The sequence below is a fragment of the Podarcis tiliguerta genome (assembly GCF_965153285.1).
Source record: "Podarcis tiliguerta genome assembly, chromosome: Z".
Lineage (NCBI taxonomy): Eukaryota > Metazoa > Chordata > Lepidosauria > Squamata > Lacertidae > Podarcis > Podarcis tiliguerta.
The window spans coordinates 31,664,041-31,948,436 of record NC_139553.1 but is presented as its reverse complement, the minus strand read 5'-3'; the positions used below and the strand labels follow the sequence as shown (position 1 = coordinate 31,948,436).

Genomic DNA, 284,396 nt, shown 5'->3' with positions numbered 1-284,396 from the left:
ACAGTTTGGGAGGAGGTAAAACCCCGGAAAGAACCTTCCTCATCGTCTGTGGTTTCGAACACCTTTCTCCACTTGTTGTGGTTCCTAGTCTCTCGGTACTCCTCGTCGTCTGAGTCCGTTCCTTCTTCCAACTCCGACCCCGCGAATCCTTCCAGTTCCTCTTCCTCGTCTGTGGTGCCGAAATACTCCCTCCTAAACCTTGCTGCCGGCTGTGGTTTCCTCGGGAATCTTTGGTGGAACGTTTCTGTCAAAACCTCGTCATTGACCTCCTCTGCTGTCACCCAAGTGTTTTCTGACTCCGGTTCCCCTTCCCACGCCACTAAATACTCCACCTGATTGCCCTTCCACCTGGAATCGAGGATTTCCGCTACATGGTTACTGCTCTCCCTCTCTTCCAAGACTGGTCCCCTGGTGTGCTCCCCTTCACCTCCCCCCTTGTACGGTGACAGTAACGACCTGTGGAACACTGGGTGCAATTTCATGTGGTTGGGTAACCGGAGTTTGAAAGCCACTGGGTTGACCTGCTGAATGACCTCAAAGGGTCCCAATCTCTTGGGTCTTAATTTCTTACAACCCCCTTTGAACGGCAACCCTTGGGTGGACAACCACACCTGATCCCCCACCCTTATGGTTTCACCTTCCCTTCTGTTCTTGTCGGCCTGCTTCTTATATTGTGCCTTGGCCCTTTCTAAGTTGAGCTGAAGCTGACGATGGATCGCTTCCATCTCTTCTACAAAATGTTCGGCCGCTGGGACGCTCCATCTCTCGCCTCCCTCCCCCGGGAATGCCCTGGGGTGACACCCGTGATTGGCCAAAAAGGGGCTCATCCCTGTGGACACATGCTCCGCATTGTTGTAGGCAAATTCTGCCAGCGCCAGCTTTTCGACCCAATCATTCCCTCTGTCATTGACATAACACCTCAGATATTGTTGGAGGATGCCATTTGCTCTTTCCGCCTGCCCGTTGGTTTCAGGGTGTCGGGCCGTCGAGAAATTGACTTCCACGTGCAGCAAGCTCATGAGCTTCCTCCAGAACCTGGAAGTAAATTGTTTCCCGCGGTCCGAGATAACCCTCAAGGGGGCGCCATGCAGCCGGAAGATGTGTTCTACAAACAACTTCGCTGTTTCTTCCGCTGTGACTGCATGTGAACATGCTACAAAGTGGCACATCTTAGTTAACAGGTCCACTACTACCATGATGGCCGTTTTCCCTTTGGATTTGGGCAGATCCGTCATAAAATCTATTGATACCGCCTCCCAAGGCCGTTCCGGCGTGGGTAGTGGTTCCAATAACCCTGCCGGCGCCCTTCTTTCCCCCTTGGCCCTCTGGCATTGGTCACACCCTCTTACATACTCCTTTACATCTTCCCTCACCTTGGGCCACCAAAATTCCCTGGTGACCATCCACATGGTCTTGTGTTGTCCAAAATGTCCCGCCGTGGGACTATCATGCAACTGCTTGAGTACCCTCCCTCTCAATTCACCTTCTGGTATATACAGTGCCCCTTTGTAATACAATGCCCCATTTCTTTCTTCAAAACCCTCCGGGCTCTCACCCTCTCCCCTGAGCCCTCTGAGCTTATTTTGGGCATATTCGTCAGTTTCCGTTTCTTCTACCAGCTCTCGTCTCCCCACCAGCGCCGCCCCACACACCCAGCGGTCCTCAGGAATGACATGTCTTTCTTCGCTTGCCCCCTCCCCTTCCAAGTACTCTGGTTTGCGTGAGAGAGCGTCCGCCCTGACGTTCTCTGGGCCTGGTACATAACAAATCTCGAAGTGGAATTTGGAAAATTCCTGTGCCCATCTCACTTGTCGTTGGTTGAGTACTCGAGCTGTTCTCCAATACTCCAAATTCTTGTGGTCGGTGCACACTTGCACCTTGTGTTGTGCCCCAATCAATAAATGTCTCCACCTCCGGAACGCTTCGTGAATGGCGAGTAGTTCCCTGTCATACACCGTGTAGTTCCGCTCGGACTTATTCAGCTTCCTCGAGAAGAAGGCACACGGTCTCCACTCCGACGTATTTCTTCCCGGCTGAAGAAGCACAGCCCCCACCGCTCTGTCTGACGCGTCTGTCTCCACTCTCATGGGCTTCTGTAGGTCCACATGCAGGAGTTGTTCTTCCGAAGCGAAAGCCCTTTTCAGTTCTTCAAAAGCTCTCTCCGCCTCCGCCGTCCAAACAAATTTCTTCTTGCTACTGAGGCAGTCGGTGATGGGCACCGTCAAGTGTGCAAAATTCTTGATGAACTTCCGATAAAAGTTCCCAAATCCCAGGAATCTTTGCACATCCTTCTTGGTTTTCGGTGTCTTCCATTCCAGCACCGCCTGGACCTTGCCTGGATCCATGGCCAATCCTTGGTCTGACAGGCGGTACCCCAGGAATTCCACCTCCTTGGCATGAAACTGGCACTTCTCCAGTTTCACCCACAGCTGATTGGCTTGCAGCCGGCCCAACACTTCTCTCACGTCCCTCACATGCTGCTCCTCATTTTCCGAATACACCAACACGTCATCCAAAAAGGCCACACAATTCTTGTAGAGCAAAGGCCCCAGGACGTGGTTGATAAAACTTTGAAAACATGCGGAGCCGGCTTGGAGACCGAAGGGCATTACGAGGTATTCAAATGCTCCCAAAGGGGTGAACATGGTGGTCTTCCATTCATCCCCCTTCCTTATTCGTATCAGATTGTACGCCCCCCGCAGGTCTAGTTTTGTAAAAATCTTCCCCTTCCTCACCCTGGTCAGAATGTCATCAATTCGGGGCATAGGAAAGGCCAGGGGTTCCGACACGGCGTTTAGGGCCCTGAAATCCACTACAAGTCTCGGCTTATCTGTGTTTTTTTTGTCCACAAAAAACACTGGGCTGCCCCCCACCGCTCGGGACTCTCTGATGAAACCCCTCTTCAGGTTTTTGTCAATGAACTCCCTCAGCTCCTGCATCTCCCTGTCTGACATGGCGTACAGCTTGCCCACTGGGAGTTGAGCCCCAGGGAGTAGGTTGATTTGACAGTCAAAGGGTCTATGCGGCGGCAATTTGTCCGCTTCCCTTTCGCTAAATACGTTGCTCAGATCTGCATATTGCGGAGGCACCTCCCCTTGCTTCATTACCTCCATCCCAGCTAGGGTGAGCTTGGCTCCCCCTGGATCCTTCCCCTGCTTGCAGTGTTCCAGGCAATGCGCTGACCCAAAGGAGACCACCCTCTGGTGCCAGCCCACTAAAGGATCGTGTAGTGCCAGCCAGCTCATCCCCAAAATTATGGGAGCTCCTCCCAAGGTGGCCACATTAAACGCTATCCTCTCGGTGTGCCTTGCTACCCTCATTATCATGGGGACTGTCTGTTGGTTCACTTCTCCTCCCAACAACTGTCTGCCGTCAATCGTGGTTACCTGCAGGGGTTTACTTAAGGGGAGGGTTTGTATCTGGTGCTCAGCTGCGAACTCCTTACTCATGAAATTACAGGAGCTGCCTGAGTCCAGAAGGGCCTTGACCTGTAGGGGGTGTCCGTTTGGCAGCTCTAGCAACACCTCTATCACTAGAGCAGGTCTGGGAGGTTCTGGTGAGGGCACTTTCACTGCTTTTGAGCCTGGCTGCTGTGCCCCGACGGCAGCCAGGCGTTGGCTTTTACTTGCTCCGTGCTTTCCTCCTCCTCTCCCCCAACAGCTCCTGCCATGCCTTGCCATTCCTTTCTCCGTGGACAGACTCTGGCAAAGTGTCCTGGCTGTTGGCAGAGATAGCATTTCTTCCCGCCCTTTCCCTCCTTCTTCCGCCCTTCACCGATGTTTGAAACTGTGCGCGCACGCGCTGTTCCCACTTCCATCGGCTCTGCCGGCGGGAAAGGCTGCTCTGGAATGTCTGGAATGCGGAGCTCCCTCCAACGTTCTCCTTTCCCCTCCCTCTTCTCCAAAGCCCGCGCTTCCTGGCGCGCTCCTATGGCTAGCACGGCTTTAGTCAGCTGGTCCATAGACTCCGCTCTGGGGTTCCGGGACAGTTCATCTTTCACGGACGAAGACAGACCTTCTTCGAAAAGCATCTGAATGGGCTCAGTCGATAAGTCCCACCCCAATCTATGAATCAACATAGTGAACTCAGTCCAGTACTCACGGACAGTCCTGTTTCCCTGTTTGCAAGCCATTAACTGCCTTCGCACCCCTCCCTGCTCAATGTCACTGGAAAACATCAGGTCCATGGCACGAAAAAACTTCATCGCGTCCTTTAGGATCTCATTATTTGCTGCCATCAAGGGTCTAACCCAGTCCTTCGCCCCTGATTCGAGGTGGCTAATTACAAAAGCCACTCGCGATTCCTCATCAGGGAAGTCATCAAATTGCAGATTGAGAGCATATTGCATCTCTGTCCTAAAGGCATGGTAGTTCCTGGGGTCCCCCCCAAATTTCTGCACCAATCCTGGCATCTTTCTGTTGAGTGGGGTGGCTTTCTCCTTCCCCCTTTCTGCATCCTGAGCCCTCCTCTCTTCCAGCCTCGCCGTCTGCAAGGCAAGCTGGATTTCCAACGCCCTGTACCTTTCCTCCAGGCTTGGACCTCCTCCAGCTGCCCCTCCGGTTCCTGCTGGTTCGCTCATGATGCCTCTCCCTGGCACAAGCTAGCTGTCGGTGACTTTCGGATTGCTGTGATGGGATGAAGAGCTGCTTGTGTGTAAATTGCAATCCCTCAGAGTTTGATCAGTTTCTCAAACCTCTGCCTGTGACGGAGCCCCTCCAGCATGGCTGCGTCAGTCGCTAGCAGAATCCGAAAGTGGTTGCTTTCGGAAACGTTTCCAACATAAAAGCTCCTTAACGGAAACACGTCTTCTGGACTCTCTGCGTGACAGTTTCCGGCGAGGAACGGGTGTCCCTATAGGAGGCTCTGAGACATCCCCACTGTTTTCACTGGAAACATCTCTGAGCCATTCCTCCAACTCTCCCTCCCTTGACATTCCTGTTCGCCCCCTACTGGTTCCCTCTTCAGGTGTTACGTCTCCTTCTACCTCAGAGAGCCTTTGCACCTCTGGTGCTGCCGATGGCAGTTCCCTGACACCGGCCAACCACATGCTCTGAGGGATGGTGGACCTGCCCACAGCTGGAAAAGGTTGCTGAACCCTGCTCTGGTGGTTTTTTTTGGGGGGGGGGGCTTTTCTCTATCCACTTTCTCCTTGCCATGCAAATGTTTACACATTTCTAACCTTTCGCATCTTCCTCACTTTCCCCCTAAACTAAATAGACTGAGAAGCTGCAACCTTTCTTCACAGGGAAGTCACTCCCATCATTTGGGTTGCCCTTTCCTGAACTTTCTGTTGGATGATCCATATAGCACTGAGCATATGGCAGCTTTTTTTATATAAAGCACAGCTCTGCAAGTGGAAGAACCCAGCCTCTTCTCTGCGTTGCACCCATAACGGTTGTTAATTTGTCAAAGCAAGTCTAATTCCAAATCTGCCCACTGAACTTGGAGCAGACCTAAGCTTGGAGGAGGAAGTGAAGAAGACTGGGTGGATGATACAGTGAGACTGATGTCAGTTAAAGGCATCGCTCCTCTTCAATCCCTCCGCTGTCTTCCCTGTGGCTTCTTCACGTCCCTGGTTTTTAAATCTTTTCACACACTCTGAATGGCTTTCTGACAGATGCCCCCACTGGGCTTTTGCAATGGAACAGAAGGACTGGGCTGATGTTTGTTAGCAGCAGTTTTTGTCTAGAAAAGAAAAACTTGCTGTGGCTTATTGCCCTGACAGGAGAAAGCTCTTTCTCCCAAACACACCCACCCACCCACCCTCACACACACACACACACACACACACCATCAATCTTTGATGGCAGCAGCTTGAGGCTCAAGTGATAAACCCCATCGCTTGCTTCTGCAAATGTTCCAGCTGCAGCAAAACAGGTTTGGAATTTGACCACCAAAGGGGTGGAGTGAAAATAGATGATGGCAGGAAACAGCTTTGCCCAGTTCTGCTGGTAAGTATTAGAATAATTGGATTGAAGAATTTGAAAGGGGCATTGGAGGTCATCAAGTCCATGCAAGAATCTGCAAATACAGCTCCCCTGTCATATGGCTGCCCAGCCTCTGCTTATACACCTGCATTGAACCTGCACCTACCCCACCTCCCAAAACAGAATCATAGAATTGTCGAGTTGGAAGGGACCCTGAGGTTCATCTAGTCCATGGGTAGGCAAACTAAGGCCCGGGGGCCGGATCCGGCCCAATCGCCTTCTCAATCCGGCCCATGGATGGTCTGGGAATCAGCGTGTTTTTACATGAATGAATGTGCCCTTTTATTTAAAATGGATCTCTGGGTTTTTGGGGGGCATAGGAATTTGTTCAATTTTTTTTTCTTCCAAAATATAGTCCGGCCCCCCACAAGGTCTGAGGGACAGTAGACCGGCCCCCTGCTGAAAAAGTTTGCTGACCCCTGATCTCGTCCAACCCCCTGCAGTGAAGGAATCTCAGCTAAAGCATCCATGGCAGATGGCCATCCAATCTCTGATTAAGAACAAAGGAAGGAGTTTCCACAACCTCCCAAGGGAGTCTGTTCCACTCCTGAACAACCCGGTCCATTACAGTTAGAAAGATATTCCCAATGTTTAGTCAGAATCTCCTTTCTTGTATCTTGAAGGCATTGAAGGTTTGGGTTGGGTGTTCATCAGTATGCGGATGTTACCCAGCTCTACCTCTCTTTCAAATCAGAACCAGTGAAGGCAGTGAAGGTCCTGTGTGAGTGCCTGGAGGCGGCTGGAGGATGGATGGCAGCTAACAGATTGAGGTTGAATCCTGACAAGGCAGAAGTACTATTTTGGGGGGACAGGAGGCGGGCAGGTGTGGAGGACTCCCTGGTCCTGAATGGGGTAACTGTGCCCCTGAAAGACCAGGTGTGCAGCCTGGGAGTCATTTTGGACTCACAGCTGTCCATGGAGGCGCAGGTCAATTCTGTGTCTAGGGCAGCTGTTTACAGCTCCATCTGGTACACAGGCTGAGACCCTACCTGCCCACAAACTATCTCACCAGAGTGGTGCAGGCTATAGTTATCTTCCGCTTGGACTACTGCAATTCGCTCTACGTGGAGCTACCTTTGAAGGTGACCCGGAAACTACAATTAATCCAGAATGCGGCAGCTAGACTGGTGACTGGGAGCAGCCGCCGAGACCACATAACACCTACATTGAAAGACCTACATTGGCTCCCAGTATGTTTCCGAGCACAATTCAAAGTGTTGGTGCTGACCTTTAAAGCCCTAACGGCCTCGGTCCAGTATACCTGAAGGAGCATCTCCACCCCCATCGTTCAGCCCGGACACTGAGATCCAGCGCCAAGGGCCTTCTGGCAGTTCCCTCACTGCGAGAAGCCAAGTTACAGGGAACCAGGCAGAGGGCCTTCTTGGTAGTGGCACCCGTCCTGTGGAACACCCTCCCATTAGATGTCAAAGAAATAAACAACAACCGGACTTTTAGAAGACATCTGAAGGCAGCCCTCTTTATGGAAGTTTTTAATGTTTAACAGACTACTGTATTTTAATACTTTGTTGGAAGCCGCCCTGGGTGGCTATGGAAATCCAGCCAGATGGCATTGATCATAATGTGTTCCAAAAGCTAATGCTGCTTCCTAAAAACATAGGTGTCCATTAGTAACCTTACCTGGCCTTAACTGGTCATTACATTACACCGCCTTCCAACTGGGTTGCTTTCAAGGACATTTCAGGATCCCTCCCCTTGCTCTTTAATTCACCCTTCTGGAGAAGGCTGCATTTCGACAGCCCTCCTTGATGTCTGAGCGCAGGCATCTTGATAGATCTAATCACCATCCCCAACCTAAGCTGCTGACCTAGCTTTCTGCAAGGAGGGGGTCCAGTGCTTCTCATTCACAGCTATTAGCCCTGCTGTCAGATAGGATTGTGCTCATGCAAGCCCACCCAAGCCATAGAGCAGGGCAGTCGAAAACAAAGGTAGTGATGGAATAGTAATTAAATTGCCATTAGATGGATAGCAGATTGTCTGGCAGCTGACAGTGAGTGAAAATGTTCCGTTCTGTCATGTTTTATCAGCATGGAAACCATTTGCAAGTTGCTCTAATTACAACCCTAATTGCCAATGTGATTAGGGGCCCTGCAGCTGTTCATTAAATGCATGTCACCCTCAGCCAGCGGGCTGTGAAGGGAGTATTTACTTAATGGAATTGAGCGCAAGGTGAGGGCAAGGAAGCCATGCCAAAGGAGCGAGTTGTTTAAGCTTCAGGATTCCAGTGTCAGGTTTGCCAGGCAGTGGCGTAGCGTGGGTTGTCAGCACCCGGGGCAAGGCAAGTAATTTGCACCCCCTAACCTGTGGATTTTAGTACTCAGAGAGCTGCGAGTGCGAGCGCCCCCCCCCCCGATGTTGCGGCCGCTGCGGCCGGCCCCCCCTGCACCCCCCACGCTATGCCACTGTTGCCAGGAAAGCCTGCTGGCGGTACTCAGAGTGCCTGGAAATGTTGTTGCTGTGCAATTCACACAACCTGGGGCCAGCACTATGGTAGGACTTGTGCAAGACGCACTCAGGGTCTATCCACCTCTTTCTCCTCCCAGTTGCACCCAGAAGCCCCTGTTCAGGATTCCACCCAGTCTGCTCAACCCCATTCCCCCTGCATCTTAGTTTTCCTCCCCACTCCCACTGAGCACACTCAGTCCTTTATGAGCTGTTTTTGGTGTATCATTTGCCTAAAGTGTTAAAGCTTCCTTAAAGCTTTCTAGTACTTCTACAGACCTTGGTGTTCCCCAAAGCCTATTGATCCATGTGCTTTTTGGCTCTTAAAAAACCCAACCAATGGCAGTTGTATCCTGGAAATTGGAAATAGAGGGAACAAGCCAGATCTGCAACAAAATGCTGCAGCTGTGGGATGCCTCTGCTAAGGATTCTCCATTACATTTCCTCCTCCCTCCCTGTTCTTCACCATTTTACCATCACCAAAAGTCAGCATTAAGTTTCCGCTGAGCAAGACCAGTTCCCACTGGTCTGTTGCCTCACCCCCACATCCCCACAGTCTGTTTCCTACAGATTTCCTTGGTACTCTTTGGGTTCTCCCCCAAACCTGCTTCTCTGTGGATAGTGCTGCTTCAGCTACCTAAGGACTAGAACTCATAGAATTTGGTTTCCTGTTGGTATACAGAGGGTGGTATTTCATGAGGATTCCATGACCAGCATATCCTGTGCATTCTTCCCCAAGCTGAGAGCAGAATCCAGCAGCACTTATTCCCAGCCAGCAAGAACTTAAATAAAAAGATATACATGAGGGAGAGGAGCGATTCTGAAGAAAGGTAATTAAAGCTCAACGTTTGCCCGCAGCAAATGAAGCAGGCCTGTGCAATCAAGTGGCAGTTGGAAACATCTGATGTCCCACAGTTATTTTGCCCCATTTAGAACCATCCGTTCAAAAGACTCAATGCCATGCTGTCAGGGGGTTCCCTGGAAAGCACTCACACAGTAATGGAGAGGTACAATCACTCTACTCCTGTAGATGGAGTAGGAAGCAATGTACATAAAATATACTCGGAGTCCTGTAATGATTTCATGCTCTTTATTGCAGCTTGTAAACAGTGATTTTAATTCCCCCCCAAACCTCAGGCTTTAATATACATTATTTACACAATGAGTTCCGTCTGATTGGCTGATTCTGCTTCCCTCCTGGAGGCTGATTGGTCTTTTCCTGCAGTCCAATCAGTTGTTGCATTCTATGATCCTACCAGCCTAATAGGCTGATTAACTTCCTCCTGGAGCCTGTTTGGTTTATTCCTGCAAGCCAATCAGTTGTTGCATTCTAGGATCCTACTTGCCTATTGTTCTTAGATCCAAGCTTAGTACAGTGGTACCTCTGAATGCAAACGGGATCCGTTCCAGAGCCCCGTTCGCATCCAAAAGCTGCGTCCGCTTGTCTGCGCATGTTGCGATTCAGCGCTTCCGTGCATTCGCGTGATGTCATTTTGAGCGTCTGCGCATGCACGAGCAGTGAAACCCGGAAGTAATGTGCTCCGTTACTTCCGGGTCGCCGCAGAGCGCAACCCGAAAATATTCATCCCGAAGCTACTTCAACCCGAGGTATGACTGTACCTAACAGTACACTTGCCCCAGGACTCAGAGGGCCAGCCCATGACTAAAGCAGTTGGTTCATCACGGCCCACATCCCTGGCTTGAACTCACTGCCTCAGCTGCCAACCCAGACACTGGCACCATCTTGAAACCAAAGACACTGGGCTAATTGCTCCCCCACCTTGCTCAGGCCACTTCAGCCCCCCCCCCTTGTGACCATATGACCTCAGGGAGTTTCTTTGCTGGGTGAGTGGACTACTTGGACAAAGCAGGGTAAAAAAGAGCGCCAGAACTGTGATCCAGGGCATTCCAACGGGGTGGGGAGGGAGCCCTGGCCCTACAAATCCTGATGCTGCTGGCAGAGGTAGGCTGGACAGGCAGCAGGGAATAAAAGAGCTGCTGGCAGTATCATCATGGCCAAGCAGATGGAGGCACAATGAAAGGGAAGCAGTTGCAACAATAAAATTGTTGTTGCACGCTACACAAGCAGTGAGAAACTCCAAGGGGTGCCAGCTGGCTGTTGGGTGCTTGGGAATCTTCAGCACCCAAAACAAGGCAGGATTGATCTCCCCACATATCTGATAATGCATGGGGAGGTCAATTCAGCTTTCTGCAGGGCTTCAGTGTTCAAAGAAAAGCTCCCAATGGGAGATCTTTCTTGCAATTTGAACCAGGCACGGTTGCCTCCTGTGTGTGAAAATATGAGGAATGTTTATTCTGAGGAAAATCCTGCCCTTTGCAATTTTTATCATAGGTAGGTAGGTAGATGCTTAATTAACTAGGGGCACGTTTATCATTTATCAGGTTTTAACACTGATTTATCTGACTGGACTGATTGACTAGACATTGCAGGGCAGAGTCACAATACTCAAAATCCCAAAGGCTGTCACATAAATTACGTAGCAAAATGGATTTCCTTTGGGTTTCCTGAGCCTAGGACCCGAATCGCAGGTTCAAATGACGAAAGGGGATTTTGGCTGAACGCTAGGAAGACTTTCCTGATAGTTGGAGCTGGGGGACTGTGGAAGAGACTGCCTCAAAAAGTTATGGATTCTTATTGGGGGTTTTTTTTAAGGGTTTTAATAAGAAGGTGGACAGCTGCCTATCAGGGATGTTGCAGGAGCAGGTTTTCTGCACCGGGAGGGGCTTGGCTGGATGACCTTTTAGGTCACTTCCAACTTCACTTATTCTCCATGGCCCCGCTTTCAGGGGAACACTTTAAAATGTAGCTACATGTAGAAAAAACTTTAAAATAGGGCTGACTGCTTTAGAAACAAAAGGTTCACGTGCTGGCTGTTTAATCTGGATTTATTAATTTGCTGTGCAGTTTTCATGCTCGTGTTTGCATCCCTGGTTTTGTACATCAAACAGTTGTTTACAATACATGAGCCATGAGGTGATTAAAGACTCTTGTAAATAAATCAAGAGACAGAGCTATTGTCTCAAGCCTTAAGCTGCTTCCACAGAGACACTTACAATCTGTTTTTAAATTTAGCATGTCTCTATTATGACATCACACGGATCCAGATTATGCACATCCCAATATTTCATATTTATGTGCCCTTAGGAATGTCACATCTACCATTTTATAGGGTGAAAAGAAAAATGAAGATTAAAGTACATAAAAAGGAACAAGGACTATTGCGAGGAAGGCAACTATTGAACGGACCGTTCTGAAGAGCAGTAAGAGAGGTAATTAAATGCTGCAGGGAGCCCCAATACTGCCTGTCTCTGAAGCAAAAAAATACTCAACATGGAAGCAAGCATGAGAAGTTAATTAAGCCAAGTCAGGGAAAGGTGCTAATTACCCCCAATAACAAGCTGCAAACACACAGCTCTCTTAATTGGGAAAAGAATTACTCATAACACAAAATGCATGACTCAATTATTGCAGGACACTGCACTGTGTGCTAATGATGCTGGGCCCAGTATGGAAAAGAGAAGGTTAGATTTGTTCTGTTTTTCTAAATGAGTGTTTGGGGAAGTGGGGTGGGGTGGGGGTGATGCCATACACAGTGCTTAGGTTCCTGAAGCATTGGTAGCCATTTTACTAGATCCAAGATGGCTGCTGTCTGGGGCAAGGAAGGGGAAACTGTCCTGAGGAGTTGACCTGGTACAAATGGTGTTGCCATCACTACATTTTACTGCAGTGGGGGAGTCCAGTGACCGCTCAGCATACAATGAAATAAAATGTGGGTGGTTTTGTGGAGGGTGGATCACCTTTGTCACCAATGTTTGCAGTGGCAACACCAACCACCATCTACTGCAGAGCTTTCACGACACATTAGTGTGTCAGCTGCAGTGTGTAGCTGCATCGTGCAAACACTCCCCACGCTCCTCCCGGGGCGGGAAAGGGGTTCATTTAACCTCCGTTTTGCTAGTAAAACTGAATTACTGCGTCACAATATGTGTAAAAAGTGTGTCACCAACATGAAGAGTGTTGAAAGCTCTGATCTACACAGTCGTCTGGTGTGTGAAGGGGCTCCTTGTGTTTACTGATGCATATGTGTACAACTTCACATCAGAGAACGCTTACAGGTGTTGCATACCCTCCTAACATGTTGAATTCCAAAACTGTGACTCATGTCTTTCTGTCCATGCTCCTGCACAAGTCACATGACCCATGTGAGATAATAGAGCCCCAAAGGCACACTTTTTTGGGGGGCATGCTCTCACATTGCCCAAAACATTTGTTTTGAAGTGCTGCATGAGATTGCGGCTCTGAAAAGTGCTTTTTTGGGGTGGGTGGGAAAGATCTCGGTGCAAAATCGCGGCGTCCCAAATGGCTGCTGTGTTCTCAGAGGAAAAAACTTGGATATCCTGCTTTTTCCAGGACACTTGCAGGCTATTGGGGCTGGTATGCACATAGCTTTGCATGCGAACTGAATGCTTAGTGCACAGCTGTAGCCACTGCTATGTATTGGGTTTAACACATTTTATGTTACAAGGCGCGTCCTAACCAGTCGTAGAAATGTTGGTAGACGAACGTTCTAATGGCAAGTAAGCGCATGCTCTTCCAACTGTCAACTGTCAACTGTCAACTGACGGTCAGTTCATGCTTGGCATTATTATCGTGTTGTCCAGTCAGTTTGGTCCTATGTTTCAGTGAGGTGTGTAACATTTCAAATCAGCCATCGCACATGCTCAGCTTCAGTGAATTGCAGTTCAGCATGGGGAAACAATGAAAGTAATGGGCATCAATTGAAAACACACATGCTCCCCTCCACCCCCAGGCAACAAAAAAATGGAACTCAAAACAAAAGCAACCTCACTGTGTTTCAGGCCATATAATGTGCAGATAATCTAAAGACTGGGGAAACCTGAGCTCAAATCGCCACTAAGCTTTCTGAGTGACCAGTTACTCTCAACCTACGGTACTCTCCCTCAGAGGATTGTTGTGAAGAAAAAATAGGAGGAAAAAGGACCCTATATGTCATCCTAATCTAACTGGAAGGGACGCGGGTGGCGCTGTGGGTAAAACCTCAGTGCCTAGGAATTGCCGATTGTATGGTCGGCGGTTCGAATCCCCGCGACGGGGTGAGCTCCCATCTTTCGGTCCCAGCTCCTGCCTAGCAGTTCGAAAGCACCCCTAAGTGCAAGTAGATAAATAGGTACCGCTTTATAGCAGGAAGGTAAACGGCATTTCCGTGTACGGCACTGGTGCTGGCTCGCCAGCTGCAGCTTCGTCACAATGGCCACGTGACCCAGAAGTGTCTTGAGACAGTGCCGGCTCCCAGCCTCTTGAGCGAGATGAGCGCGCAACCCTAGAGTCGGACACGACTGGCCCATACGGGCAGGGGTACCTTTAATCTAACTGGAGGCAAGATGAGGTAAACTCCAGAGCTGTTTAATGCTGTCGGATCATTTTACACGCAGGCACGCAAACCCATAAGGCAGACACTGCTGTTTTTCACCATTATTTTACTAGTGTTATATCCGTTTACTGTTTTAACAATGAGGTAGAGTAAGTCACTCTGGAAGTTTTCTTTTCGGGGTGTCAAGTATTCGAAACAAACAAGCAAACAAATAAAACCCTCCTGCGCAGTCAACATGCCCTTGAGGCGCCTCATCCGGGTTCCCAACTTGTTCTTGTGGGTTGCTCCCTGTGAGGCCTCTTGCCTTCCCCACCCCCCCACCCCAAAACAGCACACACACCAGAAAAGGTAGTCAGCTGTCCCTTGACTTTTTGGGTGCTTGAACAGTCTCCCTCTCCCTCTGTCGCACACCCTGCAAGCCACTTGGCCTTCAAAAATCTGCTGGGAAAAAGGAGGGAATCTTTAGTTAAAGGAGGAGGAATGTGCTCCTGATTCCCCTTCGCTGCCTTCGCTTGGTTGAGGTTAATGAGATAATTACTCACACGTTGCCAGCTTGTCAGGCCCCAACAACGCCAAGTTCGCCAATTATGAAAGCTGAGCTTATGTCACACTATTTTAATTCTACCCCTCTTGCTTGGATGCCCTTACACACAAACACAAAACACACAAACTCCTTTTGTCATGCAGATGAGGCCATTTCTTTCCCACAGTTGGGGCAGGGAAGCGGGGACGGCATCTGAGGGAATAAATTAATGATCACTGGGTTGGGGTTAGTTATCGTTAATGTCTTGAGGTTTTCTCTGTGCCTTCCTTTCATGCTGGCCAGCTAACTGTGTGATTCAATTATGATCTTCCCCCCATGAAAGGCAGCCTTCCCAGCTCACTTGCCACCCAGGATCAGAAAGGTTTGCTTCTGCGCTTGGCCATTTTGTCATTTTCCTCGCCTGTGTATTCACACAGGTGAATACAAAAGTCTTTGGTCCACATGAGGGAACTAGGGTTGCCAAGCCTCCAGGTCTGAAATGTATACCCTCCAACATTTCTCCAATGAAAATAGGGATGTCCCATTCCATAAGGATAATTTTACTATTTATACCCCACACATCTTACTGGGTTGCACCAACATATATAAAAACATAATAAAACGTTAAACTTTTCTGTAATAAAACTTCCCTTATTAAAGTGAAAGAGTTCAAGAGAAGCAGAGAAGGGGGTGCTGGATACTGACCCCCCATGCCACTTCCATTGGAAAAATGGCATGGTTTAAGCAGGCTGATCGCCCCATCCCTTCCCATTGTGTCCTGCCCCTTTCCCTGCAAGGGTTCAAGTGAGTGCAAAACGCCTTGGGGTGCAGCAGTCTTTTTGGGGGGGGCTAAGCGGTGGAGGGTGCAATGCTAGTGGGATGATGGAGGGGGAGATAGCAGGCAGGGAAGCTGCTGGGCAAGTGGAGGAGGGAGACCCCCCCCAAAAAAAATGAAGGGAGGTGGGTGTGCAGCTGAGGTCCCCACCCCCATTTAGAGTATTCCGAATAGCAATATGGATGCTATAAACACATGCAGAAATACAAGCGTTTCATAAATTTCAGCTGAGTTTCCTGCATTTCAGGGGGTTAGACAACGTATTTCTTAATAGGTTTAATTGGGTTTGGTGCTTTCTCTCTGCATGTCATTCCTTGAACACCTTCCTGTGCAAAGATAAGGCTTCCTTTCATTCCTCTGTTCATTTGTACATTTGACTAGTGTTGTGTGGAGGGAAATGCAACCACTGGGCTGAAAAATGTCCCCCTCCTGCCCTCCTGTGTTTGAAATTCTAGAATAAGAAACTGCTTCTTTCCCCTCAGTTGCTATGTCTGTTTCTGACATCACAGGAGACCATACATAGACAGGGCTGGAGAAACTAGGCCTCAAAGGGGGAGGTGGCACTTGTTAATAAAGAAATGATGACTGAGGAGCCCCCCCCCCCTTGTGACACGTGTGGCATGTGGACTCCATGGAAAACTCCACCCTCAGAAACCCTCCTTAGCGCCCACCAAGGTCCCCTGACCCATTTTTTAAAAGTTTTCCCAAAATCTGTTAGTTTTTACAGTGCTGCAAGACTGTTGTTTTGGCAGTTGAGGGATTGGTATTTTTTATTTATTTTGCCCTTTGTGAGAGATAAATAAACTGGTTCCTTTGACTTAAGGTCTCTGGATCCTTTTAAATAAAGTGATCTGGACAAAATGGGTAAATTAGGAAACCTTTTTATTATACACACTTGCAAGTGGGGTGAACCAAGATCAGGCACAGCTTCATCAGGAAAAACACATCTTATAAAGTCGCTTCTCCAGCCGCAAGTCCCTCCTTCCACGCCCACAAGAAGGGGCGTGCCAGTTTACAGAAGTATCGCGTCCGCCTCATTAACATTTTACCATTCCACTTCCCATGTTGATCATAATACAATACAATACAAATACCTTTATTGGCATTTCAAGTTAAGACATTTCAAAATGGCATGAGATACAAAGTCTTTCTTCTTCCTGTTTCCACCTCCGTTCAACTTTTGGGGGGAGGGTCTCTCTCCCTGCCCAACAGCTTTCCTGCCTGCTATCTCCCCCTCCATCATCCTACTGGCATTTTATCCTCCCCCCAGCCCCCCCAAAGATTGCTGCACCCCAAGGCGATTTGCATTCACCTGAACCCTTGCAGGGAAAGGGGCAGGGCACAATGGGAATGGGTGAGGCGACCGGGCTACTTAAACCATACCCCTTTTCCAACAGAAGTGGCATGGGGGGGTCAGTATCCAGCACCCCCTTCTCTGCTTCTCTTGAACTCTTTGACTTTAAGCAAATTGTGCAATCAATTTTAAGATTTCCTGGATGATTTAAGCATATGAGTTGTGCAGATGGCTTCTGGAAGACCTAAACCACTTCATCCTGTAGAGGGAGAACATTTGCTCTTCAGAAATCTGGGCGCTCCTTTTTCAGCTTGTCATAGTCCACGTTCACCGCATAGAACTGGGAGAGAGAAGCGCAGCTCTTAGGATGACAAGCGTTAGCTCTCGCTTGGACTACTGCCATGCGATCCACGTGGAGCTACCTTTGAAGGTGATTTGGAAACTACAACTAATCCAGAATGCAGCACTGGACTGGTGACTGGGAGTGGCCACTGGGACCATATAGCACCAATCCTAAAGGCTCCCAGTATATTGCCAAGCACAATTCAAAGTGTTGGTGCTGACCTTTAAAGCCCTAAGGATACCTGAAGGAGCATCTCCACCCCCATCATTCTACCCGGACACTGAGGTCCAGCACCGAGGGCCTTCTGGCAGTTCCCTCACTGCGAGAAGTGAGTTTACAGAGAACCAGGGAGAGGGCCTCCTCAGTGGCAGCACCCTCCCTGTGGAACGCCCCCCCCCCCCCGTCAGATGTCAAGGAGATAAAGAACAACAGAACTTTTAGAAGATACCTGAAGGCAGCCTGTATCAGGTAGTTTTTTATGTTTGACATTATTTTTTATATTTTGCTGGAAGCCGCCCATAGTAGCTGGGGATAAGTAATAAAATATCATTATTATTTATTTAACTAAGAGAAAAGTTATGAACTAAGCACATGAACAAGATATAGAGTGTGCACCATTTCATGTCACTGTTAACTGGTAGGCAGGGTCTTGGAGGAAAATTCCCCCTTGATCTAACTTATGACTTCATCATTGCCACTACAGAGTGACAGTGTCATCACAATTTCACCATGGCAACCAGCTGCTTCATTTCTGCTTATTTGAAAGGCAGGTCATTGAGTATTTATTTTATTTATTTATTTTTGTATATAATATTTATTAAGTTTTCCATTTTAATAATCCAAAAAGAACCACATTAAAACATTCCAAATTACAACACAATAAAAAAGCCAAATATAAATGCCAAATTCTATATATTTGGGTGGCTTCCCAAGCTCTGAATTTCGCAGAGTGCTAATAATCTAATATCACATTGCATTTCTTAATTAGTCAATAAACTATTCCGATGTTAATTCTTCACTTAATTTTCATGTTTTGCTTCTTCTTACAAAGATGTACTCCTTGCTGTCTGCCTGTTGTCACGTTTCTCTGCCTGGCTGGGACAAAAAGAGCAACCTAGAGCAGGCATGTCCAAAGTCCGTTTCGGGGGCCTAATCTGGCCCGCTGGTTGGCTTAATCCAACCCCTGTGGCAGTTTATTTCCTGGGGTAAAATCCTAAACCTCAACTACTTCAATCCTAAAAAAAGGTTGAAAGGTTAACAACTTTAGTTGGCCATTTGGTCAGCCTTCCCGGCCCTTCACTTAATCAAATCTGGCCCTTTTTGAAAAAGTTTGGACACCACTACTATACAGGATTGCCTTCAGATGGCTCAGGGGTCGGATAACTCCATACCCTCCAACATTTCTCCCATGAAAATAGGGACATCCTAAGGAAAAGCGAGACATTCTGGGATCAAATCAGAAACAGGGACAGCTTCTCTAAATCAGGGACGTCTCTGCAAAATAGGGACACTTGGAGGCTCTGTAATTTAAGTCTTGAGGTCTGCTTGGCTACCTTCAGGTGGCAGGTGGAGGGCTTAAATCTCCAGCTGGGCAAGGGTGCCTTTAATAATGAAGATATAGGTAATTAAGAAAGCTGTGTGGGTGCTGCTATGTCATCCAGGATATGGCTGCTTATCATAATATCTTATGGTGGGCCACTATCGAATTCTGTAGGGTCCCAGCGTAGCAAATGTTGTCACACAAAGCTAGCACTGGACCGATTGGTACTCAAAGTGAGGGGCACCTCCTGCCATCCGCCCCCTCCATTTGTTCCACTTCTGAATGCCCTATCCCCCCCCCCTAAATCTGAGTCAGGACCTAACTCAGAGCCAATCAAAATGTCACAAAATGCTAAGCAAGAAATTGAGTCCTCCACAACACTTCATCAGAGCAAAGAAGAGGAGAGGGGGGAGGCGGGGGAGGGAGAAAAAGCTGGCTTGATAGAGAAGCTATGGTGTCTGCCTTTAGCTGGTGTTAGAAAAGTCTGCATACACACTAAAGTGGTACCTCGGGTTACAGACGCTCCAGGTTACAGACTCCACTAACCCAGAAATAGTACCTCGGGTTAAGAACTTTGCTTCAGCATGAGAACAGAAATCATGCGGTGGTGGTGCGGTGGCAGCCGGAGGCACCATTAGCTAAAGTGGTGCTTCAGGTTAAAAACAGTTTCAGGTTAAGAACGGATCTCCAGAGCGAATTAAGTTCTTAACCCGAGGTACCACTGTAAACCTTTAAAGCACATTATTTCCCTCAAAAAAAATCTGAGCACTATTGCTTGTTAAGTGTTGCTAGAATTTAAAACTCTATGAAGGGCGAACTGCAGTGTCCAGAATTATTTGAGGGAAAGAATCCATATATTGCCCAGCTATGGATTTTTGCAGGGTCTTCTAAGGGTAAAGGGTAAAGGGACCCCTGACCGTTAGGTCCAGTTGCGGACGACTCTGGGGTTGCGGCGCTCATCTCGCTTTATTGGCCGAGGGAGCCGGCGTACAGCTTCCGAGTCATGTGGCCATCATGACTAAGCCGCTTCTGGCAAACCAGAGCAGCGCACAGAAACGCCGTTTACCTTCCCGCTCGAGCGGTACCTATTTATCTACTTGCACTGCGTGCTTTTGAACTGCTAGATTGGCAGAGTCTTTTACCAACTTCTTATGTTCCAACACATCTAACTTCTTCCCCCCCTCCCAGCTGCTCCCTGCTTCCCCTTCTTGTCCTTTATCTGAATTCTTCTCTTTTGCAGGAGGGGTTGTAAGTGGTTCACTTATATGTTATAGTTACTGTTTGCTGCTATATAGGTAGTTAAAGCTATTGTTGGGGATGGGAGGGGGGTCATTACTGAAAGAAATTGGTGTGTGGGTGTGGGTGTGTTAAGGACTGGTGTTAAGACGTAGGGTAAACCATAAACCCTCTCAGAAACCTTCTGTGGCTCACAAGGTTATATAATAACCTCAACCACCTGTCAGGGTGAAAACTCAAAACTCTTCCTCAACCCATCGGAACCTGAAGGAAACCTCTGTTAACAGTGACATGCAAACACATCTGTGAGATTTAACAAGACAGTAAAATACGCTAACAGATCAGGGGGAGATGATGGGTTGTCTGTCAGCATTAGCTTCATCAAGCGAATGCAAAAATAATATTGTTTGGCTGACTCTTCTCCAAATTGCGGTACGGAAAAGCTGTTGGAATTGTGTTTGCTGTTGTCCTCTGTTGTGCAGGCCCCTCCGGAAGTTAAGGCCTTTGGGGGGGATGACTGAGGTGGGCTGCACTGCCCACTTTTGCTTCTGGCACTGTCCACCACCAGCATGCCAGAAGGGTATGTGGACCCTGACTGGAAAAGCCCTTCCCGATGCCTGCCCTAAACTATTTGAAGTTTCAGTTAATATTATAGCAGGTCAGCTTACTTGCTAGGGAAGAATAATGGGAATTTTATGGTGATAGTCATATATCCTTTATATGAAAAGACTCAATATTTTCTCAACATTTCCTTATATAATAATTTCCACGTTTTATGTGTTCTTTCACACAAACACTTCTGGAGAACAAGCTGAATCTAGCAGGAGGTTAAATGCTTGTTTCTGTGTTATTTGCTCCCAGAAGACACAAAAATAGCATGCAAGGCCATTTACCCAGAAAACCGCATACAGTATATATATATTTTGCACTGTATTTTCACGTGCTGAAATTTGGTACAGTATTCCAGCACACTGTTTCTTCCCACGAATTAAAATTTAGTGTGATATGATGGCACAGTATATCAACTGAAAAGTCAAAGTTCCATCATTCAACAGGAACTACATTCTGGAAGGAAAGTTAGAATTTGGGATAGGAGCACTAGCAGTATATTCAGGAAAACTATCACAATAATAATAGAATCATGGAATCTCACATTCTCAAACCTTTATATGAATCACAAAATTGTAGAGTTGGAAGATACTACAAGGGCTATCTAGTCCAACCCCCTGTAATGCAGGAATCTTTTGCTGAATGTGGGGCTTGAACCCACAACTCTGAGTCTCATGCTCTACCAGCTGAGCTATCCTAGATTGCTACGTCTGAATGCACCCCTTATGTAATCAAAATGGCACCATCCGTGATACATCAATAGCAGCAGGCTATGAGGACTACCATGGTTTGGAGAATGATTTGAATTGAATGATGCACCTTGGGGGAAGGAAATGGAAATCTGGTAGTGGTGATGGTGGAATGGAATGTCCTGAAAAAGAGCATGGCTATTGGCCTGGAATTCTGAACATGAGCGCTCCTCCACACCACCACATTTTGCTGTAGTTCTCACTTACACGTTGCTTCTTCCAGAAATGTATGAGTTGGGCAAGTGGAAGGTGCCCCCCGCCACTCCAGAAATCATACTTGCTGCACAGCCAGTGCTCATATTACTGCTGGATATACAGGGTGGGCACTTAATGAAATTGTGCCCCTTGATGTCAGGGCAGGGCAGAATGGAGGCTCAGAGCCTCAAAGGAAAGCCAGTGTTTCATTCAAGAAAATAGTATACAAGCAGCGAGTGCACAGCCATGGCTGCACTCAGTTGTGGCATTGCCAAGACTTGCCCTTGGGGCCCCCTGCTTCCTCCTCCTCCAGATATATCCCAAGCTGGAATAAACTCTGGTGGGGAGAACCCCCCCCCCCCCACATAGGCTTCTTGAGCTTTCTGTTCAGCTACATGCAAAGTCCTGTGAGACCTTGGAGTCAAATGGAGAAGGCAGCTTACTACAGTGGGACTAGGCAGCTGCTGCCAGTGGTGTAGCGTGGGGGTGCAGGGGGGGCCGGCCGCACCGGGCGCAACATGGGGGGGGGGCGCTCGCACTCGCAGCTCTCAGCCCCTACCTGGCTCACTCACTCTCTCTCACTGCAGTGCTGGCTGTGCGAATCCGATCTGAGCCGCCGGGTCGCCGCCCACTGTGGAGGGGAGGGTGCCAGGCGTGCGGTGCAGTGCGGTGCGGAGAGAGAGCGAGGGACTATCTGGGGGAGGGACAGTGCAGCGGGCGGGGGGGCGCAAATTACTTGCCTTGCCCCGGGTGCTGACAACCCACGCTACGCCACTGGCTGCTGCAAAGCTGTTGCAGCTTCTGTCTCCATCTCCTCTCTTTCAGGTCTCCCTCTGCACTCTGTGCTGCCCTAGAAGGGCTTTCTGCCTCTGCCTCTGCCTCTGCCTCTGCCTCTGCCTCTGCCTCTGCCTCTGCCTCTGGCTCTTCTCTTTCCTTTGAGCCTGTCACCTCTTCCGCCTCCCAGCCTTCTTCCTCCTCTGACCTGTCTTCAGAATCCCACCACCCTGACAGTGACGGACCTTCATGCTCCGGCACCGGGGAGCGGAGAGCAGGCAGGTGTGCATCCTGGGGGCGTGGCGTGCTGCCCACAGGGATGTGACGTGTGTCCTGTGGGTGTAGCATGCCATCTGTGGGGCCTTGGTGCCCAGCGCGCAGGGGGGGAGCCGCAATGGCACCCCACCGGGATCGCGCTGCGGGGGGGCGGTGTGCTTCCTCCGCACCCCTCTTCCTCCTCCAGTGCACCCTGATCCTGGCTGTGAGCCTCTGCTGCCTCCCTAGGGTGTTCTTCGGCCTCCCACCACTCCTCTTCATCCAAGCGGTCCCTGACATCTGGCTACCGCTGGCAGCTGCTCTCCAAGGTCTCAGGCAGGAGGCCTTTCCAGTCCTGCCTGGACATTTTGCATGCAGAGAATGTGCTCTGCTACTCCACTACAACCCTTCCCTCATGCTTTGTCCTGAAAGGGGTGGGGATTCGAACCAGCAACTCTAGAAACATGCCAGTGTGTTTGTGCCTGATTTAGCGGACAGCACCACAGAATTCTCTGGAGGGGTGGGGGTTGAGTCTGCTTAATTGAACATGCTGTTTCTGGGCCCCAAGTTCTAAGTTCCATCACTTAGACTTGAGAAAAATTAACTCCTTAGTCACATCTATAACATCCAGCAGCCTCTGAGCTGGCTTTGAGCACCTAAAAGCATCAGCAGGGAGGTGCAGCAAATTTACCACAAATACAATTTTGTACCCAAGAGGAAGCTGCCAGGCACAGAATTGAAAACTAGGTCAACTGAGTGTCCTCTGGCCTGTTGCTGCAAGGTTGGAGACCTGTATTTGATATCCTCCATTAACTTGAGTCTTGGCCAATTTGCAACATGTTCATGTGAGGTTTCCTTCCTGAAATGTCTAGGAACAAAGGTGCCCTCTTTTCACTGAGCATCAACCTGCTGGAACCTATGGTTCAACGGCTGACTTTGGTGAAAGGAAAATTGGAAAGATTAACAAGCCACTTTTTGCTGCTGTAAAACCTAATAGTGAGCAATGAATTTGCTTAGTCCCTGCACCAATTTCTGACACAACTTTCAATGAATAATTTTAATACACATGCATTACAATTTTTTTTAAAAAAAAATTATTTGATGCAAGTATAAAAACATAGAAAAGGAAATCTTCCTTTGGAAGAGATAAACTGAAGTTTATCGTAGCTATGGTTAATGTAAAGCAGGAAAGCTTTGCAAATTGTGATTTGAAATTAGCTTGTTTCCGCCAACCATCATTAAGATCAACCACATTTTGTCCAGCTTGTTTAAATTACATGGCAAGGTGAGGCGAATAAAAAGTGGAAGCAAAAGCTTCCAAACTTTGCATAATGCTAAACTATGTTTTAGGATAGGAATGTCAGAGATATTCATTAAGTTTACATTAATGCATGAAGTTGGGGTTTTCCAGTGCCATGGAATGCTCTGATTTGCTCCACCATTTTCTAGGATAAATTATTATGCTTGGTTTCTGTTTTGTTTTGAACAAAGCAGCATGTGATCCTGCTAATGTCTCCATTGTTGCAACTTCCAACTGGAAGCGCATATTTCTTGACAATGATGTCAGTGCAGTTCTCTTATAGCCCGTTCAATAAAAACCTAAGCAATATGTTATACTTTGATACAGCTCTGGTCTCTAGTAAGGGTCCTTTATTTCATTTTCTTGCCTTCTTTCCCCCCACAGATTTGTTCTATGCACCTGACTATATGAGTCCCCCATGAAGTCTTCAGTCATAGTTCTTAGGGGCTGACTGGAAACGCAGCAGAATTATTGAGTGAGCAGTGACTGAACCTCTTTACCGTGCTGATAATAGGCCAATTTACAAAGCGGAAAACATCTGTTCCATTGATAATGGGATGTTTGCCCAGTTACATTACAGGTGCATGGCTGAAAATGTTGACTTTGCAGCTAATGGACATTTTGCAAAGCATTTTGCATTTACATGTTGAGTTCCAGAGCTAGTTGTAGTGACCCAGAAATCCCCAGTCTTGATTAAACCTGCTGCCTCTTGTGTTGTCAGCAAGGGGATGAATTTTAATTCCCCCAGGGATGCCATACCTTTTGAAGATGTTATGTGGACTTCTTATTAAATTGAGGATACTGAGGCATGGGAAAGAGTAGCTGACCATGCTTCATGGGGGTGGAAGGAATGAGCTTGTTGACAAGGAAATAGATAATTCTCTTGTGTGAGCATCTTGCAGTGAGAGTTGCTTTTGAACTATTGAAGGACATCTGCAATGAGTGTGTATGTCTATCTCCTTATTTCTCTTGGAAGGAATATTGGCAGTTCTGTAGTGGAGGGGAAATGTGGGGGAGAGAATAACTCCAGGCCTTTATTATCATCTTACATCTTCTGCGTAATCACAAGGATAACTGACAAAAGCCACTGTGCTCTGGTAAATGAATGGCTTTCAAGTTTTACTATTGTTTGTAAGAGATTAGCATAGAGCATGGGTTGCCACGCCTTTTATGCCAGAGGACATATTTAGAATGGGTGCCATGCAGCGCTGTTTTTCTAGAAAAAGCGGTGCCAGAACTCACCATGAACGTCTCCCTTGTTCTCTTATGCTGCCAGTCTCCAGCATGATTACAGCCAAAGAAGCCCTATGGCTGTGTGTGTGTGTGTTCCCCTTATTTTGGATATTTTATTTCCCTATTAGATATTTTTAGAAGAATTCTATATTACTACAGCCTTGTCCTGCATCTTAAGTGGAGAGGGTTAGCACTGATTAGCCAGCCTCATCCCCTCTTTGGTTTGCGAGGCTGAAGCAAGTACTTCCATGTCTTTTGAAGTCTTCTTCCGCTGTGTTTAAAAGAAGAAGCAAAAAAACTCATATTCTCTGACAGCTGAGTTTCAGTCTGAAGGACAATCTTATCCAGCTTCTATAGCCCTTTCTCATTGGATTTAGCTTTGTAGATCCCTTATCATCTTCTTAGCATCCTTTTCAGTTTGTCAGCATCCTTCTTGAATTTGATGCTCAGGTGAGATCAGAGGAATTCAAGTACAGTTTTGGCTTTGGTGGGCATTCTTGAGTTCTTTCAGTCCCCATTCAAAAGGCTGCTGGGAAGGGTTTATGATCCAAACATCAGACAGGACCCCATTCCTTCTTTCCATTTTGAAACGGCCAGCGTCGCTCCTCCCATCTGTCCTGGCTGTTATCTACTCCACCTTTGATCTCCTCTGTTTGGTTCTCCCTCTTTGTTCTCAAGGAGAAGGATGTAGGTGGAGTGTGTGTGTGTGTGTGCGTGCGTGCGCACGCACGCACACACGCACACACGCACACTTTCCTTGCTAGTAAAGCAGTCACAAAATTGCAGTGTTAACAGAGCAGTTTTACAAACACAGAATATTGTTTGCACAATACCACAAGCACCACAAGCAGTGAAAAATTCCAGGAGTTGTCACCTGATGAAGTTAGGTTTCCTGTGGAAGGAGATCACTGGAGACTTATTGTCTTTTTGTGATATTTGCCTGTGTGAACAAATATACAGCTTAAGCTTTGATGGAGAGAGACACAGCTTGAAATTCCAACAGATAGCCAAAGCCCACTTATCCCACAGCGGGGGCCCTTATAGACTTCTGTATTTCAATGGGTGTATTCTGCAAAGTGTCACTGATGCAATAATAGTGCATCAGTGGTGGGTTTATTCTGGACTGTCCACATGTCGTTCTGCTTTATTAATTATTCTCCTATGTTTTTCTGCATTATTGCAGTTTGGAGACGTACTCTTGCAAACCTCAGAACATTTGTGGCATAAAATGTTTCAGGATTTCAGCAGGAAGGTAAGGAATTTCTGCTGTATAACTTTCTTTCAGTGTCTCGTTTTTTCCCATTATTTTTTTTAAAGTGTGAATTTTGGTAAGTTTATCATTAAATGGGAACTGAATCAAACTTTCCCTAACTCCCCACCAAGGATCTAATTAGCCCTGTCTACGTCTAGCCTCATTCTGCTCTATGTGCCAAGTCTAGACCTGCTTTACCTGTTGGAAGTTCACCTGCCTGAATATGACTCTAATGCATCTGCTGCTAGGTAATTTAGTCAAGAGATGCTGCAAACGTAGCTCACCTCTCCTGCTAGCTAGGGCAGGAGAGGCCAACTAGGTTATACTACCTCGTCTTGTAGTCCTGTTGGAAGGTACCGCTTGAAGGCTGCTGGAAGGTCTTGAGCCAGCCATTGTTTCTCAACCTGACCTACTTCTGCAGGTTTGCAGTGTAGATTTATTACATTTAAATCCCACCTTTCTTCCATGGAACTCAAGGGTTTCCCAGGCAATCTCCCATCTGGACACCAACCAGATAAATTCAAGCCAGCCAGCTTAACACTCTCCAGATCTAGTAATAAAGGCTGAATGAAGATCTTGGGGATTTTCAAGCATATGCAGGAGATCTCAGAATTATGGAACAGCTGCAAGAGAATCCCAGGTGACCCCCAGGTCACACCCAGAAATGTCTGGCAGGAGCAAAATGCCCAGCACCCTCAACACTATTTAAAATTGTTTAATTCATTCACACCCTTCTTTCCTTCTACCAAGGAATTCATAATGGTGTTCATGAGTTTCCCACGTACTCTCAGGCACTGAGCAGACCAAATCTGCTTAGCTTTGGCAAAGCTACTTGTATCGTACGTCTCCAAAGTGTACAGACTGTACTATGGGATGAAGTGGGTCAATGGCATGTATCTCTTGCTGTGTCCCTTGGTCAAATGGCAGGATACTAATGTGATAAATAGAGCAAATGCATTGTAAAATTGCTTATCTGAGGGCGGCTTAGAATTGGTCAAAGCCCAGCAGCAAAGTATGCCAAGCTTGAAAGGGCAATGCTCATAATTGGGGAAACAGTGCTCTTAGCTGCTGCAAGAAAGCTCAAAAATTGCATTTGTCAAGGGCTGGAAAAGCACTGAATAAACACACATTGGAGTTTATTAAAAAGCCAAGACTGTTCACTGCCGCTATCCACATGGTAACAAAAGCCAGGGTGGGTAGCTGGGGGCACATTCTCCCTATGCCCAGTGGAGATCAAGAGAGCTCAGGGCAGACAAAATGAAAGGAAGAATGGTCAAAAGGTTGAAGCGGCACATAGAGGAACCTGGCTGCAGAAATGTAATTACTTGTATGTGAAACTTATTTCTTTCGGTTTCTTTCTTTCTTTATATAAAATTGTATTGCTTTTTTATGTATAGATATAACAACAATACATCAACAAAAGGAACAAGAAATAGAGCTCCCATTCCTGCCCATCTTCTTCAGCAACTGTTTGGATATTTCATGCTGTTTCTTCAGTCCACAGAGCAGCTCCATTAGTCCCACAAAATATCCAGTCATGTCAAGTCAATCCTGTCTTGAAAGACTCATGGGTAGCTGGCAGCCTTCTGACACCAGCCTGTATATTTATATAAACTAATAAAGCAAAACTGCATTTCGCCAAAACCAGCATAAATGTCCTGATTTCGCAATGCTCGCTTCTCACTTTCCTTTACTCTTTCATAATTCTAGGGAAGGTGGTGCCATCGCACAGTAATGTTTTGCCATCACCATTCTTGCCACTACTAATTAAAAAAAAGGTTATTAAATCTGTCTTCACACATACCCTCCAACATTTCTCCGATGAAAATAGGAAGGTCCCATTCCATAAGGATAATTTTTACTATTTATACCCCACACATCTTACTGGGTTGCCTCAGCCACTCTGGGCAGCTTCCAACATACATAAAAACATAATAAAACATTAAACATTTAAAAAATCCTTCCCTGTGGAGCATTGCCTTCAGACGACTCAGGGGTCAGATAATTCCATACCCTCCAACATTTCTCCAATGAAAATAGGGATACTGTCCCTGGAAAATATGGACGCTTGGAGGGTCTTTCTCACTAACCATAATGTGAGGGAGGGGGCCATTCCAGCACAGAACAGCTTCCTTTGTTATACTAACAACCCATACATAGGCCATTAACTCATGAAGAAGCTTGCCTAGCTAGTTCAACAATGGAGACCTTCTTTAGGTTTTAACCCCTGTTGGATCCCCCAGACCCCAAGAATTACAAAGGACTCAGGCATCATGCAGGCACCCCTCCCCCCCTCTAAAAAACCCTCCTCACAGTATAAATGCCCCAGCATTTCTAGATAAAAAGCACCCTCTGGAGACTGCAAATTTTATTTTATTTGTTTATATGCAGCTTGATCAAAAGAATATCTCTAAGCAGTTCACTTAAATCATTTTAAAATGTTCATTTAAAAATAGCAATAAAAATAGATATTAAAATCAGTAGACATATTATCAAAATATAGCTATAATTCAAGTCGTGGCTGTTTTAAGGGCAAACTGGAGTAGAAATGGAGTGCATAACATTTCTTATACACTTGTGGTCACTTATAAGAAAAGAAACATAATTTTCTACTTTTACCAGTCTCTTAATTGCTGCTCAGAATCTGCAGTCGATAACCTTGGATCATACAGATAATTTGAATTCCTGTCATCTTCTGTTTAAATTCTTCATTGATTTCCTTAAAGACACATTTCTAGTCTCTATATTATTGTGCATTTTCTTGTTTCTTAAATAATATATTCAACTGATTTATCTAACAAAATTGAATATCTGGGTAGGCTCACCTAATCAAGAATTTTTTAAGCTGGTGGCATAGAGGAGTCGTGGAGGGAGGATTAAGAGGTGCTTAATCATTTTTCTCCCTGTCACTTTTCTGATCAAAATATAACACAAGCTGCTCTCCTGTGATACAGGGCTAGGTAAGGTATCTAGTGCAATACTCAGGGGTGGGGGAAGGGAGCTGGAAGCAGAAAACGGGTATTGGGGAAAGAGTTAATACTGAAACTGAGCCGAATAGAATCATAGAATCGTAGAGCTAGAAGGGACCCCAAGAGTCATCTAGTCCAACCCCCTTCAATGTGGGGGTGGAGATCTCAGATGGCCAGGCAATCTGCTTTAGACAAATGCAGCCATGCTTGCTCCTTCGTTCTCCCAGGGTGGATCCAAAGTGACCTCTTAACTTGAGGTCTGAGAGAGAAGTGTGAGGAGGAGTGGTGGTGGTGGGGGGAGTTGTAAGGAGGCTACAACCTAAGAGGCACCAGTCTAACTTTAAAGATGCCTTTAAAGTCAGCAAAGAGGCCAAAGGTACAGGGATAGCCTGGGAATCTGGAGGTCCCTTGCTCTATCTCTTATAAACCCTCATGCAATTTGTTTTAAATTGTTTTTAATATTGTTTTAAATGGTGGAACCCACCCCTGGACTTTAAGGTGAAGGGTATGTAATGAAGAAGAAGAAGAAGAAGAAGAAGAAGAAGAAGAAGAAGAAGAAGACCCAAACTTCCAACAGCTAAGCAACTGGTTAAGCAGGACAATTATTTTATGCTACCACTTCTTGTAGTCCTGCTGAAAGGTAACAATCATTTAGTTTTTTAAGTGCAACATAGATGTAGTTTTGGCGATGGACATAGGAAACCTGGGCTCAGATCCCTGCTCTGACTTGATGGTTGCAGGATGGTCTTGGGCCAGCCAACCTGCTTTCTTCATCCCACAAAAAAGAATGATTGCAGCCCTAGGGGGCTGATTTACTATGTTTTAAACAAAATCTCTGGGCTTCTGCAATGCATTTTGCCGTGTGTGTGTGTGTGTGTGTGTGTGTGTGTTTAAGCATGAACAGAAACCCAGAGTTCTTATAAACAGGCAAGCAGCGAAAACCTGTATTGGAAAAACAGGGCCATTTTTCACATCTTGGCACTTCTCTTGTTCATAACTCCAATAACCTTCTGAAAACAGTTTAATAAAATTATCTGCTCCTGGAATCCCCTGAGAGTAGGAGGGCACTGTACTGTTTCGCTACGATGCTCCACCATCTCCATATATTGATTTGATTAATTGCAGAGAGGAGGGTAGAAGAACTAAAAAGCAAGAGTGCGAGGGAAAGTAAAAACAACAAACAACAACAAGCATAAACTGTCAGCTCACTTTTGCAAACAGGCACTGAGCTCCATATAAATGAACTATTGGCAGGCAAGAGTTAGTCTTCCAAGACCAGCAGTGGGGAAACCTTCTTATCCTGTTGAGAGATGCATTCCCAGGTGTGCATACATATGTGCAATTTGTGTTGGGGGGGTGCGGGACGGATGCCCATATGCCAGTGGTGCGGAGGGCTAAAGTCAGAGACCAAGGTGGAGAGAGCCATCCCTCCCCACCCCTCTTTCCCTCCATCCAGCAGGCTGCCAGGTGAAAGACATGTGGCTTTTGCTAGACTGATTGCTTGAAAAGAGCCATAGGACTGTAGGTTGCCCACCCATTCCCTAGACCAGGGATGGGGAACTTCAGGTCTTGGGTCATGGGGTAATTAATCTCTCTGTGCCTCTCAGTCTGACCCTCAGGACTTTCCTCAGGTGATACACTCTCTCCCCAGGACATACCTCTCAGTGGTCCCGCTCCACAGCCTCCGCCAGCTCTCTTGTCTGGGCTGGAATAAGTCTACCTGTTTGACCAAACAAGGAACAGTTCCTTGAAGTCCTGGTATGGCTTTAATTTCATCACTGCAATGTGAACAGACCCTCCAAGTGTCCCTATTTTCCAGGGACGTCCCTGATTTAGAGAAGTCGTCCCAGTTTCTGGTATGTCCCTCTTTTCCTTAGGGCATCCCTATTTTCACTGGGGAAACATTGGAGCTTGAGTGTATGTGAGGTGGCCTAGAAGAGAGAGAGACAAAGCCATACATGGTTTCTGTTTGAATCCAAGGCTGTGACTGTGGGAGAAGCAAGACCTTCTCTGGGGTGTTAATACTGTGAGCCGCTCCATTGTAGGCTCAGGCTGTATATATGTGTAAATAAACCATGTATCATAAAGACACCACAGTCTCTGCTGTCTCTCATTCTGAGGAAATTGGAACCCCTGGGATCTCACACCACTCTTAAGATTGGAGTGCCATGCAACAGAATGCGTTTCACACTTATCAGCTTTTGCACTTCCAGAAAAATTGTGACTTCAACCATCGTCCTTGAAAACATCAACTTATTTAAATAAATAAAATAAAAAGTGTAGCCCTTGGAGACTACTTTTCATCTGGAAATGTTTAGGCATTGGAATGCGTGGTTTCCCCTTTTATCAATCTTTGCACTTCTGCAAAAACATTGCATGACTTCAATAATTGCCCTTGCAAGCACCAACTTGCTACTCTGGAAAGGCCAGGGTGGTACAAGCCAGCAGCAGCACCACACAGTGTCCTAAGTATGTTTGTAAGTACAGTGGTGCCCCGCAAGACGAATGCCTCGCAAGACGGAAAACCCGCAAGACGAAAAGGTTTTCCGTCTGCAGAGGCGCTTCGCAAGACGAATTTCCCTATGGGCTTGCTTCGCAAGACGAAAATTGACAAAAAATTATGAGTTTTTTTCTTCTCCAAAACCCCTTATTCTGAATCGCTAAGCTGCTAAAAGCATTTTAGCAGCAAAACCGCTAATCCCCCAAGCCTTAAAAAGCCGTTTTTAGCCCTTAAAGTGCCAATAGCGCTAATAGCGCTAATCCGTCAATGGGCTTGCTTCGCAAGATGAAAAGACCGCAAGACGAAAAGACTCCCGGAACGGATTCTTTTCGTCTTGCGAGGCACCACTGTATATTTGTTTACTTCTAAGGGTGTGCTCTTAGAAGTAAACGCGGGTGGCGCTGTGGGTTAAAGCCTCAGTGCCTAGGGCTTGCCGATCGAAAGGTTGGCGATTCGAATCCCCGCGGCGGGGTGCGCTCCCGCTGTTCGGTCCCAGCGCCTGCCAACCTAGCAGTTCGAAAGCACCCCTGGGTGCAAGTAGATAAATAGGGACCGCTTACTAGCGGGAAGGTAAACGGCGTTCCGTGTGCGGCTCTGGCTCGCCAGAGCAGCGATGTCACGCTGGCCACGTGACCCGGAAGTGTCTTCGGACAGTGCTGGCCCTTGGCCTCTTTGAGTGAGATGGGCGCACAACCCTAGAGTCTGTCAAGACTGGCCCGTACGGGCAGGGGTACCTTTACCTTTACTTAAGGGCATGCTCTGCCCTAAGGACGTGCTCTACGGGGAGTTGGCTTCAGGCACTAGGACCATTGCCAGACCATCTCTGCATTACAAAGATGTCTGCAAATGATAGACAGATAGGTTGTGCATCCCTGGCAGTGACTAGAGAAGGAATAACAGCTGGGAAGAGCACAGAGAGAAGAAACACTGTGCAGCAGCACAACCAGACACCTTCATCTGCCACAAGACATGTCTCTCCTGTATCCCTCTTTACAGCCACAACAGGTGTTGTAACCTTCCAACAGTTTGACTTCAGCCCCAAAGGCGAATTCTTCCATTGTCTCCTGAAACAGACAGATGCCAAAAACTCATAAAGGAGGAGAAAATCTTTTAGCCCATCTTGCTGGGATGTCTACCAGTATGCTACAGTTAGCTGAGAACCTACATTTCCCATGCACAAACATTGCAGATTTATTGCAAATTTCTTTTTCTTGTTTTAAAAAGTTTAATGTGTATACTGCCTAAAGTTCCTTTGTAATTAATGGGAGGGGGAGAGAGAGAGAGACATAAGCTCTAAGCTTGACAGTGCAGCCCTATATATGTCTGCTCCATCAAAAGGAAGTCTTGTTAGTTCAATGGGGCTTGCTCCTAGGTAAGCAAATATGGGATTGCCATTTAAGAAGTGTTGGTTTCAGGGGGATTTTATTTGATTATTATTTTTTCAATGGCAAAGAGCAATACATTAACCAACATTTCATTACACAAGTCAACATATACCAGAAAGGTGAACTATTTCCCCCCAAGAAATCAGCCTTGAAATGTGGATGCAAAGCAGCCCTAATTTGCATAAATGTTGTGTCCATTTAAGCATTTCCCACACTTTCTCTTAAGAACACAGGCTAAACTTGGCAGGCTGTCATTATGAATAAACAGGCCTATGTTTAACCTGGATCCAACCCACAAACGCATGATAGAGTTTGTATAATGTCTGATTTAACAGATGCTTCTCCCATTTGCAGTCTTGCCAAAGTGCTTTCGCTGCTTAATCTGGCCAAAATAATCCATCTGAATCCAGTTAAAGCATCTAAATCCTCTTCCCTGTGATCATCTTTGAGGGCTGGGAGACGTTCCCCCTCTTTGCAGACACTTATTGGACAAATCACTTACTTCCCTTAAATCTGTCATTGATCAGACTGAGCCAATTTGGGTGCTTCAGAACGACAAGACCAATTTCTCCTCCTGTGCCTCATCTCCAGAAACTGCTAGCAGAAGATCCCTTCCGCTTGGTGTTGGAAAGTCACCACCACTCCATGCCAGAGAGAATACTCAATGTTGGCTGCATAGGTCAGGCATAGGCAACCTAAGGCCCAGGGGCCGGATGCGGCCCAATCGCCTTCTCAATCCAGCCTGCAGATGGACTGGAAATCAGCGTGTTTTTACATGAATAGAATGTGTACTTTTATTTAAAATGCATCTCTGGGTTATTTGTGGGGCCTGCCTGGCGTTTTTACATAAGTGGAATGTGTGCTTTTATTTAAAATGCATCTCTGAGTTATTTGTGGGGCATAGGAATTCGTTCATTTATTCCCCCCCCCCCAAAAAAATATAGTCCAGCCCACCACATGGTCTGATGGACGGTGGACCGGCCCACAGCTGGAAAAGGTTGCTGATCCCTGGAGTGGGTGCCAAGGTGGGGCAGAAAGTAGACTGCCCAACCGTAGGTAGAGGCAGAACCAATGACAAACGGATCCATCTAACACTGGTCTTCCCTATCAAGTCCTACAATGGCAGCACTGAGACTGAAAAGGAGGAAGCTGGCAGCCACCCCCACCCTGGACAAGATAAAAATAAGAAGGCCAGTGGTTGGGAGCTGGCTGAGGTTGATGGGTCCTAATGACCCAGCCACCATTGGCAATGCCTAATAATTAAAGGGCAGTTTAATCTTGCTCATATGGTGCAGCAAGAAAATTGCTGGCACATTTTCAAAGCTAAGCAGGGTCCAGTATGGTTTCAAATTGGATGAGAGACCAGGGTTGAGATTCCAGCATTGCAGGGGGTTAGACCCTTGGCATCCCTCCCAACTCTATGATTCTATGAACTAATATTCACATGAGTAAGGTCCAATGGAGTTTGGCAAGAACACTGTATGTATGTAGTTTTAGTTAGTTATAATAAGTACGAAATGCATTTTGCGCAGCCAAACTACCAAAGTTCTTACTTTAAAAGTGTGTGCCTGGCAAGCTAATTGATGGCAACTTCATCCATGCCCTATCATAACTGTGCTGCTCTGCTGTGCAAAGCAAAGCAAAGCAATGGCCATCTTGCTAGGCTTTGGTAGAGCTTGATAGCTGGAGATGCTTACCTGATGGGCAGTGCTAGCCAATTTATCTTCCTAGAACCTGGAATGCAGATCATAGCCTAGCTTTCAAGCTGCTGGCACTGAACTGAGTGTTCTTATTGTTTATGTATACCCCAGACTAGGTAAAGGTAAAGGATCCCCAAAAGTTAAGTCCAGTCGCGAATAACTCTGGGGTTGTGGCACTCATCTCACTTTACTGGCCGAGGGAGCCGGCGTTTGTCCGCAGACAGTTTTCCCGGGTCATGTGGCCAGCATGACTAAGCAGCTTCTGGTGCAACAGAACACCGAAACCAGAGCAGCACATGGAAATGTCATTTACCTTCCCGCCGAAGTGGTACCTATTTGTTGTTGTTGTTTAGTCGTTCAGTCGTGTCCGACTCTTCGTGACCCCATGGACCAGAGCACGCCAGGCACTTCTGTCTTCGGTACCTATTTATCTACTTGCAATTTGACATGCTTTTGAACTGCTAGGTTGGCAGGAGCAGAGACCGAGCAACGGGAGCTCACCCCGTCACAGGGATTCGAACCGCCGACCTTCCGATTGGCAAGCCCTAGGCTCAGTAGTTTAGACCACAACCACAGTGCCATCCGCGTCCCTACCCAGACTAGAGGCAGCATTAAATGCATATTTGCATTTAACATATACTTTTCTAAATTAACTGGGATTGCAGCAGACAAGGAGGGGAAGTTTAAACATTGCTTCTGTTGGTTTGGTCCTGTTGCAAATTCCTCTCCAGAAACTTTTATTTGCATTAGGATGAAATCTCCCATCAGCATGAAATAGCAGCTGTGGAGGTTCATCTGAACCACAGCAAAGGAGGGCAGGGCTAGTTTTTCCCCTCCACATCTGCTGTTATTCAAAGAACTATCACACTCAATCAGCTTCTCTTTCTCTCTCTATAATCTAGTTATGGGTTTGTAGGTACTTTCTTGGGTCCAGTAATTGTTAGAATTTAATTAGGGCTTGTGTGTTAAAATTGTGTTTCAAACTACCAAGTGTCAGAACGCTAACTAGACCCATGTGTATTACTGTGTATTAAGCACTGTGTTTGGACCCACTCCTAAGCCTCTGGAATTATCGTGCGTGGAGGGCTTATGAAGCTGGACAAACTTCCTGAACTGTTTATTAGACACCTCTTTAATCCTAGGGAATCAACATGAGTTAAGTGTTAATTGAGTCAGACTAATTTCCCTTGAGGTAATAGGCTAGGATAAGGATCCATTAGAACCATAGAGGATTAAAGGAGTGGGGCCTCTCCCTATGTTAGAAAAGACTAGAGCTTAGGCTCAGCAAAGTTAGAGTAAACTGCACATAATGTGACCTAGGAAGGCAAGCTGCAGAGCAGGGATTCTTCTGCGTCTATGGGAGAAGCTAGAACCTCTTGGAATGTGAGTGCTGTGAGCCCCTGTCTCGTAGGCTCAGGTTGTATATATGTTTGAATAAACAATATATCATTAAGTCTCTGGTGTCACTCATTGTCCAACAGGAAACGCAAACCCCAGATAAGCCTCTGGAACTTCCCAGAATCTTGTACTGGTGTGGATATTGGGGTGGCATGTAACAATATAATACACACATTAAATGCAAGGAGACACTCAATGCCTCATCTAGTTTGGAATCAAATAAATACATAAAATATTTACTGTGCTCATGTGGGAGAGGTATGTGGGTGTGGATCTGCAGGACAAAACCAGAAGTAGGAGCTCAAAAATCCATTTGGTGAAGGATCCACTGCACAATATCTTATATCACAATATAAGAGCTGAGGCTATGTGTGCATTTTAAAAAAGCCCCACCGATCAGCTTCCTTTTCATTTTGCTGTCCCCTTTCCCTCACTCACTCCCTGCACTGCTGACACCAGCCTGGCTCTACTCCTCATCCATCTTTCCATGTTATATTTTGAGAAAAAGGATCAAACCATGACAAGAGCATGGTTTAGACACTGCGGTAAAGGACTGATCTCCTTCCTGACAGCTAATGCCATCAGGGACTGTCAAACAGAGTCTTCTATGAAAAGTGCTTCTCTCTCTTTTTTTTAAGTCGTAAGGAAAGGAATGTACTTAAAAACGAATGTCTCCTGACATCCAGTTATTTTAATGCTTTGTCTGATATCTCCTCCAGTTAAATATTCATTTAGCTATGTTTCTTACACAGTTGTCATTGTTACTTATATTCTGCATTAGGTTGAATATTATATTATGCATTTGTATTCTGCCACGTTGCTGTGCCATGCCTGTACTTGCTCTCCCAAAAGGTTAAAAGCAGTTTTTGCAGGTGTGGTGATTTAGTCTTGATGGGGTAAAAGGGTTAAACATCCCTTCCCCTTTTGTCACAGCTTGACCTCCCTCTGGATGCTTTAAATAAATAAAAGGAGATTAAAAGGTCAGAGCATCTCACATGTTATGCTTGATTTGACCCGAAGCCTGGAGATCAACGCCCTTTCAGATGGAGAAATAAACTAATGTAGAGTTGGGTATTGTGGCAGCAGTCTCTGTCACCAAACCTTGCACAGATTCCATTGGTAAAGGCAAAGGGACCCCTGGCCATTAGGTCCAGTCATGGCCGACTCTGGGGTTGCGGCGCTCATCTCGCTTTATTGGCCGAGGGAGCCGGCGTACAGCTTCTGGGTCATGTGGCCAGCATGACTAAACCACTTCTGGCGAACCAGAGCAGCGCACGGAAACGCCGTTTACCTTCCCGCCGGAGCGGTACCTATTTATCTACTTGCACTTTGGTGTGCTTTCGAACTGCTAGGTTGGCAGGAGCAGGGACCGAGCAACGGGAGCTCACCCCGTTGCGGGGATTCGAACCACCAACCTTCTGATCGGCAAGTCCTAGGCTCTGTGGTTTAACCCACAGCACCACCCACGTCCCTTCCATTGGTGGCCAGTGCCTAATGGTAGGCTGAAAGGAGAGGCTGGCCAGTAGTAGGCAGAGGCAGAGCCAACAGCAAATGGAGTCGACTTATTCTCCTTTTGCCCACATCCCTGTCCCTGCTGAGTTCTACAAAAAGATTGCAGATCAGGAAGCTGGTTGGCAAGGCTACCCGCGGGCTGGCTTGTAAATAGGAAGGCAGGTGGGCTTCAAGGAGCTGGGACTGAAGTTAGTGGGGCACTGGCCCCATTTTTGTCCTATTGGCACCTGCTTTCACTTTGGCTTCAAAATTTCTGAAATTAGCCCATGCACCCAAGCCAAATCCCAGTATCCACTGCTCCCCAGTGCAATTGCCAGAAAAGGAAAGAAACTGTTTCCTTTGCTGCAACCTCCTGCCCTGAGTTCTACAAAGACAACACTGAGACAAAGGAGGAGGAAGCTAGCAGCTGGGGACACCTCCTGGACAGGTTGTAAGCAGGAAGGCAGGCAGGTGGGGTCTGGCTAAGGGCAGACTGAGGTTGGCGGGGCAAGGATGTGATTTGCCCTAAAAGACCACCCTCCACTGCCTCTGAGCATTTCGTGTTGGACAGTCCAGACTGGTGTGCACCACACTAATTGCTCATTGCAGACAACCAGGGTTTTGCCTCACTGCATAGCTCACAAAGTGAAGCAGTGCAAAGGTGCCAGCTATGAATTATCAGCTGAGCACACTAGCCAATCCCAGCTTATGTATGCATATAGCATCCTGACTTCTGAGCTGAAGATGAGTTGTTGGTTGCTAAGAGCAGCACCAGCATCCTTGTTCTATACTTTGGTTATCTTTAGAGCCATGGCTATGCCAGTCTGGCCCACACCTCTGGCTCCTATTCGGCTTGTATTGGCCTCACTCTTGCCTCTTGGGAACACACTTTTATCTAGGCACCCAGAAAGGAAGGTAGTTCACAGGCAGTGGCAATGGCAAGGTGTCATGGACTGGCTGGATGCAGAGGAATGATGGGAGGAACTAACTTGGGAACTCTCAAGGAAAGAAGGCTACCATTAGAACCTGGGGATTGGTGGTGAGGCAATAACGAGTGGTCACAGGGGAAAGGATTGGGAAGAGGAGGTGTTGGAAGCTGAAGAGGTAACAGGCTTAGTGAGCCAGGAGAGTCTGTGGCAGAGAGAAGTCCAGAATCAGAAGCTGGAGCAGGAGGATGGGAAGAGGGAAATCAAGAAGCAGAGATTAGTCAGGCTGGTGAAGAGTCATGGGTCTCTCTCCTTTCCCTGCTGTGACAAGCTCCCTTCCCACCTGGTCACCCACAACCAGGAGAGGCATGAAGGGCGGAGGATAGGTTGATTGCACACAGGCGCAGTTTCTGATTGCTTGGAAAAAGCCCTGGAAAGGAGAACACTTAGATGGCTGTGAGGAGGCAGAGGCTTCCAGTCTTGGCAACGGATTTCATGGAGTAATAATGAGCTGCTGTGCTCATTAGACCTGACACTCAGAGAAGTCTGTGGAGATCATGTTTTTGCTAATGAAGAGTTAAGTCCAACTTTTAACTGTGTGATTACTGAAGAGCAGGCTCCTGTGACACAAGGGCATTCAGGAGTGTTTGTGTCCATGGCTCTAGATTGAGGGCCTGCTGAACTATTGCTGAACTGATTGCCATGGATGCCATGAAGCCCCAAGCCAGCCCATCTGAGGCAACTTTGGCATGGATATTGGAGTGCCCCAGCACCACCGTGTGAGGAAAAGAATCCTTCAGTAGGGAGTTCTGGAGAGGCTAATTGGCAACTTAAATGCCTTCAATTGCATCCCATTCCACTCGTAAAGGACACTAATAGTCCAGTCATTGGCTCTCCATAACATTTGTGCGTTCTAAATCAAGCTGCCAACACACATAAATGGGCAGTTAATTAATTTTGATCTTAACATTAAACTATTACCTCTGCTCAGTCTTCAGGGAGAGACATTAATAACAGTGGTTCAGCAGCCTCCTCTGTGCCCAATGGTGGAAGGAGAGTAGCCAGGCACATCTAGAGAAGGTGGAAAGTACCCAGTGTACCATATGAACCAGCTGTGAGATCAAAACCTCCGTTCTCAGAGCCACATCTGATGTTGGAGAAGGTGTGCAGTGTGTTCGCATTTCTGGCTTTCTGGTGCCTTTAAGCATAGAGATAGTGAGCCGGTGGCCCTCTGGATTTTGCTGGACTACAAGTCCCATCATCCCTGAGAACTGGCCAAGCTGGAAAGAACTGGTGGGAGTTGGAGTCCCAGCAACACGTGCAGAGAGCAAAACGTTCCCCATCCACATTCTGGCAGCTTTTTGAGAAGGAGGCACCTGTAACATCTCCAGGATGAGGTTACCTCTGAAAAGGAACGGTCAAATATATCAATTTCAGTTTATTGAAATTTCTTATTTTTCCAAGCTTAAGTTCAGTCCTCCACATTTCTGCATCAGTTTTTCTTTTTCCAGTTCTCATGAAGATGCCCCAGCATTTTTGTGAAAAGTTCTCCTGCTATGCACAATTTTATATGCAATCTGACTGAAATACACGTTTTTGCAAAGCAATTTTCGCTAATATAATGCATTTTTGTAAGTTATATCCACTAATATGTGCATTGCCATAGTGTATGCATTCTTGTACATTGCACTGCAAGATTTAGATTAGAATAGATTTCGAAGGATAGCTATGTTTCAGTTCATAAAGTCTTTCAGAAAATGAGAATTGGGTAAGTTATCCTTCAAATGCAAACTGAATTGCATTCCCTACCTTCCCCTACAGGAAGGCACACACACACACACACACATACACACGAGCCTCTGAAACTCACAGATAGTACCTAACATCACAGAAACTGGCATTGATACGCCCAGGAACCTCACCAAAACACTAGAGAGGCTGCACCTCCACAGGCACATACCTCCACATGTGGTGGGTATATCCCAAAATCCAAATCTTCTGGACAGCAATCATACAAGAAATAAGCAAAATAACTAAACAAGTACTAGAAGTCACCCCAGTACTGGCCTTACTGGACATCTTCCAAGATAACAATGCCCACTATAAAGATCTCATAAGCCACCTACTATCAACAGCAAGAAACATCATAGCCAGATACTGGAAGGACCTGTCAGGCATAAACATGGAACACTGATATCAAATAATATGGGAAACAGCTTTACTAGAAAAGCTAACCAGTTGACTGAAACTGACATGGAGAGAAATAGAAGAGGACGCCTTCACTTCAGCATGGCTCCCCTTTATCACATACACAGCCCAACAAGACAACAACGCAAACCCACTGATAGCATATGATTTGTTATGGCAGACTCTTCAGAGTCCCATGGACTGCAAGAAGATCAAAACTGTACATTCTGAAGGAAATCAGCCCTGAGTGCTCACTGGAGGGGCAGACCGTGAAGCTGAGGCTCCAATACTTTGGCTACCTCATGAGAAGAGAAGACTCCCCGGAAAAGACCCTGATGTTGGGAAAGATGGAGGGCACAAGGAGAAGGGGACGACAGAGGACGAGATGGTTGGATAGTGTTCTCGAAGCTATCAGCATGAGTTTGAGCAAACTACGGGAGGCAGTGGAAGACAGGAGTGCCTGGTGTGCTCCGGTCCATGAAGTCACGAAGAGTCGAACATGACTAAACGACTAAACAACAACTTAACCTAACAATCCACCCCACGCACAAACAAATCCCACTGCAGCCAGCCAAAGACAATCAACCACACCCCAGGCTACCCCAACCTCTCTCATCACCAAGGAAACATAACAAGCGAATAGAAAGAACACCTACCCAAGTAACGCTGACACAAAAACCCAATGCATACACTAAGTAAAAGAACATAAGCTTTACCACCCCACCCACTCTCTCCTGTACCCTCCCTCTTTTATCCCCAACCCTATACTGCATATAACACCAATGTCTCACAACAAATGTAACTGATCTGTAGAAAACACAACCTGAAGAAAGTGACAATGCACGTGAGGACAATGAGGCGACAATGAGGAAAATCTTTAATATTTTTTTTTAATAATAATAATAATAATACACATTTGAACCTGATCCAGTCACAATGTCCCCCACCGCATCCTCAGAGTCAAGTTTATATTTCATATCAAGCATTTTGCTTTGGCATTTTAAAGTTGTAAAGCACTTTGGGTCCCTTGGAAGAAAGGCGGTATATGAATATAATATAATAAATAAATAAAAGTTTATCCCAGCTCCGGAATATATGGCATCCCTGATGCTATGCTTGGCTAATCTGTGTGCAGGATCCTGGGTGCAAGTGGTTTGAAAATGTAACTTTCAGGGGGGTCTCTTATGTTTGTTTGGGGCCTGGCATACTTTTGACGAAACCCATTTGCTTTGCATTCAGTGCTGTGCAGAGCTCATTAAACCTGGTAAACGATCAGCGCTGGGAAGATAATTAGCACCCAATAATGGAATAAGAATAGATTACAGAAACAATAACATTTTGCAGTTCATCTACCGGAAAAGAGAAAAAAGGGGGAGGAAATGAAAATTGCAGTTTTTCTGTTAGGTAAGTCGAGAGCTTGTATAATCTCTCATTACTGAACATTAATGAGGATTGACGGAGTCCTATTCAATTCCAGAGATAACCATCAAATGCTTCTATATTGGGAGGACGGCTCCGCTCCCGCCCCTTCCCCCACCTCCAAGGAAGATCAGGCAGCATTAATACTGACTGAAAAGAGAGAAGGGAGCGAGATAATGCATTTCATTTCTCCAGTTGTCATCGTCGTCAGAGTTGCCTTATGCTTCACCATCCTCCCTCCACCAGTGAAACAGAAAACGTTCTAGCAAAGGCATAGAACATACATTTCTTCAGGGTGAGCCAGACAAGAGACATTACCAAGATGTATTTCCCCCTTCTTCTCATCTCAAGATAATCTGTCTACAACGAGCTTTCATGAAGAACACTCAGATCCAGGGATACAGACATTTCAGCTCAGGGACCAAATGCACACCTCTCGGAGGGATTGGCAAATGTGTCAGTTTGGGTTTCTCTCCCTTCCTTGCACCAGAAACCCACCCATAAAAATTTGCGCTTTTTACAATAAGGAAAATGGTAAGAGAAATGCACACTGGGAAATATGGGGTAGCAGCTGCCAGATGCGATGTTGTGTAACCTCTCTGCAAACAAATCGAAATGAATGCTCAATGGACAGGTGATCTGGAAGCAGAGTTTGGTCATTTTACTGACTCCAGGACCCTCTAGAGGATGTCAGGAATTGAACCCAAGACCTTCTGCATGTAAAATACGTGCCATACCACTAAACTACTAAGATGAGTTTAAGCAAACGTATGAAAGTATGCTATACTGAGTCAGATCACTTATGTCAATAGTGTCTACTCTGGATGGCAGGAATCTTTTACAGTCCTACCTAAAGAAGTATAGCTAGGGTTGGAAGAATCTGTCAATTTCAGTTTCTCTTGGTTTCTTATTTTTCCAGTTCTGTTCTCCATATAAGTTTGCATATATGTTTTTTTAAAAGCACTCATGAAAATTCATCAGCATTTTAGTGACATTTCCCTACTATACAGTTTTATATGCAGTTTTGACTACACATTTTTTGCAAAGCAATCTTCTCTAATATAATACATTTTTATATATTGTTTTCACGAATATATGCATTTATATGCACACTTTACTCTAGCGCATGCATTATTATTTTTTACACTTTCCTTGGCTGGAGAACTGCATTGCAGAATTCGGGGGCGGGGAGCATTTTGAAAGCTAGTTATTGTTTCAGAAAATGCAGATGCACAAGCTCACCTTTAAATGCAAACTGAATCAAATTTCTTGCCCATCCCTACACTGCAGGCATCTCTAATCTAAGAGTGGGGAAGTGGCAATGCTCTATCTCATGGGTAGGCAAACTAAGGCCCGGGGGCCAGATCCGGCCCAACTGGCTTCTAAATCTGGCCCACGGATGGTCCAGGGAGCAGAGTGCTTTTACATGAGTAGAATGTGTGCTTTTATTTAAATTGCATCTCTGGGTTATTTGTGGGGCCTGCCTGGTGTTTTTACATGAGTAGAATGTGTGTTTTTATTTAAATTGCATCTCCGGGTTATTTGTGGGGCATAGGAATTCGTTCTTTCTTTCTTTTTTCAAAATATAGTCCAGCCCCTCACAAGGTTTGAGGGACAATGGACTGGCCCCCTGCTGAAAAAGTTTGCTGACCCCTGTCTGATAAAAGGAATGGATTCTAACCTGCTTAGGAGTCAATATGTTCTGGGACCAAGTCACACTTTACATGGTCCAGACTGTTTAATACATGTTGATATTTGTATGTCAGGAACTAGCCAGCAGTAAATCACATGGCGTAGGAGACGTTAACTCTTTATTAGAAAAAAAAACCAGGATGTGCTCAGCAAATCTTCCCAGTAGATCTTGCCTCCTATGAGGCAGTTGCAAAGTCCTCCCACAACTGCCTAAGTCTCTTCCTCTCCAGGGTTTTCTGTAAGCAATCAGAAACTGTGTCTGCACATTGCCAATCTTTCCTCCACCCTTTTCATGCCTCGCCTAGTTCTGGGAGATCAGGGGGGAAAGGAGCTTGTTGTAGCAGGAGGGGGAAACACCTGTGACTCTTCAGCAGCCTGACTCCTCTTGACCTCCCTCCTCTGACTCTCCTGCTTCTGGACTGCTCTCTGCCATAGACTCCCCCTGCTCACTTAGCCCTGTTACTTCTTCAGCTTCTGACATCTCCTCTTCCCAATATTCTCCCTCTGATCACACATGGTTGTCCCATTGCCAGTCCCCACACTCTGACCCTTCTTCCCTTGGGGTTCCGCAGCTGGATCATCCCATCGTTCCTCTGAGTTCAACCAGCCCATGACATTGTAGCAGTAAACCCCATAAATAAAGTGTGAAGCTCCAATGCATTCTATTGATGGAAGATAAGGCTATCAGCTATGCTCTGTCTCTGTTGTCAGAGCCAGTAGGCTTTTGAATACCAGTTGCTGGAACTGAAAGTGCAGAGAGTGCTGCTGTGTTCAGGTGCTGATTGAGGGCTCCCAACCAGAAGAGGCATCTGATTGGCAACTGTGAGAACACAGCATTGGGTTAGATCTAGAGCCTCTGGCCTGATTTAGCAGGGCTCTACTTATGTTGACAAGGGATGCGGGTGGCGCTGTGGGTTAAACCACAGAGCCTAGGACTTGCCGATCAGAAGATTGGTAGTTCGAATCCCCACGGTGGGGTGAGCTCCCGTTGCTCGGTCCCTGCTCCTGCCAACCTAGCAGTTTGAAAGCACGTCAAAGTGCAAGTAGATAAATAGGTACCACTCCAGCGGGAAGGTAAAACGGTGTTTCTGTGTGCTGCTCTGGTTCGCCAGAAGCGGCTTAGTCATGCTGGCCACATGACCCGGAAGCTGTATGCCATCTCCCTTGGCCAATAAAGTGAGATGAGCGCTGCAACCCCAGAGTCAGGCACAACTGGACCTAATGGTTAGGGGTCCCTTTACCTTACTTATCTTGACAAAGGAGAAGGGAATGTAGATATCAGTACGTGCTTAATTTGCCCACCAAAATAAAACGGAGCTTAATGAATATATGTGTTATTTTGATGGGATCATGTTCTTACGTTTCAACAGTTTTAAAACTGGGTTTTCTTTTTAACAAAACAAAACAAAAATTTCATGCATCAGATGTTGGTTCAAACCCTGAATGAAGTTCTGCCCAGTTTTGCACTGTTTGCAAAAATTTCATTCAAGTCTCAAGAGCAGGAATGGTTGCGTATGAAATACAGTATTTGAAAAACATACCCAACACAATCCAGAATACATATCTCAAGCTTCAAATTAATATAAAACACTTTGCATTTAAGTGCAATTCAAGATGCGTTGTGGCCAAAAAAAGTTTGAATGTTTGATTCCACCCACCTTAAAAAATAAAATAAAATGTTTGAGCATTGCTAGAGTGGTTTTATGCACTACAGGTCTGAATAAAACTCATAGAATATGCTTTTGTCACTGTTTTGAGATATAAAACATAGCCGGAGGACTTTTCCACACTTACCAGATGGGCAGGGTATGAAAATAATAATTATTATTATTACCATTAAGAGTGGTATAGCTGCTGTTTTTTCAGGTTTTCTTTCTGGTACGCTGTCACATAACACCATATTTATTAATATAATAATCTGGAATAATGTGCTTTAAAAAAAAAACAGTTTTTCTTCTAGCACCAAATAATCCAAATTTTGTGAAAGATCTGGAACAGATCCTCAGTACTTTCATTTGAGTGGCATGTACACAAACACTGTCCTGGTTGGTTTTTTGGTTTTGCTTTTTGCTTTTGGATTGGTGGGTGTGTTTTGGGAACATCTGCTTCATGCCACTTCCCTCTCACAGGTCTGGGCTGCCAGTTTCCGAGCTCAGTTCAGAGGAGAGATGTGGCAGACAGAGGCGACGCTAACTAGATCAAAGCACTACTCAAGATAACAGGCGTTATCTGCAGACAAAATTACATCACAATAACCAGGTTTGCCATAGCTCGGACAAACACTCTGTTCCTCTTAGAGCAGTGGGCATTAAATACAAACAGGGAAAGAAGATATGGAAAGGCTATCCTTGCGTGCATACTCACAATGCTGACGTTTACTGGCTGGAGGAATACCTGGGTACCTGAGCGGTGTGCCTGCAGCCGCAGAACTTTTCTCAGTTCAGACACAAGCAACCAGTCGTGTAGGAATCAAAACCCAACTCTCTAATAGCCGCTACGTGCGACCATAGGTACAGAGCTACAAATTCCCTCCATAAAATGTTGGCTCAAACGGCAACTACATCTGGTACGTCGGGGGAAGCCCTTAATCTCCCTCCAAAAAACCTGTTTGTGAAATACGCAAGGTGATTTCGTGAATAGATGACCAGCACCACCTACTGGCCTGTACAGGAATATCCATTCAAACACCCTCTGAGAACCAAACAGTAGTGCCAATCTTCCAAAAAAAGGTTACTCCTGGCTTTGTCTGTGTTTTGTAACAACAGCAGTCAGTGCTGTTCCCAAGAGGTTTTGCTGGACAGTGATTGTGGGGGAGGCAGCAGAAGCTGGCAGGGAGGAGGGTGGTCATGATCTCCCCAATCTCCCTGTTTGATTCTTCCTCCTAGCCTGATTCCTGTATTGGAGGACAAATGTCTGCAGTGGAGAGCCTGCTGTATTTACTGAGGTTCTCTGCATGAATTAGAACAGTGCACCAAAGAGTGCAGAACTAGTCAGCACATCCCTGTTCTTCCTCTTGCCATGGGAGAAGCAATACCTGAAGAGGACGTAATTTTAACTTCATTGGGTTGCCAGGCCAGTAAACCTTAGAAACTGAAATATAAGTTTCCCAAGGAGAAAAAAACCTGCAGCAAAATTATAATGTGAAAGTTTAGGGAAACTGATCAGTGGTGCAGTATGGGATGCGGGTGATGCTGTGGTCTAAACCACTGAGCCTCTTGAGCTTGCTGATTAGAAGGTCAGCGGTTTGAATCCCCACAACAGAGTAAGCTCCTGTTGCTCTGTCCCAGCTCCTGCCAATCTAGGCTTTCAAAAGCATGCCAGTGCAAGTAGATAAATAGGTACCACTCTGGCGGGAAGATAAACAGTGTTTCTGTGAGCTCTGGTTTCCATCACAGTGTTCCGTTGTGCCGGCAGCAGTTTAGTCATGCTGGCCACATGACCTGGAAAGCTGTCTGTGGACAAACGCCGGCTCCCTCGGCCTGAAAGCGAGATGAGCGCTGCAACCCTATAGTCGCCCTTGACTGGACTTAACTGTCCAGGGATCCTTTACCTTTTACCTTTTCCATGCAGAAGCTCCCATTCCTGCCATCTTGAGTCAGAATGAAATATCAAGTAGCAACTGCTGAGAAAGGCCTCCTCTTGAAACCCTGCTGAACCACCTGTCAGTCACAGCTGATGACATCAGGATGGAAAGAGGCTGAGCTGGTTAATGGACACAAAGGTTGATCAGGTAGAAGGTGCATTTCTCTGCGTGAAATGTGGGTACTCTGAAATATTACGGAACTTCGAAGATGCAGTCCCCCCCCCCTAATTGTGGCATAGGAAGTGCAATCTTCTGTGAGTCTCCACCTCCAGGCATTTCCTTACTGATGTGATTAGATTCCTTTCATAACTAATTATTTGCATGGATGAGCTGGCCACAGTTACTTCCGCATAGGCACTCAGTCTGATGCTACCCTTACAGATGGTGGTAAGAAGAACAAAGGATGCTGCCTTGTACTGAGTCAGAGAAGGTCAATATTGTGCACACTGGCTGGCAGCAGCTTCCCAAGGCTTCAGGTCCTCCTAGAGATGTCAGGGATTGAACCAAAGATCTTCTGCATGCAAAGCAGGTATTCTGCCAATAGTCAGGTGCCACTCATTTAGACTGGGGGTTGGTGACTGCAGGCCAACTTTGACAACCTGTCCTCTGTGCAGCATTTCCCAAGCACCCGACAACCAGTTAAATGTTGTTTGCTTGGGAACTATAGTGCAGCCTGTGGACCACAGGGATCAGCTGTGCAATGGGGTTCCTCACAGGAAATTTGGTTTTACAGCCAATCCAGCAGGCTTGAAGTCACTGCCCATCAACTGTTGATCAGCGGCTTGAACTCACCCCCCTCACCCTGACTTTCCGCTGCATCTCTGCCGTCACATATTATATCAGTTGTGGGGAAGGTGGGTCGTTGTTTGGAGGAAAGCACCTCACGAGCCGAATCAGGACCCATCTCAGGCCAGATTTGGCCAATGGGCCAAAGTCTCCCCACCCCTGATTTAAGCTTTTAGCAAATCAAAACCAGCTCTCTCACTGGTGCCTGTCTGGGAGCTGTTGAGAGGCTAATGCAAATATTGGCCCATCAGTGTAATGTGCTCCTGTGGTCTCGCTGCTGAAGCGTGTCAGCGTTCCTCAAGGGGAGCCCCACGTGGCACACCATGCAGTGCTCCAACCTCTAAATGCGCTCATCGTGCTTTAAAAAAAAGCCTGTGGGACCCAGGTGCTCACTTGACTTGCATTCAATCACCATAAGCAGAACTGACACTGATTGATCACCATTGAGTGACACTTCTCTCCCTTCCGCATGCTAATGAGAGAAAATCAAAGTAGTGCTCAAAGCAGGCTGCAGCAAAAGGTGCTGTTCCTGCCTGGGCCCCAGACGCAGGAACAGTGATCACATTTCACTGAGGCTTGGTCGTCTGTCTTGCACTGAGCTGTGGAAGAGGCTGCTGCTTTTATAAAATAAGGTTTCCCTTTCTTTTCTCTGCAAGTAGAAACCAGCATAATGCTCTTGCATGGATACAGCAGTTTTCAAATACTGAGAAGGCTTTGTTTCCTTTTCCACAGTTGTTGCATGCAGAGCCATTTCCGTTCTGCTGCAGTTTGTATTCCACCAAAAATTATATTATTTGTCTTGCTGTCCGATGGGGCAAAATTACACAACCTACACAATTTCCATAATTAATTACATAACTTAAGTTGTCATTACGTTATTCCATCCCATTAATTTCAAAGGGAAAGCAACACAAATGTGGGGTAAAAGTAATCTATTATGTGTCGTTTGGGGACTGAAAGCAACAACTACAGCAAATACTGATCGTATTTGCTGGATTGGTTCCCGTTCTGGAGGCGAGATGAATAGGTCAACATCAGCAATTTCCACTCCCATTTAGATTTCTGTCCTTCTCTGACATCCCAAGGAACCACTCATATTAATAGGCATTGTCTATGTGAATTCAAAACAGAAGCCTTTGCAAAAAATATTGCTAGCCAAAGAAAAATTGAAACGAAAAGGAATCAGATTAAAGATACCTGATGTAGAGTGACAGCTAGATTCAGATCCCGACTCAGCCATGAAGCTCACTGGAATACTGAGAAGCATAATTTACCCCTTACAGAACGACAATTTCCAGCACCCTTAACAAACTACAGTTCCCAGGATTCTTGTGGGGGTGTGCTTAAAATGAGCTTTGGAGGTGCAGTCCAACTACAACTGGAGGGCCCTGGAAGCTGCCCTGGCGTCTTTGAGGAAGGGTAGATGCAAAAAAATAAAGTATGTTGACCCAGCATTTAAACTCTGCCCATGTAATAGCTTATCTTTGGCCACAAAATCCAAACCCAAATTGCAGCTGTATGTAAATGATTCCCCTGGATTCCAAGTCTCTCTAAAAACTCATCCTGCGCTTCTAGAGGGAGAAAGATAATAATAAAAAGGAGCCTAAAAGAACTTTCCCCTTGGAGTTGTAGACTACCTCCTGCAAATGCTTGGTGTATGTTGATTCTTTCCATTTCAGCGCTTGCTTGCACCATCCAGGTACGTTGCAGTGACATTAGTCTCAGGAGTGTGGCTGTGCCTCAACACATAAGCTGCAGAGCTGCATACACCTTCCCTTTGGCACATTCCAGATCTTTTGTGCCCTGCAGTTGAACCTTCCTGTTTACTCCTTGAGTTATTTCCCAGAAGTGCACATGTCCAAGGATCCTGCATTTGTGTCTCCAGATTTTTATCAAGCACACACAGATAAGGCCTGTCCATATTTCTGGACTCTGGTTTTATTCTCTCTTATATTCTCTTTTCCCTTTTCTAAACTGCTTCTGTTCACCAGAATTTGGAGTTCCCTCTAACAGATTTTAAATGTTTTTTTCCCCCAACATCATTTTCTTATAGTGCTGTGATTATTTTTCATCCTGCTTTAAATTTTTTAAATGTCCCCCCTCCCCTTCTACTCCCCTCCCTCCCATCAACTCTTTTGTAGACATTTGTCGGAGGATTTATAAATCAGCAGCTTGTCTTGGGAAGAGTCTCCTTCTGATCCATGCACAAACCCATATTTTTACAACTTTCCATTTGTGTAGTGAACAGCTCCTTACATTCAGACGAAAAGGTTTTTAACAAGTTCCAGGTCCTTCGTTATCATAATGAATCACCCCTCAGTTGGTAAGTCACTCACTTTGTTTGTCTCCATTGATTAATTATCACTTCCTCCTTTATATTTGGCAAGTTGTAAGACAGCTCAGGGATCTACTTCTTGCATCTGGTCATCCAGCAATTTGTCCTTTTCCAAAGATTCCTCAAAATGACCCATAAATGCAGAGTGCCTCCAGACTGTCGGTATTTTGCAGGAGGGATTCAAGTGCAATTACGTTTACACACTTTAAATGGCATCTCAGGTTAACGCCTGAGAGTGAGTAGGATCAGATAAAAAAAAATCCCACCACGCTGGTGTGTTTTTGCAGGTGCATTCTGCAACAGATTAATGCAATAACAGTGCATAGCTCAGTTGGTAGAGCGTGAGACTCTTGATCTCAGGGTTGAGGGTTTAAGCCCTACATTTTTGCATTGCAGAGGGTTGGACTAGATGACCCTAGTGGTCCCTTCCAAGTCTACAATTCTATGATTAGTGGTGGGTAGTGATCAGCAGTGGTGATCAGCAGGAAGCTATGGGACGTTCACCAGTTAGGAACAAAGCAGTATGTCCATCTCCAAAATATTTGCAGGGCACAAACCGTATTGAAAGTGGGGTAGCGTAAAAACCACCCTGATATCACATATCATCATGGTTGATGTGGAAAGGCTCAAAGTCTTGGGAGGAGGAGCTTATATTAGTGATCATTCCCCCTGTTTCTGTCTAAGAGACATGATGTGAATTTATAAATAAGGGGATCAATTCGTTATTCTTCCACCCGTTGGAGGTCTGGGTTTTTGGAAGCACCTACTGTATTTTTTCACTCCCAACACACAGACTTAACTAGTTGTAGGAAAGAAACTGGAGTGCCAAACAGAGGGTTCTTCTCTTCTTGACAAGGGTTCTTGAATGAGTCAGGACCAGTCGTGGGCAGCATGGTAGGGAACCACCACTCAACTAGCCTAAGGTCACATTGCTGCTACTTAGTACGAGGAAGCAGGGGGTTGCAAAAGCAGAAGCAGGATTGGTTCTGCTACTGTGTTCGCACCTTGCCACCCCCTTGCCACTTGCTCTCTACTTCCTGGTAAGCAACAGAGACACAAATGACCAGAGGTCAGGGGAGTGGATCTCCATGCTGTCCACTCCTGGCAGGCCACGTTGTACCAACACTTAAGAACTGTCAAGATCCTAGAAATTACAGACAAATCAGCCTAACTGATAAATCATCTAAACACGATGTGAAGAATGTCCTTCAAGTATTAGCCACCCGGGCAGAAGAGAATCCTATATGTTGAACAGCAGGCTTGACTCCAGAATAGCAAGATGATTGTTTTACAGTATTCCACTTTATAACTAATATATGGCAAAAGGCAGCCCGGCTACATTTATTGATTTAAGTGCAGTTTTGATTCTATAAATAGAAGTTGTCTCTAGGAGGAATTATTTTTTAAAAGCAAATATTGATTTGAGACTTCCTTTCTAAAATAAGGCTGCTTTGTGTAGAAACATGTTTGACAGTTCAAACAGGCTGGAGATGTGTTCTTGCAGAGCTTCCTGCATGTAAATGAGTTCAACAAGGCTGGATTTTAAATCCATTGTCTTTTTATTTTTATATGGAAAAATATAGTTCTACATTCGTATAAAGGAGGAGAAGTAGAAGAGTTTGGATTTGATATCCCGCTTTATCACTACCCGAAGGAGTCTCAAAGCGGCTAACATTCTCCTTTCCCTTCCTCCCCCACAACAAACACTCTGTGAGGTGAGTGGGGCTGAGAGACTTCAGAGAAGTGTGACTGGCCCAAGGTCACCCAGCAGCTGCATGTGGAGGAGCGGAGACGCAAACCCGGTTCCCCAGATTACGAGTCCACCGCTCTTAACCACTCCACCACACTATATGCCCAAGATTCTGGACAGACTTGTAAATGTACTGCTTTGTGTACTATTTTATTTTTGACATTTCTTAAGACGGCATGAGAAAGTTATTGAGACATTTATTGCTTTCTGTACAAAAACGATTCTAGTTATTAATGGTGCTAAAGCCAAAGTAGTGATCTTTGGTAAGAGAAAAAACTTTGCACAAATGGTAAATGCTCTAAAGAAATAGAGCAGGGGAAATCGTACTGCTGTCTTGGTATACAGTTTTTCTGCAGAAACCAGTTGCTTGCATATTTAAGTTGCCTTAAATAAACTCCCAGAATTTAAGCTCATGGGATCAATTTGCCCAATTTTAAATGCCTTTAGAGCAATGCTAATTTTGGGTGCAGAAATTCAGGACTTTGTAAACATCACAACAGTGAAAAGCACCTTCTGTGTATGTTTTTAGATGTATTACAATCTACCCCTGCTTATTTAACTAGAGTAAAGTGTTGAAGAGATTTCTGGCCTATTGCATGTTAGCATGTTTAATTATTGGTGCAGAATAATTAAAATTATTCTTCATAAGATCTGCCTTGAGGAATAGATGGTGATAGTTTTGGGTAAAATTCAAATTTACTACTGCAATATAAATTCTCAGTGCAGACATCGAATTCAGGCAATGAATTCAGGCATTGACTATTTATTTAAAACACACACATGCACATATATACTGCTTGTATAAAAAAAAACCTGTTAGCTGTTTACAAAAATATAAAATAAAATGTTAAAACGTGTTTTTTGAAAAAGAAAAAGAAAAGTAGGTATTTTAAAATATTCAAAAGATGGGTAAAATCAACAGTAACTAAAAAAGAAATAAAATATATGTAACTTCTATAGGTCTGGATAGCCTTGCCTAAACAAAAACTGTTTTAAGCAGGCACTGAAAAGCGTACAGCGAAGGTGTGCGTCTAATTCAATGGGTAAAGGGTAAAGGTACCCCTGCCCGTACGGGCCAGTCTTGACAGACTCTAGGGTTGTGCGCCCATCTCACTCAAAGAGGCCAAGGGCCAGCGCTGTCCGAAGACACTTCCGGGTCACGTGGCCAGCGTGACATCGCTGCTCTGGCGAGCCAGAGCCGCACACGGAAACGCCGTTTACCTTCCCGCTAGTAAGTGGTCCCTATTTATCTACTTGCACCCAGGGGTGCTTTCGAACTGCTAGGTTGGCAGGCGCTGGGACCGAACAACAGGAGCGCACCCCACCGCGGGGATTCGAACCGCCGACCTTTCGATCGGCAAACCCTAGGCACTGAGGCTTTAACCCACAGCGCCACCCGCGTCCCCGTTCAATGGGTAGGGAGTTCCAAAGTGTAGGTGCTGCCACTCAAAAAGATGTTTTTATTACAAGCATGGAATTAGAATTATGTGACATCCATAACAGTGCCAGTTCCACAGACTGAAGTGGTTCAGTGGGCATACATTGGGCAAGTTGATCCCACAAGTAAACCAGTCCCAAGCTGTTGAGAGCTTTTTATCCTACTAGGAACACCTTGCAGGTGCTTGCAGGGTGTGGGGCAGCCAGGTACCCTTGCCCTGGGCCTTGAAGTACTGAAATCAAAGCTAGCATTATTAGTATTTGACTGTCACCTGTTTAGGAGATTTCATACTTGACAATGGTGGAGGATGTGTGTGTGTGTCCCCCATTGGTGAAGTATTGGTGGCATTTGCCCTTGTTCTGATAGGAAATGCTCAGAGGGGGAGGACACAAAATGAAGGGTGGTTGAGGAGGGTCTGTTGGGGGGGGGGGGTGGAGTGAAAAATGTCCCTATTTTCGTCTGAGGAATGTTGGAGGGTATGGGGCCTGTTCCTAGAAACACACCACAAAATGAAGTCTGGATGAGCCCCTAGATAGATTCGCCTTTCAATGTGAACATAACTGAATTTCTTCCTAATCCCTAATCATGTGAATAATGAAATAAAGGGGGGGGGGGTTCTGCTTCAGCTCTCAGCTAGCCAGCCAGGCTGTTTGGGATACAGTGGTACCTCGGGTTACAGACGCTTCAGGTTACAAACTCCGCTAACCCAGAAATAGTACCTTGGATTAAGAACTTTACCTCAGGATGAGAACAGAAATTGTGCTCCAGCAGCACGGCAGCAGCGGGAGGCCCCATTAGCTAAAGTGGTGCCTCAGGTTAAGAACAGTTTCAGGTTAAGAATGGACCTCCAGAACGAATTAAGTTCTTAACCCGAAGTACCACTTGCCTTAATATTAATGGCCAGCAGACGGCAATCTAAAACTGTTCAATAAATTATAACCATCGCCCTCTCATTTCATTTCACTTTGTGCACTGGAAGATTGCATTTTTGACTCCCGAGTGTGCATTGTTCTAAAAGTATCACGCTGGAAGTCAACTTGCAGGTGGCTGGATGTGGAGGAAAAGGAAGGATCCAGCAGAAATAGAAGTGGAAGGACCTATCGAAATGATATGCCATCACCGCCCCCCACACTGAGGTTAGGAAATGTGAAAAGAAACAAGGCAACTGTTGCTTTTCACTTAGTATTTGTGTATCACCATGAATGTGCTTGGTGCTTTACGGAGTATAAGACGACAGGCCCCCATCGACACCCCCTATCTGAATGACAGCAGAAAGAAGAACAAACAGGAACTTAGAATTCTGAGCACATACAAAGTGCTAACTGGTGGTAAAGGTAAAAGTAAAGGTACCCCTGACCGTTAGTTCCAGTTGCGGACGACTCAGGGTTTGCCCGCTCATCTCGCTCTATAGGCTGAAGGAGCCGGCGTTTGTCCGCAGACAGCTTCCAGGTCATGTGGCCAGCATGACTAAGCTGCTTCTGGCAAACCAGAGCAGCACACTGAAACTCCGTTTACCTTCCTGCCGGAGCGGTACCTATTTATCTACTTGATGTGTTTTCGAACTGCTAGGTTGACAGGAGCAGGGACCAAGCAACGGGAGCTCACCCCGTCGCGGGGATTCAAACTGCCAACTTTCTGATCAGCAAGCCCTAGGCCTAGGCTCAGTGGTTGAACCCACAGCACTACCCTTCACAGAATTACCTCATAACGTGGCACCCACATTTCCTCAGTAATGCTTTTAGCTGCACAGTCTCAATCTGAAGTCAACTTTAATTACTATGGGCGGAATTCAATGCTGAGCTCTTCCCATCATTTTGCCTGAGCAACTGCTTCCGTTTGCTAGATGGAACAATCCCCTGCTCTCCTTGCCCTACACTGGGCAAGGGGGCCAACTTGAATAAAATATTGGGGGGCCCACACAATCATTCACATGATATGGTGCATACATACCATTTGAATGGCAATGCCCATCAACTTTTTTTGGGGGGGGGAGGGAAAGCCCCATCAAATATTTTATGGGGAAGGCAAAGACCCTTTGGCCGCTAGGAGTTGGCTCCCATGCAAGTTCTGGGGTTTTTCTGAACACTCCTCCCCCACCCCGAGCCAATTTCAGAGGGCTCAAGGGGCACACAGAGGGAGTGGTGAAGAAGGTTAGAATGAGAAATAATGGCTAGCCCAAGGTCACCTAATGACCGCATGGCTGAGTGGGGATTTGAACCCAGGTCTCTCCAGTCCTCATCAACACTCTGACATTGCATTGGCTCTCAGGCCATGCAGCTTTTGACGGGCACCCTCAGTCACAAATGCAACTTGTGCCAAGGCACTAGAGTGCTAAAATCAGATGCACACTCACATTTCTGAATGTGCCCATTGCAGCAGTAGCCATATGGCTGCTTGAGCCAATGTGACAAAACTTTCTTAAAGTCATCACAAAATTATCAAAGAATTGTGGCCACCGCCATGAGGGTTAATTGTGAGCATTGGGGACTGTTCTGAGAGAGAGAGAAAGAGAGAGAAGTACTTTGCACATGCTCTGTTGTAGCCTTTTTGCTCATTTACCAAAGCATACTACAAGTACAAAGCATACAGCAAGTACACATAAATAATACAAAGTTACAAAGGTTGTGTACCACCCACAATCTCCATTGAGTCGTAGCAAGATCCAAGAAGTTCCAGGTGCTCACACAGGGTTGTGTTTCCGTTGGGAAAATCAAGGCAGAGCAGAGGCTAGTGTCTCAAAGAAATGTGGCTTATTGTACACATATTTACACCTGGAGTCTTCAGTGGGGTGGAGCAGAACATTATACCCCAACAGTATGTTTGTGTGTGTGTGTATGCATTATTGTGTCTTATTCAACCAACAGAATGAAGGTATGGTAATATGCAATTTGGAAACATACAATTAAATAATTTACTGAAGTTACATAAATTAGGCAGCACGCTATATTTAACTGTCATACTGAACAAGCAGGGGCGCCAACTTTAATAAAATATTTGGGGAGCAGAGACCTGCCCTGCATAATTGATCACATGACACACATATCATATCAAATATTTTATTGGGGGGGGGGGGGCTGAAGCGCCCAGAGCCCCTAGGAGATGGCGCCTATGTGCACAAGTTTGTGGGTTTTTTTAAAATAAAAAAACAAGCCTTCTGAAATTTCCAAAATGGGAGTTTTTAAAAATGAAGTGGGATGTTTCATTCTTCAGAAAGTAGCTTACCTAAAGAATGACAGTTAAAAGATTTTGAACAATCTGACAAATCCAACATTTGGAGCAGAAATACTGGGCTAAGTTCAAGATGCTGGTTTTGGTGTGAAAAGCCTTATATAGCTTAGGATAAGGATCTGAAAGACTCTCTCTCACCCCTTGCAGACCCAATAGATCACTGCACTTTACAGATGAGGGCCTCTTGTCGATACCATCTTATCAGAAGGACTCTATCACATAACATAGGAATCAGCCTTTTAGGTTGTGGCACCTACTTTTTGGAATTCAGTGCCCTTGAAGATTACAGGTACCGGTATTTTCAAATCCAGTGAAGAAATAAGTAACAGAATGGGGCAATGTTATTATTTCCTCCAATATTTTCAAGTCAGGCCTATTACCTGATAAGGAAATACAACAGTCTTTTTGAAATAACAGAATGATGAAAGAACAGAAACCCCCCCAAAAATAGTGATTAAAGTATATAGCATCATTATGAAGACTATGCCTATTAATATTGGTAGGATAAGGAATTGGGACAATATATCCCCACAGACATAAGGCCTGTCAATGTATCCAGCAACAAATTGTGAGTATGAATCTCAAGGAAAGCTTTTATAGATTGATAGCTTGCTGGTATTTGACACCTGCAAGCCTCCAGGTGGTCAATATTTCGTGGGAGGGATTCAAGTGCATACCAGACATTTAGGTTTGCACAACTGAAGCATATTAAAAGTACTCTACCAGCTTAGTGCAGCAAATCCATTTTTTTTAATGGACTTTTTGATGTCAGGAAAGCAATGGGAAAATGCACTGAAAAGTGTGTGATGAATAAATGGTTATTAGGAAGCTATAGAAATACTGTACCACAAAAGCAAATCAGGATGGGTGTTAATTGATGCATTAGCTCCCTGGCAACAAGTGGGGGGGGGATCCTCAATCAAGTCTGGGCATAATCTAACCCCTGCATAAGCTTTGTGCAAGCAGATCAGGATGGATGCTCAATAAGTAGTTCACCTGTAGGAAACCTGTATACTGTATAGAGAAGTGATAATATAGGATAGAGCCGCAAAGCACCAAATGCTGACACGGCTCTGCCCTAAAATAGTTATTTTTCTGAAGTGTAATAGTAAATGAAGTTCATCTTATGACCCATTAGCAGTCCCATTATGTATGCTTTTGAGATATATCAAGGATCTGGTGTTACCAGAATATGTGCAAATGATGATGTGTTTTGTGTTAACACCTGCTCACATAACAATGTGCTACAACTGAGAAAGAGCACAGCACACACAGCACACACAGTACACACTCAGTTAGGATAGGGCTGTGGGAGTAGGCTCACATGCAAAGTTAATTACTATAGTGGCTACTCGCAGATGGTCCCGTCTATTGAACATTCATCCTTGTTCGCACATTTGTGGGGAGCTCAGATGATGTTATCTACTGAACATTCAGTCAGTGCATCTCCTCCATCACCTTCTTGTTGCCAAAAGTCCCAGTTCAGGTAGGTGGGTTTGTTACATTAAGCGCTTTAAATAAACTTTAGTTGTGCCACTTTAATTTGCCAGTATGTGACTGAATCCCATTGAAAAATGGTGACTGCCTGGAAGTGCCTGCTGAATGAGGAAAGGTAGCATGTTCTGGGGAATTACAGTGTTCCTTCTACCATATAATTTTGTCTAAAAACAAAGGTGGTTTTCAATATTAGAGCATTTTCACTTCACGGGGCAGGTGAGCACCCAGCAGGTAGTGTGTATGAGAGAGACGTTTTAACTTTTTATTGCTGCTACACATTTGACCATACATTTAGCTGTTGAACCATTTTCCCCACCATTCAAATTAGACCGGAGTAGCTGACACTAATATGTATTTGAATTTGTGTACAAGAAGCAACTCCATTCTTTCCCGTTCATACCAGCAGGCATTCTCCTTTGTGTCTGCTGCCATCTTGGTTGTTGATTCTATGATGCCAATTAAGAACTGACAGGACATGTGTGCAAAAAAAAAGAGAGAGCTGTGCGTGCACCTTGTCTTTTTGTCTTTAAATATATAAAAACACACTCTCCACTCAAGAAGTGTGCTAAAGCACATACTGTTGTCAGGGAATTGTATACCAGTCACCGTATATTTACTTGTACTGTTTTCTGCAACTTTTGTGCAACTAAAAGGGACGTGGGTGGCGCTGTGGGTTAAACCACTGAGCCTAGGCCTAGGGCTTGCTGATCACAAAGTCGCGGTTTGAATCCCCGCGACGGGGTGAGCTCCCGTTGCTCAGTCCCTGCTCCTGCCAACCTAGCAGTTCGAAAGCACGTTAAGTGCAAGTAGATAAATAGGTACTGATCCAGCGGGAAGGTAAACAACATTTCCATGTGCTGCTCTGGTTTGCCAGAAGCGGCTTAGTCATGCTGGCCACATGACCCGGAAGCTGTACGCCGGCTCCCTCAGCCAGTAAAGCGAGATGAGTGCTGCAACCCCAGAGTCGTCCGCAACTGGACCTAATGGTCGGGGTACTTTTACCTTTAAGGGATCAAAAGTGTCTTTATCTGAGCTCCTGCCCTGCCCTTACTAGCATGCTGGAAAAGAAATGAGAGCATTTCTAAATTCTCAGCACGTACCATACTTTTCAGATTGCTGCTCAATACATCAGTTATAAGTGACATTTGATCCACTCACCGAAAGCCATGGAAACAAATGAGAGTAGTGCGTTCAAGATGCTTTTCTCCAATTTATTGGATTATCCCTGCATCAGGTAAAATCTGAATTGACAAAGCATCGAGATTGGTGTTGTCTGAGGGCAACGTCATGCGAATGACACAAATTAAATGGGAGTGCAAATAGCTACAAATACACATTAAATTCCAGGGTAGACAAACTCTGAAAATCCTACTAGCTCTTTTTTGTTTTAGAGGGGGAAGAGATATAAGAACTTTAGGAGTTTGGAAATGCCATGTTTCTGCAATCAGATATATACTTCCTTGGGAATAATAGTTCATTGATGACAGTGGGGCATTCTTCTTCAAATTAAAGATGCCTACAGTTTCTAGGAAGGAATCCTCAAGAGGGTTTCTAGCCTCTTTTCTGCAGTTGGGGGCGGGGACAGATCTTAAGGGGAAGTTAAGTTCACACATCTTTCCCACCACAGCTTCCCAGTCTGCCTTCAGCCAAAAGCTGAGGTGACAGAGTGCAACTCTATAGTTGCTTTCCGCACACACACACAGCTCAGTCCTGTGCATCTTTACTCAGCATTTAGTCCAACTTGGGTCAATGGTATTTAGGCTGTGTCCACACTCACATTTACTGCACAATCACAGTGCTTCCAGTGCTGGGTTAAGCTTTCACATGACGTTATTCAAAATCCATTATGTATCCTGTATTTTGCTATAAAATACTACTGTTTGATGTTTTCCTTTCAAAAACGAGCTTAACACTGGCAGGTGTCCTTAAGCTCTTCCTAATTCACCTGTAGCCAAGGTGTGAACACCTTTGCATAGGGTAAAAGTATCCCTGCCCCATCAACACTATGTATACAAACAGAAACGAATCTGACACTAATGAAATCATGATAATCTGAAGGGCTAGCAAGCACTGGGTGGTGGACAACTTATTTGCACCCTAAGGTTTTAATGTGAACACGGACTTATAGTCTCAGGTGAAGTGTAAACAGTTTGCAGTCAAACCTAAGTTAATGTGTCTTTGAATGTGAAGTGCACATTTTTTTGAAATGCAAGTGGTTAGCGAAGGGGTGGAGGACCAGGACCGGAATGAATGGGAGCCTAACACGTCCCTTCTGATGAAAATCACACCCCTCTCTCTCTCTCCCTCTCACGTTTGCCTTTGGCAAAAGCGCAGGTGTTTTAACTAACTCTCCCGGTGAAAATAATGGGAGAAGTATAACTATCAGTGGTGGAACTGTGCACGTTTTCTTGTGCACGTTGCTCTTCACGTGGGGCTGAAGCCAAACAGAGGAGAATTCCCCCACCCATCCATTAATGTACATTCGGTTTGGCATTCATGTGTGAGGAACACGCGCCCAGTAAGGCTTCGCCATCCTGACCGGAGTGGAGCCCCGTTCAAGGAGGACTTTTTTCTGAAGTGACATTGCACCGGATCCGGCTGGCTCTGAGCTCCTGCGAGGGGACGGTCGCGCTCTTAGTGTGGGCCTGAGAGAGCAACTCGCGAACTGAGGCTGCAAAACCAAACTGATGATGTCAGTGCAGCCTTTCGCTTCCTCTTGCGAAGTCTGCTACCACCGACAGTCGGCCGGTTCCAAAATAAATCTGCTCGGGAAAATAGGAGAGCCGCCCCTTCTAATCCCTTGGGGTTATACTAGCAGCTCCTCCTCGGGGTTCCCCGTCGAGGCGAGGCGTTCCCCAGGCTGGTCAGGCTCGAGAAGCAGCTCAGGAGAACTCGACTTCTGCTGCCTCAAAGTCCCGGGCAAGCGGCGGAGAACCGGAGAGCTCCTGGGAGGCCCCGTCGGACGAGCGGCCGTCAGCTTCCTACTTGTCTAGAAAAGCAGCAGCAGCCTGGCGCCGACCGACCTCCAGGCAGCAGATCCACTCCGAGGGACGCCCGGACAGCGGCGGCTCCTCTCCGGAGGGCAACCAGGGCAACAAGATGCCCTTCTGGAAGCGCACGGTGGAACCTCGCCGGCTGCTCCCCTCCGCTGCCGTCGCCCCTCGCTTGGCAGCTCTGCCGCTGGCCCAGCTCCACGACGTGTGCGGCCTGGCGACGCTGGCGCTGCTCCGGCAGCTGGCCGATCTCTGCGGACACTCGGCGGCGTTGCTCGCGGACCTAGAGGGTCGCTTGCTGGAGCTGTCCCGCCGCGCCCACCGGCTTCGAAGCCGCCTCTGCAGAGTCCACGGGCTCATGCGCCCCGGGGCGTCTCGAGAGGCAGGTAAGAAAGAAAAGTCACCGCCCGCCCCGTCGAGGCAGGGCCACCGCGCTCTTTGGGAATAGCACGTGGGCCGCTCCTAGAAGGGCGCGCGGATTGTTTCCAAGGCGGAGAAGGCGGGAGGGATTTGCTGTAAGGCAGCTACTTACCCCCCCCCCCCACTAAAAGAGGAAAAGCGTCACCCAAATGCAATGCAGCTTAAGCTAGCGGTGAAGACTGCGAGCAGGTGACCTGCTTGTGCCTGGCCGGTGTGTTCTCTGGGTAGCAGTCACTGTGACTGGCAACTTCAATGCTTCTTTCCCTCCCTAAGTTCTCTTATCATAAAACCAGACTTGAGTCGGACCGTGGGCTCATCCACACTTTCCTTGTGCCCTGCGTAGAAAGCAGGGGTCGGACAGGAGCTCAGTGTTTCAACCAGAGGACTCCTTGAAATAGAGGAATTGTCCTTTCACAGCCATTTGAAAGGAGGACTGTAGAGTAGAGCAGGTGGCCAGTCTGTGCAAGTATCTCTCTGCAGACCCAGAGGGTATGGGTGGGGGTGGCAAGGAAGGGGTTAACTCTCAAAAGAGCCAGATGTCAAGTCTCAATCCTTTCTGAAATCCTCCATTTATGTCCTGTGATGAGAAAAGAATAGGCCCTTTGCCCTTTGCTCAGAGGCATTTTTAAAGAAAAGAATTGTCTCTTTTCCCAGCTTTTTCTTCCTAGTTTGGAAATGCAAAGGCTTCCGATAGGATTTCTAACATGACAGTGGTGGTGGTTTTGCTGACCCTGCTTGCCTGCAACTTCGCAGCCACGCTCCACCTTCATTGTCAAAGGCAGTAGTGCTTCTGTTTACCTGCTTGCGGACAGACTTCTGGTTGTCCATTGTGATAATGGAAAGCTGGACTAGACAGGCATTTGGGCTGGTTCAGCAGAGCTCTTCTTATATTTTTAAAGATAGGTCACGTAGCCGGAAGAAGATGATACACACAAAATTTAAAATGGTTCGAAACAAGATGCACCTGCGGGGGGGGGGGGGGAGCTGGCGAAGCAGCGATTCTGACACATTTGGCACGTTGGAAACACATGGCTTTCCCCCAAAGAATAATGAGAACTATAAGTTTACCCTTTCATGCAGCTACAAGTTTGCAGAACCCCTGACAAAGTACAGCGCCCAGGATTCTTTGGGGGAAGTTATGTGCCTTCTTGGCTGATAGCAATAGCTGCTAATCCACAGGCATTTCTGTAGAGAGGCAGGATCCAAAGGCCCCCAGGGCAGCAGAATAATGATGTGTGAATAGAACAATAGTTTCTAAGTCACGGGGGAAGTAATAGCCCACTTTATCTGGTATTTAGGCCTCAATAGCCAACTTTATCTGGTATTTAGGCTTCACCCAGTTCTGGGTGCCAAACTTTAAGATGCTGAAAACAAATTGGAACAGGTTCGGAGTAGGCCAGTGAAGATGATCAGGTGTAGGGAATATAAGAACGAAAGAAGAGCCCAGCTGGATCAGGCCTAAGGCACATCTGGTCCATCATCCTGTTCTCACTGTGGTCCAGCACATGCCTTCAAGAAGCCCACAGGCAGGAAAATGTCTCCTGTGGGGAAGGGAGCTGAAGGAACTGGCTGCAACTGCAACTGTTTAGACTGGAGAAGGGGAAACTTGGAGTGTTTACATATTGGACTTTTACTCTGGCTCCAATGCACTCCCGCTGTTAGCATCTGAATCCACGTGCATGTTACACAAGGGATGCGGGTGGCGCTGTGGTCTAAACCACTGAGCCTAGGGCTTGCCGATCAGAAGGTTGGCGGTTCGAATCCCCACGATGGGGTGAGCTTCTGTTGCTCAGTCCCAGCTCCTGCCCACCTAGCAGTTCAAAAGCACGTCAAAGTGCAAGTAGATAAACAGGTACTGCTCCGGCAGGAAGGTAAACGGTGTTTCTGTGCGCTGCTCTGGTTTCTCCAGGAGCAGCTTAGTCATGCTGGCTACATGACCTGGAAGCTGTCTGCGGACAAACGCCGGCTCCCTTGGCCTATAGAGCGAGATGAGTGCCACAACCTCAGAGTCATTTGCGACTGGACCCAATGGTCAGGGGTACATTTACCTTTACATGTTACACAGGGCTGATGTGTCCCGTTTCATCACTTGCGGCAAAATGGGAAGATCTTGCACAATTTCAGGTGACATCTTGCCCAAAACGGACATACTCTTGCCCCGCAAATCAGCACTGCGGTGGCAACAGGCTTCTCCCATGGGTGTTCGGGGTGGGGGGGGCTTATGCAGTGGCGTAGCGTGGGGGGTGCAGGGGGGGCCGGCCGCACTGGGCGCAACATCTAGGGGTTAGGGGGCGCAAATCCACGGGTTAGGGGGCGCAAATTACTTGCCTTGCCCCGGGTGCTGACAACCCACGCTACGCCACTGGGCTTATGCTGCCTGAAGCAGTAGCTTCACCCTGCCTAATGGCTTTGCCAGCTCTGATGTTCTCATGATATTAATCATAAAATATTAAATTCATAACCCACCCTTCCTCTGAAAGGAGCCCAAAGTGGCCGGTAATATGTAAAACATCTTAAAACAATTCCAGCACAGATGCAGACAGGGAAAGATCTCAGCTTCAAAGGCTCAGATTAAAGCTACCCTGTAGTTTCTGGAGAAATATTGTTGCGTGATACTTTTTCTTCTCAAACCAGCATCTTACCTGAAAGGATAGCTTAAGCCATGTTCCCTTCACAGCCATTGCACTTGCGTGGGTGGCAGCATATGCTCAGGTGAAGGCTTCGTGATAGGAGTTCGGGGGAGGGAGGTTGCAAGGGGAGAGGTTATGGGCATCAGGTGACCACCTGCCTTTTCTCTGGTGTGTACAGCAGGGTGCCAAATGAGATCTAAAATGCAGTAGGGAGAAATGACCTTGCTGTGTTTTAAACAACTAATGTGTTCATAGCCTTGTATTCTTATTCCCCAGAGGACAAAACAACATCTAATGAGCTTAAGCTATGGAAAGGTAGATTTTGGTTGAACGTTAGGAAATACATCAAGAGGAATTTGACAGTGGAACCAATTGCCTAAGGGTGTCCCTTGCTGAAGGTCTCCAGCCAGAAGCTAGAGAGCCGTCTGCTGGGGAAACTCTAGCAGAGGTTGGCAAGATGCAGTGGCGTAGCATGGGGGGTGCAGGGGGGGCCGGCCGCACCGGGCGCAACATCTGGGGGTTAGGGTTAGGGGGCGCAAATCCAAGGGTTAGGGGGTGCAAATTCATGGGTTAGGGGGCGCAAATTACTTGCCTTGCCCCGGGTGCTGACAACCCATGCTACGCCACTGGCAAGATGATCTATAAAACCCCTCCAACCGATTGTGTAATTTACAGTTTGTTGTCTATTCCCTTCCCCCTTCCCCTCAATCTGTTGTTGGTTTCTGGTATGTTTTCCACTAGGTTTTCTGACCAGAGGGGTTTGAAAAAGTATCATGGAGCCTGTGTTTCAGATTTCTCAACAAAGGTGTGTTTTTTTAAAGGACCCTTTAAAAAGTATGCCTTCTTGGAGAACAGTTCCAGTGTAACTGCAGGGTGTTTTCAACTGTTCTGACAGTGCCCAGCAAGCTCTCCTGCTTCTCCATCTGCTCTGGGCTGCCATGTTGTCAAGAGTGAGCCAAAAGCATCTTTTAGGGATGAGCTTTTATTCTGTAGACCAAAAAGCATTTTCTTGTGACTTAGCATTATTCCAGTATTGAACAAACTACGCCAAGTGTACAGTGGTACCTTGGTTCTCAAACTTAATCCGTTCCGGAAGTCCGTTCCAAAACCAAAGTGTTCCAAAACCAAGCTGCACTTTCCCATAGAAAGTAATGCAAAATGAATTAATCCGTTCTGGGCTTTTAAAAACAACCCCTAAAACAGCAATTTAACATGAATTTTACTATCTAACGAGACCACTGATCCATAAAATGAAAGCAATAAACAATGTACTGCAGTCACACAATCAATATACAGTGGTACCTCGGGTTAAGTACTTAATTCGTTCTGGAGGTCCGTTCTTAACCTGAAACTGTTCTTAACCTGAAGCACCACTTTAGCTAATGGGGCCTCCTGCTGCTGCCACACCACCGGAGCACAATTTCTGTTCTCATCGTGAAGCAAAGTTCTTAACCCGAGGTACTATATCTGGGTTAGTGGAGTCTGTAACCTGAAGCGTATGTAACCTGAAGCGTATGTAACCCGAGGTACCACTGTATTCAGTAGCTGAACTGGGTTCCACCCAGTCACAAAAACAAAACGAAAAGAGCTGTTAAAACAAAAATGCAAAATAAATAGCAAAAACAGACAGACCTCAGCGTTACAGTGGCGTAGCGTGGGGGTGCAGGGGGGGCCGGCCGCACCGGGCGCAACATCTGGGGGGGGGGGTGCGCTCGCACTCGCAGCTCTCTGCCCCTACCTGGCTCACTCACTCTCTCTCACTGCAGTGCTGGCTGTGCGAATCCGATCTGAGCCGCCGGGTCGCCGCCCACTGTGGAGGGGAGGGTGCCAGGCGTGCGGTGTGGTGCGGAGAGAGAGTCAGGGACTATCTGGGGGAGGGACAGTGCAGTGGGGGGGGCGCAAATTACTTGCCTTGCCCCGGGTGCTGACAACCCACGCTACGCCACTGCAGCGTTACACTCAAAACGGAAGTGTGGCACTCAAATCGGAAGCCTAACACTCAGAATGCGGCTTCTGAAAAAAGTTTGCAAACCAGAACACTTACTTCTGGGTTTACAGTGTTTGGGTTCCAAGTTGTTTGAGTACCAAGGCATTTGAGAACCGAGGTACCACTGTATTTTAAAATGTACTAGAGTGTGCAGTTGGATTTCCCATCACTTACACCTTTAATGCTGCTGTTATTTTGGTCATGATCAATCTTCTTGCACCAATATGTTTTTAATAACAGTTCCATAAAAATATCAAACCAGTGTATTGAGGGATTAAGTCAATGGAGTGTCGTTGAAGTCGTAAGAATCACACATTGGATTGTTTAGCCATTTAACTGGGGTTGAAAGCAAACATTGAATAAAGAGTTGAATGGACCTACAAGGTCATGGACTTATGAGTCTATTCCCTGTGGAGTTTTCTTTCTCAGCATTTGTTCCACATCTGCAAATGGAGTAAAAGTGGTCTGCATACTTGTGAACTATGCCTTCTGCTCTGAAAAGCAGGTCCCCCAATTCCCTGTTTTCACCCTTACAGAAACTCTGTGAAGCAGGCTAGGCTGAGAGAGGCTGGCTTAAGATCGATCATCCAGTGAACTTCATGTCTGAGGGGAGATTTGAACTCAAGCCTCTCTGGGCCTGGTCTGGAACTCTACCACCTTACACTATTTTGGCTCACCAGGAATGAAACTATGCCCGAAGAGAGATCAAAATATTTTTTATCAAAAATTCCTAAAACTAAGCAAGTAATTCAAAACAATTTTGTGACATAACCCTGACCCCCACATTTATACCACTTTAAAAATCATGGCTTCCTCAAAAAATCCTAGTTTACCCCTCACAGAGTTACAATTAAACACTGCAGCTGTTGAATAATATGAGCTGCTAAATGAAGCACACAAACATTCTGTAAGTGTTTCTTGTAGATGTAGTTGCTGGAGGTCGTCAGTCCCTGGAAAACAGCCATTTTTTAAAATGGCGGCAGCCAATTTGAATTTCCAACATTCAAAAGCTTCTCAGGATCTTGAGTTAAGTTGACCAGTCTTTTTTTATCAATTTAGTATATATATTTTTAACTGTCAAATAATTCTGTGTACATTGTGGCAGCCTTTGGCTATGTGCAATAAAACTGACTGAGACTGAGACAATCCAGCACAGTGGCAGGTGGAGGAATAACCTCATATAAGATTAACCCATTCAGGTCCATCTTTCTCTCCTCCTTTTGGAGAAAATAATGAGTACAGAGGTACCTCGGGTTAAGTACTTAATTGGTTCCGGAGGTCCATTCTTAACCTGAAACTCTTCTTAACCTGAAGCACCACTTTAGCTAATGGGGCCTCCTGCTGCTGCTGTGCCACCGGAGCACAATTTCTGTTCTTATCCTGAAGCAACGTTCTTAACCCGAGGTAATATTTTTGGGTTAGCAGAGTCTGTAACCTGAAGCGTATGTAACCTGAGGTACCACTGTAATTTTACTCTGCCTCCTTTGGGGTTCTGGGGCCTGATTAATGGGTCTGGCATGATTCCCAGGTCTTTGCAGTTCTTTCTAATAAGTACCATAGTAAATATACGGTAGTTGGTTATCAACAGTTTTCTGAAGTCAATTATCTCCAAATATGTTGGCCTTGAATTTGCAGGGCCAGTCAGTGCCATTCAGCAGGAAAAAACACACACTTTGAGGGTTCACTGTAGCTGCCACTTGGGCTCACCAGCAACTCTGACAATTAGGGTGTTTATCTTCCTTAATTTATGGCTTGTATCTTATAAAGTTTGACATGACCTTTTGTTCAGCAGTGCCTGGCAAGTTGCTCAACCCAGACCGGCCCAGCTTCTTGCAGCCTTTCAATATGGGGGAGTTAGAGCAGTAAAATAGCGAGATAAAACAATGTTAAAACAACAGGACACAGCACTAGAGGAGACACTAAAAGAAGTTAAAAAGTAAAACAGAAGAGAGGGATAAAAACAAGTACTGAGGGTTGGTTATAAAGCAAAAACTTGCCTTGAATTGAGCCTTAGAGATGAAAACCCTCCTTCCTCCATGAAGTGTGAGCAGGGCTGGATTTAGGCAAAACCCCAGTCTATATCTGAGAAGGAAACCTCGAACCAGAGCTCTGAAACAAACGTAACAATGGAAGTAACTTGCCAGAGCCCTGGAAGGATACCAATGGCAACCCCAGTAGTAGAGAGGTGGTGACCCATAATGTCGATGGGAACATACTACAGGTCCGGCAAGTTTCGAGCCAGAAAAAAAGGCTGGAACTTAGTATTAATTCCCCAAAAACTTGTATTCACCAACTACCCAAAACCAAAGGGCTTCCTCCCACGGATAGATTGCATAAAGCATCTCTTGAACATCTTAAATGATATACTGCCAGGTGTAGTAAAGCCATCTGATACAGCTTCTATAGAGTATTTATACTATGATGGACACACAATACAAGCAATGATCACCTTCCATGATCAAAATCTGGCCAACCTTATCCACAGAGCAAGACATCTACTCATAAAGGAAAGGATAGTAATACTAAGATTTTTCGAAAATAGGGTACCAAAGATCTCCCTCTTTGATGCCAAGGGCGACAAGCCAATGGCAAATGAGGATCAGAAAAAATCTAAAAAGGAAAACTGACCTCAAAAGGTCCAGCTTGACCATCATAAACAAGAGTCACCAAAATCAAAAAGGAAAGGCACATCCCTATACGACTCTCAATAGCCTATGAGCGAGCAAAAGGACATTTTCTCTACAGAAGAAAACGCTCTAATAAGCCGATTTTGGTCATTGCCGTCCCCAGCCCAAGCTGAAATCTTGAAAGATTAGAAACACTAAGAAACAGATTGGCTGGGAAAGATGCTCACAATGGGGCCAAGGAGGGTCCACATTTGTGGTCCTTCTCTCCAAAATGTCTAGTTGGCAAGAGGATGTCTGGAGGTTCATTCAAATGCATAGATGCGGACCTTCAGTCCCAGCCTCCCATTGGTGTATGACATGGCAGGGGCCAACCAGGACGTGAAGCCCTCAAGCTCCTGGCTTGGCTACCTCAGGTTGTCTCCAAATGTGATAGCTACCCCCCCCCACACACACCGAGAACAGAGGAACACTACAGCTCTACCAAAGAGATCCCTACCAATAGAGCAAATGGGAGGTTTTCTTTTTTACAAAATAGGGCTCCTAGACAAGGTGGAAATGACGGAAACAGGCCTTGGAGGGAACAGGGTCTAAAGACCAGGTGTAGGGAATCTTTTGTCCTCCAGATTATTGCTGGACTGTTACAATGTCCATCATTGGCTATGCTTGCTGGAGCTGATGGGACTTGCTGTTCAGCAGCATTTGGAGGGCCAGAGGTTCCCCACACCTTGCCTAATGGTAGGGCCGGCTCTGTTTGATTGAAACCTGGATGTTATAAATTATTTCTGGAAACAAGCAGTGATGTGCCATGGCTCAGGCTGGGCTGTGCATGTATAAGGCCAAATGTCTGCTCTTGTAATTGGATCCTCCCTTTTGCTTTTCTAGAATATAGGGGTGTAAGAGGTTTGGGTTGATTCATCGGTTTTCAGATTCAGGAAGTTATGAGTGGGAGCAGAAGTGAAATCTAAAGCAAGAACACCATTTAAAATTGGATCCAACATACAGGAAGGAACTGTTTTCACACAGGGCAGAGTGTGGATGAGTTTCCAGCTTTGGACTGCGGCTTTGGGAACAAACTGGAGGAGATTTTTAAATTGTTGGAGTCTGGGAATGAACTACAGGAAATGGGAAAGTGAATCCCTTATTCCCCTGAGCCTGCATACACAGTCCGCTGCAAAACTGTGAAGTCAGCCATGTGGAGACAGGGAGCTGGATTGGAGAGGATCCATCTGTAGAATGGGAACAATGTCAAACAATTTCACAGGGCAGTTAGAGAATAAAACCATACAAAGACTGCAAAGCATGTAGGACATGATCCAGCTTAAGTTCCAGCACTTTTAAGTCCTTTTCACTTTGGTTGGAAAACAAGCTATGTGCTAAAAACTCACCTACATAAATCAATGGGACTAGGCTTTGTACACAACCATACATTTAAAGCACGTGGTATCACCCAAAGGATCAGGTAGTTTGTTATGGTTGTTGGGAACTAGAGTTCTGTTAGAGGGTAAACTACCATTCCAATAATTATTGGGGGGGAGTCATGTAGTTTAAATGTGCTTTAAATATACGTATTGTGTGTACGCAGCTTCCAAAAGTATTTCATTTTGGTTCAGTCAACCCCACTGTTGAAACAGGAGTTTCTGGGGCAGTGGGCAATCTGGAAGACCCAAACCATGCCTCCCCCCCAGTACATTCTGTATATGCTTAAAGGCACTCTTCTTCGTTTTTTGTTTTATATAATCTGAGCCTTGGAACTGCGAAACAGATTAGGGGATAACCTCTGCTGAGCACTGGCTCAAAATTCTTTCTTTATGTAATTTATATTTCTCTTTCAAGAAGATACTTCCAATCAGCCAACAGCTGAAACAATAAAACTTGGGACACATGAAACAACCTATTCCGTTTAAAATAAAACAACATCAAACAAAACATCCATAAGCCAACTTTATAAAAACACCAATCTTCCTTTTTGAAGAAGATGTATTTGTTTGCATGAGAAAAATGAACCAAAATGAGACTGCTGGATCTGTTTGGGAAGAGCATTCCAAATGTGAACAACTTTCGCTGTGGGCAAAGCTAGGCACGATGTCATAGACCTATAAGACCTATCTCCCATCTTTTAAATTATTTAATTACTCATTGTACAGCAGCTGGTCAGGAATGGATCACTTTGATCAGAGCCAAGGAAGCGGGTGTTTAAACTCCTGGCTGTTATCCTAATCTAATTCACCCCTCTGCAGCTCAGTGTTCAAACACCACACGCCTCTGAATAATGTTCACCAGAGAAGACAGCTGTTTGCGATGAAGTCCTGTTTCTGGGCTTCACATCAGCATCTGGTTGGCTAGCATGGGAAACAAGATGCTGGAGTAAACAGGCCTTTGGTCTGAAATTGCAGGACCCTTCTTGTGTTCGTGCTTCTTTTCTTTTAGCTTTGAAAAAGATGGATTTATTTATTTTTTTAGTACAGTGAAATAAAATTTTTGGTATTGGAATAAAATTAGCAATTCATAATGTATTGTGAGGCCATCCTGGGGGAGTAGCACTTTTAAAATAAATGTTTTTAATTGGTTTTTCAAAAGGAACATGAGAACATAACCCCTATTAACATACATTTACCCTCCCACAGGGGACGCGGGTGGCGCTGTGGGTTAAAGCCTCAGTGCCTAGGGCTTGCCAATCGAAAGGTCGGCGGTTCGAATCCCCGCGGCGGGGTGCGCTCCCGCTGTTTGGTCCCAGCGCCTGCCAACCTAGCAGTTCGAAAGCACCCCCGGGTGCAAGTAGATAAATAGGGACCGCTTACTAGCGGGAAGGTAAACAGCGTTTCCGTGTGCGGCTCTGGCTCGCCAGAGCAGCGATGTCACGCTGGCTACGTGACCCGGAAGTGTCTTCGGACAGCGCTGGCCCTTGGCCTCTTTGAGTGAGATGGGCGCACAACCCTAGAGTCTGTCAAGACTGGCCCGCACGGGCAGGGGTACCTTTACCTTACCCTCCCACCCTCCCTCAAAGCACAGAATCCTAAGGGAAAACGTTACTGCAAAATTTCAAATGTGAGTCCACTATATTTGATGTTCTGTTGAGTATGTGATGAAAGGATGCAATGCCTCTATAAAATTATCCTCTTCTCTCTTTCTTTCTAAGGCTTTAACTTCCTTGGTCAGTTGTTCTGAATGTGCTGCAGTCCAAACTTTCTGTTGCCATGGTGACATTTGCAAATGCTCAAAGGTTTTGGGCAACAAGTTGTTGAACTGCTACTAAAAGAAACATAGGAGCCAACTGACAGGGGCTGTGGGGCTTTGGCCCCTGCAATAAAATATCTGAGCCCCTCTCCACCCCCACCCCCCGTTGATGGGCATTGCCATTCAAATGGTGTGTGTGCACCATGTCATGTGATTGAGGAGGAAGGCACGCTTGGCAAATCCACACCGTGATCAACTCCTGCCTGGAAACCTATGTCTCCACTGTGGAAGGACATGTGGATCCAGAATTGGCCTCCACAGTCACTTAAGGACTCATTGTTAAAACCGTGTTTGTGGAAGACAATCTTACTCAGCTATAAGTGATCACCAAAGAAGAAGACCTAGGCCCCCCACAATATTTTATTCAAGTTGGCACCCCTGAAAAGGAATCAGTACTTTGTAACTCAAACTAATGTTTTCATTTTTAAATACAGTGGTGCCCCGCAAGACGAATGCCTCGCAAGACGGAAAACCCACTAGACGAAAGGGTTTTCCGTTTTGGAGGTGCTTCGCAGGACGAATTTCTCTATGGGCTTGCTTTGCAAGACAAAATGTCTTGCGATTCCTGGAGGGGTTTTTTCGCTCCCCACCCCCTTTTTCTAAGGCACTAAGCTGCTAATAGCCTTTTAGCAGCTAATCCGCTAATCCCTTAAGCCTTTAATAGCCGCTAATAGCCGCTAAACCGCTAATAGCGCTAATCCGCTAATGGGCTTGCTTTGCAAGACGAAAAAACCGCAAGACGAAGAGACTCACGGAACGGATTCTTTTCGTCTTGCGAGGCACCACTGTATTGTTAACAATAATGAATGGGACGCGGGTGGCGCTGTGGGTGAAAGCCTCAGCGCCTACGGCTTGCCGATCGAAAAGTCGGCGGTTCGAATCCCCGCGGCGGGGTGCGCTCCCGTTGCTCGGTCCCAGCGCCTGCCAACCTAGCAGTTCGAAAGCACCCCCGGGGGCAAGTAGATAAATAGGGACCGCTTACCAGCGGGAAGGTAAACGGTACACAAATCCAGAGTGGATTCCCTAGGACAGTTGAATAGCCCCTTGTACACCTCCTTTCCAGCAACTCCTGCAGCCAAGCTGGTGCCAAACATACCTAATTGCTCTGCTTTTTTTCTTCTCAACGAGGCTGAGAAGTGAGTCCGAAACTTCCACACACACTGCCCAGCCTTGTGCCCCCCGGAGCGGTCACTTGCGGTGCTGCTAACACAGAGAGGTTTGACTCCACCCCTAGAGGTGCACTCCCCTGTTTCTCAAGACAGATGGATGCCGACAAAATACTGCTTTAAATGAATAGTGCAGACAGGACTCAAGCGGGGCTCAGTTTGCACCAGTTGTAGAAAAGCTGTTTTGGCACAGAGGCTGATGGCCCACAGATTCTCACCCTCACCCTTGCCCTTGACATTCTATGGAAAGGAGGGTTTCTGTGCTTGAATTGGAAACTAGGTACTCCTGGTCCTAGTCAGGAGGATGCCTTGTCCCTCCTGAAGGCCAGAACAAATACAGTGTTACAGGGTGAAGCTCTCCCGCTGCTTAAAAGGCCTTGGTGAAGGCAGGATGCTGCGAGGCGAAAAAAGGTGCTGACTTTGCTTATTGTGCTGTCTCTTTTATTTTCCTTCCCCTTGTAACTGTTTGAGTCAGAGTGGAACTTTTGGCTCTGCATCCTGGGTGAGTTCTGCATGCCGTGACTGGATGCTTGTTCTGGAGAGATTCGCCTGCTTTCCAACCTGCATGGCAGTGGGGAAGGGGGAGGTTTGTGGGGGGGGGGTGGGAAAGCAGTTTTGAAAAGCAGCAGCCTGACACTCTTGCTTGCAGCAGGCTGTGCCAAAATGTGGGGGGAGCAAATTTAGGAATCTCCCTAGCTCTGCTGGTCCCAGGATCTGAAGGCACCCTGGCAGAGAGGTCATAAATGGACCACTGTATGCAAGGAACGGGACGCGGGTGGCACTGTGGGTTAAACCATAGAGCCTAGGACTTACTGATCAGAAGATCATGGTTAGAATCCCCTCGACGGGGTGAGCTCCCGTTGCTCGGTCCCTGCTCCTGCCAACCTAGCAGTTCGAAAGCACATCAAATTGCAAGTAGATAAATAGGTACCGCTCAGGCAGGAAGATAAACAGCGATTCCGTGCACTACTCTGGCTTGCCAGAAGTGGCTTTGTCATGCTGGTCACATGACCAGGAAGCTGTACGCCGGCTCCCTCGGCCAATAAAGCGAGATGAGCGCCGCAACCCCAGAGTCGGCCACGACTGGACCTAATGGTCAGGGGTCCCTTTACCTTTATCTATGCAAGGAACAGAGGTGTGCAGCATACACAGAAATGCCGTGGAGATCTTTGTGGGTGCCCTGTTTGCATAGGGATCAAGGCTGTGGCTCAGTAGCAGAGCTCATGCTTTGTGTGCAGAAGATGCAAGTTCAGTCCTTGGCATTGCTGGTTTAAAAACAACCAAGTGATAGAATTTTCTCTGCCCAAGACCCTGGAATACTACTGCAGTCGTCATAGGCCAGGGTTCTTGGATCTTGGGTGCCCAGATGTTGTTGGTCTATAGATCCCATGTTCCACTGCCAGCTTGCCCAATGGTTAGCGATGATGGGTGAGTCCAACAACATCTTGGGACCCAAGGCAGAAGACACTGGTGCAATCAGTACTGAGCTAGGTGGACTCAGAGTCTGCCACTTCCTCTGTTCCTCTCAGTTTTGCATTTCTGGATTACGGTATGTTATATGTGCTTCCATAAAATGAAAAACTATATTAAGCAAGCTGCATATACAACTATGTTTGGGGGGAAATGCACTAATATGTTGGTGACTTTTCTGGGCAAATAAAAACAAACCTATGCAGAAATGTGGAGGACTGAATTTAAAACTGGGGTGGAAGAGGAATGTAAAACTGGACAAAACCCCCACCTGAAATGAACATATTGTCCACCCCTTCTACCATTCCAAGAACAGCCTCTCTTTTCTCCTTCAAGGCATGACTATTGCTATAGGGGTTCAAAGCTGGCTGGACCCATGATCAGGAGCATTCTTGTTTGAAGATGGTGATGCACTGCAATATTTGGTTGCAGGTCTCTCGCCCACATATCCCTAATTTATTGCACATCCCACCTACAGAAGACAACTCCCACCATCCTCAAAATTGCATTTTGGCTGAAAAAGCACTCCTCCTCTTGCACCCCACTCCAAAAAGAACAGCTAATTCTGCATGAGTCAATCTCCTTTGCTCCTAGCACTGGATTCAGAAGTCTATTCCACGCCTTCTTTGAAATAAACTGTTTACTGGTGTTTAGTGGCAAAAAACCAGCCGTTCCGTGCCCTCTGACTTTGCAGGCTTGAGGTCTGGAACAAACAAGAGGGAATAAAGGAGTCAGCTGCATTTTCCAAACATGGTCTATACTATGGGCGTGCAGCTTGAATTAAGTTACTTCCAAGCAGGATGTAGCTCGAGTTCATGACAAATTTTCAGGTTCATGATAACAGCAAAAGGATCAAAGCAGTCAGAATAATGCTTCGGATGTGTGCATTGTGGGCTGAGGGCTTATCTACACTTAAATTTTGCTCTGCTTTTTCCAGACACAGGTGAAGCACAACAAACGGCAGTTCGTTTTTTTGTGGATTGCTGTTTACTCTGATTCAGATTTCAAGAGCAGGTTTTTGCAGGGAAAGCTCCAGAGCAAAAGAAAAAAGAGCTTTAAAGTGTGGGCTTGTGCCTGGAAATCATGGAGGAAAGGTAAGTGTGGATAAACCCTGAGTGTCTCCCACAATAAGGTTCAAGACAAAGCAGCTCAGTTCAGCAAAGCTTCCTCTTAATTTGAGCGCTAAGTCACACTCTGTAGTTCTTCATTCTAGGCAGCAAGCTGGGCTGAGAGATCACAGTACAGTGGTACCTCACAAGACGAATGCCTCGCAAGACGAAAAACTCGCAAGACGAAAGAGTTTTTTGTTTTTTGAGTTGCTTCGCAAGACGAATTTCCCTGTGGGCTTGCTTCGCAAAAAACGTCTTGCGCCTTTTTCTTAAAACCGTCAATGCATTCCTATGGGAAACCGTCAATGCATTTCCTATGGGAAACCGTACTTCGCAAGACGAAAAATTCACAAGACGAAAAAACTCGCAGAACGAATTAATTTCGTCTTGCGAGGCACCACTGTAGTGATTTGCAGGGGCTATGCAAAGCTCTTTGCCACACAGCTGAGGCCCTTCCAAAAACACTTTGATTTACAAAACGCCATTAACTGAAGCAAAAATGTTTTGCTCTGGATTTAGGCAATTCAGCTCTTGGGATCTTAGGCAAGCTTTGCAGATCTTGAGATGCTAGAGAAAAACAAGAACTATCTCCTCCTGCATGAATGCACCTGGTTGCCCAGATTATCATTGGTGGTCCTGATCCAGATGTGAGAAACAAAACCTCCATGAGCAGGGCCTATTCTGTGGTGGCACCCTGTTTCATGGTTTAATCTGCTTCCTGCATTTTAACAATTTGGTGGGGGGTTTTTTGTTTTGTTTTTTTTAGGTTTGGTATGTAAGCCTCCTTGAGGACCTGTGGCATAAGGGAGTGATGGCATTTGAAATAAATTATTGTAAAATATTCCATTTGTTGAATGTGGAATGTTCTCCCCAGGGAGGGTCAGTTGGTTCCTTCCTTTAGGCACTTTTCTTCTTCTTTGACGATCACTCGTGGCCGAGTAAGATTGTCTTCCATAAACACGGTTTTAACAATGAGTCTGTAAGTGACTGTGGAGGCCAATTCTGGATCCACATGTCCTTCCACAGTGGAGACATAGATTTCCAGGCAGGAGTTGATCACGGTGAGGGTTTGCCAAATGTCCCTTCCTCTTAGCACGTTTCTCCTTTTTGTCCTGAGTTTGAGCTTCTCCAAAGCCCATGACACCTTCGGTAAAGGCTGTTCTCCAATTGGAGCGCTTGCAGCCAGTGTTTCCCAGTTGTTGGTATTTATACTACGTTTTTACTTTTTTTGTGCCTTCCCTTGAAATGTTTCGAAAGGCACTGGAGGGCCTGAACTGGGGGAACATTTGAAGAAGGCTAAAGGCTGGAAATGCTTCCTTATTGGAGAACTTTGAGGAATTTGATCTTTGCAGATTTTGATACAAATTGGACTGATTCCCATTTCCCAGACCGATGCAAACCACAGGCTGTTTTATTCCCCAAATGCTCCAATGCAGTTCTTGAATAAATAAGGATGCAATACAAACTTGCCTTATGTGTTGGGCTTGGGAGAGGGGGCTTGTATTGGGTGAAGGTAACTTAAAAAGCAGAAGTGAGGAACCTCTGGCAGAGGGGCCAAATGCAGCTATCTAGGCCTCTTTGTCTGACTCTTGGAATTGGCAGGCCACACCCCCTCCCCAAGCCACACCCCTTGAAGGCCCTACTAACTACCTTATTAAATGTTTTCACTTGGCTGGAATGTAGCCTTGAACTCTGGTCACTTTGAAGTTGGTAAGAGAGAGAGGTCTGTAGAGAAGCAACAACTGCATCAATTGCTCGGCTCCCTTTTTCCTCTGGCCCTGCCTATTTTGTGCATGTGTACATAGGGACGCGGGTGGCGCTGTGGGTTAAACCACAGAGCCTAGGACTTGCCGATCTGAAGGTCGGCGGTTCGAATCCCCGTGACGGGGTGAGCTCCCGTTGCTCGGTCCCTGCTCCTGCCAACCTAGCAGTTCCAAAGCACATCAAAGTGCAAGTAGATAAATAGGTACCGCTCCGGCAGGAAGGTAAACGGCGTTTCCATGTGCTACTCTGGTTCGCCAGAAGCGGCTTGGTCATGCTGGCCACATGACCCGGAAGCTGTCTGCAGACAAACGCCGGCTCCCTCGGCCAATAGAGCGAGACTGGACCTAATGGTCCTAATGGTCAGGGGTCCCTTTACCTTTTTACATATGGATGCTTCTTTTAGAAATAACTACTGTAATTTTCAATATGTTTCAAGTCTTGTGTCTCCCAGTATCCCGTACTGAAGCATGTCATGCTTATTTTTCTATTCGTAAGGCAGGGGACAAAACAAATCTGCAATAAACGTACTACATGACTCGGTGCTGTTCTGTGCTTGCAGCTCTGCTCAGAAACATGTTTTGTTATCCGTGGCTGGCTGTGGATTCCAACTGGAGGGAAAGCAAGATCTTTCCATCCAAGTGGAATTTGTGGGGGCCAGAGGCTCGTTCCCAAGCAGGCCAGGCTGAGCCGAGCAAGAAAATCACTTCCAGATTGCAGGCTCTGGTCCAATGGGCAGCCCAAGGGGTGTGGGTTTTGGCAGTGAGAAAGCGTGCCTTGGCGCTGAGACAGGAAATGCAGGACTCTGGCTCACCACGTGTGGGCTTGCTTGGCCCCGGAGGAGGGGTCTCCAATGGGTCATTTCGCTTTGGGCCTGAAAGGTCACACACCTGCACTGCGCAGCCTCTGCCTCCTATCTCTGTGCTGTGAAGCCCTCTGCTGAGAACAGCGTGGTAATCTGAGAGGGCCAAAGGCTGTCACTGGAAATGTTGACGTTGTCTTGATTGTCAACCGGAATGTGACACAGTTCTCTCCACTGCTTTCATGCACATAGGCCCATTTGCATGCGGTGCAAATCAATGGAGTGTCAGTTTCGTTTCGTTTTGTAATTTCAAGCCCTTATGGGAAGAAAAGATAAAAAACGATTTGCAATTGGAAATACGTGGGAGAAGTTGGACTCTCTCTAGGCTCTGTTTCAGCCTTCCTCAGCTAGGTACCCTCCCAATTTTGGACTACACTCCAATGGACTTCAACCATTGGGTGGAGCTGATGGGAGTTGTAGTCAAGGAACATACCAGTGCCGCCATTTTCACTATAATCTTTGGCGGAATTCACAGCCTGACTTAACTAGGACACTGGAATAGCTCTGTCGGTAGAGCGTGAGACTCTTGATCTCAGGGTTGTGGGTTTGAGGCCTGTGTTGGGCAAAAGATTCCTGCATTGCAGGGGGTTGAACTAAATGGCCTTTGTGGTCCCTTCCAACTCCTACCATTCTATCATTTTATTAGAGTGAGTGACGTTCAAATACAATAAAATTAATTTAATTTGGGAAAACCAGACACATGTGTGACTGCAAAAACCAATAATATAATCATGTCTATCTCTTTGATGTGCTTGAAATGTGTCTGCTTCCTGTTCCATGTGGCAGTTTCCTATTTCCACACTGCACCACCAGGCAGAGATGGGTGGCTGGGCCTGACACCACCTGACTCCCCCGGCTTGCATCTTCCCTCCTGCTTTCTGCCTTCCCTTCCTGCGTGGGTGTCTGGGAAGGAGTGTTTGCTCCTCCGACAGCCGCCTCCCCCAGCCCTCCTGTCTTGCCACTCCCACAGCGTAGCTTTCCTCCCAGTGAGTGAGCAAGCGAGTGTCGGGCTGCCTCTCTTCCCTTCTTCAGGCTGTAGCTGAAAGGAGCAGAGATCTTGTGATGGTCCGGTCCTTTTTTGGCGTGTGATGAGGATGAGCACCATGGAACACAGGTAAATCTGCAGAGGAGGGCTGCTCACCTGACTCCTTCGGTAGCTTGGATGGATGCTCTGCTGAGGTACGCTGAATTATTTCTTCTACCTGTGCCTCAGCAGTCTGGGTTGACGGAATCATAGAATTGTAGAGTTGGAAGGAACCCTGAGGATCATCTAGTGCAGTGGTTCTCAACCTGTGGGTCCCCAGATGTTGCTGGACTACAAGTCCCATCATCCCTGAGCTCCGTCCTTGCTAGCTAGGGATGATGGGAGTTGAAGTCCAACAACATCTGGGGACCCACAGGTTGAGAACTGCTGATCTAGTGAGTCCAACCCCCTGCAGTGCAGGAATATGCAGTCGCCCCATACGAGAATTGAACCTGCAACCTTGGCATTATCAGCACCACGATCCAACCAACTGAGCTATGTTTGTTCCAATTCAGCAGTAAACTTTGGGGTTTCCAGGGAAAGCGGCCGAACTTACCTGGGATAGCTCAGTTGGCAGAGCATGAGACTCTTAATCTCAGTCATGTGGGTTCTAGCCCCACATTCAGCAAAAGACCCTTGCACTGCAGGGGGTTGGACTAGATGGCCCCATGGGGTCCCTTCCAACTCTAAAATTCTATGATTCCACAGAGGTGGAACACCTCTCAGACCTGTGACTTGACATTAAGGGACAAAACGGAAGTGTGGATGGGACCTCCAGGGATTCAGACCAAGGTTCTCTCCCTGCCTTACCTGGAGATGCCAGGGATTTGATCTAGGGCAGCAGACTCAGCAGGGGAGTGTGCTTATCACAGGCTGTCTCCTCAAATATTTACTCAGCAGCCGAAACTGGTAGCATGAACAGTTTCCTTTTAAAGCTGGCCGCACTGGCAGGGGCGGACCTACATTTTGGGGGGCCCTGAAGTTTGCACTGTTACGGGGGCCCCTTCACAACCAGTAGCAAGGTCTAGGCAACCACTGCTATCTCCTTCAATGGGGTTGTTCCAAGACAGACCACCATAATTTTTTAAAAAATAGTGACCAGGGCCGTTTTAAGCATCTCCGGCACCATGGTACAAAGCTCCTTCCGCCCTGCCCGCCCTGTTTCCCAGAGTTTTTTAGGGAGGACGGTGCTGCCGGAGGGGCTGGAGGAGGCGGGCATCGGCTGGAGGGCGGCTCCTCCGGTGGGGAAGAGGCGGAGGCTGGCCGCTTCGTGCCATGGTGGCCACGGCAGACGGAGGCTCCGGGTGTGGCGCAGCTTCGGCATGGCGGAGGCAGGCGAGGGCAGCAAGCTGGTGCCAGAAGACGCCACGTCCAGCCTCCACCTCTTCCCTGGCACCCTCCAGAACTTGGAACCCTGGCACCCTGCGCCACTAGCCTCTATGGGTAAGACACCCCTGATAGTAACTACTACAATTAAGATTTTGATTGAAGTTGTACTGGATTATCTTACATGTCCAAGTCACTGGTGTGAATAAAAAACTCCCTATGCCTTACAGTTTTTGAGTTATGGGGGGCGGGTGGGGAATTAGGGAAGTATTATATACATGCATTAGGCACTTTTTAAAGCAAATTTTTAAGGCAATGTGGGCTAAAGTCATTACTTGGGCCTCTCCAGGATTAGCGTCCCCAAAGCTTAAGCTTCATTAGTTTCATAGCAGATTTTCCTCTGAAAACTGGCATGCATTCGCTTTCTTTTCCTATTTCGTTTGTGAAAGAAGGTGTAGCATTGGTGCCCATCTGACAAACAATGTGTGGCATGGTTATCAGATCCATGCATGCACATGTATTATTTTATATGATGATAACTCAGGTGCATAAATTGTGCACTATAAAGTTGCAAATCAGACTAATACTACTACTAATGCTAGTAACAATAATGGTGTTGTTCGGCTTTTGACTATAAATGAAGGAGGTGCTATTTTATTGACAGCTGACTCCATCAGGCCTCCACTTCAAAAGATAAGAAAGGGGGGTCTTTGCATCAGGGTTGGGAAAGGGATCTCTGCCTGAGATGTTGGAGAGCTGCTGGCAGTCAGTGAAGACAATACAGTGGTACCTCGCAAGACGAATGCCTCGGAAGACGAAAAGCTCGCAAGACGAAAGAGTTTTTCGTTTTCTGAGTTGCTTCGCAAGACGGATTTCCCTATGGGCTTGCTTGCGCCTTTTTTTAAAAACCGCCAATGCATTCCTATGGGAAACCGTCAATACACAGTGATGCTTCGCAAGACGAAAAAATTCACAAGACGAAAAAACTCACAGAACGAATTAATTTTGTCTTGTGAGGCACCACTGTACTGAGTTAGATGGACCAGTGGCCGAATGTATGACCCCTGCATAGCAAGAATTTGGTTGTGTAGTTCGATTAGTTTGCACAGCAGAGGGAATTTCAGTGTCATGAAATGGCACTCTGCACTTGAGAAAATTCCCATTTGGACACAGACTGCTATCTCCTTTAGACACTAAGCCATTTGGATACAGCTGTGTTGCAGGAGAGTTGCCCATGTCATCATATTGTCCCTCTGTTGCAGATTGTTGCACTGGCATTCCTTCTTTCTTGCTTTAAGTTTTCTAAGGGTCCTGTTTACATGCTCATGTTTACACTCATTGCGTTCCCACCATCAGTTTGGAAAGTGGAGTGCACACATTAACCAAAATCCATACCTCTTGTTTCTTATGAAATACTGCATTTTTATGAGTTCCCCTAACAAACCAGCTTCAATCCAAATTGAGAAAAACGATGACATTGCTGTTTTTTAGGTTGGTAATATGCAGGCAGGCTAAGAGTTCTACAAAGGTTAAAACGACAACTATACAGTCCCTGCCTTCAGGGTTAAAATGTAATAGTTACAAGATAAGAGCAAAATGGGAGGGAGGAGGAAATAGGAACACAAGCAAATCTGGGAATGAGTTCTTCATAAAACACATTACTATCAGGAATCATGGGTGTCCACAGGGTGATATGGTGTATGTGGGGGGGGGGATCCCCCTTGGATGAACCATAATCTCCAGATTCCCTGGTTTCTTCCTTCCTTCCTTTTTTTAAGAGAGAGTGCATGTTTAGCATCTGTAGAACCTGAGCTATATTTAGGCATCAAGTTACAGTCACTATTCTTTTCATTTGTTTGTGAGAAACCAGCCAGTCCCCGTCCCCCCAACAAACACACTTGCAGTGTTTTATACTGGGACGCAGGTGGTGCTATGGTCTAAACTGATTGGAAGGTTGGCGGTTCGAATCCCCACGATGGAGTGAGCTCCTGTTGCTCTGTCCCAGTTCCTGCTAACCTAGCAGTTTGAAAGCACGCTGGTGCAAGTAGATAAATAGGTACCGCTGCGGCGGGAAGGTAAACGGTGTTTCCATGTGCTCTGGTTTCCATCACGGTGTTCCGTTGTGCCATAAGCGGTTTAGTCTTGCTGGCCCCATGACCTGGAAAGCTGTCTGTGGACAAACTCCAGCTCCCTGGAATCTTGTGCCCAACGCGGCGCTTGAACTCTCAACTCTGACCTCAAGAGTCTCATGCTTTACCAATTGAGCTATCCCAGCAGTCGATAAACGATGGTGCTCAATGTTTCCATTCTCTGTTTAAAATGAATCTGTATGTAAGCCAGGTGTGGGGAACTTTTGGCCCGCCAGATGCTGCTGAATTACAACCCCCATTAGCCCCAGCAAGCATGGCCAGTGGCCAGGGATGATGAGAATTGTGGCTCAGCAGCAATCTGGAAGGCCAGAGGTTCCCCACATCTGCTCTAAGGCTAAGCATGTGAAAAGGAAACAGCTGCACATTGCTCTCTCCCCCCCCCCAACCAATGCACTCTCTTACTTTACCCTGTCTCCAATGTCTCCTCTCTAGCTCTAATTTGCCGTGTTCAGATATTTAGATTGTGACCTCCTTGGGACAGGGACCTATTCTTTTCCACTCTACAAAGCATCACATAAACGGATGAAGAAAAGGCAAAATGGTTTGAGGCACACTTAGGGTACTTTCAAAAGAAATTCCTTTTGTTTGCTGGGCAGGGAGTGATCTAGAAAGGTCACAAAGCAACCGGTAGATACAGCAGAGAGAGGCCCCCTGATTCACTCCCCTGCACACAAAAACTCCTTCAGCGCTGCTAATTGGAAGACTAAGCAAATCCCACCTTTTCCAAGTCTTTAAACTGTCCTGATGATGCAAAAGAAATGTGGTTTGGGAAGAGGAATGGCCGAGACCTGTCAAGGGAGATGAAAGAAGAAAGAATTATGGGGCAAAACTGCTTGCGCTTGTCTGGGGCAGGAACAGTCCGTGCTGGGAGCCAAAGCTTGCGCCAGAAGCATCTTGTAAATCCCACTTAATGGGTGGTCTCTCTTTCGTGCGTGTTTGTGTGTGTGTGTGTTTTCCTATCTTGCCAGCAATGGGCTCACGCCATCCATGGTGTCTATAAAAGGGTTACACACAACAGCTTTCTGCTCAAGGATTGCTTAAAGATGCAGAATGTTTGGGGGCTAGGATGTGGGAGAGGAGGGCTGGCTCCAGATCTGAGAAGGCCCTCTGGTGCCATGTGGGTTTACATCCCAGTGGCGGGTATTTATTTATTTACTTATTACATTTGTATCCCAGCTTTGGTCCAAGGAGCAAACAACATCGCATACAAGGTCGTCATCGTCCCCCCCAGCTCTAGTCAGGGCATCCCCCTCACAACAACCCTGTGAAGTAGGTTAGGATGCGGGGCAGTGGCTGTGTACATACATTTGACACACATTTAAAGCGCATGGCCTCCCCCGAAAGAATCTGTTAAGGGTGCTGGGAACTGTAGGTTTGTGAGGGGTAAACCACAGTCCCCAGGATTTATTAATTTTTTTGCAGGGGTGGGGAAGGAGTCATGTGCTTCAAATGTATGGTGTGTATGCAAGTAGTGACTGGCCCAAGGCCGCTCTGTGAACTTCATAGCTGCTTGGAGATTTGAACCCTGGTTTTCTGCCATCTCGTGACATAGTGTTGCTGTGGGGCATTGTTGGAAATTAAAATGAGATCTCCCAGACTCCCGGGGGCCAGGCAGCATTTACATTTCCCACAAAGCCTCTGATGTTGCATTCTGGAGGTGTGGACATTGCCTAGCCAGGATCAGGAACTATGGCAGAAAAGAGACCACACAACCAATTTCGTGGTGGTGCTGTGGTTGTTAGGATAATTGGATTTTGTTGAATATGTATCTTTCAGAGACGGGTGGGGAACCTTAGGCCCAGGAACGAAATGTGGCTCTCCCAAACAGCTCTCTCAAGGTCACATTTCTCACTGGCCCTGGAGGATAAGAGAGGGATGTGTGAATATGGGTGTGAAAAATAACCTACTGTACAAAGGCAAAAATGGCATTCATTGCTCCACCTACTTTTGCCTCTGGCCCCGCCCATGACTGGAATGTGGCCCTCAGAAGGTTGTTTACAAGGGAATGTGGCCCTTGGGCTGAAAGTGATCCCCCCCCCCCGCTTTAAGGGCACCTCCCTTTCTGGTTTGAAGAAACCAAGCAGAAGTTTTAAGGAGGCTGGCCTTGTGGAGAATTAGGCGTTCAAAGAGGCCGCAACACTCATGAATAGCACTTAATAAACACCATCAGTTCTAAAAGCAAACTCAGTTGGTATGTGCTGACAGAATTGTAGCCAAAATGAGGCCGCTGGGAAATTAAAAAGAGAGGAACGAGCATGGTTGGGCCATGTTTTGCCAAAGAACAAAAATATGGATGAGCAGTGAGGGACAAAACTTTTCAATGAAGACTGAGCATTCTCAGTTAGGGAAGAGGCAGAAAAACAGGAGAGGGCAAAGAAATGGGGTATCCGTTCAGAAGGCAAGGCTGGCTGAAACTTTAGCAAAAGTAATCCAGCTGCTTATTTGTTTCCCCCTCTTCTTCCACCAGCACCACATTTATTATAATTCATTCACCTTTATTTATATAGCACCATTAATGGCTCTGTAGTAAAAAAAGAAGAAGAAATGATAATTACCTTAAAATCAGGTATAAACAAAAACTTACCATATATATACACATGAACAAGTCCTCTGCAGCATACTTAAAGGATGAGTGTAACAAAGGGCACTGATATATTTTCTAAGTGCCCTCCCAATTTAAAAATCAGACACCTGGGTAAATAAGAATGTTTTTTGCCTGGCGCCTAGAAACAGACAACAATGGCACCAGGTTTGCTTCCCTGAAAAGGACATTCCACAAATGGGGAGCCGCCACTGAAAAGTTGGCCTGTTCTTGTTATATTTAATACTTATTGATGCATCTTTCCTGGAGTGGCAGTGTTGTGCGATGAACCTGTGGAAAGGCATTAAACGAGTTTTGAAAAACAGGTAAATTGTGTGGTATAAAATAAACAAGAGGCTTCCGGTAAAATCTGGCCCTGTTGTCTCAGGCCTTTGATTTTTGTGGAACTATTGAAAATCCAATCTTTTCTTTTCAGTGAGGCAAGTAGGAAGAGATAATACAAAGGCAAGAAAAGTTCTGTTACATTTACAGCAGGGACTGGGAGACCCTGGCCCTTCAGATGCTACTGATTTGCAATACCCACCATCCCTGCTGGGCTTGTTGTTGTTGTTTAGTCGTTTAGTCGTGTCCGACTCTTCGTGGCCCCATGGACCAGAGCACACCAGACACTCCTGTCTTCCACTGCCTCCCGCAGTTTGGTCAAACTCATGCTGGTAGCTTCGAGAACACTGTCCAACCATCTCGTCCTCTGCCGTCCCCTTTTCCTTGTGCCCTCCATCTTTCCCAACATCAGGGTCTTTTCCAGGGAGTCTTCTCTCCTCATGAGGTGGCCAAAGTATTGGAGCCTCAGCTTCAGGATTTGTCCTTCCAGTGAGCACTCAGGGCTGATTTCCTTAAGAATGGATAGATTTGATCTTCTTGCAGTCCATGGGACTCTCAAGAGTCTCCTCCAGCACCATAATTCAAAAGCATCAATTCTTCGGCGATCAGCCTTCTTTATAGTCCAGCTCTCACTTCCATACATCACTACTGGGAAAACCATAGCTTTAACTATACGGACCACTATGACCTGTCCATCTTGAGTGCCCCGCTCGGCATAGTTCATAGCCTCTCTGAGTTATTGAAGCCCCTTCGCCACGGCAAGGCAGTGATCCATGAAGGGGCCCTGCTGGGCTAGGGTTGATGAATGTGGGAGTCCAACAACATTTGGAGGGCAGCTGGTTCCCCACATCTTATCTATAGAGCTCCAAAGGCAGCCCTTGCAATCTGACTTTCCTAGGAGTTGCCCACCTGTTGCCTGGTATTCAGGTAACACACGCACAGTGATGGAATCCTCATAACCATTAATAAATGTGTTTAGATGTCAGAGGTTTTCCTCTGTGCTCTTAAGCATTCACAGGCTCTGTTAGAACCATGCCTCTGCTTGGTACCTGGAGAGAAAAGGCAGCCCACCGCAGGCCCTCTCTGGCAGGCTAGGGCTGGGAGCAGAACTGACAACAGATCCATTGAGCTCCATCACATCCGAGATCCAGGAAGACTTATTCTCAGAGGCCTTTTCCCACCACCACCTCACTCCCCTCCCCTTCCTGGCAACACTTCTCTAAAGTACCAAGCACACTGTGCCCGTTGGCAGCTCACCAGGCAGCCAGCGAAGGCTGTGCGCACACAAGTATACACAGGGCATTGGCTGCTGGCACAAAGTGTGGCTTCAGTGGAGGGTGCTGAGGCTGGCTGGGAGGCTCCCTTGCACTCTGCCCTGCTGAATGAGCCAAGTGTGCTTGCCCAGAGAATTGGCATTTTGTGTGTGCGCCGCTTGCCTGTTCAAGTGAAAGAGAGCAGCGCACTAGACGCCTCTTATTCAGAGGCCCCTCTCTCCGGGGTCCATCGCACAGCCAGGAGCAGACATTTCTCCTGAAGATGCACCCAGCTGGGAAGTCGGTGCAGGGCAAGAAAGGACTCCAAGGGAGAACGGAGTGGGCAGCACCAAGCGGTAGATCGGCGGCTGCTTCATAGGCCGGTTCTGAAAGCAGTTATCCTTCGGGGATGCAAGCAGGTGAGAAGCACCTTGGCACACTCTGTGCTAACGGTTTGGCTCTTGTGAGGGGAGAAGCACGTTTTCTTCTGGGCGACCCCTGTGCCTCTTTGTTTGCTTGCTTCACAGAATTATAGAATAGTAGAGTTGGACGGGAAGGTTTATCTAGTGCAACCCCCTGCGATGCAGGGATATTTTGCTCAACATGGGGCTCCGACCCGCGACCCTCAGTTTAAGAGTATCATGCTCTACTGACTGAACTGTCTCACTTCCCATTTTGCAACAGGCAGAAACTCAGCAGGTGAAGCCTCGACAGCATTGCTCCTCCCACCTTTTTTCTAAAAAAAACCTTTTAGACTTCTGCCTTTCCACTATTATTTTCTGTGAAGGGGAGAAAATGTACTTTCTAAATGTTGGTGTGCATGTTAAAGGCAGAGAAAAGGGAGTGGAGAAGTTGGCAACCCATGTCTATGGAAGAGTTTCTGTGGGGCAATGTCACCCCTTACTGAGGGGTTATCCACATTTACCTTTTCTCCATGCTTTTCAGGCATGGTCTGCGCTTTAAAATTCCATGTCCAAGCGCTCCTCTCTCTCTCTCTCTCTCTCTCTCTCTCTCTCTCTCTCTTTCTGCTCTGGAGCTTTCCGTGAGAAAACTCACTCCTCAAAGCTCAGTCGGAGCAAACAGCAATCTACTGAAAACTCGAATTACTCCAGTTCAGCGCAGACCTGTGGCAGGAAAGAGCAGGCAAAAGTTAAATATGGATAAGCCATCGCCGGTGCTACCCTGTGTGGTTTTTACTTATTTCAATAAATTGCATTGAATGCCCACTTCATTCTGGTGATGCATGAATTGATCCGCGTTGGCAAATGTTGGAATAAAGCGCAAGACAATACAGAAAAAGATTGATCGCAAATGCAAGGAGTGTGTGGAAGGAGTCTTAACCTCCCAGGAATCGGCCTTAAGCCGCTGCTGCCACCTATAGGATGTTGTGAGTATAGATAGCAAAGCCTGGGAGTGTAGAACGAGAACATGATTAGGTTAGTATGCGGTCTCGTCCACACCTTGTATTTAAAGCATATTCAACACACATTTAAAGCTCATGCTTTCCCCACAAAGAACCCTCCGAACTACAGATTCCCTCTCACAAAATCACAGTTCTTGGTACCCTTTGCAAAGCACATTTCCCACGATTTTTTGGTGTGGGGAAGAACCATGTGTGTTGAATGCTCTTTAAATGTATGGCTTATGTGCAGGTTTGGATGTGCAGGTTTGTTGCTGTTTCGTTGGATCAATTTGTACCCAGTTCATTAGACCTCCCTGGAAAAGTCTGGCTGGTTCTGTCAATAAACTGAAGGCCAGGCCACCAGATGAAGGATCGATTTAGAAATATTCCATGGAGATTTATTAATAGGGTTAAATCTAGGATTGTGTTTAATCCCACTTGAGACCTTCTCTCTATATCCCCACCCTGACTGGCCAGAAAGGGGACGATAGGGTGCTTTTGCACTGAGGCTCCTTTCAGCTGACTTCAGCCGCAGGCATGTGGCACTGTTTCCCCCCGCCCCCCGCTCAGGAAGATTTGTAAAACAACCATTGCTGGCTCTGAATTATGCCTTATGTTGAAGAAGAAAACTGAGTTTAAAGATAACTGAAACTACAAAGAGTTGTTATGGATCTTGCTGTTCTGTTCCTATTTTAAACCACTTGGAATTTAGTGGGTTTGTGTGTGTGTGTTTACAATCAAGTGTGTGTGTTTACAATCAAGTGTTTACAATCAAATGTATAGACATTTTATTAAATAAATAAATGATGGGACCAGTTTGCAGGATAGCAGGAGAAAGTTCCAGAGCAGCCAGAGCAGCGATGTCACGCTGGCCACGTGATCCGGAAGTGTCTTCGGACAGCGCTGGCCCTTGGCCTCTTTGAGTGAGATGGGCGCACAACCCTAGAGTCTGTCAAGACTGGCCCGTACGGGCAGGGGTACCTTTACCCTTTACCTTTGGGACGTGGGTGGCGCTGTGGGTTAAAGCCTCAGTGCCTAGGGCTTGCCGATCGAAAGGTCGGCGGTTCGAATCCCCGCGGCGGGGTGCGCTCCCGCTGTTTGGTCCCAGCGCCTGCCAACCTAGCAGTTCAAAAGCACTCCCGGGTGCAAGTAGATAAATAGGGACCACTTACTAGCGGGAAGGTAAACGGCGTTCCGTGTGCTGCGCTGGCTCGCCAGAGCAGCGATGTCACGCTGGCCACGTGACCCGGAAGTGTCTTCGGACAGCGCTGGCCCTTGGCCTCTTTGAGTGAGATGGGCGCACAACCCTAGAGTCTGTCAAGACTGGCCCGTACGGGCAGGGATACCTTTACCCTTTACCTTTTAGGAGAAAGTTTCAGAAAGGAGGAGTTGTTGGCACCTTATGGGAAAGGCTGTAGCTCAACGGTAGAGCAGTGCTTTGCATGCAGAAGGTCCGAGGCTCAGTCCCAGGATGGGATGTCCCCAGTCACCTGCTGAGAGTGCAGTTGGCACTGAGCTAGATGGACCCACTGCTTTGACTCTGTATAATGCGGCTTCTTCTGTTATTTCTGTATCACTGTCAGCGCATGGGACACTTTACAGAGCACAAGGGGACAAGTCCCTGCCCCGAGTAGCTTACGACACGAAATTTGAAACTGGGTTGGGGGGAGAAGAGGGGGTGAATGCCCCCATATTTCATGGGGTCACCCACCACTTAAAGCAGGAGAGATTTTCAGTAACTTTTACAGGGGGTGGGGAGGCTTGCTGAATGTTAATACTTTTCAGGGTGGGGAGTTTTATACCATAGATCAGGCATGTCCAACCGGTCAATCGCGATCTACCGGTCGATTGCGTGTCATCCCTGGTTGATCCTTGTTGATCGTGTGATCCAGATTGATCGCCCCCCCCAAAAAACCTCAACAACTGTGGTGAATTATCCCCAAAAGAAGCTCAACAACTTTGGTGAAGCCTCCCCCCAAAAAACTCAACAACTTTGGTCAATCCAATGGGTAGATCACTGCCTGTTTTTTTATAGTGGGAGTAGATTGCAGTCTCTTGAGAGCTGGGCATGCCTGCCATAGATGAGCCATGCTAAAACCACTTAGGGGCTGCTTCAAGCAGCGGCAGAGCTGCAGCCCAGCCGTTTTATTTGTGAAGCATAGAACTGTGGAGTTGGAAGAGACCCTGAGGGTCATCTAATCTCACTTCCACATAATCTTTGTACAAGCAAATCAGAACAGAAGCCACAATTTCGACTGACTGCTCACAGGCCTGCGGATTATGTTCAGCTGCCATTTGAAACTGCAGTTTGCCGTCAACTCCTGCAGGTGGCACTGTAGGAGAGCAGCTTTGTCCAACTTCTTAAGGCCTTCTAGGCCTGCAACATCTGCACCTCACATATCCCAAGCCATGGACTCCAATGTGGAATTTGAGACACTTAGGAAAGAAATGTTCCAAATCACTTTCCAAATGCACCCACTTTTTCAAGGGTGCAAGCAATCCTCTCTATTTTTTTCTGGTGCCATTCCCATAATGTGCAAATCAGGAGCTGGCCAACAGCTAGATTGGCCCTTAGTGTATATGTGATTTTTTGAGGAGGCAGTGGGGAAGAGATGGGTTAAGATCTTGCAAGCAGCCTTCTTAAAAGGAACTAGGGCAGCCAAATGCAAAAGAAGACAGGCAAGGAATTTCAGAAGTTGTATGTGATGGAATTCTACAACAGCTGCTACAGGCACAGGAGCCCTGCCTTATTTTATATCTTGCTTCCCTAGGATAACCCCACCACTACCACATTTTTCTTCACTGGCCCAGGTGCTTCAGGAGCTCCACCGATCTTTTCTTACCTCTCTCTAGCTGTCCCTCTTTCTTAACAAAAGAGCTTAAGGCAAGTCTGCTAGATCAGACCAATGGCCCCTTCTCACAGTGGCCAACCGTGGGAAGCCTGCAAGCAGGACATAACATCACAATGCCTACCTGTGATTCCCATCAACTGGTATTCAGAGGCATAACACCTCTGACACTGGAGGTAGACTATAGCCATCATGTCTAGTAGCTGTGGATATAGTATGTCTTATTATGTGGAATAGTAGCCTTATTCTAGTTGATAGTCTTATTTTGAATTTGTCTAATTCTCTTCTAACATCATCCAAGTTGATGGCCAAGACTGCCCTCTGTGGGAGAGAGTTCCATAGCTTAACTATGTACAGTGGTACCTCGGGTTAAGAACTTAATTCCTTCTGGAGGTCCGTTCTGAAACTGTTTTTAACCTGAGGTACCACTTTAGCTAATGGGGCCTCCCACTGCCGCCATGCCGCCATGGTGCTATTTCTGTTCTCATCCTCAAGCAAAGTTCTTAACCTGAGGTACTATTTCTGGGTTAGCAGAGTCTGTATCCTGAAGCGTCTGTAACCCGAGGTACCACTGTACTTGAACTGGTTCTCTGAAAAAGGATCAGTGAGGATGGAGAACCCCAAGAAGCAACTGGTGGACCAAGTATATACTTGGGAAGCCACCTATGGCTCTGCTGTGGCTGGTTGCTAATCTCCAACACAGTGGCAGGGAATCTCAAAAAAGTTTAAGGAGCAGCGTTGGGCTGCTTGCAAAGGGTTTTCAAACAGTCCCATGCTGTGGTTTGAAGTCCTGATAATCGGGTACCCACCTCTCAAATTTTGTTTGCCAGGGTTGGGAAAATTAAGATTTTGCCCACTGGCCAGAAATAATTTTGTATCAAATTGTGGCTTAGGGTTATGTGTGAGCCCAGGCCAGCAACTTAACAATAGTTTGTTTACTATGGTTAAAGGTAAGCTCATTGATCAAGGTTTTTAGTTGGTTTATACACCTTTGTTAACATATTGTTATGTGCAAACTCAGACCACCTCCTTTAACTATGGCATGCATCAGTAAGGTTTATCTTGCCTAGGCTGGATTGGTCCGGTGGAGATCCCTCTGTGGGCTGGATCGCGCGTACACGTGAGCGCTCACACCCGCAATTTTCGGCATCTGCATCTGCACAGACGCGATTTCCGGTGCCGCGGAAGCAAGTCCCCGTGATGTGCTGCACCGGTTTAACGCGTGTGAGCAGGCAGCTCAGTTCGGGGGTGGCTCGGGGGCTGGTCAAACGACCCCCGGGGGCTGCTTCCGGCCCATGGGCCTCAGGTTGCTGACCCCTGAACTATGGTTAAGGAGCTGTCACTGGCCAAAAGCTACAGAGCCACAAACAAATAGTGGCAAAAGATTTAAACTGCTGGCTTCGTTGCAGTCACTGGTATTCTGTTATGCAATTAAACAAGGTTTATGTAATCATTTGCCGGACACCTCAGCCATAACTGTGGTTTATTAACAATGGTTCACAACCATGGTTTAGCGTTATGGGCAAACCAAGCTAATGTGTCTTTTTCAGATTGCAGCCTTCATCTTGTTTCACTGACATTTGGATATGGCTAGATAGCTGGCCATTCTAAATCCCAGAGATGTTGTCTATGGTGAGTGGTGAACACCCATTCTAACTGGATCTTTTCAGCCCATCTAAACAACAAAGAAGTCTGTTGGCTTCAGGGTGTGGCTCACATACTGCAGAAATAAATTGCTCCTCTTTAGGTCACTGCTATTCAACTTGCTTTGCAAATTCATTCCCATTTGGGAGAAGGGGACCACACCCACTTTGGTAGGATCTTATGCTCTTTAGAGTGGATCTTTTTCATCCTGCTCTGCATGGGAACTTGACACGCCTCTCTGTTGCATGATTGTCTTGCGGAACAATCAAGATGATTGCTGATTTGAACACCCAAGAGGGTCTGTAAAGAAGAAGTCTTTCAGGTAATTGGGCCCAGAAACAAACTGGCAACCAGTACAGCTGTTTTAAAATAGGTTATATGAGATCTAAACAGAACCCCAACCAGTAATCTGGCTGCTGCATTTTGGACCTGAAGTTTTTTCAAGCCTCAGGAATCTACCTACAGCATCCCTGACACCTCACCACCCAGCTTTTGCTTAAATAAATCCAGCAAAGGAAATATTTGCTAGGATTTTTATTATCATTTTAAAAAATTGCATCTTGCCAGGGGCCCCTGGAATAAGACTGGAGTAAACCCACATCATTAAACACAAACAGCAGGGAGGAGCTGCAACTAACTCCAGATCGCTGGAATGTTTTGCTGTTTAACATGCATGTTTGCGCATGTGCATCTGCCTGCATGCTTTACTGACATTCAATTTTTGCATGTATGTGTAAAAACAAAACCTGAAAAACAAAGCACCCTGGAGCAGCCCACAAGCTTATCCCACTCTGGTTGCAGCCAATGGTTAATAGGGAGGACCTATTGCTTCAGCACTTTATCTCTTGCCTAAAGCCATTAGCTCAGGGTGGGCTCATACAGCTTCAGATTCTTGCATGCAGTTAAGCGGTAAAGTTTCTGTAGTTTAAAGCAGATGACTTGTGACTCCGCCTTGGAGTATTGAGAGATGCTCTGGCCTATGTGGTAAGTGGGGAGGGCCCATTTACTCTTTGTTGCCTGGAGGACACAGGGTGGGTGAAGGTAGATTTCATAATGCGAAGATAAGGAAGTGATAATACACAGAGGTCTTTCCTGCTTTCTCTGACCAACATCTAGTGGGGTAGAAAGGAAACTGAAGCCCAGCTGTTTTCAGTGTTTGCAGCTTTAACTACTTACAAAAGCTTTGCTACGCTTGAGAGGGAGTAAGAGCTTGAAGCAATACAATATTTCATTTTCCTGGTTTTGCACTATTGCGTGCAGATCAGGATTTGCAGTATTCCTAACCGGCTGATGACTGGTGTGTAAAGAGCACACCAGGAAACTAAGGTATGCCCAGATTAGCACTTATTGTCTGGTCTCATTTTGCTTTTTTTGTTCCTTGCTGTCCTGCTGTTAAATACTCCTGTGTTTACTATTTGTGCATGTATCCTCCCTTGTGGAATTGCTTGCTTTGATTTTGCGAAACAGCTGTTGCTAAAACAATTTGACAGAAGAAATCAGTGAGGTTTGAGGTGAGTGAGTCCCAGGCACAAATTCATTGTATGATGAAGGGAGAATGGTTGATAGACAAACTAGATTGAGCAACAGCTAGAGGTGGTGGTGGTGAATCTGATACAATTTGAATTCAAAGGCAAATTTACCAAATGTGCACTTTCTGAAACAGGGTAGCATCCCAGGGCCTGACCATAGATAGTGGAGTTTTGTTTTGTGGCTGTAGTTTGATGCTCTGCATGCAGGGTGTCCCACGGTCAGTTCCTGACATCTCCAGGTAGAGCTGGGCATGCCCCCTGCCTGGAGAGCTGCTGCCAGTCAGTGTAAACAGTACTGGGCTAGATAGGCCAGTAGTCTGACTCAGTGTAAGGCAGCTCCCTATGTGTCCCCATGAAGCTAGAAGCATTTAGATGGATGGGTGGAAGCATGCAGTAGGCGGAAGCATGCCAGTCTCTTTAGACAAAATCAGTGGTCTGATTTGACTGGGGTAGATCAGTTGGTAGAGCATTAGACTTTTAATCTCAGGGCTGTGGGTTCGAGGCCAACATTGGGCAAAAGTTCCTTGCATTGCAGGGGGTTGGACTTCATGACCCTTGGGGTCCCTTCCAACTCTACCACTCTATGATTCAGCATAAGGTGGCTTACTGTTGTTTACTACCCTCATTTCCATCTTCCATGCACATTAAAGATAAAGGTAAAGGTACCCCTGCCCGTACGGGCCAGTCTTGACAGACTCTAGGGTTGTGCGCCCATCTCACTCAAGAGGCCAGGGGCCAGCGCTGTCCGGAGACACTTCCGGGTCACGTGGCCAGCGTGACATCGCTGCTCTGGCGAGCCAGAGCCACACACGGTCCCTATTTATCTACTTGCACCCGGGAGTGCTTTCGAACTACTAGGTTGACAGGCGCTGGGACCGAACAACGGGAGCGCACCCCGCCGCGGGGATTTGAACCGCCGACCTTTCGATCGGCAAGCCCTAGGCGCTGAGGCTTTTACCCACAGCGCCACCCGCGTCCCTCCATGCACATTACTGACACTGTAAATTCTTGGTTCCAGGAAAACTGTTAAAAGCTTTCATGTGGAAATAAAAAATGCAATAATGGGGTGCTAGGCAAGTAACATGAGGAAACCTGTGTATTTCCAGATATCGTTAAAGTACAGTTCCCTTCTTCCCTGGCCATTGGCCATGCTTGCTGAAGCTGATGACAGTTGGGGTCCAGCAGCAACTGAAAGTTCACAGATTCCCCATCCATTCTTTATGCAGCCCTCCCTATGTCCTTGCATGATTAGCAATAGAAAACTAAACAAAAGAGTTGAACCCAGAACCCAGGCCGGTCACTCCACGGGGCAACATCCCTTAACTTTGCAGCCAGTGCAACAGGCAGCATCCCATACCTCCGCGATAGGTCAGAGCCTGAGCAAGGCTGAACGGCTTCTACTTCAGATGCTGATAATTGTGTCTGTGTCCTTTTTGCACGCACCTATAAAGGGAGAAGCTGTAATTTGGGGGGGATTCGTGAAGAGTAGGGGTCGGCAACCTGCAGCCCATGGGAGTCGTTTAACCGGCCCACAAACTGAGCCACCCGCTCCGCGAGTCCCTACGAACTGCACTAAACCAGCGCAGCGCAGTGTGGGGACTCGCTTCCACGGCGCCGGAAATCGCATCTGCGCAGACACAGGTGCTGGAAATCGCAGGTGCGCGCACGATCCGGCCCACGGAGGGATCTCCGCTGGAGTGAACCGGCCCAGGCGAGGTAAACCTTGCTGACCCTGGTGTAGAGTAAAACTGGCAAATCAGCATGCTTCCCCAGGTTTACTTGGAGATGCCAGGGACTGAACACGGGGCCTGTTTGCAGGCAAAGTGCATTACAGTGGTGCCTCGCAAGACGAAAAGAATCCGTTCCGGGAGTCTTTTCGTCTTGCGAAGCAAGCCCATTGACGGAGTAGCGCTATTAGCGCTATTGGCTAAAAAAGGGCTAAAAACGGCTTTTTTAGGGGGGGGATTAGCGGTTTTGCTGCTAAAATGCTTTTAGCAGCTTAGCGATTCAGAATAAGGGGTTTTGGAGCCAAAAAAAAATTCGATTTTTTTCGACAATTTTCGTCTTGCGAAGCAAGCCCATAGGGAAATTCGTCTTGCGAAGCGCCTCTGCAGACGGAAAACCCTTTCGTCTTGCGGGTTTTCCGTCTTGCGAGGCATTCGTCTTGCGGGGCACCACTGTACCTTCCACTTAGCTACAGTCCTTTTAACATAGGGAAAGAGGAACCTTCATCAGCCCGCATTGCCTCATGGCAATCTTCTGCCAATGCAAAAAAGGCGGGTTGCAGCACTGCAGGGGGTTTCATTCAGTTGGCTTGCATACCAGCCATGCAAAAGCCAGAGGTTTCTAACCATGCCAGGACAAGAATTACCATAGCTCTTAAAACACCTTTTGGCCGGGATATGGGGCCGGTGTGAGGTGTCATATGGGGAGGAAGATAGTGAAGACCTGTAGGGCAACATCCAGACCTTAGTTCCTCATCGTTGTTCTAAAATATCTCATTATTTTTTAAGTTGTTTCGTGTGTGTGTGCGCGCGCCTGTCTGCACGTGCCGAGCTGTTATCTGGCTGTCATCTCTGTCAGCATTGTGCACCTGGAGTTTTTCCAGAGGCAACCTGGTCACAGAGCATTTGGGTGGTGGGTGGTGACGCTTCTGCTTTGCACAGCATATGGTCCTGCCACCTCATTGGAAAAAGCTTTGCGGAAGGTTACAGACCGCAGCAAAGAAACTCCAAGTCCTGAGACCATCCTTTGCGGAAAGATTTTTTAAAAGAGAGGTGAGTACTGGAGGAACTGATATGTGTGTCCCTGGGGTATGCACTGCTTGTGGGCTTTCCATAGGCAACTGGTTAGCCACTGTGGGAACAGAATGCCAGGCCAAACAGGCTTTTGGTCTGATCCTGCAAAGCTAGTATGGGCTTCTTGCGATCTCTTGAGATCCAAAGATCCCAACTGAAGGCATTTCCACAAGCTAACAAAAGGCAGGGGTGTGCCACTTAACAGAGGAGAGGCAAATCAGACTTCTGATTTTTAATCGGTTTTATTGTGTACGTCATGCAGAGAACTACTATTACTGGGTGAGTGATAAATCGAATGAATAAATAATACCTGGGTTTTGATTTGTTTGCAGGAGGTTAGCTGTGCCCCAGTTACACTCTTCTCATAATAAAATACTTAAATCCGCTTTTCAGACTTAACAGTATGGTAATATGGAGTTTCGTTATGTTTTTAGTATGTGTTTGGGAATATGATCTGATTGTTAACACGTCTGACTTCATCTTATTGATGCGGTATGCAGAAGTCAGGCCAAGGAGTTTGGAACCTTGCAATCTGTGCAGAGAAGTCTGATTGCAAGAGGAGTCCAGCTGGATCCAACTTGCCCAAAAACCTATGCCTGTGGGGAACCCACAAGCGGAGCATGAAGGCAATAGCTCTCTCTTTCCATTGCCCCCCTTCCAGCCACTGATATACTGTGATGTTTCTGGGGTTCCTGCCAGGTGTGTCCCTGGGTGGCCATGCAGTCAGTCTCTCAGTTCCTTCACTGAGTCCAGACTTCCCTTAAAATACCTATTGCCACCTACTGACGGTAGCTCCTTCTCAAATAAACTTTGAGTCTACCCTGAACAAAATACAGACATGTTAAAACAACCTTTGCCAGTCGGGGGCTGATGGGATTTGTAGTTTTAGATCCTACTTTAAAATGACTGACTCTTGTATGCATTTGCATTTTCCCTCTCATCTCATCTTCTCTTTCTCTCTTCCTGCTCCAGTCCTCGTTTTCCAACCAGCACTCTTTACCTGTCACTCTGACTCCATCCAATGGTCCATTCCACTTCCTTGTTTGTCCATCATTATTCCATTCATTCTTCTTTCAAGCCTGTTACTGGCATCATCTGTCTCAAGAGACAATGGAGGGTGCTGGGTGGGGTGGGGGTAGAGGGTAGTGAAGACAAAGTGACCTCCCTGGGGTGCAAGGCTGGGCAGTGTGCAAAGAGGTCCTGGACTGTCCAGATGATAAGACCCCTCCCTCCTCCGCCTTGCTGATGTGGTCCAAAGGAAAGCAGAATTATCCATTTGGCACCAGCTTGGCTGTAGGAGTTGCGTACAAGGTGCCATCCCACCGTTTTTTAGCAATTCCACTACACTCAGGTTCTGCAAATTCAGGATGCAGCTACAGCAGCATTCCTGACAGCCCATCTGGTCTCTATTGAAATATCTGCAGCGAATAATAATAATAATAATAATAATAATGTATTATTTGTACCCCGTCCATCTGGCTGGGTTTCCCCAGCCACTCTGGGCGGCTTCCAACAAAGTATTAAAATACAATGGTCTGTTAAACATTAAAAGTTTCCCTAAAGAGGGCTGCCTTCAGATGTCTTCTAAAAGTCTGGTAGTTTTTATTCTCTTTGACATCTGGTGGGAGGGCGTTCCACAGGGCGGGTGCCACTACCGAGAAGGCCCTCTGCCTGGTTCCCTGTAACTTGGCTTCTCGCAGTGAGGGAACCACCAGAAGGCCCTCAGTGCTAGACCTCAGTGTCCGAGCAGAACGATGGGGGTGGAGACGCTCCTTCAGGTATACTGGAAGAGCCCATCACATTATATTTGTTGCTTTCGTTTTTGGGCATTCCTTGACTGCCCTGCCCTTCATTATTGGCCATGCACATGAGTGAACCAGCCCCATGAACCAGAGCTTCATGCCAGAACTCAACAGATAAAACATGCTTGCCCGGATTGGAACCTTTTTACAACAATACATGATACTTCCACATGTCAATTTACTGTGGACTTTGTGCTACCAATGCACACAAGATTGGTGGGTTGTTGTTTTTTGCAGCGTTTCCATCAAATTACAGTACCACCACATATTTTGTGTGCGCATGCACACGTGCGTGCGTGCGTGCGCACACACACACACACACAATCTAAACTGCTTTGAGTCCCATCAAGGAAAAAGGCGAGGTATAAATAAATAAATAATTTAGATTTTGCACTTCTGTGGGGGTTTTTCTCCTACTATCCCCCCCTATGGAAGCAGTGAATTGGAATTAAATAAGAAAATGGCATTTAAACTTCAAAGAAATAATAAAACACCTGCTAATAAATCTCGAAATAAAATAAAATGGCATATGAATGCTATGGGCAAAATATGTGTGAATGGTATCTAGTCCACAAAAACCTGCCTGGATGTTACCATGTTGCCCTTGAAAGGTTGAACAGCATTGGGGAAAGCACTATTGAGAATGTGCAGAGTGCTCCCCTGCCCCCTGAACAACAACCAAACTGCACAAATCTGGGATCTGAAGTTTGTAGGTTTGCAATGTTAGAGAGGCCTAATACCTGTCTTCTCTCACATTAGAAGTCTAATGTTGCCAACACCATCCCATAATCGTCCTGGCTCTGTGCTCAAGGAGATTAAATAAATAAAAGGAAATAAAATTTGTGCCTCCTCTTGGGTGCATAAAAGGATCCAAGGGTGTTTCTGTCTGCACTACTCATTCCCAATTGGCATTCCATGGCTGGGCAAATTACCAAGCAAATACCTCATCCTGTTTTATTAAAGGAGGGGAGGAGGAGCAGTCCCTCACTGGCGCTTCCTCCTCCTCTCTCTTCTAGCTCCTTTTAATGTCTGCCTGCCTGACTTTTGTAAATGCCTGGTCCCTGGGGTGGCATAGCCAATCTCCTTTATGTCTCTCCCCCTGCCCCAAAATGTTCTGTGGTTAAAGAAAGCCTGTGCCACTTGAATCCACTCTACAGCCCTTGCTAACTCTTCTATTGTTTTTTTTTACAGACCTGGCCCCATGTTTTTCTGGCAGCATGACACGCAGAAATGTCCACTGTGCCCTGCCAAAGCTGGCTGGGGTTCCATTTAGATCTTGCATATAGCCTGTTTCAGAATGGCTGCCAGTTTGTTTCTGGGCCCAATTCAGGGTGCTCATGTTGGCATTTAAAGCTCTAAAGGACTCCATCCCTAAATACCTGAAAGACTGCTTCCTTCCTCACAGACCCTCTCCAGTGCTAAGATAAGATAATCTGAATAATTCCCGAACCTTCAGAAGTTTTCTTGGGTTTTTTTTGTGGGGAGGGCAGTTGTTGGCCCAGGAGAGGGCCTTCTTTGTGGCAGCCCCTATGTTGTAGAATTCCCTCTCCACACAGATGCGTCCTTCATTGTACAGCTTCTGGCAAATGCTGAAGACACCGCTCTTCACCCTGCCTTTTGACAATTTGTTACTTACTTATTTTATTTGTTAAATTTGTATTGTATTCATCCGAAGATCATGGGGCGGTTTGCAATATAAAAATGCAAAATGGTAACTCAACGCACATCATATTCACACTGACCCACCTTATTTCTATTGTTGTAAGTTGCTTTAAACTGGTTTTTTAATATTGCATTTTAATTGTTGTAACCTTCCCTGGGCCTCAGGATGAAGAATGGGTAGCTTAAGAAGAACAGGTGGTGGAGGAGGAGGAACACAGATCATTCTATCTCCATGCCATGACAACATGTTTTGTTCCTGCCTGTCAAAAACACACACATAGGAAGGGCTAGTGTGTTGTTTTTGAAGTTGTTTACCTCACAAATCAAACGTAGAGTCTCTAAAATGGTTCAATGGTGCCTTGTACACCTCCTTCCGGCAACTCCTGCAGCCAAGGTGGTACCAAACCTATTGCTCTGCTTTCCTTTGGCCCACACTAGAGAGGCCAAGAGAGGGTCTTGCTTGCCGCCTGGGCAGCCCAGGACCTCCATGCACACTGCCCAGGCTTGGGCCCCGAAAGACAATTTGGTCCTACAGATGCCGCAGTCTGACTTCACCCCTGGAGGTGCACTCCATTGTCTCTCGAGACAGATGTCAATAACTTTATTCAGTGCTGGTGAGACCTAAGGAAAGTGATCCTCTTGGCCTGTGCAGGGCAGGGCAGGGCTGGGGAATGTGTTGCCCTCCAGATGTGGTGGGCTTCCAAGACCAACCAGGATAGCTCAATTGGCCAGGGTGTGTGTGCGTGCTGGATGTGGTAGTAGTCCAGCAACTTCTGAAGAGGCCACAGGCCTCACACCTCTTCTCCAGGGACTTGCCCTGTGCTCATGTTCAACTGTCACGCCCTGAACCTTTCTTTTCCAGAGCTACATGGGTGCTGGAAGCATGACGGGAGAATCCCACTGCCCAGCAAATTTAGGGCCTGTGCCTTTAAGAAGGGCCTGGTCGGGAGAAACAACTGCAGGAGACTGCTTTGCCTGAAGCAAATCTGGCTTGAGTTAGGGAAGGCAGTGAAAAAGGGGTGAGCTGCTGCAGCCCCCCTCCCAAGCCCAGGCTGTGAGGTGGGGAGTAGCCTGCTCCGGGTGGGCAGAGGGCCTGGGAACTGCCCAGGTTCCAGCGGGGGCTTGTGACTCATTTGGGAGATGGACAGCAGTTCCACCCCGCTTTGGGCTATGCTCATCTGAGGCTTCCCAGAGCGACAGCAGCAGCAGCAGCTACAGCCAAGTATGTAAAACTGCCTGCATTCAGTGTTTTGGGTCGTCCCCCCGTCATTCCGTTTCGTGCTATGTTTTTGGGCTGTGATGCCGCTGGCTGTAGGGGAGCGCAGCAGCCGGAACTCCCCATGTGGGCAGTTGCAGGGCACTGTGGCACGAGCGGCATGGGAGCGCCGGAGGGAGGGAAGGAAGGGTGGTGCTAACAAGACGTGGCCATATGCCCTTCTGGAAAGGATTGCATGGGAGCCCGTGAATTGCTTCCAGAAAAGTGTGACAACTGCGTGGTGCCTCCCAAATCTTCAGGCAGGCAGGGGCTAGGTTTGTTTGCGTGAATGACTGAGTAAAAAAAAAAAAAAAAAGAGGGAGAGTACACTCTGCATATGCTTAGAGACAAATCTCTTTTTTTTATCATAACTTCAAATATTTTAGCATTAAAACCAGAGCAACAGCCCTAATGAATCCATTTTCACAGGTGAGCCCTGGGCTCCCATCAATTTTATTTTCCTTGTTTGCTAGGAAGAGAATTGGGTGGTCCTGGAGAGAGTGACCTGTAAGGAAGGAATAATGAAGGAAAAGGGTTGGCCAGTGTTTTTTTGTCCCCACTCCCCATCTTATATGACATTTGTACCCTCGGTTACTATAGCAGTGTTTCCTCAAAACTTTTATTTAAAATCAAACACACACCCCGCCCGTGTTTCTCAACTTGTCATCCACCCAACCCCAGTCTGCCAACCTGCTCCACCAGGGGTTTATATGGTTGCATGCAGCCTGGTGTGCGTACACCCTCCTCCTACTGTGAGAAAGACACCCAGGTGGGGGGTAGCTCAGTGCCAGGGTCCCAGGTTCAATCCCTGGCATCTCCAGGTGGAGCTAGGAAAAATTTCCCGTCTCAAACTCTGGAGAGTCACTTTTCCTTGGAAAACAAGGGTCCATTCAATAAGGGGTAGCTTCCTATGACTTCCGTTATAATTCAGAAGCTTCTTTTCCTAAGAAGTTTCCTTTTTGCTACCGTACACAATGTTGGGACAGTGGAGCAGCGGGTGGAGCAGAAAACACCTTCTGCGGCTGGATGCTATCCTTATTTGCAGCCATGTGCCCCCTGGGATAAAGAACCACTGCATGCAATTTTTAAAAATGTAGTTATTATTACGTAAATTTATATCACTTTTTACAAAAAGTGTTGAAGGCGGCTTTCATAAATTTAAAGTCAAATGATGGGATAATAATAATAATAGAGGAGGGAGGGGTGTTCACAATACCACAGAATCCAGATAACTTCCCCTCAAATGCACTCAGCCAGTTGCAGGTTAGTTAAATCCGGACAGAAAGGTATATTCCCTTCTAATGTTTATGGAAAGGAAACAGTTGGACTCGTGCTGATTACTTAGCAAGATTGCTTAATGCTGCTATTATCACTTCCAAGTGCTGTGATAAACGGTTGAAAAGAAACTCCACAAAGCGATTTGAAAGTTATAGATCCCACCTTGTGAGAACACAGCAGTTTAATTATATAGTTCCCATCCTATGTTGAAGACGCACCTCTTTACTATGGTCTTTGACAATTTATCATTGGCATGTCAGCCTCAGGAGACAGTGGAAGATTGCGCCTTTTTGGGGTAAAGTCAGACAGTTGGAGAGCCACAGGGCCTGCTGCGACAATATGGGAGAGACATGTTTTGTTGCAGCTAGGGCAGATGAAGGCATCTGGTTTTACTGCTATAGGTGCACCACAGCATTTCTTGTCTCTTAGGTGGGCATCCTAAATCGTTGAGGATTGTGAAGAGTCCTTATCAGCTGACAAGGTCAAAGGCCTTCCCCACAGTACTCAGCAGGGAGAATCCATGGTAGTTGTTACAGTCATGGTGGTCATCTTTGTTCTTACACGCATGTTTTGTGGATCCATTTTCCCAACATTTTGTGGAGGTGCACCTTGAGGGAGGAATTGAGGCTGGCTTTCAACACTTGTGTTGGGATTCCATCCTGTCTTGGGGCCTTTACCACGTGTCTGAGAGTTGATGTTGTTCTTAGGCTTGTTGAGGGAAAGAGGAAAACCCAACTCTTCCAAGACAGGCAGAGTCTGGATGCTGTCAGTTCCTGTGCTGGAGACCATATTTTCCTGATAGTACAGTTCTTGATAGTGCTCTGCCCATTGGCTCATTTGCTTTCTGCGGTCTGCGATGATCTCACTAGACAAGGTTTTCAGCGGTGCAGTTTTCCTGACTTTTGGTCCAACGGCTGTCTTCATGCCTTTGCCGCTGTCAGCAAAGAGTTGAATTTTCTGACACAGCTGCAACCAGAAGCCTTTAGCACATCATCTGGTAATGCGCTGGGCATCACACCTTGCCTTTCTTAGTGCAGCAGGCATCTTCTTGCAGGGTGCATGCTTGTAGGTCACAAGAGCCTCACACTTTGCTGTGATAACAGGCTCCATGTCCTTAATGCTAGCCTCAGACCAGTTGAAGAGCCTATACAGTGGTACCTCTGGTTACGTACTTAATTAGTTCCGGAGGTCCGTTCTTAACCTGAAACTGTTCTTAACCTGAAGCACCACTTTAGCTAATGGAGCCTCCTGCTGCCGCAGCACCACCAGAGCACGTTTTTTGTTCTCATCCTGAAGCAAAGTTCTTAACCTGAAGCACTATTTCTGGGTTAGCGGAGTCTGTAACCTGAAACATATGTAACCTGAAGCGTATGTAACCTGAGGTACCACTGTATTGCATTTTTGAATTGCCGCGATCTTTTCCTGGGGCCTTATGGTGAAGGATGGGCAATAAATCAAATAAATAAAAATCCTAATAATCCTGAGCAAGGCGTACATAGGAAAGTGCACTGCAAAAGAAAGGGTTAAAACCCACTCTTTGCTGAGCTTCACACACCCTGTGTTTGCATTTGCAAAGGGGTGTTTAAGGCAGATTAGCTCATCTGGTTTTCAAGTGATCTTGAAAATGCATTGAGTGGGGGATTCTAATGCTAATGTGTTCTGAGTGAAGGGTGGCACTCTTGCTGGATTATTTCCTCAAGAAGAAAAATGGGTGCAGCTAACTTTTTATTTTTCTTGATGGGTTCCTTTGCATGCCATACAAATATCCAGTGGGAGCAGCATTTCCTGCTTTCGTGGAAAACTGTGCCTGTTAGAACATCTGCTTGGTTCTTTAAGGCACAGAAAGCTGACCTTTCCTCTTCCCCCCAAAAAGGGACGGAGCAATCTTTGCAGGCACTAATGCTTGTGAAGGTGCTGCTTTTGGTGAAAAATAGTGAAAGAGCTCTTACCAGCCGCAGGTAACACTTAGCTAAAATGGCAAATTTTAGCTGTAGATGAGACAGGTCCCCGCAGTGAAGATGCTGCTGTCAATCATCTGTGCCATGGCGTGTGGCCTGCCTTCTAAGCAAGGTTTGCATGCTGTGAGAACTCAGAATAAAAGGCCATAGTTTAGTAGTACGCATTCAGAAGGTGCTATGTTCAATGTGCAGCACCTCCAGATAAAGCTGGGAATGAACATCAGTGTATACAGTACTGAGCTAAATGGACCAAGGGTCTGACGCAGTATAAGCCAACTTCCTATGTTCCCATCTAAAGATCCTAAGCAAGCTGGAGACTCTGGCTACGGCTTATATTTCAAATTAGCAAAACATCCCGGTTCCCCCCCCCCCAAAAAAAAGGTCATGTGGAAGTCTGACTGTACATGGAAGAATGTGATTCCCGCCCCCCATATTATTGGTGGGTGGGTGAGGACAAGCCTTTGCCCTTTTCTGAAAACATTGGTCTGTGGAAAGCACATTTTGACATTTGAGCTAATCAGACCTATCCTATGCATGCAAAAGTGTACATTAAACAGGCAAGGAAGGTGTTAATAAGTTCAAGTTGTAAAATATGGTGCTTCTCTCTCTGCCCCCTTCCCATTCCCCCCCTCTTCTATGTCTCCAAAGCCATCTGTTTCCAGTCCTCCTCCTTCCTTCTCTTTGACTCCTCTGCCTCAACAAATAAACCCCTATTTGGACTAATGGTAAACATGTCCCCAAGTGCTGTCCTAAGGAAGTGTTGAACGGAGGATATAGGATGGGATTGGGGAGGAAGTGTGGACTTGTGTGTGTGTGTTTTAAGGATTTATATGCTGTCTTTCAAAAGGGTCCCCTCCCCCAAGGCAGTATCATAAAAATATTGAAAAGTCAATACAGTCGTACCACGGAAGTCGAACGGAATCCGTTCCGGAAGTCCTTTCGACTTCCAAAACTTTCAAAAACCAAATCATGACTTCTGATTGGCTGCAGGAGCTCCTGCAGCCAATCAGAAGCCACAGAAGCTCTGTCGGATGTTTAGGTTCCAAAAGAATGTTCGCAAACCAGAACACTCACTTCCGGGTTTGCAGCATTCGCGAGCCAAAACATCCGAGTTCCAGGACATTCAACCAACCAAGGTACGACTGTATCTAAAAAGTTTAAAACCAAAAGAAAAGCCATTATAAAAATTCTTAACTCATACCAGTAGCAGAATTGTAGATTTAAGAACAGGGATCAACAACAGTTTGCAAAATTAGCCCTTCATTTCAACCAGAGGTAGACTGAAATCAAAAAAGTTTTTAAGCAATCAATCAAGGAGCCAGGCCCAGACATACCACCATTGGGTGGGCAGGTTCCATAAATATATATGGGAGTCAACTTTGAAAAGGCCCTGCACATTTTAAATGCCGTGGAATATTAATTAGCCAAAGGCCCGGATGAAAAGGAACATTTTTGCCTGGTGCCTAAAGGTATGTAAGGAAGGTACCAGGTTAACCTCCCTGAGGAGAGCATTCCACAAGTGGCTCCTCAGAATTTAAGATTGGTGTGTGTGTGTGTGTGTGTGTCTGTCTGTCTGTCTTTCCTAGCCTGACCCAGAAATGACCAAGGACTGAACTGGCATGTTTGGCAGGCAAAGTTTATGCCCATAAAGCTTATAGCCTTTCCCCATTAACAGCTGCCAGACAGGCAGAAATTCTACAGGAGACGTCTTCCCCATCAAGCAGCACCAGTTTAATTTCTGCCAGCCATGTGCCAGTGTGCACACAGCCAGATCAGAAGCACAAGAGCAAACATGGCAACTTTAAGCCTTGTCTGTGAGGTCAGGAGAACCCAACAGAATTCTGCCTCCAGGGACCTGAGGCTGGACCTGCAGGATATTTTTTTCTTCTTCCAAACACAGGACTAGGGTGTTATCTTTTGCTCTTTGTGGATGTTACTTGACTTTCACACATCTCAGTTGCATGGGCATTATGGGAGCTCGAAGGCAGCGAAGTTCTGCAGCAGTTGTGCGCCTCTTGGTGGGCTTGGCTTGCAGATTTTTGGCTGCTGTTCTCATTGGGGTGGCGAGTGTCACCTTGAGGGCTTGTGCTGCTGGCACTGCTGCCTGGGCAGGTGGTTGGGTTTCCATACACATGCCCATGGAAATGGGCTCCCTCAGCAGTCAATGAAGGAGCTTTTCTGCCAAGGGATGCTGAGTACTGATCCAATTTGCCTCTGTTTCCATAGCAACTTTCCAGTGCTTTATGGTACTCTGTCTTCTTAGCACAGATGATAGTGGGGAATTGGCTTCTGTAAGTGAGGCACAAAATAGCTTTGGGGTGTTTTTTTCCCATATAGACTTCGGCTTTTCAGAAATAACTGGCATCAAAATTTCAGGTTAGGCATCTCCAAGCCTTCCTGTCAAAGGACCCTTTTCTGTCCTTATCTTTCTGTTCTTTAACAGCCAGTATGTGCTGGAGTCTACTCTCTGCCTCCCACATACAGGCAGTCTCTCTCTCTCTCCACCCTCCACATCCCAATTTCATAAATCCAAGAGAGAATTTGATGGATTTTAGTGAATGGCAAAATGGGGAACTAACAGTGGTTTATAAAGCGAGGCTAAATGAATGCAGGTGGGTTTTCTAGGACTCTTTGTTTCCTTCTCATTCTGTAAACTCCTCCCTGCAGTTCGACTCTCGGGGTCCTGAAAGCACCCTCCCACCCTTGAACAGAATAAGTTGTTTTATAGGAGGTCACAATTATTTGTCTGTCCAGCCCAGTATCATTGGTTGACTTGCAGCAGTTTTCAGGGGTCTCAAGCACAGGTCTTCATCTGGTCCTTTCAACAGGAGCTGCTGAGATTTGAGGCTAGAACCTTCTACATGCAAAACCATGCACTCTTGCCACCAAGCAATGGTCTGTTACATACACACTGTGTGCACGACTGACATTTTGATTCAGCTCGTTGCTGTCTCCTCTTGTAAAATGCCTCGGGGTGTTTCAATTTTTAAATGAAGAGTGTTCCAGAAATTATTTATAAGTAAATAATCCGCTTCTGGCCCAGAGGGAATGTCCAGCAGTCACTGATACAGCATCTTGCATCACTGCTACACATTTTAAGCAGTATCGTACCACTTTAAGAATGTCCTCCCAGCAGATGTCAAGGCAATAAACAACTATTTCACTTTTAAAAGACAATGGAAGGTGGCCCTGTTTAGGGAAGTTTTTAATGTCTGATGCTGTATTGTTTTTTAATATTAAGTTGGAAGCCACCCAGAGTGGCTGGTGAGGCCCAGCCAGATGGGCAGGGTATTATTATTATTATTATTATTATTATTATTATTATTATTATTATTATTATTTTAAACAGTCATGGCATCCCCCGAAGAATCCTGGGGAACATAGCTTGCCAAGGGTGCTAAGAGTTGTTCAGAGACCGTGTTCCCCTCACACAGCAACCATTCCAAGAGTTCCCTTGGAAGAGGAACCACTCTGAACAGGAAACCTACCATAAATAGTTGCCCCCAGTTTTCTTGCAGAAGTCCCTTTTGTTTTGTTTTTTTTTTATAAATATTTTTATTAAGATTTTTACATAGGAAAAAAAGAACAAAAAAATACAAAAATACAAAAAGAAAAACAAAAACAAATAAAAACAATTCCATTTTCATAATATTCCTTGCATTTGCTTATTTCCCAGACTTCCCCACACCTCCCCTAACTGTATTCCAGTTCAAATATTTAATCAGCAAATCCCTTCCCTCTATCTTATCTTAATCTTTGTCTTAATATCTTAATGTATCTTAACCTTTATCTTAACATCTTAATATATTAAGTCTTTAATTTCACATCTTTTAACCTTCAAATTTTCCATACTCCTTCACCGCATTATTGCTAATAACCTTTTAGCCTCCATCCGATGTCATTCTAACATTCATTAATCTTATAATATTTTTGTAGATAATCTTTAAATTTCTTCCAATCTTCTTCCACCGTCTCTTCTCCCTGGTCTCTGATTCTGCCGGTCATTTTTGCCATCATCTGCCATTCTTCCAGAGTGGGTAGTTCTTGTGTCTTCCAATACTGCGCGATAAGTATTCTTGCTGCTGTTGTGGCATACATAAAGAAAGTTCTATCCTTCTTTGGCACCAATTGGCCAACCATGCCCAGGAGAAAGGCTTCTGGTTTCTTAAGGAAGGTATATTTAAATACCTTTTTCATTTCATTATAGATCATTTCCCAGAAGGTCTTAATCCTTGGGCACGTCCACCAAAGGTGAAAGAATGTACCTTCAGTTTCTTTACATTTCCAACATTTGTTATAGGGCAAGTGATAGATTTTTGCTAGCTTGACTGGTGTCATGTACCACCTGTATATCATTTTCATAATATTCTCTCTTAAGGCATTACATTCCGTAAATTTCATACCAGTGGTCCATAACTGTTCCCAGTCAGCCATCATTATGTTATGTCCAGCAGAAGTCCCTTTTGTTCCCACCGCTGGTTCTGTGGCTGGAGCAACTGCTTCACCTGCAAAAGGTTCCAGTTTCAGTCCCTGGCTTCCCCAGTTTAAAGGATGTCAGTACTGTAGAGCAAAACACCTGCTCAGGATCCTATAATGTTACTGCCAATCAGAGTAGACATTATTGAGCTGGATGGACTCAGTATAAGGTAGCTGCTTATGAACATGGGGAGGTTGGATGCAGGCATAAGCTGAAATGGCCTGTAGCCTGGTTTCCAGGGTTCAGCCCCAGTGGTGTTTTTGAGGGAGGGGCTGGGCAAGATGCCCTTTGCAGGTCCCCAAATGTGCCAGCTTCTTTGCTGCTGTCACTGCTGCCCTCTCTCTGGTCCATAGTTATGACCTGAGGAAAAGGCAAATAGGGTCACTATGGCTCCATCTCCTCATTCATGTCACTGTGTATTTTGATAAACAACAGGTGGACAGGCAATAACCACAAGGGAGGAGAAGGTGAAACAGAGCCAGAGTTTTTTTTGGGGGGAGGGGTTCTGGTCTGTGGGCCTTAGCTGCCTTACAGTGCCTACCTCCTTGCCAGTTCTTATCTCCAGATAAAAGGATCTAATAGGGCTGGGAGACACCTCATTCCCAATAGAAGCTTCAACCTGATCCTAGATGGACCAATAGCATGGCTTCATATGTTCACGCTAGGGTTGCCAATGTGGTGTAGTGGTTAAGAGCAGTGGACTCGTAATCTGGTGAACCGGGTTTGATTCCCCGCTCCTCCACATGCAGTTGCTGGGTGACCTTGGGCCAGTCACACTTCTCTGAAGTCTCTCAGCCTCACTCACCTCACAGAGTGTTTGTTGTGGGGGAGGAAGGGAAAGGAGATTGTTAGCCGCTTTGAGACTCCTTCGGGTAGTGATAAAGCGGGATATCAAATCCAAATATAGGATTGCCCTGTGTTTCAGTGTAAAATGCCAACTCCTGTATTGATAGTGTTTTGTCCTGTATTTCAGGTATTCTCTCTCTCTCTCTCTCTGCCAACTTAGGGATCCTCACCAAATGCATGTGTTTGAAAAGGTGTGTGAAAGGTCATGTATCTCTGAGTAGCCAAGCACAGACAGATTTACAAATTCGTGTGTTTACATGTGCCTGTGTGACAAATTCCAGAGGGGCCACCCAGTTAGCCTGCAATAAATTGTAATGGATTGCTTTGAAGACACTTCAGCACCGGATGGAAAAGAAATCCCCCCCCCCCAACTGCCCTGCCCTGCCCTGTATCTTGCCAGAACAAAGGTGGCAGCCCTAGTTCATGCCCAATATAAATGGGTTCCTACAGGGAAACAGGGAGCTGGCAGAGATTCAGCCTTAAATCTCTGCTCATTTGAGAGATCCCAACATACCCAAACCAGTAGTGCAGCTATCTTGGGGAGGAGTGAGAGGACCTCTGTCTAAGGCAGGGGTCAGCAAACTTACCGCATCTCGGGCCGGTGTCTCCAACGCCGATCGCAGTCCGGAGGGCGGCGGATCATGTGCCCATATGCGTGCGCACACGCTATTTCCGGCGCACTTTCGGGTCGGAGGACCACCGGAAATAGCTTGTGAGCATGTGCACGGGCTTCCTCCGACCCAGATGTGCACTGGAAATAACGCTTGCGCATGCGCAAATAACACGCATGTGCAATAGCTATTTCCAGTGTTCTTCAGACCCAGAAGTGGGCAGCCACGCAGCGCAGTGCCGGTAAGAGTGGGCGATGGCAGCGGGTGGCGGGGGTCGCCACGGGCCGGATAAACGAGTCCCTCGGGCCTTATCAGGCCCACAGGCCTTAGTTTGGGGACCCCTGATCTAAGGCCTCCAGTCAGAAGTTGCTTTCCCACTCTGGCGTAATATAGTGGTAGCTTCTTGTTTTTTAATGTTCTTTTTCTCAGTGTGTTAGGTGGAGTGGCACCACTTCATCTTCTCACTGGGCCTGTGAAGCACATCCAGGCTGCAGTTGCATGGTTACTTACCTAGGAACTGAGCCCCCTGAACTCAGTGACACTTCTGATTAGACATGCCATGTATGGGATTGCACTGTTACTTGCTAATTGGTGGAGTTTGTGGAGGAACTAGGAGATGTGTGACCTTGGACCACAAGCTTCTGGGCACTTGCAGCCTCGCTGAGCAGAGTGCCATCAGCATCATCCCTGAGCTGCATCAGTAGCACAGATTTAGAGAAGGCTTCGGAGCAAGCAGGATATGCCTCACAGCTCGCAGCCGCTCCTCCCTTCCCAATCTGCCCATGTTGCCTTGTGTTTTAGGGACTAAGCACAGAATCCAAAAAGGGTTCTGAACATTTGTTCCAAGCTTTGACTGAGCCAGCAGAGTCTTTTATTTTTATTTTAAAAAATAAACCTTTGTAGTCTTATTTCTAATCTCCACATGCCCCCCCCCAACCCGGCAGGTCTCCTGCTTGATAACAGTTATTCGCACATCACATTACTAAACACTGGAATTTGCTCCCACAAGAGGCAGTGATGGCCACTAGCAAGGATAGCTTTAAGAAAGGATTAGACAAATTTGTGTAGGATAATGTTATCAATGGCTACTAATCCTGATGGATATATTCTTCTTCCACAGTCAGAGGCAGAATGCTTCTGAAAGCCAGTTGCTGGGAATCACTAATGGGTAGAAAGCTACTGCACATGAGTCCTGCTTTTAGGCTTCCCACAGGCATCTGGTTGGCCCTGTTTGATGTATCAATTGCTCAGTTTACGGGGGGCTGCAAAACTTGGGGTTTTCGCTGCAAAATTCTGCAAAACGACTGCAAACTTTTGGCCCAGGTTTGGAGGGGATTCAAAATGTTGGGGTTTCGTAGCTAATTACCCTCATCTGGTTGGCCACTGTGAGAACAGGATGCTGGACTAGAAGGGCCCCTGGCCTGATCCAGCTGCCCCTCCTTAGCTGCTCTAGAGACATGTGAGCTGTGCTGCAGCATTTTGATCGACTAAAAAGCTACCTTGAGTAACTGGCACTTTTAATTTCAAAACATTATCCTTATTATTAATAGAAGTACTTACATAAACTGCAGATGGCAAGTACTGTTGTAGAAGCAGTGCTCCATCCTCTGTGTGTGAGAGAGAAGGTGATGGTGGCAAAATGCCTCTGCAAAGAGGATGCTTGCAGATGACAATCCCCGTACATTGAAAACAAGCAGAACCCTAATGAAAACAGTAGCCCTCCAGATGTTGTTCAACTGCAAATGTAGTCTAGCAACATCTGGAGGGCTGCAGGTTCCCAACCTCTGATTTGAAAAACAACAACCCAAAGTATGTTATGTGCTTTAGAACTATTGCTCCCCCCCACAACTCATATACAAACTCATTTAGGTTCACTGTGCCATCCTATAGATCCTTATTCAGAAACGTTTGCCAGTCCTGTTTGGGATTGCAGCCTCTTTTGATGCTCAGCTGACCAGCTAAAACTCATACAGTTTAATTGGCTAAGATCTCTTTGATCAGGCAACATGTCAGATAAAAGGGCAGGTTTGGTAAGAGGAGGGTGATAGAAATAGGTTCAAAGTCTTGGCAGTGGTTTCTCCATGGCTGCAGTCCAAGGCAGTTCACATGCATGCTCTGGTTTGTTCTTGTGGGGTGAGGGGTTGCATTTGTGTACAAGGTTTCTGCCTGAAGGTTTCTAGCAGCACATATTGCTTGTGTGCATCTGTGGCAATTTAGAGGCACACAAGTGCATATGGTTATTCATCTCTTTCTGTGGACATTTGCTGTGTGCACATTTCAGACAAGATACCCACAGACTGTACCCTCTCTATCCCCCTCCCCTGCCTCACAGCTTCCCAAAATGTCAAGAGTTTCTTCCGAACAAATAGAGCATTTTCTGTGTGTTGCTTAATGTTAGAGAGACCCAACACGATCTGACACCCTGTGTATTGTGTTCACTGACCTGCCACGTGTACATTTTGCAGGGCACCCTTGCCTCCCAGCTAATACAGGCTGACACATTAGAGAAGTGTGCTATTTATCACCAGCAACATGCAAGTTGAGCCTCTCTTCTCCACCCCCCCTCCCCCGCCTTTGCTCACAGAAGTGCCTCCCGGTCCGAATGGAGTCTCCATGGGAGAGATGGCTAGGGACTCTCTGCACATGCTCTGGGGAGCCCTCCTCTCAATGACTGATGATTTTCCAAGGCCCTTGGATACTGAGCATTGCCTGCTGCAGAGAACAGTTTCCGAAGGCGACCCCGCCGCTGCTTGGCCACCGGGTGGTCCCCTCTCCCACTGAGGGTGCGCGTGGCTTTTTGCACACGCGTGGGTGTGCGGGTGCCTAGTCTCCTGTCAGACTGTCAGGCTTGCGAAAAGATCTGGAGGGAGGAGGCTTGGGAGAATATTTTATTCTCTCCCCCCCCTTTCCTTTTTTGTGGTTCTTCCCCCCCTCCTTTCTTTCACAGCCCGCCCGCGGGCGGGGGCAGGTGGTGGCGGCGACGCTGTTGCTGCGGCGCCTGCAGCTGATGCAAAGGCGGCGGCGGAGACTCGGAGCACCCAGAGAAGGGCATGAGCTGAACAGCCGCCGCCAGTCCCGGGCAGAATCGCCGCGCAGGAGCGGCGGCTGGCTGTGCTCGAGCCTCCCTCCCGCCGAGCTCCGGAGCCTGAGCGATGCTCTCCTGCGCCCCGGAGAATCCTGCAGCAGCAGCAGCAACAACAGCAGCGCACCGAGATGGGCAACTCCCCGCCGGTGATGCTCGGCAAAGCGCCCCGCAGCAAGCGACCCCCGCGCACCGCTGCCGTCTCCCCTTCCTCATCCTCTGCCCCCACCGCCGTCGCGCAACCGGCAACAGGTAGGGTTGAGACAGAGATTACGGATGATTTCAGCCTATCAGGTTTTTGCTTCTTCCTGGAACCTTTGCAGATGGATGGATAGATGGATGGCTTCAGAGCCACCCCACCCGGCCACCGCCAGTAACTTGCTCTCCCCGTAACAGCTCAGCGCCACAGGGAGCGTTTTGAGGCCGGAGCTACAGCCCTTCACAGGACAAGGAGCTCCTGGGAAGCGGGAGGGGGTTCACACGTGCACTTGGGCAGCACGGGCTCGGTTTTCGAAACACGTTGAGCTTGTGCACGTGTGGTGCCATCAAGGATGGGGCAGGCAGACTTTTGGGGAGGGAGGGTCAGGGTTCCACTCAGCTGAATGAGCCAGGAGGGCTCCCAAATGTAGCAGAGCTGGCTTAGCCACTGAAGTAAGTGAAGTAATAATCCACATTACTCTCTTCCTCTCTCTCTAAAAAAAGGGCTGATTTTTTTAAAATAAGGAAATAAAGCCGAAAGCCTAAAATTAGATAGTTGCACCTGTGTGTGCTTGTGAAAGAGGGAAATCTGAAGTGCCAAGATGCTAAAGAAAAAAATCACCATCCTCCTCTTGCAGGAGATTTTCCCCAAGAAGGCTACCTGTCAGGGTTGCAAAATTTCTTGCACCGGCAGAGTGGGTTGGGCTTTATGACCTTTAAAGACCCTTCAGACACTCTGATTTCCTTTCTCACCCAAGCAGCTGTCTGAATCTCAGGTGGCAGGTGAGATGCTCCAGGCTGCAATTCTAAGCTTGCTTACTAGGAAGCTCAGTCGGTAGAGCATGCGTCGTGAGTTCGAGCCCCACGTTGGGCAAAAGATTCCTGCATTGAAGGGGGTTGGACTAGATGACCCTTGGTGTCCCTTCCAGTTCTATAGTTCTGTGATTCTATATGAACGCAGTGCTGCAGAGTGCCTTTATTGTATCTTAAAAGGCTAGCAGAGAAAACATCCAAAGGGTTTGTGTCCATGCAGGTCAGAAAAGGTGTGTTCAGAAGATCTCTCTCTCTTCTGTTTTAATCATGTTGTGTTTGTGATTAGACTGGCATAGGTTCTTCAGGTGTTGGGAAGACATGTGTCAGGTTCTTTCCCCACCCCCCACCCCTATTTCCCTTTTCCTCTTCACATATTTAAGGGCAGGTTTACACAGGTGCTCCCTGCCTCATGACCTATAGTTGAACATGTGAACTGGCTGCATTGAGGCTGTGTGTGTGTGATTGATGTTCTTATGTTTACTGATTGTTTGCCTGTGCTGACCAATCACTTTTACTCACACACATGCATGCATGCCATCTTTCAATGTGTGTGTACAAATGCTTCCCTGATGGTTGCCATCCTGCATCCTGGTACCTAGAATTCAGATCCTATTTGATTCAATGGGATGGGACTTCCTCCAGAGTAAAACGTCCATAGAATCCAGCTGAAGGGGCACAGCTAATGAAGAGAGGCTGTGATCCTATACAAACGTACTGGAGGGTAAGTCGTAATTGAACTCATTTGGACTTCTGAGTAGACATGCATAGGATTGTGCTGTAGGGGTTGCAAAAAACCCTTTGTGAGCTTCCCTGGGAGCAAGCTGCATTGGGCATAGTAGGATTTACTTCTGAGAAAATGCAGTTGGCACAAATGCCCTTCTTCCCCCTTCCTTTCTCCTACGTACATAAGAGTCTGCTGTATCAGGCCAAGGGCTCAGTTCGTCCAGCATCCTGTTCTCATAGTGGCCAACCAGAATTAGCAGCGGGTAGAACATAGCCAGGGATGCGGGTGGCGCTGTGGGTAAGACCTCAGTGCCTAGGGCTTGCCGATCGCATGGTCGGCGGTTCGAATCCCCGTGGCGGGGTGAGCTCCCGTCTTTCGGTCCCAGCTCCTGCCCACCTAGCAGTTCGAAAGCACCCCTAAGTGCAAGTAGATAAATAGGTACCGCTTTATAGCGGGAAGGTAAACGGCGTTTCCGTGTGCGGCACTGGTGCTGGCTCGCCAGAGCAGCTTCATCACGCTGGCCACATGACCCGGAAGTGTCTTTGGACAGCGCTGGCCCCCGGCCTCTTGAGTGAGATGAGCGCACAACCCTAGAGTCGGACACGACTGGCCTGTAAGGGCAGGCGTACCTTTACCTTTACCTAGAACATAGCCAATATGACTAGTAGCCTACCCTACCTCACAGGGTTGTTGTAGGGATTAAATGAGGAGGTAGAGAACTATGCATGCCACCTTGAGCTCCTTGGAGGAAAAGGTGCAACATAAATGCAATAAATAAACATACCATGGTTAGTTTTCTTGTCCTCCGCTTCCTGCATTCACTGCCCCCTTTGCTCTATCTTCCCTGGGTGGTCTGCCACTTGGCCACACCAGACTGTCCCCTTATCCCTAATCAAAATAGCCCCAAAGTATTCCTCTCTCCAGAGGAAGTAGCAGGTGATGAATGAAACCTGATGCTAATGACAGCATCAGGATTGGCAGGAACTAGCTGTTTATTTTGATGCATTAGATGCATGAACATAGATGTATGTATAAATTGGCAAGTTTATACATACATACCACAACCTTACCCAACCAGGTATCTTCCAGATGTTTTGGACTATAACTCCCATAAGTAGTCCAAAACATCAGAAAGGGGTCTGAACTGGCAGCGATTGACCAGGAAAGAGATATTGGAATGGTAATGGATAGCTTTAAGGATGATGTCAACCCAGTATGTGGCAGCTGCAAAAAAAAAGATGAATTCTCTGTTAGGGGTAAGTAGGAGAGACCGTTGGAGGGAAAAACACACCTGCCAATAATGGAATTCTGCTATGAGAATCTATGGTGCAATTGCCCGTGGAATATTGTATTCAATTTTATTGCATCCTCAAAAAGGATATTGTAGCACTGGCAAAGGTTCAGAAAAGGGCAACCAACGTAATCAAAGGCATGGAGAAAAGGTTACAACATTTGGGGCTTTTTTGTTTAGAAAAGAAGGTAAGGATGGGATTTTCCTACCGTGCGATGGTCATCAGCTTGGATAATTTTAAAAGGGAGATGGGCAGACTTGTAAGGCTGTCCATGGCTGTTACTTAGGATATCTGTGCAGTACCTCCAGTATCAGAGGAAGTATACCACTGAGTGTCAGTAGCTGGGAAGCAGAAGTGGGGAGAATTGTGCTGTTTCTCTCATGTCTTGCTTTGAAGGCTTCCCATAGGCATCTGGTTGGTACCTGTGAAAACAGGTTTCTGGGTGAGATGGGCCTTTGGTCTGATTCCACAGGGTTCTTTATAACGTTCGCTTATTTATTTTATTTGCAGGTATAGATTACTTTTTACCACCAAACTGATCCAAAAAGCGTTGTCCTTGCATTCTGCCAGATGTTGTTAGATTCCAACTCCTCCCTCAGCCTCTTCCAGCGTTGCCAAGATTGCCACAATCGCTACATCAGTACAAGGGAGTAATACCTATTGCAGGCTGTGGGGCTCACTTTGGGGAAAAAATATGCACAGGATTGTTCTGTAAGGCTGCCATCTTTTTCAAATATTCCCTAGAACTGGGTGGTCCAAGGCATGCAGCCCTTGAGGCATTTTTTGCCTGCCCTCAGCAACATTTCACACACACACACACACACACACACACACGGCCTTTCCAAAGCTGGGTAAGCGCTTTGGGAAGGAAACATGAGGGCACTGATAGGGTCCTAGAGCCCTCCCTGCCTCCTAAAATCTAGTTACCATAATGCTTTCCCAGATTACCTGGCTTTGGGAAGGCAGCAGGAGGGGAGGCAGGGTGAGAGCAAATTTTGACCTCGCTCGCCACAACGCAACAAGGCAATGTGCAGCCCGCAGGTTCCGTGTTGAAGCATTCTTGCAGCCCACTTGGTATGAAAAGTTGGACTACCCTGGGCTAGAAGCAAGCTGCACAGGATCAAACTGTAGGTCACTGAAATGGAAGAACAGTTTGGCAGATTTGGTTAAGGAAGGCTGAACTACGGCAGCAGTCTGTGTCACGTGTGGGGAGCCTTTGGCCCTCCAGAAGTTACTGAAGGACAACTCTCGTAATTCCTGGCCATTGACCGTGCTTGCTGGGGCAGATAGGAGCATAAGAGCACCATTTCCTTTCTTATCCTGTATTAGCAATGCGCATACTGGGCACAACTGTGCTATTTAACCCATACCTTATATTTATTTTTCTTGCTGCTGCTGCTGTTATGTGGGTGCGGTGCTGCTGCTGCTAATTCTGGAGACCTTGCCTTGTATCAGAGTAAGTCAATTGTCCATCCTATGAAATCAGGAGCAAGCACCATTTGAGTTCACCTTGGCTTACTCCCAGAAAGCTATGCAGACCATTGCAGTAATTGATTGCATGGCTGATCAGGGACCAACCCTGGTCTTCCCAAACAGCTGTGAACATGCGAACTGTTCCATCTCTCTTTACTAGCTCAGTACAATATTCTGGGATTGACACCTGAACCTAATAAACTGGGTGTTGCACTATTATCCATGGGGGAGGTTGGTGGGGATTGTGTTGCATCTAACGCTAGCTCTCCTTAGAGTAGACTCATTGAAATTAATGCATTCTGGTGTTGTTGGTGGTTTTGGTTTTGGCATTTCATTGCTCACATCCTTACATCCTCTCCTGAGCCTTCCCCATGCTGATATCCTTTAAATGTTTTGGATTACTTATGGGAGTTACGTATGTGTGTAAACTTGCCAATTTATTATGTCATTCATGCATCTAATGAAGTTGAGTGTGGTTCATGAAGCTTATGCCATAATAAATTGGATCGTCTTTAAGGTGCCACAAGACTCTGTCCTTCGTAGCACAAAGCACATTTTGCAGCTCAAAGAATTCTAGGAATTGCTGTTTGCCAAGGGTGCTAGGAGCTGTTGCTCTGTGAGGTAACTACTGTTTCCAGGTTTCTTTGGGGGGAAGCAACATCTTAAATGTCTTTAAATGTGTTGTGTGTTTGCAACCTGTGCTGTTTTTGCAGAACCCTGTTTATTAACTACCCAGGAAAAAATTGGAGTCGATGGGAAATGGGCAGAAGTGGGATGAAAGGGATACCTCCAGATTAGATGCAATAAAGGACAGCAGTACAATATCTTTTTAACGGTTGTACGGAGGAGGAGGAGGAATTTCAGTATTGCCTGCTTATCTTATCGTGTCAGGATGCTCTGCAAGTGCCTGTGAACCTTAACGTAAGATCTTCAGCCAACTGAAAAGCAAACTTCAGCTTTCCGTCAGAAAAGCAAACAACCTTGCAGAGAAGTCTAGGTTGTGCCCTAGGTTTGGACAAATATTGAATTCTGAAGGGGGGTGCCTTAAAAGGATTGTGGGGTTCTCCAAGGTTAAGAGGGATTTGCACAAAGCACCCCGAGTTGAAGCAGAAAGCCCCCCCTCACCCGCCCCCATGTTTGGTGGACTCAGATTTTTTAAAAAACACTGCACTATATTTATTAAAAAGCGAAACTAATGTGTGGGGAGGGCGGGAGAGGTCCTGTGTGATTGACAGGTCTCGTTTGCAATCACAGGGAATGATTTTACCAGGACTCTCCAATCCCTGTGCTCCGAGGGAGGGAAATTGATGGAAGTAAATATAGCCTTGATTCACGTGGTTTTCTTTGCTCTTTTGCAGATTTTGTCTCTTAGGAGTAGGAAGGAGCGTTAGCAGAGTTCTGCTGGCGCATAGGCTTTTCTTAATTAATTTCCTTTGCTTACCAGCTTCCAATTCTCTGCTTCCAAATCCTCACTGTTCTTTTGCTCCTTTTGAATCTGTTGTGCCTTTCCCCCCCTGAGTTGGGTCATTCCAATTCCTCCTCACACCCATTAGAGTCCTCCTTTTTCACATTCCTCTTGCTGTTCTGGTGTTTGTACCCTTATCTGTGCTATACATTTAAACTGCCACAAAGAATCCTGGGGATTGTAGTTTGTTGCAAGTTGTTAGGAGACACCCCCCCCACCACAACCTCGGAACTACATTTCCCAGAGTTCCCTGGGATGAGTGATTGGCTGCTAAATCACTGGGAATTGTCACTTGTGTGAGAGGAATGATTCTCAGGACCCCTAACAAACTAGCTTCCAGAATTATTTGGGGGGAAGCCATGACCATTTTAAGAGGAATGATACTGCATTAAATGCACTGTGCAGAATGGGTTGTGTGTTGCTGATTGTTTCTTATTACTAGGCAGGTCAGTGTATCTCCTTCTCCCTTAGAGTTTGCTCTAAGTTTAAGGTAAAGGTAAAGGTACCCCTGACCATTAGGTCCAGTCATGGCCGACTCTGGGATTGCGGCGCTCATCTTGCTTTATTGGCCGAGAGAGCCAGCGCCAGCGTACAGCTTCCGGGTCATGTGGCCAGCATGACTAAGCCGCTTCTGGTGAACCAGAGCAGCGCACGGAAACACCGTTTACCTTCCCACCGGAGCGGTCCCTATTTATCTACTTGTACTTTGACATGCTTTCGAACTGCTAGGTTGGCAGGAGCAGGGACCAAGCAACGGGAGCTCACCCGGTCACGGGGATTCGAACTGCTGACCTTCTGATCAGCAAGTCCTAGGCTCTGTGGTTTAACCCACAGCGCCACCCGCATCCCTTGCTCTAAGTTTAGTGTGTGCTATATAGTCTTTTAGTGATTTCACTTTATTTTATAATTAGTTATACAAAAACCTGTAATTACTATTATTTATTTTTAAACAAGTTCAACATGTGTGCATGTAGTCCATCAGTGATGATGATATCACGCCTCTGAAAAATGTCTCGGCGTTCTACTCCTACCAGCCCCCCCCCCCCGCCTGCTTTACTGGTCATGAAGCAGTGTTGAAGATAACACAAACAGAATAGCACCGAAAAAAGGGGGTGGGAGTTGTCTGTGCACTTTCATAGCTCTAAGTGCTATTGGACTCCAACTCCCATCATCCCACAGCAGCCAGGCATCTTCAGGTAGCACTAGGGGAGACCCCTGCCTGACACCCTAGAGAGAGCTGCTACCAGTCAGTGTGGACAATATTAAGCAAAAGGGACTGGTTGTCTCAGTACAAGGCAGCTTGCTATGTTCCTGTACCCACCTGTCTTCCTCTTCCCAGTTTATTCAAAAGAAGCTGACAGGTGGTGCGTTTTTTTAAAGCTCCCTTGAGAACTATTCAACTCACCATTCAGGGGGCAGAGGCAGCAACTGCAAAGTGAAAGAGGCAGGCTGATGGCTTCACCCCACCCACTGCAGTGAAGGCGATAGGGATGGTTGGGATGAGAGAGAGCTTTGAAGCCCATGTTAGTCAACAGTCTTCCAAGGTACTTTTCTTGGCATGAAACGATCCTCTTCGGCAACTCAAGCTGGAAAAATACCAGTAGACTTTTAAATGTTTGGTGCTGATGCCTAAGAATTTTGATAATATCTCTGCGTGCTCTGGGCAAGAGCCTAGCATTTTTTTGACGTTGGCTCCTGAAAGCTGGGCTCTGGTCCCAAGGCCTTTTCATTCCTCACCCCTCCACCCCAAGCCATAAGGCTGAGCAAGAATGCCGCCTCCTCCAATCGTGGCAAATAGGAGAGAGCATTTCAGATGATTTGGGGAGAAGGATTATTTGCACGGTTTGAGGGGAAGAGTTCAGTGAGTGGCACTAACAGTGGCCCTTTCTTTAGTAAAGTTGGGTTTGCTAGCACCCTGCAAGCCCTTGGAACGATGTGATGTTGTAACGTTGGGGTGTTTGCATGTTACATTTAGCGAGGGTTCAACATCCAAACCCATGTACACAAATACACTCGTATAGTTATTCACATGTTACCTTCAATGTGTGCACAGTCCGCATACGCAATAGCTGAGCAACGCATGTACACTGTCTCACACAAACACCTGTGCATTTGTAGTGACAGCTTATACCTGCGTTCAGTGTAACGTGTGAACAATTTTATATAGTGTCATTTTAGAAGCGCTGGGGGTGAGGGAAGGAGAGAAAGTGATAGTGGCCACCATTTAGTCATTCAGGTTGGTACATGTAGTTCTTCTAACCCCCCCCCCCCCCACCTATTTTATCCCCACAAGAACCTGTCAGGTAGATTAGGCTGAGAGATTGTGGCTTGCCCAAGGTCACTTGCTGAGTTTCATGGCTGAGTGGAGATTTAAACTGGACTCCCAAGTCCTAATCTTGCACACTGGTGTGGCAAGAGAGGATGGCAAACATGGCAGGAAGACAATCTGTTATATTTTGGGAATGGTTCATGTTCATGTTATTATGTAGCTGCATTCTTTTATACTTTCTGGACCTCCCAGGATCATATTAGAAAGTAGTTGTGTTCTATGTTATAAATCAGGCATTGCTAGGAGTTGCTTTCCAATGTATTTCTTATCCACACAAAAATTGGTGTGACACGAGCAAATTTTTAATTTGAAAGTGTGGCTGGGAGGGCGGGATTGAGAACCACTACTCTACCCATTAACAAACTACAATTCCCAGGATTCTCCAGAAGAGAGGAGGCATGTGTTTTCAATTTATGGTGTGAATATGGCGTGAATATGACTTCAGTCTCCTTTTGTTTTTTGACAGGCAACTAACTGTCATGGGTTTATTTATAAGGGTGTGATTAAATTTCCCTGAAACCAGCCCCTATTGCTGCTCTTCACCCAGTTTCTATTACTTAGCTGAAAACATCCAGTTCAGCCCTGGTTATCAGTGCTGGGCATATTCTGCAATAGTTAAGTTCTGAATTTGCTACTGGGTGCAGCTTTCAGCACCTAAAACATCTAATCTGTTACTCAATTTATAACAAACAAGTAAACAGGTTTCTTACCCTCATGGCTATAGACATGAGCTTGCAAGTGTGCAAGCGATTCCTGCTGAAATCTTGAGAGTCGAGGGTGGGAGTAGCAGCAAGCAGGATTTCCAGTGGTCGGGAGATAGGGCTTTCACAGGAAAGGGAAATGGGGTGAGGGGTGGGGAGAGAAGTTGATGGGTGGGGTGAGGGGGGTGAATGAGAGAATAGAGACAGCCATGCCTGTGTGTATGTTCAACGCTGGAGATTGTTGTCCTTCGCTGTGCATCTGTAGCCTAGAGCACATACATCTTGTTATATCAAAACTCATCTCTGCAGTGGAAGGTTGATAGTGGTGGTAGGAACTCAGATAAAGAGCCCTGGGGGCCATGCATGGTTATCTATACAGCTATGATGATTCTGGTATTACTCCAGCCAGGCTCTTGCAGGAATAGTTAAATTTTATTGCAATAAAGGAATCTGAGCAGTTGAGTCTCACAGCCATGGCGAATAACAACCTGCAGCCCAGGTCAGGCAGATCCATTCAGCTGAACAACCAGAATCTAGCAAGGAAAAGCCAGATAGTGCTAATTATTGCATTTATAGCTCAGCTTTTGTCCAAGGCTGGCACACATAGGTTCTCCCGCTCCCCATTTGTGTCCTCACAACACCCCTTAGGGTTTGGGTAGACTGAGAGACAGTGGAAGAAGATTGGAAGAAATTTAAAGACTATTTACAGAAATATTATAAGATTAATGAATGTTAGAATGACATTGGATTGAACGTAAAAGGTTATTAGTAATAAAGTGGTGAAGGAGAATGGAAAATTTGAAGGTTAAAAGGGGTAAAATTAAAAGGTTTAACATATTAAGATATTAAGATAAGATTAAGATATATTAAGATATTAAGATAAAGTTTAAGTTAAGATAGAGGGAAGGGATTTGCTGATTAAATATTTGGACTGGAATACAGTGAGGGGAGGTGTGGGGAAGTCTGGGAAATAAGTAAATGCAAGGAATATTATGAAAATGGAATTGTTTTTATTTGTTTTTTCTGTATTGTCGTTTTTTTGTATTTTTGTATTTTTCTTTTGTTTTTTCCTTTTATGTAAAAACCTTAATAAAAATATTATATATATATAAAAAAATGAGAGACAGTGACTGGCTCATGGTCACCCAGGGAGCCACATGGCCAAATGTGGATTTGAACCCTGGTCTCTCAACTCCTAGTTCACCACTCTAAAACCACTACACCACACTTGACTGTAAACATCCTGGCTTTGGTTCTTGCAAAAGCAGTAGGGTCTTGCTGCTGTTAGCTCGCAAGTTGTTTTGAGTGAGGAAAGATGGAAGCTGCCTTATTCCAAGACAGACCATTGTCTACCTGGCCAAGGTATGGTTTACTCCTTGGCTGGGGAAACCTGTGACCCTCCAGGTGCGATTAGACTACAAACCCCATCTTCCATTATTGGGAGTAAAGCAACACTGTTTTCAGTAAGCTAGCGGCACCTGTTGGGAAGTAATAGACAGAAAGGTAATCTATTCTTCCCTCGCTGTAGTTCTCTCAGGCTTTAGTCCCTTCCTGCTTTTTATTCAGTGTTAGTGTTGGACCTGGGTTGTGGTGGTTTGTTTTGTCATTGTTGTTGTTAACTTTCATGCTACAGAAAAGCCGCATCTGGAAATCTAGAGGAATTTAAGTGGAAGTTTAGTGCTTGTTCCCACTTTATTTTTTTTCCAAGGGGGACGAGTGGAATCCATTTGCAACCCTGTTAACTTGGCAAATCTCAGGAGTTTTGCATTGTAGTTCCATGTGACAGAATTTAGGGCAGTATCCCAGGATACAGTTCTTTCCTGCTGTTCAGAATTTAGTGTGACATGGTGGTGTATTGATCAAAAATCCAGAGTGCCATAACGCAACAAAGTACTGCAGTATAAAAGGAATGTTAAAAACTGGGACAGAAGAGCTAGCATTGTACCCAGCAAACGTAGCACAGTAACCCACATATCTGAAAGCAGCCTAAATTAGCAGGTCTCCAGGGTCTTGGACAAAGGAAGGTATTTCCTGTTTCCCTCTATCAGATCCCCTTAAGTCAAATCCACACCATGGATCATTCATTTGGATGCTGAGAACTGTAGCTCAGTGAGGTCTTAACAAACTACAGTTCCCAGAATTCTTTTGGAGGGAGCCATGGGTGTTGTAGTGGTGTAAGAGAACTCGAAGTGGATGTAACCTTACCTGGAGATGCCAGGGCTTGAACATGGGACCTTCTGCATGCAAACTTTCTACTCCACAGCAACTGACGTCCTTGAGCTTGAAATTAATACTAAAAATGGAACCGTCACATTTTAGAAGCAATGCTTGTTTTCTTTCATTTTAAAGAATGTATGTCCCACCCCTCATCACTAGTGATCTCGGGTAAAGTATCAGCAGTTTAAAATTCACTAAGCAATAAAAGTGAAATACAATTAAGAATCTTGGCTATGTCGCTCCTTACACAGCACGCACATACACAGCCAATTCAGAAGGCCGGACTGTAGAACAAAGTCTTCAGCTGGTGCTGAACGAGCAGCCTCAAGGCCCAGGCAGTACTATTTGGAGAGATGCATTCCTTTAGATATCCAGATCCTTAGCCATTTAGCGTTGGAACTAAGACTCTGAACTGGGCCTGATGAGAACTGTTGTTATATGCCTTTCTGCAGACATTCCCATTAATACTTTGGCCGCTGCATTTTGCAATGTCCATGAGAAGTCCTCAAGGGCCAGCCCACATGGAATGAATTGCAGTAATCCAACTTATAGGTAATTTGTGCACCGATCTTTATGGCCAGGCATTCTCTTCCCAGGAGTGGCTGTAGCTGGTGAAAAGGCCAGAGCTGGAAAAAGGCACTTCATACCATTACAGCCACCTGGGCCCTAGCTACAGAGGAAAATCTAGGAGAACCCCTCAGGCTATGTACCTGGTCCTTCAGCGGGCATGCAACCCTCTCTAGAACAAGCTCTCTCTCTCTCTGTTTCATCAGCCCAGGAACTACCAGTCTGCAGTATCTCTAACTTATCTAGGATTTATGTAGCTTCAGTGTTTTGGCCTTCCTCCATCTCATTATTGCCTCCAGACACAAACTTCACCAGGTGGCAAGGAGAAACAGAGCTGAATGTCATTTGCATATTGACATAGTTTTCTTCTATGTGTTGTAATTGTATATCTAGCCTGACTTAAAACAGACAAAACCTGAAGTTATATACTGTTCTTGTTCAGGTTATACAGTATTATCATTTTCTTTTCTCTCTGGACTTTGTCTGAAATATTTAAATGACTCTACCAGCAAGGGCCTTTGGCCCTTCTCATCTCATTGTTCTACAGTGAGATGATGGCTTGACATGCCAGCCAGTCTATAAGGGTTTCCCAAACAGCATCCATCTGTTTTTTTTAGACTACAACTCCCATCATGCTTAGCCAGCAGGACCAGTGGTCAGGGATGATGGGGACTGTAGTCCAAAAACAGCTGGAGAACCCACATTTGGCAACCCTATAACACTGATGCTTGCAAGAAGCAACAGGAGATGGCTTTATTGATTGTAGCTGCACTTGGCTTGGCTCCTTGGCTGGCCACTTTTCAGTTGTAGACTTGCAGGATCAGCCCAAAGATCTAACAAGATGATTTAAAATAAAGCACGAACTACGTCTTCCTTTGGTGCTGAAGAGCTCAGAATATCCTTCAGAACTGTCAGAAAGGAACCATATGTTACAGTGCATCTCTGTTTCTCCCTGTGATGCTGTTGATGATGGTAGCTAAAGTGGGTGCAGCAATGAACACAATTATTTTTTTACTTTACCTAGTTGGTCAGTTTCTACATTCTCCTCTCTATCCTTCATTCAGGCAAGGAATAGGCATGATCAGAATTCAAGGAAACCTTTTAGCCAGGCAAAGTTGCTCAAGGAGGAGGCAGAACAATATCAGAGATGGGTGCGGCCTAGGGCCAGATAAAGAAGCCTGATGTGGCCCTCTAGGCCCAAAGATTATAAACCCCTGCTTCATAATCTGCAACCAGCAGCCCTCGAGCCAAATCTGCCTTCTAAAGAGATTCTCCTGGTTCCTCGGCCTCCAGCCCTAAGGCGTGTTTGGAAGGAGTAGCCGCTGAGGAAAGCCTCCTTTGCAAGAGGAGAGGGGAGCTAGGCCCACCACCAGGGGGAGGGGAAAGCCCTAAAGAGATTATCCTTCTGATCTTAGAGCCATTTTCCTAAAGGTGTGTGAAGTCGAGTAAAGGAAGCATTTCGAAAACAAGGTCCCACTTGGCCTACAAGTCTGTGTGCAAACACAGACCCATTCTCTCTTTTCCCAGGGCCTTGTCGATAGGAAGGAAGGAGGGACAGGCCTGCGACAATGGGCCAGCGGGAGTTGACTCAAACAGCCAATTCCTGGTGATTTCCTCTCCCTGCCGAGGGGGCCAGAGAAAGTGGGAAAAGGAAGTTCAGCCGAGGAGGACTGGAGGCAGGCGGATCGCTAGGAACAAAAGGGGCAGCTTCCTAAACTATTTTCAGCCCTGGCATGGCAGGACAATCCGCCTGAAGAAGCAGCCGCCTTGCAGATTTCACCTTGCTGCCGATTTCAGAACTGGACTAGGCTGAAAGACAGCAGGGGTGGGTGGGTGTCTGTTGCACAGACCAGGGTGCTGTGAAGGCATCTGCGTGTGGTGTGGATGCCCCTGTGTGTGCTTTGACACCGCTGGTGCTGCGTGTGGGACCCCAGCACTCATGGAGAGGGCAGGATCCTTGCTTATGTCCTTGCACCGAGCAGGTAAGTAACGCCAGTGGGTGGAAGGGGGTGTCAACAGGAAGGAGCTTTGATGTGCATGGAGCAAGGTGTTGAGTCTTGTTACCTCACTGAATGCAAGGATGGCAGCAACTGCTGCCGAGGGTGTTGCTAGCTTTGCGCTACAGTCGCTATGAATTTGCACCCAGTAGGAAGCTATAGAAGCCCCTTTATCGTTGGCATCCTTCTGTCTCAAGAGACAATGGAGTGTACCTCCGAGGGTGAAGTCAAACCACTGCGAGAGCAGTACCAAAGTGACTTCTCTGGGGCGCAATCCTGGGCAGTGTGTTTGGAGGTCCTGGGCTGCCCAGATGACAATTAGACCCTGCTCCCGGACTAGGTCACAGATGTGTGTTGGGCAAGAGGGGCTAGGTGAAATGACAAGATACATAGCAATCTTCCAAGGCTTTGTTTTGGAGACAACTGCAACGCACAGCAGTGTATTGGGTACAAAGGAAGCTGGCTTCTACCCCATCAGGCCATTGGTCTATCTAGCTCAATAATGTCTCCACTGACGGGCAGCAGCTCTCTGGAGTTTCAGACAAGAGTTTTTCCCACCCCTGCTTTGAGGTGGCAGGAATTGAACCTTAGACTTCCTTCATGCGAAACCGGTGCTTTAACATTTGAGCTATAGTACTTCTCTTTTATTAAGCACATGTGGTAATTTGTGGGTGCAGGTGCAAATTTAGGAAAAAATTACTGTAATTGAACTAGAAATACAGTACATCTTCCGTGAGTGGGTAACCAATTGACCTGTGTTCTTGCTCAGTCTGTAATCCAAGTGTAAGGTCACTGCTCTCCCTTATTATGGCTCATTATTTTTAGACTGAGCTTCGACTGGATAGCCCTTAAAATAGAGGACTGTCCTCTGCAAATAAGACACACTGCATGCTAATACTGTAGAGAGAGAAAACTAATGGGATGTTATTAGTACAAATCTCTTATTTGGTGGGGGAAGGGGGCAAGAGATTTGTGTCTTCCCCAGGCACGCAACTTTTTGCATGCATATCTGGTACTAATACATCCACAGTGGCACAAATGCACAAGCTTGTCTGCTTTGTATCTTTTCTCATGCAATAGCAAACTGGGATCTACAAAGCTGCCTTTGTTTTTCTTGAAAAAATAAATAAATAAGTTGTTGTGTTATCTATCAGTTTTGGGCAGGGACAGGAAAGGTGGGTGGGAACAATTTGATAGACTTGAATCCCTGACAACATCTCTGCTCTTTTTCTGCAAGAGGACAGAGTAAGACAGGTTGTTTGAAAGATGAGATTATGGGTTTGCAAGGCTAATCAGTGCTGAAGGGGATTTCAGAAAGGAGAGGTGGGTTTTCATGCTTTCCTGGTCAGTGGAAACTTTTTTCAACGGGGTAGGGGACCTCAGGCTCAGGGGCCAAATGGTGCCCCACATACCCCTTTCTGTCCTGCCCTCAGGATTCTCCCCAGAGTATGCTTTAGGCTTCTTTTAAGTGCTTTTGCCTAACCAGCCTTGAACTAATGCCTCTGACTTGTCTGGATGGAGGATGGAGAGGTATTGGGGTAGGGAGGAGGGTTTAGAAACCTCTGCCTTATGTTGCTGCAATGTACCCTACTAACCAAAGGTAAGAGTCATCCTGAGTGTTATATCTACTTTGCCTCTGGCCCTGCCCAACCCTTGCAAATGGCCATATGCCCTCATGAAGCAATGCAACCCTCAAGCTAAAAAGGGTACCCCCCCAGGATTGCATAGTTATTTCTGAAGAATCTTTCCAAGTATATAAGTTGAACAGGTTTGGTGGTGGTGGGGTAACCTGGCACATATGAAGCTGCCTTGTTTATTAAGTGACACCGCTGGGCCATCTTGCCCAGTGGCATCTGCTGTGGTAGCAGCTTTCTCGGCTGTCTGTCAGGAGCCCTGCTCTTCACCTGCTACCTGATCCTGTTTTTAATGGAGAGCTGCTAGGGATTGAACCTAGGATCTTCTTCATGCAAAGCACACACACTGCTACTATAATGTTCAAATGCAGCGGAGACAGCATCAACCCCTCTCAAGTGCTTTCCCCATCCATTTCCTCAAAATGTGAAATGCTTCTTTCTCTTTGCCCAACCTCAGAAACTGTTCAACCTGTTACTCCCAGACTCGGTTTTGCAGGTACAGGTGTGCACCCTCGGGTAATTTTTTTTGAGGGCTGTTGCCAGGTTAAGGAAATCTCAGTTTGGTTATGGGTATGAGCTAATAAAGGGACGCGGGTGGCACTGTGGGTTAAACCACAGAGCCTAGAACTTGTCTATCAGAAGGTTGGTGGTTCGAATCCCTGCGACGGGGTGAGCTCCCGTTGCTTGGTCCCTGCTCCTGCCAACCTAGCAGTTCGAAAGCATGCAGTGCAGGTAGATAAATAGGTACCAGTCTGGCGGGAAGGTAAATGGCGTTTCCGTGCGCTGTTCTGGTTTTGCCAGAAGCTGCTTAGTCATGCTGGCCACATGACCCGGAAAAACTGTCTGCGGACAAATGCCGGCTCCCTCGGCCAGTAAAGCGAGATGAGAGCCGCAACCCCAGAGTCATCCACGACTGGACCCTAACAGTCAGGGGTCCCTTTACCTATGAGCTATTAAAGCAATTAATTGTTTCAGCCATGTTCAGACCTTCACATAAACATCAACTAGTTAAAAATGTGGGTGGGGTCTCTCTCTCTCTCTCACACACACACATGCCCCACCTCCAATGATCCCATACACATCAGCGCAGCTTGATCAGCTCCTGGCCTTTCCATGTTCAGTGGGACGGCCAGGTCTGCAGGGGGCATTTACTGGCATCCACCTGAGTCCGCCAAAGTGCGAAGAATTCTATGTGCATTCAAGTGAATGCAGCTAAAGGGCCCACACAAACTTTCTATGCTCTACATGTGAAAATCAGGGCTGCTGTGCACAGGAACCGACATGCACAGAGATATATTTTTTTTGGGTGTTTGTGTGTGCACCCCTATCCTTATCCCCACCTTTTAACTATTGCATGTTAAGGCAGCATGTTCAAATGTGGATATAATGTGATGGACATGTGCGTTGATTGTAGTAGGCATCACCTTAGAAGATGCATTCCCTCCTGTCATAATTTCTCTTTTAAGAGGACGCTTTCCAACTGCAGTTTTTATAGGAACTTGAATCTTACAATGTTTTCAAAAATAAAACTAGTTTTAATTGATTAAGAAAACCAATCAGTTACATAAACAGGTTGGGTTAACAGCTTCACGTATTGTAAAATGGTAGAAGCATCTATTTCGATAAGTGCAAATTCCAAAGAATAGCTGCATTTTGCTTCTTGAATTGCTTGAGGTAGTGTGAATTCAGTAGATTCCCCTTTAAATGCATTTCTCCCACATCCCTATGTGCAGAGGAAGAATGAAACGCTCCACTTATCCTTCACCAGCTTGTTCTCTGTCTGCATCATAAGGCTCAGCTATGACTGTCTCTTTCCTTGGCACCACAGGACAGCATAATGCCTGATGTTTTTTTAAAGTTCCTGGCGACACCTTCAGCATTTTAAGAACATATGTGTGACTGAAGGCCTAGGATTTTGCAGCCCTGTAGTATGCATGATCTTTCCATGCATGAGACCTTCACCATGGTCAAAAGTACTCAAAAGAGAAAGGAGTCCAAGGTAGATGGGAGTTTCTTAAAGGTGAACCATTGAAAGCACAAATGCAACAAGAAAGAAAAGTGAGTGGTATCTAAAGAAATCAGTGTGCCTGCATAAGGAGCTTACAGATGAGCTGAGATTTAAGAAGGGCATGGATAAGAAAAGGAAGAAAGGGAAAATCATGAAGGAGGAGTATACAAGAGTATTATTGTGGAGAAGTTGGTAAAACGTGGGCTGGACAATGTAACTGTTAGGTGGATTTGTAGCTGGTTGACTGACTGAACCCAAATGGTTCCTCATCATCCTGGGAAAAGGTGACAAGCCGGGTGCTGCGAGGTTCTGTCCTGGGCCCATTGTTGTTCAATGTGTTTATAAATGATTTGGGTGAAGGATTTGAAGGGATGCTCATCAAATTTGCAGATGAAACCAAATTGGGAGGGCTAGCAAATTCTACAGACGATAGAATCGGGATTCAATAGAAACTTAACATATTGGAGAACTGGGCCAAAACTAACAATATGAAATCAAATAGGGACAAATGTAAGGTTCTACACTTAAGCAGGAATAGCCAGCTGCACAAAACTAAGATAGGGGGCACACTTGGCTTGCGAGTAGTACTTGTGAAAAGATTCTAGGGGTCTTAGTAGAACACTAGCTTAACATGAGTCAACAGTGTGATGCAGCAGCAAAAAGAAAAGAAAAGAAAAGAAAAGCTAATGCTGTTCTAGGTTGCAACAACAGAAGTATAGTGTCCAGATCAAGGGAAATAATAGCAACACTATTCTGCCTTGGTTAAACCACACCTGGAATACTGTGCCCAGTTCTGGGTGCCACAACTTAAGAAGGATATTGACAAGCTGGAATGTGTGCAGAGGAAGGCAACCAAGATTATTAAAGGCCTGGAAACCAAGCCTTTTGAGGAACAGTTGAGGGAGCTGGGTGTACTTAGCCTGGAAAAGATGAGACTGAGAGGATATAGGATAGCCATCTTCAAGTATCTAAAGGGCTGGCACATGGAAGATGGAGCAAGCTTGGTTTTTTCCTGCTCTGGGGGGGGGGGTTAAGACCCAAACCAATGGATTCAAGATAAAAGAAAGTAGATTCCAACTAAATACCAGGAAGAACTTTCTGATGGTAATAACTGTTTGACAGTGGAATGGGGATTCTCCTTCCTTGGAGATTTTTTTAAGCAGAGGTTGGGTGGCCATCTGTCATGGATGCTCTATTTGATATTCCTGCATTACAGGGGGTTGGGGCAGATGACCCTTCGGGTCCCTTCCATCTTTACCATTCTGTGATTCCATGGCTACCATGCAAATTGTTCAGTTGTTACCTTGCAAAACCTCCTTTGCTTTTGCTTTTTTTTTGCAATGCAAAATGCTTGTTTTCCACTTCTTTTCTGTGTAGAACAGATGTTATCATAAATAGCTCATCCCACAAGCAAACCTCCCCGAGGGCTGCCATCGTATGTGTGTATAGGTTGGACTTTCCTCCTGAGTAAACATACTCTGCATTGTGCTGTAATTAGGTTCCACTCTCACAAGGCTGGCAAAGGAGACATTCAGGGACCCATACTAGAACAACCTCATTTGCCCTGACTTCCTACTTAAAATCACTCCAGGGCGTAGTGCTGCATATCAGCTTCATCCTATGTAGTCTCAGTTTGCCCTTATAGAACTCATCAAGGAGGAGGAAGAGGACAAAACTAGGGTCATTTGGTTCTGCCTGTCATTGGCTCTGGCTCCACCTACTTCTGGCTTCCCAATAGACCCCCAACTACTACTGCCTGTAGGACTGCTGCTATTCTGTCTGTCTGGGAACAGTGACACCTTTTTTTCTCCTGAAGCCTACCCTGACCTCTCCCTTGTAGGGATTCCCTGCCTGCTTGTCCCTGGCTGAAGATGTTGGGAGTGCGGTTGCTGCTTGCTTCCAGCCAGCCTTGCATCACAGGGAGAAGGCAGCATTCCTGGTAATTCCAGCAACACCGATGAGGTCATTTAGGCAGGCAGCAGGCTTCACCATGCCATTAAGTTGTCTTTCTATGTCTGATCTCACCTCTCAGGCTGTATCATGGGCCTCTTTACTCCCACTCTGGCTTGTGGGTAATTTCCTTGAATTGTGTGTAGAGGTCAACTGCAAAGGTATCTGCATCAAGGGAGAAAGGAGTTGCCGGAGGACAGGGGTGGTGTTGGAAGGAAGGAAGCAGCCAACCTGATGCCCAGTGAGTCAACTTGTAAGTCACCTTGGGTTGTTTTTGACCAAGGCTACTGGGAAATGTAATAAATCATCATCATGGCTAGGCTAAAGATGTGGCCAGCCTCATGCTCCAGCTCCACGTATGAAACTGTGCTATACCATCGGTCCATCTATCTCAGTATTGTCAACACTGACTGGCAGTGGCTCTCCAGGGTTTATCAACCCTACCTGCAGATGCAGAGGATCAAACCCAGGGCTTCAGATGCTCTACCAGTGAGATAATGGTTCCTGCTAGTGCAATGGTTCCCCCAGCCCTCAATCTACCCTAACCTCTTGAAAAGTGCTGGCTCCTTAAGAGAATCTTTGCTGTTCCCTAAGAATTCTTTTCTTTCTGCAGCCTTGCCATGTGATATATCTGGAGGTTTTTTCTTCCCTCCCTGTTCTTGAGGTCTTGGAGTCATGCGATTCGGAGGGCGTCTCTGAATAAAGCAAGCTGGAAGCTTGCTTGTTTTCTTAGAGGAAAAAAGCTCTGAATAGCTTGCAAGCCTTGTGGCAGATGCCTGCATGCTAGAACAGTAGGGCAGGTGCTGGATACATTGTGATGGGGGAAAATAGGGGGAAATCAGTGCAATTCAGTTGCTATTCATCCCTATAATATAAGGCATGCAGATCAAAGCCTTTGGTTTTTCTTGGGGGTTGGGTGGGGGTTGAGGGAGGGGTGAAGTGGTTCCTTTTTCATTTTCACCTAGAAGGAAAGGGGTGGAGATCTCAGATCAGCCAGAAAAGGCGTTCTGAATAAACGTCCTGGATGCAGGCTCCATGAGGACTGTTGCATTATTTTCCAGGTTATCTTGAATGAAAATTGCAGCCGCCTAGCCAGATTGCCAAAACTGATAAAAGGTTTTCAACTAGCTGGAAGCTCTCTGGGGAATGCTAGATGTTGCTATGGAATTAGAACTGCTGGCATGTGTTGCTTGCTTCTGCAGCCCCACGGCTGCCTGCCCAATCAGCCCCCTTGCAAATAGATGGATTACAGATAGGAGACAGAAAACACAATACTTGGGTGTGGAGTGCTCTTGTTCAGGGTGCCCAGCAGCCATGTGTGCCCTTTCCGAGATATTCCATTTCCATCACCTAACTGACCCCTTCCTGCAGCCAGTCAGCATTCTGAACCTATTCTCAATCCTCATTGGGTTAGTCAAGATTTCCCCCTTACATACAAGCACACACACACACACACACTGAGCATGGGTGGTGCCGCTTTGACTAAAGCTGTGTACCCACCATATATTTACAGCATGCCCTCAGAAAGACTTCTGGGAATTATAGTTTACCCGTACGAACTGTAGTTCCCAGCACCCTAAATAAACTACAGTTCCCAGGATTCTTTGGGCCTCTGTGAGAACAGGATGCTGGGCTAGATTCCTGATTCCTCAGGCCTCTTAACTGTAAGAAGAAAGTGGCCACATGCAGTGAGAGGGGCATAGCTGAGAACATCTTGCTCAGCCCCCCCCCCCCCCCAAACCTGGAACCAGCAGTAGACTAATGCCAGAAGGTCAAAGCATCTGAGAAACAACAGAGCTTGACACTGGTGGAGAAATATACTAGGGGAAGTGTTGAGGAGGGCAGGAATGTGCTTTAAATATGTGGTGTTTCTGCAGCCTATGTAAGAACTGGCACCCAGAGAACAAGCTTGCTATTGCTATATGCTGGCCTTTGCCAACCTGGTGTTTTGGACTACAACTCCCACAAGCCGGCTGGGATGGATGGGAGTTGTGTTCCAAACCATCCAGAGGACACTAGGTTAGTGATAATAAAGACACCACAAATCAAACAGAAAGTTTTAAAATGCTCAGAATGAAATGGTTTGCTTTGCTCAAAATGAAACGGAGCCGGGAGGAGGCGGTATGATTTTGCGCATGGGGCAGAAGGGACTGTTAACACAGCACTCCTGGTTTTTAAAAGAGGTGCGGAGGAGCCTGGCAATTGCCTTGATTCTGAGCAGCACCTCTTTCACGTTGCGAAGGGAGAAATCAAGCCAGGCACATGGCATTCATGACACGCTGAAGGCTCATGATGTCATTGGAGCATGTTGCCATTGGCTGAACAATGATCCTGAGGGCAAGAGGATGGGTTCCTTAGCAACCTGCTTTCAGAGCAGCTTCACCCTGTTGTGGGTGTCACAGGAGGTCTGTTCTGCAGGGGCAGGCTGGCACAAGGGCAGGCTGGCACACGACAGCTGTGCTCTGTGCCCCTCCAGGTTGTGTGCCTGGGCACGGCGCCATCCTGTCGTGTCCCTTTAGGTGCCTCGCTCTCAGCCGTTCCACTCGTCCCTCGGAGCTGTGGTTTGCCACCACAGCCAGCAGGTGGAACTTATGCGCCTCTCAGACAGGCTATTAGCAAGCTCTTTGGCCGCCTGCCCTGGCTGAGCTCTGGAGCAGCACATGGTGTGCTCAAATGATGCTGTGCATCTCCCACACTCTGTGGGGCTGGGCTGCAGGCCTGTGAGGGCAGCACACATATGCACACATGCACAGGAGCGCACACTTCCTGCTAGTGAACTGGCCGTGTGTGTGCGCGCGCACTGTTCCATCCTGTGCTTCTGTGGAAAGATCTTTAGCCAGGTCCATTAAAAGGAAATGTTCTTTAGAAGGGATTCCCCCTCCCTTTGTTTTCCAGTTATTTCTTGTTCAGTTTATTCTGAGAGTGCTGATGTGGTGGTTCCTGCCACACCACCACACTTCCCCTTGTCTTTTATCCACCAGCATCAAATTCTGTTCTTTTTCAGATGCTTTGACCTTCTGGGATTAGCCTAGTGCTGGGTTTTTCTGTTTTGGAGGGGAATCTTGGGCAAGTTGATCTCAGCGGGCTCTTGCTGATTGTGGCCTCTTTCTTCTGCCACTTAAGAACATAGAAGCCCTTCTGGATCAGATGAAATGGCCCACCTAGTCCAGCATCTTGTTCTCACGGTGGCCAACTAGATGCCCATGGGAAGCCTGAAAGCAGGACCTAAGCAGAACAGCTTAGAATCTTGGAATTTTAGACTTGGGAGGGAACACAAGGGTCATAGCTCACCTAGTCCAACTCCCTACAATGCAGGAATGTTTTGCCCAGCGTGGGGCTTGAACCAGTGACCCTAAGGTTAAGAGTATTCATGCTCTACCTTGGTCTCAGCCCTTGTGATTCCCAGCTACTGGCTATTGCTGACTGCCCACCTAGCAGTTCGAAAGCACGTCAAAATGCAAGTAGATAAATAGGTACCGCTCATGCGGGAAGGTAAACGGCGTTTCCGTGCGCTGCTCTGGTTCGCCAGAAGCGGCTTAGTCATGCTGGCCACATGACCCGGAAGCTGTACGCCGGCTCCCTCGGCCAATAAAGCGAGATGAGCGCCGCAACCCCAGAGTCGGTCACGACTGGACCTAATGGTCAGGGGTCCCTTTACCTAGTCCCTTGTCTCTCCTCCTGGGCCTGATTCACTTCAACTCTTAGAAGGAGCCAATGAGATGTGGAAGAGGGTTAATGCTCCATCTTCTTGCTCCTCCAACTGTCTGCTCACTCACAGAGGGCAGGTGAGCAAGCAAGCAGTGCCAGGAGGCAGGGTGTATAGCTCAGTGGTCAGAGCATCTCCTTTGAAGGTCCCAGGTTCAATCCCTGGCATCTCCAGGGAGGACCTTGTGGTTTTCCTTAGCTGTGAAGTGTCCTTGAGCTCTGCTTCTCACTGGTCTGGGTGGAGCATAGAGCATGTCTATAAATGCAAAATTTATATTCATCGTTCTAACCACTTTTAACTCTGGGGCTGAAGAAAGGTTCACCACCAGTGAGCTAGATGGACTGTTTGCTTTACTTCTTATAAGGCCACTTCCTCTGTTCCTAAGGAGGAGGAGGGGCAAAGTTAGAGGGCATAGAAATTGAAAGTGGGTAATAGGTGACCTCTTTTTACTATGCAGCAGAAAATTCAGGATGGCTCCAGGGCCAATCAGACCGGGGGGGGGGGGGTAGTCATTTGTCCTGGACCTCAAACTCAAAAGGGGATGAGCCTCAGATTCAGTTACTTGCTAATTTATTGGCATTTAACAAGTTTAGCAGCTTGTTTTTATGTACATTGGACCAAAATAGTGGCATACACTCCCAGAACTGCAAATATAAGCAAATAAGGGAAAGTGGCTTGTTAAAAGACATGGGGGTGGTGGTTGTTTTTTGGTTGATGGATATAGATTTCCTCAAATGAAAGAGTTAAGAATGTTCATTACTATTAATAATTAAAAATTATGACACAAGAAGCAGTCCGTGATGAATGTGTACTCTCGGATCAGCTGGATTATATAAACAAACTGTACATGTGTGTGTGATCTTCCTCCCCCAGCCACCACCTGTGGGGGCTACCAAAGCATCACCTTGCCCTCAAGGAAGATCTAGTTTTCAATAGGTATCTCCCCACACCCGTTGTAGCATCTATCGGCTGTTTTATTATATACCTTATGCTTTTTCTTTTAATATTCCTGTGTAAATTGCTTTGTGGGGTTTGCCAAGGACAAGTGGGCTTCCCTCCATCAGACCCCTCCCTTTCCCTACCTGCCTTCTCACTTAAAACCAGTCCCAAGCCATGATTTTATAGGGGAGAGCAAGGGGGGCATGCCACCCTTTTCCTCAGCTGCTGCAGAGTGTTGACTCTGGAGGTGGTGGAAGACTCACTCCAAATAGTATAGAAACCTGCAGGGCTTCCACTTCGGGCTGGCCCCAGAAGATGGAAAACTTGGGCCTTTCCCAGGAGCCCCAAGTCCAGCAGAGGGCTCGCCACCCCAAGGGTGCTATCATAGAATCGTAGAGTTGGAAGGGACCCCAGAGGTCCTCTCGTCCAACCCCCTGCAATGCAGGAATCCTGCCCACAGCCAAACCACCCTTGTACAGAATATCCAAGCACATCAATGGCAGCCTTGGGTAATTCTGTTTACGTCCTGCTTTTTCCAGGTGAGGGGTCCCCTCTGAGAATGCCATGCCAGAGAGCTCCCAAGTTCCTGGAGGAGAGTGGTCACTTACCAGTCGCCAAAAAGAGAAGGCACTGCTTTGCATAAAATTTGCATGGATTGCACAAGCTGGGGCTGATGGGAGTTGTAGTCTAAAACATCTGGACGGCACCACATTGGCTACTCCTGCTCTAAGGCTAATTGCTGACAGCTTTCCTAGGCAGGCCTTGCTGTTGGGCTGCAGTGGCCAAGAAATGTCCTTATCAGAGGGCCATGCTCTGTGTGTGCCAACCCTTCCTGGACGGAGAAAGTCCTGGGTCTTGTCAACCCTTGCACTGCCTTGAGCTCCATAACGGAAGAGAGATGAATGTACTAAGTTAAACAAATTAAAACACCAAAAACAAGGCAGCTCAGCGCTTTCCTAGCAGAATGGGATTAAATGTGGGCAGCTAGAGGCGCTTGATCAGCTAAAATCCTAGAGACGATGAGTTTACTCCCTTCTGCTTAATGGGAAAAGTTTTCGTGTTTTTTAAACGGTTTTATAATGAGCAGAAATCAACAGGTGAATTATTTGTCATCCTTGCAGCTCTCTGCCAATAAAACTTTCACCCGATGATTTCCGCTTGCTTTGTGACTACTCAGTGTGGAACCAAAGTCCTTTTAAAAAAGAGAGAGAGAAGGGGGGGGGGAGAGTGGTAATCTACCATAGCTCACTTCTCCCCTTGTGTATTATCAGAATTGCCCCTTTCTCCCCACAGTTCCCATTTCACAAGCTATTTTTGTAACATTGCGGTTAGCTCATGTAGGGCATATGGTCTATCTGAGGGTGGGGTTCACTTCTACCAGCTGCAGCCCCAGCTGAAGAGCTTCTGGAAGGGAACTTGTAGCTGACAGACATGCAAGCTCTAGGGCACTGGGGTCTGTTTCCATCCCATCCTGCTGGACGGTAAGTGCTTGTGGTCAGAAGAACAGGGACGGAAGACAGAGGACTGCAGAGATCTGGACTCCTTCTGCACCAAGGTCCGTTCTATGGCTAGGGTTGGGGGTAGAGAACGTAGGAAGGTGTCATGTGCTAGACCAAACTAATTTAGCTGTCTAGCGAAGTGTTGCTCACTCTGACTGACAACAATACTCCCGCTTCTTGGACAGAGGGTCTTCCCTATTACCTGCAGCCTTGTCCACGTTTAACTGGAGATGCTTAAGGATAGCTCGGTTGGTAGAGCATGAGACTCTTAATCTCAAGGTTGTGGGTTCGAGCCCCACGTTGGGCAAAAGAGTCCTATGTTGCAGGGGGTTGGATGAGATGACCCTCACATTCCCTTCCAACGCTACAATTTCTGTGATTCTGTGAGCTCATCCTAGGGCCATCTGCATGGAAGCACTAATTGTTACCAGGTACCTCTTGAGAGCTGAAAACCCTACTTGCTTTGTGAGATCTGCCAGTGCTTTTATTTCCCTTAGCTTGCTGCAAGGCGAGGAGGATTGCATTTCGATTGGAGCAGTGGCAGCTGGGGGAAAGTGTGTGTATAATAATTTTCCCTGCGATGCTTTTGTCATTGTTTCCTCACCTCCCAGTAAGCTGCTGTTAGCACCACAGGGGGTTGCCTGAATCCAGGCTTGATATAGATAACTGCTTTCTTCTGCCCTCCACCCAGCAAAAGGCAATTCAGATCAGGACACAAGCACAAGAGGGAATACCGCCTTGCTCCCAGTTCCACGATCAAATTCAGAACCCACGCTCCCCGTGCAGCGGCTTCAAAATAAGCAACCCTCCTGCAAAAAAGCAGGAAGTGCAATCATAGGTCTCCAACTCTATGTCCATTTTGGCTGAGATAGTAGGTGTCGGATGATGCTGAGGGTTTTGATGGGTGGATGAATGGGTTACTAATGCTATTTAAGATTTGCCTATATTTGGGAAGGGCCACAGCTCAGTGGGGAAGACCACCTACTTTGCCTGCAGAAGGTCCTGGTTCAAGCGCCAGCATCTCCTGGTTTGGGTAGGAATTTCGCCTCCCTGAAACTCTAGAGAGCCTCCCACGAAGAATCCCGGGAACTGTAGTTTTTAAGGGTGATGAGAATAACAGTTGTATGATTACTTTTCTTAACGAACTACAGCTCCCAGGATTCTTTGGAGAAGACCTGACTGTTAAAGTGGTTTAAGGGTGCTTTAAATGGAAAGGTGTGGATGTGACCTGACTCTGGAAACAAGTTCAGGGCTATCCTGCACTCCTGACTGCTAGCAGGAATCATCTTTTCCACCACTGACTCGGTGCTGGTGTTTTGCTGGTCTTCTTCCAGCCTGTAGCCCTTTCTCTGTTCCTCTACACACACCCAGCTTCCCCTCCTTTTCCCAGCCACACAACCCTCCTTAGGTCAGAGATGCTGCCCATGGCAGGGGCTATTGGGAAATGTAGTCCTAAAATTCCAGAGCCCAGCAATTGAAGCATCCCATATGCCACGGACGAGGAGCCAGTGGCTGTCCAGATGCAGATATTGTTGGACTGCAGTTCCCACCATCCCTCCCCAGCCTAGCTGTGGCTGATGGGAGTTGCAGTCCAATAACATATGGAGGGTCACAGATTCCCCTGTTCCTGATTTGTGCAAATGGGCTTTTAATTTTTATTCTGAGCTTTGGGTCCCTGCCTCCTGCCTCCTCCTGCCTGTAGCAGCTCGCTGAAATTCAGGCCCAAAGGGAGAGAAATCCCACTTTCTGTCCTCTGGTAGTGGAATGACGAAGGGCTGGCTTATTCCTGGGCTAGCTTTAAATCTCACACTAACTGATCTACTGAGCAGGTGTCCTCTTAAAGTACATGCAAGGGGCAAATCCCAATTCCTCATTATTACCGAGATCCAGAATGCCCCCAGCAACCAAGCAGCAATAATGCACAGATGTGATGGTCAAAGTTGATGCTTCCACAAGTGCCTCCGAAAGCATTTGTACTGTCAGGTCTATCTGTATAAGTCAATGTCTAGAGTGACAGTTGCCTGCTTGGTACCTGCTTCCCCCTCTGTTGTTGTTGTTGTTTTAAACAGGCGCGATTAAACAGCAGAAACATTTGCTTGCTCCCATTTGAGCAGAGATCCAGCCAAAGGGCTCCCAGAAGAGGCTCTGGGCAGCTTTCTTTCTCTGATCCATCCCAGCTGCTACTCAGGTAGAGCCTCTGGTGCAATTCACGGAGGAAAAGTTTCAAAAGACCCTTTGGCTGTGTCTCGGAGCAACTAACGGGAGGTTCTGTCAAAGCATCTGTTGCTCTTGAAACGGAGGAGGTGGTTAAAGAGTCCCTTGGCTGTATCTCCAGTCAAGTGGGAGTGAGTAATTGTGTGGAAAGCCGTGTTACTGGCCCCTTCAGCCTTTCATCCATCCAAAGCATGACTATTGCATTGATAGGAATGTGGACTAGCAATTGTATACACGCAGGAAGAAAAGGACCAAGTTCCTTGGGGGCCAGATGCTACGGTGGGAGCCAAGCCCCAGCAAAACTGCTGGGCAGGATGGATTGAATTATCAGGCTGCTAGTTGCCTATTACTCCAGGGAAGAGAGGATGATGAGTTAGGGGATATCTACATGTGGGAGGGGACGCGGGTGGCGCTGTGGGTTAAACCACAGAGCCTAGGACTTGCCGATCAGAAGTTGGTGGTTCGAATCCCCGCGACGGGGTGAGCTCCCATTGCTTGGTCCCTGCTCCTGCCAACCTAGCAGTTCAAAAGCACGTCAAAGTGCAACCCCAGAGTCGGTCATGACTGGACCTAATGGTCAGGGGTCCCTTTACCTTTACATGTGGGAGAGAGGATGCATGGATGCGTGAATGAGAGAGAGAGAAAAGGGATGTCTCTGCCCACTATTCGTGTTGGCCCCTCCTACTGTCATCATGCACACCCAAAGGAGATAGACCCATAGTCTATCTCAGGTGGGGAACCTCCTGCTTAGGGGATTTAGCCCACCAGGCCGTTTCCCCTAAACCTTGCCTGCTTGCTGCATACCTCACATCATATTCAACACTAGGTGTGATGGGACAGGTTGAGTTGTTGCCCGCACAACTGATGTCTGCAAAAAAATAATAATAACAAGGTTGAACTCCCTGCGCATCAGCTGACGGGCAGGGGGTTCTGTCCTGCCTCCATCCCTGTGGGCCAACTCTGACAGGCAGCAGGACCATCCACCTGTCGCCAACTGCCATCATAATGACATCCTGTCGGGAGTTAAAGATCTGGTCTGCCAGGCCAAAAAGGTTTTCCCACCCCTGCAGTCTCTCAAGACCACAAACACTTCAAGAGTTGCGCAGATCCGATGAGTCATCCTGCCTCTCTTTTGTGTTAGCACCCAATGTTCTCAAGCCAAAGTTCTTGATGACATGGGAATAAAAGCCCTGTGTTTTTTTTGTGTGTGTTTTTTCCCCTTCTCCCACTCTTCAAAAAAATTGAAAATGGTCCCATAATTACTGGAGGTGGTTCTGAAATCTAGGTATGGGGCTTGCTTGTTATATGCCTGTGGCTAAACCGCTGGAGCAGGGGCCGGCTATACCATGAGGCAGAGTGAGGCAAGCTTCTTTAGGCAGCAAATGCTGAGGGTTCGGACATGGGCAAAGCTGGCCTATGCTGTAGCTCCTTAGCTAGCCTGCTGCCCCCAGGAAAAGTAGAGGCTGCTATCCAAGTAAGATTCAATGCCCAGGCTGGAATAGTTGCTAACCAGGACATGAGCACCTTCCCTGCTTGAGAAGCCAGAAACTGGTATTCAGAGGCATATTGCTTCTAATATTTATTCCCCCTCCATTGTCAGTGGATGCATGCCTTTGAATATCAGTTGCTTGGGAATCACATGTGAGGAGAGTCCTGCTGTGCTCTGGTTTTGCTTTGCAGGTTTCCCTTGGACATCTTGTTGGCCACCATGAGAACAGAACACTGGATTAGGTGGGTCTTTGCAGGATTTTTAAAAAATCATAGAATTGTAGAGTTGGGAAGGGCACGTGAGGATCATCTAGTCCAACCTGCCTGCAATTCAGGAATATGCAGTTATCCCATACAGGGATCGAACCTGCGACCTTGGTTTTATCAGCACCATGCTCCAAACATCTGAGCTATCCAGTGTTCTTTCTGAAAGCAGGAGCAGGAGAGCTTCCCCTAGCATGTGGTTGCAGTGATGGGGACAGCTTCATATGTTGGATTTCTGCCTGTTACAGAGCTGTTCTGGATGTTTTGCCATCAAGAAGGTAGCACACACACCCCCATGCTTCAAAACAGGTTGCGGTCCCTTTGCCTGTTCAACAATCTCAATTGAGGCTTCGTTCCTCCACTTAGCCCTATAGACAATGCCGACCTCCCCCAAGTGCCCTTCTCGATTGGACTCTGTTGCTTTTGTCTCATTATTCTGAGATTCTTAGAACCTGGTGTGGACAAGACATTCTGTATCCATGGATACCGCAATGTTCTCTTCTTCTAGCAAGAACAGGAATATCCATCTTGAGTTGACAGATTTCATATAGTTGTTTGCCAAGGCACAGTGCATCTGCTGCAAGGTGCTCTGGGATATGCTGAGCAAACCTCCAGATGGTGTCTGTTAGCATAAGCAAGGGGCATGCTTTGGGAGAGGGGTGCTTGACCTTTCACTGGTTGTCCAGCTGTTTGAATCTAACAGTAACCTTAACAGTTGCAAAGGGGCAGCTTACCTATTTAGCAGGGTATTTCTACTGTACTTCTGACGAGCAGTGGCCCTCCAGGATTTCAGGCAGGAATATTCTCCACATGCCTGCCCAATCCTTTGCAGGTTCCAGAAATTGAAAAGTGGGACCTTTTGCATGGAAAGCCTACATTCTCCCACTGGGTTATAGTCCTTGCTCCACATTTCGAAAGAGTGTTGGTGGCGATGTAGCAAGCAATGCACTGGGGAGATTTGTTTGCCATTTCTGGTGCTGTTTTTTTGGCGCAATACCTGGAAAGTTTTGGATGCCACAATGAAAACTCCTGCTTTCAATGATTCACAAAACATTAGGGTACAGCAGGGATGGGGAAATCTGTGGTCCTCTTGATGTTACTGGACTACAGCTCCCGTAATCCTGGACCTTTGACCATTCTAGCTGGGTTTGATGATGGGCGTTGTAGTCTACTAACTTCAAGAGGGGCACAGGTTAGAGTTTCTGACTTTGGAGTCGTTCTTGCAGCACAACCACTGATGGACTTTAACACCCCAGGTGAAAAATGTATTCATATTGCAGAATTTTGAACAGTCATAACACAGAGATTCAGACCCCCACCCTTTTCCCCACCCCCATTGTGTTAAATCCCACAGGCTTTAAGTTCCGTGGGTGCATCTTTGTCTCTGAACTTTCATCTTCTGTTCAGGTTTGGGCTCTGTTTGTGCATGAGGCTTGGGCTCCTTTCGGACCCTCCTGTATTGGGGGGGGGGGGATGCAGGCAAGAGTATTCAGTGACGAATCTGCTCCTGCGTACCTCCCTCTGTTGGCATGGCAACAAGTCAAATTATTTAAAAGGGGGGAAGTCTTCCATTATGTCAGGTTGCTATGGCAACCTGAATTCAAACGGCAAGTGGGCGCAGGAGGCAGAACATTTCCTTCTGGACTGCAAGTTGGTGAAAACCCCGTTGTTCCAGTAGCCTTTCAGTGTGGGGGCAGGTAACCCCCCACCCAGTACATTCCTATAATGGAAACAAAGGGATGTGGAACCGGAGATAATGGGTGATAATATTACTGTGCATATGGATGCTATAAGAGAAGTTGGGGAGATCACGGCCCAATTTATATAACATGTTCTAATGTCCGAATTTGGTGTGCAAGCCTTCGAAGGCAGCAAAGCCCTGCTGTGGAAGGAGGTTGGCAACCTTGGATCAAATTCTTCCAGCCTTTGTGGGGGATTTTGTTTCCCTTTCTTTGGTTTCCAGACATTTTTGCAGGAAATGTGGGGGTATTGCAGACATGACAGTGCTAGAGTAGCACAAGGGGAGGGGGGCTGTGTCCGCTCTCTTACATTGTCATAGAATTATAGAGCTTGAGAGATTTCGAAGGCCATAGCTCAGCTGGTAGAGCATGAGACTCCTATTAATCTCAGGGTTGTGGGTTCAAGCCCCACGCTGGGCCAAAAGAGTCCTGCATTGCAGGGGGTTGGACTTAATTATCTTTGCGGCCCCTTCCAACTCTCTGACTCTATCCTCACCTCTGCTCAGTGCAAGAGCCATCCCCAAAAGATGGCCGCCCAGCTTCTGCTTGAAGACCTCCAGCGAGGGAAAGCCTAGCCACTGCTCTAGGCAATTGGTCTTAACTTCACCTGCTGCCAAGGAGTATTTCCTGAGGCTCAATCAACCACTACATTCCAGTGACCTCTTGGAAACTAGATTGTGAAGGGTGGTAGGAATTGAAGCTCTGGCAGGGGTGAACTACAGTTCCCAAGATTCTCTGGTCAGGGAGCATATGCTTTAAATGTGGTTGTGAGCCTAGTCTTGCCCTCCAGGGCAACAGAGAATAGGTCTTTGCCCACTTGTATGTGACAGTGTTTAATGAGTTTGAGGAGCGTTATCATGCCCTCTCCTCAGTTATCTCTGCTGTAGGTTAATCATACCCAACTCCTTCATAGGACTTGAATAGTACATGCCATTCATTTAAATTAAATGGCTTCAAAGAATCCTGGGAACTGTAGTTTGCCTCCAATTCCCAGCACCCTTAACAAATGACAATTCCCAGGATTCTCTTGGGAGGATGTGCTTTAAATACAAGGTGTGCAATATAGTGAACGGGCAATCTGTTTAGTGGATCATTCATCCTGATTTGCTTATGCAGTGTTTACAGGGAGTTTATGCCTACGCACCATACACTTAGAGCACATGATCAAAGAAAACTAGGAACTGTACTTTACCCTGGCAAAGCTACAATTCCCAGGATTCTGGGGGTGGAAGGCATGTGCTTTAAGTGTATGGAATGAATGCATCCTGTCTGTAGATACAGCAGAATGAGATGGTAGAGTGGACTATAATATTTCAGGCGGCAGTTGGAGAGCGCCATTTTTCAATGTTTCCCCATGTCAGAGAGCAAGAGAGAACAATACCCCCTGCAATATTTTATTTCTTAACACATCAGAGATCCTATCTCCCTGCTGTCCTAGTTTTCTGCTTGAGAGGAGCTTTTAGGATGGTTGGTTGGTTGTTTTATATATACACCCCCCCCCACAGGAGCATTTAAAACTCTGTTCCTTTTTAAAAAGTAAAAATAAGATTAAATGATGTGGTACTCACTTGTCCCCTGAAGCAGTACCATCCATTCTACCACCTCAGGCCTTTACCATCTAATTTTGCTGTGCATGAGTCACAAAACTACCTTGTGAACTGAGAAACATCCTCCTTCAGCAGGATAAAATTCCAGGAAATGCAAAAAAAGTATCAAAAACTAGGATGTACATTCATGAAATAAAATAAATGAAATGATGGCATCCAACTCTACTTGTCTGGATGGGAAGCAGGGTCAGCTCCACTATGTACCATGTGGTGGTTGCCTCTAGCAACTCATTATTAGGTGATTCATTAAAGAGCTAGCAAGTTCTCAATGACTTGAGTTTTATTTATACAAACACAATAAAACTAGGGTTGTTGTTTTTTAAAAAAGTGATCTGATGTGCACAGCCTTACATGAAACCTGGTACAACCGCAGGATGCAATTTGGTTGGTAAAGCTAACTGCTGGCGTGCCAAGGTGATGGAGAAGCTGCTTTGATGGTGCACTTTTCCACATGGGGACAGGTGGTCTGCACCACCAGATTTGGGTGAGGACTTGGCAAGTATTGTGAAGGTGGCTGCGAATCAGGTTTTCCACTTCCAAGTGCCAAAATTTATTAGGCTGCTGCCCATGGAACCCAGTCTGCTTCAAAAACGCCTCCAGCATGGAGGGTAACCCTCCTCCACCAAGAGCCACTGCCCTCCTTGAATTGTGCAGGAAATATATGGGATGGATTTCGTGGAAATGCACTGCTGTGGCACTCTCTTGGTGCGTGGAACAGTGTCAGGACATTAGTTGCTTAGAAATGCGAAAGGGTGTGTGTGTGAGAGAGAGCATTTGTTCTACTGTGATGCGATACTTCAGGGCATGACAAGGCATTTAAAGCTCCATCACTTCCCCCTTTTCTTTTAACTGCTGGCATATTCTCTGCAAATGGGCACAGATGATGGGGGTTTTTTTTGCTATAGGTTCTCTGACCAAAGGCCACAAAAATCCTACCAGCAGCATGGTAATGGAGCTGGGTCTCCTGAGAGCTGAAACCTCTGACCCCTTTCCTGAAACTCCAGAGAGAGAGAGAGAGGAATCGCCCAGCTGTAGAGTCAGTCCCCACTCCCCCATTCTTGGGCCATATCTTCATGAAAAACAGGCAGGAAACTGTTAGCAAAAGGAAATCCTCTTTTTGCCTGCACAGTGGTTTCTCTGAAGCCAAACCACTGGGGCTTTAGCTGCAAAGCCACTGGAGACAAGGGTGCAAGGAAAAAACAGAATGTTTTGCAAGGATTATTTTCTCCAGGCTGTTCTGGAACGGGTTGTGGCTCAGTGATGGAAAGCATGTTCTGCATGCAGGAACTCTCTGCTTTAATCCTCAGCACCTCCAGGTTGGATTTGGAAAAAGCCCTATCTCTGGTGAGCTACTGCCAGTAGACCAGGGTAGCTTATTAGTTTCAACCACACTTCCAGGGGTGAGGCCAGAGCCCAAAAGTGGGCATAGCAAGAAATAGGCCTCTTACATTTCTACAGCAGGATACATTCCATGCCAAAGCCACATGTTCCTACACCCACACAAACCTCTCTCCATCCAGGCATGCAAGAGGCATTATCACAGTATTCCAGCTAGACAAGAGCACTTGTAGAGGCCATGAATAGGGTTGCCACCAGTCCCTAGAAAAACGAGATTGCCCTGTTTTGGGACAAAAGTGTCCCCAGACCCATTGGGACTTCAAACTCAACACCTTTATTACTGTATTTGAGCTTGGCCAGAACCAAAATGGCGGTTGTGTCACTGTTGGTGCAGCTGATGAGGAGCCCAGCCGGGTGTGAGCAAGCATAGAGAGGAGGAGGAAGGAGTGACCTCCTCTTCACTTGCCTCCTCCTTCCTTCCCTCTCGCTGGTGCTCCTCCTCAACCGTCACATGACGGTCTAGCATGGTGCAGGTCCACTGCCGCTTGGCCCCCTCTGACCTGACCATGAAGCTGAGGGAATGAGAGGCGTAGCTTGAGGAGACGGATGTGGCCTGGGATATGAGTGTATGACTTGGGCAGAGTCCCAGTGACAAAACAGACCTGGGGGCTGCATCCTATGGTTCCCAACCTCCGTTGTGGATTATACTGGACTGCACAGAGCATTATTTGGCTCTGCAGGAAGTAGAATGACCACTTATGCACCGCCTAAAGGCTTGCATACAGTTTGCATGTGATAATTTATGTGTGTAGATGCAAACATGGAAGTCCTTACTGTTATCCAAAAAGAATTGCAGTACATCTCATCGTGCTGAGGAAGACTATGGGCACTTGACCTGGGTGTCTGATACGATGCTAGCAGCTGAGCAGCTTCAAAACTCCTTCCTTTGACTGTCTGTCTGTCTCTTTTTTTAATCTTTAAACCAGACCAGAACCAGGCATGCCTTCAAATATAAGAGTGTGTTCTCTATCAAGTAGCTAACATATGCTAACCCTAGTATAAAGGCATCTTCCTATATTCTAGCTCAGCACTAGAAAACAATCTGGCTTAAATCAATTAAAATCTTTAAAATCTTTGGATTGACTAATTGGTGCAATTTAACTCAGCAACAGATTTTTTAAAATCTGGGTGCTTTTTATTCTTTATTACTAATACTTATTAAGAGGTGGGGAATATTTATGGCCCTGTGGGCCTTACCTGATCGTACACCTTGTGGGCCAAATTAGACAGGTGGGTGGGACTGCGCCCAGGGGTCAGTCACAGTGTCACAGGGGCGCCAGGTGATTGAGTGCTTTGAAGTCCTGAAGTCATTTTGCAAACCCAGGGAGGAGGGTTGTACACCTGAAGTCTCTGCAGGGAATATGATCCAGTGCTTTTTGGCTCCAACAGATGATGGGCAGTAGAGCCAGAACTGAAGCCTGCTTTCCCTTGCCAAAACTTAATTGTGCACATTAAGGATCATGATAGTTTGTTGGCAGCTGTGACTACCTGCCCACACACCTGACATAAGATGGGTGGGTGTGGTTTGGGAAAACCAGCCTCAAACTCCTAGTGGGCCATGTTTGCCTTGCAGACCAGATGCCCCCGCCCTCCTCCGTTTTATTCAAAAGAACCTTTTGCAATTTGTTTTTCAAACAGATAAGATTGTAGGAAATGAAGCAGGGAGGAGCCTTCAGCAGTACAAACACATCTCAAATCAGCAGATAAAAATAGCAGCTTACAAAAACTGCAGATGGCAAACTCCATCTTCGGAGAGCCCCCCCCCCCCCCCCCCGCACACACAGGGAAGCAATTCATCATAAAACGCAACAACACCTTATTTCTTCTTAATCTTTGTTTTTTAAACAAGTTTTAAAACAATCGACATTGGCTAGCAAATACACTTTCCAAAATACAAAACAGGCATTAAAACGAGAGGATGTCCTTCATAGAACACAATTGTGCATCACTTAAAAGATAAAAGCAAAAACACTCTTCCCACCAAAAACAAAAACACCAACAACTATTTTTAGTCATCACCAAACGTAAAATTAGATATCTGCAATGTGACTAGATACAAAAGAGTTTCAGGGTTCCTGCACATTTAATAGTTGTTCAGGAGCTCCACAGGTATTAATGGTGGAGTCCCTGTACTCTTTCTCAGCCTAAGTGGCCAAGAGCTCTTAAAAATTGGGTTCTGTCCGTAATGGAAAGTAATAAAAAAAATGAGCATGTACAGAACTCCACCCTCCCATTACTTAACTAATAAAAGGAACGGCTCCTGGGTCTGAGAGCTTCCCTGTGAAGCAGGCTGGCTCAGAACCAGAGATGAGCACCACATACTAAGTGAGGAGCTGCCAGCCTGTTAAGGAAATTGGCCTTTGGACAGCTAATTACACCATCTGCTGGCTACTGTGGGTAAATGTGGGCAGGAAATGCCTTGCAAAGCATTCTGGCTGTGAAATTAAAAGCTTTGGCTGAAGTAGCAAGAGAGAGCTCACACACACACACACACACACACACACACACACACACACACCCTCCCTGCAGATGTGATGCTATCTGGAATGGAGAAAGTGTGTGCTCCTAACCACATGCAGAGTAGCCTTATGACTTGGCCTCCAGCCCACCAGGTGCCATTTCACAGCAGAACAGCCATGGCTCAGTGTCAGAGCACCTGCTTTGCATCCAGAAGGTCCCAGGTTCAATCCCCAGCATCTCCAGTCTGGGCTGGGAGAAGACCCCCGTCTGAAATCCTGGAGAGCTATTGCCAGCCACTATTGACAACACTGGTGTGACTCAGTACTGCATTAGACATTATTCTGTGTTTCTGTCTCCATGTGTTCTTTCCTTGCGTTCAGTATAATGAAGGGGGTTTACCTCCAGCAATTAGCTTCTGCCCTTATCGATGATGCTGGCAGTCCACAGGTTATGCCAGGGTGCCCTGGGAGGATTTGCCCATTGCATCCCTAAATAGGTCCCTTCTCTCCCCCCCCCCCCACGGGAACTCTTCAGAGGAAAGCACAATAACACACTCCTACCACCACGAAATAGTGCAATTATTTCCAACTCATCATGCCGTTTGCATGGTGGTTCCGGGGCTCAGCAACAAAGAAACCTATCAACCTGGGAGAGTGTTGATGAGGAGGGAAGCGTGCCTTTTGTGCCTGGAGAACAGGGAACAGACAGTTGGCATAAGGACATTTTGGTGCAGGAAGGACCATTCTGCTCTGTTCGCACATTATACAATGCTAACTAGGGATGTGGGAGAAATTTGATTCAGCTTGCATTTAAAGGCACACTCATCTAATTCATGCTTTTCTTAACAATGTGCAGGCTGAAAGCTCAGCCATCTTTCGAAAGGAGCACTGCTCTGTGAATTTTGCAATGCAGTTCTCCAGCCAAGTAATGTGTTCAAAAATGCACATACCATCGAAAGTGTGCATATAAATGCATCTGTTAAGTGAAAAACCAATGTGTCTGGGTGTCATTCAGAAGGTGGGTAGTTTGAGCCCACCTAGAGATGGCTGTGGGTAGATTTCCTGCATTGCAGGGGGTTGGACTAGATGACTGCTAGAGTCCCTTCCGACTCTGATTCTTTCATCACGTTTGGGGAAATTGCTTTTTAAAAAATGTGTCCATTAGGGAAAACTGCATATATCTATTAGGAGAAATTGGCACTGGGAAGCTGATGGATTTTCATGAGTTGTTATTGTTTTTAATAAAAATATTCAAACTAATAATGGAAATATGGTGAGCTGAACTTAAGGTTAGAAAAATGAGAAAATTAACATTTGCTCATTCTTAATGCTAACAGTTAAGTTTGGCAAATGACATGAGGAATGGGTATTTTCTTTCAGTCAACACAGCTTTCTAGCTCTCATGTGAAGGAAAGCCAGAGTGAGGCTTAACAGGCCCTGCAGCCAAGCTTCTTCTTCTCTCTCTCTCTCTCTGTTAATAATAGAAGCCAGGGATATCCAGTGAAATGAAAGGGTAGAAGATTCCAGATAGGCAGCAAAAGGGGAACTGATGGAACTCACTGCCACATGATATATCACGAAGAAGTGGGACAATCAAATCTGAGGCTAACTGTATTAAATCCGTTTATAGATGACTCTAAGAATTTTACTGTTTAAGGAACTACTAATCTCTTTTCATGCCTGCAGCAGAAATATATTAACACAATACTGGAAAACAGCTACTAACAACTCTAGAGACATGATAGGAAGGACTGTGGAAAATACCACTTATGGAGAAACTAAGGAGTCATCTTAGAGCACTAAGAAACACAAAAACCAAATAATTATTTTGGAACTGTATGGTACACGTTCATTCAGTGCACTGGAAAGGACAGTCCACCCACAGCCCACTCTGTGGAAATCTGTTAAAACAGAGAATAGAAGACAGCTAGCGGATAGAATCAACTCTATAAACTATTATACAACCCAGCTTAATGTTTTACTGTATCGTTTGCATCTTATATGCAGAGCCGGCCCAACCATGAGGTAGGTGAGGCTGCTGCTTCAGGCAGAAGAAAGACAAATGCACACACCCAGGCGGCATTCCTGTAGGTGCCCTGCATGTCCTGCCGCCAGTGGCAGCAGCAGCAGGAACAAAGCAGCACTTCCTGTTTCACCTCAAGCAGCGAAATGGGGCATGCTGCCCCTGTGTATATGTATGGAACGTTTGGGGCAGGGGGTGATATACGGAGATTGATTGTTGTAAGTATTTTCAGAAAGGGGAGGGGGGTTAGGCAAATGGGTGGTGGATGAGGCTGTCCACAGCAGCTAGTCATGATGGCTATACAGTGGTACCTCGGGTTACAGATGCTTCAGGTTACAGATGCTTCAGGTTATAGACTCCGCTATCCCAGAAATAGTACCTCGGGTTAAGAACTTTGCTTCAGGATGAGAACAGAAATCGTGCCCCGGCAGCGGGAGGCCCCATTAGCTAAAGTGGTGTCTCAGGTTAAGAACAGTTTCAGGTTAAGAACGGACCTCCAGAACGAATTAAGTACGTAACCAGAGGTACCACTGTATACAATGGCCAGCATCGCAAGCAGCAAGCGTCTGAATGCCACTTGCAACAGCTGGAGAGTCTGCTGGTAGGCTCCCTATGGCAGATCTGGATTGCTGCAGAAAGCAGGGTATTGGAGCTGTGGTGGCGAAACTGGTTTGAAACTGGTTTGAACGTATAGCATGGACAGGCCTTAAGACCTCTTTGTATTTCTAGAGTCCCTGCCTGGGGCTGTGATTCACCCTCTGGCTATCTTTTCTCCCCAGCGACTTCTAACATAGACCTGGACGTCAAGAAACCCACTCCTCCCAAGCTGCTATGGCACCAGCCTGTGAATATCTTCTTGGCTCGTCCTGTTGGGGTGGAGGAGCTTCACCATGAAGCTGAACTCAATCTGCAGAGCTTGCTCCAAGGTGCGTGGGGGTGAGGGTCTGTGGAAGGGAGTAGGAAAGGTCCGCTTGTCTCTCCGACTTGCAGGTCTCAGCCCCAGGTAGTCGGTGTGTCTGGGCTTGGGAAGGAGCCGGCGGATAATCCTGCAGAAGGGGTCTGCCAAGGACTCACAATGGGTGCAGAGAATGGGGATGTGCAGCAATATCAACCCTTGTGATTGGCGATGAGAGTGAAGCTTCTGGACTGGCTATAAGCAGCGTCGCCGAGGGAGGAGCAGGTGGTACTTCTTTGCTGGGCAAAGGGAGGCCTGTTTCTGAGCTTTCGTTTAGGAAAAGAAATCTTTATTCATTGCTTGCTACAAAAAAATAAATTCAAAAAATGTCGCAACTTGTGGAAAACCTACGATGATTTAAAACAACATGAAAAGAACACAACATTATTTACTGAGAAATGCTAATCCTGAAATATTATAAAAGGGTGAATCCTGCTAAATCACAGAGCTTCCTGCTTTTATCTTAATGCTGTTTTGGGGTTTTCTGTGGTAAATGTGTTACTCGGGATATTTTCCTTTAGGTTCAGGGGAACGAAACTGCCTGTTTCATTTTGAAGGGTGCTCACTTTTTTTGGTATTTTCTAGTAGAGAATTGGTTGTCACACAGAAAACAACTGAGAAATAGAGAATTTTAATGAAGCTGTCACTGGGTGGCAATGTGTCTACCCAAAAGGGGAAAAAGGAGAAGCAAAGACAGAAGTTTACACTCTTTCTAACACGTTTGATTATATGCCAAAAACCAAACAAACTTTCTTTTCTGAGCAGGGGAACATTTAAAAATTCCCATGCGAATAAAACTCATATGTAGTATAATCATATTATGTTGGGAGGGACAGATATTATGACTGAGAAAGTGCAGGCTACACCATAAATCTCTGGGGTTTCTAACAGGCCACCTTTTGGAGACTAGAACTGAAAAACTGTGCAGAATTTTGTCATTCAACTCACCCACCCACCCACAAATAATGTTCACAAAATTGCACATTCACATGCTGGGTCCCTCCCTCCCTCCCCAAATCCAGCTGCTTCTGTAATTAGGAGCATTAAGAAAAGTGCAAAATCGTTGGGAGGCAGTTGGTATGACCAGACTGAGCTGATTTCTTTCTTTCCCTCCTTCCAGAAGAGTACGAGGAGCCTTACTCAGAAGCCAGGGCCAGTGGCCAGACCTTCCGCTATGCCAGTTCTCATTCTGCAGACAGGCCCCTCGACTGCAGCCCCCGGCCCCCAGTACCAAGCAAACGCTTGGAGTTTGTGTTCATGGTGAGTCTGGCAAGCTTCCCAGCATTGCATATTCCCCAATACAATTCCTACCCGGTGCCTCGGTCCAAAGTTCTACCAGCCCATGCCTCAAGGGGCCGCATTCCTTTCTGGGACACCTTCTGAGGGCCAAGTACCAGTGGCAAGCGAGGCCACAGACCAAAGCAGGCAGAGCAGTGGGTGTATACTTTTAACATTTGTGTGCAGTAGTTTGGTTCTTACACACATACATGCACATTCCTCTCTGTCCGATGGCCAGGCAAGCAAAAGGCATTGTCGGAGTTCAAGGGTGCATTCCAGCCAGGCAAAAGCATTCCAGAAGGGTGCAAAACAGGGCCATGAAGGGGGGGGGGGTTGACTGGGGAGAGAGGTGTGCCTGGGGAGGGTTCCTAGGGCGAAAGAGTCCTGCATTTGGCTCCTGGAACCTGCTCACTCCTGACTTAAGAGGTGGCAAGTACTTGGAGGACAACCTCTGATCATCAACTGCAGGAATGCAGCAGATCACCTGATATCCAAGAGCTGCCTGAAATCCCTTTCGTTCTGAATCCCTTCTTCTGAATAGTAGCCCTAGTGGAGTAGGGCGCTTGTGTTTGAATTAATTTATTCCCCTTCCTCTCCACTGCTTTCTGACAGCCTGCAAGCCAGCAAGTGAAGGAGAACGAGACAACCACGCTGGGGGTGAGGGCCCCAGAGCCTTCAATTAGCTTGCCCACTACGCCAGACAAGCACACCACCTGGACCCGAACTGGCCCTCTGCCCTCCGTTGAAGAGAGGAGGTTGCACCAGCCCTGTTCAACCCAAGCCAACATTGTTCCCATCAACGTCTCTGGTAGGGTTGACTCTCTCTCTCTCTCTCTCTCTCTCTGTGTGTGTGTGTGTGTGTGTGTAGTAGTAGAGAAGAGGAGTTAAAGAGTTATCATATGACACAGGATGGTTGTGTCAAACAAGGTTTTAGTTCACCATGCTGGCCGGTGTGAGGCATGATGTGTCAGATGCCCAGCAAGATTGAAAAGCACAGGAGATGAAGGAGGTTTCATTGGGACTCACATGAATTGGCATTTGTAGTGTGTCCCATCAGGCTAGGTCTTCTCAGAGACATTTCCCCCCTTGCTATGCCCCCCTCCCCTTCTGCATTCTGCTCATGTTATTCAAGTCTCACCAGCATCTAATGCATCCAAGGTTAACCAGTATGTCTGTCTCTTTGTCACTTTAGTTCTTACGGTACATGCTGCCCATGTACCGCCCATCTCGCTTCCAAGCTTTGGCAGGAAGAGAGCTCAAGGATAAAGCAATTCATTGACTGCACTCAGTCCTAATGCCAAACCATAATTTGGCGTTGATGTTTGAACATGCCAGTTTGCAAACCACGGCTTGCAAGGGACTTCCAAAGCAGGATAATCTGCCATGGTTTGAAGCTGGTTTGCAAACAAACTGGGGTTTGTCATTAATTTGTGGATTTAGGCATAACAGCAAACCACAGTTTGTGATAACTGTGGCTTGCTATTAATGCCAGAATTCGCAAACCACTGAAAAACCACATTTAGGCCATTGTTCAGAGGTTGATGAACCATGGAGACAAGAGTGAGCTTATGGAAACTGAGTGGTGAGCTCTCAACCATGGGTTGTCTGCTGGATATCTGGAACATACAGTGTGAGGTTCTTAAGCTTCACTTTACAAGCAATGGTTCGATGGGGTGCTGAAAGTCCTCTTCAAACATTACTGTTGGGGTAAAGTGAACACATAAAGTAAAGACATCTGCCCTGTTACATTCCTACCGTTACCGGCTTCTACCTTCCCCATGTTCCCAGTAGCATCAACTCAAAAATCTCTTCTCTGCTCTAAAACTATTTTTACCCCACTTCCATTCCAGTTGGGATGGAGGGGTCATTGTTTCCTAAGTCCATGCCAGTTTTCCATGTGTTCATTCATAAGTCTATATTGTGCTCTTTCTGCATCAATGTGTGGATTTACTTACTCTTTTTAACCGCATGAAATTTTCACATTATTTTTTGAGAGTATATTCTAAAACAATAATTTTCTCCACACAACTTTGGTACATTTACATAAGCTGACAAAAAGCCACTTCCAGAAATATAGTGGAATATAGTACAAGTTTAGTACTCATTTCCATTGCTGTTTGCAAATTACGTATGTACAAGACATCTTTTTATCCCTGGAAAATCACCCCAAAAGTCAGGGGTCGTCTTATACGCCGGGTATACACGTTGGGAAGGAGGAGAGGGAACCGGTGAGCAGAGATGCCCCTTCTTCTGTCGCTCCTCCTCCCTCCCCACAGAAGGGGATACGGAAAGTCCTTCCGAGCGCGCCGCTCACCCGCCCGCCAAACGCCTCGCCTCGGGCTGCTGCTGCTGCTGCAGCGGCAGTGGAGGGGTACATGCTCTGCCCCTGGCGGTGCTCAAACTCTATAACCCTAAAACTGAACAGCAAAAGTTGGGGGTCGTCTTATACGCCCTGTCACCTAACATGCCGGAATGTTTTTCTGGAAGCACATAACACAGAAACAAACACTAAGCTTGCTCATGTTCCCCCATATGTCCAGAAGTGGCTTTTACGTTGTATAGAAGCTCAGATATATTGTGGAAATTAACAGCTTGGGAAATGTTGGGATAACAGAATAAACTTCTGTGTGAATGCAGCCCAAATCAGTTTGGTTCACTTATAAACTCAGGCTGAAGGAAGTCATGCAGGACCCCAAGCCACCATTTGCCATCTTATCATAATGTTGAATTCAACCTCCTTCCCACATCTCACATCACCCTCTGTGTTTTCTCACGGTCCACCTGGATGGCTGAGTGTCTTTGTTTTGGGTACAGGACAGCCGTTCGCTCGGCACGCAAGTACTCGCCACTCCCTCTTCAACACAGAGACAGCCATGAATCCCAAGTCCTTGCTTCGCCGGAGACGGACGGTCATTGGCTTCCCCCACCTCGCCCTGCGGGACCCAGGTGACAAAAGCAATGCTGCCACCCTCTGCCACTAGAGGGTGGGAATAGCTTGATGGCTTAGGGTCCCTCCAGACTGGCGTTTTCCGTGGATATATTCTGCAACATGTCATTGAAGCTATGCTATACTAGTGGTGGAATTATACTGAACCATACCATTCTTCTGTATTAGTTGTTTTCCAACATTGCCACATTATTACCAGCTGGAGGGGCAGTCTTGCAAAACAGCACAAAAAAAGCAGGACCAAAAAAAATAAGGTTTGTGGTCTAAAATTTACAGGATTTCAGCAGCAAGTGAGCGGACATGCACTAGTTGGAAACAAAGCAGAATGTCCACCCTTAAAACTTTTGCAGCTGCAAACAGTATTGAAAGCAGCATGGTGTGTTACTGCAGCTTAGCCGGATTTCAGTATCAACAAACAGAATCCATAAGTATCATGAGCACAAATCATCATGAACGCACAATAAAAAGGATGTCTGGAGGGACCCTTAGAAGCACTTGTAGAATCAAGACTTCCCTGACTCTGGCTGTTGTGAAGAACAGAATGTGAGAGGGGATGTTTGCCATGGGCTTTTTTATAGGAATTATCTGTAGGGCTCCTCCAAAATACTGGGTTATAGCTACAGGGCGAAAGTAAAATTTTCATGTACACTCAAAATTTGTCAAATTTCAGAATTTGACTTTATGGACCGTTTTCAAGCATCATTTTTACAATTCTGGGAGCGATCTATTATATTATTTGCTGTTTTTTTGAAGTAGGTTTGAAGGTGGTTTTCATTTAAAAACCAGTGTTTGCAACACGCACAGAGGCAGAACAATTCACAGAGCTACAGGATCAGAGCATCTTAATTTGGCTAGAAAAATATGAAGTTGCAGCTTAGCTGGATTTCAGTACCAACAAACAGAATCCATAAGTATTCCATTTGTGGGGATGTAGGTACATTTTTTAATGGGAAGACTTTGTTTGAGAAACACCCCCCCCCCAAAGTATTTTGTTCTAGCCCCTTTTCCCTTAGGAACAGGCTCCCTAAGACTCTTCTTTGAATTGTGAATAAATGTATCTTGGGATATCTTCCTCCACCCCCAAACACTGCCATGCATCTATGTTAAGTAGGGAATACACATATTTGGGGGGCAGAGAATAGTGACATATGTAAGAATAGCCACGTAAGAGCTTGACTAGCAGAATTTGCTCTTTAGGGCAGATCTGAAGATTTGCAACTTTAGAAATTTAAAAAAGGAAAGGAAAAACCTTTTATCATAGTGGTTCTCAAACTATGAAGTGGGGTGCTATTGCCTGCGGGGTGAAGCAACACCCATGGATGTGTTTTTTCTTTTCTTTGCATGATCAGATAAAAGTAAATAATGGCCCCACCTTTACCACACTGTCCAAGGCCAGCTGAGCTCTTCCCTCCCCGAAGCAGGAGGATGGCCAGGCCTGGATTTCTTTGTGTTGATGGGGGCAGCTGCCCCCTGGCAGTGAAAATGCGAAGTTTCTATTTGGGGGGGGGGGAATCTTATCCAGCATGAGGGCCACATTCTGTTCTGAGAATCTTCCAGGGGCCACATGCCAATAGTGGACATAGCTGGAGAGAAAAGTGGGCATGGGGATGAATGTAAATTTCACTAGCCCTGGGGAGAAGGGGGCTGGCTATGCAGGGGTGTGTGGTCTGGAGTCCACATAGAGAGGTATTGAGGGCTGCATTGAGCCCCTGGCCTGAAACTCCCAACCCCTGATCTAAGACCTTTCAGTGGCCCAAGCAGGAGATCTTCCAGGCTGTGCTTAATTCCTGCCTTTTTCTGCGCTCCCCTGCAGGGAACAGCAACGGCCCCATTCTCAACCCTCCAGCAACCATCGCAGAGTCCGCCTCTTGCAATTTTGTCCCTGAGGTGGCCAATGGGAGGAGCTCCACCCACCAGGCCCGCTCCCCTCAGCCAAGGCCACAGCTGAGGAAGACCTTCAGTGACCTTGGGGGAGTTCTACAAGGACGGTATTGCCAGGGGCCTGCTGGCCACACAGACAACCCTGGGGCAGTGTATGCCAGCCCATCGTGCAACGGCCCCAAGGAGGACTTGACATTCTCCCCTGCCTGGAGCGCAGCATCTTTTGGCTACGTGAGCCCTTCCGCGAGCCAGAGTGAGCTGGTGATGGAAAGCGGGGCCCAGTCTCCCCGCAGCCAGAGGGGAACCCCAGACTCTGACCGGCCTGCTTCTTTCTTCATCAGCAAAGACAACGCAGTTGGGAGCAACGGGTCTGGGGCGTTCTGCGCTTCTCCTGAGTCCCCTGTAGATGCCAACGGAGGCTTGAGGTGTGGGGCAGCGGAGGTCAAGGCTCGTTTGGTCCCCGCCACCCCGAGTGAAGAGGAGTGCCCCCAAGCGGAGAGGCAGCGGGTGATGTGCAAGTTCCGTGAGAGGTCTCTCTCCGTCCCCACAGACACAGCCTCCTTGTGCTCCATGGATATCGGGGGCAGCGAGACCTGTGCCCTGAGCTATCCCAGCGCCAGCTCCGAGGGCAGCACAAGCACAGACAACGTCTCGCTAGCGGTGGAGCAGGAGGCTCAGGTGCGGTCACGGCGGCCGCGCACCAAGAGCATCTCTCTCAAGAAGGCCAAAAAGAAGCCCTGCCCGCCTACCCGCAGCGTCTCATTGATCAAGGAGGGGCAGCTAAGCATCGCAGAAGCTGGTGACGAGCCGCTGCCGCAGGACCAGAGACCAAAAAGTCTGTGCTTGCTGCCTGACGCGCAGGCCCAGAGCCAAGTCCCTGGGGACACAACCAAAGATCTGGAAAGCGTGCCGTACTCACAGCAGTGGTACATGCCAGAGTGGAGTCCTGCCGACCCCTATTGCTCTCTCTCTGGCTCCAGCACGGCCACTGGGACCACCGTGATCGAGCTCTCCAAGGCACGGGGTAGCTCTGAGTCCCTCCCCTCCCCTTCCGTCTCCCGGGCCACCACACCTTCCCAGCTCTCTGCTGAGGTCAACTTGAAAACCTCCTCCCCGGCAAGACCGACAGGGGTGATGTCTCCCTCTAGTGGCTACTCCAGCCAGTCGGAAACTCCGACCCCGACCATCCCAACATCTGCCGTTCTGGGCCACACCCCGCATCAGAGTGGGCGCGCGAGACCCCTTGTGCCCGAGAGAAAATCCTCACTGCCCCCGGTCTCGCCCATGGAGAGAAGCCCCAAGTCACGGCTGTCCTTTGACCTGCCGTTTGCGCCGCCGTCGCACCTGGACCTCTCGGGGCTGAAGATCTCGCTCAAGGCCAAGCCCAAAGTGAGCCGGCACCACTCCGACTCCACCTTTGGAGCCAAGCTGGGGCCGAAGCTCAGCCCCGTGCAGCCCGTCATGCCCATGGTGACACAGCTGGACCTGCGCTCCGTCCGCCTGCGGTCCATCAGCCGCTCCGAAACAGAGGACAACCTAGAGAGCCTTGAGCCCGTCGAGGAGCCTGGCAAGAAGGTCCGGCCCCCGGTGGCAGAGAAGCCGCCCCTTTCCAGGAGGCCCCCGATGCTCCTGCACAAGACCCCTCCAGTCCAGGAAGAGTCCCCCGTGGGCTCCCCAACCTCTCCACTGACACCCCAGGGCTCGGTCGCTGTAGAGAACGTTTACATAGTGGCCAGGAGGCCTGAGCACCAGTGGGATGCAGATGCCTGGAGCCCTATGGAGCCGCAGCCCCCTGCGGCAGCCGTCTCTCCAGCACAAGGGCCCCCAGGGACGTTCTTCTCTGCCCGGCGGCTTTCCGAGGACAGCTTGGAGGAGGAGCTGAAGCCAAGGCTGCCGCTGGAGAGAACACCTGGCGGGGAGAGCCACAGAACCAAAGTCCCTCCCCCTGTCCCCAAGAAGCCTAGTGTGCTTTACCTGCCGCTGGTGAGCTCCCCGCTCCACCCAGGGGCCTGCGTCGGGGATCCGAGGTTGGCTGCCAGCCCTGTCATCATGCTGGACGAGGACTGTGCTTATTCCGAGCTGACTCCATGCAAGGCATTGACCCCTGTGGCTAACGCAGTGAGCATCAGTCCGACGACTGCAGGGTTGTCTTGGGGAAACGTTTCAGGTAAGTGGCTCTGCCTTTCAAGAGTCCTTCCTGGGTTCTCTTCTGCCCTAAGGTGGTTGAAAAGGGAGCGTAGTCCAGCAGCAGAGCACCTGCTTTGAATGCTGGAGGTCCCAGGTTCAAACCCACTTAAAAGCATCAAGGATGTGATGGGGTAGATTGATGCCCTCAAGACACTGGAGAGGTGCTGACACTTACGGTAGACAACCCTCGGATAGGTGGCTGCTTTGCACATTGTGTGTGGATTGGTGCAAGCGTTCTGTCTCCCAGAGAGTAGCTTGCACCTGCTTTGCAGCTGGGCTGCACTGAGCTAAGCCAGCGTTTGGGTTCGAGTGCCATCCCAACCCTGGCTTGTGGTTAAGCTCCCTCCAAAGACTAACCGCAGTCTGTAGCTTAGGTTTGTTCTTGGATACACCTTGCAGTTAGTCTGGAAAGAGCTTAACTGCCCAGGCAAAATGCTTAGCCAAACCTTGGCTTAGCTCAGTGCAGTGCAGCAGTCGTCAAAAAGTCCAGGCAGGGAGTCTGCCCAATCATGCGTTCACACCAAGCCAATATTTGGCTTCGTGTGATGTGCAAACAAGGCAGCATGAGGCAGCTACACACATGTTGGAACACAGGGAGATGCCTTATACCACATCTGACTATGTGACCATTTAACTCTGTGTTGTCTGCTTAGGTTGGCAGCAGCTCCTGGGGATTTTAGGCAGAGTTTTTTATTACGTCACCTCCAAACTGATTCCTCTTTTGCTGTAGATGTTAAGGGTGAAACCTGGGACCTTTTGCATGGAAGGCATGTGTTCTGTCAATGCTCTGTAGCTCCTTTATGTGATGATTGCATTCAGGATCTTGTGTTTTTTGCTCAGCGTACACAGGCTGGGAAAATGCAATTAGTCCTTGCTTTTGCATTATGTCCCAGCTTTATCCTCATAGCAACCCTGTAAGGTAGGACCAGTCCAAAGTCACTAAGTGAATGGGGATTAGAACCTGACCTTCCGCTGTTCTAGTCCAACTTTCTAACCACTGTTCTGAATTGGCTCTGATGTGATATGATATGGTGTGTAATGCCCAGTAGTCAAATATAAATGGGAAGAGGCAGATTAGCAAAACATCTTTAATACTCTGGCGGATGCTTGGACAATCTTGCTTTATGCTATGGATTGAAATAGTTAGTGGATGCTACCTATAAATTAAAAAATACACAAACAACAGCAAAACAAATTAACCTAATCTTGAGCAACTTTTGATTGCACGGCAATCTAAAGTTACCAGCTGGATAGCAGCCTTTCCCTCACGCCCCATGTGCACTGTACATTTAAAGCAGGATCACACCACTTTCAATAGCCACAACTTCTCCCAAAGAATCCTGGGAACTGTAATCTGTTAAGGGTGCTGAGAGATGTTAGAGCCCTATTCCCCTCTCAGAGCTAAGATTCCCCAGACTTCCCTGGGAAGAGGAACTGATGGTAAAACTACCCTGAGAATCGTCTCTTCGAGGGGTGTCCTAACTACTCTCCCTTAACAAACTACAATTCCCATGATTCTTTGGGGGAAGCCATGACTATTTAAAGAGGTTTGATAGTGCTTTGAATTTAAAGTGCAGATGTGACCCCGCTCTCTCTCTCTCTCTCTCTCTCTCTCTCTCGATCTGTTGGTTTTTGTTCCTCTATATGTCCATTCTTCCTATTCTTCCCAACATATTGTCTGTTAGCTTTATTCATTCCCCCTATCTCTTTCTCCCTCTGATCTCTCTTCAGCTCCTTCTCCAACGATCATCAGTCAGCTCAAACCTCCCCACCTTTCCTCTTTGTTTGCCCCTCATACTGTACCCTTCTGGTACATGGACATAGAAGGCCTGCTGCTCCTACTTGGATCAAGCTCGCAGCTCCACCTAACGGCAAACCCCATCAGCTTAGGGGGTGTTCACATGCTGCATTCATCTAGTGTGCAATCTGAGTAAAAATAAATAAATAGCTGAGCTGTACATTTGTACAGTTATTTACATAGAGTTATTGGCACACCGCATTCAACGAGTGCATAATCTGCGTCCACAAACACTTGTACTATTGTTAACATGCAATGCTCAACAAGTGTACACCCTTTCACACAGTTCCACATGTGTAGAGACTGCTTGTACCTGTGCTCAATGTGACTTGTCAACAAGCCTCGTGCATCATCCAATGATGGTTGCAGTCTGTTTTCCTGTGTACGCAACAGCTGAGCTGTGCAAATAAGAAGTGTGTGCTCTTTCACACAAACCCTGGCACATGGTAGAGAGACCAGTTTGTCCCTGTGTTCATTGTAACGTGCAAACAAACCTCCTGTGAACACCTGAAGATCTTCAGGTGTTCAAGGGAAGGGAATGCCTTTGAATTCTGTGTTCACTTGAAAATGGATGCAATAACAGGAAAACTGTGGTTAGGATCTCTTGCTTGAAAATAATAACCAGCAGCTCCTTCAAAGTGCTGCTCTGGGAGAGGGTATCGTACCCACATCTTCCCTAGCTCTTTCCCCAGACTAAGCCAATTTGGGGTTTCCCTCCTTGGGGTTGCTTATACTTCCTCCTTGTGCGTAGGCGTGGGTGTCATTTTGTTTACTTAATAACCAGTAACAAGACCTTGAATACAATAAAGGTATAATATTGTACTCAATGTATCTAACCTAAACTGCATCAGTAAAGATGCAGCAAAGCATTCTTAATCAGAAAACATAAATAAAACAAAGGAGCGATAGCTGGGGGTGGGATGCAATTTCTTTTTCAGTTCCAAGTGAGTTACCATATTTTTTCCCCAGCTGGTTCTCTGTTTTCTTATTTATGTTTTCTAATTAACATTGTTTAGCTTCGTTTCATTTTATCTTTCTTAATGTAGTTTATGTTATATATATATTGAGCACAATACGGTGCCTTTCTTAGATTCACAGTCTTGTTGCTGTTTATGCTTCTGCTTCTAGGTACCTGTAGTTTGCTTTGTTTCAGCTAGATAACCAGTGACAATCTTCCCCTGAACACTGGGAATAAAAAGGAATGGTGTTTCAGGGTTGCTGTTCTGAAAGTAGAGCTGTCCTAGTCTGATGTCACATCCATACCATACATTTAAAGCGCTCTCATACCACTTTCACCTGTTATGTCTTCCCCCAAGAATTCTGGGAAATATAGTTTCTTAAAAGGGTGCTGCACCCTTCCCAGAATCCTGAAGAAACTACAGTTCCCAGGATAAAGTAGTACAAGAGTGCTTCAAATGTATGGTGTGGGCATGTCCACTGGGCATACTTCTAAGTTCCAGAAAGTTGTGCTCTGGCAAATGGAGCTTTAACTCTTTCCTCTATTTTTCTCTCAACTCCCCTGAAAAGCTATTTTTAGCTGAAAGGGGTAGAGTAAAGGAGTTGGAGTTGGAAAGAAAGGTACAATTGCTTTCTCTGCCCTTCCCCTCTCCCCTCCCCTCACCCCTGCAGCTTCATGGGGGGGGGGGGATGTGCAACTTCAGGGGGGGATTTAGGAATGGGCAAGGTGGAGAAAGTAGAAGGAAAAGTGGAGCCTAAATAAGAAAAGATTAAACTTGTATTTGAAGCTCTCTGGTGAAGGAGATGATATTAATTGATATTAATCCCGCCACCCCTTTGCTCGCTGCTTTCCCGTTATATCTGGGTTCACCCACCTTTTTGGAGCCTGTGGGTCCATTTGCAAACAGGAAAAATGTAGTAAGGACAATGCACAACCAAGTACACACTACAAACTCTTTTCTTGCCTCCAGAAGAATCCTCCTTCCCAGCCTAGTTTCAGCAAAAGGGACATGGGATCCTCTGGGCATCAGGAAAGGCCTCTGCAGGTGCACAAAGAGGTGGTGGCAAATATCAAATCAATGTCTTCATGTGCTATATCTGGTTATTGAAGATTAAAGGAGCATTGCCTGTCCTCCCTGTCTCTCTGTCTCTGTCTTTGTCTCTCTCTGTCTCTCAAACACCCCCACACCTGGCTCCTCTGCCCAGGGATGGTGAACCTGTGTCCCCTTAGGAGTTGTTGGACTTCCGTTCCCATCATCCTTGACCATTGGTCACGCTGGCTGGGGCTGATGGGAGTTGACCTCCAACAGCACCTGTAGGGCTCCAGGTTCCGCATACCTGTTCTCCAGTTGGCTGTTTCTGAAGTGCCTCTCTCCCACCCCCACCCCACCCCACCAGCTTACCGCCAACATCCCAGATCTCATTGGCAGGAGACCTGTTTGGCCAAGACTCTTGCTTTCTTTTCCTCAGGGAGCTCAGTGGGCTCAAGGGCCGAAGAGAAAAGCTTTGTAAGTGACAAAACCGCCGAGTCGATAACCGAGGAGGACGACGATGTGTTTGTGACATCCCGAACCACAGAGGATTTGTTTACTGTCATCCACAGGTGGGGGCCCATCCAGGTGTTGCATTTTGGGAGTTGGTAGCTCCTCTGAGGGTGTGGGGTGGTTTGCTCACCCCACCACTCTAGCCCCACCGTACGCCAGCCTTAACTTGGGGGGGAAAGACCCTTCCTGCTCTTTGTGAGCTTCATGCATACCCCACCCAAAAATCCTTCCTCACTTCATCCCCTGTTCATGTCCTCCAGAATCTGCACAACTCAATTCCAGAGACCTCATAATAGTTGCCAATCACCAGTTTGGGTCTATTCTCAAAGCCCAAGCTCCTGTGCCAGTTAGGCATTCGTTTAACAGCCACTGCAGGCCAGCCACTCTATTTCAGGTGGGCTGTTTTGAACTGCACCTCCTGCACCACTTTCATGAGTGCTTGCTTGTTTTCATGCTGATCTCTGCAGCTTATCATAAGGACCAGAGGCTTGCACTTTCAAATCGAATCCTTGCACCATGTCTCAGATACTCCCGTCACCCATTTCACCCAGGAATTCACCCAGTTAGAGCTTTGGGGCAGAGCTCTAGGGGTCTACTCAGCAGAACTAGCCAGAGGTGGGTCCCCCCACTGCATCAGGGCTGCCCTACCACATTTTGAAGTAAGCGAAGCTATATCTAAAGAGAGAGGGCTCCGTAACATAAATAAGCCAAGGGTCTAAAATGACCTAACTGTACTGCGGCATCCTACTTAAAGCCAGTCCCTGTACATCAGGTAGATGGAACTTGCAGCCTGCCAGACACTGCTGAACTACAGTTCCCATTGCCCCTGACCATTGGCTATACTGGCTGGGGCAAATGGGAGTTATAGTTCAATAACATCTAGAGGGCCACAGGTTCCCTCCACCAGTGCTGCAAAGGGCACAGTGTTTTTGCCCACTGATGAAAGAAAGCTCACATTCTGCCTCCATTCAAGATAACTAGAGCTAGCTAGAGTTTGGCACCATATGTGCTTTCTTACTTCACTCACTTTTCACAGCACCCACAGGAGGTCATAATCCGATCATTATCCTCCTTGTGTTTTCCGTGTGGTTCCTCTGAGAGATAGCTCAGTCGGTAGAGCACAAGACTCTTAATCTCAGAGTTGTGGGTTCAAGCCCCATGTTGGGCAAAACATTCCAGCATCGCAGGGGGTTGGACCAAATGACTCTTGTGGTCCCTTCCAACTCTACAATTCTGTGATTCCTCAGACCACAGAAAACCTGCCTTTTTCGAAAGTTAAAGCACAGTAGTGCAGTCACTACAGGTGCCGTAGGTTCTTAGCTCTACTCTTCCACCTTTTCCTGCAGATGTAGCTTTGATGGGCAATGTAAGTGAGCCTATTGAGGTGAACCTGTTGCCACTCAGGACATCTCCAGTATTACCAGTAACTCTTTTAATGAGCCATAGAGTGCTTTTTCATCTATATTTTTAGCTAAAATTTTCCCAAAAAAATCTTAACATATTCACACAGTAGTGTTTAAATGAAGGAGATTTATTTTTAAGGATTTTTAAAATGCTACATTCTATCAACAAGTTTTTGGCCTAACACGCTTTCTAACTTTTTTAAAGCATTTGTTTCCACAAGTGTCGAAAGTAATTGGGAAACAGTGCTTATGGTAAATAAGCATTTCAGCACTAATTAGATAACTGATTTTAAGTAGAAGATGAGTGGCAGAAGAGTGATTTTTATTTTATTTTATTTTTAAAACTTTGCTTGAGTGAATCGTCACTTCCCCACCTAGGGAACTGTGTCCTACCCATTAGTGTAGATGGAACGTAGCAGCAAGCACATGTCAAAAAAGCACCTTACCCCCACATTAAGAAAAGACAGCTGCAATTCTGCTTGCAGCTTACAACAGGAGAGCAACGGCTGGATAGTCCTTGGGCTGCCTTCTCAAACCTGGGCCCCAGCCAGGAATTATGGGAATTGTAGTCCAAAACATCTGGCAAGTGCTAGGTTGGGGAAGGCTGCTCTGGAAACACCCATGGCAAATTGAACCATTGCATACAAAGCTCCCATTGTTTCCTCTGGATGGGTCCCATTACACCATTTTAGACTGTTACGGCTGCGCCAGCTCTGCCTAACCTCAAGTGACTTTCTGATCTGTGTGTGTGTGTTTGCGTGTTTGCATTTGCAGGTCCAAACGGAAGTTGCTTGGTTGGAAGGAATCCGGCGAAGCCTTTGGCAACCGGCAAAATTCAAAGAGCAACGAGTGCGCTCCGACGGGCGTCACAAGAACCTCCAGCAGGAATGAAGATTTTAAGGCACTCCTTCAAAAGAAAGGTGGCAAGGGCGCTTCAGGCATCCGTACGTCTGCGGCTGAACTTCTGAAGACCACCAACCCCCTGGCTCGGCGAGTTATGACCGAGTTTGCTGTGGACGGGACAATTCAGGGCCCTAAGACCCAGCCATGAGTATGTCGAGAGAGAGAGCTTTGTCATTTCGCGCAATGCCCTAATCCAACCCTTGGGGAGATCTGCTTGGCTAAGGGTCAGGGTGAGCCTACCACTCCATTACCGGGGTGGGGGTGGGGTTGTGTTGTTGTTTTTCATCTTTGTTGATTTGTTGGCAGTGGTGCCAGACTTTTTTCTGTTTCTTTTTTTACTGGAGGGGGGAACTCCTGACCCAAGAAAAAGTGTCTTAAATGTAGAGCACACACACATCCCCAATGGAATCAGCCACACATCTTGGCCCTAAAGGGAGGAAACTTTTATATCTTTTTCCACCCTGGAAGAAGGACCTGCAGCATGGGTGTTCCTAGACAGGGCTATCCTGCATTGGTATCAGACCTAGGCCTGGCACCTTCTTCAATTGCATGAGGAGTGGGATACCTCCTCTCTTTTTCATCCTGATCCTCCTGCATTCCAAGACTACAAATTTGGCGGGTTGGGGAGTCCCCCTGTACTGATTTCTTCTCTGCAGTGAAGCTAGCTTGGAACTGTTCAGAGTTTCTTTGGCATGTGGTACTTTCAGTGCTTGTAGGATACAATATATGGCTGTTGTGGCTTCTTTTCTTTTTAATTCCACCCCCCACCCCAAAGAACCTGACTTGATCATTTTTAGTTTTGACTGCGAAACTCCTGAGGTAGTGGTGGCAGGGTGGAAAGGTGGTCACTTAGGAGGCAGGTGTTGTTCAAGCAGAAGAAGAGCAAAGATCCCTATTTTTATTGATGATGCCTGATGGTCATATCAGGGCTCAGCCCCACTTCTGTGATTCCTAGTCACAAGTCCGAGAAGTTATTTTGCCCTTTCGCAACTGGCTGCTTACGCCTGAATTGGAACAAACGCCAGTCAGGTTTCCTGTGGACTGAGATTTGTTTCAGTTCAACAGTGAACAGTGGGTTTTCCCGGGGAAAGCGGTGGGACAAAATTAAAGCCTCTCAGACCCATGACTAGCAATCATGAGGCTTTTAATCTCAGGGTGGTGAGTTCAAGCCTCACGTTGAGCAAAAAAGCTCCCTGCATTGTACGGGGTTAGACTAGATGATCCTCGTGTTCCCTTCCAACTCTACAATTCTGTGATTCTTAGGATGAGCCCTATGACTCCAGTGTCCTTAACATATTGCTTGCTGTTCTTTTGCTCAGGGCGGGCAAAATCCCCCAATCTGGCCTCATCACCCTTCAGCCTAATATTTCTATGCTGGCCCCTGAGAATTTTGAAATATTCGTTCAGCTCTCGGGAGGGCTGGCACCTAGAACATTTCGATACAGGATTGATTCCCCCACTGCCTTAAATGCAAATATTCAGCTTGGAATCTGAAAGATTTTCCTAGCCCTTCTATATCCTTGGAACCAGAAATCCATTATCTGACCAGAAGCTCTCGTTAATGCTGTTGACCTGCTTCTCTTCACAGCCTTAAATGGAACAAAAGTAAATTGTCTTGTAGCTGCTGGGTTCCTGAGCTAATTGTGTCTTTAGAGCCGAATCCTGCGCACAATGGACTCTGTCCAGCTGGGACACCATGGGGCTCTTTGCAGACACCAGACTTAGACTAATGGGCTGGTTGTTCAGTGCCATCTTGAACAGTGGGCGTATGATTGAACTGTACTGATGGGGTAATATTGTTTTAAGGATCAATGCAAAGCGTTGGGGCTGAATAATGGTTGCATCAGCTATCTTGGTCGGATTCTTCACTTCCGTCCTTGGTAGGATTCTTCTTTTTACATCATGAAGATGAAAAAAGAATTAAAAGCATCTTGCAGCACTGTATGCACTTGCAGATGAATTGTGGCATAAGCTCTCATATACTAGAGCCTGCTTATTCTGATCAACTAGGTGTTTTCCTAAGCTGGGATACATGTGAGCAAAGGGAAGGGCATACTTTAAATGGTGGAGGGCAATTGGCCACAGAATTTACAATCTGTGGTTTACAATTTACAATCATCCCTGACTACTGGTCCTGTTAGCTAGGGATGGTGGGAGTTGTAGTCCCAAAACATCTGGAGGGCCGAGTTTGTCTGTGCCTGTGATAGGAGCTGTTGTTGTGTAACACCCGGAGGACAGGTGACATGTGGAACCCTTGGCTCTCCAGATGTTGCCGAGCTACACATCTCACCAACTTCAGCAAGAAGAACAATAGCCAGAAATGATGGGAGCTTTAGTTCAGCAACATCTGGAGGGCTAGAGGTTCCCCACACCTAGTAAACAAAGTAACCACATTGATGACCCATAATAATAATAATAATGCTTGCCATGTGGGCAAACGCTACCTTCCACTCTTAAGTCTGGGTGAACCAGCCCTTAATGCAGTGCAGTGTGTATGTGTGTGTATAATCTTCACGTGTAGGGTGTCTAAAGAAGCATTGAATGCACGCACCGCAGGGCATACCACAATATAAAAGCCCCTTCCCTCTCCATGTTTCCTACCTGTCTCAATGAAAGGCATTTCGCTGATACTTAAGGTTTTGTCTGGGGCAGCATCTTGAATCTCTTTCCCCACCCCCTCAACCCCGGTATACCATTTTTTCAGCTGATTAGTACTTTGCAACCTGTGGTATGCTCACACAACTTAATGGCCTTGCAGTGAATGTCCATAGTCAGGGAAAGACACTGTATTAGAGTCCCTCTCTTGCCTCCCCATTGCCCTGCGGTTCCTCTCTCAAGGCAGAAAGTTGCATTCCCTGATTTTCACAATCTGGCTCTTGCTTTTCCCTATCACAGAGCTAGTGTGTGGGATCCTACTGACTGGGCCAAGGAGCAAACAAAAGCAAGAAAAACTGTTGGGTTGGGATGTGTGTGAAAAGAGAATCATTAGAAATGCCCAGATCTATTGCTACTACCGAATGATGCTATTTTACTCACTTTCTGTACTGCTCCGTGATGTGTAATGCCAGTAGCATCTGGCCAGCTACACCTGACACATCTCCTCCCGAGTTTTAGGCTCCTCTTTTCCGTGGGTATGGAAAAGTATGGAAGGTGGGTCATTTAAAAAGAGATGGCAAGGATCAGTAAAATACCCAACTCCTTCCCCAGTAACATATGGCTCCTTCCAGTGATTATCTTAAACCTCACCAATTTAACTTGATTTCAATTTAACCCTGATTTCAGCCAGAACATGGAGAGCTTTTTCTGGCTGAGATGTAACTTTTAACTGTAATAAAATTACTTGCTTGTCTGGATGGGAGATGGAGAAATGCATAGGTGTCACAACATTTATCTTTTATGTAGTTGGAATGTAGCAGTCACATCCCTTGAAGTTTCTACTTTTGCCTCTGGCCCTTCCCACCCCTGGTTTTCAGGTCTTGGGCAAGGTCCCCATGTGGGAATGCTCCCCTCAGGCTGGAACAGGTTCCCCATGCTTGGTTTTAATCATACATCCAAATCCAGGTATATACTGTGTTTCAAAACTTGTTTTCCATGCAGTACCTGACTGCCTTGCTGGCAGGGACTGGAGAATCTCTGATTTTCTGATTACCAAAAGTGCCCCTAATGGAACAGGGTAGTAATGATAGTAGGTAGATAATGTAAGCCAATTGCAACTTCATAAAAAGTGAAAACAGGGTGTTTTTAAAATGCTGCGCTTAGTTTTGTATGACTTCCAGGGTACCCTATACAGTACAGTTGTATGAAATGAAACATATGCTGCCCAGGATTAATAATCTAATGTTGGGTTGCAGCAGGACTTAGCTTTCTCTGTGTGCCTTCGTGTGAGGCTGTGTGTGTGATATTAATGCTGGTCAAATCAAGTATAGTTGCCAGAATCAGCTAATCCTCAAATGACAGTCTCCTCTTGCAGAACTTTGGTCTTTCAAATCATCGGGTGGAGGGGGTATGCATTATTTCTTTGCTTTGCTATGACACTGCTCTAGCCATCTTGGGAGTCCTGGTGTTTATCATTTAACTAATGCATTAATCTCTGTGTGCGTGCTGGGGAGTAGGAATGAAATGGTGTCATGGTAACATAAGTGGTCATATATTGCTTATATAAAGACATAGCCAGCATGAAATTGGCTGGAAAGTATTTGTACTCTCAAGTCATTATGAAACCGAGGAGGATGACCTATTCCCCAACAGTTGGGCAGAAACTCAGCTGTTCAAGTGGTCAACTCCTAATGAGAAAATTGTACACAGTGTGATTGGTCCTAAGAAATAATGACACTGAAAGCATTAAAAAAAAAAAAAAATCTGCAGAAGTACATAATGCTGCCTGAGTCGGCAAATGAAGGTTTGCAGGCACACTTAAATGAAATTTCTGAAAAAGAAACAGGGTTTTAGCTTAGCCTTATCTGCTAACTTTGTACAGTGGTACCTCGGGTTACAGACTCTTCAGGTTACCGACTCAGCTAACCCAGAAATAGTACCTCGGGTTAAGAACTTTGCTTCAGGATGAGAACAGAAATTGCGCAGCGGCAGGAGGAGGCCCCATTAGCTAAAGTGGTACCTCAGGTTAAGAACAGTTTCAGGTTAAGAACGTACCTCCAGAACAGATTAAGTTCTTCACCAGAAGTACCACAGTATATGCAAGGAAATTAGGTTTTGAAATTTTGCACCGGGGAGCTTTGAAACATGCTATTCCACAATCAGCAGTCTGAAGCAGGGCAGTCCAGGAGGAACAGCAGTACATTTAAATTGTTCTCTTAGGCTGCAATCCTAAACATGCTGACCTGGAAATAAGTGCCATTCAGTTGAAGTGTGGCATTCATACACAAAGAAAGGCTTCCTTTTTATTGGTCCAACTTGCATCAAATACATTTGGTTTCTCGTACTCTCGAAGAGCTGGAAGAAAAGCATGCACACTCTTGTGAGCCATTCCAGTCTTTGGTGTAGCATGCAATTCTTCAACACTTTAGACTCCCATTTAAAAACAACAGTCAGCAGTTGTTGATGAGATCTAAATGCTTTATTTTCAGAGGAGTGCAATGGTAGGGCTCTTAGCAACGTTCTTCTTTCTCTATCTCTCCCTCTTATCTTTCTCTCTGTGTCTGTTTCTCCTTTCTTTCTTTCTTTTTTGCAAGAGTCTAAATATATATATTGGATTTTGTGCTGCCCCCTAGGTGAGAAGGCAATTTGGGGCCCTCCTTCTTCCAACAGTTCGGGAAGCCAAGCTTATAGACAGCTCCCTCCTGATGTTTGCTATTTGAGCCCATATTCATTATCTCAAGACCAGGCTTTAATCTGTGAGTTGAGTCAGCACACTTCCATGGTACCTGTGCTCAAGAACCCTGCTGGATATGTGCCAGGCTGATGCAAAGCCCAGCCGAGAGAGGACAATGAGCCGAATGCATATTCCGAAATTAAATGTGATTCAGAAATGGGAAGTAGCCTGGGAAGTAGTTTTGCAGCTTCAAGCCAAAACAACTGTTGGATTCCGCACAACCTTATTATGCTATGAACTGGAATGCACATTGCTTTTTCTTTCTTTTATTTTTTCTTTTAAAAAGAATATCTTCCTTCACTTTCTTTATCACATCAGCCACATTCAGAGGTGATGCCCTGCAGACAAAGAAGCCTTTTTAGCATCACAGCTGATTATTACCATTGTCTTTTTGCTGCAGGGGAATATCATTGCTGATTTTTTTCTGAATTGTACCAGGCATGTGGATCTTGAAGAAAGCTATCCCACATAGTGAGTCCACAGTTAGTGCCTCATGTTGACAATTCTTTATCATTTTGCTTAGCTATGCCGTCTGACAATTCAATTAATGGCTGTCAAACACCATACTAAGTCTGGAAGTCTATTCAAACCTATCTGGGTCTTCTTGGGTTTTCCTCCTCTTCTTATATAATCACTGTATATCAGCTATTCTGCAGATTTCTGGGTCCACATTATTCAGGAAGAGCCTGATGACACATGTCTACTGCTTGATGGTTGCAACATTAAATGATCATTCGAATGTATGAAGGACCTATCACAGGTATAAGCTTCCATTGGCTTCAAATATACTGGCCACATTCACACATAACAGCAAGCCAGACTTTCTGTCTTCTTGTGTTTTACTGTGAACAAGTGGTATTGCTAGTCTGTCCGGCCCAGTTGCTTCTGATTCAATCCTTTACTGGCATGAACAATAAAGTAATGTAACAAGCCATGACTTCTGGTTACATCTGAACCGGTGTGTGTGTGTGTGTCATGGTTTGTTGCTCCCTAACAAGAAGCCACAAACACGAAATCAAAAACAAAGCATGGTTTAAGGTAGGCTAATACTTATGGCTTGCTAGGGAGAAACAAAGTATAATCACTGGTTCAATATGACCAGAAGCTAAGGCTTCCTAGTTTGTTTATCCTGTTTGCGCCAGGGGTGAGCAATCAGGCTCACAATAAACCACAACAAGACAGAAAATCTGGCTTGTTGTTATGTGCAAAAGCAGCCAGTGACACACACAAAAGCAGTTAATGCATTCAGTCGTGAGAGGCCAAGCAATAGACTCACATGTGGACAACTGCTCATTCCGTTCCTGATATTTGCCTAGCCAACTCCTTGGACCAATAGCACCAAGGCCTACTGACCTGAATGCATTCAGTCTCTAGCCTCTGTAAGCCAAAAAAAGAACATGGAAAAAGCTTCAATCTCTAGCGGGCCTGACATGACTAATAACTGAATGTTTTCATTTGACGTGGAAGATTAATGAGTGACCTATAACTGAATCTACATCTGTAGTGTCAAGAGATGTTTCAGGTTTCTTTGTTTTTTTAATGTATTCTGGCCAGTGAAGTGACCAACCTTTTCTGTGTTTGTAATGTGTTCCTGGACATTTCCTTTGTACAGCCCAAAACCAAAGCTCAGGCTTCTTCTGTCCCTCTGCAAAGTGTTTCTCTCCTTCCTGCATGAAGCGCTTCAGCAACAGTCATCCTAAGAAGCAGCAAATCTTCTTTCTATTAATACTCTTTTGTTTCCCAGGAGGTGTTACCTGCCCCTTCTGCTTGGATGAACCAGAATTTGCTTTAAAATGTGCTTGGCTCCAGTTGCTGCCACTGTTAGTTTGGCTTTAATTACATGTTCCTCCATCTGTTGCCATGGATTTGCACAGTTAGGTCTGTAATTAACTTCCCAGCTCAGACGTTCAAGAAAAATATATCATAAAAATGTCCACGCTTCATTGATTGTGAGGGTTTTCCCCCCTGCTCTTTTTGGTTCTGCTTTTGCTGTTGCTTTTCCAGTTAGGCTAGAAATATACAAAATTGTGATGGTGGTGGTGGTTGAAGAGGAGGGACTGTCCTCTTTGGTGGTCCCATCAACATGGCTAAATGTTATCCATCCCCTCACCTGCAAAGTGGGTCAGCACCAGGTAGCAGCACTGCAGATTAGTCCCCTTTCCAATAAAAGGGGATCTGGTGAGGTTCTAGCTTAGGAAATGAGGTTAAGGAAGATGGTAGTTAGAAGGATGAAAAGCTATGAACAAGGCAGTGTGTGTTCCTTATTAGAAAAAGAAAATGATATAAGGTGACTCAAGCTTCCTATCTGAATGATGTAAAAGGTGCACTACCTTAACCCACTGAATGGTCTTGAGAGCATCTTTTGCTGCAGAAGTAATGAAAGTGTGCAGACCCCACCAGTCTCTTAGATACAGTCCACTGGGAGTCTCACATAACAGCAGGTTAAATATGTAGGGATGTATCCAACATCCTCGATCCACGATCACAGAGAACTTGTGCTAGTTCAAAGGGCAAGTTTTAATGTGCAACAGAGGGATCAAATGCAACTTGCATTAGTGGGAATCTGTTGTGCAGCTGATTGTACAGTATCCTGCTTGTCAAAGTTATGAGTAGCCTGCACGTGCAAAATCTTGCACAGCAAAGTTTTGCTGGCACAACGTACCACTAAGTGACTTTAACTTAGCACTATGTTACATGCAACCCAATACTTTCTTTAAAGCACACAAGTGCTGTATGGCTGCTTAATTTTACACACTCGATTCTGTTTCTTCTGTAGTCACAGGAAGGCCCCCTCCTTTTGACACAAACAAATTAGACTTTAGCTCCCTCCCTAGATTTTGGAGAATCTACCAGGTCTCCATTCCTTCAACGCCCTCTTCTTTTTTCTTAAACAGAGTTTCCCAGGGCCCTCTGTTTCTGTATCCCAGACTTATTTGTTGCACTTGTTGGGTGTGATTCGTAGACTCCCTAAAGGGTCAAACCAGTTTATTAAGCATCAGTTTTGCATGCACCTGCCATTTAAGCTGTCCAATGAGGACAGGAGTGAAACCCTCCCCTCCATCTCCTCTTCTGCCTCTGCTTCTGCTTCTGGACTTCTCTCTGCCACAGACTCTCCCTGCTCAATAAGGCCTGTTACCTCTTCAGCTTCCGACACCACCTCCTCTCAGGTTTCTCCCTCTTTTTCCTCTGACCATGCATTGCCATCCCACCAGCAGTCCCCGAGCTCTGAGCTTTCTTCCCTTGGGTTTTTTCCAGCTTGTGCCTCCCACTACCCCTCTGCATCCAACCAGTCCATGACAGATTGCCACTCCCTACCATCGATCCCGCTTACAACTTTTGTCTGTTGCTCGTGTCCTTCAAGTCCTGCCCAAGCATGGTTGGAGCTTGACTGGAACAAACCAGAGAACCAAAAGGGCCCTTTGGGGGCTCTGGCACCATCCTGTTATGTAGTTCTTTATTTCTCCTCCTACCCACAAGTGGCTCATTTCCAAGGTCCACGTGATTTCCAAATCTAACAACCAGGCAAATAGAACTTGTGCCAGAGGGGAGAAATGCAGGAAAGGGGAAAGCTTTGTAGTTGTTTCAGAAGTTTCTGCCCAGAGCTCTGAGGTCCCTGATGTGATGCTTGTGATCACCATGGTACCCTCAGATGCACACCTTGGTGTCCACAGATATCCTACCCCTCCCAGTTTTTATTTGTGTATATACATATATATATATATATTAATAGAGTATTTTTGTTCTGTGACAAGTTGTCTTTGGGAGAAGGGTGTTGCCTGCCTCTCTCCCCCCCCCCCCCCGTTCTGTTTGTTTGGGGGATGTGTGTGTTTTGCCTGCTGATGGGAGGGAGGGTATTGGGATCTGAGCATCACCAGATTTTCCGCTGTGAAATGGGTATTTTATGGTGATCTCAACATTTTTCTTAGGTTTTCAAATGTGTCCCCAGGCCCAGAAAAGTGGGATTATGGGGCTACCCTTGTCCTTCAAGCAAAACTCAGGAATGTGCTGAAGTACCAATGATTGTAAACCCTAACAACCTGGATTCTTTACATTTTTTTCAGAGCAGGTGTCCTAAGGCCAGGAGCAGATACAATATCCTCTGCTTCCCCAGACAAGTCCTGGTGGCAGAATCATTTGCCTGCTGGGTGCCTTCTGAGGTTTTCATTCTCCAAAGCGGGCAATCGATAGAGTAGGGTGGGTGGAATTCTCCAGTCTTGAATCTGCTTTGGTGTGGGGTCGGGGATGGATGTATATACCCGAATTCCTAAGTCTGGATCCTGTTAGATTTAGGGGTGGGGAGACTTCTAAATGTTTTGGGTTTGCCAAGTTAATATCTAACATTATGGGCTTAAAAATCAATCAGATAGACTCAGGTTGCAATCCAATGCATGCTTACCTAGGAAGAAGTCCTGTTGAACTCAACGGGACCTACTTCTGAGTACACTTCTATAGAATTGCAGGTTTTGTTTTTAACGTTGAAATGCTGAATTTTCTTCTTTTTTTCAAAATGGAAAACCTGCCATTCAGATTCTTAAAAATTAAATAAAATTGAGTGCATTTTTTTTTCCAGATTTAGGATTGATCCCCTTTTGCCATGAGTAGTTCTGGGTTATTATTCCTTTTCACCTACCAGCGAATCCATTTGAATTTAACAGGGTAAAATAACTGCGTTGCTTCGCAGCCATCTTCCTACATAGATATATGTGTGTGTTCTTTCAATCACAGCTTTGACAGGGGATTTATCATTATTATTTTGCAAACTTTCTGGCAGCTTCTGACTGTCAAGGCACAGCCTCGACCAACCCTCCTCATAACCACTTCCTGCTGTAGTTGAAATCAGACCTTGTGTATGTGTGCTCCCATAAAACTCCCACTTGAGCATGGTTTTAACTATGGAAAGGCAGCATGCAAATAGAATGGTGGTGGTGGTATGACTATCAGCAGTAGGAGTACCAAGCAGCAGAAGCCAGTGTGGGATGTGGCATTGTTGGTAGGGAAGGAATTCGCTAGGTCCACTTTTCAAAGCAGACCAGCCCAGTCCAATGGTCCTGTACTTGCTTGCAGGAGCACAACCCCTGATCAGATTACAAAACTCTCTGGATTCGGTAATGCAGTTTTCAAGTACAAAAAAATAATAATTTAAAAATGTGTGCATGGAAGTATGTATTTTACAGTTATAATGCATATTTGGTGGGAACGCACTGGGGGTGGGGGGGCGGCATTTGTCTTGGGAGAATACATACAAAAATGTCTGCAGTCATGTGAACCATTCAACTACGAAATTTTCATGCATTCTTAAAAATAAAAAAGCACTGCACAAAACAAGACCGAACTGACCTAAGATTGAGTGTCAGTGTAAGTGACACAGGACAGAGAGTCCACCCCTAACTGCTGGCAATTGCTGCAGAAACATGAATGTACCATTTTAGCTCATTACTGGGCCAACAGGATGAATGTTCTCCCAATATAACAAACCCGTTGACCAGGACAAGTGTACTTTCTCATAGATGAATCATCGCCGATCGTAGGGGAGGGGTTGGTCTTGTGTCCTTGAGATATATAGATATATTTTTTGAAAAATCCCCACAAAGGGCTTCAAACAAGCACTTTCACTTCTAATGAAGATTCATCCCATGAATGTATTTTGACCACACAACACACACCAGAGGTGCAAGGAGAAGCAGTCTGCTTTGCTTTTTGCTTTTTTTGTTTTTAATTGTCAAGCACCACCACATTACAGGGTGAATCTACAAAGATAAGTGCCGGATGCTTTCTAGAAAAACTGTTGCCTGAATGTGTGGCCGGTAAGCAATGAAATGCCATTAAACTTTGTATAGTGTCACATAGGACTGCTCAGGAAAAGAAAAGAAAAACCATTGAAAAGGAGGCGAAATGGAGAAATTAGCAGTGGTGGCTAAACCTTTACTTGATTGCATTATAATGTTGAGGCTGCCGGATTCCTGCTAGCAAGAGATTTGCACATTGGTTTTCATTCATATCTGCCTCAGAACCTTGCCCTCCTCCCTTTTGATTTTCTGTAGAATAAAAAAAATCATCTTTGGACTGCAGTTCTAAGCATATTTACTTGACAGCAAGACCTGTTGAACTCAGTGGAGTTTGCCTCCCAAGTAAACGTGTTTAGGGTTGCCCTCAAAAAGGAAAACAATCATTAATCCTGATACTACACCCATAAAAAACACGCAAATCCTCATTTTGCTAGAGGATACCTGTGCTTGTCTTTTCTTTAACTGGGTTACAGTTTTTTTAAAAAAATGCCTAGAGAGTAATTATTCTTTTTTCAAGCCTGCTTCTCTTAGGAATCCATTTTCCTTGCTCTACACCTAAGTGGATTTAGATAAACCTTCCCCCTCACCCCCACTCCTGAGGTATTTCTGTACAGCCTAGGTAACCTAAGTCTCCTACCTATACTTTAATCTAGCTATCTCTATATTTGCATTGGTCTGTCTTATCGTGAACCGGTCACACAAGAATGACGGAAACAGTTTATTGACTCCTTTTGTGCGTGTCAATGAAAAATTCATTTGGGGTGCTCACACCCTCTTTTGAACTCAGATTCTTGCCACTGTACAGTATATGGAGATGCATAGAGAGACTTTTTATATTTCTGAATGTTGTACTTTTTAACTCCTTGCAAGCTTGGTAATACACTATCTAAATGTCTAAAAAACAATAATGATTGTCTTGTAAGTCTGATGTTATTTCCTTGAACCTGTGGGTTGCAAAGGTGATGGGGAGGGCGAAGAGAAGCCCCAGAGGGTGAATTACACTCTGAGCAAAGAGGGAGGGGGGTGGAAGTCATGCTGGAAGATTTCAGGCATAACCTTGAGGACACATCTCAGGTTTCCTTCTACAATGCCCTCCTGCACTCTGCTGTAATTGGTTCTGCCCTTGTTTAATTCTAGGGCTGCCACTAGTTTAAAGAATCCATTGTATGAATGAGTTGATTAAGTGATTGATTAAGCAACTGAATTTACACAGATATGCAAGTGGGTACAGCAAAACCTCTGAAGAAAGCATACTTTTTCTTGCTTTTAAACTATTATGCACTATGTCTTGCAATGGGCACACTTGAATGCAGAAGGCTGGCATTGGGTTTCCTCCATGCTAATTTTCAGCTTTAAAATTGCCTTCTCCCTCTCTCCCCAGCCTTCACTGCTTTTAGCCATATTGAAAAAGTATGACTAAAAATGTAGGAAGGGGGGAGAAAATTGATACGGTTGAAAATGTAATCCAAACATGCCAACACCGCAGTTTCCGAAACAATATGCAAAGCCTGTGAATCTTCACACCCCAGCAAGCTGGTTTTTTCATTTTGAGTTGGTGAGTGAGGTTGCCTTTTTCTCCTTGAAAAGTACATAGAGCTGAAGGAGGGAAGTTGGAAGAGCAACTCAGGTTAATGCTTCTGGACCTGACTTTTCCTAGAAGAACCCTTCTAAAAGTAGGAGAGCGGGGAGAGACATGGCAAGAGGAGGTGGCAACCAAAGCATTCACTCAAAAATCCAGACGTGCCCAAGGGCCTAAAAAAGTTGGATACCCCTAGATTAGTACAAGTGATAAGGAGGTCCAAGTACATAATAGGTCTCTCTCTCTTTTTGGCAGTGGCATTCCAGCCACTTTTAACATAACACACATCCAAGAAGCCTGAGCGTGTAATTACGTTATCTTTTCACATACTGACTGTACAAGCAAACACCTTTGTTGGAAGAAACAAAGATGTCCATCAGCAGAACCATTGTTGGAGACAAGGAACAGAAAGGGGTGTGTGTGTGTGTGTGTGTGTGTGTGTGTGTGTTTAAAGGAACCTAGGCTTCAAAGACTGGTGGAATTAAGAATTTTTTCCTATTTGCTTGCAGACATTTGAATTTACATTCCATTTCCCCTCCTTTATTTCCAGTCACGGGTGTTGCTGCAGGGGTAGGGGGTATTACTCAAGAACAGAGAGGGCGCAAATACATAGGGTGTTCATCTACACAAGCCCCATTGAAATGAAAAAGAGCTCCCTGAGGGAGCATCAGAGTGTTCCTGCAGAGGTCATATCCACACCCAGGGCTTTTTCCCCCCACCCAGAACTCACTGGAACTCAGTTCTGGCATCTCTCAGGTGGGCCCCATTGCTATTCTAAGAGAATGAGGAATGTGTTCATAGTGGGTTCCAGCACCTCCTTTTCTAGAAAAACAGCACTGTCCACATTTAAAACAAAAGGCTTTCCCCAAATTTTGCTATAGTTTTTATTATTAAATAAAACTGTACTTTGTTAAGGGTTGGCTAGAGCTAAATTACAATTTACAGGACTATTTGGGGGAATTCATGCACGCCGAATGTATGGTGTGAATGTGATCTTAGTTTCCATTCAGTTGAAGATGTTGGGGATGAGTAGCCTGAAGAAGAGCCAATTAAGAGCTGATTTAATACCCATTAAAGAGCTGTCACATAGATCAAGTTTGGGGGTTTTATTGCTCCAGATAATAGGGCCCAAAGTCAGGTGGCTGAAGTTGTTTTACAGCAGAACAGACTTCCTCAGCAGTTGTGGGACTCTTCCTCCTTAGACATTTTTGAGCAGAAGCTGAATGGCCACCTATGTACCTGGAACATGCCCTAACCCCCTTGAGCCCATTAAACCTGCTGATTGGGTCCTCTGGACAGTAGGAGCCCAAGCTGTGCCAGCCCACCAACTGTGACTCTGCTGACTTTCCACCATGAAATGCCACCAGCCACAGTGGGGTGGCAAACCAGGATTTTTCCTGCATCAGCAGAAGATTTGACTAGATAAGTCTGATTACAACGGGGCTTGCTCCAGCAAATCAGTGAATTGTACTCACCTTAATTTGCAATTGTTGTATTTACCAATAATGTACATTGAACCCATAAATAAATAAGTCACAACCTTTTTTTTTAGAACAACAACAACATACTACTATGGCCAAACTTTAAATTTTGTGCAAAATATTTTTATTTTCAGATTTACAGCTCTTGGCATTCAGGCCTGCTAAACACATCCAGAGAAGGATGCAGGTGCTGCCGGATTTTGCTCATGAGCGTATCTGAAAAATCAGGTTAAAAATGCAGTAGGAAGAGCAAATCAATCTGTTAAACACAGCAGCCTCTCCCTATTTTCAAAACTCACATTACATAGTTTTATGTCAAGTCAGCTTCCAGGTGTTACATATACTGAGCTAGAGAATTTTTTTAAAACAACAACAACAACAAAGACCAGGTTTCCACATCGATGTTTCTCTGGATAGTGTTGCTGAAGGCCACTGAAACCAGGCAGACCCGGCAGTTCTTCCTCCTATATCTAACTTGGTCTAGTTTGGCATTCAGAAAATGAAAGAAATATGATAAGAGCAGAGCGATGCCCTTCTGTTGGACTACAATTCCCATCAACCCCAACCAGTGGTGGTCATGAATGATGGGAGTTGTAGTGCAGCAACAACTGGAAGGCATCACTTTGCTCCAACTCCCACCATCCCCAGCCAGCATGGCCAATGGGAAGGGATGGTAGGAGTTATAGTACAACAACATCTGGAGGTCACCACAGGCTCCCTATCTCTGATCTAACTAACTTAAGGTCCCATCTGCACTAGGCATTGAAAGAATCCTGGAAACTGTAGTTAACAAGTGCTGAGAGTTGTTAGGAGACCCCCTATTCCCCTCACAGCGCTGCAACTCCCAAAGTTCTCTGGGGAAAAGGATTGATTGTTAAACCACTCTGTGAATTGCAGCTCTGGAAGGGAGAAGCCATGACAGTTTAAAGTGGTATAACACCGCTTTAAATGTAGATGCAAATGGGGACCTACTCATAATATACTCACTTATTTTACATTTCTAATCCCTTGCCCCAAATACTTTGGAATGGGAAAAGATTATAACAAAACCAACTTTGCAAAGCCCCAGCGATAAAGGGCCTGGAGACATTATGAATCTCCTTTATTGTAAGGAGTTGACGGAGTTGGGTATGATCAGCCTACAGAAGAGAAGACTGAAGGGTGATACCACAGCCATCTTCAAATATCTATAAGGCTGTGATGTGGAAAGAGGAGGAGCAAGCTAGTTTTCTGCTTGTTCCATAGGGTAGGACCCAAACCAACAGATTAAAGTTACAATAAAGGAGAGTCCAACTAAACATTAGGAAGAACTTTCAGACAGTAAGAGCTGTTGAACAGTGGAACGGACTACCTTGGAAGATGGTGGACTCTTAATTCATTGGTTTTTAAACAAGTTGGATGGTCATCTGCCAGGGATTCTTTAGATATGATTCCTGCATTGCAGGGGGTTGGACTAAATGACTTTTGGGGATCCTTTTCAACTCTGTGATTCTATGATTCTATAATTCTATGAAGCCATTGAGCTCAGTCCACCTCAGCTTACAACAGACAGCTCTGACCTTGTTCCAACGGCAATTTCTTTCTCATTTGGTAGCAGACTTAATTTTGTGGATGGCATATGGGCTGGACTCCTTGGGTATCCAGATCTCATCTCCCTCGTGGCCCATATGGTCTGCCGCTCCTTCCAGGGCCGCAGTGAGCTCTGGCCCAAATATATTGTTGGAGTTGCGGTAGGTGCGAGTGAGGCGGCGGAAGGAGGAGTCGGAGGAGCTGTCATCGTGGTTCTCGTCATCCTGCTCATCCTGCAGCTTGGTGGTCTCCAGCTCTAAGCTTTCGCTCAGCTCTGCAGCTTTGAAAGCCTCCTTTAAATCCTGGAGGAAGGCCACTTTGGGTGCAAAGAGGAGGAGGAGGAACACCAGGCCTCCTGAGACTCCGCACAGGAAATAAAAGCCCACCTTCTCAGGAACGCCTGCAAAGAAAAAGAAAAGTAAGACTCAACAGGGGGGGAGCCAACCCACATTCTCCGCCCTTGCAGAGATAGGGTGTTGAGAGGGAGGGGCCAATAGCAGAGAGGACATGGTTTGGGGTGTCAGAGCCTCCTGAATGTGGCATCGGCTCCAGCCATCCTCTCCTCCTCATATACCTAAGTCTGCAGTTTAACGAGAGGAAAAGAGAGATGGACTGATAAACAGAGAGGACACATCCAATTTATTTTGCACACAGTGTGACTCATGCATGCAAGTTTACAGCACCTGCACCAGGGATGAGGAGCCTTTGGCCCTCCAGATGTTGCTGGACTACATCTCTAATCAGACTCAGCCAGCATGACTCATAGTCAAGAACGATGGGAGTTGCAGTCCAACAACCTATTAGAGGGCCAAAGGTTCCCCTTCCCTGTCTCATGCAATGCCGTTGTCATCAAAATGCCACCCCAAATTTATTCTTCCTGCCTAATTGGAATTTACCACCTCCACACCAAGTTTTTACTTACTGCATATCTGCATATCTGCAGAACTGGCAAATCTGTATTAAATGGGGTGGGGGGACGACAAAATGCAACCCCTGCCCATTCATTCCAGTGGGCTTTCCTTCTGCAACTCTAGAATGATGTCTTTAAAGAGGGTGGGGGTTGCACCCACAGAAAAGGCATCCCCAAAGGTCAAATGTGATATGTGAGATCCATGAAGGGTTCACCCTTTTCTTGTAGTTTTACTTTAAGGTTTCAGTTTTTATTGGAGTGGGTGGAGTGCTGTTTCCTTTTTCTAAATCCCACTCCCCATCTGAAAGCTGCTAACAGTCTTGCTGTGGTGATGAGATGGGGATCTGTATTGTCCCTGCATTTCTCCAGTGAGACTAACAGATACTTCAGTTCTGGAAAAGGCTGGGGTAGGAGACATAGGCGAAGCACCTTTCTCCTGACACTGCTGAACTGATGAAAATGGCTTAAAAGAGCTGCTTAACAGTTAAGCTATCCTGCTTTACAGAAAGCAGTCCTCTGTTTTCAGAACAGACCACTATGGCAAGACATGTTGCATTTCTATTTCAGCTATAACAGTCACTTCTACATCAGAATCTATAACACATAATTTAGCATGTGCAAACCTTTTGCCTTCTCTCTTTTGGGGAGTGGCACATTTCCTCTGTTCTGGCAGTAACTACGTGCCACCCCCGTTTACCGCAAAGGTCGGGAGACCCAGTCACAGCTTTGCCGCCCTCATAATGTTCGCCATGACCCTGATTGGCCTGGTTTCCCCCAGCATCCCAACTCTGCCCGTCTTGCACACCCAGGGAAGTCAGACATACCCCAGAAAAGGGCAAAAGTTTCCAGAGAGCTAGTAAATATCATCAGATTTTCTTGGAGCCTGGAAAGCCTCGGCCCAGTGTACCAGCCACCTGCAGCAAACAAGGGGATAGCACGTTCTTACTGACAAGGGTTTCGGGAGAGAAGGGAAGCCTGCCTAACAGACGTTCAGCCTTAAACTGCATCTCCTTTATCATGTAATCTTTGAAACTCACCATCACAAAGGGCTCAGTGGTGAAGCAACTGCTTTGCATGCAAAAGGTCCCAGGTTCATCCCTGGCACCTCCAGGTGGGACTGGGAGAGATCCCCTGCCAGAAACCCTGGAGAGGTGCTGCCAATCAGTATAAACAATGCTGGTCTAGATGTACCAATGGTCTGACTTGAGATAGGGCAACTTCCTATGCTTTTAAGTTGTAGTGACGACAACTTAAGAAAGAACAGATTTATTACCCATGGTTATTAACCATGAGAGCTCAGTAGAACTTCCATGTCCAGGGACAGTTAGCATGTAACAGCAGGTGATTAGTAGGGGCTGTCACCATCACATCATTTTGGTGAGCTTTGGCCTCGCCTCACTCTCACTTTCTCTGCTTCCTATTTACGTCTGCCAACCAAAAACGTTTCAGGGACCAGGATATTATTATTACGTGTGTAGCCATTTCTATCCCACCCAACCCTGTTTTTATCCACATAACAGCCCTTTGAGGTAGACTAGCCTGAAAGTGGCTAAGGTCCCTCGGGGAGTTTCAGGGCTGACTGGGTCTGGTCTCTCTGGTCCCAGTCCAGTGCTCTAACCAGTACACCACACTGCACCTTGCTTTCACGTGAAGAATGAATCACAGAGTCCTCTGCTCTGCTAGGTGACAGGTGTGCATTCTGAGGATGAGGTGGTTAAGTTATGTGACATCCAGATATTTAACCATCATCTACAGCAAGGTAGGGCTGGCTGCAATCTGGAGTCAATCAGTGTTGATGATACCATGAGAGATGGACCAAAGGCCTTACACTCAAGGCCACTTCCTATGCAAGGCTGGTGGTGGACACTTCGGGCATCAGGGGCAGAGAGCAGAGGTGGCTGCCCCCCACAACTGTTGCTCCTACACCTCCCAACTACTCCCCTCTGTTGGAGGACAGAGCTGTGTACACCACCCAACCTGTCTTGCCACACCTTTAAACTAGCATGCTGCCACTGATGCAATGGAGGGCATTGCCACATCAGCCGTGTTGCAGTCAGAATTATCTGCCAACCAGTTCACTTCTGCACATGAGATGAAAAATAGGCACTATCTTGTCCTGTTGCCTCAAGGGGCAGACTGTTCTGGGCTAGGCCTAATCCAGTGCTTCCTGTCCTCTCTGGTCCTCTCTTTCATGGCCAGCTGGCCTTCACTCTCCTTCCCTAAACAAAAACTACAGCTGATGATGCAAGGCCCCATCACCACTATTGCTTCTTTAATATACTTTAAGTGGCTTCTAGCTGCTGCTTCCATCCATGGTTGCTCATCTCACAGTGTTAACACTCAGGATAGACTCACTGACACAGTTTCTGCTTTGGAGACATGGCTTGTCTCTTGCCCCCCATGAATGAGCATGGGCAATGAATTTCCCTCTGAACGTGAGGAGATTAGGTGAGCCCAGGTGGGATCTTGAGCAGTGAGGGAAAGTTGCAGGAGAACAAAGATGAGAAATGGAACCCCCATTCAAGGCAGAACTGATAACAACTGAGAAAAGTGGTGGGCATGGAATTGGGCAAAATGAACCAATTTATGCTGGAAATGTGAAGAGATTGAAGGGACATATGTGGTGGGGTTGTAAGAAAGCCAAAGATTATTGGGAGATGATATACTCAGAACTTTTAAAAAGATGGTAAGGTTCTCATTTCTATAAATAAATAAATAAATAAATAAATAAATAACCCAGAGATGTTCTTATTGAGTATAGTAGAGGGTGAAATACACAAGAAAGTACTTAGTCTCTTCCTCTAAGCAACAGCAACAGCAAGAATAATTTATGCCCAAAGGTGAAAGGATTTTTATGTCCAAAGGTGAAAATAGTCCCACAAAAGTAAACTGGCAGAATAAGCTAATAGAATATGCGGAGTTAGCAATGTTGACTGCAAAGATAAGAAATCAAGATGAGTTGGATATAAAAGAGGAGTGTGAATACTTTAGCGAATATTTAAACAAATACAGTAGACACTCCGGATACGAACTTAATTTGTTCCAGGGGTCCGTACATACCCCGAAAAGTCCACAACATGAGGCGCCACTTCTGCACACATGTGCGGTGCGCAAAGCGCATCTGTGCATGCACGCACGGTGAAACCCAGAAGTATACAATTCCGGGTTTGCCGCGTTCCCAACCCGAAAGTTATGTTACCCGAAGGTATGTTACCCAAGGGTCCACTGTATAACAACCAGATAAACTTCCAAGTGGGGTTAGATTATATGCCTCACTTTCCCCCCTCAATTCCAATTGTGAAATGTTAAAGTGTGACTTATATTCAGGACCTTACACTGCCGGCAAAGGAGCATGGCTCCCCCCCCCCCTCCCAGCAAGCAGCCCAGGAGCGCTGCCACCCACCACTCCAAAGCCTACCCTGAGCCATTGGATCGAAGAGGGGAAGGGGGGCCGCTGGCAAAGCAGAGTAGACCAGGAGCACGGGGCAAAGGCGTGCAGCCAGTCCGCTGTGGCTTATATTCGGGTATTGTTTTTTTCTCCCTGCCCCCCTCCAATTTTAAAGGTGCAGCTTTTATTCGGGTGCGGCTTATATTTAGGCCAATACAGTAATTAAGGAGATGCAGCTCAACAAGGTTCAGATAAGACCCCTGGGAAACACTGGACTTGTGTCCTTTTAATACAGTGAATACTAGGGGGAGAAGCCAATAAGGATGTTCTGGGGGCTATTAGGCCAAGGCAATTAGCTAATGGAAAGGAAAGGAACATGCTTTGTCCCTCATGCTTTCTGTTCTGCACACAAAACAGGCTCAGAAGGGCCTTAGTTTGTTCAATAGGGAATCTAATTAGCCATTGGGACATGCACAAAATGCTTTATTGAGGGTTGCAACCAATCACTCCCTCCAAACAGAACACTTAACCACCACTCACATTCCATTTTTATTTTTTCCACCTACTTCATGGCTACATTTTGGAATACCCATTGGGTTGTTTAGGAAAGTGGGGATTGAAAAGTTTTTTTGGGGGGTTAATAAGTTGCAAATCTCGCAGTTCTGCTTATCATGCTGATAGCACACTCTTCTTTCTTTGTGGCCCCAGTTAGGATACAGTCCTCTCAGCATTCACCACCTGAGACCACTATCTTCAGAAGGGATTGCCTGCCTGCTTTAGATGGATTGTAGTGGTAGAAGATTCTACCAGCAGATTCTAAAGCAGAGCTTTACTTGTGATTAAGGTAAAAGCGGGATACTTACCATGTGTGTAGTCTGAGATTAAGAAAGGGTCTTCTTGGGAGTTGCGGCCCACCTCTTCCAGCAGCTGCCTTGGCACTAAAAAGGGGAAGAGCAATCGTTGTTTGTGATGGGGGGGGTCATGGTGGAGGTTTTGCTGCCAACTTTCATACGACTGATGCCCATTTTATAGTTGCTACTGCGTGCAACAGTGAATGCTTGTGCAAGAAGTAGCACACTGGCAGTGTGTTTCTGAAAAAGCCATATACACAAGACACAAGGGGTGGTATTCAACCCTTTATCAATAATAAATCCATTAAAATTAATTAACCTAACTTATTCATGTTCATTAATTTCAGTGGGTCTGCTTCTGAATAAAACTTAAATGAATAGCACCTTAAGAATTTAACAAGGCAGACTATGGCTTGATAAATAATATAAACATAACATGGCTGCAGTCAAGACAGACTAAATAAAGCAGAGTATGACACACTGAACTTAAACTCATCAGATCAAAACTATTCCAAGGTCTAATGAGAACAACACCAAGTCTAATGAGAACAAGCAAGCTACACTTAGAATCAAATATGCAAGCAACAGCAAGATTAAACTTAAAATTTTTATCTTAATGAAAAGGAACTATAAAGATTTGGGGGTTTGGGTAGACAAGGGACAGTTGGAATAGTACTGGTAAATAGAGACGCATGAATAAAATAAATGCTTCCACCTAGAATTATTTAATGTCACTGCTTGTCAGAGAGAGAAACAGTAAAGTACAAGAAGCACATGAGAGAACATGTATTTACTTCAATAATAGGTAAAAAGGTAAGGTAAAGGATCCCTGGATGGTTAAGTCCAATCAAAGGTGACTATGGCGTTGCGGCACTCAACTCACTTTCAGGCCGAGAGAGCCAGCATTTCTCCACAGACAGCTTTCCGGGTCATGTGGACAGCATGACTAAACCGCTTCTGGTGCAACAGAACACTGTGACGGAAACCACAGCGCACAGAAATGCCATTTACCTTCCTGCCGCAGCAGTACCTATTTTTCTACTTGCACTGGCGTGCTTTCGAAATGTTAGGTTGGCAGATGCAGGGACCGAAGAACGGGAGCTCACCCCATTGCGGGGATTCGAACCACTGACCTTCTGATCAACAAGCCCAAGAGGCTCCTGAATGCCAGTTGCTGGAAACCACAGGAGGAGAGAATGCTGTTGCAGGCTTTCCATATGCATCTGTGTGGCCACTATGAAAATAAGATGCTGGAATAGATAGACCACTGAGCTGATCCAGCAGGGCTGGTTTTAAGTTCTTATGCCAGTCATGATGGCTGTATACTACCTACAGCATCAGAGAGTTTCTGAATTCCAGTCATTGGAAGACAAGGGTGGGAGAGGTCTATTGTCCTTGTGTCCTGCTTGTGAGCTTCCTCGAGGTATCTGGGTTGGCCACTATGAGGAACAAGATGCTGGCTTAGAAGGGCCTTTGGCCACAGGGATTTTTTGTGGCAGCAGCAATTCTTATAGGTAGGAGTGCCATCCATATCTTAACCTTCAGCTGTCAAGCAGTTTAAGCATTCTCCTGTCCCTCTGATTTCTACAGTGCCAGTTTTCCAATCAAGCACAATTTGATACAGGTTTTTTTACGTAGCTTACCGCAAGTATAGGAGACTCTCAGCTGTTTCTTCACTCCAGGGAAGCAGGGGTCTCCGAAAGTGGCTTTATCAGCAACAATGGTGCAGTTCTCCTTCTTGTGACACCTCCGGGAAACTCTCCTCAAGGCATCAGGAGCCAGACACTCTAAAGCATCATGGACACAGCACATTCAGTCCCAGAGAACGGTGGAGAAGTGCCACACCTGGCTTCAGTTCAACCACAAACTTAGGAGTAGGAAACAGCATAAGGCAAGTAGGTTAAATCCTGCCTTCCCCAACCCCCCACCCACTACAGGCCTGACAATCACCTGATATCACACTTCTGAAATTTCATTGTGACAAACAGTGGCATTCTGAAAGTTCTCTTCCACTGTGTAAATTTAAATGGCCTCCATCAGTGTGAAGGTTATCTCTCATCACTTAGGCTCTGTTACTGCTGGCTTCAGGTTTTGCAAGGATCTTGGGCGGTGGTGCCCTTCTCCTCACTTCTGTTGCTGCTGCCTATTCACTGACCTCTTCGGCCTGAAGTCTACAGCATAACTACCTCCAAGCACCCTGTTTTAAGCAGGAACCACAGAAGTCAACCCCAGCTCTGTTTGCATCCTGGAATGTCCCATTTTGTGGCCTGGCACTCACTCTGGCACAAGTCAGCAGGGTCAGTCCAGCACTTTGGTATGACCCAAGTGATGATTGCCAGACCACCAGACCAGAAGTCATGCCCCTTCAGATGTTCCCATTCTGGAGATGAAAATGTTGGAAGGTATGATACAACTGTCACGGGGAGGAGAGAGAGATGAGAGAAATTTGCTACTCCTTGCTCCCATAATTTTTCTTCTACCCAGAAAGGTGAACAGAGAGAAACAGCAAGAAGAAGAAGCAGGACTAGGGTGCTCTAGCAGTTGGCATTCAGCCCCAGATGGAAACCAACCCCTAGTGCCAGGTTCTCAGACAGTTAGTATACATTATTCACCTTTGGCCAAGGTGGGGAACTCTTTCTAGTTGGCGAAACAATGCTTAGGTGCCCCAATCCCTGTGGATCTTTTTGACTGGTGGATAGTGCTGCCCTTCTGTCAATCACCTTGCATCACAATGGCTTCAAGTGGGGCATCTTGATTTGCCTGTGTGATTTGAAATCAACCCATGCGGGCAACGGCACAGGGCACTGCAGGTGCCACCTGCCTACTGATGTGCAGTATCTACAAACCCAACATTTGGCAGTGAGCAGCATCTTCACCTATTGTATGTGACATCAGATGCAGGGCAGGTGGTGTGGCATGACTGAAGCAGTCCCTGGGCAAAGTGGGGAGACCAGCCAGACCTGCCACAGATTTCTTGTGGCTGGTATTCAGTAACAAGTCTGATGCACCTGTTCAAGACCACATTTGTCTTTGAGTGATGCAAACAGCATGAAAAACTCAGCAGGTGAGTGAGAGACTGGGTGCTAGGAGGAAAGGGGGCATTGCCTAAAATTGGAACTCTCACATGTTCAACAGCCACTATCTCTAATCTCTACGGAATGCCTGCCTTTCTCCAACAAGCTTCCAAGTGGAGATCTTTATCCCATTATGTATCTGTGATGGATCAGTAAATGTTACTACATATGAAATTGCTTTTAATTGTTTGTATGTATGGGATTGTTGTTTATGGTCTTAAGTAAGGAATTGCTCTTAATTGTTTTAATTGCAGGTGTTTGTTTGTTTTCATAGTTATAACCCTCGCTTTCATAAATATCTATATCTATATCAAGGTGCTATACAATGTGTAAGAATAAAATTTGCAAACTATCCATAAAAAACATCATTTTAAAAACAGCAAAAACAAATCAAGAAATATTGAATGGCTAAAAAGAAAAAGGAAATTCATATTGCAAAGTCCTGTTTTTAGGGACGATAGTTTTCAGAAGAAGGGAGAGATAGTTCTGGCTAAACATCTAGTGGCAGGAAGTTCTACAGGACAGAGGTTGCCATGCTAAAGGCTCAGTCCCCTGTGAAGGCCAACCAAACTTCAAAGCCATAGGGAGCCACAGGAAGTGCCCCGCCAGACGATATCAGTGATTGGGGCTGGAGCATAAGAAATGAGATAGTCCTTAAGGTACTTTGAAATTGCTTTGAGATATTTTGAGGGGAGCATTTCAGAAATGGAATCTGGTAAAATAAATAAATAAAATTGATCTACTCTTAATCCTTTGGTGACTGTTGAAGCTCCAGAAGCTCTTAGCTTTGTCCTGGGAAACTCCAGGCCACCGCCATTTCCCTTCATACCTATGTCAGGTCCCGTCCTGTTCACCGATTCGCATTCTGGCTTTCCCCGCAAAGGCCTCCCATAGATGGCAGAGTAAATAGCTAGGATGGACTTGTTCCGGCACTGCAGTCTCAGTTTTTCATTTTCACACACGGTCTTCAGGCGATGGTTGGCTGGGACACAGGGGTGGACAAATCTGTCAATTTCAGCTTCTCTGAAATTTTTCATTTTTTCCACTCACCCGTTCTCCACATTTCCACATCCAGTGCTTTTTTTCTTAAACAATGTTTAGGGGTACTCATTTTGACTTAAGAAAATCACTATTTTATAGTTCAAATCGGGGAAAATAAATATAATAAATATAATATAATAAATGGACAAAATGTTTAGGGGTATGCGTACCCCTGCGTACCCCCAGGAAAAAAAGCACTGTCCACATCCACTTGTGATTCACCAGTATTTTGGTCTCCTAATATATGCATGATTGTGTGCAATTTCCCCTATTATAATGCATTTTTATATGTTATTTTCACCAACAGATGCACACATGTTTTATGCACACATAGATGCGTTATTTTTCAGTTTATTCTTGCTTTTATCACAATATGTGCATTTTTGTACACATTGCTTGACTGCGGACTGCTTAAATAAGAAAAGCAAATGTGACTTCAAAAGGAACATCAGAATCATAAACTGCTAACACCAATGAACCCTGGCCTAGTTAATGCCTTGTTGAACTCACTCACCTGGTCTGCATTTGTAGGAGACCACCAAGTACTTGTGCGTACCTGGGCATGGATCAGGGCCGAACACATGGCTGTGGACAGAGAAATGACACCATCGCTGGTCCTGACACTCATCCATCATTTTCTGTAGGAGAAGGAGAGGCTTTAAAGTTGTACCAGAGTTAAGTTCTTTGTTAGAAAGGTGATGGCTCGTGCCTAGAAAAAACTTTGCTGACCTGGTACCCTCCAGATATTTTGGACTACAGCTCCCTACAACTCCCATCAAATTCCAGTGCAACTCCCCATAAAAGTCAATACCAGGGACACCCGGTCCCATTTTGCCACCTGAGGCAAAACTGGAATGTGCCACCTGGCATGGAAACCTCCTGCCTGAAGTCACTCTCATTAGGGTTGTGCAGTGGCGCCTGCCAAGTGGTGATGTCATCGCTGGATTCTGGTGAGCTCTCAAAATCACACAAGATTTTGACGAGGTCTCGTGAGATTTCATGGCATGTATGAGATCTTGCCAGAAGCCGCCAATAGTAGAGGGGATGGGATAGGCTGAGCACCTGCCCCTTGGAGTTCTGCTGCCCAAGGCAACTGCCTCATAGTTTTGGCCATAGCCCAAAAGCAGCTGAAGGGCTACAGACTAGCAAAGGATGACTACAACATGTTGGGTAGAAACAACCTCTCCCACGTCCCACTGACCTTCAGAGCACCACATGGGAGATCCTAACATATTGCACTCCATTCCAATCTCCATGAGCAGTGTGATATTCCAGGGGTTCCTGGTGCTTTACTCAGGGGGTCTGTGTTTCCCTTTGGACAATAAGGCACAGGGGAGACTGTGGTGTCTTTCTGAAATACGGGTTATTTACACATATTTACAACCTGAGTCTACTGTGGAGGGGGTTCTGAGTATTTTAAAAAGTGAAAATCCAGACACCAAAGTTGTTGAGCTTTTGAGCCTTTTGGGGGGAGGGGCACATCATTAACACTGCTTGAAAATCCCCTTCCTTGGTTGCATACTGGTGACTGGCTTGCCTCCTGGAGCCCCCGTCAACTCGACAACCAGAGCAACAACATCTGTTGCCAAGAGGTGTCTCGGCTACCTCTCCTCACACGACTTTTCTTCTTTTCTCTCCCCCTCAACCCCCCCCCAGCCCACTCCCTGCCTTCCTCAGTTCGATTTGCTCAATGGCATGGCTCAGTGCTGCCTTCCCCGGGTTCTGCCTCAGCATCTTGCTTGGGAGCCTCCTGCCCCAGCCGCTGCCTCTGAAAGGCAAGTGGAAAAGTTGAGCTGAGGCCCCACACGCCTTCTCTCTCCCTCAGTCCAGCGAAGCCTGTCTCTTGCCTCAGCCACCGCTGCCCAACACACATGCTGAGCTGTTTGGGCAAATTTGCCTTCTTTTGAAATTTATATTCACCACTTTTGGAGCTTTATTTTTCAAAAAAGGTGTCATTGCCATACACCCAAGATTTCCAGACAATTTGCTGCGAACTGGAAATTCCTCCCAGATGTGGTTTTCAAGGTCAAAATCCCGGATGTGTCTGGGAAACCCTGGACATATGTCAGCCCTAGTTCTGAGCATCTCATCCTAAGCAGTGCCAGCTTCTTTCAAAGGCAGCTGCATCCCTGCCCTGCTGCTTGCCTTTCCCCCAAGAATGGTCACATCCCACCTGTTCTAACCTAGCTAGTCTAAGCCCTAGTACACAGAGAGAGGCCCCACTCATCTGCATTCTCCCATCTAGTTCTTTGATGCTTTGTTGTGCTAATGGATCATTACCTCCAAGGAAATTGGGCTGACATCACAGAATTAGTGATGTCTGGTACAGGTCTAGCACAGAGGTCTGACTCAATTAGCCTTCACACATGCTAATTAAATGATTAACAGGGACTGTCACAACTAAAATACACATGTGGATGTCTCTTAAATACACACAAGTCTAGCTATTTCCCCAAGTTCTAACACACAAGCTCTACTTAAATGCTAATGTTTACTGACGAAACCACAGCTGCCAATTGCTAGTCTTCAGCCAAGCACTAGATGGAGTGATGTGCTTTTAGAAGGCCCTGCAGCTGCTCATGTTATCTCTCCTGACTAGATCAAAGCCTGTTCAACTCATGACAACCCAGCAGTCCAAACAGCCAGTGGTGCTGTCAGGGCAGAATTTGGGGGCAGAAATCCAGGGGCCCCATCAGAGGGAGGTCTGGCTTAGCACGTTTTGAAGTACGTGAAGGAATGCACATTATCATTATGGAGTGTCCCCTTCCTTGTAAGCCCATTAAGCCCAGAGCCTAAAATTAACTAACTGCACCACTACAAATAGCTTGTTTCCCAAGGTATAGAAAGGCAGCAAAAACAGCTGACTTATCGGATACTGCAGATTATACATTCAGAGAGTCCTCTTCCCTGTAGGACCATTACTGTGAGCCTACCCATACAACCTCTCCCTAGGAATCTCTTTTAGTGAATCTGAAGAACATAAGAACAGCTCTGCTGGGTCTTGCCAGTGGCCCATCGAGTCCACATTCTGATCTCACAGATGCCAGCCAGAAACCTATGGGAAGCCCACAAGCAGGACTTTAATACAATAGCTCCCTCCTTGCTTGTGATTCCCAGCAACAGGCATGTAGAGGCATTGTGCTTCTGACCATGGAGGTAGGAGTGGCTACATTGGTGGCTATTGGAACTGGTGGGGCAGGGAGACCAGCAGTAGGCAGAGCTAGAGTCAATGACAGGCAGAGGCATCCCCATGACTGCTTGTAAGTGAGATGGCAGGTAAGGCTGGCTGAAGTTGGTTGGGCAGCGCCTCATTTGTCCTCATCAGCCAGCTTCCATGACTAGTAGCCATAGTAGCCTTATCCTCTTGCCCAGCACACTGAAATGCTTCGTTCCATCCTCTGCATTTTTGGCATATTCTTGTTGACACCAGCTACTCCTGTAGCAACCACATTACAGCTGCTACTTGCGGCCATTTCATGAAAGCAAGGAAAATCCCTACCTAGAAACCCCTTCTGCGTGGGAAAGGAGAATACAGTGCTACCTCCATGCTGATTATCACTTGCGTGAAGATCACACATGTTGTGTGCATGCAATGCTAAGGAGACATAGTGAGCTATGCAAAGAAGGAGTTTCCTGGTGACAGCAGTGAGTCGGATCTTGATGCAAAGTTCTGAATTACTAGAGCACAACCTTGCTTCTCAGACCTCCTCCCCACCCTTCCCATCAGACCCACTCTTTGCCAAATGAATTGTGCAAATGAGGAAATGCCTTGACTTTAATCTTGGATAAACATAGCTGGCTGGCTTGCTTACTGAGCAAACTTTGTTAGTTCATCTTGGATGGGTTTTGTACTCTAAGCAGCCAGTATATTGTGAAGTAAGTAGATGAGTCCATCAGTTTTGATTTCTTTGATTTCTTATTTTTCCAACTGCAAGTTCATTTCACTGCATTTCCAAATCAGTTTGCAATTATTATTTATTTCAAAAAAAAGTCCCCACAGATATTCATCTGTATTTTAGTGGATAGGTGTCCTAATTTTTGTGAGCATTTTTTAATAAAAATTGCATCCTACCATTCTTCCAAGGACCATAGAGTTAACCCCCCTAACCATTTTGTCTTCACAACAACCCTATGAAGATTAGGCTAGAGTAAGAAACAGTGACTGGACCAAGGTCACCCAGTAAGCTTCGTGGATGAGTGGGGATTTGAAGCCATGTTTTAGTTCAACACTCTAACTGAAGCTCATTGGGTAACCTTGAGCCCTTCTGGCCAGGTCTATTCTGATTTCAGATGGGGGACATTCCCAGCTCTACCTAGAGAAGTTGGGGGTTGAATTTTCTACCTGCAAAGCAGATATTCTACCACTGAGCTGCAGCTGCTTGATTAAAAAAAAGGAAAAAAACCTTGCACATTCCAATTTTTAAAAATAGCATGTTAATTTCTGCTCAGCAAGCAGTGCCCCAGTTCTCTGTTATTAATTCTATCAACACATTTTTTGTGCTGTTCTATGTAAATGTTAGGGCCTTTTACCTGGTGGGCTGTGGCAGACACACAATCGGTGCTTTCCAAGGAGAGGTCTTCTGTGGTTGGGCATAGGTTTCGACTGGGCACTCGGCGTCCATAGAATGCAGAAAGGACACTAATGGAAGTCTTGTGGGGGCAAATTATTGTCATCTGCTCCCTATCACAGGCGTGGGCAGTATGGTTTTTCAAAATCTTCTGTAGGTAACCTGATGGAAAAACAAAGCAAATGGGTTTGGGTGTCTCTGGAAAGAAAATAATGCTAAATATGTCTGCCAATCTCCTATCATTTTAAAATATAGAAATAAGTGAAACCATCCACTTCTGGACCAGAACTGGCTTAGCAAAGCTAATTTTTTTAAACTTGAGTGTCCACCAATCTTTACACTCCTCTATCTCTTGGTGCCACCATCAAGAAATGTGATGAGTTTGGGTTGGTTCTTGAGACCCTCATGATGTAGGAACATCACTTAGAGGGGCCCCAGGTGTGCATTCTCTGCACCTGCAAAAGTTTTGGGGTGGTTACACAGATTCATTTCCAATCAGTGCATATGCTGCAACTTCCTGCTGAACTCGCACAACTTTTTATACCACAAATGTTCTGGTTTATATTGGCCCCACTTTTGCTGTGCTATAGTCCTTCTAGACAGCAATAATATGGTAGCATTGGGGAAGCATTGCAGAAGAAACTAAAGCACGATAAGCTCACTACTAATGCACTATTATTGTGTCCATAACATCTTGCCAATGTGATACCCTCCAGATGGCACCGGACTACAACTCCTATCATCCCTCACCATTGGCCATGCTGGCTGAGGCTGATGGGAGTTGGAGTCCAGTAGCACCTGGAGTGCACCACATTGGCCATCCCAACTTAAAATGTTCAAGAACGTCAGCGTAACCATGCTGGATTCAGTCACTCTGCAGGCTGTTCTGGCACTATAATGGAACGACAGCTTTATTGAAAGGAACCACAAGAAACACTGTACCTGCGGTTGCGGGTTGATTTGAAACCACTAAATCCAGCATCATCCATAACTGGAAAACAAGTAAGATGGCAGTGGGATTTCGTGCTGGATGCTTTAGCTGGGTTTGAGGTGGGCAAGGTTCTAATGTAGTTTTGTTTTAACATTGTGGGTAAGTGGTGCTGTAGAGCAAGCACTAAAAGAGGCAAAGTATCACCACATATGCAGAGACTATGATTTCTCATGGGTGCTATTTGCCTTCCCTCTGCATGCCAAATAAGCAAGCTTTTCTAAAAGAGAATCCTACCAAATGAGTGGGGCAGACAAAGAGGTGGGTTGCAATAGCATGCATTTTTAGTTTCAAAAATGGCAAGATCCTTTCATCATGACCGCCCAAAGAATTGCGAGAAACAGCTTGAATCCAACAGAATTTCCATCAGGTTGGATGTTAAGCAAAAGGGGAGGGGGTGAGATAATAGCTGGCTTGCTATTAGAATCATAGAATTGTATGGTTGGAAGAGAACCTTGCAGCCATACATGTCTGCATTGAGTTGATTTTAATTTTGTACTGTTTTAGAAGAGGTGTGACTATGGGGATGTGACTATGATCACATTGGTAGTCATCTTAGCTATTTCCAGAAAGGCAGCTGCGTTGGTCTGTTGCAGCAAAAATAATGCATACTATAGCACCTTAAGGGATGCGGGTGGCACTGTGGGTTAAACCACAGAGCCTAGGACTTGCCAATCAGAAGGTCTGCAGCTCGAATCCCCATGAGGGGGTGAGCTCCCATTGCTCGGTCCCTGCTCCTGCCAACCTAGCAGTTTGAAAGCACATCAAAGTGCAAGTAGATAAATAGGTACTGCTCTGGCGGGAAGTTAAACGCCGTTTCCGTGAGCTGCTCTGGTTCGCCAGAAGCAGCTTAGTCATGCTGGCCACATGACCCGGAACTATACACTGGCTCCCTCGGCCAATAAAGCGAGATGAGTGCCGCAACCCCAGAGTCAGTCACGACTGGACCTAATGGTCAGGGGTCCCTTTACCTTTATAGCACCTTAAACTCTTTGTTGTACTTAGTAATTTTTGCTTTTTGCATGGAGTTCTTTCCTTTAAGGCAGCCCTAGAGTGTAGTCCTGGAAGTAATTTAAGTTCTAGATTCACTTAGAAACCCCAAATGTGGCAAAAAATTCCATTATGGGGTGCATAGGGATGAGGGAAGAATGCATTAAAATTAGGAAGATGTACATATCTATACAGTGCTTTCAAAGACATTTGAAAAATGCGGAAATGAGCTGAAGAATTCCCCTCCTAGATTTATGTCAATAATACTCCAAGGCTGCTCTTCAAATAAGGACTAGCAAAATGTCACCCAGTTTTCTTTTTAAAGTCTGGAAGAAAAACTTCCTGATGGTAGAGCAAAATATCTCAGAAGGTGGTGGGCTCTCCTGTCAAGGAATCTGTAATTTCCTGCAACAGGGGTCTGGTCTAGATGACCCATGAAGTCCCTTGCAACTCTGTGATTCAAGGAGTCATCAATCAATAGTCTAAGAGAGGCACGTCCAACAGGTAGATTGTAATCCACTGGTAGATCACTGGACATTTGTGGTAGATCACTGGTAGATCACTGGCTCCCCCAAAAGAAGCTCAACAACTTTGGTTCCCCCCAAAAAGCTCAACATAGTTGCCCTGCACCCCCCAAAAATGGTACTTTCCTCCTCCCTAAATAAAGCTCAACAACTTTGACCTGAATCCCCCCAAAAGGGGTAGATCACTGCCAGTTTTCAACTCTGTGAGTAGATCGCAATCTCTTGGGAGTTGGCCACCCCGGTCTAAGCAAAAGGCTCTTTGAGTCAGCCTTTCCACTGTCCCCCTTCCTTTCTTCCCACCTCCGCCTCTCTGCATGGAACAGAGATTTCTAAGATCTTGGGTGTAAGGTTAGTGGAGGCTGCCTTCCTTCTACAGTCACTGCCTGTTAGGAGGCAGCAGTTGCAGCAGGACGGATGCTGGAGAAGAGCCTCCCTCCTCTCAGTTTTAGCTCATCTCACAGACTCACCTGAAAACTCGGGAGCTGCCTTCAGCAAAGTTGAAAAACAGAAGAAGCCCAGCACAACCCCAAACATCCGAAGCCAACTCATCAGCCAAGATCCGGGCATCGCATCATACACACAGTCCTAGTTTTCCTGCTGTTGCCTGCCCCTGTGCTCCAGACTTCGTGGTCTCTCTCATCTGTTTCTGCTGCTGGAACTCAAATGCTCCTATTGTCCATTCACAATGAGCTGGTTCTTAGCACTGCCGGCAGTGCGGGTGTGTTTCCTAGTTAACCAAAAGAGGTCCAGTAAGTCCAACGTTCCTGATTGGACTTACTGGACCTCTTTTGGTTAACTACCCCTAAGCCAGGGGTAGTCAACGTGGGGCCCTCTACATCAACCCCTGCCATCTTGGTCCATAGCTGATAGTCCCAACCACGTCTGGAGGGCATTATTGCCCTAAGTTTAAGAAGCCCCAAAAGAATGTGTATTATTCCAACACAAAGGACAGTGAAAATAAAAACACTGCAGTAAACATTTATATCTGCATATATCCTGGAAGATAGGTGAGGATGCATCTTAAAACTAGAAATCTAACTAAAACGTGTCTTGCAATAAGTGTATTTGCACATGAGATGCTTTCACAATGAAAGTACCTTTATGATTTCATATTTAGCATATATTAAAGCCTTTAATGTACACCAAACCAAGAGCAGCTACCTGGCTTAGTGACATTTTGATTAGTATTTCTTATTGATTATTATTTATTTACAGATTTATAAACACAATACAATGGTGTGCAGCTGATAAGCATATTTCTGTCACATCTGAATGATGATACCTGTTTTAGAGTCTGGTTTCCCTGTTTCCTTCCTTTTTTTAACCAGTTATGTAAAACTTGAAATTTAGTGGGGGGGGGTTGGATTTAGAGGCCCCTTGTGGTTTGAGGCCCTGCCTAGACCATGAGTAGGCAAACTAAGGCCCGGGGGCCAGATCTGGCCCAATCGCCTTCTAAATCCAGCCCACGAATGGTCCAGGAATCAGTGTGCTTTTACATTGGACTCGATGGCCCTTGTGGTCTCTTCCAACTCTATGATTCTATGATTCTATGATTAGTAGAATGTGCCCTTTTATTTAAAATGCATATCTGGGTTATTTGTGAGGCCTGCCTGGTGTTTTTACATGAGTAGAATGTGTGCTTTTATTTAAAATGCATATCTAGGCTATTAGTGGGGCATAGGAATTCGTTCATTCCCCCCCCCAAAAAAAATATAGTCCGCCCCCCCCCCAAGGTCTGAGGGACAGTGGACCAGCCCCCTGCTGAAAATGTTTGCTGACCCCTGTGGGAAGTGTGGGTGTGGGTAATTTATTTTTTAAATCCTGATTAGAATTCATCAGCATTTTAGCATGCTTTGCTCTTTTATATGCTTTTCTTTGTATGCAATTTTGTGTAATACACAAATTATTGCAAGCCATTTCTCCTAACAGCAGTGCTTTTCTTTTTTGGTGTATGGTGGTACTGCCAATGTCAGCCATTTGGGGCTTCTACCCATAGCACTGTTATCAAGATATAAGTACCAGCAACTCTCTTTTTTTATCTATCTAATTGATTTTTAAATGCTATTTTAAGTAATACGTGCATTTTTATTCACACTTCTTCCCCTTTGTACTTTAAAGCAGCAGTTTTGCCAAGAGATCAGTAGCAGCCTGGACAATCTCTTGGTAAAATGTAGGCCAAGGTGAGGTGAACAGAAAGCCAGGCAGCTGCACCCTCCCCACAAAAGCAGGGGCTGTGGGGTTCTTGAACCCCAAAGTCTGTGCTGAGTGAGGCTGGTGGGAGCCATAGTCCCAAACATCTGGAGGGCACTTGCCTGGGGAAGGCTGGGTTAATCCCTCAGCAACACATCAATGAGTTTGGTTGAATGCCCCACAGCCAAAGAGATTGTCTCATCCACCACTGCCTACAGAATATGCTGGTTTTGAAAACTGAGGTCAGCAAGGACAAAAAGGCAAGACACAGAGGAGCACCAATGGAGCTCTTTAAACAGAGCTGTGAAAGGCGGCTATTTACGGCAGAACACAACATACTGGACAAACATCAGCCGGTTTTGCCTCGTGGCTTGCTCCGAAGAAAGGCAGCATGGTTTTTCTCCAGTTTCTAGGCTTTGTTAAATTGTTTAGAGTGGAAAACTTCCTCCCTTCAAACTAAGGGGAAAGATTCGGTTGTGCTGAGTGATAGTTTTTTGTTTAGTTTTAGGGTTTGGTTTTCATTTTGTTTATTAAATGAAATAAAATATAAAGTGTAAACATATTGAGTTTGGTCATGGGATCTGCAATAAAATGTTGCAGTGTGGAATGATGCCAGGGTTCTTGCCAGTCAGTTATCTGATCTTCCAGAATATTCCTTTCTTCATTCCCATCCCTCCCATCCTGCACAGACACTCAGCCGCGGGGTGAGGGGCAGCATAAAATGTTGCTGAGGGCCACCCAAAAAAGGCCATGAGGGCCGCATGTGGGCCACACGTTGGAACACCCTGCTCTAGCAATAATGTGTGGGGTCGAAGGAAGGGGATGTGGGGCTGCAGGGGATGTGGAAGTTGCAGATGCTTTGGGGTTAGTGAGGTTCTGGATGTGAGGGAGTAATAGGTGTGTTTTACCAGGGTTTGTGTTGGTATGTGGGGTTGTATTTGTATGCATTGGAGTCTGTGGGGTTGCAGGTGTGTGTTGCAGTGTGATATATTGTGGGGGAATTTTGTCAAGGGGCTGTTTTTCCCAGTTCTTTGTGTGTCTGAGCATCGCCAGTGTGTGGGAAGGGTATTTCATGGTACCCATGACAGTTTATTAGATTTCTAAATGTGCCCCTGGGGCCCCCCAAAACGAGAGTATCTTAGTATACTGGAAGTGCTTGAGAGAAGGTATCACACGCACCCCAGAAAACCCCCCAAATCTAGGAGTGATATATTAAATAGCGACCTTTTAAACCACTACAGGAAAATCTCCAGCTTGCTTCCTGTAATAGAAACTCTGGTAGCTGTGGAGTTGCACTCAAAGAACAGAAGTTATTCTGGGATGTTTCTCAGAGAGTCAGGGCAACATCTGGCTTCCTTGATACACCAGAGGAGAAGGTGCTGTGTTGCTCTTTGATAGCCCAACATTGCTGACTCACGCCTGGAACCTGGTAGGCCTCTGTGGAAATCCCCCCCCACCCCATGGGGTCAGTCTGCACACCTCAAAGCTCCTGGCTTAAATAGCTTGGAGGAAGGAAGCAAAGTGACGGGGGTGAACTCATAGCCAAGTGACATACAGTCCTGGAGAGGGACTCATCTTCACGGCTGCCTGGAGAAAAACACCGTACTGTCAGAACTCCTACCTGCTTCCCTGTGAACATTTGTTGAGAAACAACCAGAGCGAAATAACCGTTCACCAGCAGTGTTTTGCGGGCAGAACAATGGCAAGTCGACTCCGCAGCCCCCTGAAGGAACCAGAGATCGAGCTCTTTGTCAAGGTAAGGGCTGGACTAATAGACTGGTGTTGTCAGGGTGAAGCTTTGCGGCAGAAGCCGGTCAGCAAAATATGTTTAGTAATGGGTCCTGCAACAAAAGACCTGGGGTATTTTTGCATCAGCCTCAGATCAGCTGCTGCTTTCCCCTCTTCCCAGAGTGAATAGGAAGGTCCCCAAATGCAGTTGGGCTGGCTCAGTTAAGCGAAGTAATCCTGTAAGATTTATAGGAGTCATTCAACTAAAATTTATTCGCAGAAGACCTGTTTGTTTGTTAAAGATTTTCTTGATTTACAAAAGTGTTTGCAATGTATCTCTCTTGTATTCCCCCCCCCCCATGTAACATTTTTACAAATCAGTTTCATTTGTTGAGACATTAGGAAGAAAAGGGGAAGGGGGGAGATGGGTGGGCGTGGGGTCGGGTGGCGATGTTTCTATTGTACTTACTGTATGTGGGGTTTTGTATCAGTGATGCTTGTGCAGGTTCTTTGCTGTTCACTTGTGTTCCTTTGGTGGTGGGAGAGGTTGGGGTTGGCCTAGGGTGTGGTTATTCATTTGTGGTTGGCTGTGGTGGTCTTTGTTTTCATGTGTGAGTGGGGTGGGTGGGTGTTTTGGATCAGGTTAGCCATGTTGATTTGGATGCTGTTGGTGGATTTTTGTCGTTGTCTTGTTGGGCTGTGTATGTGCTAAAGGGGAGCCGTACCGGGGTGAAGGTGTCTTCTTCTATTTGTCCCTGTGTCAGTTTCAGTTTATTGGTTAATTTTTCTAGTAAGGCTGTTTCCCATACTATTTGGTACCATTGGTCCATGCTTACTCCTGACAGGTCTCTCCAGTGTCTAGTTATGATGCTTCTGGCTGCTGAAATTAGGTGGGTTATGAGTTCTTTGTAGTGTAAGTGGGCATTATTGTCTTGGCAGATGTTTAGTAAGGCCAATTCTGGGGTGATTTCTAATACTTGCTTAGTTATTTTACTTACTTCTCGTATGGTTGTTGTCCAGAATTGTTGGATTTTGGGGCACTCCCACCACATGTGGAGGTATGTGCCTCGCAGAAGACCTGTTGAAGTTAATGGAGCAAATTTGGGCTCCATCTGTCCATTTAAAGTGGTTTCAACATTCACAGCTTCTCCCAAAGAATCCTGGGAACTGTAGTTTGTTAAAGGCACTGAGAGTGTTCGGAGACCTCTGTCCCCATCATGGAGCTACAATTCCTTGAGAGGTTTAACAATCATCCCTCTTCCAGGGAACTCTGAAAACTGTAGATCTGTGCGGGGAACAGTAGATCCCTTAACAACTCTCAGCAACTTAGTTGAGTACCACCCACTTAGTCCAAAGTTTAAGATTAGCTTAACTGTGCCACTGCATTAATGTGCTATATTCCTATGTGTTTGTGCACTTCTTTGTGCTTATAAATAGAAGTTTTGGTTGCATGCTTGGGTGTGACCAGTTCCCAGACCCAAAAGTTTGAACTTGCTTGGATTTCACAACACTGAAGATTTAGTGTACTGATGTGTACACAGTGTGCCCACGGGAGCCAGGGACTGAGTATACGCCATACATTAAAAGCCGTTTTGCCTCCTAAAGAATCCTGGGAACTGTAGTTTGTTCAGGGTGCTGGGTTGTAGCTCTGTAAGGGATAAACTACAGTTCCCAGGATTCTTTGGTGTCTGTGCTTTAAATGTATGTTGCATGTGCAGCAAGTCTCTGCCTCCAACAGAGATTCACGCCACAGATTCCATATTGTTTGCTTGGCTTTCGGTGTTTTCAGAAGCTTAGTTAGTTTGGGGACAAGTGCGGGGAGAGGCGGTGCTCCTCTCAGGAAGTTGTTGTGCCTGGCGTTCACCCTTAACTTATCAGCCCTGTCACAGAGATCTGTCCCATAGTAAATGTGAATGTTTTTACAGGATACAGATAAGAACTGTGCAGTGCCCAAAAAATGGCTGCAGTATTTATTTCGTTGTTGTTGTTGTTCTTTTAAAGCTATATCTTTCAGCCTCTCTTGCTAAGGCTTTGTGCAAACTGTACTTTTAAAGCACATTCGAAGCCCATTCTTCCCTCACATACTTCCGGGCACTGTTGTTTGTGAAGGGTTGTTGAGAATTATAACTGAAAGATTGATAGAAGAGTTCAGTGCAGTTGTTGCTGGACTATAACTCTCATCAGGCAATTCACTTTGCATTTAAACGCGAATCCATCAAATCTGAAACAACACGTGAACCTAAACGCAGCTATTCTTCAAAACCGGACCATGTTTACAATAATTTTTTCTTTAAAAATTTAAAAGTATTAGAGGAAAGTGTACATAAAATTAATATATTAGTGTAAATAACAAATAAAAATGCATTGTATTAGGGGAAATTGCTTGCAAAGATGTGTATTTAGTCAAAACTGCATATTAAAAAGTGTGTATTAGGAGAAATGCTGCCACATTATCACAATTTTTTTTTAATCGCAAATTTCTGCAAAATGTGGAGAACTAAATTTAAGTTTTGAAAAATGAGAAACAGAGAGAACTGAAATTGACATGTTTTACTGAAACTAAATAGGTCTTGGTATAGTCAGTGCTTGCAGAGGAGACTTCCTAGGAGCAAAAAGTGTGCTTGAGTTCCATGAAAGAAGGAAGATGGGATATTGAATAGGTAAACTCAGATTTTCAGCGTAGGGCTGCTCCTTATGCAGGGTCCGTGATCCGTCAAGCTCAGTATACAAGGGGTGTGCAATTTCTTTGCCCCTAAGAGCCAGTTGCAGGCAACATTGGTTGCTGGAGAGCAACCCATCAGTAAATTGATATAGTATTACTGGTCTACCTTGCAGGAGTGTTGTAAAGATTGCTGACAGCACCTCTGAAGCACTACATTTTCACTTATCTTAACAAATCATAATTAAGGTACCAAAGGTTGGGTTTCATGGTCTATTCTCTTAACAATGCCCTTGGTTGGTGGATCTCTGGGTTCTAGTAGAAAAACAAAGTACACCCCACAATACTAAAACCAGTCTAGACCTGACATAAGCGGTGTTCAATATCATATTTAATAAGTGTACATTTTGTGCACCTGTGAACGTAGTGGTTGAGCTGGGTGCTCCTGTACATGTAACATTCAAGTACTTTCACACAAACACTTGTCCACATGTAGGGACAACTTGTCCCTCTGTTCAGTGTAACGTGAGCCTATGTTGGGAAAGTGGGAAGTTGCCAGGTGACTGTTTCTTTTCTTTTTCTTCATTTTCTGAAAATACCGTATTTTTCGCTCCATTGGACGCACCGGACCATAGGAGGGGGAGAACAGGGGGAAAAAAAATTCTTGTTCTCCCCCTCTAAAACAAGGTGCGTTCAAGGTACATTCACCAGAGCTTGTGGGGCTGGCGGTTTCCCCCACCGCCAGCCTCAAAGATCCCTGAAGCCTTTGGAGCGCAGCGCCCCGCTGCCCTGCAGAGGCTTTGCGCACAGCCATCCCCAAGCTAGAACAGCGAGACGGAGCCCTCCGTCTCGCTGTTCTGGCTTGGGAACAGCCTTGCTAGCTTCTGCGGCACAGCGGGGTGAAGGCACCCCGCTGCCCTGGAGAGGCTGTGCGCGCAGCCATCCCCAGGCTACAGCGGCAAGACGGAGCCCTCCGTCTCGCTGTTCTGGCTTGGGAACAGCCTTGCTAGCTTCTGCAGAACAGCGGGGTGAAGGCACCCCGCTGCCCTGGAGAGGCTGTGCGCGCAGCCATCCCCAAGCTACAGCAGCAAGACGGAGCCCTCCGTCTCGCTGTTCTGGCTTGGGAACAGCCTTGCTAGCTTCTGCAGAACAGCGGAAGGGACCGTGCTGCCCTGGAGAGGCTTTGCGCGCAGCCATCCCCAAGCTAGAACAGCGAGACGGAGCGCTCCGCAGTGCTCCGTCTTCCTGTTCTGGCTTTGAGCTTAGCGGCACAGCCTGCATTCGCTCTATAGGACGCACACACATTTCCCCTTAATTTTTGGAGGGGAAAATGTGCGTCCTATAGAACGAAAAATACGGTAAGTTTCTATACCTTAGTGTTGTACGGGAGAGTGGTTTCAAACTAAAGCAGGCTAACATGATTGTGCGAAGTTATTTCCACATCAAATCTCAAGAGTTCAAAGAGGGTGTTGTTGTGGGGAAAACACAGATTTGATCTCTGGAAAAGATGAATAGGCTCCTTAGCTTCACTAATGAAAAGAAACAGAAATAAAAGGATGGGGATTATTGTTATGGAAAACTTTAGTGTATTATTTCCTCCACACCTTCCCTCTTGAGGTTTTCCCTGGCCAGTGTGCAGACACCCTTCCTGTTGGACTACAACACCAAAACACTGTCATTCTCCTTCCAGGTTTCCCAACCAAGAGTTCTGTGTATTTTCCTTTATCTCACTTCCCGAGGCCCTGACAGCCACAGGCCAAGAAGATAATGTTTTGCCACAATAGACTGGCAAAGAACACCAAGGGCTTTCAGTATTGCTTTCACCCCTGATACAGCTCCCACCTAAGGAAACGGAAGCAATGTACGGTTTAATTTGAAAGCAAGAGAAAGAAAATAAATAATGCCAGCTTCCAGCTAAGGGGCACCTCCCAGGGTTTGAGATGGGGTGGGCTTAGCCTGGTGATCTGTTCATGAGAGGTACTCAGTAGTGACTGCTGTCTGTTGCGCCTGGGGTGGGGGGCAAGGGGCATGGCAGCTGGTGGCAGGATAAGGGCAGATCCACACCATGCATTTAAAATACACCCAACACACGTCCAAAGCACATGGCTTCCCTCAAAGAATCCCAGAAACAGTTACGGGCACTGCCCCTCACAGAGCTGCAATTCCCAGCACCCTTAACAAACAACAGTTCCCAGGATGCTTTGGGAGAAGTCACATGTTTTAAATGTATGGTGTGGAGTCCTGCAAAGCTAAAGGCGTAATTTGCTGCTGCAACAAAACAGCTCCCAAAACCCATTTCAAAGTGGTATGAGATTTGGCGACTGGTAACTTGCTCAAGAATCGGAGTCTAGGCTACAGTTCTGTGCAAGTTTGCATTGGAGTAAGCCTCAGTGGAACTTTCATCTGAGTAGCTGCATAGGAATGAGTACCATGTCCCAGCAATGACTCTGTTTCTCAGGTAGCTGGAGAAAGAGAGCTAGGCTGCTATACTTTAGTTGTGTAGAGGAGTGCATTTCAGTAGCTGCAGCTTGCATAACAAGCTACAGCGTCCAAGAGTTCATTCTTCCATACATCCATTAAAATTGCAGGAGCCACCTGTCCTATTTGCATCTGGAACCCGTCTTTCTCTCCCTCACACACTCAATTCCTGCCTTCATCTGTTCCCTCGCTCCAACATAGTAATATTATGCATGCTTACATGGACGTGGATGCCACTGTAGGTTAAACCATAGAGTCTAGGGCTTGTCGATCAGAAGGTCGGTGGTTCGAATCACCGCAACAGGGTGAGCTCCCGTTACTCGGTCCCTGCTCCTGCCAACCTAGCAGTTCGAAAACACCTCAAAGTACAAGTAGATAAATAGGTACCGCTCTGGCGGGAAGGTAAACGGTGTTTCCGTGCACTGCTCTGGTTTGCCAGAAGGGGCTTAGTCATGCTGGCCACATGACCCAGAAGCTGTACGCCAGCTCCCTCGGCCAGTAAAGAAAGATGAGCGCCGCAACCCCAGAATCGGCCACGACTGGACCTAACGGTCAGGGGTCCCTTTACTTTTACCTTTACATGGAAATAAGACCCACAGAACTGGACTGACATCTGAGTAGATGCCCATACATGTACATATTATGTGAAAATTTAATTCTAGTTGAGGGTGCATTCATCTTGATTTGTTTGCAGGAGCATTAGATAGTGGTTGCATATACAACATACATACATGTAAAGTACTTTTAAAGCACATGACTCTCCCCACCCCACCCCCCCGAATCCTGGGAACTGCAGCTTACTCCTCACAGAGCTATAGTTGACAGAACACTTAGCAGACTATAGCTGCCAGGATTTTTTTGAGGAAGGTCAGGTGTTTTAAATGTACAGTGGTACCTCTGGTTATGTACTTAATTCATTCCGGAGGTCCATTCTTAACCTGAAACTGTTCTTAACCTGAAGCACCACTTTAGCTAATGGGGTCTCCTGCTGCTGCCGTGCCGCCACCCCACAATTTCTGTTTTCATCCTGAAGCAAAGTTCTTAACCCAAGGTACTATTTCTGGCTTAGCGGAGTCTGTAACCTGAAGCATATGTAACCTGAGGTACCACTCTACTTTAAATGTATTTTATTTATTAAATTTCTATACTGCCCTTCATCTGAGGATCACTGGGCAGCTTACAATATACATACCATAATAACAAACAGGTTAGATGATGTTGCATCAAAACAAGTGTTATCCCACACTTTCCAATGCATTTTCTCCATCACTTTCCTTATTGCAAAAAGTCCAATGTTGCAGGGAAGTGTGTTTGTTGCAGAAGATCTCTCCATCAGCTGTAACTATGCAACCTGTATTTGCTGGTATGTGAATGAATCCCACCCAGAAATACTGACATTGCACCCTTAATCACTGCCTCAGGTTTCCTCTGGAGCTAATGTAGTGGTAAAAAACTACTGACATTTAAATATCACCTCTCCTGTGTCCAGCACCTCTCTCATCCCTTTCTCCAAAATACTGGGATACCGACACTGACCTTCTTTATGGCATTACTATGATGGATGTAAAGTGAGAGGAGGTGAACTCTCCATCCCTGGGGCTATTTGAGCAAAGAGAAAGCAGTCACCTTCCAGGGATGCTGTAGTTGTATCTTGTACTTCAAATCCTGCATTAAATGGGGTGTGTAGATTTGATTACCTCTAAGCAGTGCTATTTTTCTGGAAAAAGAGATGCCAGAACTCACCATAAACGCCTCCCTTGTTCTCTTATACAGTGGTGCCCCGCAAGACGAATGCCTCGCAAGACGGAAAACCCGCTAGACGAAAGGGTTTTCCGTTTTTCAATGCGCTCCGCAGGACGAATTTCTCTATGGGCTTGCTTCGCAAGACGAAAATGTCTTGCGATTCTTGCAATTTTTCCCTGCTCCCCGCTCCCCACCCCCTTTTTCTAAGGCACTAAGCTGCTAATAGCCTTTTAGCAGCTAATCTGCTAATCCCTTAAGCCTTTAATAGCCACTAAACCGCTAATAGCGCTAATCCGCTAATAGAGTTGCTTCGCAAGACGAAAAAACCGCTAGACGAAGAGACTCACGGAACGGATTCTTCCTTTCGTCTTGCGAGGCACCACTGTAATGGCAATGGTGCCCACTTAAGAGGTGCCGGAACTGAGTTCCAGCAAGTTCCAGCTGGGGGGGACCCTGCCTCTAAGGCCCCATTCAGCTCTAAAATTTTAAGTTCTGTGAACGCCCAACACTAAATAAATAAAGCATTTTTAACCACCATTTTCCACAAAGCAGCTGCCAGCATGATCTGAGACTTCTCTGTTGCATGTGCACCATATAATGCAGAAAATTAGCTGTTTAGAACTGCCAGAATCTTTCCTTGTCGGTTTGTGTGTGTGTGTGTGTGTTGTGAAGCTCCTCTCATAGAGGGATGGCCATTGAGTGCTTCCCATTCTGCCTCTAACTGCAGGCTGGCTTAGATGGAGAGAACATTGGGAACTGCCCCTTCTGCCAAAGCCTCTTCATGGTCTTGTGGCTCAAAGGAGTCCGGTTCAACGTGACAACAGTTGATATGACCAGGTAAGAGGACCTCTGCATCCTTCATGCTTCACAAAAGATTAGAGAAATTCCAAGACCTGCAGTTTGGCAGCATCTTTATTAGGAACATTATATATATATATATATATATATATATATATATATATAATCACATAATAGTGAACAAGCCTCTGAGTTCTCGAGAATTGTTAATCAGGCAGAACTGGTTAAACAAAGCAGAGAGGTGGGTGGCTGGGGGAAGAAAGGAAAAAACAAAATTTTTGTATTGTAGCCGTAAGGTCTGCATCTTTCTAGATGAAACTTCTTTTAAAGTCTGTGCATCTATCTACACACACACACACACACACACACACACTGTCTGTCATAGAGGCAAACACCTATTCCAGTCAGGCAAAAACACTCAAGGATGATGCAAAGCTGTTTTGGTGGGGTGTCAACCTGGGAAGTGGGTGTGGCCTGGGGATAATCCCAAAGGCCAGATAGAATGGCCTGGAGGGGTGCATTTGGCCCTCAGGCCTGAGGTTCCCTGCAATCCACAGTTAATTTTGGGGATGCAGGGCCATTGTTGCAGTGATAGCCATGTGAAGATAGATGCACAGTCTTTAAAAGAAACTTAGAGGAGTGGCTGCTAGCCATTATATCTAAATGGAGCCTCCATTTAGGCACCAATATAGGCAGAATACCTCCAATATAGGCAGAAGGAGACTCTTTTCCTTTTCCTTTCCTTCTTCTGTTGACCCCCATTGTTTAGGAAACCTGAAGAGCTAAAGGACCTGGCCCCTGGGACCAAGCCTCCGTTCTTGGTGTTCAACAAGGAGCTGAAAACAGACTTCCTGAAGATTGAAGACTTTCTGGAGCAGACTCTTCCACCACCCAAGTACCTCAATATTTAACATCTTAGGCTCCTTTCATTTCCTCCTAGCTACATATCCCTCTGAAAACGTTAGCCCCTTTGCCCTGATTTCAGATGTTATTTCGGTTGTGCAGAAAAAGCACTTGATGCATGTACAGAGGCACTCTCTTCTTCATGTGCAATGCCAGGTGCTGAGGCAGAATCCTGTTGCATTTTCCATGCACAATGTAGAGAAACTGCCTTCCTCTAATCGATCACTTGTAAAAGCTGCATCCTGTCAATTCAAACCAAGCAGGGCAATTCAAGCTGTAGTCTTATCCATTGGGTTATTTTATCTGTTTGACTGTCCCTTTCACTCTGACCGAATGTGCAATGCTCCCTAAATGTGCACTCTGACCGAATGTGCAATGCTCCCTAAATGAACCAGGAGGATAGGTTTTGCAACCACCACCTTTGGCAGGGCTTCAAGTGTCTTTAACAGCTGTGAAGCACATAGAAAGGCATTGAATAAAGTATTCCCTATCATGGTGCTGTCGCTGAGGGAGAAAGCTGCATCTGTTGAGGTTTTACCTGTGCTGCCATGGTTAAAGGGACAGGAGCCTTATTACCTTTAGATGAGGGGCTGTGGGATGCTGGCAGTGAGGAACAGATAAAAAAAGGCTGGTCACAGCTGCACCATGCATTTAAAACACTATTCTCCCACTTTAATAGATGTGGGGAATCCTGGGAACTGTACTGTGTTACGGGTGCTGTTAATAAGCTACAGTTTGCATGGATGGTAAAGTGGTATAACAGTGCTTTCAGTGTATGGTGTGGATGTGACTAGAATCAGGAACTTGCATCAATCAGACCTTGGAAATAAACACGGCTTGTGCTGCATGCTCTACCCTTTTTATAAACAGTAGAGGTATAAATAGATTTATTTATAACACACCATATAAAAGCACTCCTTCGTCCAAAGAATATCTCAACATTCTATTGTTGGGGAAAGGAGAATAAGGCACTATTATATCAGGCTCCTCCCATGTACCGTAGGAAGCCCATGGCAGCCCTTACAGCATCTATTTTCTTTAGGCCACTGGGAAATGGTTGTGCCATCATAAACATTTGTGTTTCGAGAAAGATATAAGGGTGCGGAAGCAACCACACAGGCAGGCCTTGCTAGCCCAACACGTAATGTCAGTCTACTTGGAATTTTTTTATTTAGGAAATCCAGCTCCCCAGGTGAAACCAAAAATTCATTTCTGAGTGCTTCCAAACACCCTGTTTATGGAGCATTCACCCCAATATGTATGCACAGAGATTAGCCAATGTTGGCTACTTAATGAGCATCCACCTTGCTTTGTTTGTAGGGAGGTCAGATGATGTTGCATCAGAGTAAGTGTTGTCCTACACTTTCCAGTGCATTTCCCCATTCCTTTCCTTACTGCAGAAAGTCTGATCTTTTAGAGAACTGTTTTTTGTGTGAAAGGTCTCCCAGTTACACAGCTTGATTTTGCTGGTATGTGGTTGAATCCCACTAAAAATTAGCAACGGTCTGGAAGTGCCCCCCCCCCTTTTCCTGTTGTTTTTGTTTCTGGTTTTTGCCTCCACCGTGGCAAGGAATTTTTGACTCAAGACAGGGCCTGCCCTACCACAAGGCACAATGAGGCTACTGCCTCAAGCAGCAGACACTGGTGAGCAGTGGCAGCTGCTCTCTGTTTGTTCCCTCCAAATCCACTGGCCATTCTCGTCTGATGAGGGGGCAGACGGGTGCATGCTTCTTAGCCTGTTATGCCCCCCCCCCTCCACAAGCTGATTTGATGCCTTCAGGTGTACTGAGAGGATTCTGGCCTGTCATCAGGACTGAAGTAATAAGAATCAATTGCCAGTCTAGTTAGATTCTCTACAAGGAATGCAGAGGGGGCATCATTTTGTCCTTTGCCTTTGGACTAGTGAGTTCCACCATCCTTGATCCTTGGCCATGCTGGCTGGGGCTGATGGGAGTTGGAGTGCACAGGTTTCCCATCCCAAAAATTCCCAACCCCTGTACAGAAGGCGACAGCATCAGAATCCAGAGCGACACAATTTTAGCTCCGCTAGGATGCTCACCAACGTGATAGCTGTGTCTTTCAGAATGTGAAATGAACATATGCAACTAAGCAACGACCTCTTGCAGGGGGTGGAGTGGCCGTGATTTTGGCCTCCCGTTGAGAGACAGGGACTGCTTGTAAAACCCATCTGTTTCCCCACCAGGATCGGGGAGGAAGTGGATTGGCTGGAGAGATTAAAAAACAATAAAGGGAAGTTCTCTATCACTGCAGGGAAGAGGAGGGGGGCGTTGAGGAGGAGATAGAAGGACACAGAGAGCCCAAAGAAAGTGGAAGAGGCACAAAGAAGGTTGCAGATGGGAAGACTACATGCATGCCCCAGTATTCAGTTGTAGGGATGCAATGGCAGGGATGTTCAAGAATTTATTTCCACCCCCACTCCCTTATGGGGTCTCTTTGCTCTTTAAAGGACTATACATCCATAGCCAAGCCAAGGGAAACAAGAGAGCTAAGGATAGGAGCATAGCCAAGATGCAGTCATAGTTGGCACGTGCTCTCTCAATTCTCTGGCCACAGCTGCAGTAAACAGGAGGCACTTTAAAGGACTAATGCTCTGCAAAGGGTCTCCCTTGCAATCAGTCGCAAGCGCAAGAGAAACGCAGATGCTTTGCTGGCCAGGGCTGATGGGAGCCGGAGTCCAATGACACCCAGAGGGCCACAAGTACTGTATCCCAGCTCTAACCACTAGGCTGCAATGGTTCTTAACTTCTTGGGGAGAAAGAAAGTGTATGCCATTCTGAATCTAGTCTTTCAGGTGTCACACGAGAGTATAGATTATGCCCAGAGAACTATGCTGTTTTCATGTTCCACATTCCTTTGTTGTAAAAAAAAGAAGAAAGCCCAAAAGACACTTTGGTGTCAAAATTTCAGCTTAAGACACTAAGGCATACCATATATTTAAAGCATGTTTAAACCACGTGATACTCCCTAAAGGATCCTGGGCACTGTTGTTTATTAAGGGTGCTGGGAATTATAACTCAGTGAGGGACAAACTGCCGTCTCCAGGATTCTTTGGGGGAAACGATGTGCTTTAAATATATGGCGTGTCCACAGCCTAAAAGGTCAGTGCCAAGGGCTCGAAGGAAATGCAAAGTATTACAGCAGTGCCCTCTGCTGGTTGTAAGTTGCATTGCTGGTACCTACAAGCTTTTCTCTTCCCACAAACCAGCACCAGCAGGGCTTTAAAGCTGTGCAGAGGCTGAATGCTCAGCAAATTGCCAGCCCTGCCTGATCAAGTTTTGTTGCCTACTAGCAAAGCTAGTAGTAGAGGAGGAGGAGGAGGAGGAGGAGGAGGAGGTGGAAGAGGAGCATCCTTTTCAGTAGTGATGCAAATTGGGCCCAATGGGTCCCTTGCGGGTTTCCTATGACCACTGCAAAAACAGGATGCAGAACTAGATGGCCCACTGGCCGGCCTGGTGCAGCAGCAGGGCTTTTTCTTATGTCATTTTGACAACACAAGCCAGCACACAGTGGCAAAAGCAATGGGGAGGCGGATGCCCAGACAGCGGTGGCTGAAGGCATCTTGTCCAGGACTTACCCTCCCTGCAAAACTGAAGACAACACTTCCACTTAGATACAGGATTTCTCTGTACCATCTCAACAGTTGACATGAAGCTTCAGGGTTTAGCGTGCCTCTTAGAGTCTTCAGAATGAGGTGTAAAATCTTAGTGGGGAGAAGCCAGAATCAGGGGGGCAGGTTGTTTTCTGCTTAGCTTGAGAGATAACACTGTTTACTCAGCTACCATGTATTTTCTATAACCTGCCAGGTTCCACCTCCTTTTTCTGCTGGGTACCACTAGCCTCTACCCCTACTCTACCAGACTCTGCCCCTTTTTACCCTACTGAGGTTTCAGAGACCTTGTGTTGTGCTCAGTTGTATGCCATGTCTCTAGAATACCTTGTTATGTTGTCCAGAATTGTGTCTCTTGTTCTTTCAAGCTCTTATGAGATGGGGTTCGAGACAATAAGATAAGCAAGTGGCTGGTTCAATGGAAGCATGAGAGTTCTGAGTTATTTTCCTGCACATCTAAATTAACTCTGTACTTCTAATTAAGATACCCCCGGCTCACCCCACAAAACCAGGATTCTATGGCTGTTGGCAGGAACATTTTTGCCAAGTTCTCTGCGTACATCAAGAACCCCCACAAGGAAGCAAACAAAAGTAAGATTATTAAATTTATTTCCTTTGGGAAATATCTAGAATGAAATAAGCAAGGACAATACATAGGAGTGATGCTAATTGTATTATCATATTCATAAGAGGGGACTCGATAATCTGGGAGTCATGGCATTTATTTTAGGGGGGCAGGCTTCATGTTAGCGGGGACAGAACCGAGTTATCTGTGATGCAATTGGTCAGTTAGCTAAGTATTTAAATTTATTTAATTGAATTTCTCCTTCCCAAAACGATACACGAACTAAAATACCGCTGTCCTTTGCCATGTGCACTTATCCAAATTTTGTGATGCCAACCAAACAATGTTTACAAAAATGCACATATTAGGGCATTAAAAACAAATATATTAGTGAGAATCATATTCAAAAGTGCATTACAGAAGTCTGTACATGAGTGAACACTGTGGGCAAAAAAATGTGTTTACAAGAATAAATTTGCACTAAAATCCAGATTAATTTTTAATTGGTTCTAATTTTTAATTGGTTTTAATCACCAAATTGCCTGCACCACCTGCCCTGCCACCTCCACTGATGGCAGAGAAGTGGCACTAGCATCAGCACTGATTTGGGGTGAGATCTCAGTGAGATCTTATCTGATTTTGGCAATATCTTGCCTGAAATTGGCAAGGTGTCAGCCAACATCAGTGCTGAGGCAGGCACCACTTCTCTGCCACTGATGGAAGCAATAAAAGGGTTGCCACCTGGAGGGCTTCCACCACCTGCGGTGGGAGCCACACCCCATCTAATGGCTGGACCAGCCCTGATGGTTAAGCAAAACTGGAAGCAGCAAGCATCCCCATTCTCCTCCTGGCTGTGCCAGGGGTGGGCAGAAGGAAAGGTGTTTGTGCAAGCCCAAGGCTTTCCTAGGCTTGTTCATGCCATGCTGATCTATGGTATAGCTTGGCAGCCAAATGTAGCCATTATCTTGCCCATATGCAAAGCCCTTAAAATATAACAGTGTTGACATATTTCAGGGCAGTCCATCAATCAATAGATAAAATTGGTTAGAAAGCAAAAGCGAAATGATGGACTAAAACTGTTTAAATTGGACAAACACTTAAATTCATGGCTGGTTCTTATGATTCAGATATGGAAAAGGCTTTGTTGAGAGAATTCAAGCGCCTGGATGATTATTTAAGCACTCCACTCCCAGAGGAAATTGACCAAGATTGTGCAGAAGATGTGCTGGTCTCCAAGAGAAAGTTCCTAGATGGGAATTGGATGACATTAGCTGATTGCAACCTGCTTCCCAAACTGCACATAATCAAGGTGAGTACATTTCCCAGTATACTAAGCTGATGATGTCTGTTCCAGAGATTAAGGCTCAGTTCTCCAAGCGGCTGCTTATGGGTAGGGATGCAAGAAGGCATTTCCCGATCTGCCCCATGTTTATTATTATTGTATTTTATTTTAGTTATTAAATTTATATACCACCTTTTCCTCCAAGGAGCTCAGGGTGGTGTACTTGGTTCACCAATCTGCATTGCATCCTCACAACAACTCCACGAGGTCAGTGGGCTAGACAGTGACTGGCCCAAGGTCACCCAGTGAGCTTCACGGCTAAGTGGAGATTCAAACCCTGGTCTCCCAGGTCAGAGTTCAACACTCTTATACACCACATCTGTCACTTACAGCACTGTTTCTGTTCCACTGCAGCTTGTTTTCCATCCAAGATGTTGCTTGATTGCAGCCTTGACTTGAGATGGGCTAAATATTTGTCACTAGACCACAGGATCAGAATTTCCCAAATGCTGCCATACAACAAACAAGGGCTGGGAAGGGCCTTAGCTCATTGGCAGAGCATCTGCTTTCCATGCAGAATGTCCCAGGTTCAGTCCCGAGCATCTCCAGGAAGGACTAGGAATGTCCTCCCTCTGAATCCCTGGGGTGCCACTGCTAGTTAGTGCAGGCAGTATTGAACTAGATAAACCAATGGTCTGACTCAGTTTAAAGCATCTTCCTGTGTTCCTCTATGTAAGCTAAAGCACAGAGAGACTGTTGTCAACTTCTGTCAAGGTCATGCTCTCTACCTTAACTACATCTGGCATCGACATGCAGCTGACCAGGCCCACACACTCCATCAGGGCCCACCAGTGCTGATGGCTGCCACGAGCCCCTCTCTGCAGTGGGTTCTGGGAGACTGCCATTTAAAATTTCCCATGATGCCTTGGAGCGCCCAGTGTTCTGCACTCTGGGCTACTGTAGGCAATTTAAAATGGCTGCCTCTTGGAACCAACCAGGGGCAGACAGCTGCACATTTCCCACTGGAATTCTACCACCAAGGAAGCTTGCTAAGGTGGGGTGCTGGATAATCCTGCCCAGAGATTATGCCAAACCTGGCACCAGCTTTAATCACCAATTAATTGCCCCAACTTTTCTCTCTCCTGAGCAACATTTTGTGCTTATGAGGAAATCAGTCTCCAATTATTATTATTTCTCTACATCCATCCCTTCCCCTCAGATCGCTGCAAAAAAGTACCGCAACTTTGAGATCCCCTTGGAGATGACAGCAGTTTGGCGCTATCTCCACAACGCCTACGCCCGCGATGAGTTCAGTCACACCTGCCCGGCTGATGAGGAGATTGAACGCACCTATGCCACTGTGGCCAAGAAGATGAGCTAAGAGCCATATTCCATTCACATTGGCTCCTGGCATTTCCAACTCTCCTTCTCGAGAGGCTCTCGTCAGCGAGTTCTTTTCATCATGCTGGCTTCAAGAGACACCCCTCACATTTGTTCTGGACACTCCACCACACTAGACCTAAAGGAGTTCTTCAAACTTTTTTAGGGAAAAAGAAGTCTCTTCATTCTGTCTGTTCTGTCACATCTGAGTGCCTTCTTCCCATGATGAGATGCCCAGAAGTGCTATACATTCCACTTTGTGGTGGCAGAAGTAGCTAACAACCCATGACCTTTGGACATGGTTGGTATGTGGCAGTGGGGGGCTGGTGGCCGTTGAGACTAGTATGGCAGGTAGCTGGGAGGCCAACAGTAGGTGGAGCCAGAGCTGATGGGTGGGGGCTGGGAAACATACACCTGTAAAGTGCCTGCTTGGGGCCGGTGAAGGCAATCATCACTAAATGCTGCCATTTTCTAACCACCACACTCCAGGTTCCCCTTTGGCTCCATCTCAGCTGACAAGATTGTGCCCTATCTGTGCTGGTTGCCCGCCCCAGTTAATAGCTAATGATACTGTATGAGGGTAGTAGCAATGTTTGCAATGTAATCAAATATACAGGTATGTACCATGCACTGGGGAAAACAATTAAATATATCTGTGGCGCATTGGATCAGTGCGTCTGGCTGTTAACCAGAAGGTTGATGGTTTGAGGCCACCCAGGGACAGCTGTGGTCAGGATCCCTACATTGCAGAGGAATGGACTACATGATCCTTCCAACTCTACAGTTCTATGATTCTAAAGGATAAATTTCAGAGGAATAGCTAGGTTTGTTGTAGCAAAACAAAAAAACAAATACACAGACATGTCCTTATGGCACATTAAAGATTTAAGGCATGTATTGTTGCCTAATAAATGCACCTTGGCCAGAGCCCACTTCATCACACATAGGAACATAGGAGGTTCTGAAAGTTGGGCCATTGAGCCATCTTGCTCAGCATTGTCTGGGAGTGGGTTGGGTCTTAGGTTTCAGGCAGGAGACATTCCTAACCCTCTCTCTTCCCATGAATGACTCTGGGCAATCCTTTTGAAAGTATTGGTACTAATGCAAGTGGGAGGCAGGCTGCCATTTACTCTGCTTTGGCCAGGAAGCTAGAGTTGGGCTGCCCGTCAAAGGAGGTAATATTAAGCTAAATAGGTAACTAGTCCGGTCTGGTCTGTGTCAGCTGACCATGGTCCCTTATGCCACAATAGTGTGTATTAGTGTTTCAGGTGCCACAAAGGCACTTGCTGGTGTGCTTGTCTCTCAAGGAATCTCTTAGCCTTCTTCCATTGCACTAGAACAAGGAAACTTTCCATTTAAAAAAATAGATGTGCCAGTTGACTGTCTATTAAAAAAAACATTTATTTTATATACAACTTTATAATAAACTTTATTTTATATACAACTTCCACAACTTGGCCTGGATATGTGTATGGAAAATCATTGCTGGAGACTGCTTGAGTATGATTGCTGCATGTCCCATGATGGAGGCAGGGCTGTCTTTAGCATATGCAGCGCCAGGGTGCAAAGATCCACCCAGCGCCACCATCTTGCTGCTGCCGCCACCACCGCCTCCCGAGTAGTAATAAATGCTACTTTCACGAAGGGAAGACAGGGGGTATGTGGCTGAGGAAGGGAGGTGCTGCCTTCACGCAGGGGAGACAGGTGTGTGGCTGAGGAAGGGGGACCCCTACATTCAGGCAGGGGAGACTGGGGTTGTGGGGTGAGGGGGGTAGATGCTGCCTTCACGCAGGGGAGCCTGGGGGCAAAGGGGAGGCCAACCTGCCGAGCACCCAGGGCGGCGCTGCACTGCTCCTCCCGGCGCCACGCGTGGGCAAAACAGGGCTGGCACCATTGCCATTGTCCCACAAGCTCCGCTTTCGGGGGCAGCAGGGGCTTCTCAGAGGGAGATCAGGGCCCGAGGAGTGCGCAGGAAAGGTAGCAGCCTTGGCAGGCTGCTCCAGCAGCCCGGGAAGTCAGCCTAGGTGAAGAAAATGAGCCTTGCCTTGCCTTCGCCCCACCCCCTGCCCACAGCTGGGACTTCGGAGAGCTGCTGCCACCGCTAGCGCCCTTGACCAAGCCCATTCCCAGCCATAGCGCTGCTCTTCAGCAGGGAGGCGCCTGGGCAGCTTCAGCGGCAAGCCCTGGTCGCCCACCTGGCACCCCCAGAATTTGGCGCCAGGGTGCCTTGCACCCCTTGCACCCCCAGGTAAAGACAGCCCTGGATGGAGGACAGAATTAGGCAGGCCTTTTATTGGTTTGTATCCCTCCTAATTAGCAAAATGCCCAACTAATAGCAACAGCAAATGAAATGGCAACACTGTGCCTGGACGGTATCGCTTTATGTTGAAAGTTGGAGCTGCATGCTTATATGTTTTATTATGAAACCTTTCCCCTCCTCATCCTTTTTAAATCACGAGTCCAGGGACAGGGACTATGTTTATGCTTGTCCTCAATGTGCTGCTTTCAGTCTAAATTCATTCTACATCCTGTTGTCTACAAGGGTGCGTGTCGTTACTTGATACACATTTGAAAACCCTTCTCTTGATTAGGTTATTCTTCCCTGCATGTGCCTCAGGTGAGAGAGGAGCCAACTTGAATAAAATATTAGGGGGACCCAAGTAAGCTCTGCCCTGCATATTCAATTGCATGACGTGATGCACAGACACTATTTGAATGGCAATGCCATCAACTTTGGGAGTCCCAAACATTTTATTTGGGGGGCCTGAGGACCCCTTGGCCCCTATGAGTTGGCTCCTATGTCAAGTGAACTAAGAAGGAAGTGGTGGTGGCAACTTTGTTGCCCATAATTGGGCAGTTGTGGATATGCTCCCTATTGCTAGGACTATTTTCAAAGGGGCACCATTATTGGCAATGAACTTTTATTTTCAGAATGAAACCAGTTTCTTTCCAGGGGCAAGAAAATATGCCATAGAACTAGACTGTTGGTGTGTGGGCTACGTAAAAAAAAAATATATGGAGTCTTCACTGATGCTGAAATAAAATGTCATGTGTTTGCATCCAGAGACTGACATTATTTTATTTTTTTGCAGGTTTGTATGTGTGTGTGCATGCATGAGCAGTGGCGTAGTGGGGGGGGTGCAGGGGGGGCCGGCCGCACCGGGTGCAACATCTGGGGGGGGGGCGCTCGCACTTGCAGCTCTCTGCCCCCTGCTAAAATCCACGGGTTAGGGGGGCGCAAATTACTTGCCTTGCCCCGGGTGCTGACAACCCACGCTATGCCACTGTGCATGAGTAAGAGGTTTTCGTCTTACCCCTTTCCCTCCCCTACATAAAATTCTTTGTATTTTGACATTCGGTTTATTGGCTGTTAAAGCACAGTTCTGTGGAAATTCCCACTACAGTCTTCTCCATGTACTTAAGACGGCACAGTTGTTAGTAGGTTTTTTTCAGATTCTTTTTGCCATGTATGTGCAGCACGAAGAAAGTTTCACACAGTCAGTTCACTGCCTTGCAATTGTTTCTATGCAGAACCATTCATACTGGCATCCATGTGCCTGCCCCACTGTGATAAATATAGTGGTCCAAATAACGCTTAAGTTCAGCCTCCCCGTTACGGCCCCTATAAATGACTGGTTTATTTGAGCATTCAACCTGATTTGCTTGTACACAGTTTGTGCAGAGGTTAGATTATAGCCAGTTCTTTATTGAGCATTGCACAACCAAAATTAGCTGAAGGCAAGACCATGGAAACAGGCAGCAATGCAAACGAAAAGACAATAATCCCAGTAATAAATACAGAAAGATTTTAATCAGTACAAGGAAAAACAACACAGGCTTGCTGTCATGGGGATCAATGAAGTAGGTCATATTAATGCAGAAGGATGCAGGATGAGGGAATATGTTGTCCTAAATCATCATTGTTTGGTGTCTTGCTTTGGATAATCACCCCAGTCTAAACAGTTGTGGCATGAGATCTTCACTCCCTTACACAGCAGGGCCTATAGACTGGCATCATTACCCACAGTGGTCAAATGGGACAGACTAGGACTTTACTTGCTCCCCAGGTGAGTAAGCATTCTGTGGCCTTGCAGCACTTGGGGAACAAACCATCACTTGCAATTAAGAATAGATGAATCTTATCCATTTCAGTTTCTCATTCACCCCCACCCCCCAAATCTTCAGTTCAGTTCTCCATATTTCCACAGTAAGTTTGTATTATTGTTTTTTTAACATGAAAACCCACCAGCATTTTAGTGAGGATTTATCCTAATACGCCCATTTGTATATACAAATTTTATATGAAGCAACTTCCCCCTTTATTATGCCTATTTGCATTTTATTTTCACCGATATATGCATTTCTATGCACATTATGCCCTAATATATGCATTTATGTACCCTGGAGAACTGGACTGCAAAATTCAGAGAACCGTTGATTTTGAAGGTTGGTTGTGTTTCTATTCAGAGAAAGTGCATATTAGATAGGTTTGGCTTTTAATGTGAATTGAATCTAATCGATACCCCAACCCTACCATTGCAATAAGAAGTTAGTGAGCAGGTTAGGGGAGGAAGAGGTGGTACAGAACTCTTTCTCTGTCTCAAGCATACAATTGGCCTGCCAGAGGAAAGAACACACATTTCCTTTACAGCCAGAATAGAAATGCCGTGGGTTGCTGAAAGAGGGAGCTTCCTCTCTTTCTTCTCTGCCAGCCTCTAGCAGGGTAAAGAATACAGCTCTGCAGGCTAATAAATTTTGTGGGCTTATTTTCAAGGCAGTCTTAAAACAATTAGGTTGTATCCAACTAAGGTCTATTCAAAGTAGGTCCATGGAAATGAATGAACCTAACATAGTCGTGTCTAGTAACTTCAATGGAACCACCCTGATTAGAACTACTACTGGATACACCCCATTGTTATTTTATGAAGGGGTGTCTGCTTGCATCCAAGCAGTGCTAAACATTGCAGAGGCCATTCATCCCGATGTCACTATCTTAATGGTATTAATAATTCACATGCATGTAATTTTATTAATTAAAAAAACTGCTGGTTTTATTCTGATAAATGTTATGCCTACTTCATTTTAAAGTTTACTTTTTCTGATGAATATTTTACATTGGTTTATGAAAACAGCCTATGGTTTTTTTGTGGATTAAGCAGCAAATAAATATATAAAATAAATACATAAAAATAGGCATCTTGCAACTTGCTGTTCTTCCTCCGGTGCTTTTTTCTGACGTCTGCTAACTGGAAGGGGTTTGCCTTTGTGGGAGCTTCACACAACAGCCAACACAGGCTGTTGTGTTTTGACTTCAGGAACAAAGTTTATTCATGATGGAATCTGATTTTAAGCCAATCCAAGGCCCAGTTTAATTCACCTGCTGCCCAAGCAGGAGTGGGGAACCAGTGGCCTCCCAGTTGTTATTCGACTCCAACTCCCACCATCCTTCAATGTTGACCATGCTGGCTGGTGCTGATGGGAGTTGTAGTTCAGCACCATCTGGAGGGCAATGTGTTTCGGTGAGTTTAGGCTTTGAGCTTTGGAAGAACAGACTCTTCCACAACTACCCCACCCAGTTTAACGAAGGTGCAAGCTCTTTCCTTGATCTGTCTCTCTTTTCCTCATCTGCTATGCCATGAACAAAGCCAGCAGCTGTATCAGAACTGGTTTCTGTTCTCCACCATGGGGCTGTTGTGGTGATATGAAGGATTCTATCTGCAAGGCAAAGCAAATTCTTCTGCGTAACCAAAATGGCATGGCATGATTCAAGGTTAACTGGTGCATTGAAGCGCAGCTGTAAGCAAGGAGCCCACATTCTGGACAGACTGGGTTTGAAGGCAGTCTCTGGGAGGCATTTGGGGAGACGGGCATGCATGCGCAGAGAAGATCAGTCGGATCCTGGCCTTCAGTTGGTAACACAGTACTTCCAGAAACAAGCTGGCAAAGAAAAGTGAAGGGGGGGCAGAAAGGAAGAAGTCACCACAATTAATGGCAAGAAACACTGCTCTAATTTTGGGATGCACTAACTTGCCTATGAACCGCAAATTGATCTAAAGAAGTGGGTATGTGTGGCTAAGCATGTGGTTAAAATTGAACAGCACAGGCCAAATACATAGCACCAGCAAAGGGTAAAGGTAAAGGACCCCTGACGGTTAAGTCCAGTTGCGAACGACTCTGGGGTTACGGCGCACAACTCGCTCTATAGGCCGAGGGAGCCGGCGTTTGTCCGCAGACAGCTTCCGGGTCATGTGGCCAGCATGACTAAGCCGCTTCTGGCGAAACCAGAGCAGCAAAAGGAAACGCTGTTTACCTTCCCATCAGAGTGGTACTTATTTATCTACTTGCACTTTGACGTGCTTTCGAACTGCTAGGTTGGTAGGAGCTGGGACCAAGAAACGGGCACTCACCCCATCACGGGGATTCGAACCGCTGACCTTCCAATCGGCAAGCCCTAGGCTCAGTGGTTTAGACCACAGTGGCACCCACATCCCAGCACCAGCAAAACACTTCACTAACCGCTCACTTCATGTGACCGTATTCATACAAAAATGTGTGCTGAGTTGTGGGGTTGGGGATAGTTGGTATCACGGCCTGAGGATGGGGAGAGGCTTTAACCTTTTGTTAGGGATGGGCAAAGCTGTCAGTTTCAGTTTATCTCAGTTTCTCATTTTTCCAGACTCCACATTTCCATAACAGTTGGGGTTTTTTTTAAAAAAAAGAAACTCGTGTAAATTTATCAGTATTTTAGTGCGAATTTCTTTTAATACATACATTTTTGCATGCAGTTTTTGCCTTTCACACTTTCTGCAAAGTGGTCTTCCATAATGTAATTGCATTATTATCCATTATTTTCACCAATCTACCCATCTGATGCACATTTTATTCCAACGTATGCATTTTTGTATACCTTACTTGGCTGGGAAACTGCACTACAATATTCATATAGGTATTAATGTCTTCCCTGTCCCTAGCCTTTGCCCCAGTCCAGATCCCACCCACCCCTCAATCTGCTATTTATTTATTTTTAAACCACTATTGTGTAAATAACATTCATCTTGTTTTCCCCTATGCATTTAGCTCAGGGGTGGGCCATGTGGTGTCCTTTAGATGTTATCAGGTTCTCGTATTGTTTCAGAAAGAGCAAATTAGGGTAACCAATACAAATGTATGCAGAAATAGAAAAAGTAAAACAAAGCTACAATAGGGAGGAAAACTTGAAAGCAACTTATTACTTTTACTGTATTTTGTATGTGCTTATATCAATATTTTTAAATATTTTTTTAAAAAACAATTTAATAAATTTGTTGTTATCAGTGCTTTTTTCTTTAAAAAATGTTTAGGGGTACTCTCATTTTCCTACTCATATTGAAATACTGCCCCTCAATGAGACCAAACTTAGATTCAAAAAAAATTTAGGGGTATGCGTACCCCTGCATCTCCCTAGAAAAAAGCACTGATTATTCTTATTAAAAGAGCAAATTAGATAGATTCACCTTTAAATGAAAACTAAATTGAAATTCTTCTCCAACCCTATTTGAGAATTCTTTGAGGCCTCTGCCCAGGGACCTTACACCTGTACATGACCCAGAATTCTACCACCTGCATATTTTAGAAAGCAGCTCAAGTTCTCCTTTCAACCACATTACTGAAATCCAGGGGCATCTCACCTCTCTTGCTCGGCTTCTGAGGAGACTGGTCTGCTTTGACAAAGGCCTGGCTGCGGAACTTGTCTGCTGCTGCCAGCTTCCACAGAATGGCTTTGATATCCTCTACCTGAAAATTGAAGATGGAGAAATCAGTCCACTGGTAGTCCATGCCAGGTTTGCGTGTATTCATTCATAAGACTGTTCTGTCTCTGTGCCACATAATATTGCAATTCTCGCCTCAAATCTGCCTGGGAAGTTCATATTTACATATGTGTTTTTAAACCCATTTTCTCTCAAAATACACATTTCTATGTTTCATCCTCTGACATGCATTTTTATACTACCAATCAGATGTCAGGGATATAGAAAAGCGTGTCAGAAAAGGGAGGAACAGACACACATAAAAACTGTAGGGAAAAAAACAATCTGATTCTCTGGGTTAGGGATGGGCAAATCTGTCAATTTTGATTTCTTGATATTACTTGTTTCGCCAATTATAATTTCAGTTCCCCACATTTTCACATCAGTTTGTGATTTTTTTTAAGTCCTCATGAAAATTAATCAACACGTTACTGACAAGTTCTGTTAATATACACATTTTTATAAGCAATTTTGCAAAGCCCCCCCTCCAAATAGAATGTGGTTTTGTATGTTATTTTCACAATATATGCATTCTAATGCACGTTTTATCCTGGTATCTGCACTTCTGTACACATTATTTGACTGGGAAAATGCATTGCAAAATTCAGAGGTGTGAATATTGCAAAGGATGGCTGTGTTTTGGTTCCCACGTCGTTTTGGAAACTGAACTCTCTAAATGCACTGAATGAATGCCATCCACATGCGGATACTCTATTAAAAACATGAAGGTTTGGGAGTCCCAGAGAAAAGAGCTAGAGTTAGACTACTGGTCCATTTAGTTTAGTACTGTCTGCACTGACTGGAAGTGCATCTCCAAGGCTTCAAGACAGGAGCTTTCCCCAGTCCCATGTGGAGGTCTGGGGATTTAACCTGGGACCTTTTGCATGCAAAGCATCACATTTTCTGAGGGCAGAGATGTTATACGTATACAAGAGTGTCCTACATTAATCTGTGAAAAGTTGGGAGGGCATGTCTTTGACACTCACCAGGTTATCGGCACTGTCATCTTGCAGTGACTCCTTGCCTCCTGCAATGACAAAATACATCTGGAAACGGCCCCACAAACAGTCAGAAAGAAACTGAGCTTTTGCCGCGCAGTTATTTTTCAAGCGGAAAAAAAGGAAGAAAGGGGAGGCAGGCAATGCCAGTTGGTAATTTGGAAAGCAAAATGAAGAAAATGTCAAGCACACTCTATTGTTGGAAGCAACTTTTTAAGGAGGAACTACCGGTAATCTCAGTCCGAAACGGAGAACTATAATGAGCATCATCTGCTGAGAAGGACAAATGAACACATTCTGGACATCACAAACAATGAAGGGGCAGGACCTATCTGGTCTGACAGTTAATGCCCCAGGTAAGCAAGATAAACACTGGAATCTATGATTCTATAATACACCCATTCTTTATGAACAAATCCTAACTGGATATGCATTCTGTGAGTTATTTATGGCTGCAGCTCCTATGCTAGTCGGCAAACAGCGGAAGGGATGGAATGTGACCTTATACCATCCAGATAAACACTGCAAAGAACTGAACAATGGAAGACAGTAATTAACTCTCCCAGGCTTGGAACAACAACGTATATGAAGGACTACACATGTGAAATGGGTCACTTATTTATAAAATGTAACGTAGGTGCTTTTTGTAAGGTGAAAAAAGCAGCCAGCTGGAATAATGGTTTAACTTCAAGTGAAGGGTGTCAACAAGACTCCAAATAAGAAACCATGAGGCAATGTGTGGAAACGATGATGGTCATGCGTTTGGAACAGGAGCCGGAAACTTGATTTTAAGAAACTGTATTAAATTAAATTAAATTGGTTTGATTTGTAATAATTTGGAAAATTAATAAAAATAATTCGGAGATAGCAAAAAAGAAAAAAAGAATTAAGGGAGTATCTTACTAGCCTAATTCCAGTATTCATTGATATGATGCAGAGCTGATGGGGAGGAGGAGTACAGTAAAAGAGGATATTTTAAGGGTTTTTTTAGACCAGTTGATTATTTAGCATTCATGCAGATACATTTGTGCAGAGGTTATACGACGATGCCAGCAAGCGGATATGATCCATTACTATTTTCTGTCATTTTTTTTATTGGTCTCCCTGTGGTTAGAAAAGTGCTGGGATGATTGCACTAGAAAAGTGTGGGACGATAAGCACATTTTGTGTGAATGAACAGCCCATCAGGAAACGCCCCCAAATCATGAACCCACACTAACCGTTCCATTGTCTACTTTTCTGGACCTGATTAATTCCTTCTTCCAGGGTAGAGTGAGCTGCATTCAGATTCCGGGATGGACGAAGTCCAAAAGAAGCTGCATCATCGGGTATGAATCCAACAGCGTTATCCATCAAGTTAAAATCCGTAGGTACAAAATCTGGACAGAACATTTAAAAAAAATGTGTGCTTGTAACTTTCCCACTATGGGAAGCAGAACAGATACATCAGAAGTTCCTTAATCTGGTGCTCTCCAGAAAGACTACAACTCCCATCATCCCGGACCATTGGGGTACAACCACTGGACTTTTGGACTACAACTCCCATTGACCATGTTAAGAGAGTTAGAGCCTGATAACTTATGGAAGGCACCAGATTAGGCAAGGCCAAGATGGGCCTTGGTCTGATCTAGCAATGCTCTGCTTATATTGACATGCATTTGTAGCCTAGCGTGAAACCATCACAACAGCACTGAGCAACTTCCACCCCAAATCATAATCAAGATTGTTTCTTACCTTGCATGGCCTCAATGTCTGGGTAAACAGGATAGGCCGCTACGCAGCAGATAGATGAAAATGCTACCATGACATACGCCAGAATCTGGAACTGCATCTTCATTGTCCCCCTTTGCAGCTTGGCCAAACTGTGAGGATCTCGCAGCGGCCTGTGTGCTTGGACCCTCCTTTATATGCTCTCCACCCATCTATCTCTGCAGGATCAATATGTTATCATTTTGCAAGAGATTCTCATCATCCCAGTCATCCATCTATGGCAGTGACAGTTTGTCATCCTAATGTACCACCATCCTTTTATGCTTCCATTCTATCGTCGCTTGAACAGGTAGCCCTTAACAAATGTTTGGAATAGATCAGACAGTTCATTACTGTTTGGTTTGGCTGGGAGAACCTGGGGTAGAAATGAAACGTCGTGACGTCAACGACTCTCTGAAGTTAACAATGAGTTTGGCCTGGGCTGAATGGAATGGACAGAAAAATAGATGGTACCTTTTTTTCTTTTTTGTATATGCAAAATGCAAACCAGCATTTCCGCTTCACAGGATGTTACTGTGTAAAGATTACCCACTTCCCCTGCCTTATGTAAAGCCCTGCAGAGGTGGACGCTTCTTGGTAGCAAACGCCACCTCTGTGATGATGCATTTCCTTTGCTTCCTGCCAAAGTTTTGCTGGAGTCAATAGTCCATCCAAGCTGAAAAGCACAGTCTCATAAGCGCAGGGATGGGAAACCCTTTTCAGCCTGAGGGCTGCACTTCCTTCTGGGCAGCTTTCTGGGAGCCACGTGCCAGAGGCAAAAGGAGGAAGAGCAACTTTAGAACATTACCTTTGTATAGTATAGCCTTACATGGCTCAGGACTGCAACACCTTATGGATCGCCTCTCCCCATATGAATCGAGACCCTGTGCTTGTCATCTGAGGCCCTTCTCTATATCCTTCATCCCACAGAGGTTCAGAGGCTGGCAACAAGAGAACGGGCCTTTTCTGTGGTGGCTCCCCAATTGTGGAATGCTCTCCATAGAGAGGCTTACTTGGCACCTTCATTACATGTCTTTAGGCACCAGGCAAAACATTCCTCTTTACCCAGGCCTATGACTATTAACTATTATTATTATTATTATTATTATTATTATTATCACGCCATCCATCTGACTGGGCAGCTCCCATACAAAAATGCAGTGGTACCTCAGGTTAAGAACTTAATTTGTTCCTGAGCTCCGTTCTTAACCTGAAACTGTTCTTAACCTGAAGCACCACTTTAGCTAATGGGGCCTCCCGCCACCGCTGTGCCGCCACACAATTTCTGTTCTCATCCTGAAGCAAAGTTCTTAACCCGAGGTACTATTTCTGGGCTAGCGGAGTCTGTAACCTGAAGCGTCTGTAACCCGAGGTACCACTGTAGTAAAAATGCAATACAACATCACACACTAAAATCTTCCTTGAACAGGACTGCCTTCAGATGTCTTCTAAAAATCACATAGCTGTTTACAGTGCTTTTTTTCGGGGGGGGGGACTCAGGGGTACACATACCCCTAAACATTTTGTGAATCTTTGTACTTTACAATATTTATTTTTCCTGATTTGAAATATAAAATGGTGATTTGCTTGAGTCAAAATGAGAGTACCCCTAAGCATTTTTAAAAGGAAAAAAGCACTGGCTCTTTAGCTCCTTGACATCTGATGGGAGGGTGTTCCACTGGGCAGGCACCACTACTGCAAAGGCCCTCTGTCTGCTTCCCTGTAACCTCACCTCTCGCAATGAGGGAACCACCAGAAGACCCTCTGAGCTGGACGATATGGGTGGAGCACCTCCTTCGGGTATACAGGGTTGGAGCCGTTTAGGGCCTGTAAAAGGAGGGGGGAGGACTGTTATTATGATGAATATTTTTTTTATTAGGTTGTCTGTCAGTATGCTTTTTGCTATTGTATGTTTTTATCATTGACATTCCATAATGTATTTTAATTATGTATCTTTTGGTATATAAATTGAATTATATATATAATTATATACCCATCATTCAGCCCAGACACTGAGGTCCAGTGTTGCGGCCTTCCCTGCAAGAAGTGAGGTTACAGGGAACCAGGCAGAGGTCCTTTTTGGTAGTGGCGCCCACCCTGTGGGACGCGCTCCCATCAGATGTCAAGGAAATAAACAACTATCTGACTTTTAGAAGACATTCTGAAGGCAGCCCTGTTTAGAAAGTTTTTAATGTTTGAAGTTTTATTCTGTTTTTAGTCTTCAGTTGGGAGCTGCCCAGAGTGGCTGGGGAAACCCAGACAGATGGGCGGGGTATAAATAATAAAATGATTATGATTATGATATTATGATTATGATTATGATTAGAGTAGCTTCTGCACACACTTACACACTTACTATCCTCCTGTCAGGCAAGCAAGACTCAGCATCATAGGAACATGTAAAACTGCCTTATACAAGGTCAGATCATTAGCCTACTGCATTCAGTATTGTCAACCCTGGCTGGCAGTGGCTCTACAGGCCCCATGGCCTGAGGTGTCCCACCCCCATTATAAGAGTCCAAGAAACTGATTGCAAGGGAAGGCTACTAGAAGAGTCCCATTGGTATTCTTCTATTGGCAAGTTTCAGCTGCCCATTGCCCCAAGGTTTTAAAGGAGACACCCACCCTCCTGGAACAAATCAAGTTCTAGTTTCAAATAGTGTCCAGCCAGATCTCTAGGAAGCCCTCAGCAGGAGAGACATGAAATCTGCAGCTGCTCTCAACTGTTTTGTCTCCAGCATTGCTGTTCACAGGTGCGCTGTACCTAGCGGTTGTTGCGAGACCTACCCTCCCCAAGCTACCTGTAGCTTCCTCTATTAACCCTCAAATCAAAGTTCCTCCTTGCAAACTGGATCTTTCCCGTTCTTGCCAGCAGAACCACCACCTGTGCCTATTTCCGAGTTTTTTGGGGGGTTTCGGTTCTGTTGTGACTTCAATGAGTGTTAATTGGCTAGGTGATCTTTTCCTTGTGCTGGATTAAGAGGTGAAGCCAGTATTGCTAATAGGAGAGGCAAGAGCAGCCAGCCAAGGAAAGGATAAAAGTTTCACTGCTTTTCTAAACCACATGACTGTGAGCACCTCCAGAATATACGCACATAAGAAGGACCTACTGGATCAGGTCAGTGGCAAATCCAGTCCAGCATCCTATTCTCACAGTGGCCAAACCAATTGCAAGCAGGACCAGAGCACAAGAGCACTCACCCCTCTTGTGGTTTCTAGCAATTAATATTCAGAAGTAGTTCTGCCCTGATGGCTAGTAGCCTTCGATAGGCCTCGCCTCCATGAATTTGTCTAATCTTCTTTTAAAGCCTTGTAGATTGGTAGCCATCACTGCCTCCAGTTTGGGTGAGTTCCACAGTTGAGCTGCTTGAAGGATAACTTTCTTTTATCTACCCTGAACGATGGTGTTTTGCAAGAGGGATTCAAGTGCATACCAGGACTTTAGATTATGTCACTAAAAGTGGGTGTAAGGCTTCTTGCTCCCCAGCGCAAGAAATCCAGTGTTTTGAAGAATTTTTATTTATTTATTTATTTTGCAGTCAGGAAAGTAACAGGCCAGTGCATTTAGGTGTGAGGAATGAATGAATGACTGATAGAGAGATATGCAAAAGATATACCCATGGAAAGATATACCCTGCAAGCATATCAGAATGGATGCTGATTGTCATGCAACCACCCCGCAAACAAATCAGAGCAAATGTTCAACGGAGTTCAGATCTAATCTCCGCACAAGTTTTATGCAAGCAAATCAGGATGGATGTGCAATAAACTAGTGATTGCTATGCTAGGAACAAACACCAAAGCTCCAACAGCATTCTTGCTTGTGGCTGCCTCTGCTATTGTGTTTCTTGCTGGCTCCACAACTGAGCCATTATCATATGGCTCTTCCGGCTGCTGGAAACTGGACAAACAGTCCTCATGCATCTTTCCAGAGGAGTCACATCAGCTGCTACAAAACTCGTTTTTCACCCCTAACCTTGACAGGTTCATTTTCCCTTCCGCAGCACATCCCGTGAGAGGGATGAGAGAAGACAGATGAGTCAGAACAGTCATCCATCTTGGCCTGGAGTGCCCGTCATTGCTTTAGGCAGCTTGTCCTAACTACATCTATTCCTGTCCTGTATTCAATTTGCTTCTATATACTGGCTGTCTGTTGCCATCAGATGAAAAATTATTGACGTGATCCTACCACTCTGGCTGGCTCAAGGCAATAGAAGGGTATCAAATGAGCCCCAAAAGGTTCATAAGCGTAGCTTCTATTTATGATGATTTATATAGGACTCCCACTTCCAGGCACACTTTTATTATTATTATGCGTTTATGATTATTTGTGCTCTTGATGGTACTGGGGTAGTTATACGTGATTCTGCTTTCAATACTGTTTGTACCTGCAGAAACTTTGAGGTGGATATACTGCTTTGTTTTCGATCAGCCCATGTCCTGTAGCTTCCTGCGGAAACCCTGTAACTTTTTACACCGCAGATGTTCAAATTTATTTCTTGTCCTGCTTTCCTTGCGCTTTAGAATAACTTGTGACTGGTCCAATATAAATCCACCAGCAATGCACTATTCTTGCATCAATGACATGTTGCAGAAAATTACACCTGCAAATACGCACGCACACACACCAGTTTGGACCACAGAAATTCAGTTAGGCTTTTCATGCGAACCTACCTAATCCACACTTTCTGAAATGATATGTAAACCCAAACACGACCAACCTTCTAAATTTGTACTTCTCTAATTTGTACAATGTAGTTCTGCAACCAAATAATGTGTAGATTGGGGTAAGTGTGCATTAAAAAAATAATAATAATCTAGACTTCAGATGCCCAGACACACTGATTCCAACTGCCATATTCTAGCTATGTCACTGAAATATGGCAGCCTTGCCATGTATCCATGAGAATAATATGAAATGTATTACATGGGGGAGGGGAAATTGCTTGCAAAATGGTGTACTCAACAGGAGAAATTTGAAGTGAAATGCTGACAAATTTCATGAGGACTTTAAAAAAACAACAACAACCTGATCCAAAAATGTGGAATACTAAACTTAAGGCTGGGGAAATGAGCAACGGAGAGAAACTGCAATTTATGCATCCGTCCATCCCTCCCTCTCTACTGCTGTATGGAATGCCCTCCCTAAAAAGGTCAACTGAGAGACCTCCTTACAGTTAAGATGCTGGGTAAATGCATTTGTGTTTTATTTTTATTTTTTTTCATAAAATTTATACATTGCTTGACTGTAAAAAAACCACAACATAAAACTCAAAGTGATTTACAAAAAAATTAAGCAATTGAAATCAAGAAAAACATCACAACCCTACTTTAAAACATACAAAAGTTAATACACTAAAACAGATTAAAATCACCTCTGCTTTCTAAGCTTCTGGGTAGGCTTGTCTAAAAAATAATTTATTTATTTTTAGCAGGCTCTGAAAAGACCACAGTGAAGGTTCCTGCTTGATGTCAATAGGAAGGGAGTTCTAAAGTGCATGTGCTGCCGTACTGAACAATCAAATTCTTACAAATGCAGAATGGGTATTACGTATGTGGCAGCTTTAGTCGTGCCAATTCCATCGATAGAACTGGTTGAGTGGTAAACTGATCCCAAGTTGTCAATCGCAATGGCAATGCTAATAGCAACACCCTGAACTTGACCCCGTTGAAAATCAGTAACCTGTGCAGAGCACAGGTGTTATAATCTGACAACGCCTCCTGTTGTTCTGCTGCATTCTGCACTAACTGCAACTTCCAGACCAAATGTGACGGAAGACCGACATAGACCTCATTGCAGTAATCCAGTCATGAAACAGCCAGTTTCTCCAGCCCTTTAGGACCTGCTCCTGTAAATATTTTTTTCTATCTATTACCATAGGCTGTTCCTGCTTCAGTTTGTGATTTTAATTTCCTGTATTCATTTCTATGCTCTAATACTACTACTACTACTACTACTTTTAAATTAGACATTCATTTTTCCCCTATTCAGTTAGCTGCCCTGGGAAGATCAGTGTTGAAGGTGTGGGAAATATAAAAATACATAAATTAAGACATGTTCCAAGCATATATTTCCCTTCCATTGCTCTGGCTGAGTTGAAGCTATCTAAGGTCATGAGGCCCATCCAAGAAAAACAAGCATCGTTTGCTTAAATAAAGCCACAGATCAGCCAAAGAGTAGTGAATAACCTTGTTTACTCTGCCCAGCCTGAGAGAGTAAACAAGATCGGACTACATGGGCAGATAATCTGAACTGGGAAAAGGCAGCTCCCTCCCTATGCCACCATTACATACCCTCCAACATTTCTCTGATGAAAATAGGGACGTCCTATTCACCATCATCATCAACAACAACAACTTATGTCCAGCTCATCTGACTGGGTTGCCCCAGCCACTCTGGGCAGCTTCCAACATATACAAAAACATTTAAAAAAACATTAAGCATTCTAAAAAAACTTCCCTATACTAGGGTGCCTTCAGGTGCCTTATAAAGGTTGTATAGTTACTTATCTCCTTGGGCTGGGGGTTGCATAACTCCATACCCTCTGATGAAAATAGGGACATCCTAAGAAAAAGCAGAACATTCTGGGATCAAATCAGAAACAGAAACAGCTTCTGTAAATCCAGGACTGTCCCTGGAAAACAGGGACGTTTGGAGGGTCTGCCATTACGACATCTAAAAGGTGCTGCTGGCATAAAATCTCATGCCACACCTGGTAGCTCCTCAGACTCCCATCATGTTGTAGGAGGAGAAAAATAATGGGAAGATGCTTTGCTGTTATCATTATACACTGGTACGTCGGGTTACAAACGCTTCAGGTTACAAGCACTTTGGGTTACAAACTCCGCTAACCCGGAAGTAGTACCTCGGGTTGCGAACTTTGTTCCAGGATGAGAATGGAAATTGCATGCCAGCGGGAGGCCCCATTAGCGAAAGCATGCCTCAGGTTAAAAACGGTTTCGGATTAAGAACAGACATCCGGAACGAATTAAGTTTGTAACCCGAGGTACCACTGTAAGTTGAATCAGAAGACCCAAAGGGTCAGTGATGAGTAGGGATGGGGAAGAAATTTGATCCAGTTTCTCAATTAAAGGCAAATTTACCTAATCTGCACTTTTTAAAAGCAATATAAGAACTGAAAACCAAGCGTCCTTCAAAATCCTCACTACTCTCAATGTTATACAGTGGTACCTCAGGTTACATACGCTTCAGGTTACATATGCTTCAGGTTACATACCCCGCTAACCCAGAAATATTACCTCGGGTTAAGAACTTTGCTTCAGGATGAGAACAGAAATTGTGCAGCGGCAGAGCAGTGGCAGCGGGAGGCCCCATTAGCTAAAGTGGTGCTTCAGATTAAGAACAGTTTCAGTTTAAGTACGGACCTCTGGAACGAATTAAGTACTTAACCCAAGGTACCACTGTAATGTTGTTATCTGGCCAAGTAAAGCCTTTGTAAAGGCATTTGACTGAACTCTGGAAAACGAATGATAGATGAGGTGGGCCTTGGCCCAGTCAAGGGAGGCTTAGTTTTCTTTCACCGAACACCAGTCGCTGAGGAGAGCGTTGTGCAAGCGAGGCCTGAGCACACAACACTCTCCTCAGTGAGGGGCATAGTGCCTCTGATATTTGGAAGAATGTAGCCAACCGCCATATATTTACAAAGGGTCTGCTTTAATAATATTAGTTTCAACAATATTTGCATATTGTTTAAATGTTTCAATAAGGTATGTTTGTTGTTCTTACATGCAGGGCCGCTGAATAAGTGTGTTCAAAATGCATTGGGCAAATGTTGTAGCCACTTTACGTCTGTGCATCCTTGAGATTTAATTCCCCCACTCCCATCATTATTGATGCCTTCAGGCCAAGGACGGCAGAGCACTTATCTACTTTAATTGCACAATTTGAATCCTTCCCACAAGAGACTTACAGTCTGGAGACACCGCCCTATGTACAACTGCAAGGAACAGACCAGCACCGCACAAAAGTGGAACTCTGCTAAGGTCCAGGCATGGTGGAAATTTCCTGTTTCAGGTAAGTGGAATGCCTAGGTACCTTCTAGCAAGGTTGGAAGCATTATTGTACTGATGTCACAGGAACTGTTCCAAGGTAACAGGAGTTCACAAGCATGGCCACCAAGATGCTACTCTTTTTAAAAACCACATTTTTCCTTAGGAACCTGTGCCTTTGCCCTCCTTGCTAGCTTCTTCTTTGCAACCTTGCAGAACGGTGCAGATACATAATTAACACTCCGTTGCTGAGCTGTCAGCGCCTTCCATCAAGCATCAACCAGGAAGGGTATCTGCTGTAAATGGAATGCACATGCCACCCAGAAAGAATCAATTTATAACCTTCCTCTTAGAAAATAAGATGTTTTTATGAACGAGTAATGTGTTTTATGAATGATACTCATGTCAAAATGTTATAGTGAGCCAAAAGGGGAATGGAGGAGCCAAGTTTGTTCCATATCGGACCCCGGCAGCCGCCTATGTAGTGAGGAACTCCTAAATGTACTGCTGATGGGCAACTGGCAGGTTTGGTACTTGCCAGAAGAAGGTGAAACCTGCCAAATGGAGGTCTTTTGTATAAAAGGGGAGAGATTTGAGTCAGTGCAAGAAGAGTAGGCTAAGAAAGGAGACAGGGATTGTTGCAATATCTACAGGAATGGTTAATGTGTCCGGAGTATGAATGGCAGAGTGAGACAAGCAATTTATAAAATATCATGATAGACAAGTTGGAAAGCATGTAATCCATGCATGCTCCCGATTTCACAGAACAACCCCTTTTTATTACATTTCTATTACGTTTCTGGGTGGTCTTTCTGTAAAGAGGATGGGACACTTTCTGAAGTTTTAGAACTTGCTACCCACTTTGTTTGGGGCTCTTCTTCTTCCTGTTGGAGGAGGGGGGGAATCTCTCTTGCAACCATTCAATAAGGATCAGGCTTAGCAGCCAACCTTGCTTTACCTTTACTTGGTTGTTGTCTCCTTTTATTTTTCTGAGAGCAGACCTTGGGGAACTCTGAGCCCCTTGAGTGGGACTTCAGGTGTAAAAGCGAACCCCAGTTTCTATAACATTGATATGGGAACTGGGAAGGTGATGAGTGCAGAAGACCCACGGACAGCAGCCACACAGTTTGGGAACACAAGATCCACAAATCTAACAATGAATTTTCAAATACAGTAATACCCAAAGTTCCTAGTTTGGAGTATCCTTGGAGCCTTGGTAGTACGTAAGGGTTAACACACATGAGGCACATGAGAAGGAGGAGCTCTAGCATTACTCCTTCTTACAATTTTCTGGCTTTCCTTTGTGCACTCCAGTTACATGGCTACATTTGGATTAGGTAGGTTCATGAGTCAGATGGCTGTCTTGCCATCCTCAGTGCCTGCCCTACCATTAGGCAGAGTGAGATAGCCATTTCAGGCATCAGTTGCCAGGGATCAGGGTGAGGTGGCGAGCTGGAGGAGGGTCGAACTCTGCATATCAGGAAGCAAAATATGGTGGGATATAGTGGGAGGGGAGGGAAAGAGAGGCCAGTAACCCTTTTGAAGACCCGTCAGGACAGACCTCTCTCTTTCTTCTTCAGCTCCCACCTTCTCCTGCAGGGTGAGACAGCAGCTGGGGTTTCTGCATTTCCCAATTGCTTATTTGACACATCAAAAAACTACGTTTCACAGGAAAGGATGGGTGGGTGGAGTTCATAGCCAGGGAAACTCATTGCCTTTGTGTCTTTGGCTTCCAGGCTGGTGCTGCTACAAAGCTCCGCATCTTCTAAGAAACTGCTCTGATCCCGGTATACCTGTAACTCAGCGACCTGCTTGGCTGGGGCCTCTGGGTAGGTATTGCAGCCTTTCACTAGATCAAAAGGTCCTGGACTGTACACAAGGCCTTGTGTGTCTAGGTGAGCCTGCAACTTCAAAGAGCTGAGGGGAATATCAGCCCCAGATGAAGGCAGCCATCTCACTTGGCCACTTTTATAGCTAGTTCTGCATTCCCAAGAGACTGTCTCCAAGCCACCAAAATGAAATCCTCCTGGTGATGGCGATGGGTGTTCAGAAGATTCCAAGAGCTCCAGAGCACTTCTGTAGTCCTCATCACCTGAATCATCTTTCCTCACCAGCCCTCCTGATGAGAGGGGGTCTACAACAGCAACTGACAAGCAAGAGGGGTCCTCATTGCCCTTATCAAAACCATTTGGACAATAGTCACTTGATCCCTGAGCACCTAAACTGCCTGGAATCAGTTGGAACTGGGGGTTTTCCTGCTCTGTTGGCAGACCGTCTTCCGAGGGCAGCTGCACAGTAGTTGAGATGAAAACTACGGAATCAGCTTCCAAGTGAAGTGCAGGTATCAGAGCAGATGAATTCCTGTTCAGAAAAACCTGTGGAGAAATGAAGAGATTGTTGCTCCTATATAAACCAGGAAGAAATTCAACAGGGCAGTATGCTACTGCATAAAATTTCATGGGCAGAAATAGGTCCATCAGAGGTCCTTCTCTTCAAAGGCGAGACAGGTGGTGACTAGACAGAGAGGGGCTTCTCCCATTTGTGGAATACTCTCTCCAGTTGCTCAGGTGCCAGGTGAAGGCTCTCTTATTTGTCCGAGCCTTCCCATGAATGGCACACTGCTTGTTCTGTTTTTTTCAATCTGCTGCTCCACAATATTAAGGCTCCCCCATTATTTTTTAAACATTGCCTATTAATAAAAGCATCCATGAAAAAGCTTCTATTCCAGCTTGCATCTTGCTATACTAGATGTCTTCTTGCAAGGGGATTCTCCCCACCCACCCAGAGGGGAGCATTCAAGACTGCAATTTCTTCCACCTGTAGTCTGAAATGACACAGTTCATCCTATCACTTCAGGATTCTTCTCCTCACTACCAACTCACTTTGCTGCAAATGTAGATTGAGACTTTCACAGGTGGCAACTGGTTTTAAATTGTAGGGTATACAAAACACTGATGTCCAAGGACGACGATACAGGTAAGAATAATAGCCTGTTCCAACAGGCTTGAGGGAACTGACAGCTTCTACACACACATACACACACACACACACACACGTTTAATTGTTATTTTTTTCTATGTTTTTAGCTGTTCTTATTTTTATCTGTAAACTGCCTTGGGTCCCTGTCAACAACAACAACCGCAGCTGTATGTGTCCACAAGAGAGTTGGCTCAAAGCATACATTCTATCAAAAAAGGATGCAGATCTGTTGATATTTGTGCCAAGCTGAAGCAAACAACTGCTACTCACCAGGGATTTGGGTAGATCCATTTCTGAGGTGCTCAGTTGCATGTACTGCTTAAGGAAAGTCTTTCCAACCCCGCTCAACAGGATGAGTCCAAAAACAGAGGCCAACACTATAACAGAAAGGGTCCAGTAGTCACCTGAAATGGGGTAAGAAAAGTTGGGAGGAAAAATAACCTTTCTTCAATTAACATCATTCTATTCTACAGTGGTACCTCAGTTTAAGAACAGTCCTGTTTATGAATGATTCAGTTTACAAACTCCGCAAAACTGAAAGTAGTGTCCCGGTTTGCGAACTTTACCTCAGTCTAAGAATGGAATCCAAATGGTGGAAGGGCACCAGCAGTGGGAGGCCTCATTAGGGAAAGCACACCTCAGTTTAAGAATGGTTTCAGTTTAAGAACGGAGTTCCAGAACAGATTAAGTTTGTAAACCGAAGTACCATTGTATCAGGATTGTGAATGAGGGCTTTTCCCGGGGAATAAGTAGGTCCATTGCAGTTTAACCTTTGCATAGCTAATCCTGACGGCCTTGATATTAAAATCTTAATTTAGTCCATATTTAGAGGAGTGGAGACAGCCATCCCACTTTTATATTTTCAGTATACAGGTGACTCTCAACTTACGCAGGGATTATGTTCCATGGATTGCGCATAAAGCCAAAACTATTACTACTACTACTATTATTATTATTATTATTATTTATAATTTATACCCCACCCATCTGGCTGGGTTTCCCCAGCCACTTTGGGCGGCTTCCAACAAATATTAAAATACAATGGTCTGTTAAATATTAAAAGCTTCCCTGAAGAGGGCTGCCTTCAAATGTCTTCTAAAAGTCTGCTAGTTGTTTTTCTCTTTGACATCAGGTGGGAAGGCGTTCCACAGGTCGGGTGCCACTACCAAGAAGGCCCTCTGCCTGGTTCCCTGTAACTTGGCTTCTCGAGGCGAGGGAACCGCCAGAAGGCCCTCGGCGCTGGACCTCAGTGTCCAGGCAGAATGATGGGGGTGGAGATGCTGCTTCAGGTATACTGGACCAAGGCCGTTTAGGGCTTTAAAGGTCAGCACCAACACTTTGAATTGTTCTCGGAAATGTACTGGGAGCCAATGTAGATCTTTCAAGACCGGTGTTATGTGGTCTCAGTGGCCACTCCCAGTCACCAGTCTAGCTGCCACATTCTGGATTGGTTGTAGTTTCTGGGTCACCTTCAAAGGTAGCCCCACATAGAGCACATTGCAGTAATCCAAGTGAGAGATAACTAGAGCATGCATCACTCTGGTGAGACAGTCCGTGGGCAAATAGGGTCTCAGCCTGCATACCAGATGGAGCTGGTAAACAGCTGCCCTGGACACAGAATTGACCTGCGCCTCCATGGACAGCTGTGAGTCCAAAATGACTCCCAGACTGCACATCTGGTCCTTCATGGGCACAGTTACCCCATTCAGGACCAGGGAGTCCTCCACACCTGCTCGCCTCCTGTCCCCCAAAAACAGTACTTCTGTCTTGTCAGGATTCAACCTCAATCTGTTAGTCACCACATAAAACCACATCTTCTAAAGACCGCACAGGGAAACTGAACCCTGGGTAAGCACAGGCACCCCTGGAGTCTCTTGCACATTGAGATATTGGGGTGGTACACAAACACAGCAAAGATTAGGTAGATTACCCCAGTCCAAAGTGAGTGGGGGTGAAGCCTCTTTGTCTCTTACCTGTTGAGCTAGCTGGCGTTTTAATACACCGCACAGCTTCCCTGGTTGGATGGTTCGCAACTTCTGCTTTGACGCAATAATTGGTATTTGGCTTCACATTCTTAAAGGTGTGTTTTGTTACATTTATTCTTCTTTGTTTGCTATCCATCTTGGGAAAGAAGACACATAGGATGTCAAAGCAGTTCCATGCTCTTAGAAACAACAAAAGGCTAGCGTCACTTTTAAGGTCAGTTTTTAAACTGGAAGCCTTTAGATAAGGCTGTAGGCAAACAGGTTTTCTCCAACTTAGTACTCTCCAGATGTTGGACTACAACTCCCATCAACCTCAGCCAACATTGCCAGTTGTCAGGGATGGTGGGAGCAGTACTCCAATTGGATCTGGTGGTCATTCATGTTGAAGAAGGTCAGTGAAAACCACAATTAGATATTTCTGCTGTGGCCTAATGGCTAAGAAACTGAGTTGTAGATCAAGAAATCCCTGGTCCAAATCTAGCCTCTACAAAAAGGAAAGAAAGAAAACCCAGTTGCACTGTAGTCCTATGCATCTCTTCTCAGAAGTAAGTTCCACTAAGATCCATCTGCACTATATATTTAAAGCAGTTTCATGCCACTTTAAACAGTCATGGCTTCTCCCAAAGTATCTTGGGAATTTCAGTTTTCTAAGGGTGCTGGGAGTTGCTAGGACACCACCTATTCCTCTCACAGCTACAATTCCCAGAGGCCCCTGCAAGGATGGATTAACCATTAAACAATTCAGAATTGTAGCACTTTCTGGGCCATATGCCAGTGCTGGGTGGGGCCAGGGCAAAAGTGGGTGGACCAACAAACTCAACTTCCCCTTTTGTACAATAGGCTAGTTTCTACTATCTTCCACCTAGGCAAGCAAGAAATATTATCGATGTTAAGGGAAACAATCTAGCCAGGCAAAAACACTTGGCATGCGAAGCAAGGACAATGAGTAGGGTGGCCAGGACAGAGTTTCAAGGGCCAAGGAAGGACGCCTTCAGCCTCTGGCCCTGAGGTTCTCCACCCCTGTGTGAACCCATTCAATACAATCTGCCTGGTTCAAGGAAATGGGCATCAAGGAAAGGGAGAGTCTTGTTCAACAACAACAAACCCAACAGGTGTCCAGTTCATCTCCACACAACTTTACAGCCTGGAAATCTCCCCCTTCACTACTGAGGATGATCAGGATCTTTAGAAGAGATGTGAAACCCAATGAGTCATTTTCCTCCAGTAGGATCTGGGGCATAGAGACGGATACCGTAACACTACCATCTGCAGCAGCCAGAGAGAGAATGAGGGGGCCAACAACAGCTGTGAAGAGAGAGGAAAAGAAGGAGATACATTTGGCAGGTTCCCTTTCACCTTTCAGTGCGCCAGGCAGAACATGCAACTCAAATCTCAGCATCGTCAGCACTTTTAATCTCTGCGCTTTCTTCTGAATGTCAGGGCTAGACGACGTGCTACATTAAATCCATGTTTACATTACATTATGTTTTAAACCAGAGATGGACAGGACATCCCTTCAGAAGGAGCTGCCTTTCTTCTGCAAAGTAGTACACGCATGGTCACCTAACCCAATTCAAGTCTTCAACAGAAAAAGTTTCCTTACTGTCTTTGTATGGCTGCAGCCGATCTGAATAGGTCCATTCTGACAACCTGCCTCCATCCTTGGCTCTCACCCTGGCTTGGTAAAAACTGAAAACGTCTGACAGATGAAGCTGGCAGCTTCGGTTTCCTCTGAGATTCCTTCTTCTGCAGGACGGCTCTTTGATCCAGTCAGGATAAGATCTGTTACTTAGAAGCAGAAGATGCAATAGGACCATGACATCTCTTGTCTTAGCATTTGTTCTACCCTCCCCACAACCAGCCTGTCTGTGAAGGGCAGCACCCTGAGAGGAGGAAGAGTCACCACTGCCCAAAGTGGCAAGACAAGCAAGAGGCTCGTCGGGGGGCTGCACCTCCTACCCCCACACCATCATGCCTTCCGCCCCACAGGTGGAGCTGCTGCCCCCAAAGCCAGTTCCTGCCCTTCGCTGCTGCAGAGTGCTACCCTCTGCTGGGTGTTTGCTGCCTCCTGCTCCTCAACTCTGGCAGCTGCAGTGGCAGGCTTATGGGAGGCTGTGGCAGGATCCTCTGCTCACCCCTTCTTCTTCCTTGCCCTCTTTGGGGCAGCCAAGGTCTAAGTATAGGTTTGCTGCTACCATCCATGAGTGTGCCAGCGGTGGGGTTGAGGAGCAGCAAAGAGCAAGCACCCAGCAACAGTGAGCACCCGGCAGGGCCAAGTGCTGGCCACCAGAAGCTGCTGAGGGCTAGGTCACAGGGGTTGCCATCTGGGGTTTTGCCTTTAGCGGCAACATGGCTTGGGCCAGGGCTTTCCCTGAAAGTTAATCTCTCGTTCATGATTTTAGTCATGATCAAAATGATACTGCTTTCAGGAAGACTGTGGCCAGGATGGAGCCAATGGTGTACCTCCATACCTGGAGCACTGATTTACCCCCTAGAATCATAGAGTTGGAAGAGACCACAAGGGCCATCAAGTCCAACCCCCTGCCAAGCAGGAAACACCATCAGAGCACTCCTGACATATGGTTGTCAAGCCTCTGCTTAAAGACCTCCAAAGAAGGAGACTCCACCACACTCCTTGGCAGCAAATTCCACTGTCAAACAGCTCTTACTGTCAGGAAGTTCTTCCTAATGTTTAGGTGGAATCTTCTTTCTTGTAGTTTGGATCCATTGCTCCGTGTCCGCTTCTCTGGAGCAGCAGAAAACAACCTTTCTCCCTCCTCTGTGTGACATCCTTTTATATATTTGAACATGGCTATCATATCACCCCTTAACCTCCTCTTCTCCAGGCTAAACATGCCCAGCTCCCTTAGCCGTTCCTCATAAGGCATCGTTTCCAGGCCTTTGACCATTTTGGTTGCCCTCCTCTGGACATGTTCCAGTTTGTCAGTGTCCTTCTTGAACTGTGGTGCCCAGAACTGGACACAGTACTCCAAGTGAGGTCTGACCAGAGCAGAATACAGTGGCACTATTACTTCCCTTGATCTAGATGCTATACTCCTATTCATGCAGCCCAGAATTGCATTGGCTTTTTGTTGTTGTTGTTATTTATTGAACATGATCATTTCTTGTTATGCACAAAGGCATCCAAAAGGCTTGCGACATATTTAAGACCATAAGCATAAACAACTAAAACACATTGTAGAAAAAACACATTTACATGAAAACATATGTTATTCATTAAAAAAAAAATGGACAAGGAGCAACAAGAAATAAGAGCAGCAGAAAACATTGGCAACCCAGCTAAAAGCAAGCAACATCACTGTAGTCCAATCAAAAGCCTGAAAGGAAAAGTATGTTTTTACTTGAAGGCCTCTGAAAAGAGAGTGGCACAGATGGGGGAGCCACAACTGAAAAGCCCCTTTCCTTTGTCACCTATGCACCACCCCCACCCCCAGAAAACACATCAAGGGAAACTGCTCTTAACACCCATAGAGACCTTCCTTAAAATCTAAATAATTTTCAAGCGGCGATTTTGGTCAGTACTGTGGCACTGGGAGTGTGGGTGGATAGACTGAAACTTACCCTCCCCATCATTCCACAGTCCTACAACTGCTGCACAAATAACAAAAACCAGGAACATTAGTTACACTCACACAGTTAACTTCTTGGCAAGTTTGACCCTCAGTGTTGACAATGCTTTGCTAGGTGGACTGATTGTCTGGTTTAGTATAAGTTCAAAAGAGGTAGTTCTTGGAAAAGAAAATGTCAGCATACCCATTACTTTTCTCCACCTCATACTGAGTGCTGTTGGTCGAGTTTGGAGACTGGTGCCATGTCACGAAAGTATAGAAGTTCTCCGAAATTAGTGTCACGTTTTGTGGAGGAAGCAGGATTCCTTAGAATGAATGAAAAGGGGGAAGTGAACTAATCAAGAACTCTGGAAGGAAAGAGCTCTCCAAATATCCTACTTTCACCTGAAAAGGATAGATCCTGATGAATACTGTATTTAATTAGAATTCAGGGGATGGGAAAGGCTGGATTCAAGCCTGGCCCAGATGCAAAATGAGATGGTTGGGATGAGTTTTGGCTTCTCTCCATTTCTCACCCCCCCCCCCCCCCAGTATTTAGTTAAGTTCTCCACATTTCTATAGCAATTTGCATTTTGCTTCTTTTTTAAAAAGACCTCATGAAAATTCATTAGCATTCTTCTAGGCAATGTAGCCTAACATAACGTGATTACAATGCTATTTTCTCTAATACGATGCATGTTTGTAAGTTGCATTTGCTAATTTTACCGAAACATACACATTTTTGATAACTTGGCAGGAGAACTGTGTTGCAAAATTCACAGAAGTGTGAATTTTGAATCATGGCTGTGTTTTAGAAAGAGCAGATTGGGTAAGTTCACCTTTAAATGCAAACTGAATCTAGCATCTCGCCTACCCTGTGGTTTGCAGATCTGGCTTGAACTCATACCAGAATGCAGAAGATCTTCTTCAAAAATCTACCAAATAAGTAGCAGGATTGCAGAGGAACTTTGATGTCAGATGAGTTACAAGTGGGCAGCCCCACCCAAATGGGCCAATTCCCCATCCGTTATACAGGCTGCAGGTGTATGCTGTGTATTGTCTGTTGAACAGATATCTGTTAGGAGACATCTGAATGCAGTCCTGTATAGGCAAGCTTTTTTAAGGTTTAATGTTTACTATGTTTTGACATATGCTGGAAGCCGCCCAGAGTGACTGGTGGGGAACAAATGAATAATAGTAGTAGTGGTGGTGGTGGTGGTGGTGGTGGTTGCTCCACACAGCCGATGGTTAAAGTAACAGCTTTATTAAGCAAAGCTCTGCGCAGCTTCCTGGTGGAGCTCTAAAAATCCAGTTCTACAGGTTAGGTGGCTCTTAAAGCAACAGTGCAGAGTTTTTTCTGTGTACCTGAAGGTAACATTTCCTAATTGCATATGAATTCACCTGAAGGAATGGGGTCTGAAAGTATAGGGGCTTGAGGAAACCAGTTTTGGGAGATTGGGAGATTGGAACAGAGGGAATCCTCAGTTAGCTAAAGGTATCCTGATGCTTTCAACTTTTCTTTGCATTGACCTGATTCTCTAATTTCCTGACACATTTCACCTCTGACTGTGGCTGCCTCCGTACTAAGTAGAACTGCTTTATTTTCTGCCGCCCTCCTTCCTGGCCACCTCTAGCTCCACAATTTACAGGTAGATTGCCTTTTCAGGAAGACACCCCCTAGCCCTTCCCTTACGCCATGGGTAGGCAAACTAAGGGCCAGGGGCCGGATCCGGCCCAATCGGCTTCTTAATCCAGCCCACAGACGGTCCAGGAATCAGCGTGTTTTTACATGAGTAGAATGTGCCCTTTTATTTAAAATGCATCTCTGGGTTATTTGTGGGGCATACAAATTCATTCATTTCCCCCCCTCAAAATATAGTCCAGCCCCCCACAAGGTATGAGGGACAGTGGACCGCCCCCCTGCTGAAAAAGTTTGCTGACCCCTGCCTTACCCTCTCCTTTGAGGAAATATCAGCTGATCATTTCAGTTGACAGCCATCAGCTTAAACCAATGATAGGGCATGACACTTCCTTGAATTATCCAAGGTCAGAATTTGTGTTGCAATACTCAGAAATGCCTGCATATATAGCACAACTTCCTAATGCCTTGTAATTCTGGGTCCTGGTAATCACGATGATCTAGAATGCTGCACAAATCAAACGAGGTTTCTGTGATCTATGTGAACTAATATGTCCTCATTAACACCCCACCAGTGTGTGGGCAGGTCAGGGCTTTGGGGGCAGACACCCACGGTTCTCTCAGCAGAATAAGGACCCCAGAACTCAATAGTTCTTGCTTATCACACTTTGATATAAGTAATAGACATGGTCATCTAAAATTAATTGACGCACATATATTCCATTACTCTCTCATAATTATCTTAAATCCAGAACATAAAATTACCTAATTGCATCACTTCATCTAGGCTGACCTTTTGCCTTTTGCCAGTTTTTGCTTGATGTTATCAAAGCAACATATTCCTGTGCTTGCATGCATGAATTTATTGGAAAACAGGATTTCCTTCTCAGCTTATATCCCCGCCCCCCGCAAAGCCCTGGAAGGACCTTTATCTACAAATAGATAAAAGGTCCTCAGGACACATTATTTCTTTGCCAGAAATGGGGGTGGGCGCAGCTATGGCCATTCCGATGTTGTTGGGCTACCACTCCCATCATCCTTCATCCTAGCTGGGAGGCTGGTGGAGGTGGAGTCCCACAACTTCCAGAGGAGCCCCCAAGTTCCCCATCCCTGGTGCAGGCACTAGGAGCCAAGAACAGCTAGTCAACTTTTCTTCACCAACTTAAGGAATCAAAGACTTACCAAGTTGGAAGGAGTGACCGATAAAGAGCAAAAATGCAGCCCACAATGCAACGGCCATGGTTCCTGGCTGGCGGGCTCTGCTCTCCTTCCATCTGTCTCGCGGCCATGCATTTGAATCATATGAATCGGACAAATGTGGAAGGATTAATTCCTGAAGTTACCACACCTTAAGACTGAGTTCTCTCATTGCACACCAATTACTTAAGTGAAGGATTAGCGAGCAAATTCTTTTTGAACAGGGGGAGGAGCAGGAAGAGGGTGCGTAAGGACAGTCCTTTTGTTTAGGTGCACATGATCTGCGAGTGGAATGCTGGTTGGGAGCCAGTATGCTGTGGATACTAAACGTCACAACAAGCCACCTGATTCAAAGTAAAAAGGAAGCTTTATACCTGCCCCTTTTAATCCCAGCAGTCAGTGACAAACAGAGCTCCTTTTGCAAAAGCAGACAGACAGAGTAATGGACTAGGGCTGGGTAGATCCAGGTTGAAATCCCCACTCACAAATACTTCCCTTACCCACTTTTCACCTGTATGTGGTCATCCACATCTGCAAAAAGGGAAAGGGAGAGTGAGGGTGATGATTGGATGCCTGGTTTTTCCCATGGGGGATGTATATTCCTGATGATCTGTGCCATTCACATGCAAAGACAATGATTTTAAATGGTTCTGTTTCCCACCCCAAGCAAATAAAACTTATAAAGTAGAAGTGCCTGGGAGCAATGGCTATTTGATGGTGGGCAATCAAGAACAAAGTAAACCACAGAGTTAAACCACAGAGCCTAGGACTTGCTGATCGGAAGGTCGACAGTTCGAATCCCCGTGACAGGGTGAGCTCCTGTTGCTCGGTCCCTGCTCATTGTTGAAAGCACGTGAAAGTGCAAGTAGATAAATAGGTACCGCTCCAGCAGGAAGATAAACGGCGTTTCTGTGTGCTGCTCTGGTTCACCAGAAGCGGCTTAGTCATGCTGGCCACATGACCCAGAAGCTGCACGCCAGCTCCCTTGGCCAATAAAGCGAGACGAGCGCCGCAACCCCTGAGTCATCCGCGACTGGACTTAACGGTCAGGGGTCCCTTTACCTTTACCTTAATCAAGAACAACAGCAGCACTGTAAATAGCAAAAAAGGAAGAAAGAATGAAGTGGGGAAATAACCATATCCAATATGTAAGACACAATCACTGCCGCTGTCAGGAAAATCAAAAACAGTGACATTATTTTTGCAAATCACCACACCAGGCCAAGATCATTCAAATTTAATTAAACAAGAACCATTTCGGATAAAGTTTGAATGATGAACAGGTACGGATCAGCAAACCTCCTCTCTACTCCTGTGTTAATTAAAAGTAATGAACATATTACCTGCATTATATGATAAAAGCCTGCTGTAATTAAAGGACTTCAATGACCAGCTAAACACAATGAGGGAGAGGGCCAACTGCTGTTCACAGGTCAGAGTGGTCCATAATTGGGCTGCAGCTGCTGAGAAAGGCCCCCCCATCCTACCCATTGCTTCTTACGCCCAAGGTAGTTCCTTTCTTTCTTACAGCTGTCAACAATGGATGGATCATTGTTTATTGGGAAGGTTTGTAGCTCAGTAGTAGCGGCACGTGACTTGCATGCAGAAGGCCCCAGGTTCAGTCTGAAAATCCCAGGCAGCTGCTGCCAGTCAGTGTGGACAATACAGAGCTAGATGGCCCAATGGCCTGACTCCATGTGAGGCTGCTTCCACTGTTCCTGTGTTGCTCTGCCACTCTTTCAGTTTTCACTCTTATTTTTATAGTCTATGCATTTTCAGTAGTAAACACAGACAAATGGTCTAACTTGAAATAACTCCCTATTGCCTGCACTCTGCTTGCCCACGTACATAAGATATTCACATACAGGTGTTTAACAAATCATGTGTAAATATTGATTGCAATAGGTAATATGATGCTCATTCTCTCAGTGGATTTACTCCAGTGATTACCATGAGTCAATGGATGTGTCTTTGTCATGTCACAGTTTCTGATGTGTTGAATAAAAATGCACTATGTTTCCTCAGGATTATCCTTAGTGTGTTGTCTGTAAGTTGCTTAGTTTTTCCACAAGCTGTATTCCAAATTTGAGCCAAAATTTGTCTGATGGTCACCAAAACAAGGATTAATAATTCTTTAAACAATTAGCCCTTTAAAACTTCAGTTTAACCATGCTAGTCTGGGATCACAGAGAACCACTTGGCTTGTAGAAAGACTTCATCCATTATTAAACTCCAAAAACCTTGAAACACCATGCAGTTCCACCACATGTGGTTGTAAGACCTCAAGTGCTGGGCAACCTCTCTAATATAGTGGGTTTGATTGAGGGTTTCTTTTATTACATATGAGAGGTGTGCAACACCACCAAGATAGTATCTTTATGCGGTTTTCTTTCAACCTTACAAATATGGACTTAGATGACTGTTTCCCCCAAAGTTTATGCCACTCAGTTGGCTCTGTATTATACTTCAAATCTGATTCCCACAGAGATTTTAAGGAACCTAGATTGTCCATCATTGCCTCACAATTTTATAGATGTGTGTGTGTGTGTAGAATTTAGATGTAACTGTTCTATAGGTTTGAGTGGTATTATGGCTTGAAACATATAGTTGGATGCAAAGTATATTATTTGATGAACCATCAGTCAGTTTCGTCTCCAAGGCTTTTTATCTCACCCTTCAAAACTTTTACAGTCAAAATATTATTATACATATGATAGTAAAATAAATAAATCACTAAATAATAAAGTTTTATTAGAAGTTTTGATAAAAGGTAAAGGGTAAAGGGACCCCTGACCATTAGGTACAGTTGCAGATGACTCTGCAGTTGCGGCACCCATCTCGCTTTACTGGCCGAGGGAGCTGGCGTACAGCTTCCGGGTCATGTGGCCAGCATGACTAAGCCGCTTCTGGCGAACCAGAGCAGCACACGGATATGCCGTTTACCTTTCCGCTGGAGCGGTACCTATTTATCTACTTGCACTTTGACATGCTTTTGAACTGCTAGGTTGGCAGGAGCTGGGACCGAGCAACGGGAGCTCACCCCGTCGTGGGGATTCGAACCACTGACCTTCTGATCAGCAAGCCCTGGGCACTGTGGTTTAACCCACAGGGCTAATTGAGCCAGGAGTACTGCCTTAGGCCATCTCCAAAATATTGTGGGGGGTTTTGAGGGTTTAGTCTGCAACATCTCATTGATGCAGTAATACTGAATTTATACTGGGCTGGGTTGACATCGTTCTGCTTTATTAGTTGTTTGTGATAGCTCCCAAATGCTACCCCCATTTTGCTAGCTGCAGAACTCTTGCACAGTAGTGCAATGAAAGTGGGACAAAAAAGTAGTAGACCTGGGATATTTATCGTATGTAAAGTTACAGGCTTTCAGCAGGAAGCTATGTATTTTTTTTTTTTTTTTTTTTATAAATATTTTATTCGTTTTTGCATAAAAGACAACAAAGCAAAACAAAACAACAAACAATACACCAAAAACATACAGAATTACACAAACATAACATACTACAAAAAACAGAAATAAAAACAATCTTATCTTCATATTAATCTTGCATTAACTTGTTTCTCTGACTTCCCCGAGTCTCCCTTCCCTGTATTCCAATTCATACAATTAAACAACAAATCCCATTCCTCTGTCATAATTAACCTCTTTTCTGATTTGAATGTCTTAATATAGCTTATTCAATGCTTAGAACTTAGAATGTTGGGTCTTCTGATCCTTAAAATTTTACTCCAATAACCTTCTACATTCAATCTGATGTTATTTTAACATTCATTAATCTTGTAGTGTTTCTGTAAATAGTCTTTAAATTTCTTCCAATCTTCCTCCACCGTCTCTTCACCCTGGTCTCTGATTCTGCCAGTCATTTCTGCGGATTCCATATAGTCCATGACTTTCATCTGCCATTCCTCCAGCGTGGGTAATTCTTGTGTCTTCCAATACTTTGCAATAAGTATTCTTGCTGCTGTTGTGGCGTACATAAAAAATATCCTGTCTTTCATACGTACCTCTTGGTTGACCATGCCCAGGAGAAAGGCCTCCGGTTTCTTTGGGAATGTGTATTTAAATACTTTCTTCAGTTCATTATAGATCATCTCCCAAAAGGTCTTAATCCTTGGGCATGTCCACCAGAGATGAAAAAAGGTACCTTCAGTTTCTTTACATTTCCAACATTTGTTATCGGGCATATGATAAATTTTTGCTAGTTTGACTGGTGTTATGTACCATCTGTATATCATTTTCATAATATTTTCTCTTAGGGCATTACATGCCGTAAACTTTAGCCCAGTGGTCCATAACCGTTCCCAGTCGGCTAGCATTATGTTGTGACCCACATCTTGTGCCCATTTAATCATTACTGATTTCACTTCCTCATCCTGTGTATTCCATTTCAGCAGCAGATTATACATTCTTGACAATACCTTAGTTTTGGGTTCTAGCAATTCTGTTTCCAATTTTGATTTTTCCACCTGGAAGCCAATTTTTCTATCCAATTTGTATGCCTCCATTATCTGATGATAGTGGAGCCAATCACGGACTTTACTTTTTAATTTGTCAAAACTCTGCAGTTTCAATTTATCTCCATCTTGTTCTAGTATCTCCCAATATTTTGGCCAATTGGCCTCCATATTGAGTTTTTTGACTGCTTTTGCTTCCATCGGAGATAACCACCTTGGAGTCTTGTTTTCAAAGAAATCCTTATATCTAATCCATACATTAAACAATGCTTTCCTGACAATGTGAATCTTAAACATTCTGTGAACTTTAACCTTGTCATACCATAAGTAAGCATGCCACCCAAACGCATTATTGAATCCTTCTAAGTCCAGTATATCTGTATTTTCAAGAAGTAGCCATTCTTTCAGCCAGCAAAAAGCTGCTGCTTCATAGTAAAGTTTCAAGTCTGGCAGGGCAAAGCCTCCTCTTTCCTTTGCATCTGTTAATATTTTAAATTTTATTCTTGGCTTTTTGCCCTGCCAGACAAATCTGGATATATCTTTCTGCCACTTCTTGAAACAGTCCATTTTATCAATAATCTGCAGTGTCTGGAACAAAAATAACATTTTTGGCAATACATTCATCTTTATCACAGCAATACGACCTAACAGTGAGAGTTTTAGATTAGACCATATATCTAGATCTTTTTTTATCTCCATCCAACATTTTTCGTAGTTATCCTTATATAAGTTCCCATTTTTTGAGGTCATAATAATTCCCAGATATTTCACTTTTTTCACCACTGTCAGACCTGTCTCATTCTGAAACCTTTCTTTCTCTTTTTCTGTTAGATTCTTTGTCAAAACCTTAGTTTTTGTTTTGTTGAGTTTAAAACCTGCTAATCGACCAAACTCTTGAATCAGTTCTAAAACCCTCTTCACACTGGACTCTGGCTCCTGCAATGTCAAAACCAAGTCATCTGCAAATGCTCTTAATTTAAATTGTTTAACTCCGACCTGTATCCCTCTTACCATCTGGTCCTTTCTAATCATATTCAGCAACACCTCCAGGACCGATATAAAAAGCAGAGGGGAAATAGGACAACCTTGTCGTGTTCCTTTTTCTATTCTGAACTCTTCAGTCAAAACATTGTTAACAATTAATTTTGCTTTTTGTTCAGAATAGATTGCACCTATACCATTTTCGAACTCTTGGCCTACCCCCATACTATGGAGATTCTTTTTCATAAAACCCCAAGAAATGTTATCAAAGGCTTTCTCCGCGTCCACAAATACTAAAGCTGCTTTTGTGTTTATTCTTTCCTGTAAAAGTTCCAAAATGTCAATTATATTCCTTACATTATCAGATAGGTGCCTTCCTGGGAGAAAGCCTGCTTGGTCCTTGTGAATCTCCTCCGCTAAAACCCTCTTTAATCTTCTAGCCAAAATGTCAGCAAAAATTTTATAATCCACATTAAGCAATGATATAGGCCGATAGTTCTTAAGTTGGTGTTTTTCCGATTCTGTCTTTGGTATGAGAGTCACAAAAGCTTCTTTCCACGTTTCTGGTGTCCTTTTCCCCTGTAATATGTCATTACATATATCCTTCAAGGGTTGAATTAGCCAGTCTTTCATTGATTTATAATATCTTGCCGTCAACCCATCAGGTCCTGGGGACTTGCCAAGTTTCATATTTTGGATGGCGCTCTCTACCTCTTGTTCTGTTATCCTGCAGCTCAATTTAAATTTACTTTCTTGAGATATTTCCGGTAGCCCATTTTCTTTCAAGAATTCCTCCATATCTGCTTCCTTCTGTGGTTGTTGTGAATAAAGCTGTTTAAAGTATCTTTGAAAGGCACTCCTGATTTCCACTGGGTTCTGAATAATTCTTCCTTCCTCTTCTAAATTTGTTATTGTATTCATTTTCTGTCTCTTCTTTATTTGCCATGCCAATAACTTTCCACATTTGTTTGCTGATTCGAAAGTTCTTTGTCTCATTTGTCTGACCTTCCATTCAATCTCTTGATTTATCATTTGCATGTATTGTACTTGATATAACTTTATCTCTCTCAAGATTTGTTGTGATTTTGGATTTGATCTCAGTCTTTTTTCACCTTCCTTAATCTTTTCCAATATCTTTTCTCTTTTTTCCTGTTGTAATCTCTTCTTGAGTGCGTTCTGTTGTATCAAAAATCCTCTCATAACAGCTTTACTTGCGTCCCATACAGTTCTTTTTTCCACCGTAGTGTTTAAATTTATCTCAAAATAGTCTTTCAGAGTTTTCTGGGCCTTCTTGGTTATTTCCTCATCTCTAAACAGAGAGTCATTCATCCTCCATCTGAAAGAACCAGTTGGTTGTAAGTTCATTACCATCTTTACAGCATTGTGGTCGGAGTAAGTCTTTGGGCAGATTTCTACTTTTTTTGTCTTTGGTGCCAGTCCTCTTGTGATCCAGATTTGGTCAATTCTTGTCCATGTCTTTTTGGCTTCAGAAAAGAAGGTTCCTTCTCTTTCTAAAGGATTTTTGGTTCTCCAGATATCCACCAAGTCCAGGTTATCAGTCAGTTCAAAAAAGGTTTTCGGTAGTCTCCCATCTTTGGTGACTACCTGCCGTTGTGCCTTGTCCATATTTGTAGAAACAACTCCATTCATATCTCCCATCAAGATCACATTGTACTCCAGATAGTCCATCAATGTCTCATGTAACTTTTTGAAAAATTCCGATTTTCCTTCGTTCGGTGCGTATACGCCAACAATCAGATATTTCTGTCCATGGTGTTGAATTTCAATTGCCAAATATCTTCCTTGTTCATCTTTAAAAATTAATTTTGGTGCTAGGCTCTCTTTTGCATATACCACCACTCCTCTTTTTTTAACTTTGTCCGATGAAATAAACTCTTGACCTAGTCTTTTATTAATTAGAATTTTTCTATGGAGCCTGGTTACATGTGTTTCCTGTAAACAAATCAAGTCCAATTGTTCTTTTTTTAAAATGTGAAAAATTGATTTTCTCTTAGAAACCACGTTTAGACCGTTACAGTTCCAGCTTAATAGTTGCAGAGACATCTTGAAATTGGTCTGCTATATTCCTCCAGTAGCTCCCAATGTGTCTTCTTTCTCTTCTGGTCCCGGTGGTGTCGTCTTGTCCAAATCCAAGATTGCTTTAGCTATATCTCTCCTTTTTCTCTCTTGTGTATCGGACGGGTCTTGGTCTTTAAAGAGTTCCTTCTGTAAGTCCTCCTCGTAGTCCTTTAAAAATCTGTCTTTATCTTCCACTGATTTTATTTTTATTTTCCTTCCTTTTATACTAAACGAAAGCCCTTCAGGGAACTCCCACCTAAAGATGATGTTGTTCTTTCTCAGCTGTGTGACCAAGTCTCTGTAGCTAGATCTGAGGTCTAAGAGATGTTTGGGGATGTCCCTGAACAGTTCTACTCTTGATTCACCAACTTCCAAAGGCCTTTGGAAATGTAGTCCCAAAATTTTATCTCTCTCCTCTTTAGATCCAAAGGTGACCAAACAGTCTCTTGTCTTGATTCTCCTGCTTGTTTTACCCAGTCGGAAAGCACTTACTATTTTGATTTCTTCTTTATCCAGATCCAGTTTCCAGAAATCTGCAAATTCCTGTGCAAGAAATTCCTTAAGACCTTCTTTTTCAATTTCTGGCAAGGATCTGATCCTGAGATTCGTTTGTTTATCTTTTAATTCAAGCATGGAAAATCTTGTTCTATAGTCCTCAAGTTGCCTGTTAATCGGTGGTATTTTTTCTTCTGTGGCCTCTGCAGCTGCTTTAGCTTCTTCTGCAATTTTCCTTGTTTTTGATGATTCCTGCAATAATTGCTGAATTAAATTCGTATTTTGTTTAATACAAGCTGTATTTTGATCTATTTTAGAAGATGTCTCTGACAGCTTTTTGTTTGTTTCTACAACCTCCTCTGTCAATTTATTTAATGATTCTTGAATTTTTGCAAATCCTGTATTGAAAAGGTCCTCAGTTGAAGACATAGCTTTTGGTTTAGGTTGTACAGATGCACCTCCAATTGGGTCAGGTATAGAGGCTCTTCTTCCTGAGTAAAAGGTTTTCCCAGATCTTGTAGTCTTCTCCTGCAGCTGGTCTACTTTTCCCTTATCACTTGCCATACCACAGCAACTTATTTCAAGGTCACTCTCAGCTGAGGCTAGCTGTCGGACTTGAAGTCAAAACAGTGGAAAGTCCCCAGTCACTTTCCCAGCTGCAGCAAGCTGTCAGATTTTAAAACCAAACAGTGGAAAATTCCCAGTTGCTTTCTGTTTCTTTGTATCAGTCTTTGTAACAATCCTTATGTCCACCAGGGGGATACAATAGCCCTGGGAACAATGGCTCCCGTCTTCTCCTTCTCCTTCCCAGCAACTTTGCAGCTAATTCCTCCCAGTAACAAGACTTAAACAGTCTCAGCTTTTAACAGTATAATCCAGTTTGCAGAGCTTAAAATCTCAGAGTCTCTCTCCGCAGTCCCTCCTTTACCCTGTGTTTTCAGATTGACAGATCAGAGCCGGGCGCGCCGGGCGGTGGTTTTGGGCGTGCCGGGCGCGCCGGGCGGTGGTTCCCCCACAGTCAGCTCTTTCTTACGCAGGCAATACAGTTTCCAGTCCTTCCCCCCCTTTTCCCTGCCACTTAGGGGGGGAAAAGATCCTTATGAAAACGCCAGATTCCGTTTCTTCAAAAGCACTTTTAAAGGTTTGGCACGCAAAAGTCTTTGTTTCCAGCTATATACAGAGCGGAAGGCTGACTTCCTGGTTAAACCTTACCGCTTCGGTTCTAATTTAGCTTGCTTTTTTAACTTGCCAAATCCAAAAGTTCCTTAATTTGTTTCTTTCCCTTTTAAAATTTGTAATTCTCCTACTCACGGAAAGTTCTTTTATAATCCAATTTGTCCCAAGAAGAAGTTGAGCGCTCCTCCGATCACGGCTGTGCGACGTCTCTCCGAAAAAGAAGCGATTGACTCTCAGCACCGCGTTACCCCCTCCACACTCCGGAGCTCTTCCTGAGCCCCAGAAACGTTTTAGGGGATCGCTGTTGGTGCCCGCCGAGTCCCACGGACGTAGGCTTCCTCCGCCTACGTTTTCAGGGGTTCACCACGTCGCCGTAGCGGTAGAACCCTGTTTTTTTCGGAGCTCCCCCTCCGGTGCTCAGCAGGGGGCCGCCATGATCGCTGGCGCTCAACTCGGAAGTCCAGCAGGAAGCTATGTAGCATGCACCAATTCGCAAATGAAGCAGTATCTCTACTGCAAAACACTGCCAGGTGCAAATAGTCTTGAAAGCATAATTGTGTATATGCAATTTTGAATGAGTAGCTAATTATCTGAAAGGGAATATTTCCTTCCACCCACCCATCCCAGTGGGGCAGTTGGGTGATGTGAGACTCTTAGAGGGTCTAACCATTTTTTTATGGCAATATGTATTCCTTCCAGTCCTGCTGTCCTCCATTAATTTATCCCTTTTGCCCTGGACTATTTAACTTGTCATACCTAACATTCGCTCTGTTTGGCTTGATTGCAAGATTTACAAATCTACCTTGTAATAACTCCGGGCAGTAGCAAATCATAACCATCTTGACCATGTCAACAAAAAGGTGGCTGAAACGTGTACCAACCATTTCAGACTCTACAATTGGCAAGTGAGGTCTTATTGGTGGTGCTGCCACTAAGGGCTGCTGGTTGGCATTGACCCATGACAGGGCCTTCTCAGTGCTGGCTCCAAGTTTGTGCAATGCCCATCCTGGTGAAGTGCATTGATCACCCTCATTATTGAGTTTCAGGCATTTGATTGCTGAATATTGTTTTTAGCATTGATGTTTGGCACCCTAAGCTTCTTTGGGAGGAAAAGTGGGATAACATCCAATTCAGCATTGTTAGAATCAGCTTTTTAAATAATGTCAATAGTTAATTAATTAATTCCTTATCCTTGTGGCTGCAAACAGGTGCATCTCAGCATCTCACAAGCCCAAGCAGAGTTGAGTAAGATTGTCCGCTCTTCAAAGGATGAGGTTTCAGTTCCTTGCAGATCCTAGCTCCTTTCCATGGAAAAAGTAGAACAAAGAAAACTGATGTGAATCAGGAAGCCTCTCCTTCTTCTAGGAACCATGTGGCCTCAGGGAGACCTTTCTTGGTCTCAGCCCTCCTACCCACTTGCAATGACAAAGTGTGGGTGGCGTGCCAAATGTTGCAGCCCTTTAAAAAGGGCTCATTCCATTACCACCACCACCCAAGTTCAGGGGGCACCTTTCCTCTTTGAATTAGTAATAAATTGTGAATGGTGTGTTTGGGTACAACACTAGCTTATTTGGGATTTTGGAATTGTTTTGAATTGCCTTTGGTTGCATGGTAATAACGTACTGATGATTAAGGCGGTGTGGGTTTGCTTGTTGTGAACATCACTTTATAGTAGTGTTTAGAATACAGTATAAAGGGTAAAGGGGACCCCTGATCATTAGGTCCAGTCGTGACCGACTCTGGGGTTGCGGTACTCATCTCGCTTTATTGGCCGAGGGAGCCGGCATGCAGCTTCCGGGTCATGTGGCCAGCATGACTAAGCCACTTCTGGAAAACCAGAACAGCGCACGGAAACGCCGTTTACCTTCCCACTGGAGCGGTACCTATTTATCTACTTGCACTCTGACGTGCTTTTGAACTGCTAGGTTGGCAGGAGCAGGGACCAAGCAACGGGAGCGCACCCCGCCGCGGGGATTCGAACCGCCGACCTTTCGATCGGCAAGTCCTATGCACTGAGGCTTTTACCCACAGCGCCAGCCGCGTCCCAGAATACAGTATACAGATGCACAAATAAAGTGACTGGCTAAAGTATTATACTGCATACTGAGGCTATGCGCCCAACCTGGATCCATCCTAATTAGGATCCATCCCTAATTAAACATTTGGGCAGAAGTTGGGATGGAGCAAAGAGACACAGGATCTCCTTCCCTGCTGCTCCTGACCACACTGCAGAGAGAAGGACTGAAACTTCCACTTGCGGGCTGGAAGCTGCTTTGCTGTAGGGAATGTGCTAGTGAAGCAGATCCTACCTGCCTCTCCTTCCTTCCTACCTACCTACCTGCACCATGCAGCTAGGCTGCCTTTTGACAAATCCTGGCTGGCTCCAGGTGGGGCAACCTGACCCAGGGCAATCCAGAGCTCTCTGAGCCCAAGCCTGGGTCCACACAAGCTGGCCTGATTCAGTTCTGGTTCACAGCCCTGGTGGTACCTCATGCATGTGAAGTTACAGATGAAAAGCACAACCTAACTACAGTTGTACCTTGGAAGTAGAACGGAGTCCGTTTGACTTCCAAAACGTTCAGAAACCAAAGCGCGGCTTCCGATTGGCTGCAGGAAGCCTCACTGGACATTCGGCTTCCAAAAATAGTTCACAAACGGAACAGTCACACCCATGTTTGTGGCATTCGGGAACCAAAACTTTCGAGAAGTAAGCTGTTTGAAAACCAAGGTACAACTATACTTAATTATGTCATATACCATCAGCACTGCGATCCAAGCACATTTTGGCTCCTTATTGACAATGGCTAACAGTGTTAGATTCGGTTTGAAGAAAAGGAGAGTTCAAGAGAAGAAACTGAACCACAGACCTAAAGTACTATATCATTATATTCTCTTTGGTGCAAATGACATACATTTCATTTTGTTTGGTCCATGGGAACTGGCCAACAGCACTGTTTTTCAGTGTACCCAGTCAAAAGGTGCATAGAGTAACGTACGGATTTATCAACATCATGAAAAAGAGACATACAAAGCAGGATTTAGAACCTCACATCCACAAGACATGGCCCCACAGGCTCAGAAGAGGAATGTGTGTGGGAAAACACTTGATCCATCACATGTTCCATCACGTTCATTTGAACAGTCCCAGATTTACTAAGGTGTGCCTTCCAAGAAATTAAAAACCTGCCCTCGTCGTCTTCCACCATGAGCCATGGCTGGGAACTCCCAAGTCCAACTTAGTGAGGAGTCAACAACTCCTTCTCCAGCACTGTTCTCAGTGTTCTGTGCAAATTGTGGGAAGCTGGGGGACCCCAATTTCCCAAATACATTTTCAAGTAGGGGAACTAGTCTCCAGCACAGATAAATATTACAGATGCCCTTGGCCTGGCCTTGAAAGCAGCAAAGAAAAACCGCGTTAAGTAAGGGACCAGGAGCCCTATACTACTAACACCACAGTCAGGGACAGAAAACCCTCTCCCATATCTCACAATATGATTGTCCTGTCAGAACCCTCTCCCCCCTCCCCAAAACCCCCGATTTCCCTGAGAAAGGAGAGAGCATCCTATTGCCTAAACTTCTCAAGTAATTTTGTAATGAGAAAAGAAGAAAGCTAAAGGTGCAGCTGGACTCTCTATCAGCTTTGGCCCTGTGGGAGGGAATTAAGTCCCCCTGGGTTGCAAGTGCGTACAGGGGGGACAGGCATCAGAGCTCCTCCAATATCAGATGCAGCTGCCGGCTGCTACAGGTGGGGCACTCTTCGTGTTTCTGCTATCACCAGGACTCGGGCAACACACGCTAGGATGTACCAGGGAGAACCCATCCTCCGAATGCCTTCTCCAAGTATTGTGCCATGGCCAGAGTCAAGTGGTCATTGTAGGGTCCTGCCACCACCTGGATGCCCAAGGGGAGGCCTTCCTTGCTCAAGCCCAGCGGGCACTGGGTCACTGGTAAGCCCAGTATGTTGAAGATGGCTAAAAGGGGAAGAGAGAGTGAAAGGAATTAGGGACTCAAAGCACTTCTTTGCAACAAACGAACTAGAATCCAAGACATTTTGTTTCGCTGCTATCTAGAAACATTCCATGAGAATTTGGAATTTATCATACTGGTTTTAAGTGCAAGAATAAAGCAAGGGGTTCTGCACTGGCTAATGAAACACAATATGTCACAGAGGCCCCTAATAAACAAAGTACAGTTTGCTCCATACCCAGGGACTTCCCAGAATCAGGAGGTCAACATAATCCCATGGAAAAGTAGTATAACCTAGTTTGGAGGTAGCAGTACTGTGGAATTGTATAGTACATACCCATGTACTGCACACATATGGCTGTATCATATGCTATGTCCTGTTCGGTGGGTGCACATGAGCATGTACACAGGCAAAGAAAACCATATTCACCCAAATGGTGAAATACAATTACTGTATGCTGCTTCCCTTTTTCTCCTGGTCTCCTGCTTCCTCTCCTTTTCCTGTGTTGAATTTTTACATTCTAAGCTCCTTAAGGCAGTGACCTGTCTGACATCTTGTACTCTGCAAAGCATCATATGCACTGAAAGAATGTACATGAGTAATACATGCATATGCAAAATAGGAACTCCTTACCCGTGTAGGCAAAATTGAAAGGCATCCCCAGAGGAGTATGGTGCTTGGGAGCAACTACAGGGTGTGAAGGATATAAGAGGATACCATCACTTCCCAGTAGATTCACCATCTCGGTCTGCAGACTCTGTGCCATGCTTGCTAGCTTAGCGTTCACTTTGGGACTGTATTTCACCACCTTCTCGGTTAATCCTAGTGCTAAAGAGCACAGAGATGCAGGTAGGTCAAAGACAAACAGCAGTCACTGCAAAAGGCTGCATCATATATAACATGATATACTAGAACAGGGGTAGCTGATGTGATGCCCTACAGATATTGCTGGACCACAACTCCCATCATCCCTTAGCACCAAGAGCAGGTACACAAGCATTTGAAAACAACTCTTTCAGTTGCTGCCTTTCACTCCCAAACTTCCATGGTACTGGATGAGTTGAGGATCGCCAGACTCCTTAGTCAACATGGCACTCTCCATATGTTGTTGGAGTCCAGCAGACATTCAGCTGTGCCTCTCCCGCTGTCCCCCGAGTTTGCGAGGCTGGCGACGGGGAGGAGCAGGCTTCTCCCCCCCGCCAGCCTTCTAACCAAGTCAGGCTTCTCCCCCCCCAGTTTGTGGGGCTGGCGGTGGCGCTCTCCTGAAGCCTGGAGAGCGAGAGGGGTCGGTGCGCACCGATGCCTCTCGCTCTCCAGGCTTCAGCGAAAGCCTGCATTCGCCCCATAGGACGCACACACATTTCCCCTTCATTTTTGGAGGGGGAAAAGTGCATCCTATAGGGCGAAAAATACGGTATATACATTTCTTTGCCAGCACTCCATATTTAGTTACCAGGAAATTGCCAAACAACCTGGATAGAACTAGCACATCAAAGAAGTGCAGCTATTTTAGAATTAAACTCTTAAATTTGAAAACAGGACGTTACCAATGGCTGGGATGGTGTGCGAAGACATCCCTATCATCCACTTCAGCAGCTCCCATGACGGCCACACTGGCTTTCCATGATCCCCAAGAAGCTCTGTGAAGGTTTCTGTTTGCTGTAATATGAATATGAATGGAGAAGCAAGGACGAAGAGAATTCCGTAACGTTTTCTGCTTCTAGCTTTTTAAACTAGTATATTTTAAGCATGGTTTGCAGCCTGTACCAAACCTCCTCTCTCAATTTTACAAGGTACAGTGGTGCCTCGCAAGACGAAATTATTCGTTCTGCGAGTTTTTTCATCTTGTGAATTTTTTCGTCTTGCGAAGCACAGTTTCCCATAGGAAATGCATTGACGGTTTCCCATAGGAATGCATTGACGGTTTTAAGAAAAAGGCACAAGACGTTTTCATCTTGCGAAGCAAGCCCATAGGGAAATCCGTCTTGCGAAGCAACTCAGAAAATGAAAAACTCTTTCGTCTTGCGAGTTTTTCGTCTTGCGAGGCATTCGTCTTGCGAGGTACCACTGTACAATGACAAATAAATAAATCTTTCATAGTGGAGCAAGAGCTATGGGAGCAGGCATGGGTCCCAACTGCACCAGACGTTTAAAAGACGACGTCACCTTGAACAGTCATGGTACGGCATCTCCCAAAGAATCTTGCAAAGTGTAGTTTGCCAAGGTTGTTGAGCATTGTTCAGAGACCCCTATTCTCCTCGCAGAGCTACAATTGCCAGACTGGTTTAACAATCAATCCCTCTTCTAGATTGAAAGACTATAAAGTCCCTACCAGAGAAGAATGGCAAACTAAGCTGTTGGATTATGCCAAAATGATGAAACTGACCGGAAAGCTCAAAGAATGGGGAAAATTTACAATCTACCTAAGGGACCACTGTAAGCAGATGAAAATGTCAGCAGGATTACAATAACACTTGTAATGTAGAAAGTATTATGGACAAAAATTGAGAGATATAAAATTTGGATGATTAAATAATATGCAGTTGATAATAGGACCCATGGAGGGGAAGATGGGAAATCCAGAGATTTGGAAGAATCTCTAAATATTGTTATGTATTTTGTACTGTTACAATTTTATACTTGTAAAATCAAATAAAAATTATTTTTTAAAAAAACAAAACAAAACAATCCCTCTTTCCAGGGAATTCTGGTAATAGTAGCTCTGGGAGGGAAATAAGGATCTCCTAGCAAATCTCTTAACAAACTACAGTTCCCAGAATTCTTTGAGGGAAACCATAATTGCTTAAGGTAGCTTGGTACTGCTTTAAACATATAGTAGAGTTTGGGGTCCATGGGAAGGACTAACTAAGTACTTTTTAGAACCATGCTCTAGAGAACAATGTATGTGCACGGAAACCTCCATATGAAGATCAGCATCCCTGAAAGACAATTTGTCCATCGCTGCTGTTCTTCCCCTGTCACAGGTAGGCTTACGCCCTGGTTTGCATTTTACATACCTGCCCATCACTGTCCTTGGAAGACATCATGACAGACCAGATCTGGAAGGAATACTTCATTTTGTGAATATTCACAGGCTGAACTTGAACACCCAGGTCAGCCTCCAGGTGCTTTACCACCTTGAAAACATAAGAGAGAAAATAACAGCCATTGAGTAAACAGTAATTAAAGGAGGAATTGAAAGCCTGGGGGCCAAAGAGCATTTAAGAAAAATATAGGATTCTTCTCATTCCACACAGATACAGTACACCAAAACAATATTATCACCACTACATCAGAGTTAGGAGGACTGGTAACACCTGGACATTCACAGATGGACGTCTGAACTTCTGAGGAGCTCCACTCTGCTTCAGGCAACATGATAGGAAGACTGTGTCTGTGGACTTTGCTATGCAACAACTTTTTTCAAGTATGTGCATACATCACTCAGTTGTAATCAGAGGGTGAAGATGGTCTGCATGTGTGAATTCTCTCACACACAGAGAAGGATAGAGAGTGGTTCTCCTTAATCTTTGGTACTTTCACTGCAACCGCTAGTGAACATAGGGGTTGCTCCCTACACTCCAGCTTCAAGACTTCCACAGCTCACCAGAACATTATGTAAATGTACCCTAAGCTTAGCTATCAAAGCTCCACAGTAGCCCTTACATTTCCCATTTTGATTTGGCAATCCTACTTCAAGATAATTGCACTGCTTTGGGGTTATTTTATGCTATCTTTGTATTCATAATCTTGCTGCAAGTTGAACTGAGACTTTTTTCCCTATAAAAATGCATTTAATTATTATTAATAATAAATACAACACAGCCAGTAGATATACAGCCAAGGTTTAAAGAAGGGATTGTTTCCTATCTGGAGATGCTGGGAACCGAATGGAGCAGGGGGCTTCTGCATGCAAAGGATATACTCTTACCACTGAGCTACGGACCTGTGCATGAATCTGACAAAAACAGTGCCCAGGTACACTGGGGCACATGAAGGTATGCACAGGCAAATTTGCACAGGCTGACTCAGCTGCCATTTACCAAACGCCTACCTAAACTCCCTGATAACTGTGATGGCCCTCAAGTTTTAAAGCTACCAGATGCAGTTTCCTCTTACGTTCCGATGAGCCTGAAGAAGCTCTTTGTCCACTGGGGAAACAAAGACAGAACCTCCGTCATGCTCCATGGAGTAGAATTTCACATTCTTCAGAGATACTTTTTCATCCAGCTTCAACCTGAATAGGAAGGAATAAGATGGCCACAAGTCAGAAGCGAGGAGCACTTTGGTCCCATCCTCAGTTCAAGTCGGCAGAGTGGACTAGCTCCTTGATGTACACCAAGTTCTTATAATCAACTCTTGGTAAAAAAATGCCACAGCAACAGAAGGTGCCAGACCAGTGGGGATACTGTCCTCCATTAGGCAGACCAAGGCAGAGGATGATAGAGGCTACAGAGTAGAGCAAAGTAATGGATAACAGAGTCAGGTGAGCTATGCAGCCAATGCTGCACCCCTGAAGCAAGCCTGGTGCCCAGAGGCGCACTGATGGATGCTGTCCCACAGCCAGTGTGGAAATAAGATTCAATGGCCAGTTAAATCGGCTTTCCTACATGGTGTTGTGAAGGGGGGGTGTATACCGACCTCTGCCTTAGTTAGCCCTGTCCCTCACGGTGCAGATCTCTACCGTCAGGGGCAAAGACAGCCGGTGACAATAATGACAGGTGCCAAACACATTTGCACTTCCTAGCAGACTAGGATTCACTTTATGCAAAAGTAATAAGAACCACTTACTTTGTAACGCCTGACCCAGCCATGACCCTCAACAGGGGTTCCAGGTCCTCTGCAAAACGGCACATTGGGCCAGTGCACAGGAACTTTGTCCGAATGCCCACAGCATTAGGGAATTGGCCGTCATTGGGAACCACACCTAGACGAACACACCGAGTTTAGCTTTGCATGACAAACCACATCGTTTTAGTTTAGTGACAGGGTTGGGTTCATATGCCACCTCTCCCATACATAGAGCACTGTATTCAAGGCTAGTTTAGGTCCAAACCAGAACCCTAATCAGTTTTCTGACAGAAAGGACACTGCTACTGCCAGTTACCTTGAGACTGCAGAACTGAAGAAGGCACACTCGGGTCCACCTTCTGTTCCACACAATGAACATTATGGCAACAGGGATAAAGTATCCTGGCCCCATCCTCTGGCCAAAGAAGGAGCAAGTGTTGCAAGTCTTGCTCTCTTCCCTCCTCCCATTGCTTTTGTACAGTGGTACCCTGCAAGGCGAATGCCTCGCAAGACGGAAAACCCGCTAGACGAAAGGGTTTTCCGTTTTTCGATGCCCTTCGCAGGACGAATTTCCCTATGGGCTTGCTTCGCAAGACGAAAATGTCTTGCGAGTCTTGAGATTTTTTTCCGCTCCCCACCCCCTTTTTCTAAGCCGCTAAACCACTAATAGCCTTTTAGCAGCTAATCTGCTAATCCCTTAAGACTTTAAGGGCTTAAGCTAAACAGCTAATAGCGCTAATCCGCTAATAGGGTTGCTTCGCAAGACGAAAAAACCGCTAGACGAAGAGACTCGCGGAACGAATTAATTTCGTCTTGCGAGGCACCACTGTATTAGTCTGTGAACCTGCAGGCCAGATTTGGACTTGCTGCTTCCACTACAGTCATACCTCAAGCTGCGTCCGCTTCAGGTTATGTGTTTTCATGTTGCATCCCATGGCAACCCAGAAGTACTGGAATGGGTTACTTCCAAGTGTGCAAATGTGGCACTTTGCCATGCATCAGTTCCATGTTACAGATGGGCCTCCGGAACGGATCCCGTCCATAACACGAGGTTTTACTGTACTGAGATACCAATTTGTGTAGCCAAAACAGCCAGGCCTTCAGGAACAGTAGCTGACTCTCCTTCTGAACTGGATGTCCAAATTCCCAAAGGCTTTTACCTTAAGGTCCAGTTGACCTTCCAAAGGAAATAAACCCTAATTCTTCATCAAGACAACCTACAACTGTCCTTTCTGTCCTTTCTTTTAGTTAACTTGGTGGAAAAAGAAGCAATGAGAAATGGGCATTTTGTACCAGTGGTGGGCTTGTGTCCAAAGACGCCATTGAAGAAAGCTGGCATACGGATACTGCCCCCAATATCCGAGCCCACACCGATCACAGAACCAGCAGCTGCCAGGATGCAGCCTTCTCCTCCTGGAAAGGAAACAAAGGAAAGACTGGCACTGGACCACAGACATATCTGAGTAACCCCGCACTTGCCACTCACAAAATCTGCTCTGGGAGACCGAAATACACATGGAGAAACAGAGTGGGCTAATCAGATTTTTTCCCCAGGGATTGTCTTGCTACTCAGTACTTATCTCAAATACTTGCAGATCCAACAAAATAGAAGCATCACTGGCACACCTAACTTGCAAACTATTATAGGTGGCTTTCCAGTCCCCAATCCCTATACAACCCTACTTCTATGCTGTATCAAAGTCAAAAATAAGCAACGTTTTCCCAACTGCCCTCCATTCTTGCTGAGTTCTGGTCACTTGTTTAAACCCCCATCACATGAGCAGTTAATCACTAGCAGGAGATTTGATCAGCCAGGACTAATTTATCTGTTCAGTGCAGCATGTGCTCACAAACGAGGTAGCCCACTCACCTGAGCTGCCTCCTACGATGCGCTCTAGGTCATATGGGTTGTTGGTCCGACCATAGACCCGGTTGCTCGACTCAAACCACATGCACAGCTCGCTGCAGTTGGTCACACCCAATGGGATGGTGCCAGCCTGCTTTACCCGTGACACTACCGAAGCATCGGATGTGGAGATAATGTTACGACGGCTAACCAGTCCAGAGGCATTGGGCAACCCTACCACAAAAAGGAAAAAAAGAGTCAGAGGTTCCACAATAGCCTAGAGCAGTGCTAAAGGGCAGCTATGAGGCCAAGAGCCAAGGGAGTAGCTGCCCCACAAATGTCTGTAAAATGATGCAATATGGTAGATACACCACACTATTTCAGCAATGTTTAATCAAGCAGATATCTCTGCTTCTATTTGGTAGGCGTTTTTCATTTTCTGTAAACCATTTGCAGCCTGTAGTAGATGAGATAAAGCTCATCTTTATCATCTTTCCAGCTGGGGAAAGCAAATGCTCCTTTTAGCAGTGGAAGGGAGAAAGGTAAGTAATGAACTAAAATAAAAACAAAACCTATTACAGTAATGGTTTTTGCTCACTCTGTGCTTTATAACCCACCTCCTCCTTTCTAGCCAGTTCCTTGATCTTTTAGCATGCTCTCTGTCCTCAAGTATACAAGCAAGTACACAGTCCTCATACCAAGAAGTATCTTACTTGTTTTGAATGTGTGAAGAGAGGTATGGCTTAGCCAAGGAGGAATAGGTTTGTGGGGAGCAAACTACAAATAGTAAATCTCATCCCTAGATACTCCAGAGGTACCTCATTAAGAGTGCAAAAATTGGTTGGCTTTACTGGAGAAGGAGTATCTTGTTTAACAAGTTTGGGACCACACCCTCTAAGATGCAGCAACACCAGAGAATTGCTGGTTTCAGACTAAAACCTGGTGCCCTCAGAGCAGCTGGATATTAGCTTAGTCTGCAGTACTACATGAAGGAAAATCCCTAGAAGGTTAGCAAAGATGTCACTCACTGAGAAAAGGACGTGGGCTGCACTTTATATAGCACACCCTATTGTAAGATAACATAGCTTTCCCAACACACAACAATTGGAAACCTTCTTCTTCTTCCAAGAAGTTCAAGATAGCACATGTCTACCTCCTAATTAATCCTCACAATTACCCTGTGACGTAGGGTTAGGTTGAGCATCATGGCTGAGTGGTGGATTTGAACCTTTGTCTTCAAAATCCTAAATGAGTCGCCCACTCTTTGAAGAATGCCCTTAGGATTCAACTGATTCAAATACTAACTAAAGCCTTTGTTTCTTGAAATGCTTGGAAGAAGATAAAAGACTCTCCGGAAGAGTGATGTGACGCACTATTTAATTGGGATCCGCCATTATGGGATAGACCGAGTTGCAGAGATAGTCATGGGGGAGGCGAGCTCTTAATTTGTTATTATATCTGTACTTCAAGTCTGATTTGGCAAATCTCCCCTGGAAAGACTAATGTTTGATGCAACCTGTCTGAGAAAATTAATGAGCGAACGCCTAGATTTTATTTCATCGGAACTGAGAGAAGATGGCGTTTGCCACCAGAGAAGGACTTTTGGATTGATTCGACATAAACACCAGCATGTGAGGATATACTGCAAATAATAGACTTACCAGCTCTAAAAAAAAAAAAAAGGAGAGTCATACAAATTTCACACAGAAGCATATTATTGCTCACTTCAACTTGCCTGTGGAAATAACTCAGAGGCCATGAAAGAAGGAAGGATAACAACAGGAGGACTCAAAGAAGGAACTTTTGGAAACTCAAGGCAGTAGAAACATAAGATGATTGGACCCCACTAAACTTGAAGCCTGGGAAGCTCCAACAAAAATTTATAATTTGGCAAAATATTTGGACTATATGATATGTATTTGTATAATTTGGAATATTTAATGTGATCTGATTGGATTGTTAAAATGGAAAACTTAATAAAAATTATTTTTTTAAAAAAGGATTCAACTGATTCAAGCACCATTGTTTAGATACATTTGGCAGTCACTATTTTATAAGATCTCATCGACAGAGTTTTAAAAGAATGAAGGAAGGCCGATTTAAGAAAGCAACAAACAAAACGTCTTAAGGGTTGCTCTGTTACCCATTAAAATATTCATACTGAAACAAATCTATGAAATAGATAAAATAAATTAAATGAGGGAAGACTACAGACTGCGGTCAAGAGGTGGGTGGAGGTTATGCAAGAGAACACACCGTATAGCGCAAAGGCTTCTTTGATGGTGATAGGGACCCCCAAGAAGGGGAACTTTTCCTTCAGTGTCTCTTCATCATCTTGCCCCTCAGAGAGCAGCTGGTCGACCTGATGAGCTTCCTCAAGGGCAGCCTCAAACCTGAGAGGGATGGTTGGGTAAGAGCCAGAGGAAATAAGAGAAAACCCGTCAATCTCTAGAGCCTGGAACCTAACTGGTCTTCCTATGATGCTCATTTTGTCCCACACCTATTGCTCCTCCCAAGTTCCATCTCTGGAGCCACAGCCAAAGGTGAAGCTGGAGAAAGACTTCAGAGGGAGCCTAGAGGAAACAAGTCTAAATGTTGCTGTTTTTTATTTTTGTTTCGCTTTGTGATCACCACAGCTTTGCAACTTCTCTAGAAATATTTGCTTAACGGCAAAGAGGTTCTTGACCTCGGATAAACAAAACAGGGTTCTGTCTCCAGGTTTCCCCTCAGGTATGCAGCCCCTTGCTATTTCCTACCTGGGAGCGAGGACAAATGGTCAAGCGGCTTTTTAAAAATCCTTAAAGAACATGATGGTATACAACAGGGACAGAGAATCTCCACCTTGCAGCCAGTCGTGGTCTACAGGGGGTCTGACACATTAGACCATCTCTCCAAACTACAGCCACATGCCCACCAGCAAAGGATGACATTAGCTGATAGGCATGATGGGGGTCCAAAGATTCCAGAGAATGCATTGGCAATGCAGATCCCTGCAGGAAGGTTGGTGAGTGGGAGGCTCGTTATTGCTGGGTGCTGCTTTGTCCCACCCTGTGAGATGGGCCACCTATCACATCACCTTTCTCCACCATGCCCCTGCTTGTGAGTCTTCCAGGGGGCATCTGATCAGCCGCTGTTGGGAGACAGAGTACTAGGTGAGATGAAACTTAACCCCACCTGCCTGCCCCACCCATCCAGTAGGCCAGCTCTCATGTTCTTAGTCTGAATACAAGATGCCCAAGGTCAGCGAAAGGTTCAGAAAGGACAAGTACTTCTGAGAATGAGCAGAGCTCCCTTTGTTTGGATTCGGAGAAGCTACAAACTAGTTACTTTTGCTATGATTGTGTTGCAAATCATAACTATGTGAACGCTTGGAAGAATTCTTCAGGAACTGTATTGACACAAAGTAGGTCAACGTGTGAGGCAACAGAGAATCTCTAGCGGAGGACCACATCTGCCTGCCCTTTTTCCTGTCAGAAGTAGAAATATGTTGAAACAGAAAGTATAAATTCCATCACTCACCTGTCTTTTACAACCGCATTGATCAACGGGTTGACTTCTTTGATCCTCCCAATGTATGTTTCAATAACATCAATACATTTCACCTGCAAGGAATAAAAAGTGCTCAAAAGATTGCTGCAATCTGGCTAACTTTCAGAGATCTAATGATCGTATGTACTGAGCATTGTGTTCTGTTTCATTAGCAATTAGCACCGTGTCATGGATAGAATGCTGGGCTTGGAGCAAGGAAAGGAAGGTTCGAATATTCTATAATAATTTAATAATGATGATGATGATTCATTCTTTATATGCTGCTCAAGCCACTCTGGGCAGCTATGAACTTTAATGGATCAGACCAAAGGTCAAAATAACCCAGCTTCACAAAATGGTTTACATATGTTTCTGTGAAGCTCACAAGCAAGGCAAAACATCCATCGCACACTCCCTGCTATTACTTGCCAGAAACGTCCTTGTCAGTGGTACACTATCTCTGAGAAAGGAAGCTCTCCACATGGCCATGTAAGGAAGCCTTCAGTCAGTTGCTGTATTTTAGCCTCACTCACCTCACAATATTTGTTGAGTAGGGGAAAATTGGAAAAGCCCATGCACAGTATGTCTGAGTTCCTTGGGAAAGTGGTGTAATATACATGCAATAAAATAAGTGATAAATAAGTTTATCATTAACCATTGGGTGTGCGCAGCAATGTGAGGGAAGCCGCTGATAACAACGGATTTCAGAAAGAGGCAGAATTTAGCTCATGCTCACTATTACAAATTATTTCCCTTGCCATCTGGGAATGTGCCTACATTTAACATGCATGTTTGCCCTCAAAGAACACTCAGAACTGCATTTTACCCACACTGAGCTACAACTCCCAGCACCCTTAACAAAATAGTTTCCCACAGGTATTATTTGAGGGAGGTAATGTGCTTTAAATGTTCATTGAATATTAAAGGTATTGAGGTGGGACATAGAGACTATAAATTAAGGGCATTTGCTGACAATGTGGTGCTGACACGAGAACAACCTTTGGAGAGTGTTCCCAAAACATTAGAAGAAATTAAAAGGTTTGGAGAAGTGGTAGGTTTCAAAATAAGCTCAGATAAAACCAAAATGTTGGTCAAAAACATGGATGAGAAGTCAAAAAAAATTTTTTAGAAAGGATGTCTAGTTTAAAAATAGGCAAAAAGTTGTATTTGGGAATTTGGCTGACAGTAAGAAATCTTATTGGGACGCGAGTGGCGCTGTGAGTTAAACCACAGAGCCTAGGACTTGCTGATCAGAAGGTCGGTGATTTGAATCCCCGCAACGGGGTGAGGTCTCATTGCTCAGTCCCTGCTCCTGCCAACCTAGCAGTTCGAAAGCACGTCAAGTGCAATTAGATAAATAGGTACTGCTCCGGCAGGAAGGTAAACGGCATTTCTGTGCACTGCTCTGGTTCGCCAGAAGAAGCTTAGTCATGCTGGCCACATGACCCGGAAGCTGTACGCCGGCTCCCTCAGCCAATAAAGCGAGATGAGTGCCGCAACCCGAGAGTCGGTCACGACTGGACGTAATGGTCAGGGGTCCCTTTACCTTACCTTTAAGAAATCTTAACCTATTTGAAAATAATTACTGTATTTTTCCGTGTATAAGACTAGGTTTTCCCCCTTAAAAATAATGTCAAAAATTAGGGGGCTCTTATACACGGGGCCGTCTCCTCCCATTTTCTTAAATCTGAGTCCCCCAAAATAGGGGTTTTCTTATACATGGGGGCATCTTATAGAAGGAAAAATACGGTATATTAAATTGTGGAAAGAGGTTAAGAAAGAGTTGGAGATATGGGGGAGAACATGGGAAACCTCCAGATGTTGCCAGACTATAATTCCCACAAGCCCTAGAAAGCATGGTCAATGGCTGGGAACGATGGGAGCTGCAGTTCAGCAACATGTGATGATAACACAAAGTTTCCCCGCCCCTATGAAAGATGCACAACAGAATGTAAGGACTGAAATGAGCCCACTTTCCTGTATAACCATGGAAGACAATTACTGTATGTTATTTGCCTGTGTCAAAAGTCTATGCCACGGTAACCTCTACAGGTTTTGGACAAGTTATAATCTGAACAGTGCTTGGAGGCTTATTTGAAAATCTTCTAAATGAGAATGTACACAAGATTTCTCCTAAGATTCCAAACCTCTTTACAATACACACCAAGCAAGTCACTGGAAAAAACCACATTCCTTTAAGGAAGGGAGGGGCAGGCGACGAGATTCTCAATACCAATCTCTTGCCCTAACGCAAAGCAGAACAGTGTGATGCTTGTTTAGAATAAGGTTACCAGATTTTTTTCAATGAATCTGGGGACATTTTTCAACTTCAATGGATTTTGTATGGGGACTTATTCGTAAACCCGGGGACTGTCTCCGGGAAATGGGGACAACTGGTAACCTTAGTTTAGAAGCAAGTGTTGATGAAACAAATTTGAATTCACTCATGCAACAGGTGCATTTAGAACTGGAGGTGAGGGGACATCAGCATCAACGGTGGTACAGTTGATTACCTTCTTAATTCTAGATTTTCAAATAGTAACTTGCTGAGAGTAAAAATTGCCTCCAGGTGACCAGGCTGGTTTGTCACTCGCCCACCCAACCTAAAAATCGGTAATACAGGTGGACAAAGCAAGGAAGCCAGCATCATTGTGGTCTAGCAACTCTCTATCCCTAATAATGATTTGCATTAATATGCAAAACAAAAATTAAAACTAAGAACAGGATGTTCTATTACTCTTCTCCAGATGCTTTTGGCTATTTCAGAATTGTTAGGATAATTCTATGATGTGCAGTTACAACAACAACCCCAGTGAAAAGTATTCAAGTGGAACCAATCCAAATTTATTTCATCATGAACACCAGCAGGGCTCATTGCAAAATTATTTGTATCTTCCACAGAAAAGTGGGCAAAAGGTAAACAGCAAGAGCATGGCAGGCTTTGCATTTGGTGGGATTTCTTTCAAACATTTATTTAGTGGGTAAACTGAAGGCAGGCAAGACCCTTATCAAATGGGTATAATGTTCAGCAAATGAACTTTAATCCTGCAGAGATAGTGGCTTACCAAACCATCTGAAGAATTAGAAAAGTTTCAGATATTGCATTTTTAGGAGCTGGATTTCTCTCTCCCACCCTCCAACCCCCAGCTCTTGGTCTTTCCCACATGAAAGCTACATGTTTGGAGTCAGTAGACTACTACCATGGATGACTAACTGAGCAATCCAAATCCCCGAATCCCTGTGCTGAAGGGAGTTTGAATGGGGCCAGAAATGACATTTTAAAGGCTTTTGCAACCAGGGAAGCTCCAACCATCAGTGTGGAAGCGCTGCCAGCAAAAGAGCACCCCAATGCACCCATCCAAATAGTGAGCAGAATCAACCACTAGTGGCGTCCCCACCAGCAGAAATCTCTGAAACAGGTGCTTCAGGGGTGGGGCTGAGCCACCGCAGAATCCTATGGCTCTTCTGCCGATCCTGCTACTGTCACATAATGGCAACAGGTGCAATTCTGCTCCCTCCACCTTTTGGGTGCCCAATACTATCTGCCTTCACCATTCTGGTTGTAAAAGTGGTACTTTTAATAGTAAAAGTACTATTAAAGAGTACTGCCTCTTTCCTTTAACTAAAGGGAACATTGCTCACATTCTCGCGATAAATTTGTTTTTTCCTTGAAAGCAGGTGGCATATCTAATAGAACTACGTGGACTTTGATTCTACATACAAAGATCCTGGGATTCATGTTAAGTTGATTTATTCTGAAAGGTTCACCCCTTGTGCCTAGGCCAAGAATCTCCCACGCCAGATCTAGATTCCATACTCCACAAACAAGCTGCAAAGAAATTAAAAAGGGAGCACCAAGGCTGTGGGAGCCGACATGCCCCTGCTACCTTGGAACAGAGGACTTCCACTAAATATTCCACACTGGATTTTGTGGCACAACTTCATAAGCAGATCCTCAGAGTCAAGGTAGGATATATGGAAGCCTAGGTGGTCTAGGAACATGGGGCATTCGCGAAGGGCTAGGAATCCCCAAGCTTTGCCTTAGAGTAGACCCCCCTCCTAGCAAAACTACAGTACCCAGCAGCCCTTGCGGGGCGATCCCCTCCCACATCTCTCTCTCTCTCTCTCTCTACCTATCTATCTATCTAACTCAGAGACGGGCTGTCCGGGCCCTTACCTCCCTGCGGCGGATCCGCCGCGCCAGCTCCACTGCGGACAGCAACAGCAATGGGTGTTCCGGCGGCGGGACGGAGCGGGCTCTGCTGGGGCCAGGAGGAGAAGAAGAAGCAGCAGCCGCCACCGCCGCCGGCGCCCTCAGTGGGGAGCGGAGGGCTGAGGCGCGCGCCGCCAGGCTGAGCAGCGCGAGGAGGGCTCCCGAGAGGAAGCGCAGCACGAGCACGACGCAGCGCTCTGCGCGAGAGAGCGCCATGGCAAAAGAGGTCAGAGCTCCGGGACAATGCTGCCGATCAGAGCGGAAATTGCGCGGCCACGCCCATTGGGGTGGGTGTGAGGGGCCCGCCGGTGCCAAGCTCCGCCCCCTCCGCTCGCCCCGCCCCGTCCCCGAGATTTAAATCGTCAGGCGAAGGAACGACCGGCTAGTTAGTTTTTCCTCAGCCAGAGGGAGAATTAAGAAACAGAAACAAGCAGCTCCTAAAGGACCCTTTTTAAATGAATGAATGAATGAATGAATGAATAAAATAAAAATACAATACAATACAATACTTTTGCAACCACTTTGTGATCTTCGGGTGAAGGGTGGTATAGAGATTTAATCACTAGTAATAAGCACATTGAATTATTTATTTATTGCATTTATATCCCCCCCCCCCAGGTGGTGTAGCTCAGGGTCTCTCCCTTTCTCATTTTAATCCCCACAACCGCCTTGTGCAACACCAGGTTAGGTGCAGGCAATTCCCCCACACAGGGTGCCAAGCTGATGAGGCACAAAATAAAAATAATTATACAGTGGTACCTCAGGTTACATACGCTTCAGGTTACATATGCTTCAGGTTACGGACTCCGCTAACCCATAAATAGTGCTTCAGGTTAAGAACTTTGCTTCAGAATGAGAACAGAAATTGTGCTCCAGTGGCGCGGCAGCAACAGGAGGCCCCATTAGCTAAAGTGGTGCTTCAGGTTAAGAACAGTTTCAGGTTAAGAACGGAGCTCAGGAACAAATTAAGTACTTAACCCGAGGTACCACTGTACCTGAATTTATACGGGTACCTACTGAGGAGATCCCTGGGGCATGGCTAAACCAGGTGAGGGTAGCTGTCGGGCCTCAAACCATAGCTGTCAACTTTCATATTTGAAAATAAGGGATCAGCAGCCTCACCTGTCCTGGGGACAGTCTATGGGATATTTAGCAATCCGGGATAGCAGCGGGAAACAGCGCTGGAATAAGGAAATTTCCCGCAAAAAAAGGGAAGGTTGACAGCTATGTCTCAAACCCTCAGTTGGTGACATCTCAGGCATGTGGTGGATTGATCAGGTGAGACCATTAGTGGGTCCAAAGGCCAAGGAGCCTGTTTTGGGAGATGCCATGTGAGAGGCAAACAGGGCTTGTCAACCTAAGAAGGTAGCCCTCCTAGAAGGAAAACTCTGGACCTCCACTGCTTTGTGGGCTACCTTTGGAAGAAGAAAAGGATAAGAACTACCAGGGCCATCTTAACCATTGGGCTTAGTGGTGTGTCGCGCCATCGCGCCGGCCTCTCAGGGGTGCCCAGTAAGAGTCCAGGGCCAAAATTTGGAGTCTGGGGAAGCTGCGCTAATGAGCGGAGCAGATTCTGTCAGAGGCTGTGCCGCAGGCTCTTCTGCTGTGGGCACCGGGTGACTCTGCTCTGCTGCTGCCCCCGCCCCGAGGGGAGGGGTTGTGAGTGGGCATCGCTTCCCGCGCTTGCAGGGGGCATGTTATTGCCCCCTGCATCACGGGCGAGATTTTGGATCTCTCACACGCCACCAGCCTCCTGGTCCCTGTTGCACGATTTGAGTGTGTGTGTTTGCCGCTTGCCTCCCGGTCACTCCTGGTTTGCATGAGGATGTATGTGCTCTGGGGGCTGCTATTTTTCTGCCTCACCACATGGTCTGACAACTTTGGGTCCCCCCCCCCCAAAAAAAAAAGGTCGACAACTCTGGGAAACCGGGGGGGGGGGGGAGGAATCTTTGCACCCCGGCGCCACATATGCTTAAGACGGCCCTGAGAACTACACAAATCCCCAGAGTGCAGTCCCTAATACAATTGAATGGTGCCTTGTGCGGCTCCTTCCAGCAACTCCTGCAGCCAAAAGGGTGCCAAGCGTATAGCTCTGCTTTCCTTTGAACCACATCGGTAAGGCCAAGAGGAGAGTCTGTTCACCTGGGCAGCCCAGGACTTCCATACCCAGACTCACGCCTCTGGGAGGACATTTCATTGCTGCAGATGCCGCAGTCTGACTTCACCCCTGGAAGCACACAATTGAGACAGATGCCAACAACAGCCATCAAAATTCCTTTAAAAAAGCAACAGTACCAAGATGAATTACTGCATGTTAAGAAGCATCCTAAGTAAGATACTTGGTCCATCTGACTCGGGTTTTTCTATGTGGTGTGATTTCACATAGGTATCTCTCAGCCCTACCTCAAGGTGCCAGCAGGAATTTGCCTGGTGCCTTCTGTGTGCAAGGCGGATGCTCTGCCACTGAGCTGCAATCAGAAGGGAGGACTTTGGACCTGTGTGTCTGCAAGAGAAAATTGCTTAATTAGTTTTGGCCAGGGAGGGCGGGATACAAATAAAAGATTATAATTATTATTATGTTCATTGGCATGTGGGGATTTGGGGTTGGAGGACAGGCGTGCAAGCTGGGGGGTGGTGAGGGAGGTTAGAGAGCCAGTGTGGTGTAGTGGTTAAGAGCGGTGGACTCGTAATCTGGTGAACCGGGTTCGCATCTCCACTCCTTCACATGCAGCTGCTGGGTGACCTTGGGCCAGTCACACTTCTCTGAAGTCTCTCAGCCCCACTCACCTCACAGTGTCTGTTGTGGGGGAGGAGGGAAAGGAGAATGTTAGCCGCTTTGAGACTCCTTAAAGGGAGTGAAAGGCGGGATATCAAATCCAAACTCTTCTTCTTCTTCATTGGTTGTATTAATCTGCCGTTAAATCATTTGGTATACATTATCTTTATTTCCCCACACACAAAAGTGAGTAATGTTCACTTACCACACAGGAGATTATGTCAACCCAGTTTTTTTCCCCTATTCATTTTTCCCAGGCTTACATTCAGTTCTCTACAATTTCTGCTACAGTTTATATTTTTTTTAAAGAAAAACTCCTGAAAATCCATTGGCATTTTAGTGCAGATTTCTCATAATATACACATTTTTGCAAGCTATTTCCCAAATATATGCACTTTATATTGAATTGAGTTGGCATCTGTCTGTTTTTGGAAGACAATGGAGAAGTCCGCCTTTAGGGGTGAGGTCAAGCTGTTGGACAGTTGCAGAGCCCATTGTGACTGGAGAGATTTATGCAGGAGAGGCATGTTTTGTTGCAGCTGGGGCAGATAATGGTGTCCAGTTGTACTGCTACAGATGCATCATGGAGTTTCTTCTCTCTGTGCTCCTCCCAGTGGTCATTTCTCCTCTGGTCACTGCTATGAAAACATGACTTGATTGCCTGCCTGACAAAGACCAATATCTTGGGTCAGGACGTTGCCAGCACTCCACTCATCACCATTTTATATAATTACAAATATATGCCCAATACAGTATGTGCATTTTTGTGTACAGTGGTGCCTCGCAAGACGAAAAGAATCCGTTCCGTGAGTCTCTTCGTCTAGCGGTTTTTTCGTCTTGCGAAGCAAGCCCATTAGCGGATTAGCGGATTAGCGCTATTAGCGGTTTAGCGGCTATTAGCGGCTATTAGCGGCTATTAAAGGTTTAAGGGATTAGCGGATTAGCTGCTAAAAGGCTATTAGCAGCTTAGTGCCTTAGAAAAAGGGGGTGGGGAGCGGAAAAAAAACCCCAGAAATCGCAAGACATTTTCGTCATGCGAAGCAAGCCCATAGAGAAATTCGTCCTGCGAAGCACCTCCAAAACGGAAAACCCTTTCGTCTAGCGGGTTTTCCGTCTTGCGAGGCATTCGTCGTGCGGGGCACCACTGTATTTTGTTTTTGCTGGAGAACTGCATCACAAAATTAGGCAAAGTGCAAATTTCAAATAATAGTAGTGTTTCAGTTCACATGGTTTGCAAAGTGTGGTAGAATCACTTTAAAATCCTAGTTGAATCACCTAGTTTCTTCCCTCCCTGGTAGAGACTACCTTCAGCATAGAAAGTCACACCCAAACCAGAACAGCATACCTAGCTGCTGTTGTGAATGTTAATGTGTCAAAGGTTCCAGGCACATTGTTAAACACCTGTAAGCATCTGCTGAATGCAATTTGCCATGGACAGTTTTCTAATATTTACTTAAAATAACCTAAAGGCAAATGGAACGCAGGTGGCACTGTGGGTAAAACCTCAGCGCCTAGGACTTGCCGATCGAAAGGTCGGCGGTTCGAATCCCCGCGGCGGGGTGCGCTCCCATCGTTCGGTCCCAGCGCCTGCCAACCCAGCAGTTTGAAAGCACCTCCAGGTGCAAGTAGATAAATAGGGACCGCTTACCAGCGGGAAGGTAAACGGCGTTCCGTGTGCTGTGCTGGCTCGCCAGATGCAGCTTGTCACGCTGGCCATGTGACCCGGAAGTGTCTGCGGACAGCGCTGGCTCCCAGTCTATAGAGTGAGATTAGCGCACAACCCTAAAGTCTGGCAAGACTAGCCCATACGGGCAGGGGTACCTTTACCTTTAACCTAAAGGCAAAAATCTGTGAAACCCTATAGGGAGACAATCGGCTGTTTTGAAAAATGTCTCTCAAGACAAAGTACCTTTGAGAATCTGCTCAGCACATTTCCCCAACCATGGAAAGCAGGTCTCAGATAAATTGACACAAGGACAGTGTCTCCTTGCACCTAAGTTAACCTCATAGAAAACACATGCATAATAGAAAATCATATTCCTACTATGCATGAATTTTTCTGCAGTATGCATGCTGAAATGGACCAACATGGTCAGAGTCAGAGAAAGGAGACAATGTTACTAAAAAAAGAAGAAATGGAGTGTTTTCATTGGCACAATAAGATGCAAGAAAATACCAGCCCACACATTCTTTGGGAGTTATAGGGAAATATTTATTTATCAAAGTAATTATTACTTATTTTACTGAACTGTATCTTATTCTCTATCTCTCTCTCTCTCTCACACACACACACCCTTGTTGAGAAATTTACAAGGGTTCATGCCAGTGTTGGGCAAGGTAGAAGACAATGGGAAGTGGAGCAATGAAATGACTCTTAACTTAGTACTGTGGGCTCCATTCCACTTGTGCAAAAGCCAGGGGTTTCTCTGAAAGTTCCCCCCGCCCGCAAACTTTCAATCTAGTTAAGCAAGAAGTATAATCATAGTATAATGATTATAATTATATAATGATTATATATAATTATATAATGATTATATATAATTATATAATTATATAGTATAATGGACGAGGGTGGCGTTGTGGGTTAAACCACAGAGCCTAGGACTTGCCGATCAGAAGGTCCGCGGTTCGAATCCCCGCGATGACGGGGTGAGCTCCTGTTGCTCGGTCCCTACTCCTACCAACCTAGCAGTTCGAAAGCAAGTCAAAGTGCAAGTAGATAAATAGGTACAACTCCGGCGGGAAGGTAAACGGCGTTTCCGTGCGCTGCTCTGGTTTGCCAGAAGCGGCTTAGTCATGCTGGCCACATGACCCGGAAGCTGTACACCGGCTCCCTCGGCCAATAAAGCGAGATGAGCGCCGCAACCCCAGAGTCGGTCACGACTGGACCTAATGGTCAGGGGTCCCTTTACCTATAATCATAGAGGAAAGTTTCCAAACAGCCAAAATTACTTGAGAGTGCAGAGCGAGGCTAATGAGGGGCATGACACAGTGAGCATCCTGAGGACCAGAATGGCCTGGAGGGCTTCGTTTGGCCTACAGCAGGCATGGCCAAACTTGGCCCAGCAGCTGTTTTCGGACTACAATTCCCATCATCCCTGACCACTGGTCCTGTTAGCTAAGGATGATGGGAGTTGTAGTCCCACAACAGATGGAGGGCCAAGTTTGGCCATGCCTGGCCTACAGCATAGAGGCTCCCTACCCCTGTTATAAAATAAGTGATAAGTGTAGCTGGTGCTGAGAGTTGTTTGGAAACCCCTATTCCCCTCACTCTATATTTCCCAGTTCCCTGGCAAGAGGGATTAATGGCTAAACCACTCAGAATTGTCACTCTGCAGGGAGAATAGGGGTCTCCTAACAACTCTCAGTAAACTACAATTCCCAAAATTATTGAGCAGGGAGGAGCCATGACTGGTACAATATAGTGGTACCTCAGGTTAAGAACTTAATTCTTTCTGGAGTTCCGTTCTTAACCTGAAACTGTTCTTAACCTGAGGCACCACTTTAGCTAATGGGGCCTCCCGCTGCCGCTGTGCCACCGGAGCACGATTTCTGGTCTCATCCTGAAGCAAAGTTTTTAACCCGAGGTACTATATCTGGGTCTGTAACCTGAAGCGTCTGTAACCTGAAGCGTCTGTTACCTGAGGTACCACTGTACTGCATTTAATGTTAGGTACAGATGTGACTGATGTGGTCAGCAGTGCAGAGCCTGACCATAGCCACATGATGGCACAATTTTCTTTATTTCTTCCTGCACTTTATAC

The 284,396-nt window shown here is 45.8% G+C and overlaps 7 protein-coding genes and 3 long non-coding RNA genes across 21 annotated transcripts; 4 read left to right on the top strand and 6 right to left on the bottom strand.

Moving 5' to 3' along the window:
* The first annotated feature begins 17,209 nt into the window (after positions 1 to 17,209).
* On the top strand, positions 17,210 to 27,804 carry LOC310669856. The gene is made up of 3 exons (XR_014507422.1): positions 17,210 to 17,324; positions 25,931 to 25,999; positions 27,397 to 27,804. It is a non-coding gene; the product is annotated as an uncharacterized lncRNA (long non-coding RNA).
* An 18,160-nt stretch (positions 27,805 to 45,964) lies between these two features.
* On the top strand, positions 45,965 to 47,473 carry LOC310669146. Its single transcript, XR_014507043.1, has 2 exons — positions 45,965 to 46,176; positions 47,237 to 47,473. It is a non-coding gene; the product is annotated as an uncharacterized lncRNA (long non-coding RNA).
* A 13,665-nt stretch (positions 47,474 to 61,138) lies between these two features.
* NHSL2 (NHS like 2) lies at positions 61,139 to 180,560 on the top strand. 6 transcript variants are annotated; one of them, XM_083424204.1, is made up of 8 exons: positions 61,139 to 61,662; positions 153,895 to 154,041; positions 155,191 to 155,330; positions 155,961 to 156,156; positions 158,163 to 158,294; positions 160,109 to 162,343; positions 166,589 to 166,721; positions 168,840 to 180,560. In XM_083424204.1, exons 1-8 carry the CDS (start codon positions 61,383 to 61,385, stop codon positions 169,114 to 169,116), a joined length of 3,540 nt encoding a protein of 1,179 aa, XP_083280330.1. In that variant the 5' UTR covers positions 61,139 to 61,382; the 3' UTR covers positions 169,117 to 180,560. The 6 variants fall into 6 exon arrangements, with proteins under 6 accessions (XP_083280330.1, XP_083280333.1, XP_083280335.1 ...); XM_083424207.1 differs by lacking the exon at positions 61,139 to 61,662 and adding an exon at positions 63,710 to 63,734; XM_083424209.1 differs by lacking the exon at positions 61,139 to 61,662 and adding an exon at positions 79,522 to 79,656.
* Positions 71,053 to 91,546, bottom strand: LOC310669857. Of its 3 annotated transcripts, none has more exons than XR_014507423.1 (5): positions 91,464 to 91,546; positions 88,144 to 88,342; positions 83,761 to 83,830; positions 78,571 to 78,798; positions 71,053 to 71,367 (listed from the first exon to the last, which is right to left on the bottom strand). It is a non-coding gene; the product is annotated as an uncharacterized lncRNA (long non-coding RNA). The 3 variants fall into 3 exon arrangements; XR_014507424.1 differs by lacking the exon at positions 71,053 to 71,367 and adding an exon at positions 75,180 to 75,513; XR_014507425.1 differs by lacking the exon at positions 71,053 to 71,367 and having other exon boundaries at positions 78,231 to 78,798.
* LOC310669848 (uncharacterized protein) lies at positions 117,402 to 128,068 on the bottom strand. 3 transcript variants are annotated; one of them, XM_083424284.1, is made up of 5 exons: positions 127,971 to 128,068; positions 125,612 to 125,699; positions 121,782 to 121,962; positions 118,387 to 118,573; positions 117,402 to 117,860 (listed from the first exon to the last, which is right to left on the bottom strand). In XM_083424284.1, exons 1-5 carry the CDS (start codon positions 128,057 to 128,059, stop codon positions 117,773 to 117,775), a joined length of 633 nt encoding a protein of 210 aa, XP_083280410.1. In that variant the 5' UTR covers positions 128,060 to 128,068; the 3' UTR covers positions 117,402 to 117,772. The 3 variants fall into 3 exon arrangements, 1 of the variants encoding a protein (XP_083280410.1); XR_014507420.1 differs by lacking the exons at positions 117,402 to 117,860; positions 118,387 to 118,573; positions 127,971 to 128,068 and adding an exon at positions 125,886 to 126,672 and having other exon boundaries at positions 121,788 to 121,962; XR_014507419.1 differs by lacking the exons at positions 117,402 to 117,860; positions 118,387 to 118,573; positions 127,971 to 128,068 and adding an exon at positions 127,211 to 127,305 and having other exon boundaries at positions 121,797 to 121,962.
* Positions 180,561 to 183,250: 2,690 nt separating the features above from the next.
* LOC310669831 (protein eva-1 homolog C-like) lies at positions 183,251 to 201,756 on the bottom strand. 2 transcript variants are annotated; one of them, XM_083424246.1, is made up of 8 exons: positions 201,514 to 201,756; positions 198,507 to 198,706; positions 194,491 to 194,614; positions 193,765 to 193,917; positions 191,505 to 191,648; positions 189,874 to 189,948; positions 186,447 to 186,536; positions 183,251 to 185,112 (listed from the first exon to the last, which is right to left on the bottom strand). In XM_083424246.1, the coding sequence occupies exons 1-8, from the start codon at positions 201,611 to 201,613 to the stop codon at positions 184,727 to 184,729; spliced, it is 1,272 nt and encodes a 423-aa protein (XP_083280372.1). In that variant the 5' UTR covers positions 201,614 to 201,756; the 3' UTR covers positions 183,251 to 184,726. The 2 variants fall into 2 exon arrangements, with proteins under 2 accessions (XP_083280372.1, XP_083280373.1); XM_083424247.1 differs by lacking the exon at positions 186,447 to 186,536 and having other exon boundaries at positions 201,514 to 201,755.
* A 2,359-nt stretch (positions 201,757 to 204,115) lies between these two features.
* CLIC2 (chloride intracellular channel 2) lies at positions 204,116 to 221,844 on the top strand. Its single transcript, XM_083424282.1, has 6 exons — positions 204,116 to 204,992; positions 212,572 to 212,681; positions 213,412 to 213,537; positions 217,658 to 217,764; positions 218,866 to 219,047; positions 220,240 to 221,844. The coding sequence occupies exons 1-6, from the start codon at positions 204,936 to 204,938 to the stop codon at positions 220,399 to 220,401; spliced, it is 744 nt and encodes a 247-aa protein (XP_083280408.1). The 5' UTR covers positions 204,116 to 204,935; the 3' UTR covers positions 220,402 to 221,844.
* A 2,348-nt stretch (positions 221,845 to 224,192) lies between these two features.
* LOC310669406 (uncharacterized protein) lies at positions 224,193 to 231,174 on the bottom strand. The gene is made up of 5 exons (XM_083423249.1): positions 230,920 to 231,174; positions 230,406 to 230,564; positions 229,174 to 229,214; positions 228,068 to 228,173; positions 224,193 to 226,337 (listed from the first exon to the last, which is right to left on the bottom strand). The coding sequence occupies exons 1-5, from the start codon at positions 231,020 to 231,022 to the stop codon at positions 226,306 to 226,308; spliced, it is 441 nt and encodes a 146-aa protein (XP_083279375.1). The 5' UTR covers positions 231,023 to 231,174; the 3' UTR covers positions 224,193 to 226,305.
* Positions 231,175 to 238,817: 7,643 nt separating this feature from the next.
* LOC310669827 (uncharacterized protein) lies at positions 238,818 to 250,508 on the bottom strand. 2 transcript variants are annotated; one of them, XM_083424243.1, is made up of 7 exons: positions 250,299 to 250,508; positions 247,683 to 247,803; positions 245,512 to 245,690; positions 245,014 to 245,213; positions 243,897 to 244,044; positions 242,194 to 242,327; positions 238,818 to 241,319 (listed from the first exon to the last, which is right to left on the bottom strand). In XM_083424243.1, exons 1-7 carry the CDS (start codon positions 250,354 to 250,356, stop codon positions 240,603 to 240,605), a joined length of 1,557 nt encoding a protein of 518 aa, XP_083280369.1. In that variant the 5' UTR covers positions 250,357 to 250,508; the 3' UTR covers positions 238,818 to 240,602. The 2 variants fall into 2 exon arrangements, with proteins under 2 accessions (XP_083280369.1, XP_083280368.1); XM_083424242.1 differs by having other exon boundaries at positions 245,512 to 245,696; positions 250,299 to 250,506.
* An 11,871-nt stretch (positions 250,509 to 262,379) lies between these two features.
* On the bottom strand, positions 262,380 to 278,146 carry FAAH2 (fatty acid amide hydrolase 2). The gene is made up of 11 exons (XM_083424241.1): positions 277,821 to 278,146; positions 273,635 to 273,717; positions 272,372 to 272,508; positions 270,140 to 270,349; positions 269,563 to 269,682; positions 268,270 to 268,405; positions 267,598 to 267,715; positions 266,496 to 266,615; positions 265,026 to 265,137; positions 264,112 to 264,306; positions 262,380 to 263,482 (listed from the first exon to the last, which is right to left on the bottom strand). Exons 1-11 carry the CDS (start codon positions 278,070 to 278,072, stop codon positions 263,307 to 263,309), a joined length of 1,659 nt encoding a protein of 552 aa, XP_083280367.1. The 5' UTR covers positions 278,073 to 278,146; the 3' UTR covers positions 262,380 to 263,306.
* Between the last annotated feature and the right edge of the window lie 6,250 nt (positions 278,147 to 284,396).

What these genes read in the sequence shown, in the direction of transcription:
- NHSL2 (XM_083424204.1), top strand. Translation starts at nt 61,383, where the DNA reads ATGCCCTTCTGGAAGCGCACGGTGGAACCTCGCCGGCTGCTCCCCTCC. An exon ending in TGTTCCCATCAACGTCTCTG is followed by an intron (nt 156,157 to 158,162) that starts GTAGGGTTGACT and finishes TTTTGGGTACAG; the next exon opens with GACAGCCGTTCGCTCGGCAC. An exon ending in TTGTTTACTGTCATCCACAG is followed by an intron (nt 166,722 to 168,839) that starts GTGGGGGCCCAT and finishes TTGCATTTGCAG; the next exon opens with GTCCAAACGGAAGTTGCTTG.
- LOC310669848 (XM_083424284.1), bottom strand. Translation starts at nt 128,059, where the DNA reads ATGCCTTCACAGCACCCTGGTCTGTGCAACAGACACCCACCCACCCCT. An exon ending in CTGCCTCTGCCCCCTGAATG is followed by an intron (nt 118,574 to 121,781) that starts GTGAGTTGAATA and finishes CTTCCATTTCAG; the next exon opens with TGACCTACAGTTTGATCCTG. An exon ending in TGCTGCCTTCCCAAAGCCAG is followed by an intron (nt 117,861 to 118,386) that starts GTAATCTGGGAA and finishes CTGTTTTCACAG; the next exon opens with GTACCAACCAGATGCCTATG.
- LOC310669831 (XM_083424246.1), bottom strand. Translation starts at nt 201,613, where the DNA reads ATGCCCGGATCTTGGCTGATGAGTTGGCTTCGGATGTTTGGGGTTGTG. An exon ending in TGTCTGCCACAGCCCACCAG is followed by an intron (nt 194,615 to 198,506) that starts GTAAAAGGCCCT and finishes CTTCTCCTACAG; the next exon opens with AAAATGATGGATGAGTGTCA. An exon ending in GAGAGTCTCCTATACTTGCG is followed by an intron (nt 189,949 to 191,504) that starts GTAAGCTACGTA and finishes TCCCCTTTTTAG; the next exon opens with TGCCAAGGCAGCTGCTGGAA.
- CLIC2 (XM_083424282.1), top strand. Translation starts at nt 204,936, where the DNA reads ATGGCAAGTCGACTCCGCAGCCCCCTGAAGGAACCAGAGATCGAGCTC. An exon ending in CAGACTCTTCCACCACCCAA is followed by an intron (nt 213,538 to 217,657) that starts GTACCTCAATAT and finishes CTTCTAATTAAG; the next exon opens with ATACCCCCGGCTCACCCCAC. An exon ending in CCAAACTGCACATAATCAAG is followed by an intron (nt 219,048 to 220,239) that starts GTGAGTACATTT and finishes CCTTCCCCTCAG; the next exon opens with ATCGCTGCAAAAAAGTACCG.
- LOC310669406 (XM_083423249.1), bottom strand. Translation starts at nt 231,022, where the DNA reads ATGAAGATGCAGTTCCAGATTCTGGCGTATGTCATGGTAGCATTTTCA. An exon ending in GAAAAGTAGACAATGGAACG is followed by an intron (nt 229,215 to 230,405) that starts GTTAGTGTGGGT and finishes TTGTCATTGCAG; the next exon opens with GAGGCAAGGAGTCACTGCAA. An exon ending in TCAGAAGCCGAGCAAGAGAG is followed by an intron (nt 226,338 to 228,067) that starts GTGAGATGCCCC and finishes TTTCTTTGCCAG; the next exon opens with CTTGTTTCTGGAAGTACTGT.
- LOC310669827 (XM_083424242.1), bottom strand. Translation starts at nt 250,356, where the DNA reads ATGGCCGTTGCATTGTGGGCTGCATTTTTGCTCTTTATCGGTCACTCC. An exon ending in CGGTCACTCCTTCCAACTTG is followed by an intron (nt 247,804 to 250,298) that starts GTAAGTCTTTGA and finishes ATTCATTCTAAG; the next exon opens with GAATCCTGCTTCCTCCACAA. An exon ending in AACGCCAGCTAGCTCAACAG is followed by an intron (nt 242,328 to 243,896) that starts GTAAGAGACAAA and finishes ACCCCATTTCAG; the next exon opens with GTGACTACTGGACCCTTTCT.
- FAAH2 (XM_083424241.1), bottom strand. Translation starts at nt 278,072, where the DNA reads ATGGCGCTCTCTCGCGCAGAGCGCTGCGTCGTGCTCGTGCTGCGCTTC. An exon ending in GCTGGGTCAGGCGTTACAAA is followed by an intron (nt 267,716 to 268,269) that starts GTAAGTGGTTCT and finishes CTTCCTATTCAG; the next exon opens with GTTGAAGCTGGATGAAAAAG. An exon ending in CCAAGGACAGTGATGGGCAG is followed by an intron (nt 265,138 to 266,495) that starts GTATGTAAAATG and finishes TTCATATTACAG; the next exon opens with CAAACAGAAACCTTCACAGA.